Here is a 288358-nt window from a genome sequence, read left to right as displayed (position 1 = left end):
CTCTTAATGTAAATGCTTTAAGAATGGGATGTCCAGAAAACTTATTATTTAGGTATTTAACAGTGACAAGTAAAAGTAAAAGTATTTATCTTTAATAATAAAGTTATGCACCTTTCACCATGTCTTTTTTGAAGATCTGCATATCTAATGTCTGTTCAAAGTGTTTTCAGTGGTCCATCAGATCTTTTAGAACAGAAATTAAGCTTTTAATGGCTTTATTTACACTTTATGGCAAAACCAAAACCTTAATACTGGATGTTAAAATGTACAGCATTAAACTTTATTTGCTAATCCAGTCATTCACCTGATATAGAATATACACTGAATTAACTAACCTGTTATTTATATTGCTTATAATGTGGAGTTCTTATGAAAGTCTAATTAACATATGCGGGAATAGAGAATTAAGCACTGCATTCTTTATTTCTTCTTTGAATTTTTATATCAAACATAAAAAATATAAGTAAATGTGTTTCAGTACTTGCTCTTAGATCTTTCTTCCATATAAAAATATAATTTTACACAACAGCCATTTTATGTTCTTCATTTAAATCATCAATAAAGGTATTCAGCAGAGTGTGCATGTCCACACATAGAAGAACTGCTGTGAGGGAAAATGTTTCCTATTCATTTGTGTTAACATCCTGAATGTAAAACTGAAGGAGAGTTCATGCAAAGAGAAGGTTGTTTTTATATGATCTAGAATGTTAATCCCAAAAAACTTTAAAGTAATATTTTGAAACCCCAGTAAGGCATGTTTTACTTGAGAATCAACTTTACATGGCACATATTTTGGCTTTTATATGTTTTACTAGTTAAAAAGGGTTTTTTTTACAGCACAAAATGAGTAAACAGTGCAGATATATTTATCATGTATATAAAAAGGATGGACTTTATCTTACAATACAGAGCAGAGATTGACAGTAGATAAATATAATATGTGTCAAGTCTGAAATGATAGATAATTATAATGTGTTATAAATTATTACTATTTTTACAGTTTACTGTACTTTTTCTCTTTCTGTTTGGACTTTTTCTCTTTTTGTTTGGACCTTGGTATAAAACAAACCTGAGAAAAAAAGACCTGAAGAAAAGTTTATTAACAGATTAAGTTGGCTTGAATGTGATCTCAAAAGAGAAAACTAAAGTTTATTCATTTAAATTTTAATGAACGTGTTTCATTTATACACGGTCTCTGCTGGATGTCTTTCTGTGGTCCTTTCTATACCTTTCACTGAAGGTATTTAATAGAAAGTGAGTTTGTCCCACTTGTGGGAGTTGCTGTTAGGAAAAATTATTTTTATTCAGAATATTCTAAATGTAAGAACTGAAACTCTTGATGCATTCTCAATAATCCAGGTACACAAATCCACAAAGCTGAATCAGTTCATCTGGACACAAGTTTGAAGAAGTCAACTTGTGTCCAGATGAACTGATTCAACTTTGTGGGTAAGAACTGAAAGTAACCTCCTACTATGAACCCAGATAAGAAAAAAACTAAAGTTCTCATATTTTGGACACATTATGAGAAGAACTAGTTGATTGAAATAGACAATTATGCTTGAAAGAGTTCAATGTATAAGAGGAAAATGGATGGATACAATTAGGCAAACAATGACCGAGCCATTAAGAAGCCTGAAGATTCAAACAGAAGATAGGATGTTCTGGAGAAACACTATCCAGGAGGTCACTAGGAGTCGGAATCAACTTCACAACATAATAGTAATGAGAAGAAGAACTGAGTTGGTGGTACTTGGATTTTGATTTAAACATTGATTTTTGATTTTGATTTAAACATTAATGACAAAAGGGCAAACGGTGTGCTACTTTAAAATGTACATAAGGCATGCCTTTTTGTATGTACACATTATAACACTCTATATGCTAATTTAATTTATTTCATCAGATAATAAACATAGGTATATTTAATTTGAAATATACCGCCCAATGTTTACAGTAGAAAAATGTTTTTAGGTCCCAATTATCAGTCACTTATTGCATGCTTGTACAGTAAGTTAGGGCAATGAACTTTATATCTTATTATTTTTGAGCTCCAATTAAGCATGCCTTGTTTACATGCAATAGCTTTGGGTGTTTTCCCATGGTTAATCAGACTGTAAAGAATACTTAACAACCATTTGTGGTTACCTCTGCAACAGTTTATCATGAGAATTGAAGAACATTGTCAAAACAATTGATGATGCCTGAGCTTAAATAATCTCTCTTGTGTGTTTGTACAGAAATTCTAACAATGAATCACTGTGTCTAATAGTGACCAATAGTGGATTTGGGGTGTTTATCACCTTGAAATGCTGCACTGTTCTTATAGAGACAAAATGTAAGGAGATTTGAGCATGTACATTACAACTTTTGCAGTATACAGTGTATTCAGAAATATTCAGACTCCTTGACTTTTTGCATAATGCAGTGTAAATATGGGTCATTATAGATCTAGGGTAAACTCCAATTCAGTTCTGGACAAATCTCAAAGATAATTGAAAAAAAAACAGGATGCACCTGACCACAGCATGGAGTACTTTTCAAAAGATTGTCATTTACTTTTGATTAACATGCCATACAATTAAAGTGGAAATTAAGGGTCTTTTCTACAAAGACGAGATTTCCTTCCAAACCTTGCCAAAAGAGCGCTGTTCCATGTTTGGGGTACAGTCAATGTAGCCCTATGTATACTGTCAAAGAGAAATTACCAAGTATGCTGAAGTATGTCTAAATCACTAAAAAAAAGTATTTAGTTATGTAATGTACAGTTAACTTGGCAGTTTTGTTTAACCCCAAATAAACTTAATCACTTAACCTGACCAATAAAAAAGAAAGGAAAAAAAGAACATTGTCAGAGTAATTTATTTATAGATAAAGAACAGCTGCAGAAATCACAGAAAGTTCAATAATGTCATGATATAGGCCTATAGTACATACATGTTGTTAAGTGTTTGTACTTTTGGCTTTAATTGTAAGCCCATAACACGAGAAAACAATCTTACTTTCTAAATTAAGTACCATTAAGTAATTAATTAGCTGTCCACATCAAAAGAAATGGTCTGATAGTGAATGTTCCATGCAATATATAGTAAGAGAGCAAGCACCACTTAAACAGATCCTTATAAATATTAAATTAAACCCTTTTACTCCAGTTTAATCCTTATTAAAAGCTTTTTCACAAGGCACTCAAGTACGTGGCATTAGGCGAAATGTAAAGGTCCCAAAGAGAAAGTTAGTGTTCTCTTCGGACCGGGGACGGATGGAGGGATGGATGGAAGGATGGATGGAAAGAGGGAGGGATGATGGCTCTGGGTTTGAGATTGTTCAGGGACAGAACAGAGTAGAGAGGTGGCTGGAATTTTTTTGGGACGGGGTGTGTTTTGGGGCGGTCGATCTGGCTCGTGTTTCAACAGTCCGTGGGGGGTCGGGGCTGTCCTGACTTTTTGGAGTATACAATGATTCATAACTGCACCGGTCGACATAAAACCGCGTATCTCAGGCAGACGCAGTGGGTGCAGTCTGCGCACAGGGGCCTGGCGTAGGATCCCCCAAACATATCTAACACTCTTCAAAAAAGCCTCAAGACTCGCGGCGGAACATCGCAGCTTCAGCCTCGCCGATCCCGGCGAAATATCTTCCAGCCTGCGGAGCTGCATGTCTAATCTATAGCCATGTTCAGATTTGTGGATTCACGGACTGTCCTGCTACTTGTAGCGACACAATGTATTTTACTAACCGTTGTCAGATGTCAGCAAGAAGATGACCGTAAGTTTGACTTTATTGTGTTTTGATTGAGATTGTTAAAAGTGTGTATATATATATATACACATCACTGATAGATAATAAGACTGTCTTGCTGTTACCCTGGTGCAATCTGGCACATTTACTCTTATAGAAACTCTTGTCGGGTTGTACTTTTTTAAAAATCTTATTAGACCAGCGTTTACAGTTAGGATGCTCTGGCTGCTGTTTCAGTAGGAAACACAATATAGTAATCACACAGAACTTTCCCAGCTTGAGAAGCGGAGTGAGTTCTATACCCGCCGTGCGCTTTGTAATTGAAACCTCTGAGTGGGATTCGGGCTCGCAGATATCGCGAGATATAAACAAAACACGCTCTTTAATAGGCTAAATCTCAAACAGCGTCCATTTGGACGTTTAGTGCACTACAAAGGTAGCACAAGATATTACTGTACAGCCTATTTAGCGGATTTATGTAGAAACTTGAAAGGCATTTGGGATACAAGCTTAGTTATAAGAGATGTAAAGTTGAGGGAAGCTGAAGGAATCCTGCCGCACTGAGAGCTTTAAATGATTCAGGAATTCAGGGAAAGTAAAAAAAAAGAAAGAAAGTTAAATTAGATTATAAACTGGAGTTTATGAAAGTTTTTTAATGGCTTACGAGTTTCAGTAAAATGCATCAAATCCAATTTATTTAAATAATTTTAATTTCTACTTGAATAATATATAATAGATCAATAAAACAATTTTAGCCCAACGTCAGTAAATGTAAAAAAAAAGAGCTGTTTTATTTAGTGTACAAAATATAACTGTGTCATAATAATCCTATGCAGTATTTTCCAACCTTGGTCTTCAAGTGTCTCTACCATGCAATTTTTTTTATTGTCTTACTTAAATGGGTTAAAGTGGCTGTACTGGAGTCAAAAATACACAAAATCAGCAAGGCAGGGGTAACTTGAACCAGAATTTAAAATCCTTATGTTTACTACTACAAATAAGGATTTCAGAAAAGGAATTTAAAGCAATGCTGTACACGAATCTTGTTTGGTTCTCCAAATAAACTTATGAATGGTTCTTTTATAATTTGGCTGGTGCCTCAAAGTACTGATTAATTTTCCACCTATTGTTTACATAGGTTATTAAAAATTAGAGGTTACTTTGTGGCACAAACCACTTAAAGAATCATCATATGAAAGGTTGGCCAACCAGTCATTTTTCTTATATGTTATTGCTGTACAAAGTCTTTTCTGGCATATTTATTTTAGGAGGTGCTTTATAGATCTAACAATGACCCATGTGAGTCTTTCAGTAAGGTCAGTCCATTTGAGCATTTTGATTTGGTCAAAATACTCAAACAACAACATTTATTTTATAATAATGTTTGTGGGTTTTGTTTAGTTTAACACCAACTAACTTTAAAGGCTTAGGGCTTATTCTGGTTTGTTGTGTTTGAATCTAAGAAAGGTGGTTTCATGACCAGTGTAATTAGTATCAGCTTTGTCATATCTGATATTAGATCTTTTAAAGTAAATAATAAATCATAGCAGCTAACTCACAAAGTCACTGTACTTTTAAGCAGTTTTTAATTATTTAAGCAGATATAGTCATGCTCTGCTAAGACTAATTCACACCTATAAGATCATTTAACAGGGACGGATAATACTTAAATAGCAATGATATAACACTAGCTACAGCAATGACAATAGTTTGAATCAAAAATTACCAATGAGGTTCAGCACCACTTGTCACAATGTGGCAGATAATTGCTCAGTTGGTGCTTACGTGGCATGCAGGGATGCACACCTGTGTGTAACAATTTGAAAGACAGCTATGGCCAGCAGTGGATCCCAGGGAGGAACAAATGGTGCTCCATCAGCAAATGTTAAAGGGTATGCTTTATTTGGTCAGTGTTAGGGCATAGTTCACAGGGTCTGAGGTTGACAGGTTTGGTAAAAGGAGGCATGTGGAATGTTGACTAAAGGAAGCAGGGCCACCAGAGAAGGCACCCCAATGACAGGCTTAAAGGACTGTGGGTAGCAGCTGGGGTGACAGTGACAGGTTGGAGGTATGTGATAATTTATACATCACATGGAGTACTGTTCAACCCCCCTCTGTCCCCTTGGGTTTTGTCAACTTAGGTGATGGGTTGAACTGATTAGGGTGTTCCTCAACCGATGCTTTTGTGTTCAGTCAGACAAAAAATATGTTTTAATTAAAAGAGAAACACATTTAAGTCTTGGTACAAAATTCAAAAGAACATTAGGACTATTATACAAGGCCTGTTTATTTTATGGTTCAGGCAACTACAATTGGGCCTTTCACTTACATCTTCAGTTCAGTTTTAATACTACAAGTAGGTACAAGACAAACACCCAGTGTATATGTATATATGTGTGCGTGTTTGTCTGAAGACTGCCCTGTCTGACCCACTGAAGTGTGTTTGCACTGTGGTGGGTGAGACCATTAGATCCAGATGGAAGCTGTGAGTATGATGTGTTTGCTTAAAGCACCAGTTTGTCAATGCTGCCCTGTGTGTGTGTGAGAAAAGCCTATTCATGGCTGGTTTCGTGGATTTGGTTTCACCTGGGGATAGTTCACAGAGCCCATTTTTACAGTATGGTGCCAGACATAGTTTGCAGACATAGATATTATTCAGACCTATTTTATAATCATAGTTATAGGTCTTAGGATTTAATAAGTGCTTGTATGCAGTTTAGAATCTAAAAATCATATGACCTGTTTCTGATTCTTTTACAAATTGGTCGATGACAGATTTTATTTTAATTAGATAATATTTTGTGGGCTAAATAAACACATTCTATTTACATATTAGTTGCAATAAAACATTTTGTTTTTTATTGGACCAAACTTATTTATTTATTGTTTTATTTAAATCAAATTAATTAATTAAATTAAATACTAAATCAAAACCAATCTCCCATGTAGTCATGCTTCCCATGGTTCATCATGCATATTAAAATATTTTTAAACAGCTAATATTTTTGTGCAAAGCAGCAGCATAATTACACTTACCTGCTCACATAATTGAACTCATAACACCATAAACTGGCTGATTATAAAATGAATCAATCTGCCTGTGGCCAAGAGTATGTTCTGAGCACATTTGGTCTACTCAGATTATGCAACAGTTCTAGAGATATATTATGCAGTATTTATAATAGTATGGAACTGTTTTATGCTTTTTTAAAAATAAGGGGCCCATGTGTTATGTGCTGACCTGTCTTACCCCCATGCATGTCCTCTGTCTGCCCCCCTTGTGGTGGCTGCAGAGGAGGACTTAGGCGGCTGCATCCAGGATGGCCAGCATTACGAAGACCGTGCAGTGTGGAAGCCAGAGGCGTGTCGTGTCTGTGTGTGTGATTCGGGGTCTGTGCTGTGTGATGAGGTCATCTGCGAGGATCTGAAGGATTGCGCCAATCCCATCATTCCAGACGGAGAGTGCTGCCCCATCTGCCCTGCTGATACCGACCAGCTTAGCGGTCCGCTTTCTCACACACCTCTTTCCTCTTACTAAATCTACAGCCTCTCTAACACACCTACCACTGTTTGTTTTGAGCCCCATCATTTCATAATGTCATGTGGAACCAGTCTCCACCCCAAATGTGGGTGGGATGAGGGTTGGAGCTCAAAGCTAACAGTCAGAGGATAAAGACCAGCTCTGACTTTTATGTTTTACATAAAGTAAAGAGTCAAAACCAATGTTTCTTAGCTTTGGTCCTATGACTAACTGTCATTCTAAATATTTATTTTAACGTGCTGTGAATCCTAAAAGGTACATTTATTCTGCCTTTGGATTAACTGCAAATGGTTTTGTTTGGCCTTTTGATCCAGTGCATGAATAAATGCAGGATTACAATTTTAGACACTATAAGCAGTCAGACCACATGGATTAGATGTATAATTATAATCTTACCAGTCTGTTTAGTACAAGAAAAAAATCTTTAGGCACACATTTCTGAAGTGAAGGATTTTTAAATCTGCACCTAGAAGTGCCTTTCAGTTTTATCATCGAAGGTGCTGAGGAAAAACTAAAAAAAAACTTTCATTGAAAAAACAACAAATGTACAATGATTACTTAGTCCAAATCTCGATATTTACTTTACTTGTTTACTCCTGAGTCTCTTTGAGAACATGTTTTGGATAACCCTTAACCAAACAGTTAAACAAAGAGACCATTGTCTAAATTTATCAGATCGATCAAACTAAGAGCTGATCCGTCAATCACTTCAGCTAACTCAGAGTCAGTCAAGCACATGCAGACCTGCTGTACTAACTTATGCTACAATAATATAAATATAAAATACATAAATATATATTGCTATTAATATATTTTATTAGCTAAGAAAACATGGTACACATGGTAAACATCTCACAGTAACACATTTTTATACCAGTCAGTGCTTTTTGCTTAATAACACCAGCAAAGTCTCATTCTGTATCAAGCTTATACTGCTGCCAAAGAATGAGTGGTTCAACACATGTTTGAATTACTATACATGTATGACTATTGAACCATTGCTGCTGCTTTTCCCTCCCTCCCTCCTAAATACTAACTCCAGCAGAATGGGTTCAGACAATGATGGGACCTTGGTGCACTAATTAGTGCAGTGGGGTTTAGTTTTCCTGTTTTCAGTCTTTAATTAATCCCGTTCACCCTTGGTGAATAGTTTTGCCAGCTGAAAACATTGTTAGGGTCAAGGTCTTATAATTACAAAAGGTTTTTAATGCCTTTTTTAAATGTTTGCTGTGACCCACCATCAATTGTGTTATTGTTTTAAAATCATTGTTGAATGTTTTTGAATGTTTAAATATTTGTTGATAGCAATGTGTTTAATATTTCCATTTCTTCTTCTTTTCTTCTTCTGTTACTGGACTACAGAGAGTATTGCAAAGGTGAGTGCATACTTTTTAGAACTTAAAAAATACAATTTAAATTTTTTTAAAAGGTATATATAAATTTTGTTATACTATAAATTTTGTTATGACTTAAATCACCTAAATAAAAATAATTTTTTTTTCTTTGCAATTCATTACAGGGACAAAAAGGAGAACCTGGCGAAATTTTAGATGTAAGTTCATTTATTAAATCTTACACAAAATCTACTGCAGGGCTAAAAAACAGACTTATGAAAGAATGCTGATTGGAATGAATGTTTCTGAGACTGTTGCCACATAAATTGTGGCACAAGTAATATGATTTGTTTTATATAATTCATGTATATACCTATTTGCAAGAAATTTGCTAAACATCTAAACTCCATAATACGGAGGATTGTTCCTACACTTTTGACCAAATAATTCCACCTTTGTTAAACATGTGAGTATGTAGATAGTCTACTTCATACTAGTATACCGTGTGACTAGTAGTGAGGGTTTGTGTGATGCACTGTGATGGACTGGCATCTTGTTCATGGTGTATTTTCGCCCTGCATCCAGTGTTCCCAGAGTCCTGACACATTATTAATTGCAACAGGATAACTAGATATTAAGTAAAATACATCAATTAATGTGATACTGTTTATGAAAATATGTTATTTGTGTATTGCATACATATTTATTAACATTAATTTATTAATATTTATTAACAGAATACACTGCAGTCAACACATTTTGTTGCAATCTAAGTGGGAAAAGCAATAATAACAAGCATAATTTACAGTTGTTATAGTTGTTTCATGAGTTTTAATGAGTTTATTGATTATGCATTTGTAGGCTGTAGGACCAAGAGGACCACCTGGACCCATGGTGAGGCATTTTTTATAATTATTTTGTTATTGTTAATGTGATGAATGATTTTATAGTTAAAGTGCAGTTTGAAATATCTCCACCAGGGTGCACTAGATGATAAATAAACTGTTTTATATTATGGCTGTTAGAACAGACGCACTCTAGTTTATTTTAACTCCTAGCATTGAATAGATGCTGGTTTTGGGATTGTTCTGGTTGTCTAAAATGAACTGTATTTGTCTTGTTCTAGGGACCATCTGGAGAGCAGGGATCACGTGGAGAAAGAGGACCTAAGGGTGAGAAGGTAAGACAGTTTGCATTACTAACATCTTTCCTTTACATTTACATTTACATTTTCAGCATTTAGCAGATGCCTTTATCCAAAGCGACTTACATTACAATTACATTATACAGTCTGAGCAATTGAGGGTTAAGGGCTTTGCTCAAGGGCCCAACAGCAGCAACCTGGCAGTGGTGGGGCTTGAACCAGTGACCCTCTGATCACTGGTCCAGTACCTTAACCACTAGGCTACAGCTGGCCCAATTTCCTTTAAGACTTGAGATGATGAGAGTTGTTGAACAAGACATAATTTGGTGTTAGGAGAAGTCAGGAGGGCATAATACTAAGACTGACCCTGTCATGACAAGAGATTTTTGTAATATCTGACATCTAAGATGCTAAAATTCTATTTATTTTGACTTTCTATTTTCCAGGGAATTGCAGGTCCAAGAGGAAGAGATGGTGAGCCCGGCACTCCAGGTAACCCTGGACCCCCTGGACCTTCCGGACCACCAGGCCCAAGTGTCCCTGGACTTGGAGGAGTGAGTTGTCTCTTAACTTATTTGTTTTTCTCTGTTCTGTCCTACATAAGATATGTTGTATTGTTTGCTAATTGTTGTGGCATATAATATATAAATCTGGAATTTTCTGTGTATGCAGAACTTTGCTGCCCAGATGGCTGGTGGTTTTGATGAGAAATCTGGAGGAGCTCAGATGGGTGTGATGCAGGGACCAATGGTAAGGCGTTATTAGCATTTTTAAGGAAATCCATGCAAATGTATTATATAAGTGTATGTTTGGTTAGATCTCTTCAACTATTACACTATTAAACACACTACAGCTACAGTACATATCAGTATGTGGTCAACATTTGACCTTGTGTACCTTTGCCCAAAATTTTGGCAAATGTTGATCAACTGTTGCAGATCATGATGAGTAATTGAGACTGGCTAAGTCCAGGTTCCCTAGAAATTTGACATGTTGATCAATGGGTCTTGAACTTGCACTTTTCTGTCTTAGGTCTGTGCACTGTTTGGTCGATTATATTTTTGGGTCCAAGAGTAAAGGAACTTTGATTAAACTTTGCTTAAGTTATGGGCAAAGGTACAGAGGTCATTTTGCACACTTTGTGTTGTGGATTTCAACATTTGTAACCACAAATTAAGAACAAAAAATCCATAAAAATATATCAGCTGAAACATCTAGCTGTGGCACTGTAAATTGTGGTCAGGTGCACCCTGTTTGCTTAAATTATACTTAAGATGTGTCTTAATTGGACACTTAATTGGAGATCATCTGCTGCAAGCTGAATAGATTAAAATGCACACACCAGGGTCTTCAAGGGATTCTTATTTGCACAGGACAAAAACCAAGCCATCAGTCTAAGGCTTTAGGTGTTACCAGGACCTCCATGGCCTCAATAATTTTAAAATAGAACAAGCTTGGCCCAAGAGTTTGATGTTCAGCCTAATTGGGCATCTGGACAAGAAAGGCCTTGGTCATGGAGGTGAGAAAGGAGCCAACAGTCACTCTGGGATGGTTCTCAGCGGTAGGGCCCGCCAAATCAGCCAAATACAGTAACATTCTTGAAGAAAATCTCAGATTGAAATGACAGTTAACCTTTTAACATTATAATGACTCAAAGCATACAACTAAAACAACACTGAAGTTGCTTAATGGCAAGTTTCTGAATGGACCAGTCAAAGCCCAGGCTTATATGTCATCAAATAACTGTGGACAGACCTGGAGATGGCAGTTCACAGACACTTGCCATTCAGTTCAGCTCCTGAAATGATCTACTATGAAGAATGGGATAAACTGCCTGTGTATAGTTGTGCATAGCTTGTATTCAATAAGACTCACCAGTGCAATTACTGCCAACAGGGCAAGTCTTGCTGGGACTCTTTTAGAACATATTCTGCATATTCTGTGTTGTAAATAGTTTAAAATGCTAACCAAATAAACTATATTTTGTGTTTTCCTTTAGGGCCCCATGGGTCCCCGTGGTCCTCCTGGCCCAAGTGGAGCACCTGTAAGTAGTAAAATAAACCAACCTATTATGAAATAAATTTGCTGATTGTATGAATGGACTAAAATTCTGCTTTATTGTCATACAATAGTTACATTGTACACATGTATACATTAAAAATTTAAATAAAGATATATGTGTATAATAGAGCGTTTTAGTAATTTAACTAATAGTTAAAATATAGATACAATGTTGTAAATGCTGGAGTTAATACACTACACATGATAGTTTAATAGAAATCAGCTGTGGGGGGAGGAACTAGACAGTTGATAGTTTGGGGGAAATGGCTTTTATATGTCATCTGAGTACATACATGGATGAGATGCATATGAATCATAAAATATCCTACATACACCAACACATAATACCACACTCTCATCTGTTCTGCAGGGCCCACAAGGATTCCAAGGCAGCTCTGGTGAGGCTGGCGAACCTGGACCTGCTGTGAGTATTACACATCGACTCCTTCCATCTGATACCAGATTGCACAAATTAAAATCTAAAACAAATCACACACATACACACTGATAAGGCCTGAAGCTTTGGATGCTCTTTATCACTTATTCATATTACTGCTTGTTCCTCCAGGGCGCTATGGGACCTCGCGGCCCACCTGGATCACCTGGAAAATCTGGAAGTGATGTGAGTCATCTATTAACAATCCTCTGGACTTTACTTAAGCAGCTGGTGCTTATATACAGTCTTTAATCATACATACACCTGTTCCTTTCTAGGGTGAGAATGGTAAGCCTGGTAAGTCTGGTGACCGTGGAGCCCCTGGGCCTCAGGTAAGCACTGGTTTTAAATAGTGCCAATGTAAATGTTGTAAAGGCCATGTGTTTATGGCCTATTTAGGATAATCTATAATGGGGTAGTTTTGTACTAAAAATTGTGTGTTTGTTTGACAGGGAGCTCGTGGATTCCCTGGAACTCCTGGACTTCCTGGCATCAAGGGACACAGAGTATGTAAAACTTTATTTAATTAGGAACTGATCTAATTTATTCAAAAATTATCTCATAAGGTGTTCTAGCATGACACTTACAATGCACCTTTTTGTTTTTGTAGGGACACCCAGGTCTTGATGGCGCCAAGGGAGAGACTGGAGCTGCTGGAGCTAAGGTACTAAACTACAAAGTCCCTCAGATCTGAAAGTACAAAGCGCACCTGACTAGCAAAACAACAGCATGTGAAGCACCATTCACATTGTGTGGGGGGTGTGGACTAGAGTTTTGGGGAAATGACTTTAAGGTTTCTCTGATGTCCAGCCAAATAAATAGCAACCACATACATGCAAATCTGTTTGATGGTTGAATATTTTTACTCTGCCTTACTATAGCAGAAGACAGTAAGTAACTGCTTGAAGTGAACACAATAAGAAATTTAAACCAATGCCCAGCCAAACCACTAACAGCTACATAGGAAAAAATAAGAATAATATTTTAGTGGTTAGTAATAATTTGCAAAACAAAAAAGGTTATATAAAATTTAACAAATCAGGTTAACTCAGCAATAAGAAATGTACAAAATAAATTAGTTTGTGTTCAACCTTGATGTTTGTGTGAAGGTGGAGCTTAGTGTAAGGCATGAATGTAGAAGGGTGGGCTTAGAGTCATGCACCTACTTCCAGGGTCCATTCAAGAGGTCTGGTGGGGTAACAGCTTCTCTATTGCATCATTATGCTTCTGTAGAGGAAGCACTGAACATAATTTGGCCATTACATTCATCTCCTAAAATGGTCATTTCCAATTTCCAATTAGGCATTTACTTCGGCCTGCACAACCCCCTCAAGGAGAGCCAGATCACTACACGCCCCCTCCAACACATGTCCAATATGTGGCTGCTTCTTATCACCTACCACGCTAAGCTCCATGTGACTCCCACAACACCCACATATCACAGCGGGAAGAGGCCCATCCAACCTTCCATTCTTTAAACATAGCCAAATGTGTTTGTGTTGACTCCCGGCTGGGTTGTTGGCTCTGTTGCAGTGGTGTGGTAGTGTGTTAGACCTCTGTTCTATCCTAATTTGGCCATTACAATGTTGTAATCATAGTCATTTGAAATAACTGAATTTTAAACATCCATACACATAATTATCTTAAAGCCACAAGAATTGCATATATGCTTTCAACTTTGCAGCAGCAGTTTAGGGAAGGCCCTTTCCTGTTGCTGTCCCTGGTCCCAGTGGCCTACACAGAACCCTGACATCAACCCACACTGAACAGCTTTGGAATAAACTGGAACATCAATTAAAGCTTTCTTGACCAACATCAGTGCCCATCCATACAAATGCTCTTTTGACTGAAGAGGCACAAATTCCCATAGATATACTTTAAAGTCTTGTGAGAAGCCTTCTTGAAAGTGATTGTTGTTATAGCTGAAAAGATCACATAGAGGTCACTCTATTGTAATACCTTTTGTTTTTGAAATGGGATGTCCAGCAAGCTCATGGTCAGGTGTCTTATAGCTTGTATTAACTGTATTAATGAAAAGCATCACTACTGCAGCTTTTGCCATGTGACTATTGCATGTGCAGGACAAGCATCATTCATACTGATGCATGTATTCAGCTTTAGCATGGAAGGAAAAACAAAATTAATACTTGGTTTTAATAAAATTATTTTGCCATATATAGCTGTTTTGTTGCATATATGAACCTATCCTGTCCAGTGTTCAACAACCTCTTTATTTTCTCACAGGGAGAGTCTGGTGCCTCTGGTGAGAATGGCGCTCCTGGACCAATGGTGAGTCACAGAGATGGTATTGTGTTATATACATTTTGTGATCAGTATTAAATGCTCAATACAGTATTGTCTGTATGCTTATTGTATTTATTTCTTACTTTTCTGTCTTAGGGCCCTCGTGGTCTTCCTGGTGAGAGAGGACGCCCTGGACCTTCTGGAGCTGCTGTAAGTCCTGTATTCTGGTTCTGTGACTTACTTTGCAAAGCAAGCATGTTAATATCTGCTAGTCATTAAAACATATAGACATAAAGAACTTTGGTGTTTAAATGATCTAATCTTGGGATTGATATTAAATCATTAAATAGGATTAAAGTCTAAAAGTCTAAATATCTAGATATTTGTACTTGGCTAACTTCTATGTTGTGTTCCTGTAGGGTGCCAGAGGTAATGATGGTCTTACTGGGCCTGCTGGTCCTCCTGTAAGTACTGCCTCTCGAAAACCTTCAAGCAATATTTAAGAATTAGAAAAGCTTTGTTCATGTTAATTAATTATTATATTAATTTTTGCTCTTCAGGGTCCTGTTGGTCCTGCTGGTGCTCCAGGTTTCCCAGGATCTCCTGGTTCCAAGGTATGTCATGCACAACTTAGCATTTTTAGCCTACCAGGCTACACTTTGTACTTATGGTGGGTTTAAAAACAGCCTAACATTATTATCTATCTGTTATTTTAATCTGTATAGGGTGAGGCTGGACCTACTGGTGCTCGTGGTCCTGAGGGAGCCCAAGGATCCCGTGGAGAAGGTGGTACTCCAGGATCTCCTGGACCTGCTGGAGCTGCTGTAAGTGAATTTAAATAAAGATGATTTAATTGCATCCAAAGCTGCAGAATATTTGTACAACAAAATACTATGCTAACACTAAGATTTAAAGCAATTTAAGTAAGATATTATGCTAGTTTAAGGTATGCAACGTACTTATTTCACCACTTGTGGCACTGTGGTCCATCATAGAGTGAAGTTGGTCCTTTCAAGAGAACAATGTACAAAGTAGTGATGTAGAACACCAAGTACAAATCAGTATATTGGTTTTACTTACCTTAGAGGCATAAAGGAATGAATTTGTGCAGGAAACTAAACTACCCTGTTTTACTGCAAACTGCAAAGGTTTATCTCTACACTGATAAGCCTGTATTGCTACACTGAAAATGGATAGCTCAGTGATTGCTTAGTGGTTAAGTTACTGGATTAGTAATCAGAAGGCTGGTTCAGGTCCCACTATCACCTAGTCGCCTTTGTTGGGCCCCTGAGTAAAGCCTTTAACCCTCAATTGCTTAAACTGTATTCAGTCATGATTGTCAGTCACTTTGGATAAAAGTATCTGCTAAATACCATAAAGGTAGAAGAAAAACCTGATACTTTACGTGATTAAAATTTACAAAAACCTCATGCTTCTTACTGTGCTTTTCCATCTTTATAGGGTAACCCTGGTACTGATGGTATTCCTGGAGCCAAAGGATCTGCTGTAAGTGTATCATCGTGTATCTTTATTATTTTAAAATGACACTAGACTGAAAATGCTGTTTCACTATTACAAATTAAGTTCCAACTTTAGACCTATGTGCACTTTGATGATGTGCACTTTAGTGCAGTATACACCATGCAGTATAAGATTTAGTATAATTGAAATAAATTTAGATTTTACCCTTTACTTAACATTTATTAATAATTTTGCTTAGATTCTCTTTGTTTTATTAGATCTGACACAGCAAATGTTAATAAAATGTTAATTTTCTCTTCAGGGTGCCGCTGGTATTGCTGGTGCCCCAGGTTTTCCAGGACCCCGTGGCCCACCTGGACCTCAGGGAGCTACCGGACCTCTAGGCCCCAAGGGTCAGAGTGTAAGTATTAATCACATTTTCAGAATATGTTTAATTCTATTACTTTTGTTGTGCACATTGATTGTTGTAAATAAAAAAAACAACTATTTTTTTTTATTTTAACAGGGAGACCCTGGTATTGCAGGATTTAAGGGTGATTCTGGACCTAAAGGAGAGCGTGTAAGTTTAATAATTAGTATATTTTGTTGTGCCATTATTATTATTATTATTACTCAATTCCATAATGTGTTTGCTAAAAGAGTTTTCTTTGGTTCCATCTAAATAGGGTGTTGCAGGACCTCAGGGTGTTCCAGGCCCAACTGGAGAGGAGGGTAAGAGAGGACCTAGAGGAGAACCTGGTGCTGCTGGCCCTCTTGGACCCCCTGGAGAGAGAGTGAGTCTTAAAATAATTCCTGGGTTAACATTGCTGTACTGCAAATAGATCTAAGAAGAAACTACCATCTGTGTTACACCCCATAGCTTATTATACATGATTTCCTTTTGTAGGGTGCTCCTGGTAACCGTGGATTCCCAGGTCAGGATGGTCTTATTGGTGCTAAGGTGGGTAAACTAATTGAAATTTTGGATAAAACTTTTTGCATGTCAGTATTATACGCTGATCTTATCTATGTGGTTTTTAATAGGGTGCACCTGGTGATCGTGGTGTTCCAGGACTGTCTGGACCAAAAGGTGCTGGTGGAGATCCTGGTCGTCCTGGCGAGCCTGGTCTTCCTGGAGCAAGAGTAATTAAGAACTTTATTTAGAGGATTTTTTTGGGCAGATCAGAACAGCTCTAATCTGCTGTATTGTATTAAATTAAGATGTTCATATATTTAGTATTAACACAATTCTTAATCAGTCATATGGGTTTTCATACACATTAAATATTGCATTTGTCTCTTCTTTAATGTCATAGGGTCTCACTGGTCGCCCTGGAGATTCTGGACCCCAAGGAAAAGTTGGCCCTACTGTAAGTACCCCAGAATTGTCTTAGACATAAACTATATTCTTTTTGTATTGATATTGTTAGGTTGCAAACTCCATAATCATGTATATAGCTAATAATAAAAAAAACTAATCAGTGGTATGATATTTCTTGTTACCCCATAGGGTGCCCCTGGTGAGGATGGTCGCCATGGTCCCCCTGGGCCTCAGGGAGCTCGTGGACAGCCTGGTGTGATGGGATTCCCTGGACCTAAAGGAGCTAATGTAATTATCAACATGACCTTCTAAAACTCTTATTTTGGTAATTAATTTCTTGGAGTAATTTAGTGTTGGATCTCACTGCATACCTGTGTATCTTTCACATTTAGGGTGAGGGTGGCAAACCTGGAGAGAAAGGACTTGTTGGCAGCCCTGGTCTGAGAGTAAGTCATCCTTATTTATTAGTGTATAATTTTGTTCAACTGAGCTAAATAGATGATTATAAATGGATTCTGTTTCTGTCTGTTTTCAGGGTTTGGCCGGTAAAGATGGTGAGACTGGAACAGCTGGTCCTTCTGGCCCTGCTGTAAGTTCTGCCTAATTAAACATAATGCATGATTTATAAATTGACCTTATATTTGAGGGGTTTACCAATGTATCATTAAATAAATTTCTCAGTTACATGGTAAATAGACCATGAAATGCTTTTCATTAGCTCATATTAATTTAAATGCGGTTTGGACACTGGTGCATTTCCCTGTTGGAGGTGCATGTGTTGGTTTTTTGGCTCATTGGATTGAAATAAAATGATGATTTTCAGATGGCATCATGAAATTGCTTTTGGATGCTTTACGTTCCACCTTAAAACAAATATCTATTCAGAAAATGCTGCTAGTTTTAAATGCAAGTCTATAGACAACATGCTTTTTTTCTTAACATAATGGGGCAAGCTGGGTACACCTGCCAAGCCAAATGCTAGCTCTTAAAAAAGACTACACACAGTACAGACAGCAAAGAGCACATCATAGTTCACTTTAAATGTACATATATATATATATATATATATAACAAAATGGTTAACAGTTAATAGTTTATAAATGTATTAGGTTGAAGAAAATAGAGCAATGGTGCTGTTTAGCATATCTGTATAATAACCACGTTAATGTTTTCAGGGACCTGCTGGCGAGAGGGGTGAACAAGGACAACCTGGCCCATCTGGCTTCCAGGTAAAACTTTATTTAACACATACACACATAAAAATCACATACATTTATACAATCTTGCCAGATAAACACCTTTTGGTAGATACACTGTGTTAATTATATGTGAAAATCATGCGTGATTCCAGTTACTGTTATGTTGTTCCAATTATTGTAATAATACTTAATACTAAAATTAAACTTTTTAATGTAATTCCTATGCAGGGTCTGCCTGGACCTGCTGGATCCCCAGGAGAGAGTGGCAAACCAGGTGACCAGGTGAGAACTACCCCATACTGTACTTGCAGTCTTGCTTTGTTAAATCCACTTTTATCTGGGTAATAACATTTTTGTATTAACCTATTATTTTTTACTATCTATCCTCAGGGTGTTCCCGGAGAGGGCGGTGCTCCTGGTGCAGCTGGACCCAGAGTGAGTTCCTATCTTTTAGCATCATGACTGTAATACACATGTTGCCATGCAATGCCATTGTTGTTCCATATTTACCATGTTCCATATCTAATTCTGTACACATCTATTACAGGGTGAGCGTGGTTTCCCTGGTGAAAGAGGAAGTGCAGGTGCCCAGGGTCTTCAGGGCCCAAGAGGACTTCCTGGAACTCCTGGAACTGATGGACCTAAGGTATGATCACTGATATCTATTCATGACAAATTTTTTGCTATTCAGCATTACTCACATTCCTTCATATGACAAATTTTACATCTTACCAGTGCAGACTTAACAATTATAGTACACAAGTGAAATTTTAAAATGTTTTAATGTATTGAAAAAAGAAAACAATCCCACTTATATATAGTTATAATTGTATCTAATCTATTGATACAGTTGTATGACTATTAGTGCATATTTTCTAATCTCTAGTTGTCTCTATGTTGCTTTTATCCTATAATATAGGGTGCGATTGGCCCAGCTGGTGCTCTTGGTGCTCAGGGTCCTCCTGGACTGCAAGGTATGCCTGGTGAGAGAGGATCTGCTGGTATCTCTGGACCCAAGGGAGACAGAGTAAGTAGATAATCGTCTAAATTTAAAATGTATCTTTGGTGTATGAGATGTACACTTTTTGGTTAAAATGTTGCTGTTGTTGATTGATCAACTAACCTGAATTATTTGTTCTTTAATAGGGTGACACTGGAGAGAAAGGACCTGAGGGTGCTCCTGGCAAAGATGGCTCAAGAGTGAGTGCTACACATAAATGTCCCAGATTAAGCTATTTTATTTAAATCATTTAGTAATTCTTGTGTGAATGTTGTATATTATTGTTCTAAACATGGAATACTCATAACTGTAGGGTTTGACTGGTCCTATTGGTCCACCTGGTCCTTCTGGTCCCAATGGAGCTAAGGTGAGAATCTAATAAAGATTTGAAAGATTGCTTATTGATACCTAGCTATTCTTATCTAATAAATATATTTACTGCATTTCTCTCTAAGGGTGAAAATGGTGCTATTGGCCCAACTGGACCTGGTGGAGCTCGTGGTGCTCCTGTAAGTATGATGAGTTTGACTGCGGTACTATTAGACACTGTTTTTATGGTTTATCTCTGCTTTTATTTACTATATTTTTTTTCTCCCTCAAGGGTGACCGTGGTGAGGTTGGACCTCCTGGCCCTGCTGGTTTTGCTGGACCCCCTGTGAGTAGACTTTACTGATATAATTATAAATGTTAGATAACTAACTGATTGCATATAAGTGATTGCATATAAGATTGCATAGAGTGATTGCATATAAGAAATGATTAATCATGTATTCTCCTTAATCAACAATAATATTATGAATTATATTCATAATCATAAAACCTAAACTTTAGAATAGTATGACCTCCTAGGAGAGTGGTAGCTTAACATTAAGGTAATTGACTAGTATTCAGAAGGTTGCTGGTTTAAACCCCACCACTGCTAAATTTCCACTGTTGGGTCACAATTGCCCACACTGTAAGTCACTTTAGATAAAAGCATCTGCTAAATGCCATAAATGAAAAACACAAATCAAGACTGGAATATCTGCACATAAATCATGAACTAGAATACAGATTAAATATAGATATAACATCCATTATTTATTATTACTAATAAGCTGATGAGTAGTACAAGCTTTATAATTTTTCTAATTTACAGTTATAGTTGAATTTGAGTTAACAGAGACATTATACAAAGAAAAAAACTTGGTTTAGATCAAGTTGTTTAGTGCCTAGGTTACACACAATGACAGTAAAGAGAAGCAATAAGCTGAATATAACCTTTGTTCTGTTCTTAATCAGGGTGCTGATGGCCAGCCTGGAACTAAAGGAGAGCAGGGAGAGTCAGGTCAGAAAGGAGATGCTGGATCCCCTGGACCTCAAGGACCATCTGGAGCACCTGGCCCAGTTGTGAGTAATGTTTGACTAAATATATAGTTAGATATTAATAGAGCTTGTTTCATTGTTTATAAATACTGTCTTCAATTTTGATTTATGTTTCCTTTGCTAACATATATTTGCTTGATTTCAGGGCCCAACTGGTGTAACTGGACCTAAAGGAGCCCGTGGAGCACAGGGAGCCCCAGTAAGTCATTGTGTTTGATAAAGTGTAAAAACTTTTGTGTGCATGTGTTGGAATTAGACTTAATGTTATGCTCTCTGTTCCAGGGTGCTACTGGTTTCCCAGGCGCTGCTGGAAGAGTTGGACCACCCGGCCCCAATGTAAGCACTTACTAGATAGATTTTACTACACATAAAAGGGTATAAGGGGACCTGCCAGAGTGAAAGGGAATGTTTACAAGACAGCTGTGAGACCTGCTATGTTGTTGGCAGTAACACTGAAAAAAGAAGGGAGAGGGAACTGGAGGTGGCAGAGATGAAGATGCTGGGATTATCGTTGTGAGTGACGAGGATAGACAAAATTAGGAACAAGTTTATTAGAGGAAAGGCCCAGGCAGGATGTTTGGAGGCAAAGTTAGGGAGGAGAGATTGAGAGGGTTTGGGCATGTGCCAAGGAAGGATGAGAGTTCTATTCGGAGAAGAGTTGCTGAGGATGGAACCACCAGGCATGAGGATTAAGGCCAAAGAGGAAGTTTATGGACGCAGTGAGGGAGGACATGTAGGTGGATGGTGTGATAGAGGAAGAAGTTCAGGGCAGGACAAGATGGAGATAAGTGATTCACTGTAGCAACCACTAAAGGGAGCAGCTGAAGAAAAAAGAAGAAGAAGATACAGAAGATGAAGAAGATATCTCTAGTACAGTGGTTCTCAAACTTTTTTGACCGAGTACCACCCATTGTCAAACCAAAACTTCCAAGTACCACCTATGTCTCTCATCACAGAACCACATATAGCACACATTAATTAGGTGTGTGTGTGTATATACAGTATATACTGTATGTATATATATATATATATATATATATATATATATATATATATATATATATATATATATATATATAGGCAGTGATGGGAATTATGGCTTCTTGACAGGAGCCGGATATTTTGGCTTGGTTCCTTTTAAAGAGCCATTCAAAAAGTGAATCTTCGCGCTGCTAGGTAAACTATAAGACATCCCCGATATTAACATAAAATTTGCATTAAATGTAGGCCTAATTCAAACATCACTTAAATAAGAAAGATTAATTTCAAAAGGCAAAAAACTACAGGGAGGAGACAGACTTTGGTTGCATTTCATTAAGTTTTAGAAAAATCCTTTCTTGTACAAAGATGTGACTGAGTTTGATTCTGCTTTAAAACATAAGCACAATAAAATAATCAGATTTAACCTAATTAAACAAGTTTATAGTTTATTTCTGAATTATTTGTCATTATACTACTAGCTCTCTCTCTCTCTCTCTGTGTGTGTGTGTGTGTGTGTGTATGCGTGCATGTGTGTGTGTGTGTCGCTCGCTCATTCTCCGCGATACTGAAAGTGTTTTCGGATTTGAGTGAGTGCGCGTGTTTAGCGGAGCAGCCTGGTGATGTCAGGAACGAGATCAGTGAGATTCAAACACAGATCTGCTCTGACAAAAGCGAGAGAGCTACTGATAACTTTACTGATAACTTTACTGATAACTTTACTAATAACGTTTCGGAAATTTCGAGATGGAAACTGCGAACGTGAAGTATAGACTTAATGAAGTACGGTGTCTGCGTAGCCCCGAATATTTTTAAAAACACATTAGTTTAAATACAACTTGTTTTAATTAAACTGATTTTATTAAAACAGAATTATAAGAACTTTGAAACAGATTTTATTAGTAATTTACACATTTTGTTTCATATTATTTTTTATTTATAATTATTAAATGATTTATTTTTTCGGTCCATGTAATTACTTTTCCGAGATTATCTGGCGTACCACCTCATGCTGCTTCACGTACCACCAGTGGTACGCGTACCACAGTTTGAGAACCACTGCTCTAGTATATTCATATGACATGAAATGCCATAGCTATTCATGGCCAGGATTACAGAAGCTCAGAATTCCTCTAACTAATCTTAGGCATCTGTGACCACAAGTATTCAGAAGGGGGCAGATAGCACCCACCTTCAGGTACATTGATCGGCCCAATGAAATTGCATATGCACAGTTAAAACATTAAGAAGTGTCATTCTTATGTTTATTCCTTACACAGTTTTCTTAATGTATTTATTTAGTTTTCTTCTCTGACTTTTTCTTAACTAGGGTAACCCTGGTTCTGCTGGTCCAGCTGGTCCTGCTGGCAAAGATGGTCCTAAGGGTATTCGTGGTGATGCTGGTCCCCCAGGAAGACCTGGAGATGCTGGCCTCCGTGGACCTGCTGGATCCCCTGGAGAGAAGGGAGAGCCTGGAGAGGATGGTCCCTCTGTAAGGATCAAACTCATTAATCAAAGCATATTTACTACTGTTTTGTCATTTAATATTGTAGACATCAGATGCCTTATTACTTATCTCCTCTTGGCTGCTCCTGCTTGATATTTAGGGTCCTGATGGTCCTTCTGGTCCTGCTGGTCTTGCTGGTCAGCGTGGTATTGTTGGTTTGCCTGGTCAGCGTGGTGAGAGAGGTTTCCCTGGTCTTCCCGGACCTGGTGTAAGTATACAAGTCATAATACTCACTAGAAAATGCATAAAGTCTGACAACTAGCTAGTGCTTTTTACTGTAATATAAAATTGTTCAATTACAATTTTTACAAAGTATGTATAATGTAATAATAGTGTATGTTCCCAATTAAATAAGATATAGATATTGGTTGAAATCCTGGTAAATTGATATATTAAGTGATTAATGATTCTTAAATTGTATCTGTTATAGGGTGAGCCTGGTAAACAGGGTGCTTCAGGTGGTGCTGGTGACCGTGGACCCCCTGGACCTGTTGGACCCCCTGGATTGACTGGACCAGCTGGGGAAACTGGACGTGAGGTAAAGACTACACCTGATCAAAATACAATTCTGGATGGCTAATAGGTTGAAAAGAGAGCCAGTGGCTGGCTTTATGTGTCCTGGAGAAAGCATGTGCGAGCTTTTACTCTCCTAGAAAAGTAGCTGCTGTGCAATAGGGTGGAACTAGCTAAATGGTGGGAACTAACAATGGTTAGATGGGAAGGGAAAAACTAGATAATGATAGAAAATAATTTTGAAAAATACATTACATTGCGAGTCCATAATGAGAGATCGATCAATATCATAATACTGTTTGACTGGGTCTATTAAAAAATTTGACTAAATACCACAATACATTTTTTACCATTAAACCTAACCAATATTTAATATTCACATGATTACGCTTTAATAACATGTTTTGAATGAAAAATCAATCCAAGTGCAAGATGCTTGATCAAGGTTGAACAATACTGTGGCCAAAAAGCCACTAACAAATAAATAAGATGGCCAAAATAACGAAAATAAAGTAACAAATGAAAAACTAAAAACATCCACAGCCTGCAAAGGAGAAAGTGGTTAAAAAAGGGACAGCGCAGACCTGGAAACTAGTTGTCACAATATGAGAGGCTGCTTTGGCTGTCTGCAATGTCAGTTCTCTGATAAAAGGAAAGTCGGGAACCCTAAACACAAGCCAGTGCCCCAACCACACCAAAAAAGCAGATTGGCCAGTCAGAGGAACTGGCAAATCTGTAAAAAAGAAACCGTGATATGTATATTGCCGGCAAAAAATGGCAATGCAGAAGGACAAGACCCCAACATAGCTCAGCTGATCTCATTTACCAGCTGAGCCATGTTACAAAGCTTTTGCAGAATTAAAACAAAAAACCACGCCACTGCACAAGTCTGCATGAGAGCCTGATTTTAGCAATATGTTTTAAGTAAGCTTGCTTAGCCAGCCCTGAATTTTTGTCTTAACCAAGATTTAATATAGAACAAAACATAATATTGCTTGTTCCACACATGCTTATGACACATTACATTTCTGACAGCCACTTTTAACCTTCTTTGTTTTAGGGTAATCCTGGATCTGATGGTCCTCCTGGCAGAGATGGTGCTGCTGGTGTGAAGGTGAAGACACCTCCCTTTTTATTATTTTATAATATTGCTCTAAACAGCTATTATTTATAGCAAGCTAATTCAAGTTTAAGACTTGGTGCTTACTAATAACAAATGTGTCATTTACAGGGTGAGCGTGGTAACACTGGTCCTATTGGTGCTCCTGGTGCTCCAGGTACCCCTGGCTCTACTGGTCCCGCTGGTCCAGTTGGCAAACAGGGAGACAGAGGAGAGAATGTAAGTACTTTATAACTGATTCTAATAATAATAATCTATATTAAATAGTTCACTTTGTCAAGTATGAAAAGTACCGTCCAGACTGTTATCAGTGGAAGGGGCACACCCACCATCTGTCATGGAATGGGGGTGTATCAGTGGTCATGGTATGGGTGACTTGCATACAACCATAGACACAGAATGCATGTGCTTGACTGGCCTGCCTGAAATCCAAATCTGTCTGTTAAAAATGTATGATGCAGCATGAAGAGAAGCATCAGACAAATGGCGACCACAGACTGTTGAGCAGCTGAAGTCTCATATCAAGCAAAAAAAACAAATATTCTTTAAAACTGCAGCAACAGTTAGTGTCCTCAGTTCCCAAACCATTAAAAAGTCTCATTAATAAGTAAGATAATGAAACACAGGGGTAAACACGCTTCTGTCCCAACTTTTTTGGAGTGTGTTTCAGGCATCAAATTCTAAATGTGTTTTATATACAAAATACAGTGATCAGTAAAAACATGGAAATCTTTTCTACAACCCCTGGCAAAAATTATGGAATCACCACTCTTGGAAGATGTTCTGTCAATTGTTTAATTTTGTAGAAAAAAAAGAAATCACAGACATGCCACAAAACTATCATTTTTCAAAATGTCAACCTTCTGGCATTAAGAAACAATAAAAAAAAGAAACAAATATAATAGTTGTGGTCAGTCACAATTGCTTTTTTTAGATCAAGTAGAGGAAAAAAATATGGAATCACTCAAATCTGAGGAAAAAATTATGGAATCACTCTGTAATTTGCAGTTTAAAAACAAAACATCTGCAGCAGATTAGATTTGCTAATTATTCTTCAGTTTAAAAAGAGTGCTCACACCTCGGAGAGCTGTTGCACAAAGCAGATTGTCATGAATCATGGTTCCAACACAAGATATGTCAGTTGAAACAAATGAGAGGATTATAAAACTCCTTCAAGAAGATAAATCATTGTGGAATGTCGCAAAAGATGTTGGTTGTTCCCAGTAAGCTGTGTTTAAAATCTGGACCAAGTACAAACAAAATGGGAAGGTTGTAAAAGGGAAGCATACTGGTAGACCAAGTAAGACATCAAAGCATCAAGATAGAAAACAAAGCAATATGTCTTGAAAACAGAAAATGCACAACAAAACAAATGAGAAACAAGTGGCCGGAAAGTGGAGTCAATGTCTGTGACTGAACTGTAAGAAATCACCTAAAAGAAATGGGATTTACATACAGACAAGCCAAACAAAAGCCACCATTAACACCTAAAAAGAAAAGAACAAGGTTAAAGTAGGCTAAAGAAAAGCAATCGTGGACTGTGGGTGACTGGATAAAAGTGATCTTCAGTGATGAATCGCGAATCTGCATTGGGCAAGGTGATGATGCTGGAACTTTTGTTTGGTGTCTGTCCAATGAAATTTATGAAGATAACTGCCTAAAGAAAACATGTTAATTTCCACAGTTGTTGATGATATGGGCCTGCATGTCGGGTAAAGGCACAGGGGAGATGGTCTTCAATAAATGCCAAAGTCCACATTGAAATTTTGGACGCTTTTCTTATTCCATCAGTTGAAAGGATGTTTGGTGATGATGACTTCATTTTTCAAGATGATAATGCATCTTGCCATAGGGCAAAGGACGTGAAAACTTTCCTTCAAGAAAACATATAATGTCAATGGCATGGCCTGCAAATAGTCCGGATCTCAATCCATTTGAAAATCTCTGGTGGAAATTGAAGAAAATGGTCAATGACAAGGTTCCAACCTGCAAAGCTGATCTGGCAACAGCAAGAGACAGTTGAAGGCAGATTGATGAAGAATACTGTTTGTCATTAGTTAACTCCATGCCTCATAGAGTTTAAACCATTATAAAAGCCAGAGGTGGTGCAACAAAGTAATAATGGTGCAGTGTTTTCTAATGATTCCATAATTTTTTCCTCAGATTTGAGTGATTCCATATTTTTTTCCTCTACTTGATCTAAAAAAAAGCAATTGTGACTGACCACAACTATTATATTTGTTTCTTTTTTTATTGTTTCTTAATGCCAGAGGGTTGACAGTTTGAGAAATGATAGTTTTGTGGCATGTCTGTGATTTCTTTTTTTTCTACAAAATTAAACAATTGAAAGAACATCTTCCAAGAGTGGTGATTCCATAATTTTTGCCAGGGGTTGTATTAACTTTCATCAAGCAAATAAGATAACAACAGAATTACCAATTCCAGATTCTTCTTGTTATTGCACTTTACAAAACGTCCCAACTTTTCTGAAAATGGGGTTTTTTAAATGAATAACCATTTCAAATAAGTGAAGCAGTGGACTTAAATTTTGGAATTCATAAACTGGTTCAGAATGTTTGCATGCTTTGTCATTGCTTGTACTCCTTATTAAAGATGATGTAGCTAATCCATTACACTTTCTTTTTATTTTGTAGGGACCCCAAGGACCTGCTGGAGCTCCTGGACCTGCTGGAGCTAGAGGCATGGCTGTAAGTACAATTCAAATAGCACAATATTTTATCTATTATCAAAACCCTTATTTAATTCCTTACAGTTGATAACACAAAGGTAGTGCTGCAGATCTATATTCTTGTGATATCTATATTAAACATTTGGGTTTCTTTAGGGACCCCAAGGACCTCGTGGAGACAAGGGAGAGGCTGGTGAGGCTGGAGAGAGAGGACAGAAGGGACACAGAGGATTTACTGGTCTGCAGGGTCTTCCTGGACCTCCTGTAAGTTTACACTTTCATATATTTTTGACATGTTTCTTCAAAATAAAGCTTTACCATGATGTCTTAACCCAAACTTTTTGTTCTTGTTCTGCAGGGTTCTACTGGTGACCAGGGTGCTGCTGGACCTTCCGGACCTAGTGGACCCAAGGTGAGAATTGATTTGTTAGAATTGTTATGAAGTTGATAAGATGCTTGGGTAGACTATCATTAAAACACATAAAAAGTCATATTAAGTTAATTATTGTTTCACGTATAGGGACCTCCTGGACCCAGTGGGCCATTTGGAAAGGATGGATCAAATGGTATGCCTGGACCCATCGGACCCCCTGGACCTCGTGGACGCTCTGGAGAATCTGGTTCAGCTGTGAGTATGTTTTTTGGGTTTTAAGTAGTTGCCTTAATAACAAAAGTATTGTCTGGAAAGAAGTGCCACTAATCTGATACTAATACTTTCAGCTTTATAAGATGTCAAATTGGTCCACTGCCACTGGAATTGTTACTAATTTGAGACTATGTAGTATGCACTATGAAATTTGGGATGCTAGACAATTTGGCTACTGGGCTAGTCTGGCTATAGGTGGTTGTGTCTTTATATTAATCATCACATTTTAGTGATAGTCAAATGTCACTATATATCATAATAACTATGATTTTACAGTGGTAATGTTAGCAGATAGCCAAAAGGTCAGCAAATTAGCCGTGTTCAGGCTGGGCATGGACTGAAATGTTATGGTCATTGGCCATAGAGTAATACACTAATAATAGAAAACAACAAGAATTGTTTTACATTTTATATTTCTTCTTTTGTGGCTTCTCTCTTTAGGGACCTCCTGGAAACTCTGGACCCCCTGGTCCCCCTGGTCCTCCAGGCCCTGGCATTGACATGTCTGCCTTTGCTGGACTTGGTCAGACTGAGAAGGGCCCAGATCCCCTGCGTTACATGCGTGCCGATGAGGCTTCCAGCAATCTGAGACAGCATGATGTTGAAGTTGATGCCACTCTGAAATCCATCAACAGCCAGATTGAGGATATCCGCAGCCCTGATGGCTCTCGCAAGAACCCTGCTCGCTCCTGCCGTGACCTGAAACTCTGCCACCCTGACTGGAAGAGCGGTAATGATAAAATAAGAATAGTGGAAATTACATGCATATGTATCTGTTTGATGCCTGTGCAATCTTATGACAATTTATGACTGTTTTTGACAGGTGAGTACTGGGTGGACCCCAACCTTGGCTGCGCCGTTGATGCCATCAAGGTCTACTGCAACATGGAGACTGGAGAGACATGCGTTAATCCCAGCACACGCAGCATCCCACGCAAGAACTGGTGGAGCAGCAAGAGCAAGGGTCAGAAGCATGTCTGGTTTGGAGAGAGCATGAACGGTGGTTTCCATGTAAGTACTACACTTGAATGTATTTGTTCATATTCATATCAATAAATGAACTTAAAGGAGAAACAATAACTCACAACAGAAAAAGCTCTTATGTGACCACGACAGGGTCCTGATCACTTTGTAGAAGTATGGAAAATGGCACTGCTGAATTTCAAACTCATCTGAGTCAAATGTAAATAATTGCTAACATTTTAAAATGTACCACATTCTGAGCAAAACCTGTGCAGGCTTTAGCCTTGTTAGACCCTTCTGCATAGCTTTTATCAAAGATGGTCCTAGATGGACTAGCAAATAAAATACTGAAAAATGGCTGAGAGCAAACTAGTCAGCAAAAGCTAACCCAACAGGTGTATATACTGTACATGTAAGGCTAAAAAAACACTCACTGTGTTTGTGCCATTGTTTGGGTTTGCTTGTGTGGCTTAGCAGAGACAGTCATGGTCTTGAATAGATGTCTTGTAAAAGTCTGGAAAAAGGGATGTCAGTCACACATGCTCACCTATAAGAATAAACTTTGACAGAAAAGGAAAGATTTTTGTTACTGTGCTCTCCAAGCCTTTGTTCCTATTTTACTCTCCATGGTTCTGAACTTCTTTTGTTTCATAATGTGTCTCCCAAATTAGCAAGCATTGACACACACAAATGACATGGAAAATGATTAGTCCTACAGTTTTCTGTCTTTGTATAAGTTTTCTTTCTATAAACAGAAATAACAACCCTCTGTGTTTCTTTGTCTTTAATACAGTTCAGTTATGGTGACAAGAGCCAGACTCCTCATATGGCTTCCATTCAGATGAATTTCCTGAGACTGCTGTCTAGCGATGCCTCTCAGAAAATCACCTACCACTGCAAGAACAGCGTGGCTTACATGGACGAATCCACTGGTAACCTGAAGAAGGCACTTTTGCTACAGGGCTCCAACGATGTTGAAATCAGAGCCGAGGGCAACAGCCGATTCACATACAGTGTGCTGGAGGATGGTTGTCAGGTGAGAATTAAATACCTAAACTCAAGCAGAATAACACATTCATACAAGTAGTAATGTCTTACATGGAAAATTTATATTAAAATATGAATGGATAAGTGCAATGATCAGTATATTTCTTTAAACTTGGCTTTTTTTAGGGTCAGAACACTGGCAAATATACATAGAATACAGTATTTCTAAAATCAGCAGTCCTCTAATTTACATAAGTTAGAGGACCAGATACCACAGGACTCCCTCAGATAGGGGTCAGTTGTTCTGGCATCAAATTAGGCCAGTGTTCCCAATGTATTATAGTGCTATTTTAAATGTATTTTAGATATAATTGATGGGGCCCAACTGTATTTCAGAATACATGTTTAAACAAACAGGCACAAAACTAACTAAAACTATGACAATATATATCTAGGGGTTGCCAAAATACATGGACCTGATCAATTATAACCTCTACGTGGGGATCAGTTTAATATACACTTTATCTCCAGCTTAAATATTTGTAATGTATAAATAAAAACTCAGCAACAACCAAAATTTACTACACTTTTATAGAACTAGTTAGCTCTGTATCTTGCAAACCTATCCAGAATATTTAATTATCGACTTATGATATTGTTTACATATGATACACAGAACACTACCTAGTTGTGAAATACACTTTAATTTAGGTCATGTATGTGGCAAATAGGAAGTAATTTGGGATTGTACTTACCATGACCAGTTGTGGTAGAAATACTGTAGCTAGTACTGTTGAAACGACCTGAAAATTTGAGAAAAGGAGGACCAAACATTTATATCTTAATATTAGATATAATCTGGTTTTTTTAATTTGTCAGTTTGTCTTTAAATTTTAAGTTTATTGATCTCTCCTACTTTAAACAGAAAAGACCCTGGTCTTATATGGGGTACTTGTATGGAGGCTTTGCAGAGATAAAGTGAATCTGTAAGGATTTTAATTCTATCCACTAATGTGACTTCTCTTTTTTGTTTTACAGAAACACACAGGCCAGTGGGGTAAGACTGTGATTGAGTACAAAACTCAGAAGACATCCAGGCTGCCCATCGTGGACGTTGCTCCCATGGACATCGGTTCACCTAACCAAGAATTTGGAGTAGACATTGGACCAGTCTGCTTCTTGTAAAAAAACAAAAACAAAACGATGTAAGACATGAAAACGATAAGCAATAGCTCCATCAAGAAGCAATAACATTCTCCAAATAATGAAATACGGAAGTAAAGGAAACCAAATTGAAAATTGATGAAGTTGTGTTGTTCGTGTTAGTGCCTAGGAGACCGGCACTAAGCAGCACTGGCCCGTAAGTCTCTCCCTCTGAAATCCAGCCATGTTTCCCTAAAAGCAAAGCGTTTCCTCCTAATAGGAGCTGAGATGAGGAAGAAACCAGTGTGCAAGACTAAACGAGTGCATTAAAAAGAGCAGAAACATGGCTAGATGTCATCACATTCAGCAGGTGCGAGTGGTGCTTTAGAGCTGGGTACATTTTTGCTGGATACCAAAGAAGCCCCTCCTACCAAGATCATCTTGAACCACACCCAGTCCCACTCAGCCCCCCTTTGCTTCCTGACTGTGACTCAGTAAAAACATCACATTCTGCTAAATATTGTGAAATGTTCAAACTGGGGAGGGTGGGAGTTACTATTTACTGTGTATAATAAAGTAAAATCTTGGTTTAGTTGTAAAGGTCTGTTCTGCAACAGCCAGATTTATATATTTTTCACAATTATATGTGTTTGTCTAAGAGAGAGTGTGTAGCTATGCACACCAACATCTTCTGGAAAGTGCAGTTTTATTTTAGTTTTTTTCAGTGTACTACGGTATTCTCCCCTTGACTGCCCATTTAGGAAGTGTTGTCCCTTTCCAAACTAGTAAAATAAATTTGGACCACATTTCTGGTTTTGTTCATTTCTATTATCTTTGTTTTAAGAGAAAAGCTACCTCACAATGAAAAACCTAAGATAAGTCATCATCAGTAGCTGGGGGATCTAAGAGAGAAGGACAGGCCCTGGCTTGGTCCAGAACAGCTTCAGAAGGTGCTATTAGTTTAAATTTCAGTCATTATTCCCGGAGTCCCCAAATCCTGTCTCAGCTAGCCTCACCCAAATCATACAGCCTGCTCTGACCCTGCAGAGTAACCAACATGTTCAACGTAAAGGAGGGGCTTTTTTAAAGGAGCTGGAAACTCAGCTTTGATAACACCGTGTGTCCGGAACAGGATGTGTGCATTAGTGTGAGGGTGTGTATATTTTTTTATAATTAATATTATTATGAAGATTTTGTTTGTTTTCTTTTTTTCATTCTGGTTTTGTTACAATTTTAATTAATGTAAATTGGAAATAAAGGATAAACAAGGAACCATGAAATCGTATTTCAATTGAGTTTTTATTTAATTAGGTATTTACAATTAAGCAAACCTTGTCCACCTAAACTGTGTGTGTTTAGGGTATGGTTGTCTTGTATTGGTTGTCTTACTGGAATTAAATGCCCAATGAGATTGGGAATACATGCTAGTCTGACCTTGTTAAACATTTGCTCGGTCCAAGCAGGAAAAATATTTATATTTAAAAAAATAAAAAGAGCCAGATGATTTGCTTTTCAAACTAACTAACTTGTTTTAGAGATACAATTTTGGTTAGTCATATTATTACTCAGCTATAATATAAAAGGAAGATATAAAAGATAGCAAGAAAGCAAAAAGATAGAAGTACAAGTGATTACAACAGTAATAATTTATTTTGTTTACCTTTGATCACTACTTAATCCTGCTTATGAAGGCTCCAATGCTCCAGTAAACACATAGCAGGGAATCACACACTTCCCCACTGACTTTTTTAAATGTATAGTAACTTATAGTAATCAATATATAGTAGCAATTTACAGTAACCCATCCATGTTTTATATTTTTGGGAGGTGGAAAGACACCTGTTTACTAGTAGGACACCTACATGAACACAAGACAAATTATGCCTCTCTTGGATATTAATGATAAGGTTTAAACTCATGTCACATGACACAGGGGCTCTGTGGCACCCACAGTACTGCTCCACGGTTACTGTCAAGAAAAATACCAATCTATATTACTACAGTGGCAATCCAAATCATTTAATTAATTTTTATTAGCAACATTTACAAATGTTCAGCTGTTTGCAATTAACCAATCAAACATGATCAATTCAAACAGCTCAACACAACTATCTTCAAATTCAACACAACTGAATTTCTATTTTTAATGACTACTCAGAAGACAAGTCTCAGAATTATTCAATTCCTTTATGACAAGTATCTACTGTTATGACCTGCTGCAAACGTCATGCATTTCCAGACACAGCAAGAAGGTCCTGGATTTGATTTAATGCAGTCTGGTTAATTGAAGCTACTAAAATGCTCTGTGTGTGTGTGTGTGTGTGTTTGTGTTTGTGTTTGTGTTTGTGTTTGTGTCTGTACCTGCCCTGTAATGGATTGGCGACCTGTCTGGGGTGTTTCCTACCTTTCATCCAGTGAATCAGACACACTGTGACCCTGAATAGGATAAGGTAAAACAGACAATAAATGAATTAATGACCTGTGTTCCCTTTTAAAAAAGGCGATGACCACATGGTTTACAGAGAAAAAACAAAAAAACCCTAAAAAAATAAAGAGAAACATATAGGTATCTTGATGAGTAGGGCACCTGGGTGGCACAGTGTTAGCCCACTATGGTTGAGATCCGGGGTTCAGGGTTATAAAACTACACTATAACCAAACTTTTGTTATATGAAGTCAAGTCTGTTGGTACATTGGTATCAGTATAGAATAAGTTAAACATGTAGAGTCTTGTGCAGAAGTTTAGTTGGCTTTTGAAGTAAAATTATGGAACAAACCAATGAACATTTTAATACACAATTACTGTTTATTAGAACTGCACAGTGAGTAGCACTGTCTCCTGACAGCAACAAGGTCATGGGTTTGATTCCCAGGTGGAGCGACCTGGGTTGAGTGGAGTTTGAATTTTCCCCCTGTGGTCTGATTTCCTCCCACAATCCAAAAACATGCAGTTAGGTTAACTAGAGATACAATATTGCTATCACTGTGTGTGCGCGTGTGTGTTTGCCCTGTAATGAAGTGGCAGCCTATCCAGGGTAGTTCCCACCTTTTGCCCAGTGAATTGCACCCACCGCGACCCTGACCAGGATAAAGCTCTGGTAAAACAGACAATGAATGAATGAAGTACTGTTTACTTCGTGTATTAAATATATTGGGGAAATAAGGCATGTACAAAAATTACAGCACATTAAATACTAAAGCAATAAGCCACTCGAGACCGTGCGTTACTGCGATTTCATCACGGGGAAGGTTGTTTTGGCACGACTCGAAAAGCAGAGTGCCTAAAACGTCTTTCCCCATGATAAAATCATAGCAGGTCTCGAGTGGCTTATTGCTTTTACATAAAATATAATAAAATACAACAATGTTCAATTCATAAATGTTTTTATTTACAAAAACACTTACAAAAAGCATTCTTCCACGACCCCAGGTAGTTCGTTAACAGTGTTGCTAGGCAACATGAGGGCGAACATAACATTCACTTTTTCTTTTCAGTGACGTATTAATATGGAATGATGTGAGGTGGTCATAGGTGTGCGTATATCGGGGATTTTACAACGGCTTCGAACGCGGCTCAGCCAATCAGATTTTAGAACAGGTGTTACGGAGAATTCAGTTCCCCCTGTTTCCCCTTTAACGCGCATGTGCAAAAATCATGACGTTTTTTTCAGTCGCTTCGTTGAGCGTCGGTTTATTTGGAATATGTATTTATAGCGGTATGTTCTTTTCACATTTCATGTTGTATGTTAGGTAGTTTGTGATTAAATACATACTTTAAAGTATTGAATGAACTACTGTCAGAGGTTTTATTGCTCCACCGCAAGTCAGAGGTTTTCACACTGCTGTCTTCAGCCTTGCTGTCAATCAACTAGAATTAACGTGTCAGATTTATTTGTAAATAAATCCTAATACAGGACATGCTCTTATTCACACACTAGTTTAAGGTTATTCATCTCAGCTGCACTACCATTTACTTTCAAGAATAGATTTACCTGGAGACCTGGGGAATATGGTTCCCCACATGTATATCACTGTGTGTGTAATTATAAAACACTACAGTGATGCTGGTGATGTATTTAACTGTTGTTATTATGTAGAACAAGTTTAACCTATAGACCAGTCCATTATACTAACAACACAGGGGGGAACACATTTACCTGGAGACCTGGAAAAAATGGTTCCCCACATGTATATCACTGTGTGTGTAATTATAAAACACTACAGTAATGCTGGTGATGTATTTACCTGTTGTTATTATGTAGAACAAGTTTAACCTATAGATCAGTCCATTACACTCACAACACAGGGGGGAACAGATTTACCTGGAGACCTGGGGAATATGGTTCCCCACATGTATATCACTGTGTGTGTAATTATAAAACACTACAGTGATGCTGGTGATGTATTTACCTGTTGTTATTATGTAGAACAAGTTTAACCTATAGAGCAGTCCATTACACTAAAAACACAGGGGGGGAACCCATTTACCTGAAGACCTGGGGAATATGGTTCCCCACATGTATATCACTGTGTGTGTAATTATAAAACACTACAGTGATGCTGGTGATGTATTTACCTGTTGTTATTATGTAGAACAAGTTTAACCTATAGACCAGTCCATTATACTAAAAACACAGGGGGGGAACCCATTTACCTGAAGACCTGGGGAATATGGTTCCCCACATGTATATCACTGTGATGATTCTTTTTTTTTTTTTTATGCAAACTACAGGCACACACACATTTTAAGAACAAAATATCTGTATTAGAAATTAGTGTTAAACTAAATTATGCATATATTACAATTATGCAAATATATAATAAAGAAATCCACCTCAATGCAAATTAAAACTTAAATACATATTTATAGCTTAATAGAAATATATATATTTTTAAACGAAATAAAATAAAATCTGGGATGGTGCCCTGGGATTAACTAGCATCACATCCATAGTGCACTCCTGCCGTACGTCCAGTTTCCAGAGGAACAGTTCTGGATCCTCCACGGCCATGACCAGGATAAAGCAGTTACTAAACAGAAATGAATGATTAATTTACTATCTACTTTTTAAATAAACTAAAAGAGCAACATAAAATAAAATACAGCAACAAGCAAACTTTTTAGAAATAACATCCCAGTTAACCTTGGTCTAATCTTCAGTACATGCCGGACAATGAAGGTCTTCCTCTACTGGTGGGTTGCCAACACATGACTGGTGGTACCAAAGAAATAGTAATAATGCCTTAATTTTATTGGCTTTTTCATTGCACCATGCTATTATATATGTATGTCCTTGACTTTCCCTCTGGGATTAATAAAGTGATCTATCTATTATAGCCTGTGATGGATGTGACAGATGGTACCACCAGTCATGTGTTGGCAACCCACCAGTAGAGGAAGACCTTCATTGTCCGGCATGTACTGAAGATTAGACCAAGGTTAACTGGGATGTTATTTCTAAAAAGTTTGCTTGTTGCTGTATTTTATTTTATGTTGCTCTTTTAGTTTATTTAAAAAGTAGATAGTAAATTAATCATTCATTTCTGTTTAGTAACTGCTTTATCCTGGTCATGGCCGTGGAGGATCCAGAACTGTTCCTCTGGAAACTGGACGTACGGCAGGAGTGCACTATGGATGTGATGCTAGTCAATCCCAGGGCACCATCCCAGATTTTATTTTATTTCGTTTAAAAATATATATATTTCTATTAAGCTATAAATATGTATTTAAGTTTTAATTTGCATTGAGGTGGATTTCTTTATTATATATTTGCATAATTGTAATATATGCATAATTTAGTTTAACACTAATTTCTAATACAGATATTTTGTTCTTAAAATGTGTGTGTGCCTGTAGTTTGCATAAAAAAAAAAAAAAGAATCATCACAGTGATATACATGTGGGGAACCATATTCCCCAGGTTCTACATAATAACAACAGGTAAATACATCACCAGCATCACTGTAGTGTTTTATAATTACACACACAGTGATATACATGTGGGGAACCATATTCCCCAGGTCTCCAGGTAAATCTGTTCCCCCCTGTGTTGTGAGTGTAATGGACTGATCTATAGGTTAAACTTGTTCTACATAATAACAACAGGTAAATACATCACCAGCATCACTGTAGTGTTTTATAATTACACACACAGTGATATACATGTGGGGAACCATTTTTTCCAGGTCTCCAGGTAAATGTGTTCCCCCCTGTGTTGTTAGTATAATGGACTGGTCTATAGGTTAAACTTGTTCTACATAATAACAACAGTTAAATACATCACCAGCATCACTGTAGTGTTTTATAATTACACACACAGTGATATACATGTGGGGAACCATATTCCCCAGGTCTCCAGGTAAATCTATTCTTGAAAGTAAATGGTAGTGCAGCTGAGATGAATAACCTTAAACTAGTGTGTGAATAAGAGCATGTCCTGTATTAGGATTTATTTACAAATAAATCTGACACGTTAATTCTAGTTGATTGACAGCAAGGCTGAAGACAGCAGTGTGAAAACCTCTGACTTGCGGTGGAGCAATAAAACCTCTGACAGTAGTTCATTCAATACTTTAAAGTATGTATTTAATCACAAACTACCTAACATACAACATGAAATGTGAAAAGAACATACCGCTATAAATACATATTCCAAATAAACCGACGCTCAACGAAGCGACTGAAAAAAAGGTCATGATTTTTGCACATGCGCGTTAAAGGGGAAACAGGGGGAACTGAATTCTCCGTAACACCGGAACTATCCGTTTTATAATGTATATTTTCAAATACGTTCGGTTAAGCGAATAAATAAAAATACACTAACATATTTAAGTAAGTATATTTAATATTGCTTTTTTGTAGACGATCTGTAACGTAACGTTAAATTTGATTGCGGGGAGCACTTTATATAAGAGACTTTATATAAGCAGTGTAAGCGTGTAGTGTGTACAGCAGGTGCGCTTTTCCTCACAGACTCGCCGCTCAGTTCTGTTTTATCTATCCGCTTTGCTCCATGCTTTCTTAACGTGAGTCTGACCTCACCACGTGACTGAGTTTGCGCCAATCAGAGGATGTGTAGCGCTCACAGGGAAATGTACACAGGGTGAGTCGCGCTGAGCTGCCGAGCACAGACATAAGACGCAGCTAAACACTGTAGAGATAAAACAGACGCTATAGTTCTGCGGTTATCTCTAACATAACACGGGAGGAGATGGTCCTGTCTTCAGGATTGACATAACATTTACAGGTAACGCAATTTATATTTCAATTGCTGTGGTAATGTCAGAGGTGAATAAACGTGCGTTATTGGGGTTACGGTGACCCACTTTCTCTACTGGATCTGTCTCACTGATAAACATTAATGCTTTTAAATCCGTCCGAACTCATCCTGACTGAACTGTGTGCTGTTTGATAATGTTTTGTATTAAAAACGGGATTCCAGGCGTCTATAGTACTATTGTTTAGTGATTGAGTCTGGCCAGTTTGACTAGTTTGCCTTGACCTAATTTCTGCTTCAGGAGATGTACCATCATGTGAGAGAGCTGAGACTGATAAAATGCTGACTAACTTCTTGCTGTACATTATTTTATTTTCTTACATTGGTGTCAGGAGAAAAATGTTACATATGAGCCGAGCATAAGTTTCTATTTCTCATTTTTTCCTAAAATGTTGTTCTAAAATGTTCTAAAAACTACATCGTTAGCATCTGAACTTACTCATACAACTTTATTTTATATATTAGTCTATTTTCTTTTTTATTTTTAGTTTAACACGTTTATCTTTATTTATTTTATCTTTATTTATTATCTTCATACATTTATTTTGTCTATACTTTTTATTTTGTCTATTAATCTGGATTAAAACAGGTAATAGATGAGATGAATATGGGTCAGTTCTTAAAGTGCCTTTTTATTTAATACATAAAAATATTTTATAACACATCTTTTATTTTAACACGTTTAATGACTTGAAATTTATTGTAGGAATTCTGCTTTACAAACTTCTGCTGGCTAAAGTGGCATTGAAATCAGTAAAATCATTTAAATCCAGCCACACTCACAAAGGTCCATTCATATGAGATTGTCTATTCATATGAGATTGTCTATTCATATGAGATTGTCTGTTATATTGTTCATTTAATTCTGCATTTTATAACTCATTTTGTATTGTACTTCTTTTATTAATTAAATCGTTTTTTATTAATTTTTATTAACTGCTTCATGAAACTGAAACACTGGTCTCCAAAGCAGGAATACATCCATGTTTAAAAATGGTTACTTATAAACAAAATGCTCATGGTTGGACTGGTTTAGTACATTAGGTCAAGTGGTATGACTTTGTGTATGAAATTTAAAAAGTCTTTAAAAGGTGCAATGTAGACAAAAATATTAGTTAAACAACAAAGATTAGTTAAAAAATATTTAGTTGTTAAACTAGTTAAATTAAACTTAAACTAGTTCAACAAATAGCCTAGAAATGTTAAAAAACACAGTGGTACATCATTTAGTAAGGATGCAGCATAGGTACTCTGGTTTCCTCCCAACAGGACATTAGGCAGATTAACTACTTTAAATTGCCCCTAGGTGTGAGTAAGCTTGAGCAAGTAAGTTAGTGTGTTTCAAACCTTGCAACGAATTTGGTTGGTGTCCTCCTGACGTGTGCCCAGCATTTACAGGTAGGCTATGACTCTGATCAGGTTTAACCGGTTATTCAATATGCGCTTATAATTAACTGGTTGAATTAATCAGTTAAATAAATGTAAAGGGGTGTTGCAATCTGAATGGCATCTGTATTGGTTGGATTAGACATACTTGATCTGATTCACTGATATTTATATGTTGTGAATACAGGTACTGACATTTTATTGATATAAAGTTCAACCAAAAATTACAGCTACTATACAAATAAAGGAATTGTATTAACAATTCATAAAATGTCAATAGGGCAGGGGTGGGCAATTAAATTTTCCAAGGGGCCACATAAGAAACTGGGACTGTTGTGGAGGGCCGGACCAATAAGGTGAACTTAATTCTGCTCAATATTAATTTTATCTTTTTATTTACATTTGCATTACATTTTCAGCATTTAGCAGACGCATTTATCCAAAGCAATTTACAATACAGTTACAGTATACAGTCTGAGCAATTAAGGGTTAAGGGACTTGCTCAAGGGCCCAACAGCAGCAACCTGGCAGTGGTGGGGCTTGAACCAGCAACCTTCTGATTACTAGTCCAGTACCTTAACCACTAAGCTACAACTGTCCACTCTTTATGAAAAGCAGTGAATTGTACAGTTCTAATAAGCTGTTAATGTTTTGATGTTACATTTAGAAAATTAGAAGTATGCAGAGTAAAAACATCAACATTGTTTTACTATTTAAACAAACAAATGCAAAAACAAATGTGAACAAAATAAGCAGGTTTTTAAACTTTACACTATTTTGTTTTGAGTCTAATTACCTCATTTGTTTTTCAGTCCTTTGTTATTGTTTAATATTATTTTTATAATCACAGAGCTGGTCCTGACTGCTTTAGTTCTGGACGTGTTAAACCTTATAAAACAGTCTTTATTGCTTTTGCAGTTTAGTTAGAGAAGCTTCAGGTGTGACGCTCCACATCGTTCATATGCTTGTATTTCTGTTTAGTACCGCAACAGAGATTTAGAGCCTAAATTCTGATCCTTAACCAGCGTTACATCTGACTTTAGTAAATAAACAATTCAGAAGTTCGTGTCTTGTTAAAAACTCCACCGTCAATCACACTCAGTTCTGTTCGCATTACAGTGAAGCTGATACACTCGCGCACACACGCGCATACGCAAATCGAAACGTACGGATATTTAAAGACACAGCGCTCCTGTCAAAATCAGTCCTGTTATAGTGCATGTTTGATGTACATTTATTTACATCTAATTTTTAATTGCCACGAACCTCATGCGGGCCGGATGTGGCCCGCGGGCCGTACAATGCCCAGGTCTGCAATAGGGCATCCTTATTTATTTTTATTATTGTATTATATTATTTAAACAATTTTAAATTCTGGTCAGTGACATAGAAAGATTTTCCATAACTTATTGACTTAAATAACCACTCGTACCAGTGTTGTCAAGCCGGTCTACACTCTTTTAATTATTACTAGATGTTTCTCAGTCCTTAAGTGATGTAATGTCACGTAGACTATAAATAGCCAAGTTGTGTTTGCACAGTTTAAGTTATAATAAACTGTATTCATTATATTATATTCATTCATTATATTAAATTATATTCATTTAGAAAAATAGTTTTATGCTGTGCCAAAAACATTGCTAGTACAGTCTTGGGATTTCCATGTAAAGTGCCTGCCAGCATAGACATCACTGCTGTCAGCACTTTGAATCAGGCGTAAAGCAGCCAGGATTTAAATGTCACAGATTGTGAGTTGTGGAAGATAGCACAGAAGGACGGGAAGCAAGCCAGAAGTTTCCAATAGCTTAAAGGTCTTTGATACTGATTTGATTAACTGATTGTGTAATTAAATGTCAATCACAAATGATTCAGTTTGTCTTTAAAATGTGCATTTGAAAATTCAAATCTAGTGAATATCTGAGTGTTTCTTGTCATTTTCTTTTCCTGCTGCACATTTAGGCATAATTGTATTTGTTGGTGTGTAGATACTTCATCTGACAAACTCTATTTCTGGTTTTGTGTTTTAAAGATGACACTCTGAACATGGCCGCAAATTCCATCCACTGGTTCCGGAAGGGCCTGCGTCTTCATGACAACCCTGCGCTTCAGGAGGCGGTGCGGGGTGCAGGTACCATCCGCTGTGTTTACTTCTTGGACCCCTGGTTTGCTGGGTCCTCCAACCTTGGGGTCAACAGGTGGAGGTCAGTATGCATGAATGGCTATTATAAAAAAGTAGAAAGGTTAAGATGTTAAGAATGCTTTATGTAATGTATGCAGTATATTAATATATTGGTGACAGGGTGCATTTTGTGTGTCTATTGTCAGTATTCGAATATAATATCTTAGTAATCTTATAAAAATAAAAGTATAAGAAGAGTACTGGTCTTAAGAAATTTGGTCTGAGAGGCTGCCAAGAGGTCTACAGCAGTATTAAAGGGACTGCAGGAATTTCTGCCAAGATCTGGTTGGTTGTGTATGACATGTGGCCAATTTAAATCTGGCTACATTTCATAAAAAACCCACTTCAGGTGTGCCAAAAGCAATGGGGGAAAATGTGTTATGGTCTGACTAGACTAAGGCTGAACTTTTTGGCCATAATTCCAAATGGTATGTTCGACGAGAGTAATGTTCGATGTAAGTAATAGATTACACGTACATGTAATGTAAATAATAGGTTACATGTACATGTAATGTAAATAATAGGTTACACGTACATGTAATGTAAGTAATAGGTTACATGTACATGTAATGTAAATAATAGGTTACACGTACATGTAATGTAAATAATAGGTTACACGTACATGTAATGTAAGTAATAGGTTACACGTACATGTAATGTAAGTAATAGGTTACACGTACATGTAATGTAAATAATAGGTTACACGTACATGTAATGTAAGTAATAGGTTACACGTACATGTAATGTAAATAATAGATTACACGTACATGTAATGTAAATAATAGGTTACACGTACATGTAATGTAAGTAATAGGTTACACGTACATGTAATGTAAATAATAGGTTACACGTACATGTAATGTAAATAATAGGTTACACGTACATGTAATGTAAATAATAGGTTACACGTACATGTAATGTAAGTAATAGGTTACACGTACATGTAATGTAAGTAATAGGTTACACGTACATGTAATGTAAGTAATAGGTTACACGTACATGTAATGTAAATAATAGATTACACGTACATGTAATGTAAATAATAGGTTACACGTACATGTAATGTAAGTAATAGGTTACACGTACATGTAATGTAAGTAATAGGTTACACGTACATGTAATGTAAATAATAGGTTACACGTACATGTAATGTAAATAATAGGTTACACGTACATGTAATGTAAGTAATAGGTTACACGTACATGTAATGTAAATAATAGGTTACACGTACATGTAATGTAAATAATAGGTTACACGTACATGTAATGTAAATAATAGGTTACACGTACATGTAATGTAAGTAATAGGTTATACGTACATGTAATGTAAATAATAGGTTACACGTACATGTAATGTAAATAATAGGTTACACGTACATGTAATGTAAATAATAGGTTACACGTACATGTAATGTAAGTAATAGGTTATACGTACATGTAATGTAAATAATAGGTTACACGTACATGTAATGTAAATAATAGGTTACACGTACATGTAATGTAAGTAATAGGTTACACGTACATGTAATGTAAATAATAGGTTACACGTACATGTAATGTAAGTAATAGGTTATACGTACATGTAATGTAAATAATAGGTTACACGTACATGTAATGTAAGTAATAGGTTACACGTACATGTAATGTAAGTAATAGGTTACACGTACATGTAATGTAAATAATAGGTTACACGTACATGTAATGTAAGTAATAGGTTACACGTACATGTAATGTAAATAATAGGTTACACGTACATGTAATGTAAGTAATAGGTTACACGTACATGTAATGTAAGTAATAGGTTACACGTACATGTAATGTAAATAATAGGTTACACGTACATGTAATGTAAGTAATAGGTTACACGTACATGTAATGTAAGTAATAGGTTACACGTACATGTAATGTAAGTAATAGGTTACACGTACATGTAATGTAAATAATAGGTTACACGTACATGTAATGTAAGTAATAGGTTACACGTACATGTAATGTAAGTAATAGGTTACACGTACATGTAATGTAAATAATAGGTTACACGTACATGTAATGTAAGTAATAGGTTACACGTACATGTAATGTAAATAATAGGTTACACGTACATGTAATGTAAGTAATAGGTTACACGTACATGTAATGTAAGTAATAGGTTACACGTACATGTAATGTAAATAATAGGTTACACGTACATGTAATGTAAATAATAGGTTACACGTACATGTAATGTAAGTAATAGGTTACACGTACATGTAATGTAAATAATAGGTTACACGTACATGTAATGTAAATAATAGGTTACACGTACATGTAATGTAAATAATAGGTTACACGTACATGTAATGTAAGTAATAGGTTACACGTACATGTAATGTAAGTAATAGGTTACACGTACATGTAATGTAAGTAATAGGTTACACGTACATGTAATGTAAGTAATAGGTTACACGTACATGTAATGTAAATAATAGGTTACACGTACATGTAATGTAAGTAATAGGTTACACGTACATGTAATGTAAGTAATAGGTTACACGTACATGTAATGTAAATAATAGGTTACACGTACATGTAATGTAAATAATAGATTACACGTACATGTAATGTAAGTAATATGTTACACGTACATGTAATGTAAATAATAGGTTACACGTACATGTAATGTAAATAATAGGTTACACGTACATGTAATGTAAATAATAGGTTACACGTACATGTAATGTAAGTAATAGGTTACACGTACATGTAATGTAAGTAATAGGTTACACGTACATGTAATGTAAATAATAGGTTACACATACATGTAATGTAAGTAATAGGTTACACGTACATGTAATGTAAGTAATAGGTTACACGTACATGTAATGTAAGTAATATGTTACACGTTGAATGACCGGTGCGGTATGTTAAACGCCACATGCAGTAACCTTAATTGGCCATAAGGTGGTGCTACTGTAATTTCTGTAACTTAATCAAAAGTGCATTTATGAATATTTCTCGAAATTCTAGATTACACTTTCTGTTAAATGGCATTTCAACTTGTTTGTTTAGAAATTAAAAATTAGAATAGAAAGCTCTGGTGTATTTGAAATGGTATTATATAGATGTACTTTGATTCATTAATGCATCATTGTAGTTTACATTCTGTTAAAGAAGCTAGTGTTTAATGGAGATTTATTCTATTATTTTTGACTGATGACGATACTAAATATTGAACTGTTCTGGACTACCAGACCGATCCTGATTACTGTATTTAAAAAAAAATCTTACATGAGCTAGCCCTACCTAGTTACATCACAAACACTGCACATCACCAAAACAAGGCCACACCCACAGTGAAGCATGTTGGTGGCAGTAAAGATTTGAATTGTATGGTGTCTAGATCACATTAAAGGCAGAAAAGTTCTGAAATGATTCATCTTAATTTTTTTACATTACAAAAAACCTGGCATAGGGCTAACAAAAGTGTGTAGAATTTATCCACTTTACATTTTAAGCTAATTTCTTGGATAAAGGGACCACATTGCTACAGTTTTTTAAAGGTTTACATGTCACCATAAAACATAAATGACTGAAAGTCTGTCGGCAGATATTATTTGGCTAACCCTAACTAAAATATAATTAGTAACCTGTTATCAAATATTAGGGAGATTTAAGTGTAAATATGAGAATATCTTATTATAAATTAATAGTTGTAGGTTGCTTTGTATTTGGTTTTAGTATTAGTTTTATACTTTACCATGAAATGTGTGATGAAACTTGCTCTCACTTTAGTGACTTCCATTTGTTGCTTTAAAAATATCTTAAAAATATTATGCTCTCCTACATGGAACTCAGACTGTGGAACATTTCAATTAGCAACTTATGCTTGCTAATTCTTGTTAAAATGTAGGCCAGCTAAGGGTCTAACAGATGCTGGAAGTGGAAAATCTGTGAATCAGTCTGTGCAGACTCAAGCCAATCTGTCACAGACCATGCCATTCATCTTTGCTCATTCTCTGAATGGGACTTACAGTCTGGCTTGAATGTCTGTTTAGCAGATCAGATTAAAAGCGATACACCTGTAAGAAGGCATTTTTCCATCAGATGCTGGTGCATATGGTCACCTTAGTCTAGACCTGTGTGAAGATGTGTTCAGTGTTACCTTAAACACCTGAGATGACACATAAGCACCTAGTCTGTTGTCTGTATAAGCGACCTTCAACAAATTCATCAGTTGCTTCTTGATGTTCTATGTTCTGCAAGATTTGCTACTGCAATAGTTTCCTTAATTTTATTTAAATACAAATACCCATACACAAATGTTTATAAAACATGGACAAACCCCAATTTCAGTTGGGACATTTTAAACATGTAATAACAAAAACAAATCACCAATATGTTAATTCTCATGAAGCTTTATTTAACTGCCAAAAGTACAAAAAAATGAATCGTTTGGGCTGACCAACTTGATTGTATTTTGTTGCTACAAGGGCAAAATAAAAGTAAAATGTTTCTAAAATAGTCAAGCTACACTATTTTAAAACATTCCAATAAGAGAGAGTATCATGACTCCACTGTGTGCCAAACTTCATGCTTTTCACCATCCACCATACAAAAAATTCTACAAAAATTCAGGAAATGCGGTGAAATATCAGTTCATGTAGGGCCAGACTAGAATCCACTGCTGAATGTGTGAGGTTATACAGTCGAATCCGGTTAATCGGACCACATCGGGACGCGATCGTTTTGGTCCTAATAACCGGCTGGTCCGATTACACGAACATGCCCTATGTTACAAGACGGGACGTGCTATAATTTATGTAACATATTAAATGTTTATTAAACCTTTATTGTGCGATATACACGTATAGCGAACGTACAAACAAGAACTACTGTTGCTTACGAACTTTGTTCATTGAAAAATAAATTTGCAAACAAGTTTTTCGAAACGATCTACAACACAATGAATAGGTACTCAGCATGCGAAGCATAATAATAAAAAAAGTTCTTACTAAATTCCATCTTGTTTACGCTTGACTTCATTTCGCCGAAAAGCGGAGATGCAGATGGATCCAATAACCACGCTGCTGGCTACTGGGTGCTTCGTTGTGGGAAAGAAAGTGGTGGGCGTGTTCACCTCCCGCTGGTTTTGCTCTTGTCAACACAACTTTTCGGATTTCCTGACCTTTGATAAAAGCATAAATTCTCCCGGGGAGCCCAGGAATCCTCCCATATCTCGCTGACCCGCTTTGCATCCGCTCTAAGTGGCGACTTGTGGCTTCTTTTTCTTATTCGCTCTCACGTTCTTTGGTCCGATTAAACGGAATTTTGGTCCAAATAAGCGAATAACATTACACGTACATAATAGGATTTGTTTCGGTACTTTAGGATTCGGTCCGAATAAGCGGCTGGTCCGATTAACCGGTGGTCCAATTAACCGGATTCGACTGTATTGGGATTTTTAAAACACACATGCTGCTGTATACAAGGCAATGTAACTTCTCATTAAGTCCATGATTATTTCAGCAAAACAATGCCAGACATCATTCTGCATGCAGTAGAACAAGGTGTCTTCATAAACAAAATGTGCAGATGCTTGACTGGTCTGCCTGCAGTCCAGATCTCTCTTTTATGACAAATGTATGGTACACATGGGGTACATAGCAGGAATACATTTTAGACGGGGAATCAGGCTATCACATGGCATCATAAATTTTTTGGTGGTTCAGTACATTGCTGTAAGGACAGGCAGGCAAATGTCCTTAAATGGCCATGATGGAGACATGACCTTAATCTGAAACTAGACAGCAGTCTAGTCTAGCACTCATCACAAAAGTTGACCTTGACTAAAAAGTTTTGTTGGGGAGTATGGGCAAATGTCTGATACAGTCTGATGTAAAAAACTTTTATATGTATAGGTTTTGACTTTTAAAGTGGTTTAAAGATTTTTATTTTTAGGGACGATTTCATAGTTTTTGTCTATGTATTCTAAAACTCACTCATTCTTGTGAGCCTTGTATAAGCTTTGTCATAAATTGTGGTTGACCCAGTTCCATATATATGATGGAATGGATTGTAAAGTCTAAACGAAGCAGGAAAAGTCATTTCTGACCAATTTCCTTTTTTACAATTAGTTCTTCAAGCTGCATGTCACACAGTTATGCTGAAGATGAAGTATTTTATTGTTCTCAAACGTTGCTGGTAGTGCTGTTGTGGTTAAAAGCAGGTCACTAGGCTAATTTTATGCTCTCCAGTGGCTGCACGCATGTGCACTGATATGTAGGCCAGGCCAGTTATGTAAGCAATGCTGTATGACTAAGCAAAGAAAATGTTTATTATCAACCCATTTTATCACAAACTACAGGTCACATATGTAGAACAATCGTCATATTTTATCATTCTGTGAAATTAATTTAATTTATTTGAGCAAAACATGGATTCTTGGCTAACAAATCTGCTTCATAAAAAATATATATACTAATATTTGAATCAAGCTCAGGAAATGTAAGGAAGTGTGTTAGAAATCAAGGTGGTTGTATAATGGAAACATGCCAGCTGAGAGGTTAGTTTTGTAACTGGTCCACATTCAGCTTTGCTGTCTGGCTTTTAATTAGGACTTTGCTGGCAGACAGTCTTTCGGCTTAGCATTAGTCTGAACATTTGGGACAGGGCGAGACAGGTTGGAGGTTAACCGGGCCATTGAACATGTCCTGATATTAAATAAATAATCAATGTGTCCTGTTTATGGTCTGTGGACATGTAATTAATGTTCAGAAAAAGGACAAACGTGCAATATGTGCAGTGAGCTTTTATAAATTAACAGGTATTTGAGTTGAAGCAAAGAGGGGGTGTTGCACAGCTTCTAAATGTTCTTCCCATGCCTCTGTAGGTTTTTGTATATACTTATTTCACCTCCTCAAAACATGGCAGTTGGTGGAATGGCAAGAATTTAATTAGTGTGTAATTTTGGCTGTGTTTTTTGGGGTGGACTTAGACCTGCTTTGATCTTGATCAGCCATAGTTTTATTACCGCTTCAATGTTTTTGGACAGTGTTTTACTTAAACAAACATAAACTACCTAATATAAGAAATAATCACTGTAATTTCTCGTTTTTTTGGTCTTGGATTTAAAATAAATAAACATAAAGTGTTTTTTATTCAGTTTCATTACAATGTCAGGTTAACAAGGTGGACACATTTTTAGGGAAACAAGTGAACAGTATTCTACCATTTGTAATCAGATATAGAATTGTATTATTTTGACACTTTTTAGGATAAAACTTGTTGCAGGTCCTTTTCTTATTTAGCTATGCTGAATAACAGTAACACAATTGCTTTATAATTATTAAGAGATATCTTTCCCATTGTCTTTTTTTTCTTTGGCTATTGGCATTTAGACAGCTTATTATCTATCAACATGCAGATGTTAAAATTAGGAATCTTAATGATTAACCAGTTAGATAACTAGCAAAGAAGTCATTGTTTGATTAATGTCGTAGGTTAGAAATGTCATTTAATTTATTTCCAACAGCTGATGTTTGGTTTAAACTGAAAGCTACTGATCCCTGAAAAAACCCTTGTTGAGTAAAAAAACCGACAAAGGCTCACTTGGAAGCTCTGCAAGTGTGATAAGACAGAAAGAAAATGATCACCCTTAATACTTCCAGCAGTGACCCTGTAGGACAGTGGAAGATTCCACCGTTAACAAAGATTTCTTAGTTAGAACATAGGAACTGGTCTAACTCAGCTAGAACTGGGTTTTGGACATTATACAATGTAATTGACACAGTTTTTGTCACAAACAACGCTTTTCAGTAACATTCCATTGTAGCAGTATTCTAGGAATACTTGAATATGACTACTGTCAATCATGCCCTAAATATACTGTATCTACACATTCTAAGTCTCAATAATCTTTCTAGGGTAAATGACACATTCAAACACATTCAAAAACTTGACCAGCTGCTGTTTAGTACCAGCAGCCATTTCAGGTCACTCCAATCACATTTTATTCCAATTCTAATGTTTGATGTGAAGGTTAGCTAAAGCTCTTGACTCTTGTCTGTTAGATTGTATGCATTGTGTTTCTGACATGTCTGGCTGATTGGATGAGTACATGAAAAAGCAGGTGTTCCTAATAAAGTGTTGGTAGGTGTTGGAGTCCACTTAAACATTTACCCATTAAAGGGTGCAACATTGACCCACATAAGTGATCCATTAATACTTCATATAACCGACTTCTTACAATTTACTTTTTTTTTGTTGTCTGATCGTATCTGATTATGTACAAGGTAATTGGAGGAGGTGGTGGTATTTTTTCACTTGAGAATTATCTTGTTTATTAATAACCATGGTTGGCACAGTTGCACAGCAGGTTGTGTGGGTGGTGCACTATTCGACAGTCCTGGGGGATTTTAGTTTAATTCTTGCCTCCACATAAAGTCTGTGAGATTTGGCATGTGGTTCATATATCTGTTTGGTTTCTTGCTTTTTATGTCTTGATCCGACCTACCAGAAACATGAATAGGCATGAGGGAGTAAGTGTGATGCTCTGTAACTGATTTGTGCCCTGTCCTGTGTGTGTACCCACCTTGCACTCAATACACCTGAAATAGGCTTTGGACCATGACCCTGATCAAGAATTTTTATACATGATTTTTATTCAGATATTTAGAATACTTTTAGGCTTGGGAATATACATCCAGCTCACCTATTTGTTTAAAAATACACACATTTTAACTGGATTTGTTGTGTACTTGGACTTTAGATTACTAATGTATGCACCATCATAGGCACATACCAGGGTTAGAGTTTTCTAACTCTAGAGAGGCTGCTCCCTGTATTTTAGTGGTCACCATAGTAGATCATTCTGGTTTACTGATTTTGGCACAATTTTTACACCAGATGCCCTTTTTGATGCAGCCCTCATATTTTTATCCAGGCTTTGGCACAGGCAGGTGCACTTCCCAATGGCTTGGCTGTTCGGCCATATCCCCTTTCAGACGCATTCAAGCATAAATGTGTAGCTGCCCAGAGCAACCATATACAGTGTATCACAAAAGTGAGTACACCCCTCACATTTCTGCAGATATTTAAGTATATCTTTTCATGGGACAACACTGACAAAATGACACTTTGACACAATGAAAAGTAGTCTGTGTGCAGCTTATATAACAGTGTAAATTTATTCTTCCCTCAAAATAACTCAATATACAGCCATTAATGTCTAAACCACCGGCAACAAAAGTGAGTACACCCCTTAGTGAAAGTTCCTGAAGTGTCAATATTTTGTGTGGCCACCATTATTTTCCAGAACTGCCTTAACTCTCCTGGGCATGGAGTTTACCAGAGCTTCACAGGTTGCCACTGGAATGCTTTTCCACTCCTCCATGACGACATCACGGAGCTGGCGGATATTCGAGACTTTGCGCTCCTCCACCTTCCGCTTGAGGATGCCCCAAAGATGTTCTATTGGGTTTAGGTCTGGAGACATGCTTGGCCAGTCCATCACCTTTACCCTCAGCCTCTTCAATAAAGCAGTGGTCGTCTTAGAGGTGTGTTTGGGGTCATTATCATGCTGGAACACTGCCCTGCGACCCAGTATCCGGAGGAAGGGGATCATGCTCTGCTTCAGTATTTCACAGTACATATTGGAGTTCATGTGTCCCTCAATAAAATGTAACTCCCCAACACTTGCTGCACCCATGCAGCCCCAGACCATGGCATTCCCACCACCATGCTTGACTGTAGGCATGACACACTTATCTTTGTACTCCTCACCTGATTGCCGCCACACATGCTTGAGACCATCTGAACCAAACAAATTAATCTTGGTCTCATCAGACCATAGGACATGGTTCCAGTAATCCATGTCCTTTGTTGACATGTCTTCAGAAAACTGTTTGCGGGCTTTCTTGTGTAGAGACTTCAGAAGAGGCTTCCTTCTGGGGTGACAGCCATGCAGACCAATTTGATGTAGTGTGCGGCGTATGGTCTGAGCACTGACAGGCTGACCCCCCACCTTTTCAATCTCTGCAGCAATGCTGACAGCACTCCTGCGCCTATCTTTCAAAGACAGCAGTTGGATGTGACGCTGAGCACGTGCACTCAGCTTCTTTGGACGACCAACGCGAGGTCTGTTCTGAGTGGACCCTGCTCTTTTAAAACGCTGGATGATCTTGGCCACTGTGCTGCAGCTCAGTTTCAGGGTGTTGGCAATCTTCTTGTAGCCTTGGCCATCTTCATGTAGCGCAACAATTCATCTTTTAAGATCCTCAGAGAGTTCTTTGCCATGAGGTGCCATGTTGGAACTTTCAGTGACCAGTATGAGAGAGTGTGAGAGCTGTACTACTAAATTGAACACACCTGCTCCCTATGCAAACCTGAGACCTAGTAACACTAACAAATCACATGACATTTTGGAGGGAAAATGACAAGCAGTGCTCAATTTGGACATTTAGGGGTGTAGTCTCTTAGGGGTGTACTCACTTTTGTTGCCGGTGGTTTAGACATTAATGGCTGTATATTGAGTTATTTTGAGGGAAGAATAAATTTACACTGTTATATAAGCTGCACACAGACTACTTTTCATTGTGTCAAAGTGTCATTTTGTCAGTGTTGTCCCATGAAAAGATATACTTAAATATCTGCAGAAATGTGAGGGGTGTACTTACTTTTGTGATACACTGTATATAGCTTTAGATTCTTACTGTTACTAAAGTACATTTGTATGTAGTCCTTGTTTAGTTAAACCTTTTATGTGTACACAACCCTACTGCACATGGCCCTGAAATACAGAGCCAGAATGTATTCTGACTGTTAAGTCCCCAAGCCCAAACCTAAATGGCTTTACTTAAGTATTAACCTCCCAAGTTAGTCATGTTTTTTTCAGATACCTAAATCAACGATTACCTGACAGGTGAGAGATTAGGGCACTTAATATTCATGAACGTTTAGTACCTTTGTAGTGGTCAGCTCATGAGTTAGTCTGTACACAAGCAGGTGTCTGGACAAAAAATATCCGAAAACCCATTCATTCCCAGATGGGCAGTTAATGAAGAAAGCTAGGAATGGAAGCTTGGCAGCTGTATGTTAAAGTCACAGCATGGTATAAATGTGATACTGTTTAAAGCATTAGGGTTTTAATCCTGGAACAGTTCAAGATTTTATACTGCACTGTATAATCTCTTTCAATCTTTTTTTGTTTAAACCAACAAAAAAAACGTATTCAAATTATTTTTACATAACAAAAAACTGCCATTATGACAAGGGAGTATAAAAGGGCTTTGTAAGTAGCCTAATTTCAATTTAAAAATGTAAGGAAAACTAAAGAAAAACTAAACTAAAAAAATTTTTAACATTTTTTTTTTTTCAACAAAATCCACTGTCAGTACAGCAGAAAAAGATTTGTTTTATGATCTTGGGTTTGTGTTTGCAGATTTCTCCTTCAGTGCCTAGACGATCTTGACTCCAATCTCTGGAAACTCAATTCCCGCCTTTTTGTCATTAGAGGTCAACCAGCCAATGTTTTTCCACGTCTCTTTAAGGTAAACGTTTTTTTTAAGAAATTCTGTTTGGACGTGGTTTTTTAAAAACCACCAGTACTTTTTTAAATTTTAATACTTTCTGCCCTTCAGGAGTGGCAAATATCCAGGCTGACATTCGAGTATGACTCTGAACCGTTCGGAAAGTAACGTGATGCTGCTATTAAAAAGCTTGCAATGGAGGCTGGGGTGGAAGTCATCGTCAAGATCTCACACACGCTGTACAACTTGGACAAGTAGGTGTTCTTCAAAGTCTTACTCTTTTATATGCATCATGTTTTATTATCCATTCATCCATCCATCTATGCACAAAACCCCATTTCTGGAAAAGTTGAGATGTTTTGTAAGATGCAATGAAAATGGGAATCTGTGGTTTGTATATTTACTTGAGCCTTTATTTAACTAACAAAAGTGAAATTATGTTTCATTTTTTGTGCTGATTTCATTAACTGTATTGTATTTTATGTAAACAATTTTACAAATGTAAAAAAAAAACATTTGTAGAAACATTTCACAACACTATTAAGCAAGGAGAAAAGCATAAATTATATGTAGAAATGCTGCTGAGTTCTCTGGCTTCTTTCTTATCTCAGATGAACTGATGGTTGGTTAGATAAGTCTACATTTCAGCTTGTTTCAGGGGAAAAACCAACATTGAGTTTTCTGTGCTCAAAAAAGACCATCCAGACTGTTCTCAGTCTGCTTCTGTTCCAACTTTTTGGAGAGTGTTGCAGACATCAGATTCTAAATTTGTTTATATTTATAACACACAATTAAATTGGTCAGCGAAAATATTAAAAAACTTTGTAAAGGTTCAGGAGCAATAAGGTTTAGCATGGGAAAGGCATCTTATTGTAGATTTTGAGGAGTTCTTATTTCAAAATAGTAAAATTTTCTGGAAATCTCTGTCTGTAATTCTTATAGATTTGTTGCATATTGTGGAAGATGGTTAAGGAGTCGAAGGATGGTAGTAGCATTTTGAAGTCACAATGTCATTAAAAGTACAATTAGATACGAGTTTAATGACCAGATCAGATGAGACAACAATAATAATGGTCATAAAATCAACTATTGACTTTTTTTTCACTGTGCTGTCTTTCAGAATCATCGAGTTGAATGGAGGTCAGCCACCCCTTACCTACAAGTGTTTCCAGACTCTGATCAGCCGCATGGACCCACCAGAGATGCCAGTAGAGACCTTGTCCAGTGCTTTTATGGGCTGTTGTGTCACACCTGTCTCTGAAGACCATGGAGACAAATATGGTGTGCCTTCTCTGGAAGAGCTTGGTGAGATAGCAAATTATGACCCAATATTCTACTTTAAATTATTTAAGCTTTCAAAAAAAAGGAGTGTAAGTGTACATAATCTAGGGCAAGTGTACATAATCTGACAGCAGCAAGTTTCCTGTTTTTTGGCCCATCTGAGATGAGCTTAGGCCCAGAGAATTTGGCAGTGTTTATGCTTGAAATAGATTATTACTTCTGTCCCATATCTACAAAATACAATCAAGTTGGCCAGTCAAAACATTAAACATCATTTCTTTGTCATTTAAGGAAGTAAATTAAGTTCAATGTAAGTTCAATTTAAATTTATTTATTGCATTTTACAACTTTTCCTGTGTTTTAATAATAAATTTGACTGTATGCGTGTATAAACAAGTACAACTTTTTAATGTTCATGTGTAGGGTTTGACACAGAAGGACTGCCTTCTGCTGTTTGGCCAGGTGGAGAGACAGAAGCACTAACCAGGATAGAGAGACACATGGAAAGAAAGGTACAATATGTTCTGTAGAATAATATAACACAAATGAATCATTATTGTATGGTCTGTCAACAAACATTTGACCATCAGTTCAGAATTAAAAACTTAATGTATGCTGCCATGTTTGACATTGTTTGGTTACTGCTAATAAAAATTTTGTTGCTCTCTTTACTTCTTTTTGCCAGGCTTGGGTGGCAAACTTTGAGAGACCAAGAATGAATGCTAACTCCCTCTTGGCCAGCCCTACAGGCCTGAGCCCCTACCTCCGCTTTGGCTGCCTATCCTGTCGCCTGTTTTACTTCAAGCTCACAGACCTCTACAGAAAGGTGCTCCCATACTCGCAGATGATCATATTTTTTGGATTAACAGAGTTGTTTTGGATAAAGAATATTTTATCAAAGACATTGTCTTAAATATTTCATACTGTGCCATTCACCATCACAGGCATCCAGTTAGAAATGACTAAATAAACTGTTGTTTGGTGTTTCTTTTATGTAGGCAGTTTGGCGTTCAATTCACTGAACTCTTTTCAGCTAGGATAAAACCACAGGATGTCAGAAACCATATTGCTGTTGTTAGCTGTGCTGCCCCACTTACCTTGTTTCTGAGAAATCACCTTTTTCGACAACAACTGATGGAACTAGGTTTTTAAACTAGTTTAGTTGTCGTTAAGAGGTTATAACTTTACTAAGAGGTTAGAAAAAGTATGTGATGTTTTATTTGTAATCAGTAATTATGCAGAAAACAGCAGAATAGAGGCATCTTTACTGAAAATCTGAAAGACACAAAAACTAAGAAGTAAAGGTTTTTGCCATGTGATGTCTGCCTAATATAATAATACAATTACAAACAATAATTAGTAATTAAAACAATAATAATAATAACATTTTTTTTTAATTATTTTTTTTATTATTGTCAACCAACTACTAGGGCAGTTGTAGACTAGTGGCTAAGGTACTGGACTAGTAATCGAAAGGTCACTGGTTCAAGCCCTACCACTGCCAGGTTGCCACTGTTGGGCCCTTGATCAAGGCCCTTAAATCTCGATTGCTTAGACCAGGGGTTTTCAACCTTGTTAGGCATGCGCCCCCCCTTCGTGTGCCGAGCACGAGTCCCCCCCCCAAGACCCCTGGCTTAGACAATATACTGTCACAGTACTGTAAGTCGCTTTGGATAAAAGCGTCTGCTAAATGCCAAAAATGTAAATGACTACAATAAAAACAAAAACAGCTTTTTATGTTAGTCTTGGGATTTAGTAATACTTATCAGTTATATTCCTTCTAGGTAAAAAAGACCAGCACCCCTCCCCTCTCTCTCTATGGCCAGCTGCTGTGGCGAGAATTTTTTTATACTGCTGCAACCACCAACCCACGCTTTGATAAGATGGAGGGCAACCCCATTTGTGTACGCATACCCTGGGATAAAAACCCAGAGGCTCTAGCTAAGTGGGCTGAAGCCAAGACCGGTTTCCCTTGGATTGATGCCATTATGACCCAGCTGCGGCAAGAGGGCTGGATTCACCATCTGGCACGCCATGCAGTGGCCTGCTTCCTTACCAGAGGAGACCTGTGGATCAGTTGGGAGGAGGGCATGAAGGTACATTTCATATGTCAACATATAGTGGATTAAGAAAGTATTCAGATCCCTTGATAATTGCAATTTTACTCATCAGCTTACAATTAGGACACATTTTTATTCTACTTATGCAATTCCCCCTTTTCTCCCAATCTGCTTGTATCCAGTTACCTGGTATCTTTCCCACTGACCAGGGAAGGCTGTACCTAACACTTGTGTGCAATTGCCAACCACTTCTTTTCACCTGCAAGAGGCGGGTTAATTCAGGGATCAGCCCCTTTGTTAGCAGTTAATTTTTTTGGGATTTGTCTCAACAAGCTTTGCACACCTGTATTTGGGCAGTTTATACCATTGTTCATAGTAGATACTTTAAAGCTCCATCAGATTGGATGGCAAACGTATGTGAACTGCCATTTTCAGGTCTCTCCACAAAGGTTTGACTAAGTTTAAGGCTGGGCTTTGGCTAGGCTAGTTAAAGTACGCAGTGGTAGCTCAGCGTTTAAGTACTGGACTATTGATCAAAAGTTTAGTGGTTCATGCCCCAGCACTGCCAATTTGCCACTGCTTGGTCCCTAAGCAATGTTATTAAACATTGCATTGTATTCAGTCACAATTGTAAGTTTAATTCTTTAAGATTTCAGAAATATGATCATGCTCTGTATGCTTTAAATAAAATAAATAGTTCTTGGTGGTGAGCTCAGAATTTTAAAACCTGCTTGTTTGGGTTTATAATGCATAAACCTGAAGTAATTGTCTAGTTTATAACAGTAGCTATGATTAACAGGTTTTCGAGGAGCTTCTGTTGGATGCAGACTGGAGTGTAAACGCAGGCAGCTGGATGTGGCTGTCCTGTAGTTCATTCTTTCAGCAGTTCTTCCACTGCTACTGTCCGGTCGGCTTTGGTCGCCGCACTGACCCTAATGGTGACTACATCAGGTTGGTAATGTTTCCAAACACATACCTAGGTCGGTAGTTACACACTGACAGCTGAGCGGCAAGCCAGGAATTTATAACTTGAATCGTTTAAGGGTAAACACCGTGTAGTCACTGCAGTTGGATAACTAACAGTTGGAAAGATTCATGACAGCATGGGTTAGTTGGGTAGAATTTATTTAAATTTATGGAACTACAAATGTCTTGGGTTATTTTCACAAGGACATTTTCTGTATTCCTCATATACCATATGATTCATGTTGAGGGGTAACATGCAGTATTTTGGATATTAATAAAACACTACATTAGTCATTACAGTGTTCAACAACAGCCTTATTAAAAATACTTTAATTTATTTGTGGCTTTTGGTCCTGGCCAAAGCTACCAATGGAAATCTGCCCTGTATACCACTGTATACACCAAGGCTAAAAGAATATATACAGTTGAGTAAGATGGCATTTGTTTGTTATTTTAATGCCTGTTGTGTTTTCAGTTTTAATATTGATTTTTCTGGAAAGCCAGTTGCTTATGAGCAACACAAATGGCTCAATAACATCCAGCTGGTGCATCTAGCCAGCACACTTCTGTACTTACAATGGGAAAATTAGTATTCCAGCATTGTTGGTTCTTACTTATTGGACTACAAATGTTTCCTGCCCACAAACATCCCTAATAAGTGCAAATCAGTGTGTTTTAATGTATCACGGAAATGTCCTTCTGAGTGTATCTATACACAAACTATAGGATACATTTATTTTATGTTACAAAAATATTCACCCTAACTTGTTACTTGTGCAAACATTATTGTTTGAAGTTCTTTATTGTGTTCTTTGGGATTGGGTGAAAAGTTCAGCTTTTCCTTTCCCCTTTGTAAATTGTGGTTGATTGCTTTTAAGACGAAAGCCATTCTTAGCCAAAGTATTTGGAAGCCTGTTAGCTGTGGTTGTGGTTGAAGCTTGATGCTTGGCAATACAATAGCCTGTTCTTTAGCTTGGTAGCATCTCGTTTCATCAAAATGGATTTTAACCGCTTGGAAATGTGAAACCTGGCCTGTATTTAATGCATAAGGGGCCTCAATGATGCTTTCCCAAAGGTCATTATGGGAGGCGGGGTCCAAAGCCAGAAATAACATTTTTATCTAGCTTTGAGCACCTCCTCTTTAACAGACTATTTATGAAATGTGTAGTGGTGCTCTTGGTGTTAAATGCAGTTCTGCCTGTGCAAGAGAGCAAACAACTGTTAGGGTTTTGTTTTGGCTTTCATCACCACAGACCAAATTGACTTCTCAGCCTGATGAACAGCAATCGTACAACGTCTTCATGCGTTCCACTGCATGTAGTGGCCTTCCTAAACACACCCAGTGCCCATGTTCATCCTCCTGGTTCGGTTAGCTTTCATTCCTTGTTCAGCCAGGATCCGAATGGTCCTAGCAAAAGGGTTGTGGTCCCTTTTGGTAAACGAGGGGGCTACCTAGCATCAGAGGACAGTATAATGTGTTGCTTGTCTGGCAGCTAGCAGGTTTCTCTGCTTTGGCTTGGGATCACTGTCGTCTCAAAAGCGATCAGGCAGGGGCAGGGAGTGAACCTGAACCTCTTACTCAGCCCTGGTTTTCAGTTGGTCAAAATGGGTGGGATGAGACTAATAATGTGTTTGATCTGCCGTAGACTGGGCGGGTGGGAAGGGCTGGTCACTGCCTCTGCTTTCTAACGCATGTTATAGTAGGAATCTCCGTAGTGTCTCAGCACAGGCAGGAACTGTTGGTTTAAACTGCGCCCGTTTTTACTCGAGCGTCACGGTGCCATCGACCACCCTCTGTCCAGACTCTGGTAAGGTGGAACATGTACAGGGGTTGGACAAAATAACTGAAACACCTGGTTTTAGACCACAATAATTTATTAGTATGGTGTAGGGCCTCCTTTTGCGGCCAATACAGCGTCAATTCGTCTTGGAAATGACATATACAAGTCCTGCACAGTGGTCAGAGGGATTTGAAGCCATTCTTCTTGCAGGATAGTGGCCAGGTCACTACGTGATGCTGGTGGAGGAAAACGTTTCCTGACTCGCTTCTCCAAAACACCCCAAAGTGGCTCAATAATATTTAGATCTGGTGACTGTGCAGGCCATGGGAGATGTTCAACTTCACTTTCATGTTCATCAAACCAATCTTTCACCAGTCTTGCTGTGTGTATTGGTGCATTGTCATCCTGATACACGGCACCGCCTTCAGGATACAATGTTTGAACCATTGGATGCACATGGTCCTCCAGAATGGTTCGGTAGTCCTTGGCAGTGACGCGCCCATCTAGCACAAGTATTGGGCCAAGGGAATGCCATGATATGGCAGCCCAAACCATCACTGATCCACCCCCATGCTTCACTCTGGGCATGCAACAGTCTGGGTGGTACGCTTCTTTGGGGCTTCTCCACACCGTAACTCTCCCGGATGTGGGGAAAACAGTAAAGGTGGACTCATCAGAGAACAATACATGTTTCACATTGTCCACAGCCCAAGATTGCACCATTGAAACCGACGTTTGGCATTGGCACGAGTGACCAAAGGTTTGGCTATAGCAGCCCGGCCGTGTATATCGACCCTGTGGAGCTCCTGACGGACAGTTCTGGTGGAAACAGGAGAGTTGAGGTGCACATTTAATTCTGCCGTGATTTGGGCAGTCGTGGTTTTATGTTTTTTGGATACAATCCGGGTTAGCACCCGAACATCCCTTTCAGACAGCTTCCTCTTGCGTCCACAGTTTAATCCTGTTGGATGTGGTTTGTCCTTCTTGGTGGTATGCTGACATTACCCTGGATACCGTGGCTCTTGATACATCACAAAGACTTGCTGTCTTGGTCACAGATGCGCCAGCAAGACGTGCACCAACAATTTGTCCTCTTTTGAACTCTGGTATGTCACCCATAATGTTGTGTGCATTGCAATATTTTGAGCAAAACTGTGCTCTTACCCTGCTAATTGAACCTTCACACTCTGCTCTTACTGGTGCAATGTGCAATTAATGAAGATTGGCCACCAGACTGGTCCAATTTAGCCATGAAACCTCCCACACTAAAATGACAGGTGTTTCAGTTTCATTGTCCAACCCCTGTAGGTAGGTGGCTTTTCTCTGTCCCTGGGACTAGGAAGAAAAACTTAGAGCTACAAGACTGGAATTTATGTAGGATTTTACTGGAGTTCTCTGTATCTTATGGTGTTTTGTAGTGGTGTTGTGAAACATGTATTAGTATTGAAATAAATCAACAATGAGTGTAGTCAAAATTGTTAAAAACATTATAAAGATTGTCTGGTACATATTAAAAGAAACAGTCATTTTTAAAAGGAAACAATTAAATTTCCTGCAGTAGCTAACATATTTTTGATATGCAACATATTATTTGGTATTCAAAGCATATAAACAATTGATTACTTGTAAATCTAGATGTGAATAGTACTTTTCTAAAATGGAATCCTGACAACGATCACGTGTAGCAGCTTCAGTATCTATGCTGAGACTCTGCGATTTAATCTGTCCCTGTCCTTCCAGACGATATTTACCTGTTCTCAGAGGTTTCCCGGCTAAATACATCTATGATCCATGGAACGCCCCGGATTCAGTGCAGGCTGCAGCAAAGTGCATCATTGGTATCCATTACCCAAAGCCTATGGTAAACCACGCGGAGGCCAGCCGCCTTAATATCGAGAGAATGAAGCAGATCTATCAGCAGCTCTCCCGCTACCGAGGACTTGGTAAGATTACAAAAGATCTACTCGCAAAAAAATTACTTGTAAACAACAAGAGTCCCTAGCATCAGCATGTGTTAACATTAGTTACGTATATATATATATATATATATATATATATATATATATATATATATACAGTGCCTAGCAAAAGTATTCGGCCCCCTTGAACTTTTCAACCTTTTGCCACATTTCAGGCTTCAAACATAAAGATATGAAATTGTAATTGTTTGTGAAGAATCAACAACAAGTGCGACACAATCGTGAAGTGGAACGAAATTTATTGGATATTTTAAACTTTTTTCAGAAATAAAAAACTGAAAAGTGGGGCGTGCAATATTATTCGGCCCCTTTACTTTCAGTGCAGCAAACTCACTCCAGAAGTTCAGTGAGGATCTCTGAATGATCCAATGTTGACCTAAATGACTGATGGTGATAAATAGAATCCACCTGTGTGTAATCAAGTCTCCGTATAAATGCACCTGCTCTGTGATAGTCTCAGAGTTCTGTTTAAAGCGCAGAGAGCATCATGAAGACCAAGGAACACACCAGGCAGGTCCGAGATACTGTTGTGGAGAAGTTTAAAGCCGGATTTGGATACAAAAAGTTTTCCCAAGCTTTAAACATCTCAAGGAGCACTGTGCAAGCGATCATATTGAAATGGAAGGAGTATCAGACCACTGCAAATCTACCAAGACCCGGCCGTCCCTCTAAACTTTCAGCTCAAACAAGGAGAAGACTGATCAGAGATGCAGCCAAGAGGCCCATGATCACTCTGAATGAACTGCAGAGATCTACAGCTGAGGTGGGAGAATCTGTCCATAGGACAACAATCAGTCGTACACTGCACAAATCTGGCCTTTATGGAAGAGTGGCAAGAAGAAAGCCATTTCTCAAAGATATCCATAAAAAGTCTCGTTTAAAGTTTGCCTCAAGCCGCCTGGGAGACACACCAAACATGTGGAAGAAGGTGCTCTGGTCAGATGAAACCAAAATCAAACTTTTTGGCCACAATGCAAAACGTTATGTTTGGCGTAAAAGCAACACAGCTCATCACCCTGAACACACCATCCCCACTGTCAAACATGGTGGTGGCAGCATCATGGTTTGGGCCTGCTTTTCTTCAGCAGGGACAGGGAAGATGGTTAAAATTGATGGGAAGATGGATGGAGCCAAATACAGGACCATTCTGGAAGAAAACCTGTTGCAGTCTGCAAAAGACCTGAGACTGGGACGGAGATTTATCTTCCAACAAGACAATGATCCAAAACATAAAGCAAAATCTACAATGGAATGGTTCACAAATAAACGTATCCAGGTGTTAGAATGGCCAAGTCAAAGTCCAGACCTGAATCCCATCGAGAATCTGTGGAAAGAGCTGAAAACTGCTGTTCACAAACGCTCTCCATCCAACCTCACTGAGCTCGAGCTGTTTTGCAAGGAAGAATGGGCAAAGATTTCAGTCTCTCGATGTGCAAAACTGATAGAGACATACCACAAGCGACTTGCAGCTGTAATCGCAGCAAAAGGTGGCGCTACAAAGTATTAACGCAAGGGGGCCGAATAATATTGCACGCCCCACTTTTCAGTTTTTTATTTCTAAAAAAAGTTTAAAATATCCAATAAATTTCGTTCCACTTCACGATTGTGTCCCACTTGTTGTTGATTCTTCACAAAAAATTACAATTTCATATCGTTATGTTTGAAGCCTGAAATGTGGCAAAAGGTTGAAAAGTTCAAGGGGGCCGAATACTTTTGCTAGGCACTGTATATATATATATATATATATATATATATACAGTGTATCACAAAAGTGAGTACACCCCTCACATTTCTGCAGATATTTAAGTATATCTTTTCATGGGACAACACTGACAAAATGACACTTTGACACAATGAAAAGTAGTCTGTGTGCAGCTTATATAACAGTGTAAATTTATTCTTCCCTCAAAATAACTCAATATACAGCCATTAATGTCTAAACCACCGGCAACAAAAGTGAGTACACCCCTTAGTGAAAGTTCCTGAAGTGTCAATATTTTGTGTGGCCATCATTATTTCCCAGAACTGCCTTAACTCTCCTGGGCATGGAGTTTACCAGAGCTTCACAGGTTGCCACTGGAATGCTTTTCCACTCCTCCATGACGACATCACGGAGCTGGCGGATATTCGAGACTTTGCGCTCCTCCACCTTCCGCTTGAGGATGCCCCAAAGATGTTCTATTGGGTTTAGGTCTGGAGACATGCTTGGCCAGTCCATCACCTTTACCCTCAGCCTCTTCAATAAAGCAGTGGTCATCTTAGAGGTGTGTTTGGGGTCATTATCATGCTGGAACACTGCCCTGCGACCCAGTTTCCGGAGGGAGGGGATCATGCTCTGCTTCAGTATTTCACAGTACATATTGGAGTTCATGTGTCCCTCAATGAAATGTAACTCCCCAACACCTGCTGCACTCATGCAGCCCCAGACCATGGCATTCCCACCACCATGCTTGACTGTAGGCATGACACACTTATCTTTGTACTCCTCACCTGATTGCCACCACACATGCTTGAGACCATCTGAACCAAACAAATTAATCTTGGTCTCATCAGACCATAGGACATGTTTCCAGTAATCCATGTCCTTTGTTGACATGTCTTCAGCAAACTGTTTGCGGGCTTTCTTGTGTAGAGACTTCAGAAGAGGCTTCCTTCTGGGGTGACAGCCATGCAGACCAATTTGATGTAGTGTGCGGCGTATGGTCTGAGCACTGACAGGCTGACCCCCCACCTTTTCAATCTCTGCAGCAATGCTGACAGCACTCCTGCGCCTATCTTTCAAAGACAGCAGTTGGATGTGACGCTGATCACGTGCACTCAGCTTCTTTGGACGACCAACGCGAGGTCTGTTCTGAGTGGACCCTGCTCTTTTAAAACACTGGATGATCTTGGCCACTGTGCTGCAGCCTAGTTTCAGGGTGTTGGCAATCTTCTTGTAGCCTTGGCCATCTTCATGTAGCGCAACAATTCGTCTTTTAGGATCCTCAGAGAGTTCTTTGCCATGAGGTGCCATGTTGGAACTTTCAGTGACCAGTATGAGAGAGTGTGAGAGCTGTACTACTAAATTGAACACACCTGCTCCCTATGCACACCTGAGACCTAGTAACACTAACAAATCACATAACATTTTGGAGGGAAAATGACAAGCAGTGCTCAATTTGGACATTTAGGGGTATAGTCTCTTAGGGGTGTACTCACTTTTGTTGCCGGTGGTTTAGACATGAATGGCTGTATATTGAGTTATTTTGAGGGAAGAATAAATTTACACTGTTATATAAGCTGCACACAGACTACTTTTCATTGTGTCAAAGTGTCATTTTGTCAGTGTTGTCCCATGAAAAGATATACTTAAATATCTGCAGAAATGTGAGGGGTGTACTCACTTTTGTGATACACTGTATATATATATATATATATATATATATATATATATATATATATATATATATATATACAGTGGGGCCAAAAAGTATTTAGTCAGCCACTGATTGTGCAGGTTCTCCTACTTAGAAAGATGAGAGAGGTCTGTAATTTTCATCATAGGTACACTTCAACTATGAGAGACAAAATGAGAAAAAAAAATCCAGGAAATCACATTGTGGGATTTTTAAAGAATTTATTTGTAAATTATGGTGGAAAATAAGTATTTGGTCACCCAAGTATTTGGTAACTTCTTCTTTAAGAAGCTGTTCTGTCCTCCACTCGTTACCTGTATTAATGGCACCTGTTTGACCTCGTTATCTGTATAAAAGACACCTGTCCACAGCTTCAAACAGTCAGACTCCAAACTCAACCATGGCCAAGACCAAAGAGCTGTCGAAGGACACCAGGAAGAAAATTGTAGACCTGCACCAGGCTGGGAAGAGTGAATCTACAATAGGCAAGCAGGTTGGTGTGAATAAATTGTAAGAAAATGGAAGACATACAAGACCATTGATAATCTCCCTTGGGGTCAAGATCTCATCCCGTGGGGTCAAAATGATCATGAGAACGGTGAGCAAAAATCCCAGAACTACACGGAGGGACCTGATGAATGACCTGCAGAGAGCTGGGACCAAAGTAACAAAGGCTACCATCAGTAACACACTACGCCAAGAGGGACTCAAATCCTGCGGTGCCAGGCGTGTCCCCCTGCTTAAGCCAGTACATGTCCAGGCCCATCTAAAGTTTGCCAGAGAGCATGGATGATCCAGAAGAGGATTGGGAGAATATCATGTGGTTAGATGAAACCAAAATGGAACTTTTTGGTAAAAACTCAACTCGTCGTGTTTGGAGGAAGAAGAATGCTGAGTTGCATCCCAAGAACACCATACCTACTGTGAAGCATGGGGGTGGAAACATCATGCTTTGGGGCTGTTTTTCTGCAAAGGGGACAGGACGACTGATCCGTGTTAAGGGAAGAATGAACGGGGCCATGTATAGTGAGATTTTAAGCCAAAACCTCCTTCCATCAGTGAGAGCATTGAAGATGGAACGTGGCTGGGTCTTCCAGCATGACAATGATCCCAAACACACCGCTCGGGCAACAAAGGAGTGGCTACGTAAAAAGCATTTCAAGGTCCTGGAGTGGCCTAGCCAGTCTCCAGACCTCAACCCCATAGAAAATTTGTGGAGGGAGTTGAAAGTCCGTGTTGCCCAGCGACAGCCCCAAAACATCACTGCTCTAGAGGAGATCTGCATGGAGGAATGGGCCAAAATACCAGCTACAGTGTGTGCAAACCTGGTGAAGACTTACAGGAAACGTTTGACTTCTGTCATTGCCAACAAAGGTTATGTTACAAAGTATTGAGTTGAACTTTTGTTATTGACCAAATACTTATTTTCCACCATAATTTACAAATAAATTCTTTAAAAATCCTACAATGTGATTTCCTGGATTTTTTTTTCTCATTTTGTCTCTCATAGTTGAAGTGTACCTATGATGAAAATTACAGACCTCTCTCACCTTTCTAAGTAGGAGAACTTGCACAATCAGTGGCTTACTAAATACTTTTTGGCCCCACTGTATATATATATATACATTTTTGTTACCTTTGGATTGGAATCTCACTTAAAATGGTGGAATACCCTACGTAGTGCACTTCACAGGAACAACTGGGGTGAATGGAACGCTCCTACAGAGCTGTTATTTGCATTTATTCAGTTTGCGTCACAAAGATGATGTATCAATGAAACGCTTGATTGGCTTTCTAACGAGTTACTTCACAACCTGAAAAAATAACGGATTATATTCCTAATGGGACAACACTTGGTTATAAATTTAATAGCATCTGGAAGAACATAAGCTAAGGTTGTCTCGGACTCTAGCCTAAAGACTCGTGACTTGACTCGGACTTGTACTTTGTGAACATTTCTGACTGATAGTTGCATGTTGTGTGTTTGGCTATTTTCACAGTGAATACATTGCAATGCACTGGCTCAGTAAATAATAATAACCCCTCTTTTACAGCACCAGGTATAGCCACTTTACTAATTGCTGTTTGTTTTTAATGTTCTAAAAGCCTATTTTGAGAAGCTTAGACCATGTGATTTAGCTGCTTGCATTTAAGACAATGACATTAATCACATCAATAAATTTTAATTATGTGCTACTCTATTTATTTCTCCTATATTTCCTACTCTATGCACCTTTGTCAGGTTGTCTGATAGACTTTGCTCTCAACTGTAAATAATAAGGGAACTTTACAAAATATGTTATTAATTTAAACAGGACTTCTGGCCTCAGTACCATCTACACACAATGGGAATGGGAACGGGATTGCGTACTCTCCAGGTGAACAACACTCTGGGACCAACACATCAGGTGAGATATTTATGTGTCTCATTTTGTGTCTGTTCTTTTAGAATCTGTCAACAAGAAATTTTAGCCACCACCATGCCCACTTGTAGGGTATATTGCTGTTGCCTCTGTATGCCGTACTATTCATTCTCCAAACGTACTTCTGGGCATTTTCGGCCAATAATTAAATCTGACTATAAAACTTTTCTCATAATGGCTTTGTAATTAGCAACAAACTTAGATTAAATTTAAGGTTTTCAGTTTTAGAGCAGACGATTCTTTGTACAACCTCCAAATGTAGAGGTCTATTGTGGTATTTTTTAAAATATGTCAATAAGATACATGCAGCAACCTGCAGAACCCAGTGAAATGAACATTGAACAGAGGTCTTTTGCCAGGGTCAGAAATAAAACTTGTCTGGACAAAGCGGTATATGTTCCAATCATCAAAGAAATAAAACAGATGCAGAAACTATTAAAATCACAAGATAAATACAATAGGTCACATTTAATCTAAAAAGGATGTGTATATGGAAGCAAAAACAAAGTGAGCAGTCAGCACTTACTGAGAATGTACTGTATATAAAAACGAAAGGTTAAAATTCTTACCTAATTTAGCAAGAGTTGAACTTGATCAAGTATACATTGTCAAAATGGTTAAAAATGTTTTGCTCACACTTTGACAGCACCCACCATGTTGGGAAGCTCCGTTGCCAGTGGAAACAGGACTGGAAGCATTCTGCTGAACTTTGACAGTGAGGAGCATCAGGGACTGAGGTCAATCCAGCAGCAGCAAAGACAGGGTAGGAATTGAGCATTAGTCTGATGACATTAAAATCTTTTATCATACCTTTGTATTTATTGTCGCATTTTACAGTTTGGTTTTAGAGCAACAATCTTACTGAACTCCTGAATTTTAGCGCGTCCGATTGCCTGATTGCATCATGCTTCCCCTCCACTAATGCCGGCCCCGGCTCTGATTGAGGAGAACAAAGCTAACCCACACTCCCTCCGACACGTGGGCAGCAGCCGTATGCATTTTGTCACCTACACTAGACAAGATCAGCTGCGGATCAGCTCTGTGTACGGAGAGACACACCCTGATCAGCGCACTCTTTCCCCGCCCCTGTGCAGGCGCCATCAACCAGCCAGCAGAGGTCGTAGTTGCATCAGTCATGAGAGAGTCCCTATCCGGCAGGCAGAGCTGAGACTCGATACGATGTATTCGAGATCCCAGCTCTGGTGTGTTAGCGTGTGGTGTGCGCCACCTAAGAGGCATTATCTGTTTTGAATGTTTTTGTGTAACATTTACAGGGGTTGGACAAAATAACTGAAACACCTGTCATTTTAGTGTGGGAGGTTTCATGGCTAAATTGGACCAGTCTGGTGGCCAATCTTCATTAATTGCACATTGCACCAGTAAGAGCAGAGTGTGAAGGTTCAATTAGCAGGGTAAGAGCACAGTTTTGCTCAAAATATTGCAATGCACACAACATTATGGGTGACATACCAGAGTTCAAAAGAGGACAAATTGTTGGTGCACGTCTTGCTGGCGCATCTGTGACCAAGACAGCAAGTCTTTGTGATGTATCAAGAGCCACGGTATCCAGGGTAATGTCAGCATACCACCAAGAAGGACAAACCACATCCAACAGGATTAACTGTGGACGCAAGAGGAAGCTGTCTGAAAGGGATGTTCGGGTGCTAACCCGGATTGTATCCAAAAAACATAAAACCACGGCTGCCCAAATCACGGCAGAATTAAATGTGCACCTCAACTCTCCTGTTTCCACCAGAACTGTCCGTCGGGAGCTCCACAGGGTCAATATACACGGCCGGGCTGCTATAGCCAAACCTTTAATCACTCGTGCCAATGCCAAACGTCGGTTTCAATGGTGCAAGGAGCGCAAATCTTGGGCTGTGGACAATGTGAAACATGTATTGTTCTCTGATGAGTCCACCTTTACTGTTTTCCCCACATCCGGGAGAGTTACGGTGTGGAGAAGCCCCAAAGAAGCGTACCACCCAGACTGTTGCATGCCCAGAGTGAAGCATGGGGGTGGATCAGTGATGGTTTGGGCTGCCATATCATGGCATTCCCTTGGCCCAATACTTGTGCTAGATGGGCGCGTCACTGCCAAGGACTACCGAACCATTCTGGAGGACCATGTGCATCCAATGGCGGTGCCGTGTATCAGGATGACAATGCACCAATACACACAGCAAGACTGGTGAAAGATTGGTTTGATGAACATGAAAGTGAAGTTGAACATCTCCCATGGCCTGCACAGTCACCAGATCTAAATATTATTGAGCCACTTTGGGGTGTTTTGGAGAAGCGAGTCAGGAAACGTTTTCCTCCACCAGCATCACGTAGTGACCTGGCCACTATCCTGCAAGAAGAATGGCTTAAAATCCCTCTGACCACTGTGCAGGACTTATATGTCATTTCCAAGACGAATTGACGCTGTGTTGGCCGCAAAAGGAGGCCCTACACCATACTAATAAATTATTGTGGTCTAAAACCAGGTGTTTCAGTTATTTTGTCCAACCCCTGTATTTGTGTATCATTCAATTACAAAATATTTGTATTTTTTCTTCTAATTACAAATGTTTACAAGAACAGTACTAACATATTTTGCCACCATAAAAATATTATGTGGACTCAAAATATAAATAAAAGAAACGTAATACCTAGCATGATATAAATTGCATGAATACATGTTAAACATGCCGTTAAATCAGGAAAAAAAATAAAATAAACAAATACAAATATTTAGTTCGTTTATGTATCAGTATGTATGTATCATGTTAAATCTTTGTTTTCAGATCAGTTTAGTGTTAATAATGGGATTCATTTATTACAGGATATTATCAAATGCCTGACCAAGGCCACGTCACAGCCAACAGCAGTAACATCTACCAGTCAAACTTCTCTAAAGAATTAGCAGGTCCTCAACAATCAGGTAACAAGCAAAGACAGCTGCCAAAAAAAGAAACATTCATTGTGCACTGTGCTGTTTGGGAATGTCTGTTTTAAACAGCAGGACTCGTTACAGGTAAAAGAGAACGAGAATCAGAACGAGATGCTGAAGGTAAAGAGGATGCACTCTCCAACTCTCATAAATTACAGCGATATGTTGCGGAGCTCACTTCTGTTCATGGCACCACTGTGAACCAGCCTAGTATGGTAAACAGAAAAGTCTCACATTAGCTAATTTCACATTCTCAACCAGCCAAATAACGGTCTTGTTATGAACTTTATATTTATTTTAATTTGTTTAATTTATTTTTTTTAAAAGAGCTAGAGTGACAAATCAGAGTGAACACGACATCACCAAACCACCGCATACTTTTTTTTTGTTAGACCATCTGTTTTTAATAAAAAATAAAACAACTTAAATGGTCAGTTGCACACCTGTGAATTATAAAAATCTAGTCTTTCCCCTTGGTATTTAACTGTTTTGGTAAAAGCTTTGTTTTAAAATTAGGTAAAAGAGGTAAAATGCAGATCATATTGTATCAATATCCTGTAAAATAAAAAAAACCAATTTTAACGTTTACAAAACATTAACATTTATTTTATTAGATAAATAAAAAAAACTTGAACCCCCAAATAAATTATTTTGTAAATATTCCCCTTTTACAGCTAAATAGTATTTTTGAAGATAAAGTTAAATGACTTATGACAAAATGCTATGAAGGTTTATGACTGTGTCATTCCCCCCAACATATTATTGGCATAGGTTGTCAATTAATTTATATGTTTTTTTTACATTAAGATGTTTCATTACTGTAGAACAGTTTTTTTACATTTGTAAAGTCAATAATAAAGATGCATTTACCATTTTTTTTTACCATGTTCAGCATTACTAAACATAAGTCTCCTTTCTGATTGAAGCTGTTTGAACCTGCAGGTGCCTAAAATTAAGCAGGTTAAGACATTGCTATAGCTGGTGAAAAACAAAGGAATAATAAAAGATATAGATCTTTACTTAATTATAGAGCTTACTTAACAGCTTACACTTGTGCTACAGTCCAGCTGCGTATTTATTTTTACATAAGAATGTTCACCACAGTAAATCAGTGTATGTATTTAAATGCTTTCTGCTGTTTGTGGTCAACTATTCAATGTGTTGTGTTAAGAGCATTCATGTCTGTAAATTACTGTAAACTGTATTTTTGTGGGGGTTTCCCATAGAACATAGTATTTTATTTATTTTTCCCAATTTGCCCATACAGTAGTTTAAATTTCTATAGCGTCAAATCTGGCATAATAGATGAGTGTAATTGCTTTCCACATTTTCTATAATTATGTAGTCCAGTTGTATCTAAAGTTTATTTTTCCTCTGCATATACCAAAATGATTAAGTGGATAAACAAAGATGCCTTGGAAAAAAACATTTTAAAAGTCACAATTGTAACACATTCATATTTGTAAGTAAAAGTAGTAAAATTGCACAAATCCTGTTATTTCTGCTGAGCTGTTTTTACAAATTTTTTGAATCTGTTACTAGTCAGGTATTGTCAGTCCACTAAAAGGTTTACAGAAAAATCAGTCCAGATGACATAAAACAGCTGTCTCTGTACATAGGCTCTGAACTTTCTGCTTAGCTGACTTTCAGATGTAATTAATGCAAATTGTGCTGAATCTGTGCTTGTGCTGTTCTTCAACATGCTGCTGGCATAGTTGCTGTACAGTGATGTGTGTATAAAATGGACTGTTAACTACAAGCTGTAGAGATTGGCTTCATCTTTATATGTTGACTATACTTTTAAATGCTTTGTGCTGGTGTAATCTTCTGTATTTGACACAGTAAAATTACATTCTTTCTCATATCTGATGTTTCTTAAGTCTTTGTTTTCTCAAGTCATTGTGCAAATTAGGTTGATAATAGTAGTAAACTATTTGAAGTTTTCTTTGCCTTTTTTCTTGTCTGGACTTTCTGATTTTGAGAAGGTACTGCAAGTCAAAGCAACTCAGATCACTTTTTTGCCATACTTAAGTTTGATGTGAACATTTACTAAGCTGATGCCACATGATTGGCAGAGTCATTCCTAATAAAATGACTGGTGAGTGAGAATACATATGCAATAAGTTTCTGATGAGTATATCAAATCCATGTTTTCATTTGTCATTTGTAAAGGTGCTTTAATGTGAAAAATATGAAGGAATTGCCATGAACATCTCACAAATGTGCTTTTGAATAAGGCCAATTACACTGTCAAGTTTATATAATTATAAAATATATATATAATTATATAAAGATTTAACTTTTTCCACTTCAAATGTTATAATTATAATTTGTAATGGGAAACTTTGTGTTTGGAAAAAGTAGATGTGTTGTCTCAGAATTTTGTCCCCCACTATATATAGCCTTCACATCCGTATAAAATTTCATTTTTCCTTATTTTGTGTTCACTCATTCACTTTCTAAACTGTTTATCATCAGGGTCAGGGTTGTGGGAGTGCTGGAGCCTTATCCCAGCTCTCAATTGGCGCAAGGCACGCAGAAACACCCTGGGCGATTCGCCAGTCTACTGCACGGCCGACATACACACGAACGCATATCTAGGGGCAATTTTATATTTCCAGTCAACCTGACTGCATTTCTTTGGACTGTGGGAGGAAACCGGAGCACATAGAAGGAATCCAGACCACTCCACCTGGGATTCAAACCAAGGACTTTCTTGCTGTGAGGCTTATCTCCCAGAAAGTCTCAGAAAGTCTGCTCTGGACAGCTGTTTTTACTAACAAACTACAAACACTATTCTGCTATATTAACAGTTACTTATTTAATGCGCTAAATAATAGTTAAACCTGATATGTAAATATTAGTAGATGTTTATGTGCCATTGTACTAATTGGTCATAAAAACAGTACGCTTATTATTATTATTAAATTGTTATTATTTTTATTATTATTATGATTGTTATTAATAACAATTTTACATGCATTCTTAATTATTTAAAGGACCTTTAGGGCATTAATCTAGAGCAGGGGTCATCAAACTACGGCCCGCTTTAATTTGACCGGCCCCTTTAACCACAGCAGCAATACATGTTGTCTGGCAATCTTCGAACTCACAGTATTATAACGGGGAAAAAATAACAGAGGAAACAAAAATTGGCCACAGCGATCCAACAGGTGGCGCTCCAAGCATGAGGGCAGTGATTGGCGCATCAATAGAGAGATGAGTGACCGCAGCCACTGAACTGTGTTGTGGGATTTCGTTATGAAAATCCTCGTGTCCTGTGTTAATTTCATTAAAGCTAATTCTTTTAACTACAGGCAGTTTCAGGAATTCTTGTCTGAGCTGAAGATGTGCTTTACTGAGATCCGCTGGCTGAGTCGGGGCGAGTTTTGAAATGTTTTAACGTCCTGCTCCCGGAGATCAACGCATTTATGCATCCAAAATCAAAACTCAAGCACATTGTTTAATTTTTATGCTTCTTTTTCCATTGCTCCCCGATCTCAATAAAACATGCACTCAAAGTAACTACCGTTTTCGGGAGCATCTGTGTGCAGACTTTTTCGAAGTTGAAACACCTTAAATCTCCAACCAGATCCAGACTCACTGATCAACATTTATTAGCTATTATGACTGGCAGTAACAAATATGGAACCTGACGCTTACACTCGTCAGGCAAAAGCAGGCTTACAGTTCACACTGATTTTTTAAGGAAACACTGTATGAGGTAGGATAATGGATATTATTAAAATAAATAAAATTTCTGCATTATCATTATGAAGTATAATTATACAGAGCACAGACAATACATCCAGTATACATAGTAAATAGCTTTTTTGGGTGTGTTTACTATTTCACCTGCGGTCCGGCCCCCCGAAACACTGAAGAGCAGTAATCTGGCCCTTTGGTTAAAAAGTTTGAGGACCCCTGATCTAGAGGTAGGCTATTAGGGGTAGTTGAAATGTTGCTTTAAATATTAGATGCCGCGTGAGGGCGCTGTTGATGTAAAATCACCGGTAGAAAAAAGTATGAGCCTGATAGAGATTAAGTTTGCATGTTCATTCAATACCAATAATTTATTAAAAGCCATTAGTTGAAAAATATTATAAATACTTGTATTATTAATATTATAAATACACATATTATAAAAAATATTATAAATATAAATACAAATATTATAAATACACATTACACAAAGCTAGTGAGCAGAATATGTTTATTTTTAGATCTCAATATTATTGGGGGTGTTGGGAGGTGGCGTGTCATATGTATCAATATGCCAATGTATTTTGTGTATATTGTATATGTGTGTGTTGCCACATGGTTGAATGTCATCCTTTTCCAGACTGTGATCCTGCCTAACAGTGTTCTCAGGTGATGCTGGACCAGGATGATGTGGTTAGTAAAAATGAGTAGTTGGATTATTGCAAAACAACAGGTGTAGAATGTACAATGTAAAAAAGTTTGGATAAAAGTAATTTAAAGCATAAGAACATGAAAGAAAAGAAAAAGAAAACTAAGGAAAAAATAACATGATTTTGTATTTATAAATGTTACAAATGTACAAATTTCTAGATAAAATAATGGCTTTAATATTTTTGTTTATTGGAGTTATCTAACAAAACCTGCTAGTGTAGTCCCTGTATAGAGCATTGTTACTCTAATCTCTACCTAAATGTATTTGAAAGTAAATATAGAGGAAGTAAGAAAGTCCACATCCACAGATCTATTCTGTTCTCCTTCACTTGCTTGGCATGGATATTGAGAGGGGAAAGAAGGCTAAGATGTTTTTAGGTCCTCTAGAAAGAGAGAAATGGGCCTCCCGTACTTTTCCCTGACCTCTCGTCACCTATCTTTGTTTCACTTACCATGAGAGTTTAATACAAGGTTCAACTACAAATGCAGTGGAAAAAAACACTTTTGTTGCCTCAGCTGGCACCACAACTTTGTGAATCAGAACGAAACTCACTTGAGTTTCCTGTTCACTCAATACACAGTAGTCCAGAACTCTGTGAGTTTTTATGCCCAAGACCCTAATTTGTATGTTCACGTACTTGTGAATGGCCAAAACGGGTTGCCATAGCATCACTCACACCCCCACTTGCCATTATTCCCCTCTCCAACCTCCACTCTCCAAAACCAATGAAACAAAACAAACATTGTTCCCTTAACAAGGCGGGGTAGACAGTGTGTTGTGTGAAATTAAAGGACATTCAGGTCATATTAGCCTTTGCTCAATGAGTTGAGCCTCAAGATAAGATTGGGCCCATACACTTAAACACAATAGTTACTCCTACGTGAATTTTTAAGCTTAAGGTTAACATTTTTAGAGGTACTTTAACGCTTTTTTTTCTTGTCAGCCTTACTTTACCTATTCATAAATAAAGAGGGCCATTAGGGTTACCACAGTCAAAATATTATTTGGATGGTGAAGCATTCTTAACACAGCAGTGACATTAAAACAGTAGTGACATACCAACAATCTACATTGTTGGTACATCATATTTTCAAAACAGTGTTAAAATTGTTTCACTGTCTATATATTATACTTGTGTTCACTTATGAATTTATATATTTACAGTTGTTTCTCAAAGTATTCAGACCTTTTGCACAATTTGTGTTGTGGATTTGATTGTGGATAGATATAAGTGCCTTATTTACATATTAATTTACACTCAATTAACCATATTGATCAATAGAACACTTAAAAAACAAGGAACTGTCTGTGGATTTCTGTGATTAAACTGTGACAATGCATAATTATGGACATGGATATTAAACAATATCTAAGGGCTTAAGCTCTAAACAAATCTGTGCAGAGAAATTGAGAGAAATTGCTAAACAGACAACAATCTCTGAAGCACTCCGTACATCAGGCTTTTATGGTAGAGTGGCAAAACACAAGCCACTTTTGAGTAAAAAACATGACAGCCCACTCGGAATTTGTTAACTGGCATGTAAGGGACTTAGACACATAAAACTCTTTGGGTAGAACAGCAAGTACTATGTCTGTTGCAAAACAAGCAGTGCACATCACATGGTTAATTCAATTCCCATGATGAAACATGGCAGGGGCAGCATTAAGCTGTGGAGAGTGCTTCTCAGTTGAAGTGGAAGAGAGACTGGTCAAAAAAATATATTAATGAATGCTATAGCATTGACATTGAACTTTCAAATGATCACAGATGGCAGTAGACCATGTACAGCTGGCACCATGCATTCAACCAGGTAACATTTTAGCCTCAATCAAATAATTTTATCCTTTGTTTTCATGTTTTATTCATTTGTAGATGAACACGTATACTGAGATAATGAACATTCCTATTACTAGTATTTTTCTTTTTTTCTGTTGTCTGCAGAAAGTCCTAGGTTACATCACAACCATCTAATCAGCTTGCCCCAAAATATTGATACTTTTTTTGTCAATAAGCTGCTAGAGGTGCTAAAATTTGAAGAAGGAGATGTGATTATCAGAAATGGACTGCAGGTATTTAATCAAAAAAGAGGCAGTGTGAAAATCCAGACCCCAACCTTGAGCAAGACTTGCAGATGGAGCCTTTGTTGGAGGTACAAATTTCAAAACAATTACTTTCACACTCTACCAGTGGAACATCATGTCATCTTTCTGTCCTGTTTTAATCTGAATCAAATCTATCTATCTATCCGTCTGTCCATCTGTTAGTTCGTCTCTCCGTCTATGAAAAAGTGAAAAATATGTAAATATGGGTGGGTCCGATTCACTAGACGAAAGGCAGGAAACACTTTGGACAGGTCAGCAGCCATTACAGGGCAAACACACTCAAACCTAAGGGGGCTTTTTAGTATCTCCAAATAACCAGACTGAATCTCTTTGGACTGTGTGAGAAAACCGGAGCACCCGGAGGAACCCCAAGCAGACACAGGGAGAACATGTAAACTCCATCTGGGAATCAAACTCCGGACCTTCTTGCTGTGAGGTGACAGTGCTACCCACCGAGCCACTGTGTCGCCCCTGTAGGTCTACATGTAAACAATTTTGTGTTTCCATCATTAAATATTGGTATTATAAATATTGTTTTGGTTGATTTGTTTGCTAGCTTCATTAATGAATGAAGTATTAGAAGATCAGATGAATTAGAGAAATTGTATCACTGTTTATAATTTGTCGAATTTCTGCTTTGTTTGGTCTCCTTCGTTAACCGTTTTTCTTAAAACTGTTAAAAAAGTTAAAGTTTTAAAAAACTGGTACTGTAATTATTCGCATATCCTAATAAAACAGTGATGGTAATAAAATGATTAATGTTTATGTTTCAGTCAGCACTTAACTTGTTCATGAAAGTTAAAATTGGTGGGGGTTCCCGATTTGTGTCCTACCTTCTTTACAGAGAACAGAGGCTAGTCTGTTCCCTCACAGTCATTACTGCCAATAGAGCTTCATTTGCAAAGCTCTAGCCCGAGCTCTCTAATGAGGCTATTCTCACTCTCCCCAGCTTCCCAGTCCCTGACAGCTACTGAACACAGGCCAGGACTAGGAGGTCAGTCCATCCAAACCACTCTTTCAATGGGGACATCAATGTCTTTTCTATGTAATAAATAGTTCTTTTTTAAATGTACTTAAACATTTAAATAAGCAAATCATTTAGTAAAAGTATGGAAACTTAAGAATTTTGGTTCATATATTTTATATGCTCTACAACCACACTTTATCAGACACTAAATAAACTTTCACACTCAATTTAGCAGTCGACAATAAACGCATACATACCTCATGCTTTTAACACAAACTTTGTGGTTTCTGTGACAACCAAGTAAGATTGAAAAGCTTAAGAGTTTTGTGTTCAGTCTGAACCAGTGTGAATCCATGGGAATTTTAGGTGGTCTCTTAGCAACTCAACTGCAGTCTGGACATTGATATTCACAGTGAAAGCCTCAATCTTCTTTTTACAACAATGAGAACCTCATGGGAGAGAAGAAACCAGCCAAACTTCTGCAGACAAAGCTATTCCCACCAAGCAAAATAAAAAAAACATATTCTGTCTATTACACATGTCTTTAGGTCAGCTGAAAATTAGAATCATTGTTCTGATTTATAGTCATTGGTGTTAGCAGGGCACTTCTTAATTATTCTGTTACATATTAAGTAAAATATATATAAAAATAGCAACATGCCAACACTTTAATTCCAGTTAACACCTTTATTTACATTCTAGTAGAACAAATCAGTGCATATGCAACATTTAATCATTTAAAATTTAGTAATCCAAGTGGTTACATTTAAACAAAACTTTTGCATTTATTAGTAACAAGCAATATTTGTTACACAGATAACCCCAGGTGTAATAAACATATTACTAGTTGACTAGTTGACTAGTTGACTAAAAACATTTACATGGTTTATTTTTTACTGTCTGGTAAGCTGTGCTTACTAAATGTAGCACTATTAATGAAATTCACAAATGCTGTACAGAATGTGACAGACCACTATGTGACTGTAAAACATAAAACTTGACTTGAGATTTTGTTGCTGAAAGCCTTTTTTCTGGTACAGTACAAATCTCAAATACAGCTTGAGATTATATTGCTTTTTTTGACAAAATGGTGCAGTCAAATTAAGTATTTACGACACTGATTTGAGAGCTTACAAGCAAGACTCATGTAAGCTGATCTACTGATAGTGTTCATTTTAATCAAGAAAGTTAAAGTGTGTTTGCACCAATAAATACCTGAATAAGGTACAATATGTGCACTGAAGGTCACAAAATACAGTGTAGTACCAATATCAGATATTTTGTAATTGAGCCGCAATTACATGTGTAAAATTAATAAAACAGGCAGGTATTAATCTGATGTGCAATTGACCCCATACATGCACTACAGAGAAGAAGATAATGTTCAAATCATACACATTTTGTGAATATTTTTTAAATGTCAAAGGAATAAAAAGCAGGAATAAAAATTTATTCTTGAATAAAAAGCAGCTGCCAGCCTGTTAGCAGTGTGATTCCTATGTTTAAATATTTGGCCACTGGTAAACAATAAACAACTGAAAATATCATGATGTTCATTAAGATTTGGCATTAAAATTCTAATGACCAATGAAAGTAAAGGAGAAGCAGTCATCATCCGTAACTCTCAAGAATAAGTGTAGTGGCATATATTGGAAAGTCAGTCTGGGGAATAAAGTTGTTACCCTGGTCCAGATTTCCTTGGCTTATTTCTAATTGATAGTTTTGCTATAAAATAGCTATAACGTTGACATTCTTTTCTGTCTTTCATGTCTTTTCTGAAATTAAAATATCCTTTCTCGTTGTTTTTATTAAATCATCTTTAATGTCCACGAACTACACAAAATAATAAAGTGTGTATAATTTTATACCAATTTTACTCAGTTCTATAAGAGAAGCTTTAAAGCACAATCTAGGGGCTTGGTGCATCTTGATATGAGATCAGATATCTAAAAACATAAACAATGATATTAGATGTCATGAAAGTAATAATACTGTATACTACATAAAGTGACCTTGTGGTTCAAAGCAAGGTCTGCAGACTTAGCTGCCAATAGATAAGATAGTTGTGCTGTCCTTGGCTTTGTCAAAGAAAATGGAAGTGGACATATCGCTGGTGCCCTTGTGCTTATTTTCTGTAAGATATTGGGTGGAAGATGAGTTGCTGGGTTGGCATTCCTCACAGCAGCAGCAGCAGCAATCCATAAAAGCCTTGCCCAGATTCTTACACAGGCACAGCAAAAGCACTGGTGTCACTGATGATTTTAAGAACAGGAAGAACTGATTGATCAGAGCAAGGAGAGCTACAACATCTTTGGACACCTGCACAGGGGCATAGGTAAATGTGAGGTTGCACACATTCTCTGGCAAAGCACACACTCCATAAACCATGGCTAATGCCATAACAGTGCAGTTTAGTTGCCTCTCAATCTGCTGGGCATGTTGAAGCTTTTGCTTCGTGGATGGAGAGCGTTCCTCTTGCCGTTTGGAAGAACTTTCACTGTCACTTGCGACATGGCAAGTGGCCAGCTGGCAGAGGAAGGTAAAGACCACTGGGAGGCAGAAGTAACAGCCAAAGTACCACCAGAGACGAGCATCATGGTAGTTGATTATAAGGGAGTAAATGGACTCTGGGAGATTTGGGTATGGACTCATGATGCAGGTGTCTACCTGGACCCCCAGTGAAGTAGACTTTTCCTGGTGCAGCTGCCAGATAAGCAGCTCTGGTGCAGCCAGTACCATTGAGCCAATCCACACTACTGCCAACTTAGTAAGGACGGATTTACAGTGCTCAACTCGCTGGGTTTTTGGGGGGGAGCTGGTGGCAGCGTGAAAACGGTCAATACCAAGTGCACACAAGCTCAAGGAGGTCATGCCTAATGATGTCACCTGTAAAGTAAAATGTAAAGTTAAATGTTCTGTTTTAAAAAAGAGGTATGATTTAAAATTTGTAACTTATTAACAGTAACTACCCAAAGTAAACCCCTGGAACATAGATGCGAAGGATACATCCCATTCTGGACAAAATGCCAGTTCATTTAAAGGGCATCACACTCACTCACTCACTCATACTAATCTAAGGGCGATTTAGAGTAGTCAATACAAACAGGTCTCTTAAGCTGGGCATCACCAACAATACCTGTTTTAAAGCAATTACTGTACCTTTCTATCAGCCTGAGCGACAATAATAATAGTCGATGTCCAAGCATTTATTTCAATTATTTTAACATTTATGTCAATGTCTACATCAAGCTTCTTTAATTTATCTGCTCAGAACATCATTAAATAGTTAATAATATGTTTCAATTTAATTCATTTTTTAGAAAGAGTGTGTTGGTTGCCTTTTTGGACCATACATTTCATCTTGAATCCCATTAAGAGGCAAGCTGTGGATGCCTTCAATAATAATTATGTACATTTCATATACAAATCTAATAAAGCATTAAGAAATATATTTTGGGAAATTGTAATTTGACTTAAACCCACCTCAATATAAGGCACAACGCTGCAAGAGAAATCTCCCAGCAGCCGTTTGTGGGTGAGCTCATTAAAGATCACCACAGGTAGGCAGAAACACAGGACCAGGAAATCCCAAAAAGCCAAGCTGGCCAGTATGTAGTTCCATGCGCTTCTCATGAAGTAGTTCTGCCAGACGATACACATAACTGCTAGATTACCCACGAGCCCTACTGCAAAAATTACAAGGGCCAGAAAGAGAATCCCATAGGCAATGTAAGAACTGTTTGTCACTGGAAACAGAGGGTTGTGAATCCTTGTGATGTCTTTGTTTGTGATATTATCCTTGCTATTGCTGCCATCATCAACACTTGTTGTCACACTTGAACTGGGCAGATCTGTGTAAGGTGGAGATGGTGTGTAAACGTCTTCTGAGACGGTCCCATGTTGCATGTCCACATGGAATTCATCATCGTCTCCAATATCCTCAAGGATGGCTTGATCTTCTTGCTGGTTCCTAAAGGACATTCCACTCTTTCCGCTGGATTGTGAATCAGAAGCACAGACACCCAGAAGTGTTACTAGAGTTAATAAATAAATCATTCTAAAATTACTCATTTCCATCTTCAAGGTTTAAGTAATGCCCAGTCTATATGTAGACACAAAACTTGTAAACAGGTCACAAGAAGTCTGAGTTTAAAGTGAAGGGCAAAATGCAGACCCAGTATAACCAACACCTGAAATCCCTCATGCCAGAGACTCTGGGTTCTGCAGGCTTGTCCACCAGAACTTAGCTCTCTCTCATGGATGGCTGGTTCTTTTCAATGCATAGGAACGCCTCCTCTTCTTTCTCTTTAAAAGAATTAAAAGGATAAGGCCCTCTGCTGGTAAAATGAAACTGTCTGAACCTCAGTTTTTACTAAGTAAAGCAAAATGGTAGTATACCATGGTTATTCACATAAACTATAAACTATAAACTCCTTCTAAGCATGAACATATTTTACAATTATAAAAAGTCATCTCCTGTCTGGTGGCTAATTATGATTATAATGATTTGTTTTGGATAAAATTGTCATTGCAGTACTACATTTAAATTTAATTTTAAACAGAATTAATTCTGTTTTTAAAGTTGCTAAAAATACCATAAAGAAGATGATGCTTACAGTTGTGGTCAACATTATTGGCACAATTGTTGTGTAGAATAAAAAGTCAGTGTTTTTAGAAATAAGTGGAAATGTACCAACTTTATCATTAGAATATTTGACTAGCATTAAACAGTTGGCTGTAAACATAGTATATGACATGAACAGGATTAAAGGCACCTTAATAATTACTTTGGCAACACTGTTTGTCAAAACGTTTTTGTAGTTTCTGAGTTATTGCACCTTTCTGCTAGTAGCTGAGAACTAACATGTACTTCTACTAATCTTCTATATCAAAACAAATCCTTTGTTCTAACAGGGTTCCAGCAGATTTGTTTCCTTGGACTGTTGTTTACTTAAACTGGAGTAGATTAATGTTTACTGTTCAAGCACTTATGTAAGTCGCTCTGGATAAGGGCGTCTGCTAAATGCCGAAAATGTTAATGTTATGATTTATTGATAGCATTGTAAGCTAAAAAGGACTTGCCATAGTGACATAAGTGGACCCAGTGCATTGTAGTATCTATCATTTATCGAAAGAGGGCGTTATATGCACACTGATTAAGATGCAAGATAAGTTACCACAAAACTCGTTCTGTTTGTCAGGCTAAGTAAGTTTTAGGCGGTGTTCCAAACCACATAATATTTAAATAATAAGCAAGCAATTGTAAAACATTTACAATGCTATCATTATTATGTTAAAATACTAAATTAGTTGACTGGTCAGTCAGTTTGAGAAAGAAGATTCACTTTGAAGTGCATATGTTGCATTATCTTGGTTATTTAATGTTATATTAACATTTATTATAATTGTACTTACCTGTAATGTGTATGCATGTTTTGTGTAAACAAATAGAAACCTTTGACTCTATAATAAAAGTGTTTATTGAACAATTACAAAGCTTATTAAACATTAGACATCTGATCAAGGTTTACATAAATGTGTCACCTGAAGTGTCTGCACAGTGACAGTCTTAAAGCCAATGCATCCACATTCATTTTATGACATGTGAGAAAAATCAATTCAAGACACACTGGAGGCAAAAGTCAAATTTGCCAAGGGTGGAAATCGATGCTGAATGTGCGTGACCATCGAGGCCTCACGCAGTATTGTTTGAAAGACCGTCATGCTACTGCAGTGGACATGGGATAGGGAGTAATTTGGTAAACTATGGTCACTATGACTTAACACAGTTCTGCATTTTTGTGCATGTAACATTAATGTGCATGATCAGCTGTCTTACATTTTAGACAAGTTTTAGTCAGGTTTAGTCAGAGTCTGCGCTTTTTATTGTGAATAAGAATTACCTGCATTTAGCTGACTTTGTTAACTGTACTTTTTAACTTATGCTTTGTCTCACTTTTCCCACATTATTCTTTAAGATAATCTCAATCCTGGGGTGAGCATTCAGGGGAAAGCATTACGTTGTTTTTTTTTTAATCTAATTATTTGATCTGATGGAAGAATTCTCCTTGTCTTCAACTTATACTTCATAAAGGTTCATGGAGGCTTCATGTTAGGCCCACTTTTATTTCCTTGACACGTGATAGAGTATTGCCAGTCCCTGTACCTGTGTTAAACAATTTCCTAAATGTGTGTTTTGGCCTAAGGTTTTGGACAGGTAAGAGTGTGCATACACTCATTTGCATATAGGTTTGTAGAAGCTTATAAACACAGTACCTGCCCTGTACTTTTGCTCAGTGTTTGAGTAAGCCTGGTGTACTTAAATTTTTGTTGACTCTTTTTTATATTTAGTTTGTTTCTGTATTGTATATGTTTAAGCTTAAGTAAAAGCACATTCAATATGTTGTTTTTGACTGTGTGGTTTTTTTTTTTACGTATAATACCCAGTCCTCCCACCTTTACTCTTTATACAAACATTGTTACTTCTCTCTTCTCCCAGACCCCAAATGAGAAGTGTAAAATTCTAAAGAATCCTCAAACTGTACACTCTTAAAGGTTTTAAAAATACCTTAAAGATCATGTCTGGTTTCCTAAAGAACAAAGTCAGTCCTGTAATTTAATATTTCTTAAAAAAAATACCATGCTTTTTAAGCTTATCACATAAAGGCAGTAAAATGAAAGACAGACACCACACTATTGAGCACAAGAGAATCTGACTAGACTAAAGTTTACTAAGAGGGCCGAGTCACAACTGACATGTCACTGAATCAATAAGGATATGTGCATACCTGATTATATGTTCAGAAACTACAAGCTGTAGGATATCAACATCCTTACATTTTGTGGACACACATGAAACACAAACACACCATATCACGCTCTCTTTCTCATGCACACAAACTAACACACACACACACACACACACACAACCAATATCCTGCAATAGAGTAGCAGAGTGCTTTTTCACCCTGAACAATGGATCTGAGGTCTGAGTTAGTTTCTAAGCTCTCCACCACACTGATTAGTATAGTGGTAACATGCATTTATGTTATCTTTGTTATAGTGTCTTATAGTTTCTTTCTTTCTTTCTTTCTTTGTTTGTTTGTTTGTTTGTTTGTTTGTTTGTTTGTTTCTTTCTTTCTTTCTTTCTTTCTTTCTTTCTTTCTTTCTTTCTTTCTTTCTTCATTTGTTTATTTATTTGTTTATTTCTTTTTTCTGTCTGTCTGTCTGTCTGTCTGTCTGTCTGTCTGTCTGTCTGTCTGTCTGTCTGTCTGTCTGTCTGTCTGTCTGTCAGTATTGTATAAAGGTGGAAAGTTCCTGTTCCTACATTTGTGTTATTTTTGTTATTCTTTCTTCCTTCCTGTCTTTTGTTCTGTCTTTTTTTTCTCTTTCAGGGTCGGTCATACGCCGTCTGGAAACACTGTGTAAGACAGCAAAACACCCTGGGCAGGGCACCAATACACTGCAGGGCAATGCATTCAGACATTACCTCATTTACATATATGAACAATTAAGATACACCATATTCATGTTTTTGGGTATTGTGCAAAGCAGAAACACACCCTGAGCAGGGTGTTAGTACATGACTCACTAATTGTCACTAATCAAAGCAGAAGTGGGCAAACCTTTTGGCTCAAGGGCCACACTGGGTTTTAAAATTTGACAGAAAAGCCAGGCCAGTAGCAGATGGGGGGATGAACTAATATAAATTACATGTGAAACTCATTACCTACTAAATATTATGTACCTATTCTCCAATTTGTTGTTGATCAGCTTTTTTGACAGCATAATTGACTTGGCTTTATAGAAAAAAAATTAATAGAATGCCTTTATTTGTCATATGTACTTATACATGTGTACAGTACAACAAAATTCTTTCTTTGCATATCCCAGCTTGTTTGGAAGCTGGGGTCAGAGCACAGGGTCAGCCTTTTTTACGGCGCCCCTAAGGGTAAAAGGCCTCGCTCAAGCGCCCAACAGTGGCTGCACAGCAGAGCTGGGATTAAAATTCTCAACCTTTTAATTAATACTAATACTTAGTAGTAGTAAAAGTCGGTAGTGTTTGGAGGGTGCCATCTAATAGAATCAGCTGAAACGCAGGGTACTGCGGAAAAAAGCGAAATGAAAGCGACCTTTAGGACACTTTTGTAAATACTCGACAAGACGATTTAAACAGCCTAACGGGCCAAATGTGTTTGCCCACCACTTCATCAAAGAGTAGCCAATCCCCTAGTTGGAATGTCTTTAGAAAATGGTATAGTGTTTACCTTGTAATGCCTAACTCCACAGAGACAGTAACAGGGACTCAAGAGCAAAACCATAGGGCCATTAGGCTGGAAGTAAAAAAAAAAAAACCCCTTACAAAACAGATTAAAACTGTTCTGAAGCAAAAAAAAAATTGTCCTCTAACTGCACAATGCATTCATGTCTAAAACACAAGATGCAACTGAGATAAATCAATATTTCACATCCATCTGGGATATCTTGCATCTGATTCAAACCACAGAATACAATTTAGCTCAATCTAATCCATTAAGCTAATGATATAACAAACTAACTCCATATCGGTAAACATTGCAAAGTTCCTTTTCAGCATCCTGTTGGGAACATCACTGCTTGTTGAACCCATTAAGAGCTTTTTACAAGCAGAGAGCATGGCTGGAAGACAAAAAGGCTAATCCAACAGAATTTACAACAGTACAAACAAAGAACACACCTACAGTATTGAAGCCTTTGGGCTAGTCATTTTTTTTAAAGGTTTTGGAATTAGAGGTTTTTCATCCAAGCTTAGTGCCTTAACGCACAAAAACATAGGCATGCAACTTGCGTTTAAATCAGTGCACTCTAGGCTGCTTTTAATATTGATTTGCCTGCCAACTGATTTGAATACAGTAAAACTTTAGGGGTGGCGCTTACACAAATGTCATTTTGCATTTTGACCATAGATTTTTATCTGAGTAAAGCATAACATTGATATGGGATTTATTTAAAAACTAATTATTATTTACATTATAGCAGTTTACAGATCCTCTTATGCAACTGGATACAGCTAGATTACACACACAAACAGGATATTATAAGTGAAAAGATTACCTGGCAACAAGGAAACAGTATTACAGTATGCAGAGGATTCAGAAAGTATTTAAACTCTTTGACTTTCTGTGCACTTTATTGTGTTGTGGATTATGGTTATATGCAATATGGAATATAGTTGTCATTTTACCTATCAATCTACCCTTAATCACCCATAATTACATTTAGAAACATGCCAGATGCTATTTGACCTTTTGCAGTGTGAGCATTATCAACTAAATACTTGGGCTTTTTGTTGTATTGTATTTGTAGGCTGATTTAATCATGTGTTCCTGAGTTAAACAGGAAGTCCAGAGCATAAGCAACATTAAGGACTGAGGTGGCAGGGCCATTCCTTCATTGGAACTGTGACATTATAATATTTCCTGTCAAGTCTGTATTCCTGGCTCTTTGACACACGCACACATTTTTGTATCCTTGAAAATAAATTAGGTGCTTTTTTCATAAATTAAAAAGTACTTAGTAAGTAGCCATTTTATCTGTTACACTTACTCTATAAGAACATTTAATAGGTGTACACATAGATCATTTACAACTATGTACAATTTGTAAGATACATTTTACCTGTAGACGAAAGTATAGGTCCACTATAGGAGCACCACTGAGCACATTCGGGTGGAGGACCATTCTTAGGGAAAAGGTGGCATTTACATAGAATTTGCAGAGTAAGAACCCTTGATCTGGCTTTTTTATTATTATTATTGACTAGTTACTGACTAGTTATTATTGACTAGTAAGGTTTTCGTCTTACCTGCATGTTAAACTTTTTTTTTTTTTTTAACCAGTCAAACAGTCAGTAAAGTAAATATTCTTGCTGATAAGGTGATTAGAGGCCTGTAGGCTGCACTTTATGTCTTAACCAGTCACACATCCTGTCCATTTTATTACCAGACAAATTTTAAAATAAATATTTTTGCACAACTAACCTGTAACTACTGCAGTAATTCAGCCATTGCATCAGCCATTCAGCAAGTATCAAACTAAACACTTAAATGTGACATTAATCCATTAAAATAAATTATAAATACAAGATTATCAAAATTTACCAGTCATATACAGACACATTATAATTTCTATGGGCCAGTTAGGGGTTCCTGATCACTGTACAGGAGGCCTACACTAGACTACACTAGTTTGAGGCTGTTCACTCACTCATTCTCACTTTCTTAACTGCTTATCCAATTAGGGTCGCTGAGTGCTGGAGCCTATAAAAGCTTTTCAATGGGCGCAAGGCACAGTAACACCCTGGATGGGGCGCCAGTCCATCGCACATACACACACACACACACACACATACACACACCCATTCACCTATAGGACAATTCAGTGTCTCCAATTAACCTGACTGCATGTTTTTGGACTGTGGGAGGAAACCAAAGCTCCCGGAGGAAACCCACGCAGACACATGGAGAACATGCAAACTCCGCACAGAAAGGACCTGGACCGCCCTGCCTGGGGATCGAACCCAGGACCTTCTTGCTGTGAGGCGAACGTGCTACCCACCAAGCCACTGTGCCGTGGGGCTGTTCACCCATGGCTATATGGGACACTGTTAATACTAAAAGGGAACCACACAGTGTTTCTTTTTTTATGGCTTCTTTGGTGTTTAACTGACATTACACAGACAAATGCATTTGAACCACAGATTAAAAAGCACAGACTGAAAAGATACATTCTGTAGCAGGACATTAACTTATATTTCTTACTTAGGCCTAAGTGTACTATTATTTACATTTTCAGCATTTAGCGGATGCCTTTATCCACAGCGACTTACAGTATACAGTCTAAGGGCCCAACAGTGACAACCTGGCAGTGGTGGGGTTTGAACCAGCGATCTTCTGATAACTAGTCCAGTGCCTTAATCGCTAGGCTACAGCTGCCCTAATTGTAACTATTATTTTATTATTTTGTTTGCAGAAACTAAACCGAACTAAACTGAGTTTATTAGACATGTTAATAGATAGTTTATCAAAACTTTAGCAAAGTGCATATAAATCTATTAACCCTGCCATCAGCTTAGAAGGACTTTGCATTTCGGTGTGCAGGTTGCTCCCCAGTGTTTAATACCATGGTTAATGTGACATTTTGGTAATGGTGAACTGTTGTTCTCACAAAGCAGTGTTTGATACAGTACTATTAGGATTGTTAACTGGTATATTATGATGGTCACTGAATGAACAACTTTAGGGACTGCAAAAACTATGACCTTATGTTTGGGTTGGTGTCAGATTGAATTAAAAATATATATCAGATTGCAATAGATGGGGCAAAGACGAGTTGATTGCAACCTCGATCTCGTAATCTATTTCATTTTAAACGTGATCTAGTTTGACTATCCTACATTTTGCAGCCCTTTACTTGTGGCAGTATTGTATTCAAAATACGCCTCCTCTCGTTTACTAAAGCGTGTACTGACTTGACTTGCTTCCTGGTTGTGTTTCTGGAGACTGAACACTTGCAGTCCGGACTTTCACCGAGTCATTTCTACCCCGTTTACGTTTTCATGTCGTGTAATCCACCTGCAATAAGTAGTTTGTTAAATTAACGCTGGGAATCTGTTTTGTTAGTGAGTGGAGGGAGAATGGAGCGGCTGCATTTACTGAATCAGGAAGAGATGTAAGACAAGTACAAGTACGTCAGGCGTTATAGAAGAAACCAGCGTGTGCAGCAGGACCGGCACTTTTCTGCATTACTGCATCACTTTTTATTACTTCATACTTTTCTTCATCATTCATGACTGCATAACACTACAACAATGTCTGACTCTATGTCAAGTTTCTTACACATAGGGGACATCGTGTCTCTCTATGCAGAAGGTACTGTTAATGGATTTATAAGCACTTTGGGGTAAGTTTTCTACTTTCAATTTTGCAGCATACAGTGTGAAAGTATTCGCCCCCCACCCCCCAGTGTTTGTGTAATATCATATTCATGGTGAAGTGTTGGTGTGGGCGGATTGTTGTTCTTTACTCTTTACAAATCTGTACTTGGTATTGTTTAATTAAGGTGTTTACGTTACTGGTACACTATAATGGTTCTCGAATTTACAGTACTAAGTTTTGCAGTTTGAATAACATTGTTCAGGTTGCTGCTTCTATTTGATGTGAACTTGTAGCTGAAGCATATGTTTAAATAAAACCTCACATACACTATAGGGAGAAGTAATGGTACACCCATGCCAATGTGTGTTTCAGCCAAAACAATTGCTAAGATGTGTGATGAATCTATTATATAAAGTGAATTATTATGTGCTTCCAAATTTGCAGCAACAGTTTAGGGAAGGTCATTTCCACTTTCACCATTTTCCACCTCTTCCAGAAAGGTCTGTCAATACATAAAGAAAAACTTGGTTTAAAGAAACTACAGTGACTTGCACAGAGTCCTGACCTTAGCCTCACAAAACAGCTTCGGAATGATCTGAAACATAAGTTGAAGCTTTCTAGACCATCAGTGCCTTGCTATGCAAATGCTCTTTTGATTGAATGGCCACAAATTCCCAAAGACATACTTCAAAGTCTTGTGAGAAGCCTTCTCAGAAGAGGGGCTGTTGTTACAAGTGAAAGATCACATAAATGTTACTCCTACGTTGTCCAACAAGCTCGTGGCCAGGTGTCTACATACTTTTGGTCATATAGTATACAAATGCAACTAAATGTAATAGGCTTATGTTTGATAGTATATAGTAGTAGATGTTTCACAGTTAATATCCTTTGGTCCAAAACTAAAGAAACTAAAGAAGACTGATTGAATAGATAAAATTGATACAATTTGGTGCAACATTAACAAATATTATCCATCACCTTAACAAGTGAAATAATTTTTCAATATGTAAAGTATTAAGTTTAAAATTGCTTTATAAGGTTTGGCTTATTTTTGCCTTTAAAAGTTTAATAAAGACTTAATTTTTCAGTCATATATCTTTAGAGCCTCCTAATTTCTTGTTAGTTATAATGATTAAGGTTAGCTGGCGACTTATTTGCCCATATAAATAAGGCTAGTTTAATGGCACCCATAAAAAGAACATGGAAAAGTGAACATGAAATGCTGAATGGAAGTTTGCCTGAATAGTTAGAAAAGTCTTGTTAGAACACAGGTGACACTCTCTATAGTCAAGCGATCTTCTGCTGTGATTAGCAACACACCTTATTGGGCTGTACGGTTTGGGTTTTTAACTCAAGGCTTCTTGCTAAGCTACCTTCAGACAAATTGCATACCTATTTTTGGAAGCCCAAAAGATTTAGTAAATAGCTTTATGATAACATCACGTGTTTGGCCTGTGGGAGGTATACCAGAGATCCAGGAGGAAACCCACAGAGACATAAAGAGAACATGCAAACTCCACACAGTAAGGACTTTTTGCTGTGAGGTGACAGTGCTACCCACTGAGACACCTATGAAAATATAAAACGCAAAACACAATTAAATAAAAAAATGGTACAAAGTAGCAAAAGCAGTAGTAATATAGAACAGTAATCAGTGAGCAGAACTTAAAATGAAGTATTTAAACAGTTAGTAGTGAGCAATTTATTACATGAGCTAACTAAACATGCTAATAAAAAAAAGATGCATCTGGTATTATAAAGCTCTTCATGACAACAAGTATTTAATATACCATAACAAGCATCTCACTTCAAGCTTTTCTGTTTAAGGTAAATATACAATGCTCTCTGTCTGTTTGTCTTTAAATTAGTCTGTAAATAAAACTAGCACATGGGCACTGACTGTGGTTGGCAGTAGGGTACAAATCAGCAGTCAGAACTCCCACTCTACCGCTTGTGTGAGATCTGTTGCTCCACTTTCAGTTCAAATCAACCATCAGCTGTTGCAGATGAATTAAATTGAACTTTTTACTGACAGCATGTAATATACAATGACCTAGTTTGTCGGTTATTTGTTAACCAGTTGACCATTAACATCCCTAGTACAAATTAAGAGCCACAGACATACTCTGTCCACAGAGGTATGCCAATGACTTCCGGTGATATTAAAGTAAATTATAAGAAAATCTGAGAGAATTTTAAATGATCTTTTGGTTGACAAAGCAATTACAATTGTTATAATTATTAGCCTTAAAGCTTTAGTTCAAAACTAAAGAGGCAAACGTCAGACACCACACAATTTGGTTTAATGCAAAATTAAAACTATATTTTTAAAATGCAGTATGCAGCCAGAAAACAAAATATAATTGTCAGACCTGCCTTTCTTAGCAGTATTATTATTAAATGAGTAAACTGCATTTGTGTTCAGAGAAAGCTTGATCATTTCTTTAGCTGGTGAAATATCTCTTAATGAAACTCAGTGGTGCAAATACTCTTCTGATATTTCCATATACTAAAATAATAGTGTCCTATACGTACAGGTAATTCTTCAAAAGTTGTGATAAGGTTGGAAAGACGAAGAAGAACGTTCAATAAAAAAAGGAGAAGAAGGTTTAAGAAAACAAGATGAAACCAAGTGCTTCTTGAATGCTTGTATATGGAGGTGTAGAAATAAACCTCACTCTCCTCATCCTTTTAATAAAAACAACAAAACAAACACATGCAAGCTCTCAAAACAAACTATTCAGGACTTGTATTAGATAATTGCAAGAATAAATAAAGCTGTTCTTCAGGTACAACCTGTCCGTAGGTTATGAAATATCCATGTCAAATTCATTGCTCTGTGTCTAAAATATAGAACAATAATTATTTAAACTAAGCATTTTATGTGCAAATATAACCCATATACGATGGATTAACTGCATCGTACAGTGATAGTATCTAAAGGTTATTCCTAACAGTGCTACAGTAACATGCCTATTCATGTGCTTTTGAAAGCCAACTAATGAAATGTGAATAGTCGGCTACAGTCCAGGACCTTTCCCATTGTATGGTCTGACTTCACTATTATTCAGAACTTATGGGGAAATGCCTATGTTGATTTTGGACACAGCCTTGTTACCTGAGCAACTACCAACTAGCTGAGAGAGAAAACGGCTGATAATCAGCCTTCCTGCCATAAAGAGTGAACCCCTCCCTTGCAAAGACTGGCTTACAGCACCACTCGATTTGCGAGGCCGGGCATGATACACATTGACCAGAGCAGCTACAGGTTTTGTACAAACACATTTGCATTCAGTTTTGAATGTTTTTATCAAACTAAACCATATCACAAGTCTTGATGTGTTAGCATCTTTTCAACCTGTGATATATTTTCATGTGTCCACTTATCCAGCAAACGTGCTTTTTATTTTCATTACAACATGTATTACAAACAACTACTAAAAAGAATTAACAATAAGAAATTGATATTTTTTGTTTACATTGAAAAGGTAAAATTACTGAAACATGGGCACTCAAGTGGCACAGTGGTCTCTCACGCTAGCCCACCACCACTGAGATCTGGATTCTAATCTCAGCTGTGCTATCGGCTGGTTGGGCGTCTACACAGACATGATTGGCTATGTCTGAGGGAGTGACCAAAGCCCTGCGATGGACTGGCAGCCTTATTACGCATGCCACCTCTGACTTAAGTAGTAGTAGTAGCTGACCGCTTCTTTTCACCTCCATGAGTTGGTTTCTTATGGAGATTTGTATTTAGGTTTAAGCCTAGCTTATATACTAGCTAGCCCTTTTTTCAAAATGACATATAAGGACTAAAAGGTCATAATTATGTTACGATGACTGTCGTTAGTAACCTCCTAATAACCTACTAGGTTTCCCCCTGTTTTGCATAGATTTTTGTTTTTCCAGCAAACACCTGTTTTAAACAACATGCCTTTCTTGGGTCAATACTAATTTGTTAAAACATGACATGACTGGGTTTTGGAACCAAAGCTGAGCCTTTATATTTTGTGTGGAGTTATCATATATATACTGATCAGCCATAACATTAAAACCACCTTTTTGTTTCTACACTCACTGTCCATTTTATCAGCTTCACTTACCATATAGGAGCACTAAGTAGCCTGTTTTTCAATGGTCAGGACCACCACAGAGTAGGTATTATTTAGGTGGTGGATCATTCTCAGCAGTGCAGTGACACGTGGTGGTATTTTAGTGTGTGTTGTGCCGGTATGAGTGGATCAGACAGAGTTTTTAAATACCGTGTCCACTCACTGTCCACTCTATTAGACACTCCTACCTAGTTGGTCCATCTTGTAGATGTAAAGTCAGAGATGATCGCTCATCTATTGCTGCTGTTTAAGTTGATCAACTTCTAGTCCTTCATCAGTGATCACAGGACACTGCCCAAGGGGCGCTGTTGGCTGAATATTTTTGGTTGGTGGACTATTCTGAGTCCAGCAGTGACAGTGAGGTGTTTAAAAACTCCATCAGCATTGCTGTGTCTTATCCACTCATACCAGCACAACACACACACACACACATATATATATATATATATGTATATATATATATATATATATATATATATATATATATACACTGCCTGGCCAAAAAAAGGTCACACACTCTAATATTTTGTTGGACTGCCTTTAGCTTTGATTACGGCACGCATCCCAAAGATTCTCAATAGGGTTCAGGTCTGGACTCTGTGGTGGCCAATCCATGTGTGAAAATGATGTCTCATGCTCCCTGAATAACTCTTTCACAATTTGAGCCCGATGAATCCTGGCATTGTCATCTTGGAATATACCCGTGCCATAAGGGAAGAAAAAATCCATTGATGGAATAACCTGGTCGTTCAGTATATTCAGGTAGTCAGCTGACCTCATTCTTTGGGCACATAACGTTGCTGAACCTAGACCTGACCAACTGCAGCAACCCCAGATCATAGCACTGCCCCCACAGGCTTGTACGGTAGGCACTAGGTATGATAGGTGCCTCCCTTTAGCCGCCTCTCTTCTTACCCTGATGCGTCCATCACTCTGAAACAGGGTAAATCTGGACTTCTCAGACCACATGACCTTCTTCCATTGCTCCAGAGTCCAATCTTTATGCTCCCTAGCAAATTGAAGCCATTTTTGCCGGTTAGCCTCACTGACGTGGTTTTCTTAAGGCTACACAGCTGTTTAGTCCCAATCCCTTGAGTTCCCTTTGCATTGTGCGTGTGGAAATGCTCTTACTTTCACTATTAAACATATCCCTGAGTTCTACTGTAGTTTTTCTACGATTTGATTTCACCAAACGTTTAAGTGATCGCCGATCACGATCCTTCAAGATTTTTTTCCGACCACATTTTTTCTTCCTTCCTCGAAGATGATGTTTCCCCACTGTCCTTCCACTTTTTAATAATGCTTTGGACAGTTCTTAACCCGATTTTAGTAGTTTCAGCAATCTCCTTAGATGTTTTCTCTGCTTGATGCATGCCAATAATTTGACCCTTCTGAAACAGATGAATTTTTTTTCCACGACCACAGGATGTCTTTTTCGACATGGTTGTTTAACAAATGAGAAGCTACTCACTGCATCAGTTAGGGTTAAATAACTTGTTGCCAGCTGAAACATAATCACCCATGCAGTCATTATCCAATGGGAGGCTCTTACTTATTTGCTTAGTTAAATCCAGGTGGTGACCTTTTTTTTGGCCAGGCAGTGTATATATATGTATATACATGGTTTTAGGCATGATAATATAAAAAATATTTAGATTATATGGCAACCTGAAACATGTAATTAGGTAAATAATGCCTTTATATTTACTGTTTTTTTTCCCCTCCCTGTGAATTGCCTGACGATTCAAACATGTTTTGTTTAGCAACAATCAGGTGACCTTTGTGTTTTGCATCCACAGGTTGGTTGATGACCGTATGGTTGTGGAACCAGCAGGTGGAGACTTGGACAATCCACCCAAAAAATTTCGAGGTATTTTAGATCTTTTTGTTTGCAGTATCATTGGATTTTAATTCCATAATGTTTCTGTCAGTCTTAAAATAGTTGCCACCTGTGTAAATCAGAATGAGGTTCTTTCAATGTAGTCTACTGTAAGCCAGATGTCATTTCCTTACTGATGTTTTTGTTGGGTTGCTTAGTGAGTGAGTGCTAAAGTGGTATAAACCCAGAGCATGAGCTCCTAACCACAGTGTTTCATGTGTTACTGTACTTTATGCACAAGAGACGTTGCATAGAGTCTTTTTTTCTCTTTTATAAGACTTAGTACCTCGTTAAATTAAGCTCAGCTGTAAACTTTGAGAGTAAAAAGGAAATGAAATAGATAACATTAAATAGCTCCGCGGCTAAAATAGTTAAAATCAACAGCTCTTCTCATAGTACACATGTTGTTGACTTTAGAACTGCTTGCAATTCTGGTGAAAATGGATTTAAAAGGAGATGAAGAAAAATGTTTTATTGCCATCATGATAGAATGGGTCTTCTTGTACATGGCTTGAAGAGACCTGAAGCAGAGCAAGGAATTCAAGAGCACTTCTCAAAGATCTTTGAAGATCCTACAGGGTCATAGGTCCTCTATTGTAGTCTCTCATAGGGTTTAGGTCAGGGGACTGGGTTGCCATGGCAAATGGTTAAATCTTTAGTAATCAAAACATTTCTAAGTGATTTCATATATAGATTTAGATCTGTACTGATGGAAGACCCAACCATTAGCATATACAGGGGTTGGACAATGAAACTGAAACACCTGTCATTTTAGTGTGGGAGGTTTCATGGCTAAATTGGACCAGTCTGGTGGCCAATCTTCATTAATTGCACATTGCACCAGTAAGAGCACAGTGTGAAGGTTCAATTAGCAGGGTAAGAGCACAGTTTTGCTCAAAATATTGCAATGCACACAACATTATGGGTGACATACCAGAGTTCAAAAGAGGACAAATTGTTGGTGCACGTCTTGCTGGCGCATCTGTGACCGAGACAGCAAGTCTTTGTGATGTATCAAGAGCCACGGTATCCAGGGTAATGTCAGCATACCACCAAGAAGGACAAACCACATCTAACAGGATTAACTGTGGACGCAAGAGGAAGCTGTCTGAAAGGTATGTTCGGGTGCTAACCCGGATTGTATCCAAAAAACATAAAACCACGGCTGCCCAAATCACGGCAGAATTAAATGTGCACCTCAACTCTCCTGTTTCTACCAGAACTGTCCGTCGGGAGCTCCACAGGGTCAATATACACGGCCGGGCTGCTATAGCCAAACCTTTGGTCACTCGTGCCAATGCCAAACGTCGGTTTCAATGGTGCAAGGAGCGCAAATCTTGGGCTGTGGACAATGTGAAACATGTATTGTTCTCTGATGAGTCCACCTTTACTGTTTTCCCCACATCCGGGAGAGTTACGGTGTGGAGAAACCCCAAAGAAGCGTACCACCCAGACTGTTGCATGCCCAGAGTGAAGCATGGGGGTGGATCAGTGATGGTTTGGGCTGCCATATCATGACATTCCCTTGGCCCAATACTTGTGCTAGATGGGCGCGTCACTGCCAAGGACTACCGAACCATTCTGGAGGACCATGTGCATCCAATGGTTCAAACATTGTATCCTGAAGGCGGTGCCGTGTATCAGGATGACAATGCACCAATACACACAGCAAGACTGGTGAAAGATTGGTTTGATGAACATGAAAGTGAAGTTGAACATCTCCCATGGCCTGCACAGTCACCAGATCTAAATATTATTGAGCCACTTTGGGGTGTTTTGGAGAAGCGAGTCAGGAAACGTTTTCCTCCACCAGCATCACGTAGTGACCTGGCCACTATCCTGCAAGAAGAATGGCTTAAAATCCCTCTGACCACTGTGCAGGACTTGTATATGTCATTTCCAAGACGAATTGACGCTGTATTTGCCACAAAAGGAGGCCCTACACCATACTAATAAATTATTGTGGTCTAAAACCAGGTGTTTCAGTTTCATTGTCCAACCCCTGTATATGCCAAATTCACTTTGTGTTGACATGAAAAAAAGAAAACGTTCTCATTCCACTTATTTCAACTAGTTTGCTGGCATAAGGGTGGTTCTTGTAAATCTTGAGACTTGGTGACCCCAAAATGCTACTTTCTTCTGCAAATCTCCAACCTCAGTTGTTGGAATTTCACTGTTTAGGGGGAAAATGCACCTGTTAATACACCTGTGATCATGTCAAGGCAAAGTCATTGTAGCTACTGTTGTTTTATGTATCTTAATAAGTCAAATATACTTCTAGTTTGGTTGGTCCCATTGGTCAAAAAGTGTCTTGCTACTCTCGCTGTATTCTGTTGTTACATGTGCTGGCACTCAAGCAGACAGTAGGAGTCACTGTTGCAGCAGCAAGTTTTCCATCTGGCGTGTTATTTTCCTAACAGTAGTTTGCTTTTATTAAAAGTTAGTTTTCTTATATTTATGTGTAAGAGAAAGTTCAGTAGCCAAATCATTTACTTAGGTTATTCAGTCATTGTAAGTACACATTAAAGAGACTACATTGCTTCTTAGACGTGGAACATGAACAAACACTCGAACAAAACACATGAACAAATATAAGGTCATAATAAATGCCCAGACAGCACATTTAGATAAATGAAGATTTACTTTAAATTTACTTAAACACTTTTTTTCTAGATTGCCTGTTTAAGGTCTATCCTATGAACCGATATTCAGCTCAGAAGCAGTACTGGAAAGCAAAACAGGCCAAGCATGAAAAAGACAAGATTGCAGACCTGGTGCTACTTCAAAAACTTCAGGTAAAAACCAAAAGCAGAAGATAAAGTCTGCAAAATATATTCTTATAATTCACAATTAATAACATTATCATTTTTGTTTTGTCACTGTGTATATAAAATGTGTTTTTGTAACATTTCAGCATGCATCCAACCTGGAACAGAAGCAAAATGATGCAGAGAACAAAAAAGTCCATGGTGATGTGGTTAAATATGGTAGTGTCATTCAGGTAAGTGTCACTGTATCAGTATTCATCAAAAATTATAATATACTGTACCTAGTTACTTTGAATGGCTCTTAGTTTGAAGTAATTGTGAGTGACTTTTGGAGTGTGTGATGCCCTGCAACAGCCTTGTTCATGTAGTGCTGTACCCACTGGACCCTGACCAGTATAAAGTAGTTGTTAAATATAAATGAATGAAATATTTCTGGATGTGACCTGGATTGAGTTGTTTATGCAAAAATTCTCCACAAGACATAAGATTTCTCTTTACCCTTGTTTTTTTTCTATGAATTGAGTTGTTGGAGTACCAGGCATCCAGTTCTCTGCAAATTGATTGTTTCTGAACTCTAATATCTGAGAAACCACACCCTGTAAAACCAAGCTCTTAAAAGGAATTTAGTGGGAAACACATTGTGTACTTTACTAGTAAACTACTCTGTGAAGAAGAGAATAAAGAGCAAATGAGATAAGGTTTTCTGCTAAGCTGTTAAACGACACACAAAGAACTCTTACGTTCAAGGGAGCAATAAAATGGTGAGACATTTCCTCAGAGTTAGTCAAAGCAGCTACTGATAAAGTCTAAGCAGCTACATTCACAGTTTAGGAAACAGGACTCTCCACTGATACTGCTCAGTGTCTTAAAAGGAACACGCAAATGTTCTACTGCTTCTTGTGGGCCATTCAAAATAAAACCAACACACAAATAGATGTAGAGAAAGAGATGCATCAGACACACTAATTCATCAGTCATATATATATATATATATATATATATATATATATATGTATATATATATATATATATATATATATATATATATACTGTATGTACACACACAACACTCTAAAACTGTGGTAAATATTTTCATCACTTGTATATGCTTTCATCACTTTCATTAGCATTTTGTGCCTCTTCATCGCGGTTATTTCCAATTTGAAACAAAATTCAATGTTCTGTCTTTGCTCCGTTACTGTTTGACGCCACCTTGTCAACAGACAAGGACCTAATAAGCCACATGGAACCGATAAGCCATGCCCACCACATGCTAAGTGTCACTTCTAGACATGTCCTTTGAGCATTCTTGAACCTGTCACGTGTGTTTATATAGTATTTTTATAGTAGTTTTTATTAAATATAGAACGTATTAGTTAAAGGATGCAGCAAATAACAAAAGAAAATAAAATATGAATTATTTTGGAGAGGCAGGATATTTTTTTTATGTCACTAATTCTGCTGATCTTAATACCTACTGCTAGGCTATATGACCTAAAGTTGGGTTACAACATGAAACCATTGGGAACTGCCATATAAACACTACTCAAAGATTAAAGTTTTTAAGGTGTGTTGCAACCATGGTGGACACTCGCAAAAGCTGACAGAAAAGATCATTTCACTGCATAAATAGTGCAATGACAATAAGTAGATTTGTGAACATTCCAAGAGAGAGATAATTGGAAGTATTTTCCTGAAGTTTCAAACTCTGCAGAAAACCTGCCTGGACGTGGAAGAAGCCCAAAACTTTATCCCGAGGCTTAAGCAATCTCATCAGGACAAGCGAAACCCTGTGTTACTGCAAGTCTTACAAAGATGATCTGATGAAGGCTGGGACAAATGTGTCCGTGGCAACCATGAAAAGATCACTTAACAACCAACAACTTCATGGCTGGACTCCAAGATGCATGGCATTTTACCTAGAAGCACAGGAAGGGTCAACTGGAATATGCCGGACGGAATTCAGAGAGTCCTGCAGAGTTCTGGCACATGGTTTTAAAAAGTAACGAATCAAAACTGGAATTGTTTGGTCATATGATCCATTTGATTAGTCACTTCGGAGCCCAGAATTTAGGTCTCTGAAGCGGTTTACCGGCACAAGACAGGCAAAGCTTATGACCAGAAGAATTTTATCCCTATGGTCAAGCATGGTGGTGAGTCAGTGATGAAATAGGGATGTTTTCTGCTGCAGGAACTGCCAACCTTTACTGTGTTATAGGAAAATCTGGATTTTTCCTCCAAATTTTGATTTCAAATTTTTTTTTTACGTTTAAGCATTAGTACTGTGTTCTTTAAAAATGATTTATTTGAATTATACAGTGTCTAAAAGCATATTTTTATTTTGACTAGTCATTGTCTGCAAAAATGCATACAACGAAAATAAATGCCAATATTTTTATATGTAGGTATTTTTGTATTTTTACATATCTATCTATCCATCCATCCATTGATCCATATATAATTGTTTTTTTAATTATAATTGTTGCCATTTGGTACATATTATTTTTATGTATGTTACTATAATCTAATTTAAATTAAAATAATTCCTCCATCATATTTTTGTAAATTTAAAGATCTCCTTTAATTAAATGATTGGCATATAGGCTACTAAATATATACATAGTTACTTCCCACACATCACATTCTCTTTTAAAGACTAAGCCCAGTGTTACCTCAACCTTGTTTGTATTTTTATGTGTAATATTAATATGACTGCTTTATTTTTCCTTTGGTTTGTTCTCAGCTCCTGCACATGAAGAGCAACAAGTTTTTGACAGTTAATAAACGTCTGCCAGCTCTACTGGAGAAAAATGCCATGCGGGTCACTCTGGATGGTACAGGCAACGAGGGATCCTGGCTGTTTATTCAGCCTTTCTGGAAGCTTAGGGCCAATGGAGACAATGTACTGCAACACACACACACACACACACACCTTTACCACAAGCTGCTGTATTAAAATGCATGCAAATCAGGTCTATTTTTATCTCCTGACCTTGATTACGTAAACTTATTTTAATCCTTCTACACGATGCTTAGATTTAAATCACATCTGTCACAACAATAAAGGCCAGAAAACAGAACCCGTGCTGCTGTGTTAGTGACCATGATGTAGTCACCTCAAAGTCAGGCTCACTTTCAAAAGAACTTTCAGCTGTCAAACTCTCTTTTTATCTGACAGCTGTGTTTATTAGATAAACTAGCATGAAGAAATTACCTTTTTAAGTCCAAACTAAATTTTGGCTGTTGTGTCTTTTACTAGTTGAATAATACACATTAACATATGAATAAAATATGACTTTGGGCCACCTGGGTGGCACAGTGGTAAATTCCGCAAGTCCACTACCATTGGGATTCGGGGTTTGAAATCCCATTGGTGCTTTCAGTCAGTTGTGTGTCTACATTCAGATATGATTGGCTATGTCTGGGGGTTGGGGGCAGTGGCTGAGGTCCCACGATGGATTGGTGCCATGTTCGGAGTGTGTTACTGCATTGTGTCGGGTGATTCAGAAGGAACCAAACTGACCACAGCATTGACCAGGATAAAGCAGTGGTGAAAATGAAATGAATATGACTTTGGATTATTTGTTGCATATTGATTTTTAGGCAGCATGGTGGCTTGGTGGGTAGCACTGTCGCCTCACAGCAAGAAGAGTTTGGGTTTGATTCCCCGGGTGGAGCACATCGGGTCCATTCTTTGTAGAGTTTGCATGTTCTCCCTGTGTCTGTGTGGGTTTCCTCTGGGTGTCCAAAGACATGCAGTCAGGTTAATTGGAGATACTAAAATTGCCCTTTGTTCCCTGGTGACCTGTCTGGGGTGTTTAATGCCATTTGTCTAGTGAATTTGATCCACCTTGGCACTTAATAGGATAAAGCAGTGGTACAACATAAATGAATGAATATTGATTTCTCTCAAACAAATTCTCTCACTCCATTGTTGTATTATTTCTGGTGTTGAACTGCTAACATTAAGTAGGATTCCACAATAATGTTTTAATAATTAATTAAAGTAAAACGTATGTGTAGTGGAATGTAAAGCATTGATTTAGACGGAAAAAGCCAAATATCCACGTCTCCAATTTCTTAATTATGAATGTGTCTGACATTGTACTGACATGAATTCAAAATCCTCAGGTGGTGGTTGGTGACAAAGTCGTCCTGAACCCAGTTAATGCCGGACAGCCTTTACATGCCAGTGACTATGAACTCCAAGACCATCTTGGCTGCAAAGAGGTATTTATGCTTCTGATATGAGGTGCTATAAAAGATAAGATAAGATTTAATTTTACTTTACAAACATTTTACATCTGTATGTAAAACTAACTGTATAATAATAACTTCTGACAAATGGGAAATCTGTTACTTGATCCAAGTGACGAGATAATTGTGACTCTGCTCTCTACAGATCAACTCGGTGAATGGCAACACTAGCTGGAAGATCAACCTGTTCATGATGTTCAGCGACCACAGAGATGAAGTTCTTAAAGGAGTGAGTATTTCTTAGGATCTTTATCCACATAGTCTTGCTTTTTTGCTGGTTTGATATCTTTTATCTGTAAAGTACATATTACTAATACTAATATTATTTTACAGCAAATTCAACGTAAGCCAGCTGATAAATTAGTGGTTTTCCTTTTTTTCTGGTCTAGGGCGATGTGGTACGACTTTTTCATGCAGAGCAGGAGAAGTTTTTGACTTGTGACGGTTACAAGGGCAAGCTGCACGTTTTCCTGCGTACAACACTGCGTCAGTCTGCTACTTCAGCCACCAGTTCTAATGCTTTATGGGAAGTGGAGGTACTGTATGAGTTTTTATAAATGAGATGTGTGCAGCTTGGTTGAAGGTTTGTGCAAAAGCGCTCTGTATCAGTTTAAATGTTGAAATAAATCTATGTTCAGTGAATAACTATAATAAAATCGAACAGTATCAGTAAGCAATGGATAATTAAGTGACCGACTGTAATTATGGTTTTAAAATAATCACACAATTTAAACCTGATATGGAATGTTTATATTTTCTTTCACATTTTAATCAGTAGGTAAAAAAGAAGTATAATTGATACTGATGTTAATTGCTTTTTGGCTTTTTCTGCAGGTAGTGCATCATGACCCATGTCGAGGAGGAGCAGGTCATTGGAACAGTCTGTACCATTTTAAACATTTGGCGACAGGCTTGTACCTTGCAGCAGAGGTAAAGTATTTTATTTAAAAATAAAAACAGCAGTTATCATTTATTCATTGTGTTTTAATAGCTTTATGTTTTTTTTTAAACAGGAGAATCCCGGCTACAAAGGAGACAATGCTGAAATACAGGTGTTGCGTTAAAGAACATTCACGATGATGACGTTTATTGTTCCAGTTTGTGTTTCTTTGGTCTTTTTTTATCTGTGTTATTCTGAATCGCTGTGTGATCCTCAGGCGGAAAACGGTCTCGCCAGTAAGAGGAGCCTGGGGGAACGGATAAAGTATAAGCTGGTGCCAGTGCCTCATGGGAATGACATTGCCTCACTGTTTGAACTGGATCCAACCACACTGCAGAAGACTGACTCGTTTGTGCCAAGGTGCTGATATGCACAATATTTCACTAAGTGCCTTTACATCTAATTTGATTCTTAAAAGATTTTTAAGGTAAACAGTTACCTGATTATTTACATAAGTGTCTAGTACATGCTACAAGTTTGGGATACAGCTTTAGTTATTACAAACAATTAAAAAAAGCTTATGGAGGGACAAATTATGTGCTGATGCCACCATGAGTAATATTAACCAGTACAACTTCTAGAAGGCGGGGTCACTCTGGTGGGGCAGCAGTAAAACACCCCAGTTTACCACTGCTGAGATCTTTTGCTATCTGAAATGAAATTATTGCCTATTTTCGAGTTTAAGGGAACGCTTAAGGGATTCCTCATTACAGCCCCGGGTACAGCCCTCCTGGTATAGCCCTCCTTGGTCAGGTTTGTGGTCTGCAGCAGTAGAAGAGAGATGCAATTGGATGCAATTAGATTATAAGAAAAGGGGAAATGCAGAAATACAGTAGAATTACAAAAAAGAAATGTTTAGAAGGTGACTTGTAGCACCTTATAATGTGAAGCACTTATCCATTCTTCTAATAAAATAATTAAACTACCTACATAAAAGTTAAATAAAAGTATTAATGCTGCTTCTCTGCTTCTGCAAAATACAGTTACTTTAATATCTTACTACAAAGAAAAACAGGGCGGCACAGTGGCTCGGTGGGTAGCACTGTTGCCTCACAGCAAGAAGGTCCTGGGTTCGATCCCCAGGTGGGGTGGTCCGGGTCCTTTCTGTGTGGAGTTTGCATGTTCTCCCCGTGTCTGCGTGTGTTTCCCCTGGGAGCTCCGGTTTTCTCCCACAGTCCAAAGACGTGCCAGTGAGGTGAATTGGAGATACAAAATTGTCCATGACTGTGTTCGATATAACCTTGTGAACTGAAGAACCTTGTGTAATGAGTAACTACCGTGTCTGTCATGAATGTAACCAAAGTGTAAAACATGACGTTAAAATCCTAATAAACAAACAAACAAAGAAAACACAGTTATTGACCTGTTCATGTAAATCTAAAATAATCCTTCAAATAGTTTGTACTGCAACCTGTTTTGTTTTTGTTCTCTTTCTTACAGAAACTCTTATGTGCGTTTCCGACATCTGTGCACAAACACGTGGATGCAAAGCACTAATGTTCCCATAGACATTGATGAAGAAAGACCCATTCGTTTGATGGTAGGAACAAATGCAGTTTCGCGGTGATTCATTACACATTCAAGCCTTGAATTTTGATACATTCTAATCTTATATGTCAATTCTTCATGAAACAGTTGTTTATTTACCTCTCAATGTCTTTTAATATTATAGTCTCGGTTGTACTGTTTTCCTCTTTTTATAGTTGGGCACTTGCGCCACTAAAGAAGACAAAGAGGCATTTGCTATCGTCTCTGTGCCCAGCATGGAGATTCGAGATCTGGACTTTGCTAACGATGCCAGCGCCATGTTGAGCACTGTTGTGGACAAGTTCAAATCTGGATTGCTTTCTCCAACAGATCGGAAGTAAAGTCAATACATTAAATACACTAACAAAATAAGAAATAAACTATATATACAACTTAATGCTGAGAAAAGTCATTTTGGGGTACAACATTTTACCATGGGCAGTGTTAGCTCAGCGGTTAAGGTACAAGTAATTGGAAAGTGGATGCCGTGTTGCAACTATTGGGCCCTTGAGCAAGGCTGTTAACTGTAAATTGCTTTGGATAAAAGTGTCTGCTAAATGCCATAAATGTAGGAAAAATGTAGGACAACACTGGATGCTGCATCTATTTCTCTACATACCTTTTAGCCTGCTTTTACCCTGTTCTTCACTGGCCCCACAGAGTAGGTGTTTTTTAGGTGGTGGATGATTCTCATCACTGCAGTGACGCTGACATGGTGGTGGTGTGTTAGTGTGTGTTGTGCTGGTATGAGTGCATAAGATACAACAGTGCTGCTGGAGTTTTTAAATACCGTGTCCACTCACTGTCCACTCTATTAGACACTCCTAACTAGTTGGTCCACCTTGTAGATGTGAAGTCAGAGACGATCGCTCATCTATTGCTGCTGTTTGAGTTGGTCATCTTCTAGACCTTCATCAGTGGCCACAGGACGCTGCCCATGGGGCGCTGTTGGCTGGATATTTTTTTGGTTTGTGGACTATTCTCAGTTCAGCAGTGACAGTGAGGGGTTTAAAAACTCCAGCAGCGCTGCTGTGTCTCAACACCGCTGTGTTGAGAATGATACACCACCCAAATAATACCTGCTCTGTAGTGGTCCTCTGGGGGTCCTGACCATTGAAGAACAGTGTGAATGCAGGCTAACAAAGCATATAGAGAAATAGATAGACTACAGTCAGTAACTGTAGAACTACAAAGTGCTTCTATATGGTAAGTGGAGATGATAAAACAAAGGAGGTGGTTTTAATGTTATGGCTGATCGGTGTATATGAAGCAATATGTAGTTCACAAATATATATATTCTATAATTTTTGAAATGTCTCTTTTTTGTAGGTTTGCCATTAAGCTGCTGGAGGATCTGGTGTTTTTTGTGGTGGATCAGTCGAACACTGGACAGATTGTGTTGGACGTAGTGATGATCAAACCAAACCGTGAAAGACAAAAACTCATGCGAGAGCAGAATATTCTCAAACAGGTGTTGCATTTAAAACTATTTTTCAAATAGGACATATTTTTAAGTCTGATCATATAGCATTTATTTTAGACAGAACTTTGATACTTAAGTGTGATTTTGATTATACAGATATTTCAAATAGAAAATTGCTGATGAACAACAATGAACAAATTTCAGGTTTTTACTTTAATTAATTTAAAATAAAAAAAACCCTCTAAAACATGATTTGACTTCATTATTTGGGTGATTAAGTGTACATTTAAATTGATATGATTTTAATTACAATACATGCTCAGTAGTGTGTTTTTGGCTACTTTTAGATATTTGGCATCATTAAGTCTCCATTTAAAGAAAGAGATGGAGAACCACCTCTGTTGAAGCTGGAGGACCTGGCAGATCAGAAGAACACTCCGTATCAGTACATGCTCCGGCTGTGCTACAGAATCCTCCGCCACTCCCAAGAGGATTACCGCAAAAACCAGGTCTAAACATAAACATTACAGTGCTATGAGACAATTTCTTATTCTTGTATGAATTAAAAAATAAGACTCCGTTTATATGCAACACTGTTAGAGGTTTGAAAGTGCAATGGGTTTTTTTAGCGGACAGTGGTAGCCTAGTGGGTAGAGCTTTAAATCCAGGTTCTGCTATGCAGCCACTGTTGGGTCCTTAAGCAAGGCTTTTAACCCTGTCTGCTTTTTATAATTGTCCTGATTTAGAGTTGGAAGCAAACTGTAAATCAAAGTTAAGGAAATGATCCTGACAAATGAAAAATACTGCAAGTCATGTCATTACCCTGGTATCGCTTTGTGATGAGTGGGTGCACAGATGTGCCAGCTTTCTCAAGTCTTTGCTGGTAGCAGACTAGCTCCTGATATTGCAAAATACTGCATGATAAAAACTAATATCACTATTAGTTTTTACTGTTAGGCAGGCAGTTGTAGCCCAGCGGTTAAGGTACCGGACTAGTAATCGAAAGGTCGCTGGTTCAAACCCCACCACTGCCAGGTTGCCACTGTTGGACTGTTGAGCAAGGCCCTTAATCCTCAATTGCTTAGACAATATACTGTCACACTAATTTAAGTCACTTAGGATAAAAGTGTCCGCTAAATGCTGAAAATGTAAATTTAAATACTTTTATTACTAGTAGTAGTATTGGTAGTAGTGGAAGTAATTGTGGTAGTAGTGGAAGTAATTGTGCTAGTAGTATCAGTGTTGGTTTGGTGACCTCTGCTGGTGAAGCGTTGGAATTGCATGTTGTAAAATTTGGCTGAAATGTTTAATTCCGTTACATACAACCCCTGGCAAAAATTATGGAATCACCACTCTTGGAAGATGTTCTGTCAATTGTTTAATTTTGTAGAAAAAAAATAAATCACAGACATGCCACAAAGCTATCATTTTTCAAAATGTCAACCTTCTGGCATTAAGAAACAATAAAAAAAAGAAACAAATATAATAGTTGTGGTCAGTCACAATTGCTTTTTTTTTATCAAGTAGAGGAAAAAAATATGGAATCACTCAAATCTGAGGAAAAAATTATGGAATCACTCTGTAATTTGCAGTTTAAAAACAAAACATCTGCAGCAGATTAGATTTGCTAATTATTCTTCAGTTTAAAAAGAGTGCTCACACCTCGGAGAGCTGTTGCACAAAGCAGATTGTCATGAATCATGGTTCCAACACAAGATATGTCAGTTGAAACAAATGAAAGGATTATAAAACTCCTTCAAGAAGATAAATCATTGTGGAATGTCGCAAAAGATGTTGGTTGTTCCCAGTAAGCTGTGTTTAAAATCTGGACCAAGTACAAACAAAATGGGAAGGTTGTAAAAGGGAAGCATACTGGTAGACCAAGTAAGACATCAAAGCATCAAGATAGAAAACTTAAAGCAATATGTCTTGAAAACAGAAAATGCACAACAAAACAAATGAGAAACAAGTGGCCGGAAAGTGGAGTCAATGTCTGTGACTGAACTGTAAGAAATCACCTAAAAGAAATGGGATTTACATACAGAAAAGCCAAACAAAAGCCATCATTAACACCTAAAAAGAAAAGAACAAGGTTAAAGGAGGCTAAAGAAAAGCAATCGTGGACTGTGGGTGACTGGATAAAAGTGATCTTCAGTGATGAATCGCGAATCTACATTGGGCAAGGTGATGATGCTGGAACTTTTGTTTGGTGTCTGTCCAATGAAATTTATGAAGATAACTGCCTAAAGAAAACATGTTAATTTCCACAGTTGTTGATGATATGGGCCTGCATGTCGGGTAAAGGCACAGGGGAGATGGTCTTCAATAAATGCCAAAGTCCACATTGAAATTTTGGACGCTTTTCTTATTCCATCAGTTGAAAGGATGTTTGGTGGTGATGACTTCATTTTTCAAGATGATAATGCATCTTGCCATAGGGCAAAGGACGTGAAAACTTTCCTTCAAGAAAACATATAATGTCAATGGCATGGCCTGCAAATAGTCCGGATCTCAATCCATTTGAAAATCTCTGGTGGAAATTGAAGAAAATGGTCAATGACAAGGTTCCAACCTGCAAAGCTGATCTGGCAACAGCAAGAGACAGTTGAAGGCAGATTGATGAAGAATACTGTTTGTCATTAGTTAACTCCATGCCTCAGAGAGTTTAAACCATTATAAAAGCCAGAGGTGGTGCAACAAAGTGATAATGGTGCACTGTTTTCTAATGATTCCATAATTTTTTTCCTCAGATTTGAGTGATTCCATATTTTTTTCCTCTACTTGATCTAAAAAAAAGCAATTGTGACTGACCACAACTATTATATTTGTTTCTTTTTTTATTGTTTCTTAATGCCAGAGGGTTGACAGTTTGAGAAATGATAGTTTTGTGGCATGTCTGTGATTTCTTTTTTTTCTACAAAATTAAACAATTGAAAGAACATCTTCCAAGAGTGGTGATTCCATAATTTTTGCCAGGGGTTGTACAACAGATTTTGAAGTACAGTCTTGATTAATGATTGTGGAATTACAAAACAAACGCTGTCTATTGTGGGTGACAAACAAATGCAGACTTTCATTGATGATTTATATAAGCAATGCCAGTAGGTACAACTTAGAACTGCTCTTATTTGACCACCAGGAGGACATTGCTAAACAGTTTGGGATGATGCAGTCTCAGATTGGCTATGACATTCTGGCTGAGGACACAATCACAGCTTTGCTGCATCACAACCGTAAGCTGCTGGAAAAACACATTACTAAAACCGAGGTGGAGACCTTCGTCAACCTTGTGCGCAGGAATAGAGAACCCAGGTTAGTGGTGTCATAGTTGAAACTTTTTTTCCCCAAAGTGTTTTACTAAGCAGGAAATAATGAGCTATGAGAATTGTAACGATTTCTGCTTCTTTATGGACTTGATTACATTTAGGTTTCTGGACTACTTGTCAGACTTGTGTGTATCCAATCACGTAGCCATCCCAGTTACACAGGAGCTGATTTGCAAGTGTGTGCTGGATGCCAAAAACCAGGACATCCTCATCAAAACAGAGTAAGTTGTATCTCCCGCATGTATAACTAGTACTATAAGCAATTCCACCAAAATATTTAGCAATTTGTGAAATCTTGGCAGATATAAATAATACATATATCACATATTGGACACCCCTGGTCATATTCCATGTTTTGTTAGTAAACACATGGCATATGAAAAAAGTGATGTCACAATTAATATTGTATTTTTTTCTCAGTTTGATTATTTAAAGCAAATTAATAAAAATTGTGCACTAAAATTTGCTGCAATGTGACATTTTTTCCTCTGCAAGATGTAACCTATTGTTTTTAAAAAATCTACTAAACTGGGGCACCTGGGTGGTGCAGCAATCTAATGCGCTAACCCAGCAAAGCTGAGAACTACAGTGGTGGCCCAGTGGTTAAGGTACAGATTGCTGGTTCAAACCCTACCCAAATTGCTACTCTTGGCTATTTGAGCAAGGCTTAACCCCTTTAATTACTTGCACTGAAAGTTGCTTTGGATAAAGGAGTTTGCAAAATGTCATACATGTTTTTTTTTGGCTGCTCTTGTATGTAGGTGTCACCACAGTGGATCATTGTGGTTGCCGTAGGGTAAGCATACGCACTTTGCGTCCACGAAGCCATATTGTTGTAGCGTGTGCAGTATGAGTCCTGGTATTGTCTTGCTAAAAAATTGACTTCTCAGGAAAAGCTATCACCTTGAAGGCTGTATATTAGCGTATTTAGCGGTCACCACAGCTGATCATTATAGTCTGTGTTCCTGATTTATCACAGTTTTATAATACACAGTTTTTTAATACAACCCCTCCTTATAGTATCCTGGATTGGGACCGGCAGTGAGAGAGCACGGACAATGCACATATCAATTTCAACCTCCCAGACGTAGCCAATGATGTCTGTGTTGACACCTGAATTGCTGGTAGCACCTCTGAGATTAGAACCCTGGACCTCAAAGATAGTGGGCTAGCATATTTTATTTTTTTATTAAATGCATTTAATGTAAATGTAAAAATTGCTTCTGCAAATTCGGCTGCTGCTGGCTGGTTAAGGCACCTGCATGATGAGTGAATGATTCATTGAAAAGCACTGTGTGCCTCTTTGTACACAATACTGCTTTCTGTTAGACTCATACAGGCAGCAAAAAAGACCAAAACAAAAAGAAGCAGCCGGCAAATGCACACATGTAGTCTGTGACTCTCTTCAGTCCGAGTGGGGGTGGTTGGTCCAAGTGGCAGATGACTTGCAGTTGTGCAATAGAAATGACTAGATTAGGAGAAAAAGAGAAAACATGCATAACTTAACATAATGCATAACAATATATTATATACTGTGTTTCTGTGCAGACGACGCCTCAGTAAAGATAACCCACACCACATCCCTGGGCTAATAGAGGACCTTACAGAGGAGGAGGAGATTTGGTTGGTCTGGATTGATAAAGCCAACCAGACTCATGAGAAGAGCATTCGTGCACTTGCACACGAGGCTAGACAAGGAAATGTGCATGATGAGAATGTGCTGACATACTACAGGTATTTCTCTCTGAATGAGAGGAGCAAGTTTATAATTCATGTTCTTGTAAATAAAACATTTGGTGGGCCAAAATATTTACGTATGAATATAGTATTAAGATCTTTCACTATTGTATTTGAAATAGACATACAACATTTTGACAACAGCCTTTATCTCCTCTAGGTACCAGCTAAAGCTGTATGCTCAGATGTGCTCAGACCGTCAGTATCTGGCCATAGATGAGATCTCCAAATATTTGGACGTGGAGCTGATTTCCCTCTGTATGATGGACGAGACCCTTCCATATAACCTGCGGGCCTCGTTCTGCAGACTCATGCTGCATGCTCATGTAGATAGAGACCCTCAGGAACTGGTAACTCCTGTCAAGTACGCCCGGCTCTGGTCTGAGATCCCCACCTCCATCAGCATCAAAGAGTACGATTACATTTTCAAGTATTCGACTTTGTTGTTTTTTTTTTTTAAGTGAAAAAAGTAATACAGCCTCTGCACAAGACTGCAGAAGGAAACGTTCATGCAGTTTCTTAATATTTGATTTGACTTATTAAAAAATAGTCATAGTGGCATGTGCAAACATTTGGACACAATGCTGCAATGTTAGTTTGTATTAGAACCAAGTCTTTTTTAGCTTCGGTTTCATCACTGACTGGGTCACATCACTGGCTGACACACCACCCCAAAGCATGCAGAAAATGTGGCAAAGTCTTCTTTTTATTAATTTGTGCTCCTTTTTTACATCAAACATTGTGACATAAGAAGTCAATTTTAATATCGGTCTTCAAAACATCGCAACATGCTGCATATACAGTGTTTACGTGATGTGTCCACTGTCAGTTTTTGGTAATATATTAATGATTTTGTTTTAGTTATGATTCTCACATGGATTCCTTACGAGACAACAAGAAGAACAAGTTTGCCAACACCATGGCTTTTATGGAGGAATATCTCAACAATGTTCTTAATGATGACTTTCCATTTGCTGATGAGGAGAAAAATAAACTAACATATGAGGTAAAATTATAGTGAAGTTTCCCTTAATCATTTACTTGCAACACAGTTGTAAAATAGTTCACATAATCAAATTATTTAATAATAATAATAATAACAATAATAATTAGTTGTATTTATGTGACACCTTTCAAAACCATATAATTTAATAATAATTGAAAAAATAGTAATAATAATAATGCTTTAATATATCTTTCTAAACCACATAATTTAATAATAATTTAAAAAATACTAATAATAACAATAAGTTGCTTTTATATACTACTAAACCATATAATTTAATAATAATAGTTGTTTAATAATAATAATAACAATATGTTTTATGCTTATGACATTATGTGCTTTCATATGCAAAGAACATTTTATGTTTATGTCATTATGTTTACATTTTGTCTGATGTTAGGTGGTGAGCCTTGCAAGGCATTTGATCTACTTTGGCTTCTATAGCTTCTTTGAGCTGTTACGACTGACACGCACACTTTTGGGTATCATCGACTGCATCCCCAACCCTGCTTTGACCAGTCCTACATTCACTGATGATGGCAGTAAGTCCTCAATAAACACTTATGAAGTTTAAAATGCTGTAGCAAGGGTTCCCAGTAAACCGACAACAACAATTTTTATAACCCCTACAACCACAATTCCAAAGTTGGGAGCAAAATGCAAATAAAAACAAAGAAGTGATTTATTCAGATTTGATGCCTGCAATGCATTCCAAAAAAGATGGACAAGGGCAGTATAAAAACGGGAGGAAGAGTGGGCAGGTGCTTGGCTGGCCTTCTTGCAGTTCAGACCCATCTCCCACTGGAAACATGGGGTTCTTTATGAAGTGCAATATATGACAATGGGAACCCCAGACTATTATGCAGCTGAAATATTCAAGCAAAATGGGAAATACATTTGGGGTCGATTAAAGAACATTGTTAAATGGAAAGGTGATGGATGTAACTGTGGTAAATGTTGCAGTCATTAAATTAATGAGTGTATATATATATTTAATCAATTTAATTGATGGCAGGTACTAACTATTATTTAACATGTGTTTGAATTTGATTGGTTAATTTTAAACATAGCCACATCCCCAATTTTAAGAGGGTGTGCACACTTATTATTTTATTATATATATTTATTTCTCCTCTAAACAATTTCAGTTTCTTTTTCAATTAAATTGCACAGATTATAGGTCCCATTAAAGGTGGAAATTAAAGTTAAAATATTTATCTTACATAAAGAAAATAGTATATATATTACTTAAAGCATGAATGACAGAAAAATCACTCAGTGTTTCTATTTTGTATTGACTTCAGCTAAGAACATACGGCGCTCCATCCACGGCATGGGTCAGATGATGTCGACCATGGTTCTGAGCAGAAAGGGTGGTGGCCGTCATGGCCTCGGTATGGATGGGCAAATGCGCAGTAAGGACAGCATTGACAACCAGGACATCACAGTCATGGACACCAAACTGAAGATCTTGGAGATCTTACAGGTGGGAAGTTAAATCCACATTTGTGTAAGTGTAGTGTAATCAGGGATGTAATATTCTCTTACTGTCTCTTTCTGTGCAGTTTATTCTGAATGTGAGGCTGGACTACCGGATCTCATTTCTGCTCTCCGTCTTTAAGAAGGAGTTTGTGGACTTGTATCCTACAGCAGATGCCATGGACGCAACTTCCACTTCGGCTGAAAATGCTGGTAATGTCTCATAAATGACATGAGAGCTGTTTTCAAAGATGACAACTTAAGAGCACTTCTTTTTTTAATATGCATCCATTCCTGCATTTCAGGCCTGCAACACAATCTTAAACAAGTTAGGATTAAGGAATTTAGGGCTAGTGATGAAGTAAAAAAAAACAAAATAATGATGTGATTTCAAACAGGTAATTGTAATCATGATTTGGTACAAAGCCAATATCCATGAAAGACTGTCTTTAAGGAGAAAAGATGGCCAGAGGATCTCCAGTTTGTCAATGTTTGAAAACCATGTTTCTTAAAGAAAGATAGAGAGATTTGCATATCTCATCCTCTACCATGCATACTATCATTACACAATTCAAGGGATCTGGAGGAATCCCTTCAGACTGTACACATCAAGAACCATCATTCATCAATAGCCGATATAACCAAATGGGCACATGATTATACTGGCAAATCTTTGTCAAGCACTACAATACAGAGTTACATTCACGAATACCACTTAAATTTTTACTGTGCAAAAAAAGAAGCCTTATTTTCCTGTCCCAACTTCTTTTGGAATGTGTTGCAGGCCTGAAATTCAGTTATGGATGTACATTAATACATGAAATGAACCTGACCAGACAAAACTTTAAAAAAATCTTGAGTTTTGAATCCAAAAAAATAAAGGAAAAATACATTTAAGAAACACTATGGTAAAAACACACGCTGTTCACCAGAGCTGAGATCTCGAATACATCGTATCGAATCTCAGCTCTGCCTGCCGGCTGAGGCTGAGCGGCCACATAAACAATGACTTGCCTGTTGTTCAGATAGGGGCAGGATTAAGCCGGATGGGGACATTCTCTCAGACTAGTGCGATTCCGACCTCTGCTGGCTGGTTGGTGGCACCTGCACGGAGATGTGAAAGGAGTACGGTGGAGGGTGTTGCTCTCCGTACACAGTGCTGTACTGCACGGCACTTGTCAAGTGTAGGTGATAAGATGTTCGATTGCTGTGCACGTGTCGGAGGGGGCGTGGAGCAGCCTCGTCCTCCCTAATCAGGAGCAGGGACCAGCATTAGTGAGAGGATGATTGACGGGCAGAAATTAGACGTGCTAAAAAGTGGGAGAAAAAGGGGGAAAAAAGAAAAAAAAGAAACACACTGTTTTTGGTGTTTTGGTATGTTTTGGTATTCTGGTTATTTGATGTTTTACTACACTGACAATATACTAAATCATGGTTAAATACTGTAAAGAGTAATGCTGCACTTAATACAGCCTGCACAGGATCAGTTGAGACCCTTCTGTATCATAAATGGCTGGAGTGTGTTTGAGAGTTACGTGTGCAGTATCTGTGCATAATTTTGGTATTCTGTATTTGGTATGCCCATTCAACTCCTCTCTACTGTTTCTGGTCAATAACGTTTGTAGTCAAGTCAAATTTATTTGTATAGCGCTTTTTACAATAGACATTGTCCCAAAGCAACTTTACTGAATCCACGTCCCAAAAAACAAACAAAAAACTTTTAAATTTTGGATTTATTTATAAGTTTATTTAAGTTTATTTATAAGTTTATATAAGTTTTCCTTTAATTTGACATGGGTGTTTTTCTAACAGTAGTCCTCAACTTGCTGTTGATAGGAGAGCAGGCAGAAGCCATGTTTGGAGTTGGGTATGTGATAAACGGTCCTAATTTCTTTCACTTTTTATCTGTATTATTCACCACACTGGAAACATTATTTTTTTTAAATGAACATTCTTGACATTAGGAAGGCGAACAGCATTTTGGAGGTCGATGATGAGGGTGGACGGATGTTTCTGCGTGTGCTTGTTCATCTCATCATGCATGACTATCCTCCACTGGTCTCAGGTGCATTACAGCTCCTCTTCAAACACTTCAGCCAGAGACAGGAGGTTCTACATACCTTCCAACAGGTAAACCACACCCACAGTACAACACCTTCAAACAGCTAAATCACACCCACAGTACACACCTTCAAACAGCTAAACCACACCCACAGTACACACCTTCAAACAGCCAAACCACACCCACAGTACACACCTTCAAACAGCTAAACCACACCCACAGTACACACCTTCAAACAGCTAAATCACACCCACAGTACACACCTTCAAACAGCTAAACCACACCCACAGTACACACCTTCAAACAGCTAAATCACACCCACAGTACACACCTTCAAACAGCTAAACCACACCCACAGTACACACCTTCAAACAGGTAAACCACACCCACAGTACACACCTTCAAACAGCTAAATCACACCCACAGTACACACCTTCAAACAGCTAAACCACACCCACAGTACACACCTTCAAATAGCTAAACCACACCCACAGTACACACCTTCAAACAGGTAAGCCACACCCACAGTACACCTTCAAACAGCTAAATCACACCCACAGTACACACCTTCAAACAGCTAAACCACACCCACAGTACACACCTTTAAACAGAGAAACCAAACCCACAATTCACACCTTCAAACAGCTAAACCACACAAACAGGTAAACCACACCCACAGTACACACCTTCAAACAGGTAACCACACCCACAGTACACACCTTCAAACAGGTAACCACACCCACAATATGCACTTTCAAACAGGTAACCACACCCACAATATTCATCTTTAAACAGGTAAATTACACCCACAGTACACACCTTCAAACAGGTAAACCACACCCACAATACACACCTTCAAACAGCTAAACCACAATCACAGTACACACCTTTAATCTCGTAAACCACACCCACAGTACACACCTTTAAACAGCTAAACCACACACACAGTACACACCTTCAAACAGCTAAACCACACCCACAGTACACACCTTCAAACAGGTAAACCACACCCACAGTACACACCTTCAAACAGGTAAACCACACCCAGAGTACACACATTCAAACAGGTAAACCACACCCAGAGTACACACCTTCAAACAGCTAAATCACACCCACAGTACACACCTTCAAACAGCTAAACCACACCCACAGTACACACCTTCAAACAGCTAAACCACACCCACAGTACACACCTTCAAACAGGTAAACCACACCCACAGTACACACCTTCAAACAGCTAAATCACACCCACAGTACACACCTTCAAACAGCTAAATCACACCCACAGTACACACCTTCAAACAGCTAAATCACACCCACAGTACACACCTTCAAACAGCTAAATCACACCCACAGTACACACCTTCAAACAGCTAAACCACACCCACAGTACACACCTTCAAACAGCTAAATCACACCCACAGTACACACCTTCAAACAGCTAAATCACACCCACAGTACACACCTTCAAACAGCTAAATCACACCCACAGTACACACCTTCAAACAGCTAAATCACACCCACAGTACACACCTTCAAACAGCTAAACCACACCCACAGTACACACCTTCAAATAGCTAAACCACACCCACAGTACACACCTTCAAACAGCTAAACCACACCCACAGTACACACCTTCAAACAGAGAAACCAAACCCACAATTCACACCTTCAAACAGCTAAACCACACAAACAGGTAAACCACACCCACAGTACACACCTTCAAACAGCTAAACCACACCCAACTCAGCCCTCACACCTTTAATTGGATCAATTACATGACTGCAGATTCCACTTTTGATGTGATTGTCTTTTGTTATCTACAGGTCCAGCTCTTGATTTCTGAGCAGGATGTTGAAAACTACAAGTTGATTAAGTTCGACCTGGAGCGTCTGCGCACCACAGTGGAGAAGTCTGAGCTCTGGGTGGTCAAGAAAAGCGGCTCAGACAAAAAGAAAGACAAGAAAGATAAAAAGGATAAGGGAGACAAAGAAGAAAAAGGAGAAAAAGAAAAGGTATTTTACTTTTCAGGTGTATACATTTATATACAATATTTTTTGAAAGACTTTGACAATGTAATTAAAAGACCAAAAATACAGTAATTTGTGATTTTATTACATAGGATAAGGGAGATAAGGGAGAAAAAGCTGAAAAAGAAAAGGTGAGCTTGTCAGTGTTTAATTTTTTTTTTCGTCTATATTGATTAAATTAGAAAGTTAAAGTTCATGTCATCAAAGTACAATTTAAAAAAGTATGTTTTGACAAGACCTTTTTTAAAGGATAAGGGCGATAAGGGAGCTAAAGGAGAAAAAGAAAAGGTGAGTATTATTATATAGTATTATTAACATACTCAACTGCTCATTCTGCTTATTAACGAGATTTGACGTTTATGTGCTAGTCCACCACAATGGACATCTGGGTTTGTTTCTTAGAGTTGGCTGCTGGATAAATTGGGCCTTTTTTCATCTTTAATCTTTGACAGTGCTCGTTCCATCCATATTATGCGAGTACTGTGTATATACAACAAGTGGTTTGACACACCAGTGCCAGCCAATGGCTAAATACTGTAAATATGTACTGACAGTGGCTCTGAGTGTCTGCTGTCCACTTGTGACTAGATCACCTGAAAAAAGTTGATACAGAGTCTAAATGGGGTCCTTGAAGGTCATTTAGTGTTCACCAGGCTTGGATGAGACATTTTTCATTCATCAATTATCTTCTTAGAAAAATACGGTGTTGTGACAAGTGTTTTTTGTGTAAAGGACAAGGCTGAGGGGGCTAAAGGAGACAAGGAAAAGGTGAGTTTGTTCTGGCGTTATTTTACTCATGTAACATGTAAAGAGACATACTTGTTTAATGCAATAACACTTTTAAATGTATTTTATGATTGTTTTTCCCCTAAAGGATAAGGGAGATAAAGGAGATAAAAAAGAAAAAGAAATGGTAAACTTGCCAAGGCATTATTCTCTATTCAGGTTTCAATATGAGTTGTTTTAACTGGATGTTGCTATGGTTTTATGAATATATTTTAAAATAAAATACGTATATCTTTTTTTAATTTTTAATTTTATTTGATAGCCTCCTTCAGATGCTGAACCTCCTCCCTCAAAGGAAAAACTTGCAAAGAGCAATGAAAGCTACCAAAATGTCAAAGAGGTATGTGCTTTTTCTCACATGAATAAATGGTGGTTTGGATTGCTGTTGTGAGTGGAGACCGGGATAAAAAGTCTACCTAAATTCTAATAAAACAACGTAATTTGTTTAGATCCTGGAGCGTTTGAATAAGATGTGCAGTTCTGGAGTGTTTAAGAAGCAGCAAAGGCTTCTGAAGAACATGGGTGCACATAAAGTCATGCTGGACTTGCTGCAGGTCCCCTATGATCGGGTATGTACACCCTATGTGAATAAAGCCGTGTGTACATTGGTTGGCAAAAGCAAAAATGCCATTGTTAATAATGTACACATGACAATTTCTTAACTATATTAACAGAATATTTTTGTTTTTCAATTTCAATTGTGGGAGTTTTCTAATTCTGTTTATACAGAATAATAGTACAGATTAATAATACATTTATATATGTTTAAATATTTTATTTATAGGTTATTGTTCTGTACCTGCATTTTGTAGTTGTTAGAACATTAAATCTGTTTTTTGCTGGTTTGCCATCAGTGAACTGCAGACAGTTTCTCCACAAAAAAGTGAAGAAATGTGAAAATGTAAAGTTCAGGAGATAAAGACAATTATTGTCTGTAAACAGTATTGTCTGTTTTTCTTTGTTTCTTTCTTTGTTACTTATATTGAGCATTTGGTGTTTACATGTTTACGAGTTTTAGCACAGAATTGGGCATCTATGTAAAAAAACATACTCATTAAGGACATGCGTTAATAATAATTTACTGGTGGCAGATGTTCATATAGTACAGAGGTCCCTCTATATACACAAAACTGTGAATAACTCTTAGTCCCCCTAACCCATTATTGATACTGTACTTCCGTTTATATTAAACACACAAAACTGTACTGTATCTGCAATATATCTTATAACTATACTAAAGTGCAGTAACAATACCAGCTAACACAGAGAGAGGCAACCCCTATACATATGGTATGTGATGGAATATACGTACATACAGTTGTACACACTGTAAGACATTTTTCATCACTAAATTCTGCCTAGATTAATCGGGTGCAATTTTTAATAATAATAAACAAAAAACACTTACCTTATGCCTATGTGAAGACAACTAAATGGCATCTTTAAAGCCAGTTCTCTTGGGCACTAAAACTTGATACAATACAATGCAAGCAATTGAGGGTTAAAGGCCTTGCTGAGGGGTCCAACATTGGTAGCTTAGCAGTGGTGGGGCTTGAACCAGCATCATTCAGACTACTAGGCCAGTACTGCTGAGCTACCACTGCCCAACAAAAGCAACTTACACTTTTGACCGAACATAATTAAAGTAATTGAGAAGAGGGCCTTGCTCAAGAGAGACAACGTACATGGGCATTGAACCAGGGACCTTCTAACTACTATTCTAATACATTAACTGCTTGGCCACCACTGCCCATGTTTTATTGCATAATTCAAATATTCAGTGTGAAGCAGCAGTCTTTGTTTACCAAGTTATGCATGGAAAATGTAAATGTAATTACCTGCTTATTGCTACTAATGTAATATACGACTAAATATATCATACATTATTAAAAGTATTGCTATTGCCGTTCAGGTGGCGCAGTGGTAAAAACACATGCTGGAAACAGAGCTGGTATCTCGAATACATTGTATCGAATCTAAGCTCTGCCTGCTGGCTAAGGCTGAGCGGCCAAATGAACAACGATTGACCTGTTAATCAGATATGGGCGGGACTAAGCTGGATGCGGTCTCTCTCCCATGACTGGTGCAATTACGACCTCTGCTGGCTAATTGATGGCACCTGCACAGAGATGAGAAAAGAGTTCTCTCAGGGTGTGTCTCTTCGTACGCAACGCTGAGCTGCATTGCACTCGTCAAAGTGTAGGTGATAAGATGCATACGGCATGCTGCATCCCACGGGCAATTGGACGCGCTAAAAGGGAGTAAAAGGGGAGAAAATGCATAAACAAAAAAAAATATATATATAAAAAAAGTATTGCTATTGTCTTACATACTAATTTGGTTGCCTTTTTTTAACAGACTGACAAAAAAATGCAGGAGATTATTAAGTTTACCCACCTTTTCCTGCAAAAGTTCTGCACTGGAAACCAAGAAAATCAGAATCTCCTTCACAAACATTTAAACCTCTTCCTAATTCCTGGAGTAAGTGCTATTATCTTTTCTATGTTTCATTATTTCCTACATGCTTGCAGTGGGATATAGTAATAAGAAATACATAGATTTTTTTTTATTGCAGAACTCAATTTAGAACAGTTGGAACAGTTTCTAAAATGCTAATAAAATAAACAGAACAGAGTTTACATTTTACATAGTGTCCCAACTTTTTTAGAAATGAATTAGTTCTTTGAACCCATGTTAAAAACACTGATGTTGGTAGTAATTTGACACACTATGTAGTATGCAGTATTGAATGCTGTCAGGTTTGTTGTCAAACCGTGAGCTGAAGTGAGACAGTTGTTTAACTGACTGCATGGTTTTAGCCTAAGTTAAATCCACATTTGCTTTAGCTTAGCCTTACATAGTTTATTATCTGTATGTACAAAATATTATTTGGAAAACAATTAGTCTACAGTTTATTTGGTAATCATAAGCTATTTTCTATTAAAGTGGTGTGCTAAAAGCTTTACATACTGACAAGTTACCTTAGCATACAAGCTAAATTGCTAACAGCTTCCCAAAGTATAGCTAGCTACACTTACTGTTAGTCACACATCAGCATTATGAGCTCAGATTAAAAACTGAAAACTAAAAGATTACATTTCTTTTTCATGACTTTTGATTAAAAAAATTATTATTAATTTCTTTTAATGTAGCCAAATTGATTGATTCAGAGAGGTCTTCTATCAGTTTACTTCTATCTGTACTAGGTGCTGCATGTTTGTTATTCATACTGGTTTAATACATGCCGAGGTATGTGAAGCACACAAATTCCTGACTTAAGTACCATAATCATACAAATCCAACAATCTGGTACATTATTTCTATTTTTACTGAGGTAAAGTATAAAAATACATTCCAAAATTTTATGTGATAACTAACATGAACATGTTTGTACATGAAATCCTACTGTTTAAACTGTGTAAAATTGATTTCCTTTTGTCTCACCTACACTTGCTAACAGAACTGAACTGGGTGCTTTCTGATGCACCTCTGCAGAAGCTGTCTAACAGAACTAAAACTATATGCTTTAAGTATGAGTCAAAAATGTAATATAGTGCATTATTATCCTAGGTCCTGGAAGCAGAGACAGTGACACACATCTTTAGTAATAACTACCAGCTGTGTACAGAGATCGGTGACAATGTCCTGCAACACTTCATGAAGTGCCTGTCCACTAATGGGCGCCATGTACAGTACCTCAGCTTTCTGCACACCATCATCAAGGCTGAGGGGAAGTATGTGAAGAAATGTCAGGACATGATCATGACAGAGGTACAGCATTATATGTCATGTTTTTTCCCCAAAATACACTATATCCTAATCCAGCATTTATCAGGGTTACCTGAAATGCAGATGGGTTTGCAGGATTTTTTTTTAAATAGGTAATGTGTAATTCTAGACTGATACATTTTAATTATTTAGTAGTAATTAATACGTTTAGTATGCGTTAATATTTTACTTTTGGCTATTTTTGTTTGGAGCTTCTCTTATGGCTCACTTTTAACCACACATTTTTTACATTCATAAATTTTTTACTTTTCCATTTATGACACTTTTATCAAATGTAACTTACAAGTACGAGCCTTGCTTAAGGTCTCAACAGTGGCAGCTTGGCAGTCAACTTGATCCAGGGACCTTCTAAAAACTAATCTGTAAAATGATTCATTAGACACATTTTAAGTTAAAGGTACACAAATGAAAATACTCCCCCTAAACATTCCATTGCAATGAGATTTAAGTAAACACTAAAATATTCAGACATTGTTACTTGTCATGATCACCATGCCATCTGCCACAGATGCACTGTATACACATTATATTCAATATGCAGCAGTATTTCTTTAACTGATGCTAATTTTTACTTTATCTGTTCAATATCTCAGTTAACAAATGCAAGCAGTGATGTAGTCGTGTTCTACAATACTAAAGAGTCATTTGCCAAAATGTTGGAACTAATGATCGAGGCCAGGGAGGGGGTGTCGGAAAGCAGTCCTCTTCGCTACCACATTTCTCTGGTGGAACTGCTGGCTGCATGTGCAGAGGGCAAAAACGTCTACACTGAGATCAAATGCACTTCTATGCTGCCCCTAGAGGAGGTGGTTAGAGTCGTCACACATGAAGACTGCATTACAGAGGTTAGCAGAATGATTTCTGTGTGATGTTTTTTTTTTGTTCAAAACACAACTTCACCATTATAAATACTTTATGTGAAATATTTTTCTGATATTTCACGTTACATGTTTAATCCATTGAAGATAATTAGATTAGATTGAAGCACTTTATTAGTTTACACTGGCTCCCTGTTAAATTGTCTATTGAATAAGAATGGTATATGGGTGGCACAGTGACACAGCTAATAGTGCACATCATGGGTCCTACTTGGGGATAAACATTGTGCATATAAAAAATAAAAATAAAGGAAAAGCATATTGTTGCTGCCACATGTGTTTAGTTAAAGATTTTTAACTGGTTTCAGGTCTGGGCTCTGACTGGGCCCATTCCAAAACTTTGACATTCTACTGGTGAAGTCATTCTTTATGCTTTGGGTCATTGTCATGCTGAAAGGTGAAATTCTTCTTCATTTTAAGCTCTTTAGCAGAGGCCTGAAAGTTTTGTTCCAAAATTGACCTTGTTCATAATTCTGTCCATCTTGACTTAAGCCCCAGTTCCGAATGGAAAAAAAAACAGCTCCAAAGCATAATGCTGCCACCACCATGCTTCACAGCTACAAGTACTGTTGGTTAAATTTTCTTTAAAAAAGAAGGGAAATATAAAGCAGCTTCTAAAAGGGTTACTATTATTAGTTATTATTATTACTGTAAACAAGGACACTTACAAAAACTTTTATTTGAAAATCAATACAGCTGCATCTAAACAGTTTTGTTATTTGATCATGTAAATAATGATCATGTCTGTAGTGGCAACTCATTAATACTGTGTTGTATCTTAGGTGAAAATTGCCTATGTGAATTTTGTAAACCACTGCTATGTGGACACAGAGGTGGAGATGAAGGAGATCTACACCAGCAACCACATATGGAACCTGTTTGACAACTTCCTTATAGACATGGCCACGGTAAGACACTTCTGTTGGATGGATCCACACTATACAAACCAGTATTAAAGGATCTGTTTACCCTCTGGTTATAAGTGATCAATATGTGGAAAGATTATGTAAAATATTCACCAGAATTTAATCTCATTATAGTAAAAGACTGGTCCTACATGACTACCCTGTAAATAAACAGGGGAAAGTGAGTTGAGTTGTTGCAGTTATTTATTTAATGACAGTTTGTTTGCTTGAGTTAATTTTGTGCTTGTAAGCAAGCATCAGTCCAAATATGGCCATTATGTGGCAAAAAATGTAGACACCTCTCTTATTTAGACATCTCTCGAAAAAAAAGCATTTCACTGCCAGTTGTACTGTGTATGACTATATACAGTATGTGACAAATAAACCTTGATTTTATTTAGCCCATAGCCAATTCCCATACAGTTAATGCACATATGCACCTTACCTACTTGTAAATAATCTTTGTTGCACAAATTTTTATCGCTGCTATATTGTTTATTTTATTCTGTTTATATATAATATACCTTTTCTATTTTTTACTTAGTCTGTCAGAATACCATACTGTACATCCTCATTGCACACTTTGCCTGATGTTGTACTGTTCATGCTGCTGCTTTATTGTTTATTATACATTTAGATATAGTGTTCCTTTTTTATTATTTAACTTGATGTATGTATGTTGACACCTGCACCAAAAGAAATTCCTTGTACATGTGGTACTTCGCGAATAATAAAGATTCTGAGATTCTGCTAATAGATGTATAAATTACAATTGTGAATATGCTTTCTATTTTGTTATTGTTTGAGCAATGCTCTTTCCTGTCCCAGTATAACTGTGCCCCTGTGGACAAAATAAGAAAAAAAATATCTGTAAAAACATTGTTTGTCGAGTTTGAAAAGGAAAGGGAAAAACATCCATAAAGACATAGTTTGTCTAGTTTTTTTGTTTAGTTTTTTGAGGAACTCCAGTGGTCTGCACAAGAGGCCTGACCTCATTCCCAAACATGAGCATAAATTGAAACTGTGAGTCTTTTTTTTTTTTTTTTAAATCAGTGCCTGACCTCACAAATGCTCTTTAACCGAAAAGCACAAATTCCCACATACACCCTCCAAAATCTTGTAGAAAGCTTTCCCAGAAGAGTGAAAGCTGCAAAAGCTTCCTTTGTTCAAAAATGATGCCTTGATTTTTATACAGTGTGCACACGCTTGTCTTGCTGGTCTGTGTTATGTAGTTAGAATCAGTGCATCTTTCAGTGCAGGAAAAGAAAACGGTAAAATATTTGAAAATGGAAATTAATCCCAAGCCTGAAACAACTTTCAACTGCTGCCAATTTTCTTTAAACATGATGTCAGACAACATGCTTGTATTCTGCTTGTTGATTAAAAATACATATGGTCAAGAAAAATGTGCACATATGGGATTGAAAAAAACTGCTGCTATGTGTTATTGAGTCTTTAATTGACCAGCTGTCAATGTGTGCAGATGTGCATTAACCGGGAGAAGAATATACAAGACCCAATACTGGAGAGATATGTGATTATGGTTGTTCTGGATACCATAAATGCTTTCTTCAGCTCACCTTTTTCTGAAAACAGCGTTTCCCTACAGGTAAGTTACAACCAGTCACAAGAATATAACCAGTGCTTTGTGATTTATAATGTTCTCGTGAAATTAGAGACTTACCAAGTAAAAATTATAGTGTAGTGTCACATTTTAGCTCAGGAGTAACTTTGTTTCACCTATTAAATTTGACACATTGTTCACTCTAAAAGACATGCTACTCTCCACTGACCACCAAACACATGCTTGATCCAGGCGTCCATTAATGATCCACACCATAGAGTGACTAATTGTCACGCATCCCAGTCCCTCTACAGACTTATCCAGTGTAATGAACTCAAACTTCCAATATGCACCAGTCAGTCCTTGTGTATACTGAATATTTGTTTCTATTTTGTAGACTCACCATGACATGATAACCAAGTTACTGCAGTCAACCATGCGTCTCCTGGATGCCCCCTGGATTCAGCAGCATCAAAGGATTCTGGTCGAGGGCTGCATCCGAACTTTGTCTCTGACAGGTAAAGCAAAGTTTCAGTTTCATTACCCAGTTTCCCTTTGCACTCTGGCAGCCTGTTGATGAACAAGGAGGACTGTAGGCTAACACGTGTAAAAATGCAGGCTGTTTCTTTGCAATGAGCAGTGCTGGATTCTTAACAACAGCCCTTTGTCTCTCTCCACCACGGTGGTACTTATGCTTTTGATCAGCTGGTACTTAGTATTAAGAATTGGAGAACCACTAAACTGCGTAGTGAACTGTTAGTGTTTCTATTTATAAATATTGTCTTAACTAAAAGTTTTCCATTTCTTTTTTCCATAGCTAAGAACCGTACAATCTTTCTGCCAGTGGAGTTGGAAGCCCTGGCTAATATGATGCTAAGCAGCAGTTCAATGAATACTCTTGCCCGCATCAATGCCAGCTTCAAAAACGCTGTTCGATCCATACGAACCACTACCCCCAACAACCCCTGGGACTATAAGAACATCATTGATAAGCTACAGGTGTGTGTGTGTGTGCATGTGTGTGTATTTAAATGATTATTTTATTATTTTTTAAAGAGAAAATGTTATCCAGCTACATTATTACCCATGTGAAAAAGTAATTGCCCAGTAAACTTTGGTTGGCTGGCCCTTTTACTACTGTTACAAGAGTTATATGGTGTTCTAAAGCCCCTTTTTTCTAAAATAATTAAAATCAGGCTTTAAAACATATTTTCTGTTTACTTAAGTTCACTATTTTAAGTCTTTTTTTGCAATTTCATTTCTATTTACCAAGTTGTATCTTTCCTCCACCTTTGTGGACTCCTACCCTGACCGAGGAGGGCCATACCTCACACACACCCTCTGGCGTGTGCCTTTAATCTGCCAGCAGAAGCCACAATTGCAGCAGTAATGAGAAATCTTTTTGACCCTTCCTCCCAACTGACACTGCCAATCGTGTCTGTGTAGGCACTCGGCAGGTTGATAGCTAACTTAGATCTCAGCAGTACCACCTAAGCACCCAAGTTGTCTATGCTTTATATAATTAATTTTGTTTAAAGGAAAAAAATTATAAAAAACAATATCAGGAAAGGGGTCAAATATATATATTTTTTCATGGATGGGTGTATGTGTATGAAGAGATGTACTTAAAATTTACAATATTTAAAATTTACAGGACTATAATCCTATAGAGGTGATTTTTTTTTATGAGCTTGGTGCTGGTTGACTGTGTTCTAACAGGATGTAATTAACACTCTGGAGGATCGGTTGACGCCGCTGGTTAATGCAGAGTTGTCTGTACTGGTGGATGTTCTTCACCAGCCAGAACTTCTCTTTCTGGATGGCTCTGATGCTCGTAACCGCTGTGAATCTGGAGGTTTCATCTCCAAGTAAGTCAATTCTGCTGCTTGCCAAGTCACTGTGTTCCTTCATTGTCTGTTTTACCACGTTGTTTTTCTTTAAAGGTTGCAGTGGGTACAATTTACTGGGCAAAATGTAGAAAACAGGTCATCGCCAGTTCATCACAGGGCAAACACACATACACACACATTCATACCTTGGGCAATTTTAGTATCTCCAGTTAACCTGACTAAAAACCCTGAGCTCCTGGAGGAAACCCATGCAGGCACGGGAAGAACATGCAAACCTGGATCATTTCACCTGGGAATTAAACCAGGACCATCTTGCTGTGAGGTGACAGTGCTACCCACCAAGCCACCGTGCCACCCTGTGAATAATTATCATAAATTATGTGAAATATATGTGAAAAACAGAACATTCTATTTAATTAAATCAATTGGAAAGTACTGACATACATATTTAGCACTTTAATCAGCCTTGTTTTGCCATTGAAAGAGCACTGAGTTTATAACACTTCTTTTCTGGACTCTTCAGTTCCCACAACATTTTTCAGTAAGGTGAAGACTAGACTGGGATGGCCATGGCCAGAGCTTGATTTTATGCTCATCATGCCATCATTATAAATACAGCTCCCCTGCTGTATTTCTGCACTATGGCACTCCGGTGGTGTAGTGGTCTAAATCCAGGTTCGAAGCTCAGAGCTGCTATTGGCCGGCCAGAGGTCTACATAGACATGATTGGCCATGTCTGAGGCTGGGTTGCCCAAAAAACTGGACCCACTGCCACCTCGACCAGAATAAAGCAGTTGATAAAAATGAAAAATAGGGGGGGGAAGCATTTCTGTGTGTTCACATCTTGTTTTTTATCTTTTAGACTAATTCAACATACCAAGAAGCTAATGAACTCTGACGAGAAGCTGTGTATCAAGGTTCTTAAAATTCTACAGGAGATGCTTATCCGCAACATGGACTTTGATGACAAGGTTAGACATTTAGGACTGAATTGTGTACATGAATATTGTTTTGTCCATGGTCTGCCTCCTCCTAAATGTGATTGTTTGTTTGTTTTGTAGGGAGTTGCCTTAAGAAAGGTGTTGTTGCAGAATTACCTCTTTACCAACAAAAAGACTGGGAAAACAGAAATGGTTGAGGTTGGAGCGGCAGGTTTGTTGGAATTTAAGTATTTTAAAGACAAAACCATGATATGCTATGAGCAGTCCCTCCAGGAATTAGTATGGAATTTACTTGCTTTTAGCAGACGCTTTTATCCAAAATTATGACTTAACACGATTTAAGCAATTGAGAGTTAAGAGTCTTGCTTAGGGGCCCAACAGCAGCAACTTGGCAGTGGTGGGGCTTGCACCGGCAACCTTCTAATTACTAGTCCAGTACCACTAAAAATGTAAATAAAATGCGCGTAAACTGTGGGCGACATAGTGGCTCAGTGGGTAGCACTGTCGCCTCACAGCAAGAAGATCCTGGGTTCGATCCCCAGGTGGGGCGGTCCGGGTCCTTTCTGTGTGGAGTTTGCATGTTCTCTCTGTGTCTGCATGGGTTTCCTCCGGGTTCTCCGGTTTCCTTCCACAGTGCATGTGTTATGCAGTCAGGTCAATTGGTGATACTTAAGGTCTCCTAGGTAAGAGGGTGTGTGTGTGTGTGTGTGTGTGTGTGTGTGTGTGTGTGTGTGTGTGTGTGTGTGTGTGTGTGTTTGCCCTGATGGACTGGAGACCTCTCGAGGGTGTTTCCTGCCTTTTGCACTATGAACCAGACCCACCACAACCCCAAATAATATGTTATTATTTATTAGGATTTTAACATCGTGTTTTACACTTTAGTTACATTCGTGACAGAAACAGTTGTTATTCATTTCACAAGATTCATCAGTTCACAAGTTTAATGTCAAACACAGTCGTGGACAGTTTTGTATCTCCAATTCAACTCACTTGCATGTCTTTGGACTGTGGGAGGAAACCGGAGCACCCAGAGGAAATCCACGCAGACACGGGAAGTCCACACAGAAAAGAGCCGGAGCCACTTTGCCACCCCCGACCCCAAATAAAATAAAGTGGTGGTAAAGCAGACAATGAATTAATAAATGAACATTTATATTGTGTGTGTATGTTTGTGTGCGCTCTAGGTGTAGAAGGAGAAAGAGACTGGGCTGCTGTGGCTACAGTACAGTGTCGCCTGGACAAAGAAGGTGGCACAAAATTATTTACAGACATCATTACAAGCACTAAAAATGAAAGAATATTTCAGGAGAGCATCCAGCTGGCTATCTGTCTGCTCGAGGGAGGCAACACTGAAATACAAGTATGAGTACCAGAATTACATTACCAAATAACTAAACTCAATCCTCTTTTTTTTTTACTTGGCACGCTCAACAGGGCACTTGTTAGCATTTCTTGTACAACAGCTTATTCATGTAAAGATGCAATCAGCCAGTCATGTTGCTGCAGAACAGTGTACAATATGATACAGAGTCAGGTCAAATGCTTTAGTTTATGTTTTCATAAAAACAAAACATCTTAATTGGAAATAAATATGATCTGTGTGAATTTGAATGGTACACGATTGGTGTGAGACAGGCTAGTTTGACTGTATCAGAAACCTAACACACACACAATAGTGCAAAAGAATAACATCCAGTGAGTGGCAGTTTTGTGCATGGAAATGGCTTGCTAATTATACAGGACAAAGAAGAATGTCCAGGCGCTTAAGTGGGGCAGCGCTAAACACGCTAGCACATCATTGCTGACATTTCAAACTCGTCGGTTCGAAACTCAGCTCTGCCATCAGGCAGGCTGGGTGCCTACACGAACAACAATTGGCTGTTGTTTCTACAGGTGGGAGCCGGAGGGGGTTCCTAAAAACTGATAGAATTACGACCTCTGCTGGCTAATTGAGAATGCGATGATGAGGGTATGGCTGTCTGTACACAAAGGTGAAAAGATGTAGTCGGTCAGGAGTGGAGATCAGCATCAGTATAGAGGAAGCATAATGCAGTCGAGTAATGCAGTCGAGTAATGCAGTTGAGTAATGCAGTTGACTAAATTGAGAGGAAAATTGGGGGAAATGCAAAAAAAAAAGAAGAATGTCCAGACTGGTTTAGACTTAAACATGCAATTTTTATAACCAAAGTGAGCAGAAATGCTTCTGAGAATTCACAAAATGTTAAACCTGTTCCCTTCCAGTTAGCCAAAAACAGGAATCATGGCTCCATTGGGCACAGGTGTGCATGGTTGGCAAAATTTTAATGCTGTATAGAAGTGAATTCAGTAAAGTGCACTGCAAATTTTTTCCCTCTAAATATACATTTTTTCTCCATTATAAAAAAATACAAAAATGCATTCAACAAGCCAGAATTCATTCAGACCACACATTTCACACATAATTGACTAAATGCACTACAATTTCAGAAACAAAAACATTTATTCAATTTATTCATTACAGAACTCCTTCTACAAGTTGATGATGGGAGACAACAAGTCTGAGAAGTTCTTCAAAGTCCTTAATGATCGTATGAAAGATGCACAGTTGGACATCAAATCCACCATCACTGTTAACGTGGGTGAAATGACTCACAAGGCCAAAGATGAAAAAGATCTGGATCCAGGTAAAAATATAAAAAAAATATCATTTAGGATTCACAATGAACTTTTGTGATGTTAATCAGTTTGATAAATGCAATAGGATGCTATTTGGTATAGTTTTGGCTTTCTGTCTGTAGGGGCAGTGTATCCTCCAGGTGCAGGGGCACAGATTGGTCAAGCCCCAGCTAACCAAGCTGAGCAGCAAGAGGTGGAGACTGAGATGGGTCCCTCAGTCCTGATTATGAAGCCCATTCTGCGTTTTCTCCAGCTGCTCTGTGAGAACCACAATCAGGACCTGCAGGTCAGTTACTGCTTCATTGCTCCCATTTCATTACTACTTTATTGTTCTGTCTATTCTAGAAGCATCAGTATGTCAGAGGTTTACATCTTTGTTTAAATACTAAACCTATTTTAGAGCTCAAAATATTTGTGCTTACCACACTCCCACTTACCGTGGGCTTTCCCCATAGTGCAGGACTATAAAGAGGTGCATTTGCCACATATTAGTAATACATTTAATGGTCATATTAATAGGGCAAAGATCAGACCCAGGTTTTAGTTCTACTTTTAGTTCTACATAACCAAACTGCCAAAATTGTGACGATGCCCGCCAGCAGAGACATTAAGCCCTATACAGCTAGAAAATGAGGGTAGATACTGTTACTAAGACCAAATTAAGTACATTGAAATATATGTATAATCTAAGCTAATAAAATAATTGTATGCCTCAAAACCCTTTCTATCTGCCTTAATTGCCACAAATTAGTGGGGCATTAGTGCCACAAATTAAGGGACATTGGTAACCTAATGGGTAGAGCTTTGGGCTATCAACTGAAAGATTGAGAGTTCGAATCCCAGCTCTGCCATGCAGCCACTGTTGGGCCCTTAAGCCTCTGCTCCAGGGGTGCTGTACAATGGCTGACCCTGCACTCTGACCCCAGCTTCCTAACAAGCTGGGATATTCGAAGAAAGAATTTTGTTGTACTATACACCTGTATATGTATAAATGACAAATAATGGCATTCTATTCTAAATTGGTTTGTAAAACTCCCCGTAACCCCACATGAATCTCAGGTGATCCCATGTGGGGTCACATCAAAAGTTGCTATAAGGACATCTGCCTGATTTGTTTATTAAGGAACATTTTAGGATATTCCCCACTGTTTATACTCACTTTAAAGTTCTTACATTCAGAATGATTATTTAACATATTCAGACAGATTTTGCTTTGTTGGGTGTGTATATACGTTCATGTGCTTACTTCAGAATCTCCCTGGCTTTGTCTCTCCTATCACACTATCTGGACCATGTTGTGAGGATGACCTTGCTTATTTTGTTTGCCACCATTATAATTTTCTATTCACTTTAATCACACAATTTAATAAATTCGATTTCTTTCATTTGTCATCTTAGAACTTTCTTCGCTCTCAGAACAACAAGACAAACTATAACCTGGTCTGCGAGACACTGCAGTTCTTGGACATCATGTGTGGTAGCACTACTGGAGGCCTGGGTCTGCTGGGCCTCTACATTAATGAAAACAACGTGGAACTGATCACCCAGACCCTGGAGACCTTAACAGAGTACTGCCAGGGTCCATGCCAGGAGAACCAGGTCAGACAATCACAGAAGACAAACGGAAAATTCACATAGTGCAGTGTGGGTGATGTCTGAAGTCACTTGCAGATTTACTGATCATAGCCACTTTTACATCTACAAACCCTGTTTTTGTCAAATTGAACTGATAAAAGTACAAAGAAATGACTTTTATTGTCTGACTAACTTGATTTTATTTTGTTAATATGAACATATTTAGAATGTAAGCTTGCAACACACTCAGGATGGGGCAAAATAGGAGTGAAAAGTTCATAGAATATTAAAGTTATAGGATTTTTTAAACATACATTAAGCAGGTGAATAAGCAACAGGTGAGAGAATCATGATTGGGTATAAAAGTAGGATCCACCAAAGGTTCAATCTTTGCAAGCAAAAAAGAATCATGGTCACAATTCTGCTCCAAACTTTGTAAAGAGTATTGCAAATAATATAGGTCTTCTACCATCTACTCTACATAGTATTTAAAAAAGATTAATGGAATCTGGCAAGGCCGTAATCACAATATATAATGATAATATAATAATTATAATTATTAATATAATTATATAATTAAACATATTACACTCACTAGCTCTGTGTAATGCTATTATCATTCAGTGTTTCCATCAGTTGTTGACAGGCAGGAACCCAAACTCCCCCAATTCAACCCCCCTAGGAAAGATTTGGTCTCCCTCAATGTTCAATTCATGGCTACAGTTTTGAAATCTAAGAAAACTCAATTTATGTAAAATGTGTATGATGTTTAAGCCCCCAGACAGCATTACATAAGAAAATGTCATGCTACTGTAATGAGTACAGCCATATATGCTCAAAAAAGCCCAACAAGAAGAGTAAATACTCCATGAGGTTTTCATGTGGGTAATTTATAGCTACACAAGATATACAACAATGCTAAACATTTTTTGTGTTTTGTGGTTTAAACCAGTGATTGATCAACATGTAACATCTATTATTTCAAAGATAATATATAATAAGTGATACTGCACTTGACCTTATTTGGCTGTTAGACTAGGCTAACAGCATGGCTCAGATTAGACTAGGTGATTTTTTTTTTTTTACTTTAATATCAAAACATTCAGTCTGTGCTGAGTCTTTTTCCTTATGTTTTGTCTTAAGACCTGCATCGTCACTCATGAGTGCAACGGGATTGACATAATCACTGCCCTGATTTTAAATGACATCAGTCCTCTGTGTCGTTACCGGATGGAGTTGGTGCTCCAGCTTAAGGTAAAATGCAACTTTTTCCTCACTGATATTAAAGAACAACAAGAGACAATTGAATATTTATTTACATTCCTCCATGATAACATTTTGGTTGTAACCGACTGGTGAACGATTGTTTTTGATATACACTATATTGACAGAAGTATTGGGACACCACTTCTAATTATAGAATTCATGTGTTTTGGCCACAACAGTTGCTAACAGGTGTAATATATCAATTATATCAAAGGTAATTATATGCTTCCAACTTTGCAACCTTTCCTGTTCCAGCATGAATGTGGACCTGTGCTCAAAACAATCTCTATAAAGACGTGAAGAAACGTTTCAACTGGAACATTAGTTGAGGCTTTAAAGACCAACATCACTGCCCAGCCATACAAATACTCCTTTGACTGAATGGACACAAATTTCCACAGACATACTTTGAAGTCTTGTGATAAGCCCTGTCAGAGGAGTGGCTGTTTATGTAGATAGACAGAACACATAGAGGTCATTCTATACCATTTGTTTTTGACATGGAATTTCCAGAAAGCTCATGGTCAGGTGTCCAAATACTTTTGCCATGTAGTGGATGGGAAAAAAATGAACTGTCATCTATTACAGCCAGAATATCTATATGAGTGTGAGATCTTATTTTTACACATAGAAAAAAGATTATGTGACATTGTTTTGCTTAATTACAGGACAATGCCTCCAAGCTTTTGCTTGCCCTGATGGAGAGCAGACATGACAGTGAGAACGCAGAGAGGATTTTGATTAACCTTAGACCTCGAGAACTGGTCAGTCCACCACCTAATCTTGCACAGTGAACAAAAACAATACATTTTTATTTATATTAACAAAAGTTTACTGTATACCCACTGGCTTACAGGTCGAGGTAATAAAGAAGGCGTATCTGCAGGAGTCCGATCTTGAGGACGTAGAGGATGCAGAGGTGTCACCCAGAGAAGTTGGCCACAACATCTACATCCTGGCACTACAGGTATGCCATTCAGCAGTCATTGCAATCAGGAATGAAGTTCTAACATCTTGTAATCTAATCTGCAACATGAGGGCATTTGTATGTAGTATGCAAGTTTGTCTTTATAAATCACAGCTGTTTTATTTACAGAGAAAAACAAACCACTGCTTGTGTGAAAATCAAATCTCACTATTCTTATTTCTCTATAGCTGGCAAGGCACAATAAGACTCTCCTTAACCTATTAAAACCTCCGATAAAGAAAAAAGAAGAGGGAGAGGAAAGAATTTCTTCTATGGTAACTGTTTTAAACTAAAATGCTTTTAGCCTCTTATTGTTTTAATAATAAGCTATTTTTATTTAGCTATTTTAGTCTCACGGGTGGTATTAACATTGTTGTTGTTGTTTGTGATGTAGCTCAGCCTGAACACGGGGCAGTTCTCTCAGATGCTAAAAGCCAAAGCTCCAGCTGAGGTGAAACAGGAAGAGCCACTGGAGTACTACGCCAAACACACCGCTCAGATTGAAGTGAGCTCCTCAAAAATCACTATGCCTATTAGTATTTAGATCTCTTATCTCTTTTATTATTTTCTACACAAGTTACCGTATTCTTTACATTCACATAATAAAATAGGAGCTAATTGACTGTTGATGTTACGTCATCAGATCGTTCGCGACGATCGCAGTATGGAGCAGATCGTCTATCCTCTCCATCCAATCTGTGAGTACCTGACAGAGGAGTCTAAGTTCCGTGTCTTCAACACTACGGAGCAGGATGAGCAGGGCAGCAAGGTCACCAACTTCTTTGAGCAGACGTCCTTTCTGCATAACGAGATGGAGTGGCAGAAAAGACTGCGCAGTACGTACTGAATCATGCCAGGTCTTATTATTGAACATACATTGCTGCTTTATCATTATTATTATTAATAATATTAGTGGGTTCTGCAAAGCATGAGAGTCTTTGGTACTTGGGAGCGTTGCCACTACTTACTTACACAGAATGTACAGAAGCTGGATTGGCTTGTGTCAGTTGCCTTTAGGTGAATGAGTAAAGAGGCAGGTGTGTGAAGCTGTGCAATAGATTGCCATGTTTAATTCTGTATCATACCTGGTGTTTTGGTTTTTGGCAGACCCACCATATAATATACTCTTTGATACAAAGAAAAACGAAGAACCTTTATTGTCATTATACAACAAAATTTGTTTTGACACTTTCCAAAAAAAAAAAAAATCAATAAAGAAAAAGTATTCACATAACATTTGGATACTTACAAAGGATCAAGTAGTAAAACTGAAGTATGGATTGCAAAAATAAATAAAATAAATTATGAGTGTGTGTGTATAAACTGTATAAAGCCGATTAGGATATTTACATGGGTGGAAACAGTACACTGAGAAAAGTCTGTAAAGCTACAGTTAGAATTGCAAGAAAGATTACGAGTAAGTGTGTGTGTACAAAGTGAATGTGTTTAGCAGAACAAACACAAAGTAGTAGAATTACTAAATCATCAAATTTCTCATCTCAGAATGATTAGACTTTCAGATTGGCATTTTTCTCTCTTTGTCTCAGGTATGCCTGTGCTATACTGGTTCTCTGGGAAAATGTCAGTATGGGGCACCATCTCATTCAACCTGGCTGTCTTCATCAACCTCGTCATTGCTTTGTTTTACCCTTTTAATGACGGGAAAGGTAAATAAAAAAAAAGTGCAACGACAGATATTTAAGGGTTTAAGATGGTAAACGTTGTGAAATTTGTGAAAGAGGAGATACAATCATGCTTCCTTTTAAAAGGTATTTGGAAAAGACCTAGTTCTTATGACCAAGGAGAGGTTATGGCTTGCAATTTTGTAGCACTTGCCAGGTGGTAGGAGTTTAAAGATGTTGTGACTGGAGTGGGATAATCTTTGCAATGTTGGGGAAAAAAGCTGGATGCTGATCTTGTCTGACCACACACCATTTCAGTTAGATCAGTTATGCTGGGCATAGTTCAGGCACCCAATTTTTTATGCTATCCCTTTTGCTTAGATCTTTGGGTTCCTCTAAATCTTTCTCAGCATCATCCTTAATACATTTCTATTATCCATCCTATTATCTACTGTATATATTATTGTCTGTTGTTATTCCTAGATGGTAATAAATAATAATATGCAGCAGGTTTTATGAATGTCTGGCAGTGTTGAAAGCTGTGAGCTGGTGATCCTCTGTTCTGTTTTGATGATGCATCTTTTGTTCAGGGGTTACAGGCTGTATACCATGCTGTAATGCAGTATTTGATGATGGATTCTATGGCACACCTGTAGAAGCTGACCAGCAGCTGTTGTTGAATAATAAGAATAAAAAATAATAAGAATTTTTTTACTCAACCAAGGCAACACAAACAATGTATCTTACTCTGTCTGTGGTTTTACAAGATGTAAAATAAAGCCTCCACAATGGGGTATTCGCGTACAAGTTTATTTAGTTATTATTATTTTTCTCTGCGACCCATTTTTCTTTCGGCTCGTGACCCAGTTTGAAAAACCCTGGGATATATAATAGAAATGTTATAATAAAAATAATTATGGATAGATTGATAGATCGATCGATCGATCGATAGATAGATAGGAATGTATTAAGAATGATTGTGAGAAAGAAATGAAGCAACCAAAAGATCCAAGCTAAAGGAATAGCATAAAAGACCTCAACAATAGCGTAAAGGAAGTGTTTCCTAAAAAGAAATCACAGTATTGGGTGCCTATACTATGCCCAGCATAACTGGTGTATGGTCAGACAAGAACCAGCATCCAACTCTTTAGCCATGCCACTTAAAATTGGGGTATATGAGAAGGTATATACAGGGTCAGTCAAAAGTCTCAGGACACTCTTTTATTTCAGAAACGAAAGGGAAAATGACATATCTAAATACCCCAGCAAGTAATGGGTGAGGGGGCCTATCTTTTAGGCTATGTCCGGAACTCTCTTGTGGTTAAAAATTTATCAACACAGAAAGTTGCAACAACAACCGGGAATGTTCCCTGTGATGCAAAGCTATTTGACGTGTTCAGTGTGTTGTCCCTGGTGCTGAACACAGAGCTGAAGGCGCTGGATCCAATCGTTATGAACCCGCATGAGAATCTCTGAAGAAATACTGTCACAGTGGTCTTCGTACGACGAGGCTCGTTGTCCATAGTCCCGGTTTCTCGGAATTTGGCTATGAGGGATGCAACAGTGCTGTGTGAAATTGGTGGTCTTTCTGGGTGTTGGTTGTTGAAGTCTGCGGGCATGATACGGCAGCTGCGTTCCCCGGACATCAGAATCCCCTCAATCCCCTCTTCTTTCGTCAATTCCATCTTAAGTTACCTGTAATGAACAACAAAAGTTTTGAACTTTCTGTGTTGATAACTTTTGAAAAACTTGCCCTTGATCCAATATGGCGGCTTTCAAGATGGCGGCCATGTTCCGGACAGAGCCTAAAAGATAGGCCCCCTTACCCATTACTTGCTGGGGTATTCAGATATGTCATTTTCCCTTTCGTTTCTGAAATAAAAGAGTGTCCTGCAACTTTTGACTCACCCTGTAAAAGTGTTTTGCATAGGGAAATAGACCAAACCCCTGCAAGAGTTCTGAAAAGTACAGAAAGCCTCAGTGCTGTTATTTACTCCATATGAACCAGTGATAAGAAATCTAGATTTAAGATACATATTTTACATATTTAAGTGCCACTGCTGTAGAACACTCTTGTATGTTTAATATCAAAATGCTACTCATTGTATGTACTGTATTTATATTTAAATTTGCAAATTTTTAAGAAGATAACCAATAATTTTGTTTACTCTACATAGAAATTTTGTGTTGTGGTGTATTTTAATCAGTGTTTGCTTGCTAATAGACTTCTTACTCTGGCTCATTTCAGGTAGCATTGATTCTTCAATGTTGTATATGCTGTCTTGGGGCTTTTGTGGATTATCTCTCTTGGGATTTTTGACACAACGCTATGGCCTGCAGCTACTCACCATTGCTGTCATCTTCCGCTGTATCTATAACTTCAGCATCGGTCCCACTCTCTTCATGCTTGGAACTATCAATGTAAGTCTAAGACACCATCAAAGTGCACAGCAGCTACAATAGATGGTTAAACTTTGTTTTTTTGCCAATTTTTACCCACTGAATGAGTCTTTAGTTTCACATGACAGACACCAATCTAAGAGGCTAAGGCAAGCACATGTTTTCTTTATGAAGGTGTTACTACTATTTTACAGCACCTGAAATGTGTGAAAGTACCATGGGTAAAATTGTCATCCCTGGGGCGGATGGGATCTTCCAGCAATACAATGCGACATGTCCGACATTGGTTGGAAGAGCATTAACAAGACCTCCAGGTACTACCCAGGCCCATTAATACCCCAGACTTGAACCCAATTCAACATCTGTGGGACCACCTCGATCATCGTGTTCGCCCTGTGGATTCTCCCCCACGCCCTCTCCAGCAGCTGTGGGATAAACTGCAGTCAGCATGGGTTTAGATACCTGTGACAACCTGCCAGGACCTTATTGAGTTACTTCCAGCCCATCTAGCTGCTGTCCGTGCTGTGGCGGTTACTCTGGATATTTGCTGGTGGTCATAATAATGTGACTCAACTGTTTATTAACCCTTGTATAGTCTAAACATTTTGTATTTTTGCTTTCACTAAACCCCTAAAATAAAGCAGCTTAATTGAATGTAAAGGGCCAAATCTATTTTGCACTAAGAATTGGCCTGTCATTTATCACAATGTTTGTGAATATCTGAGGTTAATTTAGGAAAAGTAAAATTTTATTTTGAAATAAGGGGTCTCTAATGACGATCATCTTGGTGGGTCATTTTTAAACCCTGAACACAACACAATTTCAACATTACAATAATGTTTATAAAGACAAATTTGCTAAATTGTAACAAAATGATATACAACAATTCAAAAACATGAATTAGGCACACAGGTGGCACAGCAGTAAAACATGCTAGCGCACCAGAGCTGACATTTCGAATTCGTCGGTTCGAAACTCAGATTTGCCATCCAGCTGGGCTGGGCGCCTACATAAACGACTGGCTGTTGTTCATACAGGGTGGGAGCCAGACAGGGACTGCTCATAACTGAGGCAATTACGACCTCTGCTGGCTGATTGATGGCGCCAGCACAGAGTCTGTAGATGATGCATTGATCAGGGTGTGGCTCTCAGTGCACAAAGCTGATCCACATATGAACTCGCCTAGTGCAGGTGAAAGTCGCAGTTGGCTACTGCACACGTGCCAGAGGCGTCAGTAAAGAGGAAGCATAATGCAATTGTGTAATTGGATGCGCTAAAGTTGGGACAAAAGGGGAGAAAATGCATAAATAAAAAAAACATTAATTAGAATAATTGTCTCTTAAGCTACTGAAGTGTATTGAAAAGCAGACATACAATTAACCCAAAGTTAAAAAGTATTCATTAAAAAAGATTTTTCCTTGCAACATTTACTTTTTAGCTATAAGACTACTTTTAGTTTGTTTTAGAAGCTATAACCAAAAAGCAAATTAACACTTTTAATTGACATTGTCAGCAAGATCTGGATATATTCCATAAAACATAAATGTGTTTTTAATTCATTACATTTATTATGAAGTTTTTATGTTGGAAGCATCTTTTGGTATTCTATTAGAACCCTTAACATAAACAGAACACAAAGTTATAATTGCAGCTAAGAAGAATAAGCATTAGCACGAGCTGATGAATTAAATGCGTTTATTGTGATGTCCTGACTCATGCTGATGATTTTCACAAACCATACTGACTTAATCTCTGTGCACCTATATTCTTGTTTACACAGCTCATCAATAAGATTGTGTACGTGGTGAGCTTTGTGGGAAATAATGGTACGTTCATCAATGGTTACAAAGCCATGGTGATGGATGTGGAGTTCGTGTACCACCTGGGCTATGTGTTTACCTGCACACTGGGCCTTTTTGTTCATGAGCTTTTCTACAGCCTAATGGTAAATGTCTTATTTAGTCATTTCTCACACAATTATTGTGCAGTTTGTTGTAACCACAGTATATTTAGTGTAAAAGTGCTTGTTTAGGTCTTAATAAAGGATACAATTAGTTTTACTATATCTCGCTTTATTCCACTTAGTTAGTGGCAGTTAGTTTGATGAGTTACTTTTTAATATTCTATGTAATTGGTCACTCACTTATTGTTAAACCCTTTTAGCTATTTGACCTGATCTATCGTGAGGAAACCCTTTTCAATGTCATCAAGAGTGTGACGCGTAACGGCCGCTCCATCCTCCTCACTGCAGTGCTAGCCATCATTCTGGTGTACTTGTTCTCCATTGTGGGATTCCTCTTCCTCAGGGATGATTTCATCATGGAAGTGGACCATCTATCTGGTCTAGGTAACACTTGACAGAAGTTATTTTGAGGTTTTTATTTGTTTGTTTGTATTTTTTTGCTTTTTTTGGCATTTTTCCCAATTTTCCTCCCAATCTAGTTGTATCCAATTACCCCATTGCATTACGCTTCCTCTCTACTGATGCTGATCTCCACTCCTGATTGAGGAGAGCCCTGACTAACACACCCCCTCTTACATGTGCGCAGTAGACGAGTTCATCTTTTCACCCGCACGAGGCAAGTTCATATGCAGATTAGCTTTGTGCACAGAGAGTCACACCCTGATCGACACATTATTCCTCGACTCTGTGCAGGCGCCATCAATCAGCCAGCAGAGGTTGTAATTGCATCAGTAATGAGGTCCTGTCCGGCTCCCACCCTGTATGAACTACAGCTGATCGTTGTTCATGTAGCCGCCAAGCCTGCCGGATGGCAGAGTGGTTTTTGTTTGTTGTAACTAAATGTATAAAAAAATTTGTCAAAATAGGAGACAGGATGGTTGTTGAAATAGACTCTCACAGAGTCTTACAATCCCTGGTTCTACAACCCCAATTCCAATGAAGTTGGGACGTTGTGTAAAACATAAATAAAAACAGAATACGATGATTTGCACATCCTTTTCAACCCATATTCAATTGAATACACTACAAAGACAAGATATTTAATGTTCAAACGGATAAACTTTATTGTTTTTTTGCAAATATTCACTCATTTTGAATTTGAGTTGGGACAGGGGCATGTTTACCACTGTGTTACATCACCTTTCCTTTTAATAACACTCAATAAGCATTTGGGAACTGAGGACACTAATTGTTGAAGCTTTGTAGGTGGAATTCTTTCCCATTCTTGCTTGATGTACAACTTCAGTTGCTCAACAGTCTGGGGTCTCCGTTGTTGTATTTTGCGCTTCATAATGCGCCACACATTTTCAATGGGAGACAGGTCTGGACTGCAGGCAGGCCAGTCTAGTACCCGTACTCTTTTACTACGAAGCCACGCTGTTGTAACGTGCAGAATGTGGCTTGGCATTGAAATAAGCAGGGACGTCCCTGAAAAAGACGTTGCTTGGATGGCAGCATATGTTGCTCCAAAACCTGTATGTAGTACCTTTCAGCATTAATGGTGCCTTCACAGATGTGCAAGTGCCATGGGCACTAACACACCCCCATACCATCAGAGATGCTGGCTTTTTAACTTAGCGCTGATAACAATCCGGACAGTCTTTTTCCTCTTTGCCCTGGAGGACACGACGTCCATGATTTCCAAAAACAATTTGAAATGTGGACTCGTCAGACCACAGGACACTTTTCCACTTTGCGTCAGTCCGTCTCAGATGAGCTCGGGCCCAGAGAAGCCGGCAGCGTTTCTGGGTGTTGTTGATATATGGCTTTCGCTTTGCATGGTAGAGTTTTAACTTGCACTTGTAGATGGAGCGACGAACTGTGTTCACTGACAATGGTTTTCTGAAGTGTTCCTGAGCCCATGTGGTAATATCTGTTACAGAATGATGTCGGTTTTTAATGCAGTGCCGCCTGAGGGATCAAAGGTCACAGGCATTCAATGTTGGTTTTCGGCCTTGCTTACTTGCACAGATTTCTCCAGATTCTCTGAATCTTTTGATGATATTATGGACTGTAGATGATGAAATCCCTAAATTCCTTGCAATTGCACGTTGAGAAACGTTGTTCTTAAACTGTTGGACTATTTGCTCATGCAGTTGTTCACAAAGTGGTGAACCTCACCCCATCCTTGCTTGTGAACGACTGAACCTTTCGGGGATGCTCCCTTTATACCCAATCATGACACTAACCTGTTTCCAATTAACCTGTTCACCTGTGGAATGTTCCAAACAGGTGTTTTTTGAGCATTCCTCAACTTTCCCAGTTTTTTGTTGCCCCTGTCCCAACTTTTTTGGAATGTGTTGCAGGCATCAAATTCAAAATGAGTGAATATTTGCAAAAAAACAATAAAGTTTATCCGTTTGAACATTAAATATCTTGTCTTTGTAGTGTATTCAATTGAATATGGGTTGAAAAGGATTTGCAAATCATCGTATTCTGTTTTTATTTATGTTTTACACAACGTCCCAACTTCATTGGAATTGGGGTTGTATTATCATAACACAAAATTGTGCTAGTGAGTTGTTTGATCAGGGTGTTATGAATAAATGTGGCAATGAAGCTAATATAATTTGTTTCTTATTTAGAATCTGACAGTTCTGATGGTACCTGCAATGCAGATGGAACTGATTGCAATGAAGACACTGGACTGGCAGTCCCAGAGGGTAAATGTTTTTATAAATGTTTTATCTATTACAATAATCTTAATAACCACAATCATATGTGTGTATCGTATGTACAGTATATATAGTAACACTATATAAAATATGTAGTCATTTTTACATATTATTTTTAGAGATTGCAATTTTTGATTGGTATTAATTTTGTAAGTCTTGTTGCATAATAAAATAAGGCATGCAATGTGTGGGAACATACAAAACATCTGTTTAAGGTTGTTTCAAAATTGTTAATTATGTATAGGATCTGAATCTGGATTTCTTAATGACTTTTGATTAATTTTATTGTAATGTTGTAAGTATGACTAGTAATTTTTTTTGTTACAATGTTTGCTATTTTGCAGAACAAGATAACACAGAGCGAGCATGTGACACGTTGCTAATGTGTATCGTCACTGTGCTGAACCATGGTCTACGAAACGGTGGTGGAGTAGGAGATGTACTACGCAGACCCTCGAAAAATGTGAGACGACAGTGGTTTTATTATTGTGGAAGAGAGCCCGAAGTGTCCTAACCCTAGTTGTGTATAGATCTGGTCACTGTGAAATCATAACATGTCAACTTCAAGTCAAGTCAATTTTATTTGTATAGTGCTTTTTACAGTGAACATTGTCTCAAAGCAACTTTACAGAATCCAGGACCTATAGACCAAAAACCCCTGTTGAGCATGCCAAGGGCAACAGTGGCAAGGAACTCTCACTTAAAATTACAGGAAGAAACCTTGAGAGGAACCAGACCAGGGATTTACACATCATACATACACAAAATTAAATTAAACTAAAAGTTATAACTAGCAAAAAATAGTTGGAGTTCTTCATTATTTGTCTGTAATAAAGTCCGTAGGGAGTTCTTGACATTTTTGTCCTGTGACATCTAGCAGGAGCAGCCTTGTTGGCACAGCAGTCTCGATGTGCAGTCTTTAACCTCGGGGTAAAACAACAGAGGATGTAGTTAAAATGTGAAATCATTAACAGTAAAATGTCAGTTTACATATGATTTATATTATTTTTATATTGATAAAACCCTTCTCTAGTGCCCTTAGATGGCATCTGTGTTATTTTAGAAGAGACTATATCCCTCATATTGGTCTGTTAATATGTCTTGGTCTGTCAATAAGAATTTAGGTAAACCTTTCTGCTAAGGTATATTTGAATATTTATACCTTATAATACCTTAAAAATACTAATGAATATTAATTACCAAATTGTATAATGCAGTAAAACAGTTTTTTTTGTTTATTTTTCCCCCATTACCCATCTTGAGATGAAATTGAGTTTTAGCGTTTGCATTGGAAGACATTTATATACGAGAATTATAATGTTTTTAACCCTTGCTATATAGGAAGCCCTGTTTCCTGGACGAGTGGTGTATGATCTGCTCTTCTACTTCATTGTCATCATTATCGTACTGAACTTGATCTTTGGTGTGATTATTGACACCTTTGCTGACCTGCGTAGTGAAAAGCAAAGAAAGGAGGAGATCCTAAAAACCACCTGCTTCATCTGTGGTAAGAGTTTAATAAAAAAAACAGTACAGTCTGATTATAGCTTACAATATACAGTAGATTTAAATATGAAGGGCAGTTGTAGCCTAGTGGTTAAGGTACCGTCCTAGTAATCAAAAGGTAGCTGGTTCAAGCCTCACCACTGCCAGGTTGTCACTGTTGGGCCCTTGAGCAAGGCCCTTAACACTCAGTTGCTTATAAAGTATGCTGTCAGAGTACTGTAAGTCGCTTTGGATAAAAGCGTCTGGTAAATGCAGAAAATGTATATGTAAATATGATCGAAACCTAATTACAAGCTTTATTTTTAATTTAAAACATCTATGAAAATTATGTTTACATATCAGAAACATTAGCTTGATAAAACACACATATTCTGCCATACAATATTATAACACATACAGTGGGGCCAAAAAGTATTTAGTCAGCCACTGATTGTGCAAGTTCTCCTACTTAGAAAGATGAGAGAGGTCTGTAATTTTCATCATAGGTACACTTCAACTATGAGAGACAAAATGAGAAAAAAAATCCAGGAAATCACATTGTAGGATTTTTAAAGAATTTATTTGTAAATTATGGTGGAAAATAAGTATTTGGTCAATAACAAAAGTTCAACTCAATACTTTGTAACATAACCTTTGTTGGCAATGACAGAGGTCAAACGTTTCCTGTAAGTCTTCACCAGGTTTGCACACACTGTAGCTGGTATTTTGGCCCATTCCTCCATGCAGATCTCCTCTAGAGCAGTGATGTTTTGGGGCTGTCGCTGGGCAACACGGACTTTCAACTCCCTCCACAAATTTTCTATGGGGTTGAGGTCTGGAGACTGGCTAGGCCACTCCAGGACCTTGAAATGCTTTTTACGGAGCCACTCCTTCGTTGCCCGAGCGGTGTGTTTGGGATCATTGTAATGCTGGAAGACCCAGCCACGTTCCATCTTCAATGCTCTCACTGATGGAAGGAGGTTTTGGCTTAAAATCTCACAATACATGGCCCCGTTCATTCTTCCCTTAACACGGATCAGTCGTCCTGTCCCCTTTGCAGAAAAACAGCCCCAAGGCATGATGTTTCCACCCCCATGCTTCACAGTAGGTATGGTGTTCTTGGGATGCAACTCAGCATTCTTCTTCCTCCAAACACGAGTTGAGTTTTTACCAAAAAGTTCCATTTTGGTTTCATCTGACCACATGATATTCTCCCAATCCTCTTCTGGATCATCCATATGCTCTCTGGCAAACTTCAGACGGGCCTGGACATGTACTGGCTTAAGCAGGGGGACACGCCTGGCACTGCAGGATTTGAGTCCCTCTCGGCGTAGTGTGTTACTGATGGTAGCCTTTGTTACTTTGGTCCCAGCTCTCTGCAGGTCATTCATCAGGTCCCTCCGTGTAGTTCTGGGATTTTTGCTCACCGTTCTCATGATCATTTTGACCCCACGGGATGAGATCTTGACCCCAAGGGAGATAATCAATGGTCTTGTATGTCTTCCATTTTCTTACAATTGCTCCCACAGTTGATTTATTCACACCAACCTGCTTGCCTATTGTAGATTCACTCTTCCCAGCCTGGTGCAGGTCTACAATTTTCTTCCTGGTGTCCTTCGACAGCTCTTTGGTCTTGGCCATGGTTGAGTTTGGAGTCTGACTGTTTGAGGCTGTGGACAGGTGTCTTTTATACAGATAACGAGGTCAAACAGGTGCCATTAATACAGGTAACGAGTGGAGGACAGAAGAGCTTCTTAAAGAAGAAGTTACAGGTCTGTGAGAGCCAGAAATCTTGCTTGTTTGTTGGTGACCAAATACTTATTTTCCACCATAATTTACAAATAAATTCTTTAAAAATCCTACAATGTGATTTCCTGGATTTTTTTTTCTCATTTTGTCTCTCATAGTTGAAGTGTACCTATGATGAAAATTACAGACCTCTCTCATCTTTCTAAGTAGGAGAACTTGCACAATCAGTGGCTGACTAAATACTTTTTGGCCCCACTGTATTCTGCTATACAATATTATGACACACATATTCTGCCATACAATATTATAACACACAAATTCTGCTACACAATATTATAACACACATATTCTGCTATACAATATTATAACACACATATTCTGCCATACAATATTATAACACACATATTCTGCTATTCAATATTATAACACACATATTCTGCTATTCAATATTATAACACACATATTCTGCTATACAATATTATAACGCACATATTCTGCTATACAATATTATAACACACATATTCTGCCATACAATATTATAACACACATATTCTGCTATACAATAATATAACACACATATTCTGCCATACAATATTATAACACACATATTCTGCTATACAATAATATAACACATATTCTGCTATACAATAATATAACACATATTCTGCTATACAATAATATAACACATATTCTGCCATACAATATTATAACACACATATTCTGCAATAATATAACACACATATTCTGCCATACAATATTATAACACACATATTCTGCTATACAATAATATAACACATATTCTGCTATACAATATTATAACACATATTCTGCTATACAATATTATAACACACATATTCTGCTATACAATATTATAACACATATTCTGCTATACAATAATATAACACACATATTCTGCTATACAATAATATACCACATATTCTGCTATACAATATTATAACACACATATTCTGCTATACAATATTATAACACACATATTCTGCTATACAATATTATAACACATATTCTGCTATACAATAATATACCACACATTCTGCTATACAGTAATATACCACATATTCTTCCATACAATATTATAACACACATATTCTGCTATACAATAATATACCACATATTCTGCTATACAATATTATAACACATATTCTGCTATACAATAATATACCACATATTCTGCTATACAATATTATAACACACATATTCTGCTATACAATAATATACCACATATTCTTCCATACAATATTATAACACACATATTCTGCTATACAATAATATAACACACATATTCTGCTATACAATATTATAACACATATTCTGCTATACAATAATATACCACATATTCTGCTATACAGTAATATACCACATATTCTGCCATACAATATTATAACACACATTCTGCTATACAATAATATAACACACATATTTTGCTTTACAATAATATAACACACACATTCTGCTATACGATATTATAACACGTATAGTCTGCTATTCAATAATATAACACATATTCTGCTATACAATAATATAACACACATATTCTGCCATACAATATTATAACACACATTCTGCCATACAATATTATAACACACATATTCTGCTATACAATAATATAACACACATTCTGCTATACAATAATATACCACACATATTCTGCTATACAATAATATACCACATATTCTGCTATACAATAATATAACACATATTCTGCCATTCAATATTATAACACACAAATTCTGTTATACAATAATATACCACATCTTCTGCCATACAATATTATAACACACATATTCTGCTGTACAATATTATAACACACATATTCTGCTATACAATAATATACCACACATATTCTGCTATACAATAATATACCACATATTCTGCTATACAATAATATAACACACATATTCTGCTATACAATAATATACCACATATTCTGCTATACAATATTATAACACACATATTCTGCTATACAATAATATACCACACATATTCTGCTATACAATAATATACCACATATTCTGCTATACAGTAATATAACACATATTCTGCCATTCAATATTATAACACACAAATTCTGTTATACAATAATATACCACACATCTTCTGCCATACAATATTATAACACACATATTCTGCTATACAATATTATAACACACATATTCTTCTATACAATATTAAAACACATCTTCTGCTATACAATATTATAACACACATAATCTGCTCTACAATATTATAACACACATATTCTGCTATACAATAATATATCACACATTCTGCTATACAATAATATAACACACATATTCTGCTATACAATAATATACAACACATTCTGCTATACAATAATATAACACACACACATTCTGCTACACAATAATATACCACAAATTCTGCTATACAATAATATACCACACATTCTGCTATACAATAATATACCACACATTCTGCTATACAATAATATACCACACATATTCTGCTATACAATAATATACCACACATTCTGCTATACAATAATATAACACACACATTCTGCTATACAATAATATAACACACACATTCTGCTACACAATAATATACCACAAATTCTGCTATACAATAACACACATTCTGCTATACAATAATATACCACACATTCTGCTATACAATAATATACCACACATATTCTGCTATACAATAATATACCACACATTCTGCTATACAATAATATAACACACACACATTCTGCTATACAATAATATACCACATATTCTGCCATACAATAATATAACACACATATTCTGCTATACAATAATATACCACACATATTCTGCTATACAATAATATACCACACATATTCATTGGGAGTTGATAACAAACTCCTAATGTATGTATACATGCAACTTCATTTTGGATGTTAAATCACATTTATGAAGGATGCTCGGGTGGCGCAGCAGTAAAAACACACGCTGGAACACCAGAGCTGGGATCTCGAATACATTGTATCAAGTCTCGGCTCTGCTTGCCGGCTGGGCTGAGCAACCACATGAACAACGATTAACCGGTTGTTCAAATGGGGTGGGATATTAAGCTTGGCTGATTGGCTGATTTATGGCGCCTGCACAGGGACGGGAAAAGAGTGCTGTCAGGGTGTCTCTCAACATACACAGTGCTGATCTGCATTGCACTCGTTAAAGTGTCGGTGACAAAATGCATACGGCTGCTGTCCATGTGTTGGAGGGGCCATGGGTTAGCTTCGTTCTCCTCAATCAGAGCGGGGATCGGCGCGGGGAACTTTATATATAAAAATTTGTTATTCAAGTGCTCTGTACTTTACAAAGATTTGTACTTTGGAAGTTTGCTGTGTTTTTGCCAAATGTCTAAGCCCCTATTCCTCCCATTTATGAAATAAAAGTTCTATATCAGTGATTTTTTTTTTTTTTTTTGTGGGTTTGTATATTAACCTCCTCGATAATTGTGCCAGAACTGAATTCTGCCAGAACTGAATATTGTTTCATAGAAACACTACTGGTAATACGTGTTGACTGAAAGTCTTTAAAGTTTTTGACGGTTGTCATTTCATTTCTCTTCCAAAAGGTCTTGAGCGAGACAAGTTTGACAATAAAACAGTATCTTTTGAGGAACACATTAAATTGGAGCACAACATCTGGAACTACCTGTACTTTATAGTGTTGGTACGGGAGAAGAACAAGACTGATTACACTGGTCCAGAGAGCTATGTGGCCCATATGATAAAGGTGATTTATTTCCTTTATATCAAACACTCACATTCTAAGCAATTTTCAGTTGACTTGGGATTTTAATTAAAATGCTAAGTTGAATTTTATGCTAAATTATTAACAACTGAATTTAAACATGTAAAAGACTTGTGTAAATGACTGTCATTAGCACATTTCAAGCAAGTCACAAATGTGTTTTACCAGTAATATGGAAGAAAGACTCAAACCTGGTACTCCCAGTGTCCCAAAACAGTTAAAAGGTGAAAACAAATTTAAACAGTTGTGGAAGTACTGACCTTTTAACGTTTTGAACACTATTGTGTATTCAGACTTTTTGTTCTGACACTGTATATTGTGGTTAGGTGCATCCTGTTTGCTATAATTATCCTTGAGCTATTTATCCTAGAATTTAGCTTAAGTCCCTTTGTTGCAATTTGAATTAACATTGTTTGGGATAGTACACTCTATATAGAGTCTATTATGGCCCACAATTTACACTACACTGGACCAAAACCAAAACATGAAGTCCAGTGAACTGTCTGTGGTTCTCTGAGAAAGAGAATCATTGCAACAATATCTAAGGGGAGAGTTCCAAGGACAACAGTTGCCTCAAAAATAGAAGTCAGGCACAACCTTGAACCGTCCTAGTTTTGGCTGGCAATTTAAACTGGGCATTCGGTGAAGAAGGGTCTTGGTCAGGGAGGTAAGAAACAACCCAACGATCACTCTAAAAGTGCTCCAAATGTCATGTACAGTGATTTGAGGGTTGGATAAAAGCAGCCAAATAAAGAAAAATTCAAAACAACATTGCAATGAATTTAGGGCAAGTCCATGAGTGGCCCAGCCAAAGCCCAGAATTAAACTCTATTAAACATTTGTTGCAGATGCTGAGAGTTGACATACGCTCTCAGTCTTATATGGCATAGCTTAAGAGGATCTGCCATGAAAAAAGTGCAATAAGGAGTCTTATTTTCTGAATCCACTGTATTTACACAATAATGGCCAAATATTGTCATATCAGGTGTCACTTTTATAAATTTTGATATTAATTATGTAAATAATTTATTATGTAAATTTTATTTTATTTTTTCTTCTGGATGTAGAACAAGAATCTGGATTGGTTTCCACGCATGCAGGCCATGTCTCTGGTTGTGAATGATGGGGAAGGGGAGCAGAACGAAATGAGGATCCTGCAGGACAGACTCTCTGACACCATGAAAGCGGTCACACACCTTACTGGTCAGTTAGCAGAATTAAAAGAACAGGTAAGAAAACCTGATATTCCTTGAATTGTTTGCCTTTAATTTCATGCACTTGCTAGTGTTGGACCAGCAACGTATACTAAACTAAAAGTTAATACCTAATGTCCAGACTTAACTCCAGGAGTTATTTCATGTCGGGCCGCTCCTCTATACTTGGTCAGTGAATAATAATGGTTCTCTGTGACTCCAGCTGTCACCCTGGCTGAATCAGAAGTCAGTGCCTATGTCTAAAAACATTTAGAGATCATAATCAAGGTGTTAAATCAAAAGGACATTTAATAAAGAGTTGCAAGAAAGAGCCCCTAATAAAATAATTGTATTTAAAAGAATATTATTATTACTAATACGATTCTGACCCCTGGTGAACAGGGGAGTTTCTCCAAAACATCAAGTCCTCTGTTTGGGCTTTTTAATAACTCATTTAGTGTTTTTCTGATTGTATCTGTTCGTCTTGTTGCTAGCCGTCCTCATCCTTCTTTACTCTTCCAAGCCTTTCCAAGTCTTTTCCCGTGAATTGGTTCTTCTCATAATGTGTCCAAAATACAGGAGCTTTAGTTTGATTGAGGATCCATTTGTTTCTCTATGTATATTTTTTATGATGTACTTATTTTTAAAATATATTAAATAAGTGTCATATATTTAAAAATATCCTAGTCACATTTCTTTAGATTCTGTAGGTCAGGTTGTGATGATGTGAATGCATTGTATTTAACACGGTATCAGTATTTACAGCATGTATGTTTATGTTTGTTGTGTAGATGACAGAGCAGAGGAAGAGGAGGCAGAGGATGGGCTTTGCGGATGTCCAGGGTGGCTCTAATCCCAACATGCCTCCCAGTGCAGCTGGGGGAAACCTCCAGATGTTAAAGACATGATGCTTTTCTTTCACAACTTCAGTTCTACCCTCCGAGAAAAGAGATGATGAAAGACTGACATGTAGATATTTGGATATTAAAATCAGATTTGGTGCATTTTACTAAACAGTCAACGTTTGAGTGTATACAGTAGCCACTGTCATTTCCATTTCAATGTGACACTGTTACAGTCCTGTCAACCTTTAAGGAAGGTAAAGGAAGGAGGAATGTACAAAGTTTGTAGAATGTTTTTATCATTTTACTGGGCTGATTTGTAATATATTTTGTTATAATTTTATTGATTAACTTATGTGGATGTGTGGATGGAATTCTGGGTGTAAACAGTCAGGTGAACTTTTGTAATATATCTATTTAACTACAAGGCTGTGAGTTATGTGTGTAGATCTTCATATACTGTATGTAGTTTACTGTACTTGGTTTACATAACTGTACTTATTTAATGCAGTAAATGCAGTATAAAATCAGGGCTAAAGTTTTTAAACAAATATTTGGGTTCAGATTAACAGGGTTTTTAAATCCATAAATTATTTATCTAAAGTTGTTTGTGTTTATAGGCAGCTAATAGAAGCAGCGTATAAGTATGAAGAACTTAATAAACCAAGTTCAACTGGATCTGTCATGTCTGAATCATGTCCTAGTTTCTACTTTTAACCCAGTTTGTGCTACACTGAGCAAAAGGCAGTCCATCACAGGGTAAACACACACACACACACACACACTCAGGTAGAAGTGTGTGTGTGTCAACACTTCAACTTCAATTTGTAGATATTTCATCTTTATTTTTATGTTTTACCATTGCTTTATCCTGGTCAAGGTCTTGGTGGATCCAGTTTCTCGAAATCAAAGGGTACCATGCAGTAATACACCCCAGACAGAACGGCAATCCATCCCAGGATCTTGGTGACTCTCGCCATCAGACATAGCCAATCATGTCGTAATGAAGAGGTCTGACCACCCGATAGCATCATTGGGGTTTCGAACTTTGGATTCCAGCAGTAGTGGGCCACACAAGCACCACACCCAATTTGTAGACATTATAATAAAGTATATACTATAAATGGCAAAAAATATAGAGGATCAAAATGGACAGAGTTTGGATTAAAAGTAATTGTTACTGACTCATGCATTGGAGGTGTTTATGAGGTGCTGTGTATGTATGACTGCTTATTAAACTGGTCAGATGCCTTGTTTATAAACCTGATAAATAACGTATGTGAAAGCTGTTATACAAAACCACACCCCCAACAAGCAATACCATTTTAAAATTCTTATACCAACATAAAATCACCAAAATTTAAACATTTAAGTTTTCTTTCCCTAGCTGACCTAAAACAGAAATGTATACACTGTGAATGAAGAAGTGTGTCAGTTGGGTGATGTGTGTTTGTGTTTATGGGGTGGGTGTGTGTACTGGCTGATTGGTGAGGGGGTGAAATCAGCTGGGTTTATTGCAGTCGGTTGCAGTCAGCTCTACACTGCCTATTGCATTGCTGCATCAAAAGGTCAGACGTTCGTCCTCAGTGCAGGTCAACAGGTAGGAGAGTATATATTTATAATTTCATATATTTTATATGTATTTTTAGTTTGCATGTACTGATGATTGTGTTTCTCTGGAAAATTTAAACCAGTAGTTTGTGCATTGTCTCGTTTTTATTATTATTACTATTACTATTGTTAATAGCAGTAGAAATTTTTATATTGTTGTCATTATTAGTTTTATTATTGTGATAGGCTACAAAGTAATAGACTACTAAACACAACACAATGTTATTATGAAAAAAAATATACAAGACGTATGTATCCATTTATATTTTATAAATTTTTGAAGCTATAAAAATAGATTTTTGTAAAATATTGTAATTAATTTTATATATGATTATTAGTGATACAAATATTCTATTTAATTCAAATATTACACTATTTATGTATTAAAAATAAAGAAATAAGCTTTAAATTAAGAATCTCTTGTGAGTTTAGATGTCTTGATGTCCCTTGTGTTTTCCTACCTAATGTGAAAAAACCCCCACAATAAACCACATAAACACAATGTATCTTTTAACCTCAGTTGCAAAGTATACATCAAAGTGAATGAAGTAAAGCAAAACGAAAGATCTAAATAAACTTACATTTATGAAAAATATTCAAGGTGTAGAAAGGTGTTAGAGATAAGCTGTATTGTTTATGTATTTATAAAGATCATTAGTGCTTGGTTACTACACAGGGTTGATACTTTATAATGATTCTAAGTTATCAGTGTCGTGACGTTATGAGCTCTATCACTACTCTTTCAGCAGTGGGAGGGATGAAGAGTGTGTTTGAATGATAACAGCACTTACTCACCACACCCACAGCTCAGCACTTTTAGAAAGAGCCTCCAGAATTACCTGGAAAGTGTGCTTCCTTTCAGGGACCTCCAAGGGTCCTAAACATTATTCCATATATTTACTTTTATAGGGGCTTGTGAAAATGTTGCTGTTTTTAATTATACTAAGTTTAGATTTGGATCAATTTGGGACAACTCTATTTATAACAAATGTCTATTAAGTGATATATATATATATATATATATATATATATACTGTATATACAGTATATAGTCTATTTAAGTTGTATATACACTGTATTAGATTGAACTGTATGTAATTTGATATAAACTAACAGGTTCTTTATTTACGTTTGCTGTGATCTTGCAAAACAATAAAAATGATCTGTTCTGTACTAAATAATATAAAATATTTCTGTTAGTGATTAATGTGATGAAAGTATATTTTTCCTCTTGGAAAAATATAAATAATGATTTTTAATGTTTCTTTGACATCTGGTGAAGTCATGTCTGCTTTTCTGCATCACTGTCCATTCCTGAAGTCTGCCCCAGGCCTGGCCCTGAGAAACGTGGGCCGTTTCTTGGGCATGGCTGACCGGTGCCCCATCATTGCCCGCCAGATTTCCATTGCCTCTCATCAGGATGAAAAAGGTTTTTTTTTTATCCCATTTACAAAAGGTTAACTAACACTTAGGTATTGCTTTTAAATAAAATATACTGTAAAATGTAGCCCCTCTGAAGTGAATTGTCTAAATGGCAATTTGTTTACTTTGTTTAGCTGTAAAATGAAGTTTTACATTTGAGAAATTTAAATCAATTGATTCAGGTCAGATATTTATTTATTTATTTATTTATTGTAAAGGCCTGCAGCCCCACAAGGACGGCAAACGCTCATTGGCCATGTCTGCTGCTCAGGTGGCAGTCTCCATGACCAAGGCCTGTCCCTTTGTGTCCTCTAAGATTGGACTGGTTCAGGCCAGTCCTCAGGTTCAGGAAGACGTCCACTCTAAAACGGCTGCTAATCCAGAGGAGGAGGTAAACTCAGGTAAAACACCGCTACTTTTCTACTGTATAATACTTTTACTCAGTATATTAAATATGAGATTAATTAAATATAGTAAAACTGCACTGTGGAACAAAATGATGATGCAGGCAGGTCTGTGGAAACCAGAAAAATACATTGAAATGAACGAAAAATAAACTTTAACAAAGTAAACATATACATTAATGACATTAGCATATTTAGGTAGCATGCTCTTGCCTTTTGGCACACAACTGGCTATATTTGGGGAATGACCAAAGCCCTGCAATATATTGATGACATGTCCAGGTATTCCTGCCTTATGCCCAGTGTTTGGCAGTGGAACATTACCATTGTAATATTTTGTAGAAGCCTCTTTGTCAGCAATTACAGCTGCAGGTCTTACTAGATAACACCTCTACAAGCTTTGCAGGCCTGGAATTAAGCAGCTTTTTACCATTTCTCATTTCTGAGTCCTTTACATGCCATTTAGCAAACTTGGTCTAGTAAGGGTCAAGGTTATGCCAAGAGAATACCATTTTAAAATTAACGAGGCTCCATGGTCATGGTCACCCTTAAAGTCTTGTGTTTGATATACCTGTCCTGATCTATGCCTTGCCAACAATTTGATCATGTATAACCACAGACATTTTTTGGACTATTTTTTTATTTTTGGCTTATAGGTCCAATGTGAGTCTTTTCAAACTATGTTTAATTAATGTAAATTGCAACAAGTAGAGAATGAAGTTTTAGACACATCCCAAGGATAATTATATCAAGTAATATTCACCGGACTACAATTTCTAGATTTCAGTTTTTTTTAATTAATTAATGGCTACAAATGGCAATTATATTTATTAAAAATAAGACCCACAACACAACAGTGTACAGAAAGTCAATGAGTCTGAATACTAAAATGTTTGATTTGCAAAATAATTAATTAATTCTATTTAATATTTTTGTGGTAATGTTTTTTCATTTTTTAAGGTATGATCAGTTCTGTGTTTAGTGGCCTGCAGGGACTTCACTCTCCAATTCCTTCCCATCTTTTCAAGGACAATATGGGTTAGTTTGTTACATTTCTAAACACTGATCTGCCATCAACATTTTCATATGAATAATAGTGCAATTTTGTTGTGTAATCAATATTATCTTGTTATTTAATTTATTTTCCTTGTCACTCAGTTGGAGCCCGTTTTGACTATGATGACTTCTTCACCCGAAAGATCATTGAGAAGAAGAATGACCACACATACCGAGTGTTTAAGACAGTGAATCGCTTTGCAGATGTTTTCCCCTTTGCTAAGGATTACTCTCTTCCAGGACGTCCTGCTTCCCAGGTGTCTGTCTGGTGCAGCAATGATTACTTGGGCATGAGTCGCCATCCACAAGTCATTAAGGCTATATGGTCAGTTCCAAAAAAAGTTCACTTTCAGTTTCACAATGTATTGTTTATTGTTAGTGCTTCATGTGTATCATGTGTTAAACCCCTTTGTTAGGTGATTAGTAATTTGGTGGCATACAAAGTTCTGTAAGTAGTTCTGAAATGTATTATTTTGTGGCATGAATTTCGAACTTCTTGTCAGCAGTTATGATTGAATATAGTTGGTGACATTTTTGCCCATATAGATATGGCTATCAGCACTTTTCCAGTGCACCTCTTTTTGCCGTTTAAGACTTAAACTTTCAACTGTATTTATTGCTAATTTATAAATACATAGATGTTGACTATGGGCATGTATGATCTGTTTCTCAGGGATGTTTTGGAAAAACATGGTGCAGGAGCAGGTGGCACTAGAAATATCTCAGGAACAAGTAACTATCACGTAGCTCTAGAGAAGCAACTGGCTCTTCTTCACCAGAAAGATGCAGCACTTGTATTTTCATCATGCTTTGTTGCCAACGACTCTACCCTCTTCACTCTCGCAAAAATGCTTCCAGGTAATTAGTAAATCATAGATGTGGTTCATTATTACTATAGAAATTCACTTAGTTTTTCACTTAGTTTCTAAAGCAGTGTGATTTTAAATAAATGCATCTATATGTACTTGATGTTTCATGAACTTTTAACATTTGTTTTCACAGAAAAAAATGTATTAGATGCAAAAAGCACTCACAAAAGCCCCATTAAAAACTATCTATAAATATCCACAATACAATACCTGCAACCCAACACAAATCTCTCTTTTACTTGTAAAGCAGTGTTGCCCTACCATAATTTACGTATGCAACAACAAGCTCATATATTTTATGATGTAATATTAAATAATTTTACTGAACTTTTGTGTATTCAATACTAAATTATTTTTATGCAAATTGTTAAAACAATTGTACTAAAACATACCAAGTTAAAAACAAATATGTATATCATTTAAAATACCATAGCTAAAATATTATAATTTTTTATTTAACATAAATATAATTAATTTTATTAAATAAAAAAGAAAACCCATTTTTAAATTTAGAATTTACTTTCATAATCCAAAACCAACTGTACAATTAATAAAAGGTAAACAAACATATGAAAGTTATGTAAAATAATTAGAAATAAACAAAACCACACTACTCACCACAGCTAAAACTGTGCTTATTTGCAAAAAATAACAGAATAACAAAAGAAAATAATGTAAACTATAATAACACTGACTCACTCACTACTCGGAGAACAAGACTTTTTTATATATTAAGTTGGACAGTCACAGTTATTAGTTTAATAGAATAGTTTAATACTAAGAATTTTTTTTTTTTTTTATGATTTTTGGTATTTTAACCATTGATTAATATTTTTTGTATTGTCTGTATAGGTTGTGAGATTTATTCAGACATGGGGAACCATGCCTCCATGATCCAGGGCATTAGGAACAGCGGGGCCAAACGTTTTATCTTCCGTCACAATGATGCAAGACACCTAGAAGAGCTGCTCAGTCGCTCTGATCCAAACACACCTAAGATTGTAGCCTTTGAGACCGTGCACTCAATGGATGGTGAGTTAAATGTTTAAATTGATTTGTATGTCACAGTTTGTCGATCAGATAATGTGAACATTTCTAAATAAGTCTTAAAAGTTTTATAAAGCAATAAAAGCATAAAAGCCAGTCCTGCTAAATTCCATTGTAAAGGTTAATACAATAGTACAAAAACTAAATTACTTCACTGTCTAGAATGTAGCAGTTGCTATGGCATATACATTCACATACATATACAGACTTCAAAAAACAACCTCAAATCCAAAAAGTTTTGGGCAATACAGCTGTCATAATTAGCAACGAATGGTCAAGGTTTGCCACTAATTACCCACACAAAGTTTAAAAGTTTGCAAACAATTGTCAAAATTCAGAGGTGTGTTATTGCCAATGGTGTGGGTACCTTACACCGTTGTACTAATAGGACAAAGGTGTACATATGCATTTTTAAGCAACATCTAAACAATCTACTCAATATCTTTTTCAAAGACGCCCCTGCTTGTTTTAACAAGACAGTGTCAAGTCTTATTCTGGATGTTGTATACCAGCCTGCCTGCAGTCCAAACCTGGATCTCATTAAAAAATGTGTGGCCAATTATAAAGTGTAAAATACAAAAACAAGACCCCAGCCTGTTGTGCAGCAAGAAAACACATGTAAACACACCTGTCCCAACTATTTATGAATGTTTTGCATTTAGAATGACTATGTATTCATAAAAAACAATAAAGGTGATTAGTTGAAACATTAGTTTAGTCTTTGTATTATAATTGAAATACAGATCATTCATTCACTGCTGTAGATTTACATACAGTAAAACTGCTTGTATCAAATTAGTTTTTAGGTTGGATAATTTATGCTTTAATTCATTAATTTCCATCTCAGGTGCTATCTGTCCCCTGGAGGAGCTTTGTGACGTTGCTCACAAATACGGTGCTGTCACTTTTGTGGATGAGGTTCATGCAGTTGGTCTGTATGGGACACATGGTGCAGGAGTTGGAGAAAGAGACGGCGTCATGCACAAAATCGACATTGTCTCCGGCACGCTGGGTAAAAAATTACTATATTATATTATATTATCCTTTCAAATACTATATTTACATTTCATTCCATTCCATTCCATCTCTCATTGTGTGCAGGTAAGGCGTTTGGTTGTGTGGGTGGATACATCGCCAGCACTGCTGCACTGGTGGATACGGTGCGCTCTTATGCAGCAGGCTTTATTTTCACCACTTCACTGCCACCCATGGTGCTGGCTGGAGCTCTGGAGTCAGTGCGGGTGCTAATGAGCTCAGAAGGTCAGGCTTTACGTCGGGCTCAACAGAGGAACGTTAAACATATGAGGCAGCTGCTGCTGGACGCAGGTCTACCTGTCATCAACTGTCCTAGCCACATTATCCCCATACGAGTCAGTGCGTCTATATCTAAACTCTGTGAACCATTGAAGTTTTAGATACCAAGTATTTGAATGTAAAGATGTATATTCAGGCTGGTATGGTCCTAGATTCTAGGATCTAGATTCAATCTTCGCGTTTGTCGTGTTGTCCATGTGTTATGTCTATGTAAGTTTTCTCAGGATAGTTTGGTTCATTTCATATGCAGATATACCAGGTGGCTTTGCTTTTTTATATAGACCGTTGGTGTCATTGGGTGAGTGTTTGGTGCCTTAATGTGGATACACACCCTGCCCATTTTGTATTTCCTCTTTGCACCCACTTTTGGCAGGAACCCATGCAGCCATGGGGGAAATTGCCAAACCCCTCATAAACAAAGCCACAATTTGAACTCAGGTTTAGGACTCTTGGACTCTAGGACCTTGAACTGTACCACAGTGCCACTCTAACATAAGGAAATTTGACATTCCAGTTCATCTCAGAGTAGTTCAGTGAAGTTGAGGACAGGGCTTTGTGCAGACCACTGGAGTTCTTAAACCCCTCTTTCAAACCATGTCTTTATGGACCTCACTTTGTTTGCAGGAGCAAAGTCATGCTGGAATGGGGAAGGGCCTTCCCCAATATACTGCCACAAAGTTGAAAGCATATAGTTTGTTTTAGATAACTGATTTTATAGAATAGTGTGGTCTAGGAATTAGTGTGGTCAAACACCTGAACCCAGTTATTAAGTGGTGTCCAAATTGTTTTAGCCATAGGGTATATAAAAATATGCAATTAATAATAAATGACTTACAATGAATTTTGGAACTAAATTATTTTTTCAGGTGGGAAATGCAGAGCAGAATTCTAAAGTGTGTGACATTCTGTTGGAGAGACACAACATCTACGTACAAGCTATAAACTACCCGACTGTACCACGTGGAGAAGAACTGCTGCGTTTAGCTCCCACCCCTTTCCACGACCCCATCATGATGGACTACTTTGCAGGTGAGTCGGATCATTTTGAGGAAACATATTAGGTTACTGGATCAGTCAGTGTTTTCCTTATGTTGACCTGTTCTATTGTTCTGCTGACATTCATGTCAATTACCAATGCAGAAATAGAAAATTAATACATATTAAAATAACTAATTTTATCTCCATGACAAACAAAAAAAAGAAAAAAATAGCTCCTATATATTTAGAAAACCTTTACATTTGTTTATACAATTCCAGGTAAAAAAGTGAGTAGTCTAAATTAGTAAATAAAATAAAAATAAATAATAATAATAAATGAATAACTAATCATAATAATGAAGATTTTAGTGGTGGATTAATGATGCTCAGTCTCTTTATGAATGGTTGTTCGATGTCTTGCTAAACAGAGAAACTGGTGGAAGTATGGCAGGAGGTCGGTCTGCCACTGAACGCACCAGCAACAGCTTCCTGCACCTTCTGTGATCGTCCTCTCTATTTCGACCTCATGAGTGAGTGGGAGAAGAGCTACTTTGGAAACATGGAGCCACAATATATCACAGTTGCTGCACAATAAAAACGATGGATTGAAACAGAGTTGGAAAACAATATTCAGAAAATTCTTTGATTATTATTAAATAAAATAATCATAGATCATCTTCCTTTATGATCTCATGTATTTCTGTCTGCTGCAGTTTTATCCCTGCTACTGGCTTTTCTGCATAAGGATTATTGATATATATTATAGTACAGTAATTCTGTGTCCCCTTTGCATTCTTAAACCTGCACATGGGCACTTTTTATTGTAATATATTTAAAGTTATTATGTATATTCAAATATATAACACTTGTATGAAGCCGTGTAATAAACCTACTGTGTGTTTAGTAAACTGGTATTTACATTATAACTGTTTACATTTATACTAACAGTATAGGTATAACTATTTTTGTTTCATACTACTTCAAATATTGTGAATATATATAAAACTGTGAGCAACCTATCTGCATTTTGCATGTTTTGGGAGGGACCCATAGTAAACTCATGCAGATAAGAACATGCCAAAACTCTCACAAACAGGGACTCACAAACAGGGACTCACTCACTCACTTTCACTCACTCACTGTCTTAACCGCTTATCCAGTTAGGGTCGCGGGGGGCAGGGGGTGGTGCTGGAGCCTATCCCAGCTTTTCAATGGGCGCAAGGCACACAGTAACACCCGGGATGGGGTGCCAGTCCATCACAGGGCATACACACACATACACACACCCATTCAAATAGGGCAATTCAGTGTCTCCAATTAACCTGACTGCATGTTTTTGGACTGTGGGAGGAAACCAGAGCTCCCGGAGGAAACCCACGCAGACATGGGGAGAACATGCAAACTGCATGTTCTGCATGTTCTGCACAGAAAGGACCCGGACCGTCCCGCCTGGGGATCGAACCCATGACCTTCTTGCTGTGAGGTGACAGTGCTACCCACTGAGCCACTGTGCCGCCCATGAGCAGGGACTATGTTTGCAAACTTTGTACACAGGTCCCTTAAACCCCAGTGCCACAAAGCACCCACACTACTCATTCACTACCAGTCAGTGTATGGAGAGAGTATAGTATGCGATATGACCTTTTCTTATTCAAAACTAAAATAAAATATTTTGTGGACACTCCACACCAACTTTAGCAGATCAATTAAATTTTTGTCACATTTTTGAAATTGCATTTTAACATTTGTAAACTGGGATTCTTCATCATACCCCAAATTTATTTAAATAAATAAATAAATAATTTGGTAGTTCATAACTCTAGTTTAGTTTTCGCACTCAGAACTCAGTCTGTACCTTGTATTAGGTCATGTAAACAGGCATGTAAGGCCTGAAACCTGCATCATATTTATCTGAAATACTTTTGAAAGGCAAATATAAATGCACCCACAGAACTACTTTCAAAAAGATGTTTTATTGTTTTTTGTGAATGACAAGGAGACCACACCCATACCCATGCTGTCCTTAATTGCTGGCCATGGCCTGAAAACAGAGCAAACAGTAAATTTAGAGAGAGTTAGAGATTGTTAGATCTTATTTTAGAAAGGTGGTACACTGGTTATTGAACTTACTTTGCTGATCCAGTCCATGTAGGAGCTGACTTGGGTGAAGACAGTGGGCTTCTTGGGGTAGTTGCAGCTCAGGCCAGAGCCGAAGCTCACAATACCATGGACCTCCCAGGCACCAGCAGTATTCTGGCAGTTCAGGGGACCACCAGAATCACCCTAAATAACAAAACAAAGAGGGTGATTAAGCAGACTAGCTCCAGGCATCAAAACCCTGACCTAAACACATACTAGATTTCCTTCTTTCAATAAGTGTCATCTTGGACAGAATGACTATGCATTTATGGAGTAATATACAAAGGACACATATTGATGTGAAACATCAGATACCCATTAAGGAGAAATGTTCAAATGAATTGCATGAGTTGCTTCAAATCGAAAAAGGTAGGTCCTGTTAATTTCATAATTGTTTGCCTAATTTGATTGCTTGTTATCAACCACCTAGTTTTAGTTGTCTCCAAGAGAGAATGATGTCTGTGTATAGCTGCAACAACCAAAGTTAAAGCTTGTTTCACAGACATTCCACAACATACAATGTACAATAAATGTTTAAACATTTCAATATCATGTCATGTAGCAGTTCTATTTTGTACATTATTTTGACCATATCATCCGTAACATATCTCAGTTCAGTTTTTCTGTACCATTTCACAGACGCTATAGATCAACAACTTACGTTGCAACCAGAAACAATGCCATCTCCTCCAGCGCAGACCATGGTGTCCTTAACCTGAGAGCCCCACCAGTCAGGCTTAGTGCAGGTAGCGTAGTCAACCACAGGAAGAAGAGCCTGTTGCAGCATATCAGCAATGGGACCTCCAGCTATAGAAAGATCAGATAAAGGACCAAGTATTAGTCTGATGACATCCAACATTACAACCTAATTTGTATTGTTTTTGCTCCATTTCTATTATTTTTGCTCCAATATGGAACTTTGTGGGATTTGTTCAAATACTGTTTTGTTGAGCTTGGGTAGCCTGACCTAGCCGGGCACCCACACAGGCCTGATTGGGAGAAAATTTATTGAATTTATTACCGCTGTAAAGTTGCCCCATTGCTGTTGGGTCGAGGTGCCTGCACTAGTGCTGGATTAACTGGAAAGCTTAGACTGTCGCTCTTTACGCAATACAGCTCTCTATAAAATTTTACTGCAGGTAGATGCAGTTGGCGACCTTGTGTGTGTGGTGTGATAGAGGATTGGGACTAGATTAGGAACAAATAAAAGGACAAATACATTAAGTTGCTGCAACATCACATTTTGTAACCATGAATGTGGCACAAGCTCTTTTGTGGTTTTGTGGTATGAAATGATATTATTTTCTGTGTGAAAAGCAGCATCATGTTGTAAAATATCTGACTACTGACTAATAATACTACTTTTATGAAATGTTATGTAATGCAGCAATAAGCCTAACTATTGTAACTATTGTTGGAGCTTTATAGTGTTTTATAGTGTATTGTGTGTATAACTGAATGCTTACAAATTATAAATTTTTTTTGTACATATTGTTGCTAATGTAAATGTTTATTCTAATGTCCAGTATTGCTATAAAGAAAACTTACTCTTCATGCGTCCCCAGCCGGTGACGTAGCAAGGAGCATTATGGGCCAAAATGAAGCCAGCCTCGGGAAGACAAGCAGGCATGATGGTGTCACCAATGGGAGCAGGAGTCTCAAGCTTCACCAGGGCGATGTCATTACTTTTGTAGGATGGGTGAAAAATCAAAAGCAGCGTTGTTAGTTTATAGGAATCATTTTAATTATTTATTTACTTTATTCTGCAGACATTTTCAACAGTGCTTTGTCATGTGATTATGCAGAGTAGAGGTAGAGAAAGATGTTAGGGCTACCACTATAAAACAACCTTAATGAATCTTGGCATAGATTGTATAATTCTCTCCAACTTTGCTGGAACAGTGAAGAAACATTGTTTCATAAGATTTTTCTTGCACAAGCTTTTGATAATGGTGGTAGATCCACATCAGGTCATAGCTTTCCATAGCTTTCAATGTGTTCATTGCTTCTATATATTCTAGATACTGTCTGAGGTATTTACAGGTTATCACTGTGCCCACATGGGTTTCTTCTAGGTTATCCAATGTCCTTAGAACATATAATAGCTGTCTTAAATTGAAACTGGATGAGTTTGGCATGTCCTGCAGTGCCCTTTCCTAGGTGCATCTCCACTTCCCCCAGTGTGTTTGGGCTCAGGACTCACCCTGATTCTAGTCTTAATGAAGTTGTTACTTACACATGAATAATAATCTAAATCCAAATTTAAGGGTCAATAAAACCTACTCATCATTTTTATACATTGTTAATTGTACACGATGTATATAACTGTACACCTGTCTGAAAGTATCTGTATATGTATAAAGTACATGTTTCCCCAGTCATCTATTTCTACAGTTTGTCACCTTTTGTGGTGAAATACAGGTTCAGCTCACATATCTTGCATATCTGATTATTTACATTTCTGTTTTACGTATTTTGTTCTTTTACCGGATGAACAAGGAACTCCACTTCTCATGGACAATGATCTTGGCAGCAGGGATGGCCACAGAACCGTCCTCAACCTCTTTCAGGTTGTGTTTACCCAGCTCAACCCTGTAAGTTCTGCTATTGCTGCAGGAGACACAACCAATGGAAAGTGTCAAAAAAGGGAAGTAAAATTCACTTTCTGTGATTAACTTACAAACTACAGATATGTATCTCACAGAACCTTTGAGCATCCCATAATCATAACGTTATTCATAAATCGTACTAACCTAATGCAGTGAGCAGCAGTCAGAACCCACTGGCTAGAGATCAGGGTTCCTCCACAGGTGTGGTACCATTTTCCACTGCTGGTGTACTGGAGAGAGATCTGTGGAAGCAAAGAGGTAAGTGTAGTAACATACATGTAAGATATTACAGTTTTAACAGTATTTACAGTATGTGTAGGCATGAAAAATATGTTTTTTTACCTGCCAGGGCCAGCTGTGGGGACGCACATCCTCACCCCCTACAACCCTCTTTACAATGGGAGGGAAGGTGGGCAATCCACACCCATAAACTGAAGAGAAGGACAATTTTTAGTGGACTTTATTATTTATTTTCTTTGTATTATTGTGTGAAGACATTTGAACTTTGCAAAAAATAATTGTATGAAATAAAGTAAATGATCATATGCAAAAGAAACAGGAGCCCCTACCTCCGACAACCAGAACAGCTAGGACCACAAACTTCATCATGTTTGTATCTTCCACTTCTGCTGTCGCTCAGGAGTTTATATAGTTTGAGACCCACTGAAAATTGAAACATTGAGTGGAAAAACAAATAAAAACAGTGTGGAATTTTACCTTGATCTGCTGTATATCTAATCAGTATTAGGTCACACAGAGCTCTCAGTTAACATCTGGTATTTTGCTAGATTTTCACATATTTTGATAGCTTGAGAATTCTCCTCATTGTGGATCATTCACCTTTACTTGTAACAACAGTGTATAATAAATAACGCTTACATACACGTGCAACCCCAAATCAGAAAAATTGGGACAGCATGGAAAATGCAAATAATAAAAAAAAACAGAGTTTCTTACATTTACTTTGACTTTTTAATTTGATTGCAGACAGGATGAACCTGAGATATTTTGTATTTTATCTGCTCAGCTTCATTTCATTTATTAATAAACATCCATTCCTGCATTTCAGGCCTGCAACAGTAAAGCATTTACCACTTTATAATGTTGCCATTCCTTTTCACCACACTTAAAAGACGTTTTGGCACCGAGGGTACCAAGCAATTTGGTGTTTTAGCTTTTATTTTGTCCCATTCTTCTTGCAAACACGTCTTAAGATGTGTAACAGTATGGGGTCGTCATTGTCGCATTTTTCATTTCAATATTCTCCACACATTCTCTATTGGGGACGGGTCAGGACTGCAGGCAGGCCAGTCCAGTACCCGTACCCTCTTCTTCCGCAGCCATGTCTTTGTAATGTGTGCAGCATGTGGCTTTGCATTGTCTTGTTGAAAAATGCATGGACCTGGAATGCTTATTCATGTGACAACAATACACGTTTCCACTGTGTGATGGTCCTAGATGCCTCAGAGCCCAGAGAAGTCGATGCCGCTTCTGGACATGGTTAACATAAGGCTTTTTTTTGCACAGTAAAGTTATAAGTAACATTTGTGCATGTTATTCTGTATTGTAGAGCTTGACAAAGGTTTGCCAAAGTAATCCCTTGCACATGTGGTTATATCAGCTGTTGTTGAGTGGTGGTTCTTGATGCAGTGCTGTCTGAGGGATCGAAGATCATGGGTGTTCAGCTTAAGCTCGTGCTTATGGCCTTTACGCACTGAAATTCCTCCCGATTCCTTAAATCGTTCAATGATGTTATGAACTGTAGAGGGAGAAATATGCAAATCCCTTCTAATCTTTCCTCGAGGTACATTGTTTTTAAAAATTTCAATAATTTTCTCACGCATTTGTTGACAAACTGGAGATGCTCTGGCCATGCTCATCAAAGACTCAGACTTTCCTGGATGCTACTTTTATACCAAACCATGATTACAATCACCTGTTGACATCACCTGTTTGGAATCACATCATTATTTATTTTTTTCACCTCATCACTAACCCTAAATTGTCCCCATCCCAACTTTTTTGAGAGCACTGAATGAGAGCACTGATCTCTAGTTAATAAAAGGTGCTAAAGGTGAAACAATCAGTTATTAAGGGAATGGTTACTTTTTTCCACGTAGGGGACATTGGTGTTGCATAAACATTTTATTTAAGTAATTAAAATATTTTTTAAATTATGTTTTCTGATTTATTATATGTTATTCCAATATATTATGTATGATTTAGTCTAACAATTATGCAAATATAGACAAAACATTTTGTAGGTAAATGATGTGTCATAGTTAATTGTCGTGTGGTTTGACCCTATTTAAAAATTATTACTATTATTGTTATTATTGTTATTATTATTATAGTATATATCTCAGGTTCATAATGTCTGCAATCAAATAAAAGTCAAAGTACATGTAAGAAACTTGTTTTTTTATTATTTGCATTTTCCATGCTGTCCCAACTTTTTCTGATTTGGGGTTGTATTATTATTATTAGTTTCTGGATGTTGTGATCTTTATAAAATGACAAACCAACTTTATTTCATTTTTAAAATGCTACGTACAACAACTTTGCACTTATGTTCAAAAGCCTTCTATAGCATATTGATGTCACCTGTGCATTTTACATGGGAAATGTGCCAGTACAAAGATAAAGCAAGTATTTTGGCACATTTGATCTACAGTATTGCTGGCCATGTGCCATAATGCAGGTGGACTTGAGACGTCAGTGGATTGTGCGACAAGGTTGAAGATCTGAGGTATATAAGGAGTAACCTGGCGGCAGCCACCACAAACTCACCATGAAACTCCTGATCTTGGCTTTGTTCATTGCCGGTGGTAAGAGTCTTTACCTTATTTTTTATTTATCCTCTAGATTCTTTTTAAAGCATTTGTAAGTCATTCATGTTAGTGCTTGAATGAAGATATTAGTTATATTAGCATTAATACATCTTGTATGTGTAATTTCTTCAAAAAAGTCTTCTTCAATAGCATTACTTGATGCATTTAAAAGCATTTCTTTCTTGTTCTTTAAGTTTGTATAATAATGTGTGAATATTTTGGACAGCCTACGGATGTGGGCTGCCAACTTTTCCACCTGTGGTAAACAGGGTTGTTGGAGGCGATGATGTTAGAGCTAACAGCTGGCCCTGGCAGGTAATGTATAAAACCTGAGTTTTAAATCATCACTGCTGTATTACACATTTTGCATTGCATTTTAACATGTTTTCCATAGTAGAACAGAAGTGTGTATTCAGTGGACACATTTTTGTAAGCGTTTTTTAAATAATAGTACCCTGAAGATTACGAATCAGAATAGGCAGTGTGTCTGTGACAAATGTTCTGTTTCATGTTACTGCTGCTGAGCCAGTTAGCAGGTTTGGACATTGCATACAATTATACTGCATATTAAATCAATGAACTATTTTTTAACTTTAGTATAATAATAATAATAATATCACGTCTGGTCATTAACTAGCACAATACAGATCAATGCGGATCAATCACTGAACAAAGTAGATCATTAAAAAGTGGGACAGCATTAAGAATATTAGTGTCGTGTTTCAGTCAACATGGTATAAGGACAAAGTTAATTAAAGTATATTTCTCAATTTCTTCTCCACATTGCAGATCTCTCTGCAGTACAAGAGTGGAAGCTACTTCTACCATACCTGTGGCGGAACTCTTATCTCAGACCAGTGGGTTCTTACTGCTGCTCACTGCATTGGGTAAGAAAGCTGTTTGTCTCTTGTGTTTGTTTAGTTCTTTATTCTGAATAACTTTGTTATTAGATCTATAAATGTGCATGATTTCTTGTTTTACCTGCTATTTTTAACAGTAAGCCTGCTGTAATATGGATCGTACTATTAGTAATACAGTAATATTAGTCTATCTTTTACACTGTAAAATGTGTTACCTGAAACGGACTTAATTTAAATGTGTATTTTTAATAAAATAAAATACACTTGACAATTAATAGTATGTGGGCATGCCTCCTAATGACTTCATACCCTACCAGCAAAACATAGTTACATAAAGATGAGAGATTGAGATAGTTTGGGTATGTGCAGAGGAGGGGTGAGAGTTTGGGAGAAGTAACTTCAGTGGCCTACAAAAAGCCCTGACCTCAATCCCATTAAACCATTGATTGATAATAAATTTAATCCTAGATATAATTATTTGATCCTAGATAGATGATTTACACATTTAAGGTAACACTTGTTATTAGTGTAAGCAGTCTAATACAAATACATAATACAATAAAACAGATCTGATGTGGTGTCTATAATGCATGAGCCAAAATAAATAAATTGTATATGAATTTAGATTTACTAAACCTTGTTTGATGTTTGTGGCCAAGCAGTAGCCGAACATACAGAGTATACCTGGGCAAGCACAGTCTGGATTCTGACAATGAGAAAGGCTCAATTGCAATGAGTGTTGAAAAGATCGTTGTCCACCCACAGTGGGATTCCTATAATATCAGGTTGGTATGTTTATTGTACCTTCTAAATCATCTCATCTTTAGGTTTATTTCAGTAAAACCTAAAATAGAACCACTGAGTATTAGTTATATTAAGTAAACCAATTGTAATACAATATTCATGCTTGGATTTTATTTAACATTTAAATAAGATATTCTAAAACATAATCATGCCGTTCAACTAATGTGCTGTCTGTGTGCACATATTTCAGAAATGACATCGCCTTGATCAAGCTTCAGACCCCTGTGCAACTTTCTGACACCATTATGCCTTCCTGTTTGCCTGATGAAGGAAATGTCCTGCCCGATGGTGCCCCCTGCTATGTCACTGGCTGGGGTCGTCTTTGGAGTGAGTAGCCCTTTATCAGTCATTGTGATTAGATATGTTAATATTTGTCTTTTTTTTTTACCAAAAATCAATCCTATATTTATTTTTCATTGTATAAACTTTTAAAAAGTAGTAAAAATGTACTGCAATGTCAAAAACTAAATAGTAAGATTTAAAAGTAATTATACCTCTTGTAATAATAAGACTCGATTTTATCTAATAAAACACCTTACCTTGCCAACTCATGTAATTTACTAATAGTCAGCAGTTCCAGAAATTACTTAAGTGACTACAGCTGGGGGCAGTAAATCAGCAGTATCCAAGTTATTACATACCATGGTAGAAAATTATTTGATAAAGTGTAAGCTTTGTTTGTAGAATTTGGAAGTTCAAGTTTGCTTTTCTCAGTCATGACAAAAACATCAAATATGAGGTCAAAAGTTCTTCAGGGCCAATTGTACCAACAGTGGGAAGATTAGCATATGCACAGTTGTGCAGGTCACACCCATGCCAAATTTAAAAGTAGTGTAACATCTATTTTTTTCATCAGCTGGAGGTCCAATTGCTGATATTCTGCAGCAGGCTCTGTTGCCTGTGGTTAGCCATGCTACCTGCTCTAGGTTTGACTGGTGGGGAAACCTGGTTACTGAGAAAATGGTGTGTGCTGGAGGAGATGGTCAGCTGGCCAGCTGCAACGTAAGTTACCTACCTAATATGTTTCCTAACTGGTCTACTGCATTATGAGAGTGGTATGAGAGATCACAATTGACCCGAGCAAGACTGGCATTCCTTGATTTCCAGGCAATCAAAGTGATACTAGCTATTAGCAAACATCTGCAAGCTTATCTATACCCAACAGCCCACAAGATTAGTTACTGCAAAGTACTGTAACAGGTAAAAAGAAGTTAATGAATGAGAACTGTCATTTTTTCACAGAGCAACACACAGCGAAAAATACACTGGGGTAACACATATATGGGGCAATTTACACCTGGGAAAATTTAAATTATCCAGTCCACCTTTTGCATGTTTTTGGGAGGTGGGAGGAAAAGTACCTGGAAAAAAAAACCCATGTAACTGTCAGAGTGAACAAACAATTGACAAAACCTTGACATGCGTGTTTGTAATGATCTTGTACAGGGTGACTCTGGTGGCCCATTGAACTGCCAGAGACCTGATGGTTCCTGGGAGGTTCAAGGTGTGGTGAGTTTTGGCTCCAGTCTTGGCTGCAACTACTACAAGAAGCCTTCTGTATTTACTCGTGTCTCTTCCTACATTTCCTGGATCAACAATGTAAGGCCACTTACACTTAATCTTACACATTTTTATTTTCGTACGTGTAGTTTCTGATTTCTTTTATAGTGTGCAAGGTTAAACACTAATTGGTTTTCCTTCTTTTCTAGGTGATGACCACAAACTAAGGTGTACCTCATATAAATGTTTAATCATTTAAAGAAGATTATGGACGGAGCACACCCACCACCCTAGGCTCTCAAATTGTTGATTTTATCAATAAAAATAATTAGTATTTTCTTTAATAAACTTAGAAAGCTATTATAAAATGAAATTTTGAATAACAATGAATCCTAAAATGTACCTCATTAAATGCATCCAAATAAAGACCTCATTTTCGGACTTTTTTGTTTACTGTTGATGCATGCTCAATAATCCAGGTACACAAATCCACAAAGTTGAATCAGTTCATCTGGACACAAGTTTGTTGTAGAGATACATTTCGTCACTCAATCTGAATGACTGAATAAACTTTGTGGTTTTTTGTTTACTGTGTTCTGTTTTCTGTGTTCAATTAAATTTTTTTGTGTTAGTGCATGAAGCTGAAACCAGTGAGAGGGACATGAGTATTTAATTACTTTTTGAACTTAATTCAAAAATTTTTTATTTAATAAACTTTCAGTGTATAAATCCACCTTAGACTTACACACAATCTCTTTTAGATTTACATTTTCGGCATTTAGTGGACACTTTTATCCAAAGCGACCTACAGTTGTGACAGTATACAATCCAAGCAATTGAGGGTTAAGGGCCTTACTCAAGGGCCCAACAATGGCAACCTGGCAGTGGTGGGGCTTGAACCTGTAACCTTACATTTACAATTTTGGCATTTAGCTGACGCTTTTTTCCTAAGCAACTTACAGTACCATGAGTCAATTCTCTAAGCAATTGAGAGTTAAGGGCCTTGCTCAAGGGCCTAACAATGGCAACCTGGCAGTGGTGGGGCTTGAACCGGCAACCTTCTGATTACTGAACCAGTACCTTAACCACTAGGCTACAGCTTCCCTTCTTTTGATTTTTTCTTTAAAAAAGTTGTAGATAATTCTGTTGCAAAAATTTGTAGTAGGCTACCCTCTGTGTACTACATTGTAGAATGGTCTGAGACATGTGTGTTCTAAAACATTTAGTTATAATAATAATAATAATAATACATTTTATTTATATAGCGCTTTTCAAGATACTCAAAGACGCTTTACATAAGACAAATAATCAAAACAAATACGTACATACACCATACAAATCATAGTACAAAATCAAAATAGTACATCAACATCAAGAATAATTAAGATAAAAACAAAGAGAGCAGCATAAGACAGTTCATTAAAAATTAGCTAAATTATGAGAGAGAACAACAAATATAGAACAATTTCTTAAAATTAGACAGAAACAGGACAGATTTACATGCAATCAGGAAACTGAAAACTTTACAAGTTTTAGGATCTAGGACTTCACATTTCTGTCGTGATCTAAGTATAAAAACTATTAAAAAGAATAGCAAAAATAAAAGCATTTATTTTGTGTTGTTACAAGTTAAATGCCACTCTGAATAGATGAGTTTTGAGAAGTGACTTGAATTTGGACAGGTCAGGACAATCTCGTAGGTGTTTGGGGAGAGCATTCCATAAAGATGGAGCAGCTATGGAAAAGGCCCTGTCACCCCAGGTCCGGTGCTTGGTCCTAGAGGGTATGGACAGTAGGTTAGCCTCAGAAGAGCGAAGGCTACGGGAGGGAATGTGCTGATGGAGCAGGTCGGTGAGGTAGGATGGGGCCTGATTATGGAGAGCTTTGTGAGTGAATAGAAGAATTTTGAATTGAATGCGTTGAGCAACGGGAAGCCAATGAAGTTTTTGTAGAACAGGTGTAATATGATCACGGGAGCGAGTATGAGTAAGGAGGCGAGCAGCTGAATTCTGGATATACTGAAGTTTTTTTAGTATTTTGTTAGATGTACCATAAAGGATGCTATTGCAATAATCAATTCTGGATGTAATAAAAGCATGAATCAAGGTTTCGGCGGCAGAAAAGGAGAGTGATGGACGTAGACGTGCTATGTTTTTTAGATGAAAGAAAGCAGTTTTGGTGATGTGATTTACATGGCGGTCAAAAGAGAGGTTGCTATCAAAAATTACACCAAGATTTCGGATGTTAGAAGACGGAGACAAAGTGTCATTATCAATGGTAATTTGAAAATTTTTTGTGGTTTTTGCCAGGGTTGTAGGACCTACGATGATCATATCTGATTTTTCACAGTTTAATTTGAGGAAATTAGCTTTCATCCACAATTTCATTTCAGTGATGCAATTTGTCAGAGTGGAGTGAAGTTCAGTATTAATGGATTTGGAGGAGATGTAAAGCTGAATATCATCAGCATAGCAGTGGAAATGTAAACCATGCCGACGTATGATGTCACCAAGGGGGAGCATATAAAGAATAAACAAAAGGGGACCTAACACTGAGCCTTGGGGAACGCCTTGGGACAGTGGAGCAATGGCAGAACTACAATTGTTGATATTAACAAACTGTTGTCTGTTTATGAGATATGACCTTAACCACAAAAGGGCAGTACCAGTGATGTTGACAGAGGATTCAAGGCGGGACAGAAGAATGGAGTGATTAATGGTGTCAAAAGCTGCAGTAAGATCAAGGAGGACGAGAATATTAATTTGTCCAGAGTCTGAGGAAAGAAGAAGGTCATTTGTGACTTTGAGGAGGGCTGACTCAGTGCTGTGCTGGGGGCGGAAACCAGACTGAAATGATTCAAATAGATTATTGGAATTTAGGTGATCTTTGAGCTGTGAGGCAACAACACGTTCCAGTATTTTCGACAGAAATGGAAGATTGGAAATGGGCCGAAAGTTACTCATAATGTTAGAGTCAAGTCCAGGTTTTTTAAGTATGGGAGTAACAGCAGCCAATTTGAGTGATTGAGGGACTGAGCCAGAACTAAGAGAGTAATTGATTATCTCTGTGATAAGTGATGAGATAACTGGAAAACAACCCTTAACAAGTTTGGATGGAGCAGGATCCAAAACACAAGTGGAGCTTCGCATCCCTGTTAAGATCTCAGATAGGTCCAAAAGAGACACAGGTGAGAACTGAGACAGAGGCTGAGTAATAAATTGAGATGAGATAGGCGGAGAAACAGAGATGACAGGGGAAACTGTCAGAAAATTGTGGATATTCTCAACTTTTGTTTGAAAAAATGAGAGGTAAGAGTTACACTTGTCAACTGTAAAGGAATTGGTAGTATTGTCAACTGGTTTGAGAAGTTTATTTATTGTGGAAAAGAGAGTCTTAGGATTTGTTGATCCAGCATGTATGAGTTCGGAATAGTAAGTGGATCGGGCTGCCGTAAGAGCGTCTTTGTAATGTTGAAGATAATCAGAATAAATCTGATAATGTACTGTTAGACCGGTTTTCTTATAAAGTCTTTCAAGCTGGCGTTTACGGGATTTCATTTGGTGAAGCTCAATTGTGTACCATGGTGCGGAATGACTAAATGAAACAAATTTGGTTCTCAAAGGAGCCAGCTCATCAAGACATGAGGCGAGTATGTCATTATAGTAATCGACAAGGTCAGATGAATTACTAGACAGTACAGGACAGACAGACATCTTTTTAACAAGAGAATCTGAGAAAGCAGAGGGAGAGATATATTGAAGATTCCTGAAGGATATTTTACGTTTAGCTCTAGTGATGGGCCTAGTGACCTCAATGTCCATGATGATTGTCAAATGATCAGAGACAGTAAGGTCATGGCTGGACGGCTGATGAACTAGGACACCAGTAGAGCAGACAAGGTCAAGAGTATGACCTTTTTTATGAGTTGGAAAATGTATATGTTGTGTGAAATTAAAACACTGTAACAATTCCAAAAATTCCCTGGCAAATTTACAGTTGTTGTCATCAATATGGATGTTAAAATCACCCATAAGCAGTACAGAGGATGAGAGGGCACTAAGCTGGGTTAAAAAATCTGAAAAATCAGAGAGAAAGGAAGCGTTTGGCTTTGGCGGACGATAAACTACAGCAGTGACCAGAGGAGTAGGCCCTGACAACTTGAAAGCCAGGTGTTCAAAAGAAAGAGCAGCAGGAAAAGACAAAGTGGTTATTTTAATATCATCCCTATAGACTGCAGCAACACCACCACCTCGCCCTTCCATACGAGGTTCATCAATATACGAGTATCCCATTGGCGTGGTCTGATTTAACGTAAAATAATCCAAGGGTTTATGCCAAGTTTCAGTGAGACAGAAAAAGTCTAGTTCACTGTCAGATATAAATTCACTAAGTACAGTACTTTTTGTGTTGAGTGAACGAACATTAAGCAATGCCATTTTCAAGTGGTATTGTTGTGTAGTTGGCTGTGAGGAACGAGGAAGAGAACGGAGATTTGCTAAGTCCACTCCGCGTTTCCCATCCCACTCCGTGGACAGCGTTGTCATGGAGACTACACCGCTACTGGTGTGCAAGGCAGCAGCGCTCTGATGACGTGTTTGCGGAGCGACAGTGCGCACGGCTGACCAGAAGGATGGAATAGCGTTACCGTTTCGAAGATAAACAAGCTTTCTCCGGGAGCCCCTGTGAATATAACGAGGCCGGCGAAGGAGTCCAAGCTGTTTGATGACTGAAATACACGATGGAGTAGTGCAGTTGTTGAACTTCCTCAGCTGGTCAACGGAATAGTTCAACATCGTGCCGATCCCAGGAAAACTCATCCACCGTTCACCACCGGCCGCAGACGCGATGTACAGTAGAAAGAACAAAAAGTATCAAAAGCACAAATAAAAGTATCAAAAGTAACATAAAAGAAATAGATCCACAAGGTGTGTAAAAAGATGAAAACGAAAAACGATAAAAATACAATAAAATACGGTAAAATACGGTAACGGTAGCGGCAGCCAAATGCGCCAGCGTCCACCATCACCATGGCAACGTTTGATATATGTATTGTAGTTATGAAGTAAAGTAACCAGTTGTTTAAATATGTAAAAAAGAAGAACATCTATGGGTCATAACATTGTTAGCTGTTGTTGTGAACGGCTATGCTAAATAACCACACACCATTTGGGAGATAAAAGAGCCGATTCTTTATTGTCCAGCTGAATCATTTGATGTGACTCGTTAAAAACAAGCCAAATGTCCATCGCACCTTGCTAGTGGGCAGTGTGTACACTTAAGAGTGGGCGGAGCTTCTGGAAGCGCGTTGCTATGGTTCTGGTATACAATTCAAACGCTGACGGCAGGTTTTCACCGGAGTCTCTGCTCAGCTCTGGAGGTTTAGAAATACTGGAACTACTTTAACACAAAGAACTGCGAAATAAATACATTTATAAAAAGCAAATATAACTAGATAACATTATTAACAACTTTTACCTGTCACATATGACAGGCAGGACGGCTGTTGTCTGGCTATTTAAAGCGAGGGAGCTTTAGCTACACATGTCCATGATGTGCATTATTTATTTCATATAAAACTTAGTTTAGTTTAAAGCTATTAGTACCATCAGTGATGTGTATTCTCCAGCTGGTTTAAAGGATTCTAGTGAACAGGGTAAAATGAGAGGATATCTTCAAACTTTAAACTGGATCTTTAAACTCCAGCCCAGAAGTACAACAGTGGGAAAACACAAGGATTCAGATCTCTGTCTACAGGTGACTGTTATATGTTTATATTCTGCTCATACAAATGCTTTTAAAAGCTCTTTATTTTTGTATTTAGTACATTGAGTAGGGGGGGGGGGGGGCTGTTGTGCTGGAGCCTATCCCAGCTTTTCAATGGGCGCAAGACACACGGTAACACCCTGGATGAGGCGCCAGTCCATCGCAGTGCAGACACACATACACGCACACACACACACACACACACCCACCCATTGACCTATAGGGCAATTCAGTGTCTCCAATTAACCTGACTGCATGTCTTTGGACTGTGGGAAGAAACCGGAGCCCCCGGAGGGGAAAACATGCAAAAGTGAAAGGACCCGGACCGCCCCATCTGGGGATCGAACAGTTTTATTTTTTGGTTCTTCAGTTATTGTTATTTTGTTTTCTTTTGTTTCCTGGTCTCCTTCAGTATGGTTCACCATCCTATATATCAGATGCTGAACACCCTGTGACACTAAACATTTTACTTAAAAATACTTTAAATTGTAACTTGTAGCAAGTGAAACATATACCAAGCATAAATAAATTATTAAAGTTTTTTTTTTTTTGCATGATAGAATGGTGGTGTGGAAGATCATCATGCTACTATTGAATGGAATGAAACAGAGCACTGCTATGTTCTGAGTGATCTGAACTCCATTCATGGCACCTACGTCAATGACTGTCGCATTCACAATGCAGCCGTACGTCTGTCACCAGGAGACGAGCTTCATTTTGGCTACGGTGGCTCAACCTACAAGCTCTTAGTGGATCCTGCAAACCCGGTTAGTTTATAGCATGTTTGAAACAAAAAGAAATATTTATTTTCTGTTATTTGCACATAATTACAGACATTTTACATTCATGTTTCATGCATATACATGTTTCATAGCTTTTAATGACAGTTACAGGAATGTATTTTGTGATTCCAGTCCGTCAGATATCTGTATGGAACATCTCAAATGAACTGTTAATAAACACTTGTTCACACATTTTCTACAACTCATCCAAGCTAAAGCATGTTTTTGTTGTTAAGGTTTTATCACTGACATTAAGCTTAATGCCTTTTTGTCTTACTCCTTTTGTATATTTACTTAGCTTCCTATTCTGCATGCCCGGTCTGCTGCCTCACCTTCTCGAGTAAAAAGTTGTGCTCACTCCTCTTCTGTTAGCCCTCATCCTCCCAGCAGAACTCGACCAGCGAGTGCAGGAGCTAAACGCACCAGTTTGAGCCCAAAATCTCCAGAGCCCAGACCAACCCAGTCCTTCAAACCAGGTAGTAGTTTGGTTCTCCATCATTTTAATTACTGTGAGAGTGATGTTTAAGGTGGGACAGTTTTTAATGCTCAGGAATACCAAGTAGGTTTAACTCCTACCTCCACCAAGTGGCAACTGTTGGACCCTTGACCAAAGCTCTTAATTCTTAATTTCTTAACTTTAATTTCTAGTAAGTTTGTCTTAAAGCATCAGCTAAATGCTTGAATAAAATGACATTACTTTCTCTTTTTGGAATCCTCTGTGGCATAATAGTTCGGACAAGGTGTTATGTTTTTGCTATTTATCATACTTTTATCATATACAGTGTATCACAAAAGTGAGTACACCCCTCACATTTCTGCAAATATTTCATTATATCTTTTCATGAGACAACACTATAGACATGAAACTTGGATATAACTTAGAGTAGTCAGTGTACAACTTGTATAGCAGTGTAGATTTACTGTCTTCTGAAAATAACTCAACACACAGCCATTAATGTCTAAATAGCTGGCAACATAAGTGAGTACACCCCACAGTGAACATGTCCAAATTGTGCCCAAATGTGTCGTTGTCCCTCCCTGGTGTCATGTGTCAAGGTCCCAGGTGTAAATGGGGAGCAGGGCTGTTAAATTTGGTGTTTTGGGTACAATTCTCTCATACTGGCCACTGGATATTCAACATGGCACCTCATGGCAAAGAACTCTCTGAGGATGTGAGAAATAGAATTGTTGCTCTCCACAAAGATGGCCTGGGCTATAAGAAGATTGCTAACACCCTGAAACTGAGCTACAGCATGGTGGCCAAGGTCATACAGCGGTTTTCCAGGACAGGTTCCACTCGGAACAGGCTTCGCCAGGGTCGACCAAAGAAGTTGAGTCCACGTGTTTGGCGTCATATCCAGAGGTTGGCTTTAAAAAATAGACACATGAGTGCTGCCAGCATTGCTGCAGAGGTTGAAGACGTGGGAGGTCAGCCTGTCAGTGCTCAGACCATACGCCGCACACTGCATCAACTCGGTCTGCATGGTCATCATCCCAGAAGGAAGCTGACGCACAAGAAAGCCCGCAAACAGTTTGCTGAAGACAAGCAGTCCAAGAACATGGATTACTGGAATGCCCTGTGGTCTGACGAGACCAAGATCAACTTGTTTGGCTCAGATGGTGTCCAGCATGTGTGGCGGCGCCCTGGTGAGAAGTACCAAGACAACTGTATCTTGCCTACAGTCAAGCATGGTGGTGGTAGCATCATGGTCTTGGGCTGCATGAGTGTTGCTGGCACTGGGGAGCTGCAGTTCCTTGAGGGAAACATGAATTCCAACATGTACTGTGACATTCTGAAACAGAGCATGATCCCCTCCCTTCGAAAACTGGGCCTCATGGCAGTTTTCCAACAGGATAACGACCCCAAACACAACCTCCAAGATGACAACTGCCTTGCTGAGGAAGCTGAAGGTAAAGGTGATGGACTAAACCCAATTGAGCACCTGTGGCGCATCCTCAAGTGGAAGGTGGAGGAGTTCAAGGTGTCTAACATCCACCAGCTCCGTGATGTCATCATGGAGGAGTGGAAGAGGATTCCAGTAGCAACCTGTGCAGCTCTGGTGAATTCCATGCCCAGGAGGGTTAAGGCAGTGCTGGATAATAATGGTGATCACACAAAATATTGACACTTTGGGCACAATTTGGACATGTTCACTGTGGGGTGTACTCACTTATGTTGCCAGCCATTTAGACATTAATGGCTGTGTGTTGAGTTATTTTTAGAAGACAGTAAATCTACACTGCTATACAAGCTGTACACTGACTACTCTAAGTTATATCCAAGTTTCATTTCTATAGTGTTGTCCCATGAAAAGATATAATGAAATATTTGCAGAAATGTGAGGGGTGTACTCACTTTTGTGATACACTGTATATCCTCTTCAAATTAAAAAATTAAATTCATGGAGAAAAGGTTTTCAGACTGTATTTTAAATGTAGATAAGTAGAGATTACATAAAATAAATCAGGCTCTGAATATTAATGCTGCTGCAGTGAAAATATTGTACTGGGCATTATTATAAAGGATGTTGCCACTGGAAAGATTTAATGCAATAATTAGAAATAATGGTGAAGGTAAAAGACCTTTTTAGACAGGTGCACCTCTAAAATTTCACATTTTGCTGACTAAAGATTAAGCTAAAAGAGCAGCTAGTAGTCACTTAATAAGAGTTGCAGGATGACCTAAAAGCAGCAAGAAAAACACAGAGAACAATACACAGAGAGCAATAGCAGAGCATTAGTGGATGTAGTAGGTGCTAGGCACCCATAACCACCAAACTAGACTAGGCCTATCAAATACAGTAATACTATGCCACAGACCAGTATAATGAACAAATGTGTTACAACTAAATAGCTGTTAAAGAAATTTATGTCACTTAAATGTTACTGTCCTCCATTTGACAGGGGTTTTGGCCAATTTTATTGTACATGTATATAAATAAATAAATAAATGAAGTTGATGGTGATGATATTGATGATTCAGCTGTTTTACTATTGATAGATAACAGCACAAAAGTCAAAATGATAATGGATGGATGGGTTATTTAAACTTTTACCAATATTCTAGAACAGTGCTACAGAAATGCATTGATTTATATGACAATAGGCCCAAAGTACAGAAGAGCACTCCCATGTGTTGTGGATTGATAATTGCCCACGGGTTGCAGGTTGATAACCCTTGTTCTAAAAAAAAAACAATTTTGCTTCTGTGTATGTGGGAAGTCCGTAAGCAGTAAATTGTACCTGTATTAAATGATAGTAAACTACTGTTTCTGATAATTGTAGGATGCTGGGCCAGTAGCACAGGAGGAGGACTCATTTTTAGAAATAACGGCATGTCTAGGAGCTCTAACAGCTTACAAGACTTAATACAGGTGGGTTTAACACAATGTTAATGTAAATGAATGTAAATGAACATAAATGGACCCATAAATAGGCATTGTCATCTTTTTTGTTTGCCATGGTTTGTCTTTTTCCGTATTAAGTTTTCTGTGTATTTTAAATGTGGGTCATTATATTTGGTGTCATTCTTCTATGCAGGAGGAGAGCTGGGTAGGGTGTAATGAGGCTCAGAGAAAGGAGTGTGTGATTGCAGCTCTGAGGGAGGAGATATCAGCACTTCGGATGCAGCTGTCTCAGAACATCCAGAGTGATCCAGACATCAGACACAAGCTCGCCAACCTGGCTAGAGACATAGAGGAGAAAAAAGAGGAGATACAGGAGCTCAAAAAACAGGTGCAGATTAATAAGTAATGTTGATTTTTTTTTTTTGTATAGGGAAGTTTACTAGTATCTAGTGCAATCATAATTCACTCTTACTCACTTTCTTTACTGCTTATCCAATTAGGGTCGCGGGGGGTGCTTTAGCCTATCCCAACTTTTCAATGGGCGCAAGGCACACAGTAACACCCTGGACGGGGCGCCAGTCCATCGCAGGGCAGACACCCATACACAAACACACACCTATTTACCTATAGGGCAATTCAGTGTCTCCAATTAACCTGTTTTTGGACTGTGGGAGGAAACCGGAGCTCCCAGAGGAAACCCCCGCAGACACAAGGAGAACATGCAAACTCCGCACAGAAAGGACCCGGACCACCCCAACTGGGAATCGAACCAAGGACCTTCTTGCTGTGAGCCACCATGCCACCCCAACCATAATTTAGGATGCTTAATGTTTGTCTTTTGGGGGTTTGTGTGTATGTGTTTGTAGATGATGGGTATGCAGATGAGATCTGGTGAGCTCTTTGGGGAAACTGTAGCAGAGAAAAATCTGAGGATCCGCCATCTCAAAGAAGAGGCAGATAAGCTGAAGAGTGAGAAAAGCAAATCAGCAGGTAAAAGTACTGAATTGCATTGTATTAATACTTTTTAAATTAAATATAGTGAGAAAATAAATGAAAGCTCACTCATAATGAAAGTGTAATGGGTGTACATGATCTGCAAGGAGTGGTCATAATAATGTGACTTGACTGTGTATATACAAAAAAACCCCAATAAGATCAACATGGTAAAACCTTAAATGTGTTCTGAACTGTTTTCAATTTGCTCTTTTTACTCCAGCAATGGTGGACAGCTTGCAGAAGGATCTCTCGGCTCGGGAGAAACAGGGACTGAAACTGGCTGCTGAAGTCGACAAACTTAGGCAAGACATCAGATTTAAGGATGCTCAGCTCAGTAACATGACTAACAAGGTTCCTAATTTCTTACCTTGCATTTAGCACCTAATTTAATATTTACATTGTATTGGATTTAAACGCTGAAAGAAATTCTTGTTTTCTTCTATAGCTGTCAAAAATAAAAGAGACTGAAAAACATCAGGAGGAGTTTCTTGCCAGGGAAAAAGAGGTGGAATCTCTTAAAAAGGTGTGCTTGTGTGATCTTATTTGCCCTGTGGTTCATCAGTGCATCTTTTCTTTTTTATTCTAAGTAATCAGTGTTTTTCTGCAGACAGTAGAGCAGTTGAGAGCGACTGTAAAAGAGAAACAGAGAGAAGTGAAGCAGCAGAACACAGAGAGAGACTCACTCAAACACAAACTGGAACAGATGACAAAGGTCAGACGCAACATTCTCAATTTTCATATAGTCAGCCCCCAAATTCGTGGCTCCCTTGGTAAATAATAATCTTTCATTAGCATATGTGCATGCTGAAAAATTTAATGTATTTAAAAAAAAAAAACACCAGCACGAAGTGTCAAGATTATTGGCACACTTGCATTTAGCACTTTTTTGAATCATCCTTTTACCAACATAACACAGAGTCTTCTTCTATAATGATCGATACGATTTGAGAATACATATTATAGACTCTAATAGCTCCCATTATTTTATAAAATTCTTAGATAGTCCAGGGTGCTTGGTTCTCTCTTTTTTAGGTCCCTACACAGGCTTGTAACGGGCAGTTGTAGCCTAGTGGTTAAGGTACTGGTCCAGTAATCAGAAGGTTGCCGGTTCAAGCCTCACCACTGCCAGGTTGCCACTGTTGGGCCCTTGAGCAAGGCCCTTAACCCTCAATTGCTTAGATTGTATACTGTCTTAACTGTAAGTCGCTTTGAATAAAAGTGTCTGCTAAATGCCGAAAATGTAAATGTTACAATAGGATATATAAATAATTAATTCATTGGCTCTTTTACCACTGTTTTATCCTATTTAAGGTCATGGTGGGTACAATTTACTGGGTGAAAGGTGGGTAACACCCTGGACAGAATGCCAGTCCATCACAGTGCAGAGCTAATTGAATACTCAGAAATACAAATAGATACAAGGCCATTATAAACAGTGCACACTGGTTCCAACCGCTGCTTTTTAGTGTCTAGTATGCAGTTTGGAACAAAGCGAATTGCTGCAACCATGTGCTCAGACAAACATAAGGTTAGTACTAGACCTTCAATGATATTTACTTATCCCAGAAACATTGTATCCAAATGGACTTAAGGGATAAAATGTATTATTTTGTTTATTTGAAAAATACAATTCTGAACATCTGAAGATACTCGTTTTATGGATGGTATCATATTTGCACTTGCTTTTACTTCAATAAATCAAAGTAAATAAAAAAAATATCAGAACACATATATCGAGGCTTTTTAAAATTAGGTTGTAAAAGTATGGTTGTATTTGTCTTGGTACCCTCTTTTACATTTGTGTACTGTGGTGTAGGAGCAAACGTCTCTGCAGACAGAGATAAGCAAAGTAAAGCAGATGCAGCAAGACACACTCCATCGAGAAAAAAAAGTTCAAACAGAATTAAGACATACCCAGACAAAGGTGAGTGAGCACTAATATCAAAAGAATGCTTTGTAATTGTTAGATATACATTTACTTACAATAATATGAGTATGCAAATATGTCTCCTTTCAGTTTGAGAATACTTGCAAAACAATTCTAAAGCGTGTACTTCTTACTTCAGAAACAGTATCAGAGGAAAAGGTAATAAAAAATAATCATACTTTAATTTACTGTACACTTAAGCAGTCCTATAATTAGTTCATCCATATATATGTGCAGTATGCTATCAATTTATTATTCCAAACACCCTGTTTAATGATTCAGATTGTGTTTTCTGTGCAGATGCTGGAGCGTTTGCTAGAGCTAGCCGAACAGAAAAAGGTGTTTGCCTGCAGAGTGCACGACTTAGAACAAAATCTTCAGGAACACAATAACATCCAAAGAGTGGTGGACGAAGACACTGAGAAACTCAAGGCCAGACTAGTTGAATTCCAGGTAATGTTACAGCTGCTAGAACAACACACCTATTCGTAGTGCTAACATGGTTACACTATGCTTAATATCCATCTTCATGGAATTTAATAGGATTTAAAAGGCTGGATATATTTGTTAATCTATATGCTCTGTGTTATTAAATGTCTTATCATAAGGGACACTGTGATAGGTGGAAATTGGCTTAACTCTATTTTTCACCTCTTTCCAGATTAGTTACATTTTAATTTAAAATAATGCATTGTAGCTACACAATAAATTACATATAGAGAAATACAGACATATAACTAAATATATGTATTAAGAAAACTTAAACTAAAAACGAATCTATATTTTTGGAAAGGAAATTAGACAAAAAGTATGTATTTTGATCATTTAGTCACAGACAAAGAACAGCTGCAGAAATAATTCATTGTATGTTTTCCACCGTTTTATCCTATTCAGGGTCGCAGTGGGTACGATTCACTCTAGTTTTCCTGTTTGTCCAGTTTTCTGAAAGCTCCAAAAACATGCAGAAGGTGGCTTGGCCACTATACAGTATTTTTTTAACCAGTGTTATTTTAATTGCTTAAAACTTAAAACTTGTGAACATACCAGGAATTTTAAGTATATTGCTTTATACAGTGGGCTGTAATAATACCTTTCTGCCATTGTGCCACAGAGTACTCTACCAAAAATGGGTTTGGATTCCATGCAACGTGAAATATGTGCTCTCCGGGATGAGAGTGTGTCCCCTGCTGTCAGCTGGGTTCAGACTTCTACACTATCATTACTGACCAGTCTACACACACTGCTTCAGGACATCGCTGACAAACTGCTCAATGCAGGGATCGAGGTCTCAGAGACGACTGGAGGTAAGAGAGAAACCAGAGACAAAATTAACTGCAGAACGTCTAGAAAAATTCATTGACAGCTAATATGTTCTGTTGTTGCTGTAGGAGTTACAGGTGCTATAAAGACTTTATGCCAGCAGCACCAGGAAATTCAGTCAGAACTCAGAACACTAAAGGTCTAATTTTATTTTATGCATTTTATGTTCATAGAAATACTTCAGCACACAAATTCACAACTAATGTATCATTTATTATGATAGGCAGATAAGCAGCAAATTGAAGAGAAAAAAACCCAGACTGGTGAGCTGCAGAGGGAACTGGAGATGATGAAACAGGAACTGGAGCTTCAAAAACTGCAGGTGATGTTACTAAAAATCCCTATGTTAAATCAGGCTTGATTCCTTTCAGTTAGTGTTAGGGGTAAACACATTCTTAAATCTAATCTCTATTCATCCCATCCATAGGTTTTGTGTGACTGTTTTATATGATTATATGATTTTTTATTATTTATTGGTAAAATTATATCTCTATCAGTCACCACTATATAATGCAAAACATGCAACTACTTTATATAACTCAAATATATAACACAAGAAGTTGGACATCTCATTTCATGTTCACCTCAGTTTCCTACTGTCCCAAAGTACCCTCTCAAAGAAGACTGACAGACTTCTGTCAGTTAATCAGATATTGATTAACACCCCCAGTTTAAAGTAAATTCAAAATCATTCATTAATTTCTTCAACTCATTGTTTGTTTGTTTACCAGCGCTTTATCTTGGTCAGGGTCGTGGTGGGTCTGATTCATTGGGCAAAAGGCAGGAAACCTTGTGTTCTGGAGCACTTAGAGGAAACTCGCATGAATACAAGGAGAACAGGCAACTCTGCACAGAAAGGATTCTGGCTGTCTGGCCAGATAATCTAACCCAGGCCCTTCTTGTTGTGTGGCGACAGCACTACCCAGTGTGCCATCATGCTGCCCCTCTTAAAATCATTTATTCATAATGATATATTTTTAAAGATCTTTACCATAACAACCTGATAAATGTCAGTTTAAAATGCAAAAAAGTTGTTTTGTGATTGTAGTAGTTAATTTGGCCCAATAATAATCGATATCAATATTTAATCTAAATCTATAAGTTATAATCATATTTTTAAGTGTAAGTGTCTTTAACAAAGCGATTTTCATGCACTTTTATGCAGCTTTTCAGTAACTGGAGTAATGCACTTCAAAGTTTTGCATTTTCCACATGTTGAGTAAATCAAACAATCGACAATCAAAATTCTTGTCTGGTCTTCTTGACAAATATTGGAATATTCCTTCATGAAAATTTTACGTTATATGATACTGTATTTACTGCAGTTCAGTTTATATTTATGATCCTGGTACTGTTTCATGGTATAGGTTATGAAAAAAGAGGCAGAAGTGAAGAATACAATGAAGATAGAGCTGGAAAAGATAAGAACTGATCTTAAAACAGCAAAAAGATCTGAAGTAAGTCTAGTACTAGACATATGATTTGAGCCGTTGAGCTGAGCTGTAGACCTACCTCACCAGAAATGCTTATTTGATGGTACTTAGAAAACATACGTAATACCTAAGCTGGCTGTTTTTACTATATGTTTAATGAGAATCATTTTATCAACATAGTGGATTTAACAGCATGTGATGACAGTGCCTAAATATAAAAAGCACATGCATCCGTTGCAAGTAAGCTACGTTGTTCTTGTTATTTGGACATCCCCATTTAATAAAGCAGAACATCATCTTTTAGGCCGCCTTACGTTTGGAGAATGAGACTTGTGAGGTAAAGTGGCACACTAAACTAGAGAAAGCAGAGAAAACAAAAACTGAGCTGAAAGAAAAAGTAAGAGAACTAGAGATTCAAGAGCAACAGTGGAGGGAGAGAATGAAGGATGAAAAACAGCGAGAGGATGAGTGGAGAAAAAGGGTGGAAGAGGCTCTGCAGAAGGGAGCAGAAGAGGAAAGAGAGAAAAACAGAGTGAATATTGAAGAGTACAGAGAGCAGGTACAGTATTACCTTTTTCTGTAATAATAAAACCAGCCATTAGCTTTACATTCCATTCGATTTGTAACTAATGGGAGCTTATTAAACTGAACTTAAGGTGCTTCAGCATGCTCACACTATTGTTGCCTTGGAGAAGCAAATGAGCTCAGCTCAGCAAAGAGCAGCAGAGCTGCAGGAGGAGAGAGACTCACTAACACTGAAACTTACAGGTGAGATTGTTCTTCCTCTGTTACTATTTTTAGATCATATTTACATTTATAAAGCTTTATTATTATATCAGGGATATTCAACTAAGAATTTACTAACCTGCATAGTTTAAAGTTTTCTTTTCCGTACCAGGGTTAAGGCATATTGTTTATCTTGTATACATCATTATTCACATCAGGGGTCAAAACATAACATGGTAATATGTAGAAGAAAAAAAAAAACACACAGTCATGTTGAAATTCATGGGCAGTGGTAATCTGGTGGGTAGAGCTTTGGACTATCATTTGGGCAAGGCTTTTAACCCTCTTGGCTCCCAGGGTGCTGTACAATGGCTGACCCTGTGCTGTAAATATGCATATATATATATACAGTATATATGTATATGTATATGTATATGTGTGTGATTGGAGTTGAAAATCTCTGATCTTTGCTGCTCTTTATGTCATTTATTATTTCCCTATTTTTCATTATGAACACATAGAGGCACTGAATCAGCTGGAGGATGAAAAACCCAGTGTGTCACCTAAAAAACCAAAAGAGCAACAGCAGCTGGAAGAGACGATATCTTCTCTCAGGTAAAGCAGAAATGAATAAAAGTTAAATTTTTCAACTAGAAATTGAGACCACTGAGGTGCATTTGAATTGTTTGCAGAATTTGTGAAACAGCACAAAATCTCACATCTGTTACACATCTGTTCACATTATTTCCCTTAACACAAAATTATGATAATTTCGTAAATACTGATGGTTAACGTCTGGAACACCAGAGGACACAACAGCTGTATGTAATGAATTATAAAAATGACATGGCCCTTATTTGGACATCTGTTGTGTCATGGTCCTAAGTGTCTTTTTAATTTTTTGCTAGGTCTAAACTTAGCTTTTTCTCACACAAATTTGTAAGAGACTGACCTCCAACACACCCCATCAAGAATCAAGAGCACTGTATGTGCCAGCCATGACCATATATTGAGAAAGCTATGTCTACCCAAAGAAGAAAGCAATGCATTGGCTAGCCAGGAAACTCAATTAGAATTGGGGTGTTTGCATCTGCAAGTGACACCTGGACCGCTTAGTATAAGTTCATACATACACTTCATACATACATACATACATACACAATACATACAAATTGGATTATACCTGATACTGAATTTAACACAAGTAAAATGGGCTTCATGCTAGGTAGCCTAGCTTTAAATCTGGATATGAACTCCAACTGTTAGCATTATTGTTATTATTAAGTAATTCTTTATTATTCAATCACAGACTACTGTTCTGTTGATGCATGCTCAATAATCCAGGTACACAAATCCACAAAGTTGAATACTACTGTTGGTACACAACAGACTACTGTTGTGTACCAACTGATATTTTTACCCTGATTTTAACTTATTTACTTTTACAATTTTAGTAAGTTAGAAATCACTGATCTGGCTCCTGATTAAAGGACTTTCTTTTTCAGGACATCACTTGGAGTGTCCCAACAGGAAGTAGTCAGGCAGGGTGAGGTCATCGCTTCCCTGAGTCGTGACCTGGCTCATGCCCATGCTCGTCTCTCTGACCTCACAGGTGCATTACACTTCAGCAAAAAAGTTTTAATGCTGCTGTATGCCTTTACTGCTGTAACCTTTCACAATGAAACACTTATTAAAATCATACAATACTGCATGTTACACCATGGCCAAAAAATTTATGATCTATGCAGCTGTTTAGATGTGGGATGAAGCAACATATTTGTCTAAGTCCATTAGAACTTTTATCAACGCTGAGATTCTGAACTCCTTGGTTCAAAACTCGGCTGGGCGCCATCTGGCAGGCACAATTGGCAGTGCCTGCAGCAGATACTAATGTGTGGGGTGGGATCTTCATTCTCTGGACCCTGATTGGCGGAAGAGACGCCTGTGCAGAATGCAGGGGCAAGAAGAGAAGGGCTGGGCACATGTTGGAAGAGGCGTGTACAGCGATGTGCTCTCCTCGGATGCAATCGGGTATCCCTCTGCAGCGGAGGACAAACTGAGTGTGCTAAATCGGGAGGAAAATGCATTAAAAAAAGAACTTTTATTTCTGAACCCATCACACAGTTGTTAATGCACAATCATTGCAGCCACTATGTAACAAACAAAAACTGTCCTAATTAAAATACAAGGTTTTTAACATTGGCAAATGGCTATTCATGGTATAAGCAAGGTGGTGCACTTTAAACTGTCACGTTTGTCTCATTTGTTATTTCTTCATAACAGGACAGTTTCTTTGGCATTATCTCTTACATAACATTTACATTTGCGGCATTTATTAGATGCTTTTATTCAAAGCGACTTATAATCATGACTAAATACAGTTTAAGCAATTGAGGGTTAAGGGCCTAAGTGGAACCTTAGTGATGGCTTGAACTGGCAATTTTCGGATTAATTGTCCAGGCCCTTTTTTTAAAATGTTTTTTTTCTATTTTTCCCCACTTTTTTTCCCCTAATTTTTCTCCCCTAATCTAGTAGTGTCCAATTACCCTGATTGCATCCTCTATACTGATTCGACCCTTCACCGCTGACTGAGGACGCCTCTCAACTGACATACACTCCCTCTGGCATGTACAGTCAGTACAGACAGCATTTTTTTACCTGCACGAGTCGAGTTCATACACTGACGAGCACTGTGTATGGAGGGCCACACCCCCATCAGCAATATTCCTCAGCCCTGTGCAGGCGCCATCAGTCAGCCAGCAGGGGCCGCAGTTGCACCAGTTATGAGGACCTATGATCTGACTTTTTTTTACCCTCTAACCCTGAACAACAGCCAATTGTTGTTCATGCTGCCGCCCAGCCCAGTCGGAAAGGCAGAGCTGGTGTGCTAGCGTACTTTACCGCTGCGCCACCTGAGCAGCAATTGTCCAGGTCCTTAATCGCTGTGCTTCCACTGTAAATAACAAATATATAACAAATCTACATTATTATATGTATTATATTATTACTCTTGTCCTACTTAATAACTCTCTACATTCATCACATTATTGGCTGCCTTTAGTGATTATGCATTGCATCCAAGCTGGAAGTGAAAAGCAATCATTCTGTACAGGGGAACTAAGTGAACAGCAGAAGGTGGAACTTGAGACACACAGAGCTTTAGTGGTGGATCAGAAAATGCAACTGAGCATGCTCACACAGAAGCTAACCGTGACCTCCCAGCTGCTGGAACAGAAGGATGAGGAGCTGAAGAAACTGAGAGAGAAGCTGATGTATGAAGGACAAAATCTCCACACACCCACAGAACTGCTTAGACACAGATGTTGATCAAAGCTGATTTATGAAACTTGTTTACTCTTTTGCTGTTAGAAAAACAGAGGCAGATTTAAATAGCATACTGGAAAGAGAGAGAAGAGAGCAGGATGAGATACAAGTTAAGGGCCTCGCTACTCTCCTTCCTCTTCAAACAACCCGACACACTAAGGTGAGACGCACTATAGACCAGGACATGTATGCTACTGACTTAAAGATAGGAATCACAAATAGTTTCTACCAACTGTATTTTTACCTGGTAATACTAATATAATCAGTATGAAAATCTGTAGAAAAAATGGGTAAAAAAGGTAAACATGCCCCTGTCCTATGTTTTAGTGTGTTGTAGGCATTATATTCAAAATTGGATTATATTTACAAAATACAGTTAAGTTAGTGGTGCTTGAGTGGCACAGTGACCTTTAACATTAGCCCACCAATGTTGAGATCTGAGTTAATTATTAGTTATTTTACTGGGTTCGTAAATTAGTGTATCTTTTTTTGCATTAATGACCTGAGCCATTACCTCTAAACATGAGCCATGATATTTTGACAGTATCATTTTAATACTATGTTAAGTGTTAGGTTCTTAATAAAAAATATAAATGTATAATTATATTATCACATAATTTTATCTGTTTTCTCCTTTCTGTTTTATAAAGGATGTGGCCGTCATGGTCACTCCCCGAAGTCTGACTACCAGAACAAAGTACAAAGGTCGTCATCATGAAGAAATGATTCGTCAGTCGAAGGAAGCACTCAAATCAGTGAAAGAGAGAATCAGTGCTGTTGAAGAGAAGTGGCCCAGCAGTGAGTTGCATTAGAACAACTTCTGATTATTACTGTCACCCGTTTATATTCCATATCCAAAATATCTCATTGTTTTGTACATTTGTGGGTAGAGCTTTGGGCTATCGATTGAAGGATTAAGAGTTAAAATCTTGGCTCTGGCAAGCAGCCACTGTTGGGCCTTTGAGCAAGGCCCTTAACCCTCTCAGCTCCAGGGGCTGAACCTGCACTCTGACCCTAGCTTATTGTACTGTATGTACAATATGTATGTACTGTATGTGCCCTAGCTTATTGTACACGTGTGTATGTATATATGACAAACAAAGGCATTCTATTCTATTTAACTGGAAGCTTTTGTCTTGTTGTTGTACTGCAGGCCAGCAGAGGGTACCAGTGAAACACAGTGAAATGAAATTGGTCCAGATGAAGGCGAAAAGGCTTCAGAGTTCTGCTGTGCAGCGAGACTCCATCAGCTCTGTGGTACGACTGCAACTGATTTATCTTTATGTTAGTGACATACTGCAGCATTTTTCTACTCTAACTGTAACATGTGGGAGATTATCAGAAACATTTTTAAGTTTTTAAAAATGAACAGAAAACCTGCTGGCAATTGTATATGTATATATACAAGATCCAGAACATAAGTAGTACTTTAATAACCCTTCGTGCAGTGTAAATTCTACAGTGACAATTGTGGGGGGTCAACTTTATTATATCCCTATATAACAATATTATATCTCTATATTTATTCATTGTTCCTCATCCTATTCAGGGTCTCGGTGGGTATAATTCACTGGGCAAAAAGTTGGAAACACCCTGAACAGGTCAAACACACACATTCACACCTAGGGCAATTTATTATCTCCAATTAACCTGCATGCATGTCTTTTGACTGTGGGAGGAAACCGGAGTTCCCAGAGGCAACCCACACGGACATGAGGAGAACATGCAAACTCCACACAGAAAGGATGCAGACTGTTCCACCTGAATCGAACCCAGGACCTTTTTGCTGTCAGGTGACGGCGCTACTCAACGAGCCACTGTATGTGTATGTATGTGTATATAAATGAGTTGGGGGATGGCCAAAGCCCTTTGATGGTTAAACGGGTAATATGAGTGTGGGGAAAATTTGTAGTAGCATGGTTGTTAGATTTAAAATCAGTCAGTGTGACATGCAATATATTATACTATAAGGAAAAGGCAATATGCTTTTTTATAATACATTATATTCATGTAGCTAGGTATTAAGCTTGGCTGTGTGGTGGACACAAGCACTACAACAAGCAGTTAAAATGTATTTGTAGAAATGTATCATGATTTGTTAATTACATCAATTAACTGTCTCAACATTTACCCTTTGGAATTTGATTACAAGCATGGTTTGAATTTTGGGAAGGGGGGGGTCTGATCCTCCCAATTAATACTTGAACCCCCCAAAATTTTAAAAATAACAGTTTGTGGGGGTCGTTAGTTAGCTAAACTTTCAGGCAAACTTAGAAACTAGTTGATGTTAGCATTCATCAGTATGTATTATATGTATCTAATTCATCTAATTCAGAAAGCAATAGACTGTATTATACAAGCTACATAGCTAATTACATTAACATACTGTGCCTTGTCTGGCTTGCTCAACTACAACCTTAATAGAGATGCAACCAGTAATGGGAGTTAAGTCAGCCAGGCAGATAAGACAAGAAATGGTGTGGTGTATATATTCCCCCAATTGTCACTGTATAATTCACACTTTGATTACAAGCTACAGGCTGCTTTAGTTCTGTTTTGGTACCGGAAAACGTGTCAACATTTATGTTCATGCTTCTAACCTCAGCAATTTTACAAATATGCAGCTAGTATAGTAGACTCTTCAAAGTTTTCTTTAATAATAATAATATCTTGGATTTGGACCACATATGGCTTATGAAATGGTGAATTAAGCAAATGCAGATGTAACGAAACTGTTGGTTATGTGCTGGTTATGTTGAACCTGTAAGAGATCTACTCTATAAGAGGCTCTTTGTTTGTGCAGAGTGGTTTTGCCTTCCCTGAGGTTCTGAGTGAGGCAGCACTGGAACGCACAGCGAGGCTGGACTTGTCTGATGCTCTGGAGCTCAGTGAGAGGACGGTGAGTGCATGTTCTAAGTAGGTGGGTGTACATTGTATGTGTATCTGCATGTGTGCATGCCTGTCAGCAAGAAAGGTCACCTAAACAAATCATTCAGTGACCTTTTATAAAACATTGTGTCTTTTTATGGCAGTGTTTGTTTTTAGAATACAAGAATGAAGTTTTATACATTAAAAGATACATTTTAAACAGACAGTATTTAAAAATATAGTTAAATTATTGTTTAAATACTTTACCTAACAAAATAAACACAAATTTCAGAAAAGAGGTAAAAGGTGTATTAGAAATGCACAGTCTTCTGAAATGTTTTACCCCTTTTGTATTCGTCAGAGATGCCTGAACCTTTGCATACACATTTAGAACACTAATGTATTTAATCAGCCATGAGTACAGATAATATTGTTTAACGTTGAGTTATTAAATTGTAGGCTAGTTGCTGTTGCTAGTTTTTCTGTATGTGCTACAGGAAGTGGCTTGTAAACCAGGCCTTAATTTATCACGTACACTTGTTTCAGTGGCACTGTTTGACTTACTACCTTGTCGTTGTAATAATTTACCTTATAAGGTCAGAGGAGGAATGTGATGGGGCGTCCTTGTATCTGAAACTGTTTTATGGTTCCACTATAAAAATTTGCATTTAGTTCTGGACTGATTCACGATTAAAAAAGCATAATTGTAGTTTTTTGGTGTCAAGCTCTGGTATACGGTCCTTATAACTTTGTTTGCTGTCATGAATAAAACTCTATCTCATACCAAGTCCAGCAGGACCAGACCTTATCTCAGCAGTCTAGAGAAACCTGTGAGGTATTGAAAGTCAGTGAAAAATAGTCTTACTAGGGCAGAAAAAAGTCAATGTATTTCTCCTGAAACTAGAGCTTACAGAAATTGCACCCTGTCATACTATAGCACATAGTTTGCAGTTTGGAACATGCCAGAACAAAACAAAATTGAAAGTACATGACAGGAAGATCTTAAGCTGATTTGAGGCAGCCTTGCAATGCAGAACAGCCAGAGCTGAAACAAAGACCTGCAACACTCTCTTTAGTATTCCAGCTTAAATTGGTTGGACAGAGATAAACATATTCATACATACAAATATGTGCTTATTAGGTTTTTCAATTTTTCTGTCTAGAAGAAATCTCATGTTTATAAATGAGACCATGCATTGGGAAATGAGACCATTGGTTAGGGAAATTTGCCAGTAATATGATTTACTCTGGAGATGCATTATGTGATGTTGAAATATGTATCAAATATTAAGTATTCTTAATAGTCTGTTTGCACTCTCTGTTTTTAAGCTTAATTCATTGGCGTTCTCAACAGAAAAAAGCTTAGAAAAAGTTTTACATGTTGTTTAAAATGCTGGTGCACAAGCCTAAACAACAGAAGGTTCATTTTTTGCTCTTAAATTTTACTTGGATTGGCAGCATGTTATGAGATCTCTTCTTAAGCATTTTCCCCTGTTGCCGGAGACTATCACATCCCCTTCTCAACACGTATGAAGCAACCTCTTGTTTCTATACATACAGTGTATCACAAAAGTGAGTACACCCCTCACATTTCTGCAAATATTTCATTATATCTTTTCATGGGACAACACTATAGACATGAAACTTGGATATAACTTAGAGTAGTCAGTGTACAGCTTGTATAGCAGTGTAGATTTACTGTCTTCTGAAAATAACTCAACACACAGCCATTAATGTCTAAATGGCTGGCAACATAAGTGAGTACACCCCACAGTGAACATGTCCAAATTGTGCCCAAATGTGTCGTTGTCCCTCCCTGGTGTCATGTGTCAAAATCCCAGGTGTAAATGGGGAGCAGGGCTGTTAAATTTGGTGTTTTGGGTACAATTCTCTCATACTGGCCACTGGATATTCAACATGGCACCTCATGGCTAAGAACTCTCTGAGGATGTGAGAAATAGAATTGTTGCTCTCCACAAAGATGGCCTGGGCTATAAGACGATTGCTAACACCCTGAAACTGAGCTACAGCATGGTGGCCAAGGTCATACAGCAGTTTTCCAGGACAGGTTCCACTCGGAACAGGCTTCGCCAGGGTCGACCAAAGAAGTTGAGTCCACGTGTTTGGCGTCATATCCAGAGGTTGGCTTTAAAAAATAGACACATGAGTGCTGCCAGCATTGCTGCAGAGGTTGAAGACGTGGGAGGTCAGCCTGTCAGTGCTCAGACCATACGCCGCACACTGCATCAACTTGGTCTGCATGGTCGTCATCCCAGAAGGAAGCTGACGCACAAGAAAGCCAGCAAACAGTTTGCTGAAGACAAGCAGTCCAAGAACATGGATTACTGGAATGCCCTGTGGTCTGACGAGACCAAGATAAACTTGTTTGGCTCAGATGGTGTCCAGCATGTGTGGCGGCGCCCTGGTGAGAAGTACCAAGACAACTGTATCTTGCCTACAGTCAAGCATGGTGGTGGTAGCATCATGGTCTTGGGCTGCATGAGTGTTGCTGGCCCTGGGGAGCTGCGGTTCATTGAGGGAAACATGAATTCCAACATGTACTATGACATTCTGAAACAGAGCATGATCCCCTCCCTTCGAAAACTGGGCCTCATGGCAGTTTTCCAACAGGATAACGACCCCAAACACAACCTCCAAGATGACAACTGCCTTGCTGAGGAAGCTGAAGGTAAAGGTGATGGACTAAACCCAATTGAGCACCTGTGGCGCATCCTCAAGTGGAAGGTGGAGGAGTTCAAGGTGTTTAACATCCACCAGCTCCGTGATGTCATCATGGAGGAGTGGAAGAGGATTCCAGTAGCAACCTGTGCAGCTCTGGTGAATTCCATGCCCAGGAGGGTTAAGGCAGTGATAATAATGGTGGTCACACAAAATATTGACACTTTGGGCACAATTTGGACATGTTCACTGTGGGGTGTACTCACTTATGTTGCCAGCCATTTAGACATTAATGGCTGTGTGTTGAGTTATTTTCAGAAGACAGTAAATCTACACTGCTATACAAGTTGTACACTGACTACTCTAAATTATATCCAAGTTTCATGTCTATAGTGTCGTCCCATGAAAAGATATAATAAAATATTTGCAGAAATGTGAGGGGTGTACTCACTTTTGTGATTCACTGTATGTCAGAGGCTAATTTTTACAGCCAGACCTAATGGAGGACCACATTATGTACTATGTCCTTCATCACTTGTGCAGGTGTTTAAACCATACAAAAGGAGTCACTGTTGTTGCGGCATGGAGGTGCATCTACATGTGTCCTTCTTTTGCCCAGACACAGATAATTGCGTCTGTTAAACACATAAGCAGGCCTGTGGCACAGCTGAGACTCAAACTCATAGATTGCTGCCTCAGCTGAATGCCATATGTTTTCCTTTTTATTCCATCTTTAGCATGAGTTCTCCATATTGTCTGATTTATAGATGTACAGTGTATCACAAAAGTGAGTACACCCCTCACATTTCTGCAAATATTTCATTATATCTTTTCATGGGACAACACTATAGACATAAAACTTGGATATAACTTAGAGTAGTCAGTGTACAACTTGTATAGCAGTGTAGATTTACTGTCTTCTGAAAATAACTCAACACACAGCCATTAATGTCTAAATGGCTGGCAACATAAGTGAGTACACCCCACAGTGAACATGTCCAAATTGTGCACAAAGTGTCAATATTTTGTGTGACCACCATTATTATCCAGCACTGCCTTAACCCTCCTGGGCATGGAATTCACCAGAGCTGCACAGGTTGCTACTGGAATCCTCTTCCACTCCTCCATGATGACATCACGGAGCTGGTGGATCTTAGACACCTTGAACTCCTCCACCTTCCACTTGAGGATGCGCCACAGGTGCTCAATTGGGTTTAGTCCATCACCTTTACCTTCAGCTTCCTCAGCAAGGCAGTTGTCATCTTGGAGGTTGTGTTTGGGGTCGTTATCCTGTTGGAAAACTGCCATAAGGCCCAGTTTTTGAAGGGAGGGGATCATGCTCTGTTTCAGAATGTCACAGTACATGTTGGAATTCATGTTTCCCTCAATGAACTGCAGCTCCCCAGTGCCAGCAACACTCATGCAGCCCAAGACCATGATGCTACCACCACCATGCTTGACTGTAGGCAAGATACAGTTGTCTTGGTACTTCTCACCAGGGCGCCGCCACACATGCTGGACACCATCTGAGCCAAACAAGTTTATCTTGGTCTCGTCAGACCACAGGGCATTCCAGTAATCCATGTTCTTGGACTGCTTGTCTTCAGCAAACTGTTTGCTGGCTTTCTTGTGCGTCAGCTTCCTTCTGGGATGACGACCATGCAGACCGAGTTGATGCAGTGTGCGGCGTATGGTCTGAGCACTGACAGGCTGACCTCCCACGTCTTCAACCTCTGCAGCAATGCTGGCAGCACTCATGTGTCTATTTTTTAAAGCCAACCTCTGGATATGACGCCGAACACGTGGACTCAACTTCTTTGGTCGACCCTGGCGAAGCCTGTTCCGAGTGGAACCTGTCCTGGAAAACCGCTGTATGACCATGGCCACCATGCTGTAGCTCAGTTTCAGGGTGTTAGCAATCTTCTAATAGCCCAGGCCATCTTTGTGGAGAGCAACAATTCTATTTCTCACATCCTCAGAGAGTTCTTTGCCATGAGGTGCCATGTTGAATATCCAGTGGCCAGTATGAGAGAATTGTACCCAAAACACCAAATTTAACAGCCCATGCTCCCCATTTACACCTGGAACCTTGACACATGACACCAGGGAGGGACAACGACACATTTGGGCACAATTTGGACATGTTCACTGTGGGGTGTACTCACTTATGTTGCCAGCTATTTAGACATTAATGGCTGTGTGTTGAATTATTTTCAGAAGACAGTAAATCTACACTGCTATACAAGTTGTACACTGACTACTCTAAGTTATATCCAAGTTTTATGTCTATAGTGTTGTCCCATGAAAAGATATAATGAAATATTTGCAGAAATGTGAGGGGTGTACTTACTTTTGTGATACACTGTATATTAGTAAATTGGTCAAAACATTTATTCCCTAACTGGCACTTAGAACTTGAAAGAAAAACTGAGAAATAGGTACAAGGTAATTATTTAAAAATAATACATTAGTACATAATACAATAATACATTACAACAAATGTGTTTTTATTAGAGGTATTAAGTGTACAGCAAAGTTCAGTATTTTCAGGATAAAACCATTACCTGCATTACATGTGATATCAGCTGTGGATGCTCTTATATTTGTTCCAACACAGTGTCATTTCATTTAAAATTACTTTATTTATTAACAAGTTTATCTTTGATTTCAGAGTCCAAAGTGTTTTTTCCAGCCTTGTATAGAATTTAATACTAATCCAAGCTGCAACTGAAGCACAGATAGTGGTCACCGATTGTGCATATTTGTACTGTGCAGATCTAGCTTTCTATCATCCTAATAAATACCTGTTTTAAAATAACCATGATGTTTGAGTAACCTCATGTATGTTGTATGACTTTGTTCAGTATGTTGATCTGGCACGGGCATTGTGTGAAGCTCTTGAGCTAAGTGAGGGCTGGCTTTCAGGATGTGTCCCACTAAAGCACCTTCCGCCTGAAGAAAGAGAGCACATGGCCTCCCTCAGACAAGAAGATCTGGAGCTCATCCGGAGCCGTCTTGCACTGCACAACAGCCTGAGCCAAAACAAAGACCTGCAACTACAGGAGAGTCAAAAAGAGATTCAAACACTCAGGTGCTCATTTAGTTTAGACAGATGAACATATTTCTACCTTAAATGCAAATGATATGCTTATTATTCTTTCTTGTTGCTCTCCAGGGAGAGCCAGGCTGTTGGGAAACAGCTACAGGCAGAGTTGGACGATGTGCGTACAGAGATGGCTATACTGAAACAGGAGAGCGGTGCACTTCACCAGGCCCTGCAGGATACCCAGACCCAACTACAGCACTGCACCAAGCACAGAAATCACAAGGTAGCTTTTAGACAGAAATAACTGTTTTATTTATTAACCTTTAATATCTGCTTCATTCTGATTATGGTCCTGGAGAGTCCCAAGCCTACCTGGAAGCTCTGAGCACAAGGCAGGAATACATCTTGGTTAGGCTGCCAGTCCATTACAAGGCATCATACACACATTCATTACACCTGGGCTATTTAGAGCAGTCATATTTTTGTGAGGTGAAAAGAAACTGCAGTAACCTGGAGAAAAGCCACATTAATTCAAGTAGAACGGCAAAAATTCCCCACAGACTGTAAATGAATACAAGAAATAAACCCTGGTGCTGTGTGGCACATACACTACCCTACTATTACAGCTGTTTCTGGCTTTAGTTGGATTTGGACAGAAGTGAGAAAGTGTCTTTAATTTTAAAAACTACCGTAACAACAATTTTCACGTAATTCTTGACTGAGTCTTTACCTACGTTTGATCCGGGCCTCAGGTCACTGTCTGTTTTACATATTCCTACCATTTTCATGTGTGTTTTATTTAGATAATTCAGTTTTTCCCCCAGGGTGGCACAGTGGCTCGGTGGCTAGCACTGTCGCCTCACAGCAAGAAGGTCCTGGGTTCGATCCCCAGGTGGGGAGGCCCGAGTCCTTTCTGTGCTGAGTTTGCATGTTCTCCCCATGTCTGCATGGACATGCAGTCAGGTTATTTGGAGACATTGAATTGCCCTATAGGTGAATGAGTGTGTGTGTGTGTGTGTGTGTGTGTGTGTGTATGTGTGTCTGCCCTACGATGAACTGGCGCCCTGTCCAGGCTATTACTGTGTGCCTTGCGCCCATTAAAAAGCTGGGATAGCACCCCAACCCCCCCCGACCATAATTGGATAAGCGGATAAGAAAGTGAGTGAGAGAATGAGTGAGTGAGAGTTTTTTCCACGCAAAAAAGCATTCTAAAGGTGGATTGGATGCTCTGTATTGCCCTTTTATGTGGGCAGCTGGGCTGCAATAGGTCACAATAGTGGCCTTAAGCCAGATGTACATGCCACACAAATGCACTGTTGTAAATGATAAAAATATGAGGTCTATAGTGTAGACATGTAGGCGAGAATACCACATGGGCCACGGGTTAAAAACTCATGCTGTAATGTTAATAAAGTTATAAATAAAAATCTGCCTTAAACGATCATTAATGCCACCTGCATATCCCTAATATATAATAACAACAGGTTTAATAATTACACATCTTAAATTAACGATATAAATTATATCGTAGTTAAATTAAAGACTGAGTTTTATTGTTGTGTACTTTATCCAAGCTAATGTTGCAAAGCTCAGTACTGAATGATGAATATGTTTCAAATCCCAGTGTATCAAAACTAAAGACTGGTTTAATTTATTCAGACAGACCCAGAGGCACTGGCATGCACTCCAGACACACAGTGCATTAGAAAGAAACACTTTATTAAAACACGGGTTTCACCTACAGTTCAACAATGCAACAATGCTCTGGTGCTTTTTAATAAAGACAGGAAAAGCAGAAGGGTTGTAGCACCTATAAATAACAAAGCAGTGGGGTTCAAAATGTCATGCTGAGTGAGGACTATTGTGTTGGCCTTTTACAGACAGAATTACTTTGGAATAAGCTTCAGTTTGATTGAACCCAGGGCAACACACTTCTGCTGGTAGTAAAGTGGGTGCCTCAAAGCAATGAGGGCTCTGGGGATCTGGATCACTATATGTGAGAAGTATAAATTTATCTCCATATGTGCGGATAGTGGATTAGTTGTTGTAAAATGCCCCTCAGGTATGAGTTAGTGTGTGTTGCACTTAAGTAAGAGGCCACAAGTCTGAGTGCTTCTTTTTTCTGTTTGTCTTTTAACATAAATCATAGAATTAGTGAAAAGTTGCATCTTTAAAAAAATACATACATTTTGGAACTTACTTTGTATTTGGCACTGAAAAGTAAGTAAGCCCATTTGTGAAATTGATTATGTTGATTTCTTTGTACAAAAGGTCAGATTTTCTTTTCTTATCCTGTCTGTTGAAGCATGAGCTTAGGATTTGATCTAATCAGAAACTTGTTGAAGTTAATACATTTGCAGCTATTCCATGCCTGTTATAAACACTGGCCTATGTAGTACTAAGAAATTCAGAAATGTGTGTAGAAGGTTGAACTTTTCACTCAAACAGTAATGCTAATTAAAAAGTTTACATGATGATAAACATAATGCAATATAGAAGCATTTTATTAGTGATCTCAGACTTTTAGCCCCACCGTAGGTTGGGTGCATTGCCGCTTTAAACACATTGTTTTAGGATGGCGACAGAACCCACTCTGATCCAGTGTAAAGTGCTAAGTAAAAATATATGCATGTAAGGGACTCTGAATTAAACTTTTCTAAATCCAGTATTATGTATATTTTGTATATTATGTATAAATGTGATTGATTAATTGTTAGTCACATTTGCTTGTTTAAGTAAGGTAGTGTCTGTGTTTGAGCTTACTCTATTATTTTTCCAGTAAGGATGGAAAAAAAATACCAAAGATACAATTACAAAGGGGCTTTACATTAATGGATTTTCCCTCTGGCAGTGGTTGTAACTAATAGTAAAGCCGTATATTAAAATGATGGTGTCAGGTATGCAGTTTGCACAATGCTTAACTGGAGGCTATAAGCTTTCCTTACTCACTATCTACATTAACCCCATAGCTCCAGTGCAAACATGAAACATACTGCAAATTCCTACCATGTCATATACGAACTGTGTCACTTGGGACAAGGTGAAATTGTCTAAATTGTCCAAATTTCATCTTTTACTGCACAAAGATGTGTAATGATACCAGATAATGGTAATAGTTCCATGGTTTGTACCAGTAGCTTGAACTGTTTTTATTACTTTAGCTACAATTCTATTATAAAAGGTTCAAATTTTCAACATCCCAATTGCCTGTAGGGGTCTGGTGCCAAAACCATTGGTTCACAAACCACAATAACAACATTATAACAAAACTCACCAAGATCAATTTTATTTGTTAAAGCTCTTTGTAGTGTCTAAGGCTTTAATATGAACACTAAAACTAAAACTAGAACCGAAAAACTGGTTTAACTATGGTTGAATACAATTAGATTAAATAAAAACATTCCAGCTCAGTGTACTGTCCAATGAAATTCTGACTTCTATCATGTTATACGTTCATACAGTGTTATTTTTCTTTATGTTATATCGCTGCATGTAATTGGATAAAATCTCAATCATTTTAATTTTGTCAATGTATGAATGTTTTACATAGTTGTCATTACTGATAAAAATAGTTTTTGATGCGCTTTTGTGAAAAAAAAAAGTTATTATACCACTTTTAAAAATGACTTCAGCTGCGCACCTCAGACAGCAGATGTGGATTCAAAATTAGTCACAAGTCACAATGGCTACGTAACAAACTGACTGTACTTGATAAGAGCACAAATGATGGATTCCACAATTCTGCCTTTTAATACACTGGAAAACATGTGGCAAGACACACTAGATTTTCTTATCTAGATTTTCCCTTAACGGAACCCTTTTCCACCCACCCTTTTCCATCCGCCAGTCAGGGTCCTTACACAGCATTTGAAAACCCCACCCACATATTCTGGTCATCCCTCTCTGCAGGCTCTGCCAATTATGCCCACTAGATGGCACCCAGTCGACCGGTGGCAATGCCGAGTTTTGAACCGAGGAGCTCAGAGTCTCGGTGCTGGTGTGCTAACGGAATATCCCGCTGCGCCACCTGGGCGTCTAGATTTTCTGATTAAAATAAAGTGATTACTGAAGATGAATGAATAATAAAAATATAATGAATATCAGCATCATATTGTAACAATGACAATTAGGGTGGCACATTGATTTGGTGGGTAGCACTTTCTCTTCACAGCAAGAAGGTCCTGGGTTTTATTCCCAGGAGGAGCTTTTTTGTGAGGAGTTTGCATGTTCTGTGTTTTTTTTCTTTCTGCATTTGATAATAAATGCTGTGTGTTCAGGCTCTGAATGAGGAGAGAATGGACAGGAGGAGCAATAGAATAGGCCATCACAACTGTATACCAAATGAGAGCAATGACAAGGTGAGTTCAGTATGGTTAGTCTCAAACTTTAAATATACAAAATCCTATTAGATGGGATGTGACCTTAATGATCTCATCCTTTCTTGGAACAGACAACATTTTCTGCATCTGTTCTTCAAGTCATTTTCCTTTCCCTTATCATTAAAATCATTAATCATTTACAATAACAGATGTTAATAAGATACACCCAACATCTGTGCTTAACTTCATGAAAAATTCCCCTAAAATTAAAACCAGTATGCACTCTTATTCCTGAGTGGTTACATTTTTCATAACTGAATACTCAGATTATTGGCTTACGACAAGGCAAAATGATTTTACTAAACTTTTTGAGTACAGCAATGAATAAACAAATAAATAATTCTAGTGGGGTGACACATCACAGGTAGTGGTAGATCAGTGTGTAAAATACTATACTAGCAATCAAAAAGTTGCCGATTCAAGCCCATCAGTGCCAAGTTGCCACTGTTTTGCCAGTAAGCAATGTCCTTAACCCTTGATTTGCTTGCATTGTATTCTGTCACAATTATAAGTTGCTTTGTATAAAGAGTGTATGCAAAATGCCACAAATGTACATTCAGTATTTAATTTATTAGACCATGAGGTACCCAGAATGTTACAACAAATCCCACTTTTTGGTTGCAGTTAGCTTGGTTAAACTCTATAAATTCTGACCAGTAAGGCCTAGTTCACACTACACGATTTTTGCCCTGATTTTCGCTCGGCGACTGGTCGGCGCTAGATTTGCTGGCTCGGGAGCAACTCAGCGTTCGCTCGGCGATCAAAACTCGGCTCATCATATATATCAGTCGTGTAGTGTGAAATATACACCGACTGAAAGACTCCCGAGTGCAAAAGATTCAGTTGTGTAGTGTGAACTGTACAGCGATCCGGCAAATCAGAAAGTCGTGTAGTGTGAATTTGGCATAAAGTGGTCTTAGATCCAACCAATTGCCATATGGTTAGTGCCAGAAATTAGTTAATGGGAAATAAATCCATATAAGCGAGCTGAAGGCCATATAACCAGATGGTTTCATTTTTAACTGGATAATTTGTTTAATTAATATACTAGTCAGGATGGCCGAGTGGTGCTGTGTTCCGGTCGCAGTCTCCTTTTGGAGGCGTGGGTTTGAATCCCACTTCTGACAGCTCCTGCCTTATAGGGACAGTGGTAGCCTAGTGGGTAGGGCTTTTGGCTATCAACTGAAGGGTTGAGAGTTCGAATCCCAGCTCTGCCATGCAGCCACTGTTTGCCCCTGTCTGCTCCAGGGGCGCCGTACAATGACCGACCCTGTGCTCTGACCCCAGCTTCCAAAACAAGCTGGGATGTGCGAAGAAAGAATTTCGTTGTACTGTACATCTGTATATGTATATATGATAAATAAAGGCATTCTATACATTGTGCTTCATATTTCTGTCAACATTTGTCTCTAAAATCCCAATATACATTTACATTTACATTTTCATTTTCAACATTTAGCAGACGCTTTTATCCAAAGCGACTTACACAATGAGCGGAACACGATGAGCAATTGAGGGTTAAGGGCCTTGCTCAGGGACCCAACAGTGGCAACTTGGTGGTGGCGGGGCTTGAACCGGCAACCTTCTGTTTACTAGTCCAGTACCTTAACCACTGAGCTATCACTGGTCCGCATATACGCATCTGGATCAATTGTACCCTCACAAATATGCCAGTTAACAATGCCGTGGGCACTGAAGCAACCCCATACCATGACAGATGTTGGCTTTTGAACAAAAAAGAATATAACAAAATAGTCTGGGTGGTCTTTGGCATGGGGAACTCGACGTCTGTTTCTTGTCCAAAAACAAGCTGAAACGTGGGCTGGAACATTTGCCATGTATTTTGCTTCATCTGTGATAAGTTTGGACCCAGAGAGCACAGCTGTGTTTCAACAGTGGTTTCTGGCCTTGTCCTGGCCTGGACCAAGATTTCTCTGGATTCCCTCAATATTTTTACAATATTATGTATGATAGACGGTAAAATACTTACATTATTTAAAATCTTGCATTGAGAAATGTTCTCTTTAAACTGATTGGCAATACTCTTGTGAAATTTGGCTGAAAGTGTTGAGCCATGTCTTGTCTTTACTTGCAAAGACTTGAAGTGGTTCCTTCTTTTATACACAATCATGATTACCTGTTACCAATTCACCTGTTTATTGTGGAATGTTTCAAAACAGTGTAACTTCAATATTCCATCAACTTATTTTGCCTCTGTCTCAACTCTTTTGACTCAAATTTATAATTTAAATCAAGCTGATGAAACAAAACAGTGACTTGTGTCAGTTAAATAAAGGATAATTAGGACATTACAGTTTCTTGTTTTTATTGGGTTTTACAAAATGCCTCCACTTTTTTGGATTGGGTTTTTGAGATCTTCTGTGTAGACCGTGCACAATTCGGTCAGCCTCAGGCTGCGCTGATTCAAGTTTTATTGTGTGCCTCTGCTTTGTTATTAATTAGTTTTACAAGCAGAACTGCGCCCACTAATTTGTGCTTCTCACAATGTGATTTTTATGGCTGCTCAAGCTTATAAACCCACTGGCCTTGTTCTCTTTTTCTAATGTGTATGTTATCCAGTTAGTATTTGGAAATGCTCCCCAATAGTAAATTTGTGTGTGTGTGTGTGTGTGTGTGTGTGTGTGTGTGTGTGTGTGTGTGTGTGTGGGTGGATGGAATGCATGTGGATGGATGTACAAATGTATTTATGCACATTTAAATGTATGAATGAATGATTCATGGTTGTTACACAGGCAGTGGTGTTAAAGAGGCTAAAGCAGCAGGAGAGGAGGAAGAAGAGGACAGAGAATGAGGCACACACCCTGAAAAACGAGAAAGGGCACCAAGAAGATGTGACTTGCAAAATGGAAACTCAGCTAGCCAACCTGTCACAGCAGCAGGAGAGAGCTGAGCTCACTCAGGCTCACTGACACAGGTTCAGGTATGGTTGGTGTTTTGTTCAGGACTGTACCGACACCTGTAGAAACTCTGACCACACCCACCCAAGTCCAAAGACATGCTTAATTACTCTCGCTTACTCCCAAAGACACAGTTGATTACTCTCACCCACTCCCAGAGATATTCAGAGAAACCCCCACATATAGTTCCCAGATTCTCTAAACACACACACACACACAAGTATTTGGATATCTCTACTAATTATTAACTTCAGATGTTACTTGGCAAGCTATATACTTCCAATGGTGTGGAGAAATTCCAGTAACCTTTATGGAGTCTTGACCTTAAACCCATTAAACTTTTTTGGGATAAATTGAAATATTGATTGAAAGCCAGGCCTTCTTGCCCAGTATTACTGCCTGGCCTTACAAATGTTGGCTCAGTAGGAAAATTCCCACAGACACCATCCAAAATCTGTCGAAAGCATTCCCAGACAAGTGAAGGTCCTAGTTTTTTACAAGACCTTGTAAGGTGACATTAGGCATAGACAAATCATATGGTGTTTTGGCATCTTCAGCTTTACATAGCTTTACACGAAAGACTCTGGCTACACCTGACCACATAATACACACTGAATAGCACGCTGATAAGACAAAACTTTTGTACAGGTGTACTGCACTCCCTGTTTTTAACGAGGAAAAGGAAAAGTGTCTGTGTGGGTTATTCAATGGCAGAACATTTGGTGTATTTTAACAGCTTTATTAACTTCTGTATCAAAAAGGGCAAGGTGGAATAAACTAGAAGGAACATGGTTTATAATCACAAGGCCAGTTTGGGAAATGTAGGATGTAATACGTTTAGTATTTCTAAAATACCATGTACAAAATGTTTTGAGCATCTGAATATTTGTTGGGTTTGGTGGTCAGTTTGAAAAGAAATTAATTCACAATTTGAATTGGCGACCAATACTATTATTGAAAAGCTTTATTGCTCATTGTTCATTCAGCCACCAGAGGCAGCATATTACTTACTTAATTTTTTGTTTGCTGAAAGAACTGGTTGTACCTACTACAGCAGCTAAAAAATATTTGTGATTGAAATAGATTTTTAAGTGTTTCTGCACATATTGAATCTAACATCAACTTAAATCTTTCTGTATGTAAACAAAGCTGCAAAACATAGGTCCAGTATCAAAATCACTAAACATTAGCTGTTATGAGGTTAATCTGATCTTAACCATGCAGATCTGTTTTGTATAAAAATGTAAACCTTGAAGATATCCTGTGTTTCTGATGCATCATTGCAAACAGCCACACCATTATAATGAGTCATTGCTCTGGAATCACAAAGTAGCCTTGCCAAGCATGACAGCAGCACTGTGTGCAGAATTTCACTACTCACAGTTCAGCATTTTCACAGGATGGAATTGTACTGTATTACAAGAAATAAAAAGCCTTTTAGCTTGGACTTCATGCTAGGCTTAATTTATAAACTGTCACTATTAAAGTAAAGCCACTTTTCTAGATAATATTCAGAAAACCTTTACTGGTAGTCTTGCATAAGCAAACAAGAAAGACTTGATAAAACGTCTTACTAGGACATATAAAAATGTTATTAAAAACATGTAATAATTATTTTTGTATCAAATATATACTTCCGTAAGGCGTTCAAATAAATAAAAACAATTACCAAAAATGTAAACTCTTGCTAAACTTATACTGTTTGGCTGCTGGGATATTAAAATACATTTTTATATTCAAGTATAAAGTTAATAACAGTATTTTCTGTCTTTGTTGATCACAATCGAGACCATGCACACAGAGTAAATTAGCCACAACATTTAAACTACTAACAGGTGAACAATCAAAATATGGGATATGTTAGGCAGCTAGTTGCTGTAAGGCAACCGTGCTACCCATTGCACCACCGAGCCACCCATTATGTGATTAATTTGAGTTAAATGTACTAATGCTCAAGAGTTTCCTTTGTTTTTAAATTGTTACTCATTTGACCTGTTTTTTCTTTGACACCCCCTTAATTGACCAATAAATTGGACAGCCTTCAATTTTCACCCCAAGATTTAAACTTTCTTTTACCCCTTTTATTACTAATTTAGGGAATTAGTAATATACTATAAATGATTTACTTTTGTTTCCTAAGATGAAAATAAGGAAAGAAACAAGAGTGCACACTAAAAATTTCTACAATCAAAGCTGTATAAATATAGAACCAGACTCTGCAGGACTTCCTCTTGTCTGAAGTTTTGTCTTATCCCTTATCTTTCTCATGTGTCTATATTTACTCTCCTATCTCCTATCTACTTTCTAGCTCACTTTGGAATACATGGTGAATGATAAATAAACCAGACTTTGGTTGTAATCTTTGGTTATGTTGCATGAACCTACAGGCATTTTAGTAGTTAATAAAAAAATAAACACTGATTTATTGGGATTTTAAATAAAGAGAACAAATGAAATGCACATTTAATTTTCTTAAAACTATTGCTAATCAATTTTTAATAAATGTGTTTTCCTGATCAAGGTCATTATGAGTCTGATTCTGCCTGGAAACACAGGGTGCAAGACAGGAACACACTCTTGTCAGACCATCACAGGGCAACACATACTCACACATTCACTTAATTACTAATGCCTTGGGCTAATTCAAAGCAGCCAATCAATCTTGCTTTTACAGGTAGGAGGAAACTGGGGAGACCCACTTAGACAGGGGCAACAAACAAAACACTTTTGAAACATAGACTGGAACTGAGGTTTACGCCCAGGTTTGCTGGATTTATCCACTTTACCAGCTGTCTCATATATCTTGCTTACTAAATGATATTTAAATACAAACAAGAACATGTTTTGCATGTGCTATGTGGCCTTAGTAACTATAGCAAGTTTAGATCTCAGCAAACATTGAAGGTCGAAATGCTTAGGTAGCCAGAAGGTACATAAAAGGAACATATGTGTATGTATACACACAGTACTGGCCATTTGCCAATGGAAACAACCAATAAATGTAAGATAGATTTAAAAACCTACCATACCATAGCAAAAGGTACCATGTAGTAAAAAAGTTGCATCAGATCTGTCAGTCTGCTCAGAACCCCCACAATTCTTGTCTTATTTAATAATTTTCACCATTTAGCTTTTTTTAATGTATGCATTTTGTGCCTGCTTCTGTTTTTAAATAAAAGGTGTAGAGTGTAAAGTTGGTAATAAACAATAAACCGTTTCATAAGGAACCATTATTCATGGTCACATGACTCTCAGTGTGGGAGGAAGAAGTGTGATAATGGTCAGCGTACACACCCCCGCCTTAGTGTGGAGGAATCTTATGCTTCATTCTGTCTTCTCCTTATATGGAGAGATTGCAGGTAGTGGAGGGGTTGAGTCTTCATGCAGCCCCTCCTCTCTTGTGAAGGGGTGTTTGAGTGAGTGTATTGTGCGCCCTCCTCAACATGCTGTGAGTCACGAATCAGCGTACTGACTCATTCAGTGTTTTATTCCTTCAAACATGCAGGCACACACACACATTCACACAGAGGCTAGTAGTACAGAATAAGACACTCATGCATCTGAATAAAAATGTACTATCATGAACCTTAAATTATTGTAAGTACCTTTATAATGTTGTACAGATTATTGTTTCTTATTTATATTAATTCAGTTTTATTAACTGTTTAATTCTGGTTAGGGTCCGGTTCCACCAGGAAACACTGTGCGTAAGGCAGAAATATGCTCTTGCATCCCTTTTGTTAGTCATGCTATAAGAAATGACATACATTCATCACACACAAGCATAGCAAACTCCTGTTATAAATAGTCTGCGTCGTAGCTTAAGATGCAAATAAGACTTTTTTTAATATTTTGTACTTCACCCTCCATCTGCTAAATTCCTTACAAATACATTTAGAATTATATTTTTTGTACTAAGTACACTGTCAAATATGGAGAATGTATAATGAATGTATCAATGAAAAGCCTGTATAAATATATAGACTCCAGTTACTTGCACAGGGCCTGGACTTCAACCCCCACTGAACACTATTGGGACTACTGGAAAGTTGTTTGCAACCCAGGCCTATTCACATAACACAGTTCAAAATCTTAGGGAATATCTTCTTAGAAGAGTGGAGGCTGTTATATCTGCAAGGGGTGGGTGGATTTTATATTAATGCTCTTGCTGAAGGTCTGGTGTAGTAGCCTGTGGTCATGGTAGTCTACTTCTTCCAATTTGCAAAAAGTATCTCTGATCAAATACAAATCACAGAGCATTTTAAATAATGGCATGCCAACAGTTATTGTATGTATTTAAGTGATATATGGGGTGAGTACTTCATTACAAAAATTAATGTAAAATAAATAAAAAATTCATTTCTTTTTATTATTGCTTTATTCTAGTGAGGGTTGCACAGGATTCAAAACCATCTGGATACATGGAGAGAGGCAGGAATATGCAAAATTTCTCACAAAGATCCCAGGACCTATGTTGCTTTGCGGCACCAACTCTGAAAATGTAATGGTTTGTGTTTATACATAAGTCAGTTTAATAACTATCCAGAAATTGTTACATCTATGAAATGTGGTAGGCCTGGGCCAATCCTTGCTTACCAAATAGTAGACCTTTCCTGGATGTCCTTATATACCTACACGTGATTGCGTCACCTTCCTGAGATGTTTTGTAAACGTTTCATGACATGTTTAGTCATAGATTGCACAGGTCCTAACTGGTCCCGTAAAATGCAGGCATCTATTTCAGAATAAGCAATGAACAATGAAATTATTAAATATTATGTAATTGCATTGTTTTTTAATACAGATCAACATGGATTAACCCACGCAGTCGTGGGGAGAACATGCAACTCTTCTCAGAGGTCATGATCGAACCCATGTTGATGTGTGGCACCCAGCAGCTGCACTGCTGTTCTATTTAATTGCTGGCAAATACCTGTAAACTGTAAGCTAGTTTTGTTACAGTGAGGATAATACATCAGGAATGTCCACTGATACTCTAGATTCATAGGCCAGTTTCAGCCTCAACCAACATTTTTGTTTATCAGTAAGTCAGAATCAGAATCACTTTATTTCGCCAGGTATGTTACACATGCGAGGAATTTGTTTTGGTGATACACATAATAATAATAAACGATAAAGATGTGGTAAGAACGTATGTATTTTCTGCTGGTTTATTGCACACATGGTCTGAACTTTGATAATCTGTACATACCCAAAAATAAAGATATTGACATTATCTTACTAACCAAGTCTACTCTGAACTGAACACTAAGTTAATTATACACAGTAAGTCAAAAATAATCAACATGGATTAAGTCACTGAAGTCACTTTTTTGCAATCCACATATTTTAGCTGCTTATAGGCTACAGATATTGACAGCTACAGTAATACAAATGTCAACACTATGCTTTGCCAGCACTTTAAACACCATTAACAGATTAAATCAAACAGTAAGCCTACTTCTAAAGCATTGATTAGTCAAAGTCAAAGTGAACTTTATTGTCATTCAGACTATACAGCTAGGAGTGCACAGCTGAACGAGATTGCGTTTCTCAAGCTCCAATGTGCAGAATATAAAACAAAAAAAAGAGCAAATAAAAGATAAAATGTACATTAAGTTTTAAAAAAGATATACATTAAGTAAAAAAAAATAAAAAACACTATTGCACATACATTGTAAACAGACATAAAATACACGTTAAGTAAAGTAAAAAATATATACACACTAAGTAAGAGATATTGCACATAATTTGCAGTGGTGAGGTACTGGTGTAATAAATAAATAAAATGCCTAGTGTTAAACACTTAAATTATTGCACAGAATATAATAGAAGAGTAGCAGCATGATGTAGGTATTTAAATCTTAATAAATAAATGTGTTAGAAAGTCCGTAAGTGTGAGCAGGTATGTTGTGTGTGCTGTTATAGGGAGTTGAGTAATCTGGTGGCTTGTGGAAAAAAGATTTATGTTGTCTACTTAAGTGTGAGATTGTGTTCTGCATCAGAACTATGTCTACAGCATATGTATTTTCAGTTTGCTTTGTTTTGGCCAATTGTAATGTTAATATCAGACAGAATTTTCTGAGGTCATGTCTGGCACCTAGAGACTGATAGGGAAACGTTAAGTGTAGTTCTGTGACAGCTTCATTAACATGAACATTGTCCATGTGACTCGTGGGTGTGGCCCCTTTAAGGGGCGTGGCAGAACGAAGCCAGCCGCGTGTAGTTATTAAGTACTGCTGTGTGCGCGAGCTCCACGCACTCGCGCGCTGTTTGTTTGAATAGTGCAGTTCGTCAAACAGTAACGGTTAAACTGCTCCAGCTTTTTATTTTAAATAAATAAAACCACGTCTGTTTATACTTTTTACATTTCGAAATTCTGTCTCATACAAAAAGCGGACATTCTTAGTAAGGGTTTAACTCATGGTGTTTGCTTAGTAGACATTGTTCTTGTTAGGTATAATACAGTTTAACCAAAAAGAGTAAAATGGCCTCGGACGAGCTTTCGGCCAAACTGACCCGACGGTTAAAGATTGAGGAGGGGGTCCAGGAGCCACAGGCTACGGATTTACATCACCAAAACGGAGCTGAGGATAAAGCTGCTACCGCCAACGCCGACTCAGAGCTGGGAGCCAAGCTGCAGCGGCGAGGCGAGCTCAACGAAGGGGTTGGAGAGCACCATCAACCCAGCATGAAGGTGTTCAACCCCTACACCGAGTTCAAGGAGTTCTCCAGGAAGCAGATCAAGGACATGGAGAAAATGTTCAATCTGTAAGTACAGACACTAGCAGTGTTTTACCACTGTGTAATTCCTGTCACACCATTGTAGCATGGGTGCAAAGTGGCATGTTGAAAGATCAGTGCCCAAGTTAAGATCTAGGAGGTTCTAGGAAACGAAAAGCTGTGCTTTAATGGAAAACTAAATTCTACAAGTACATATACATATTATCATCTAGAATGCACTGATCCAAAACAAAGTATATTTGTAATATAAATGTACTGATCTACAAAAATATTAACTAAAATAGTTTTTGCCAATATAGATTTTGGACCCTCAGACAGCAGGGATGTCCAAGTACTATATATATTTTTTTAAATCTTTATTCCTTTATTTCTTACCAACCACATTTTCCAGGTGAAAATCATGGTGGGACTCACCTCAAACACTGTGTGCAAGGCTGGAACATGCTGGAACATACTTGCACTCTGAGGGGCAATTTAAAGCAGCCAATTTATTTACTGCATGTTTGTGTAGGTCAGAAGTAACCCACACAGACGTGGTAAGAACATGCAACACTTCTCAGAGGTCATGATCGAACCCATGTTGATGTGTAACACCCAACAGCTGCACTGGTGTTCTGTTTAATTGCTGGCAAAAAGCTGTAAGCTAGTTTTGTTACAGTGAGGATAATACATCAGGAATGTCCACTGATACTCAGAGGACTAGAACCACAGCCCAGTTTCAGCCTCAAAACCAACATCTGTACATACCCAATACTAAATTGATACTGGCATTATCTCACTAACCAAGTCTACTCTGAACTGAATTCTTTAAGTTAAATATTATGAAGTTAAATATATACACTAAGTCAAAAAGGGGCCTCTGTATAACTTGGCAAATGTTAATCAGTTTTTGAAAATTATTATTTCACACAGTATTGTAGCTACATGCCTAATGTTTGGTGGGTAGTATCATAATCACTTTGTTGTAAATTTAATTCTGAATGCAACAGTAAAACATTTTTGACAATTGATCATTTGCCAAAGTTATGGGCAAAGGTACAGAGGTCCTAAAAGTGTAAATTAGATTAAATCACCAAGTAAGTGAAATTTGATTAAAACAGTTTTACAGCCCAGTAATGAGACCATATCAGTGCTCCATGTAGTTAAGTACATCCCTAATAATAAGTTGCCTTGTGTGGATAAAATACTTTAAATATTTATAATATTCTCTAAAAGTGTATCAAGATATAGATCTGTAATACTGATAACATACTCTTATATCACTTAGTACTACTGCCTTTTGGACATACAAAACTCCCCATTGTGACAGTGATTCCCAGCTTTTAATACTATCCTGAAATAAAGGGTTGGTATCAGATATAATTTAACATTTTCCACTTGGATCCATTACAATATTGTGAAGACTGGCTGATTATAAGCACTTGGCACAAACTCTTTTAAATCATGACTCTGTTTTTCTTCTGACATTTGGTATAACTTCCTTGTAGGACTTTTTTGTTCTATTTTTGCATTTCCTCCTTTTCCTCCTAATCTTATCTTTTTTTAAATTTGCTGATTGTAACTCCTCTGCCACTTGCACCATCCCCACCCTGATTAAGGGAAATCACAGACCTGCCTGTCCTCTTTGACTCGCATGAAGTCGTGACCTGCTTCTTTTCACCTGTTAATGCAGAGTCAACTCTTATGTAAAGAGAGGTGCAAACTTTTGTTTGTTCTTGTGCTGGTGCCTTAACCAGCCAACCCAGTAGGGTTGCATTTTGCAACAGCAATGAGGAACCCCATCGACAATTCTCCCACAACCACTTGTTTCTTTTAGATGCCAGCCAGGAAGATAGCACAGCTGAGATTCAAAACCAAGAGCTTGAGATGTCAGTGGTGGTGGACTAGGGCATAAGACCACAGAAGCACCTGAGCTTCCTTTCCTTGTAGGAAATTTGTGTTTAATCTTTGGCATCGTATCGAAAACAGAATTAATCAGACGCTCATGTGGTGCAGTGGGCTAATGTGCTAGTTCGCCACTGCTGTGATCTCAAGCTTCTGAGTTTCAGCTATGCTATCGCCACCTGGATGCCAACACAGACACAAAATGAAAATGAATAAATTATAAATGCTTTTGATTGATAACAATGCATTATTTAAGTGCATAATTACAGCAGTTTGTTTCTCTGCAAAACAGTTTTGCTTTGGGTGTGTCTCACAAATGTCAGTATTTGGACTAATGCAGTTGCACCGACACAGGTTTATTATAGTCACAAATTTACACACACACCCCATACAGTCAAATAAACTAATTAATGTCTGTAAAGCAGGATTACCCTGGTGCTCTTTAAAGGCATTTAATGTACAGGGTGGGCCATTTATATGGATACACCTAAATAAAATGGGAATGGTTGGTGATATTAACTTCCTGTTTGTGGCACATTAGTATATGGGAGGGGGAAAACTTTTCAAGATGGGTGGTGACCATGGCGGCCATTTTGAAGTCGGCCATTTTGGATCCAACTTTAGTTTTTTCAATGCGAAGAGGGTCATGTGACACATCAAACTTATTGAGAATTTCACAAGAAAAACAATGGTGTGCTTGGTTTTAACGTAACTTTATTCTTTCATGAGTTATTTACAAGTTTCTGACCACTTATAAAATGTGTTCAAAGTGCTGCCCATTGTGTTGGATTGTCAATGCAACCCTCTTCTCCCACTCTTCACACACTGATAGCAACAACGCAGAAGAAATGCTAGCACAGGCTTCCAGTATCCGTAGTTTCAGGTGCTGAACATCTCGTATCTTCACAGCATAGACAATTGCCTTCAGATGACCCCAAAGATAAAAGTCTAAGGGGGTCAGATCGGGAGACCTTGGGGGCCATTCAACTGGCCATCTTGCTGAAAAAACTCAGGGAACGTGCCAGCTTCAGTGCATAAAGAGGGAAACACATCATCATCACACCACACCATCAATCTTTGTGTTCCAACAGTCTTGGAGGGATCTATCCAATGTGGGTTAGTGTCAGACCAATAGCGGTGGTTTTGTTTGTTAACTTCACCATTCACATAAAAGTTTGCCTCATCACTGAACAAAATGTTCTGTGTAAACTGAGGGTCCTGTTCCAATTTTTGTTTTGCCCATTCTGCAAATTCAGTGCGCCAATCTGGGTCATCCTCGTTGAGATGCTGCAGCAGCTGGAGTTTGTAAGGGTGCCATTTGTGAGTAGCTAATATCCGCCGAAGGGATGTTCGACTGATGCCACTCTCCAGTGACATGCGGCGAGTGCTACGCTGTGGGCTCTTGCTGAATGAAGCTAAGACAGCCACTGATGTTTCTTCATTAGTGATAGTTTTCATGCGTCCACATTTTGGCAAATCCAACACTGAACCAGTTTCACGAAACTTGGCAAGCAGTTTGCTAACTGTAGCATGGGAGATGGGTGGTCTCGTAAGGTGTCTTGCATTGAAATCTGCTGCAATGACCCGGGTACTGCGTTCACCAGACATCAACACAATTTCTATCCGCTCCTCACGTGTTAACCTCTGCGACATGTCAATGGCTGTAAACAAAGAGAAGCTTGTAAATAACTCATGAAAGAATAAAGTTACGTTAAAACCAAGCACACCATTGTTTTTCTTGTGAAATTCTCAATAAGTTTGATGTGTTGCATGACCCTCTTCCCATTGAAAAAACTAAAGTTGGATCCAAAATAGCCAACTTAAAAATGGCCACCATGGTCACCACCCATCTTGAAAAGTTTTCCCCCTCCCATATACTAATGTGACACAAACAGGAAGTTAATATCACCAACCATTCCCATTTTATTTAGGTGTATCCATATAAATGGCCCACCCTGTATATTAAACAATAGTCTCTGACATAGTTTTGAATTGCATCAAAAGCTCTGCAGGCCCTTCTGTCTTTTGTTGCCAGTTCATGTTTTCCTGGGCATAAGTTCACAGATTTCATGGGTGCATTTTAGATGCACATCACGATTGTGTTCGGACTTCTGGTGGGAAAGTGAACATGTTGCTGTGGCTCATAACGCCACTTATTGTCTATTTATTGTGGGAAGTGCTGCACTGGAACCACTTCCTCAATACACTTCTGCTTGATGGTACAGAGCTGTCTTTGTACTGCCACAATTGACCAATATAAAATTAACCAAAGCTGCTCTCTCACTAAAAATGTGTGGGTCCTCAGATTCTAAATAAACAAGAATGAACTGACCCTAGCAGCTGTTATTAGTCTGTTAAAATCTGTGGCAGCCTAATGCATATTTTAGTAGAACGTTAGTTTTCGGTTATTTAATAGTCCACCACAGACCTCTGCTAAAGCTACTTCTGCAGCTGCCCCAGGTGTAAAAATAACAGGCTGTCCATAATAATGACTCCCTAAGGGTGTGGTATCGTGCTGGCTGAAAATGATTTTTTTTATCGTGCTGGCTGAAAATGATTTTTTTTACATTGGTCACAATAAGTCAGGCGTTCTGCTTTAATCTTGGGTATTATGCAAGATCAATGCCAGATAATTGACGAAAAATAGATCTGCTGGATTCAAGAAAATGCTGTTTTGTATTGGTTGCATTTGCCCTTACCTGTGCTATTGTGATAATTTTTTAATGTAAATACTACTATAAAATTAAAACCATTAATTCCAATGTAAAGAAATAGGATAATGTTGTGAGGTAACCACAATTCTATTCCAGTTAAAATTATAATATAATTATGCTTTCTTTAATAGTTTATCTTTTTGGATTTATTATTGATCCTGACTCCTAGCTTTCTGTTTACCCACCATTGTTTTTAAGTTCTTGTTTTAATTAGCAGAGTTTAATTTTATGTGGGCTATGTCATTTTGTATAGCTGCCTATATGGTACATGGTAGACTGCTGATATTGGTACAGACAGATAATTGTTCAGCTTTTGACAAATCTTACTGTTGCATAGTTGTGACCCTAAGCTGTGTTGCAATAGGGACGTGGTTTATTGCTACCCTAGTTAAAATGTAACCACAAAGCTGTTATTCTGTCCTGACCTTTTTTGATGGACTGTTTTTGATGGTGATTAGCTTGTTATTGTGATAAGCTTGTAGGTGCAAGGCCCTGACTGACACTTTTGTTGGGATTTGATTGTAGGTAACCTCCTACAGCTGTGATATGTATTCTCTGTGGGATTATTTAACTATGCATTATTTGGACTAAGGTATAATGCTTGGGATGTATAATATATGATTTTCACTTTTGTATAGTATGTTTTATGCAGGGTCCTGGGTTTAAACCTTACCTTCAGTTGCTGTTTGTCAGTTTTGCATGTTTTCTCAGTGTCTGTGTTGGTCCCCTTCCACCTAACCATGCCAGTCGGTAAAATTGCTACATTTCTAAATTGTGGTGGGTCTAAAGCCCACCTAGAAATACTGTGCACAAATTAGAAACGTGTGCACACAGGGCACTAAATACTCATCTGTTTACTCTCACATGCATGAGACCTGGAATTGAACCCCGCCCTGAAGTTGGTGTTTTTCAAAAGTTTTCACTGCGCCAGTTGGTAGATTGGATAGTCTACTTTCCCCCTAGTTGACTAGAGCCATGTACCGGGTGTATGTTTTTATTGTGTCCAGTGTTTCCGAAAGTCTCTGGTCAGACCACTGTCATGATTAGGTGTCTCTAAAGATAAACTAAACATTTACTTTCTTACTCGCCCTGTAGAAGTGTTGAAAAAATGTAAACACTTGCACTGGTGCAGCAAAATGTTTAATGTAGAGATAAAATGCTGATTAAATGCTGGTAAATTGTTGCTTAGACAGCTGAAAGGACAAACCTGCAAGGGTTTGCAAAGCTTATGACTAATGTATTTTTAGACAGTGTTATGCTGGCATGTCTTATTTACAGTCATTGAGCTGATGACTGTGGTAATACACTATATATTTTGTTACCTATTGTATTCAGTTCTTGTTGTTAATGGCTATTGGGTGAGCAAATGTTTAATATGTGAACAGATAGAAACAAATAAGCTTCTGTGGTTCACCGTGAACTCTGAATGCCACTCACTGTTTAAAGTTGAATGATTGTAGGAAGCAGCATTTCATATTCCTCTTGTTAGTTGTTGCTGCTGGTGTCACCTATTTGACGGCCTTTTGTATAACATCACATTCCAATTTAAAATAGATTTAGTAGCTTACTGCTTTACTTACATACATCCAACATCTCCTTGGTTTACCATGACAGTTTGACCCTGGTTATGTTCTGTAAATTTTAGTGATTTGTGTGTGGAGCAAAGTTATGTGTAATAACAGACTCAGTTCAAAGTAAATAAAGTAGAAGAGCGGTGTAAGCTCTGCCCAGGCCTAGAGCCATTTAGTACAGGTTTACCTGAACTCCTATTCAGAAACTGCTGTTGCAAATACAGTATAATATGGAAATATGTAATATATATATATAGTGTGTCAAAAACTGGTACAAATTGGTGGTAGGACTGGAAAAAGTATGAGTGTATATTAATGTAATGTTGCATTTTTAATTTTAGTGGTCTTTAAGATTATTCAAAAATGTCAGCTTTTGTGACACACTAAACATTTACATTTTCAGCATTTAGCAGACGCTTTTGACTTACACGATGAGCAATTGAGGGTTAAGGGCCTTGCTCAGGGACCCAACAGTGACAACTTGGTGGTGGCGGGGCTTGAACCGGCAACCTTCTGTTTACTAGTCCAGTACCTTAACCACCGAGCTATCACTGCCCACCTATACATAAGGCAGTCCTGCTGATACACCTCCATGTCACAATCGTCAATCACAAAATCACCATGACATATAATGGTGTCAATGGTATGTCTAAAAAACATGATTTAAAGAATTTAAAATGAAAGTTTGGAGCCATTCTGTAAGAGAACATATGGTAACAAGGAAAGTTTCCACCTATTAGCATCTGTGCTATTTGCTAAGCCTTCACAAGAAGCTCCAGGCTAACTTTTGTATATTGGTGTAATTTAGTAAGTGAGCAATTATATTGGTATTTTAAATGATGGTTAATTTAAGCCCTCAAACAATATCACAAAGTCACAGTGTTTCATACATTAGTTTTATGTCACCATTTGCTGTCCTCGTATTGGTGGATTCTAGACGAGGCTCGTAGAAACGGTCACAGTTAGAAATTTTAGTCCAAAATTTGACACTGGCTCTTTTTATGTAGGTCTTTGGTTGCAGCAGCACTAAATCATGCATCAGACTTATGTTACACTGTACAGTGTTAAACAGTACAATCCAAAACCATGACCAAAGAAAACCAAAGATCATGACTATATCAGCAAAATTGGGTCCGATTATCACAGTGTGACTTTGGCTTTCATTTGTAAAGTGGAAATGATTGAAATGTAATGTTCTTTAAGGTACTGTGTGAATGCACTTCTCTCTCTATGAGAGGGTGTAGCCATGTAGGCTGTAAAAAAACTTGGCCACTTGCACAGAAAAACCATATGCACATTCTCACATTCTCAGTTTGGTTTTTACCATGCCTGAGATGATGATTTTCTCTGACCTGGCCTCTCTAATGTGCACAGGAAGTTCTCAGGGTTTGTTATGTTCCACCTGCTGTCCTGCACTCTGTCACTGATAAAATAGACTGAAATGAGCTAAATAAAAATAAGATTTTGAGCGGCATTAGAAGTGTATGAACAAAAAATACAAAAAATAGCATTTAGAATCAAGTGTTTTGTTTGAGGAAGGTAGAGTTTCATGTATGATACCAACATCACAGTGAAGTGTGGTGGTGTGAGCACCCTAATATGGGGCTAATAATATTGCTTTTTTCCAAATAGTGCAATGTACAGAAACAGAGGATTTTATCTGGTTGATTTAAGTTACTAAATCCTGACAGTTTTAACAGTTAATTGACAACATTGGCTTTACAAATGACTAGCATTTTAATTTGATGGGTTTTTACTTACATTTTTTAATTTTGTTTTTTATATTGGTCTCTGCTTGTTACAAATGTTATTTGTTCATATCCATCTATAAGTGCCAAATTTAAAGACATGAATATACACCCTGGGACTATATTAAAAACAAGTATTGTATGAATATCTGCTTAACCAGCATGAATCCAAACACACTGCTGAAGTTAGATTTTTGCAGATAACAAATAACTAAAAAGACCTAGATATGCATGTATGTTAAGCTGAAGTCTGTGGAGGTTTTAACAGCTGTACTTCAGTGTGGAGTAATTTTCTAACTTGTTGAGACAAGCCCCGGAATGTATTCAACACTTAAATTCTGATGCCTAGTCATCGTAATGTATTTCCAGTGTACCGTAGTTACAAATTTTTATGGATTTGGTGCTATATAAATATGAATACAAATATTGTATTAAGTGATTACGTAATTACATGCACTATTTAATGCACTATATATTCAGTTATTTAAAAAAATGTTACATTTAATAAAGCAATAAGAACACAAGTTCTACATCTAAAAATGTATCCACACATACCATTTTCAAAAAGGATTTCATAATACCATTCAAGAAGGTTGTTCATAAATCCCAGCATAATTAAGATAGGACTCATTTATGAACTGCTTAAAGAATCAGTATATAATATAAAGTGACTGGTATAATGTAACAAACTTGAATAGCCTACTTTTAAATAAAGTAGCAAACACCATCCACTGTACCTGTGCAATTTTTTTAAAGAATTATTATTTATTTGTAATTACATTCACAATTAATTAATGATTTTTTTTTTTACATTTTTGATGTTACAGCTATATACCTTTAAAACATTTTTACTCATTACTCAAGGCTTAATATGGTTTAACATAGCTTGGAGATGAGTATGTTTTCTGGTTGAATTCAGAAGGCAGTGAAGGAGCAAGTGAGCTCTCTGATTTCCCATGGCCCTCACAGAGTGGGACTAAGGGATGGGGCCTTGCAGCTGTCCGGAAGTTTGAATGTCACATGGCTTCGTTCTAACAGCAACTTTTGACCAACTGTGGGAGAACTGGTTAAATGTTTCTTAGGATCCTATTTGGCTTTCATGAGAAGACGTGTTCCTTAAGTAAAAACATTTTGTACATTATAGTGTTTTTCTGCCACAAATCATATATTTTAAATATTATAACATTTTCTGTTGAAGACTGCCTGCATAAATATCCCTTTTTATTTGCACACCCTAGCTTATGAGCTTACAAGCTAATGTGTCACATTCATATACACTTAATTACTAGGGACAAATTGACCTTGAACTTGTTTTAATCTTAGGAAGATTGAGATCTTATCCCATTGCATACTCTTTAGTTTAGACAAACTACATGTTAAATGTTTCACGTCTACTCTTCGGGTGTGTGTACCTGTGGCACAAGAATGACTAGATTTTTAAGCACATACTTTACAGTCATGCATAATTGGTCAATTAAAAACAGTGGATGGGATGCACCTAACAAACTTATGTATGTATGTTTTGTCTCTATCTATCTATCTATCTATCTATCTATCTATCTATCTATCTATCTATCTATCTATCTATCTATCTATCTATCTATCTATCTATCTATCTATCTATCTACCTACCTACCTACCTACCTACCTACCTACCTACCTAACTAACTAACTAACTAACTAATTCATCGACTTGCATAAGCTATATTTATTCCAATTCTAATCTCCCAGTGTCTGTGTGGGTTTCCTCTGGGAGCTCTGGGTTCCTCCCACAGTCCAAAGACATGTAGGTTAGGTCAAATGATATACAAAATTGACCGTGACTGGTTGTCATTGATCTTGAACTGATGAATCGTGTGTAACCTCTAACTACCTGTCCTGTCATGAATGTAACCAAAGTGTAATGACATTAAAATCCTAATAAATACATATTCTGAGGCATAAGAGATGCATAGCAGCCAGTGGATTTAGTGTAGTCAGACATGGATAGTTGACAATGTTCCAGTAAGAAAAATAAAACTTCGCTTGCCACCTGACTATAACTATGATCCCTTTTTTTATTCCAAGTTAAAAAAATTCCATAGCAGCCAGTGGGTTTAGTGCAACCACTTCACAGAGCATCATCAGACTAACGTGTGTGCGCTCCTGATTGAATGCATCTGTTGCGTACAGGTGCCATCACAGGGAACTTTACTGTGTGTTGGCGTGAGGGCTTTCCCATGCCACTTCTGGTTTACAGTTGCTTGGCAACACAGGTTTAAGTCTAGAGAGATTGGCAGAGGGAGAAAGTAAGAATGACAGTAAGAAAGGGAGTGATTACAGAGGAGTAAAATCCTGGACTGAAGCCTAGGTGGCCGCTTTACTAAAGGACTAAATCTTTTGATCCGATAAACTGCTGCATTATTGCTTCTAATGTGATTTGTGATTAGATGGAGACCTTCAGTTGATTTAAGCACACAGTCTGAACCACAACTAAAGACATTCAGCACACAATGTGACGTAGTTATATTTTAAACATGGCTTTTTTAATATTATAGTAATTTACATACATGTAGAGTTAGACGTCTGATTGCAAATAAAATGTTCTGAACTTGGTTTATTTCTTTCTTTTTACTGATAACTGACCGGCATTAGTCAAGCAACCCATCGGAATAAAAAACACACCACAAAGGTTCAAGTCTTTATATTTTAATTATTTAAAAAAGTGTAACATATTAAAAGCAACAGAACAGAGTTGGTAGCCCATGGTTTATTAAAAGATGTAACTAAACTTACTAATAAAAAATTGAAGCACACTTTATATACTAAAGTTATTTCTAATAACAGCAGTGGAGTTATTATAAGATTAGATATAATCATTCAATACCTTTCCTCTTGTTTGGGGAACTTTCTACTGTTTTAATAACCATGAATGCTGAGATGGACAAAGCAGAACTAAGCTTTGCATTGTCAGCCAATACTAGTAATGATCTTGACATGCTGTTAAAAACAACTGTCAGCCATTTTCATCTAGACTACACATAGCTTAAACATCAGTGCAGAGGCTAAGAGGACCACACCAACGAGACATTTTGTGTCCTGCTGTACAAGAAGTCATTGTATATGCTCTACAATTCCCTCCCACCCGAGGCCAAATGTCTGTCTTACAGTAAGCCACAGTCCACCATAAGCATTTGTAACCATGAACACCACCTATTCAATATTACAGAGCCTCGACACACGAGAGTGAAAGAAGTTTATTGACACTACACACAGTCAGATCTCCTCAATGCTAAAAAGCTCATGTTATTTCCTGTCTAGTACTTGCTACTGCATACCACAGAGGAGAAAATATCTAATGGTTGCAACAAAAACACTCATTTAAATTACTGCTGTTCAATAAATCTGTGAAAAAAATTAGGAGAAGCAAATAAAAAGTAAAGTAAGGCTGTTTTTAATATTTACGACATCCATGACACAGCTGTGTTAAAGGTCTTTGAAGGACAGAGTATAGTGACCATCGTGCTGTTTTTAGACTGCTGCTAGTAGTAAAGCCAGCTTTACACTTGAGGTTTTAATCTTTTAAATGCTGTCAGAAACTGAAACTTGTGAATTAAAAAATAAGTGGTGGTCAAATGGACTTTCTTAGATCACATTGTTTAATATGGACCAAACTATTGTTGCACTATTTTACTCAGGAATAGTCGGTTTTAGATTTTCTCTCGAAACTTTGCTGCTTGTTTCTCTTGCACCAGTCCAAGATGAAGAAAACGCCCAATAGTGTGTTAGGACTTTTTTATGGGGTGTGGGGGATTTGGTAGCTTTTACTCATGTTTAGACTATGGAGCTGAAGCTCCAAGTGGTGGTAGGGCAGGCGCAGAGTCCTAACTAAAATATTTACTACGATTTAGAACCGTCCTGCTACTCTGTATTAACAGAAGTGAGACTGTGCTATACTACACACTTGAGACTGATTTTTGTCATGAGGTCAGTATTTGATCTTGAAAGTTTATTCACCATATTTCTATGATGTAATTTTCACACTGATTTCTAATGTCAGTGTTTGTAAGTTTGGTAACACAGTTTACATAGAAAAGTAACTAGATGAAATTTGTTCACTGGTATCTCAAAATTTGTAGCATAGATTTTTTTAATACTTTGTATACTATGGTGAGCTTCCTTATTGACACACAGGGGTGGCACGGTGGCTTAGCGGGTAGCACTGTCGCCTTACAGCAAGAAGGTCCTCGGTTCAATCCCCAGGTGGGGCGGTCCGGGTCCTTTCCATGTGGAGTTTGCATGTTCTCCTCATGTCTGCGTGGGTTTTCTTCGGGAGCTCCGGTTTCCTCCCACAGTCCAAAGACGTTCAAGTGAGGTGAATTGGAGATACAAAATTGTCCAAGACTGTGTTTGACATTAAGGACATGTGAACTGATTAACCTTGTGTAACGAGTAACTAACTGTCCTGTCATGAATGTAACCAAAGTGTGTAAAACATGATGTTAAAATTCTAATAAATAAATAAACCTTATTGACACACCAGTCCTTTCAGACAGCAGCAGCTGAATGTATTCTGTATCAACACTGCACAGTGAAGCTGTAAATGAGATTAATCAAATGACTGTAATCAGCAACAGGAAACTGAATCAACAGTTTTGATCTACAGAAAAGTTAAGACTGCACGTCCTCACATTTTCTCCATTTCTTCACATGACGCACGAATACAAAAGCTTCCTCCTGCTTCTGCACTGCTACTGGATTCATAGGAGAGAATGTTGTCACACATCAAGCATGAATAGTTTTATTATATAATCATATCAGATTACTTATCTAGTATCATTATACTAGTTAACCAGGCAGGTAAATTAAAGGGGGTAAAAGTACTAAAAATCCTTATGCTTTATAATCTGTACTATCTCAAAAGCACAAGTCAGGTACAATTGCCTTGAAATTCTATTGCTGAAATACATAGAGCTTAAGTTCTGTTTTTTTTAACCCCAGCCTTTAAATGACACTTTAGTGCTTTCCTGTCTGCAGCATGTGTAATACAAATGTTGAGTAAATAGGATGTGTTGTGCAGTTTGGTAATTTCCTAGGCCTGACTCTACGCTGTTTCTACACTCACTGTTCATTTTACCCCTGCACTGCACTGACATGGTGGTGGTGTGTTAGTGTGTGTTGTGCTGGTATGAGTGGATCAGACAGCAGCGCTGCTGGAGTTTTTAAATATCGTGTCCACTAACTGTCCACTCTGTTAGACACTCCTACCTAGTTGGTCCACCTTGTAGATGTAAAGTCAGAGACGATCGCTCATCTATTGCTGCTTTTTGAGTTGGTCATCTTCTAGACCTTCATTACTGGTCTACACAGGATGCTGCCCACTGGGTGCTGTTGGCTGGATGTGTTTGGTTGGTAGACTGTTCTCAGTCCAGCAGTGACAGTGAGGTGTTTAAAAACTCCAGCAGCGATGCTGTGTCTTATCCACTCATACCGGCACAACACACACCAACACACACCAACACACCACCACCATGTTAGTGTCACTGCAGTGCTGAGAATGATCTACCACCCAAATAATACCTACTCTGTGGTGGTCCAGGAAGAGTCCTGACCATTAAAGAACAGGGTGAAAGGGGGATAACAAAGCATGCAGAGAAACCGACGGACTACAGTCAGTTTTATTATTATATCCAAACATGAAAATTAGAGCAAAGACCTTTTCACATGAGGATAAAATGGTAAAAAAAAAGTTTAGAAAAAAGTTGGTGAATACCCATTTACCTGGTTGCACATTTACTGCCAGGGCACGTTTGTGCTAAAGTCTTAATACATTTATTATTTACACTATGTAGCAGTTTAAGGATTTTAATGTTACAATGCTGTGCCATTGCAGCACTTGCAATCCTCTCTTTGGTCTCTGTCGATTATGCCAGATTTGCATTGTATTTTCCAGTTTACTGAATTGTGCCAGTTAGGTGTACCATGAGATAAGGTGGATGTGATGAGACATGCCAAATCCTCTGAGTCTAATAGTTAATTAAGAATAGACAGTAATGCACTCTCTCCTAATTCTGAATAAGTGATAAGCTGGCAGGTTCAACACAGTATGCAGTTAATAGAAGAATAAAGGTGTGTATGAGACAGACAGCAGCAGGAGTCCATGTCTGAAGACAGTAATATTGGTGCCAGCTGTTGGGGCAGATGGACACACACACACTTCATATTCATGAACCGAGTGAGCTAATATGGCAGAAATGCTCATGAATGATTGTTGCTGTACTATCACACTGCAGTGAGAATTCAGGCAATCAGGGATGGACAATATATTGTTTGGTCACAATATTGGCTTCTGTGCTATGAAAAATAATGAAACCAGAAATTTCAAGCTATAAGAGTTGTGATATACCACAGATGTTATATTTCTGTGAGATGTGTTCTTATAGTTTAAACCACCTACGATTAACAAAGCATACATCACTTTAACATGTTCAACACTCAACATATTGTAAAGCTGTTTTTTAATCGGTGGTGCAGCAGTCTGTTAGGCTAGCCTATCAACGCTGTGATTTGGCTTTGAATCACAGCAGTGCTGTCAGCCGACCCAGGTATCTACACAGACATGATTGGCTATAACTGAGGTGGGGGTCAAAGTCGTACGATAGATTGGTCTTCTGTTTAGGATTGGTGCCCTGTTCCCTCCTTGTGTGTTTTCTGGTGGAAGAAAACAGGAAATGAAATCTCTAAAAGGAAATCATGATTTATTAAAATAAACCATAACATCTTTTCATGATTCATCTGAGAAAAAGCAGACAGCTGTTTACAAATTAATTCCATATTTAGGGGACTGATCTTATGCTAGTATCTTCCCCCATTATTGAAGTTCACGCTGACCATTCTTAGCCTCTCTGGTTATTGGCTTATGGTGGTACCATAGTTTAGAATTTTAGCCATAGACATAAGATTGTTAAACACTACAGCTGCTACTGTAGGAGCACAATAGTAAACATATTTATTTATTACATTGAATACCTTATTAAACATTTTTAAACAGTTTTCTACACATGAATACATCTTAATAGAATACCCTAAATATGTTAAGGAAAGGCAACAACTACTCATACCACGGTGGGTAGCACTGTCGCCTCACAGCAAGAAGGCCCTGGGTTCAGTTCCCAGATGGAGCGGTCCAGGTCCTTTCTGTGTGGAGTTTGCATGTTCTCCCCGTGTCTGCGTGGGTTTCCTCGGGAGCTCCGTACAAGTACAAGTGAGGTGAATTGGAGATACAAAATTGTCCATGACTGTGTTTGATATTGAACTTGAGCTGATGAATCTTGTGTAACCAGTAACTACCTGTTCTGTCATGAATGTAACCAAAGAGTGTAAAACATGACGTTAAAATCCGTTAAAAATAAAATAAATATAACCACCTGGAACCATAAAAGATATCATCACACAAGAAAATGCAAGAACAGTACTAAATCTTGCAACCATCAAAATAAAAATATAAAGTGGACTCAAAATCTAAACAAAAGAAACTATAAATAGACTCAAACACAATACCTGACATGCCATAAATGGCACAAATACATGCTGAACATGGCATTGAATCCAAATAAAATAAATAAATTCTACACATGGAGCATATCGTGGCATATATTCTTTTTCTTGGTAGCAAGAGTTGATGGTAAAATTTTATGAATCTGTTTGCATAAGTGTTAAGTGTCATAAATCAGTCACAGGCACTAAATGGCATGAATATATGATGTTGTGAATTATGTTGTATATACTGCTATATACTTTAAATCAGAAAGAAACAGCTCAGTGTTTAATATGAAGATCCACAATTAACGAGTGAAATAAAGTGCTACTGTTTTAATAATGTTGTTTGCAAGTAAACTACACACAACAGCACAAGAACTCAGCACTTAACATGTTTTCTGATTTACTGGTACACACACGGAGTTTGAGTTTACTTTGCTTGTCTTGATGAACTCCGGCAGCCTCAGGCCAGTTGTGTACTTGGTTACACCCTCTGGTCTCTCAGTCTGCTGGCTGTTTCTCATGTTTCATTCTTACTCCTTGTGTTCATGCTTCCGCTTTATGCTTTTTTTATGCTTTTTTTCTGTTTGGCTGCACGGGTCTTAGTTTGTGCTCGGGTGGGTGTTAAGCGTCCATGCTTCTGCTCCCACTTGTAACTCCATTTATCAAAATGTCACTGGTGAAAACGGCATTGTGTCAGACATCCTACATAAAGCATTATTTCTTGTTTGGTGTTACTTTGCTACTTTATTTAGTCTAGAAATTAAATGTTTGAATCTTACAAGTGGTTTTAAGTAATTAAGAAACACCTATGTAATAAATTACAGTTGTGTAGGCACTACATCTGAATGTGTATGATCCAGGCACAGCAATGTTAACAAAGGAGATTGTGTAAGACTACATCCTTATTCTTGTGAAGAGTTGTGCAATGTGGCCAGAATAGTCAATCGCCGTGTATGTGATATTGTATCTTGGTAGCTACTCATATCAAAGTGCTTTTTGTAGTAGAAATAAAAAAGTAGTTGAAAAGGTTGTTCGTATTATACTTTCAGCTAGGTGTCAGAGTTGTAAAAAAAAATTAATGCTGTGTTCAGTGCTGCATGGAGTGCAAAATAAAATTAGATGGAAATGATGTCTATTTGAGAAATGCAACTGTTTTGTGACTGTTTAGAGCACAGCTTTAATGATTTATCTGTACTACAGAATAAACAGAACAGCCAAATAATTACCTAAACACATTTTCTTTCGTCACCCAAACACATAAAAGAATAAAAAGGTGTTGGGCAACCTGAAAAGCTTTTCTGTGTCGGCGCATATTCCACAATGTCCAAGATTGTACTTGCGGGATAATACACCTTTCTTTTAAGAGAAGTTGACTCTGTGTTTTGGCAAGGGATGAAGAGCTTTATCAGTAACACTAACATTTTTTATGTTTGATTAGGTTTGGGTCTGGTGATTGACTGTCACAGAATATGATTTACATACTCTGTAGTTCATTCATTTACTGTGACCACACGTGACCCTTGTATGTGACATTGCCATTCTGGAAGAGACCTTTCTTTTAGGGTACAAATGGACCACAGGAAAATGCCACCTACAGAGAAATGGAGCCAACAGACCCCTCACTGTTCAGCATAAGAATTTCAGCCTGTAGTTTTCTTACAAGTCAATTAAAATTTCAAGATCTTTCACTGTTATAACTAGGTACGTTTGCTCTGTGATTGCAGGTATGACTCTGAGAAAGATAACTTCATTGATATGATGGAGCTAAAGCTGATGATGGAAAAGCTGGGGGCGCCGCAGACTCACCTGGGCCTTAAAAACATGATTAAAGAGGTCGATGAGGACTTGGATGGCAAACTTTGCTTCAGAGAGGTAAAGACAAGCTTAAAACACATGCACTGCGTTACAGCAGAACTATTTGATTCATTTTGTTATTAATTAGATTTTATGTCATTAGACACTTTGTTTGTCCAACATGTCTTTTTAGCAACAAATCTACTGTAAATTATAAACCCTCTTTCTCCCTGTTCTCCAGTTTCTCCTGATCTTCAGAAAAGCTGCAGCAGGGGAGCTGGCTGAGGACAGCGGACTGAGTGCACTGGCACGTCTCTCTGAAATCGATGTGTCCACAGAGGGAGTAAAAGGAGCAAAGACCTTCTTCGAAGCCAAAGTAAGAAATTATTATTATTATTAGAATTGTCTTTTCATCTCTTTATAAATGTTTTGGACTTTTATCTTGACCCTAGATCAGGGTGGTTACAGTTGGTACAAAAACAAACTCTTAAAAGTTAAATTTTAACTTACATTTTAGTATTTGGGCCTCATACACACTAGTGTATTCTTAGGTACTTATAACTAAAAATTACCTATTACTTTTACTAAACATTACACTTGTATGTAAAATATATCCATACAATAAAGCTGTATTCAGTTGGAGTGCTGCATGAAAAACGGCTTCTTATAACAAATTAAAATGATGTCTTTGAGAAATGCAACTGTTTTGTGACTGTTTAGAGCACATGTTTAATAATTCATCTGTACTACAGAATAACCAGCACAGTCAAATATTTACCTAAATACATTTTCTTTGGTCAGCCAGTATTTATTCTTATCATCGTCACCCAAACTCCTTTCAGTGTGATTAAACAGTAACAAATGTGTGTAATATGCTATAGCACAGTAAAACGACACATTAAAGAATAAAAAAATCCCACACAATGTCTTTGTAAGACGTTTGGGCACCGGGCAAGCTTTTCTGTGTCTTGGCATATATTAAACAAATGTCCAAAATTGTAGTTGTGGGATGACTAAATTGATGTTTTGACAAGGAATGAAGAACACTATCATTAACACTTTAAAATCATCCATGTTTAATTAGTTTTAGGTCTGGTGAATGGCTGAATGACTTATGAAGTATGTAACTCGTATGCTGTAGCGTTCACTATGACCACACGTGACCCTTTTATTTGACATTGTAATTCTGGAGGAAACCTTTCTTTTATGGCACAAATGGACCACAGAAAAATGCCACCTACAGCATAATGGAGCCATTAGACCCCTCACTGTTCAGCTCAAGAATGAATAACACTACGATAAATAAAAGATGAGCTTTTTGTAAATGCCACGTTAACGTCATATTCTTGAGACACCAAAAACAACAGCAGCAACAAAAACACTTCTTCAGATGAAATAATGTCCCAAATAATCTCAAACAGTTGAGGTTTTAAGTTTTCCTATAGATTCAGCCTAGACATGGACTGTTCTGTTTATGGTATGTAGGTCATATCATGTTTAATAATGTAAGTAAACTTTAATGGTACCTGACCTATATCCTCTTTCTCTTCTACCAGGTCCACGCTATTAATGAGTCGAATCGTTTCGAGGCGGAGATTCGTCACGAGCAGGAGGAGAAGAAAAAACAGGCAGAAGAAAAGAAACAAAGACAAGCAGCATTTAAAGAGCTCAAGTCTGCCTTCAAATGACCTCCTTTCTGTCCTGTTGGAGCCTTGTTTTAAACCATCCTTATCATCTTTCCTCTCCCCTTTTAGGTGTTTTCTGACTGTATTTATTAGTTAAACAGAGCGGATACTATGCAATGCTTTTAGAGGTGTTCATTTAGAATTCATGCATTTACCTAGTTTATATGGTGTTAATATGACTACTTGAATCTTTACTGGTCATTCCGATTAATTGTATGTCTGCTCTGGACTGGATGTGCCTATTTACTCATTTGATTTACATTCCTATAATAATTTGAGTGTGTGACATTGCTTTCTCGATTTAACTTCAGTGGTGCAGTGTTTTAATCAAGCAAGTATATGCAATTATAAAGTGTTTTGAATTGATTTTATAAATAATTTTATAAAAAATTTAGGTTTTGGCACATTCAGTTCATTGTTAAAGCAGTTTCATGCCTTATGTAAATGAATGATTAGTTCCTTGTTAACCAGGTTAGCACAGGCAGATGTGCTCAAATGTTATATGAGAGCTTAAAAGAGTTCTGTGTTTTAACACTGTGGCAGGAAGGGAGGGGAAATGTGCATGTTTCATGACTGTGTTTCTAGTGAGTGGTTGGCTGTTTTTTGCATGGTCACTGTGATGCCCTGACACTGACATTAAGTTGGTTTTATATTCTACCAACCTAATGCCAGTTGCCCTGACAATCTTTGCCAGTTACTTTAACCGACAAGACAAATTTAAAGTTCAACATAAACACCACAGGCATAACCAGTGTGTCATCATAAATCCAGGTTTGGAAGTCTGTAGCTAACAGTTCATTACAAGTGCTAACTAAGCATTGTAGCCATAATTAGTCTAATAGAAATGCATTTGGTAGACCTGTATTAAAGTTCTTTTTTAATACTTGGACATGATGCAAAATTATACAATTATTTCTGTCCAAAATTACAATTCGCACACATTCACATTTGCTAAATGTAACATGCACCTCTGATTAAAATGCACTTTTTTCTTTTAAAAAAAACCTCACGTATGCACTGAAGGAGTTAAAAACTCACTACAACACAACTGCATGTATAAGGAACTTGTGTGTGGACTGTAAACACATTTGTAACTGTGGTTTGGTTAAATCCGGCACTAGCATAAAAATTCTGTTCATTAGTTCTCTGCAACCCATTTTAACAAACAGTACTTGCACTCTAACATTGTGTTGAGAGAACAATAAATGCTTTGTTGGTTGTGCATGGCATGCAGCATCAAACATGTAACTTTGTTTTTAAATAAAAAGATTCATCCTACAAAAATGTTGAGTTAAAACAGGAAACATCTTACAGCCAATTGCCTTTAAGGCTTTAGTTGGGTTTGTAATTTGCAGCACATTTAGCACAAGTGTGAGGTGTTCAAAGAATACATATTTTTTTTTTCCATAAAATGAAGCAGAGTTTAGTTTTCTATGGTGTTGGGCCTTGTGAAATGAAAACCTACTATTTTCTTAAATTGAATGCCATTATCTGCAAACCTGTCTTGTCATTGTAATCAGCTGTTTGACATGGTGTTATTAAATGTGATCATTTATGTATCTTTATTTTTTATGATAACTGTCTGGACTTTTGCTATGCAGTGTTGTATTCTTAACATTTTAAGAAAATACATTTTAGTCACTGGCAACCTGTGTAATTATTTGTATTGTGAAAACAGTGCATGAATCATTTTCACAGTTCTAAGCATTCGCATTGTCTACTATGTATTTTAGAATAATTTCAGAGTAAGCAGGTGTTCTACTGATTAAATGTGGGTATTAAGTGTATAAGGTATAATGTTTATACTTTTACTGTTATAGAGCTTTAATTAACAGTCTTGAATAAACGAGGAGCAGAAATGTGGTGGTTTACAACCGATGTGTTGTCTTAAACATTTTCCTTACCATTAAGCTCTTACAGGGGTTAGCAATATGAACTTAAATTTGCTGTGCCATCCCAAATGTATTTGTACGAGATTTTTTTATTCAGGCAAAATAACCAAAAAATGAACAACTGTAATTAAAAATGCTTCTTAATGCGAGACAGTGTTCTACATCCCCATGGCTACATTTTTGTTGATTTTAATGGTATTTTATCTGTAAGAGGGTATAGGTTTTTATGTTCAGCAAACCACTTTTTGCCCACTCATGCCACATAAATATATGATTAAATATGTTCATTAAAATAGTACATAGCAGAAGCGCAATGTTAATGCACTTGGTCATTTTAGTTGACCACTGCTGCATTACAGCACTTGCTTTCATTTATTTTATCCTCATTTACTAAAATGTTTCCATGCATCTGTATTTGTAACTGTGTGACTTATAAGGGGCTAAAATTTTGGAATTGTACCTCAAAGTACCAATGTTTTTGTAATTTTACTGTTAGTGTGTAAAAAATATGTTAGCAAAGTTCATTTATTTTTTTATTAGAGTCTTGTTATAAGTTGTTAAAGTTGATCACAAAAAGGTAAGCATAAATGTGAGAAATCTGTCAGAGCGATTGTGGTGCAGTGCTGGTCAGTCCCAGGATGCCATTACCGATGTACAAATTGAGGCTAAAATTGTGAACATGTCCAACCTTTTTGAACATCCTATTCGAAAACCATGGAAATTTCAAAGTTGTTTACTGGGGTTAAGGTTGTTTACTTAACTGGATGGACTGGTGGAGTTTCTATGCACCAATCTCGTTGAGCCTTTATAAACCTAGTTTTGTTCACAAGGTAGTCCTGCTGAAACAGAAAAACCTTCCTACATTTCAAAGCTTTATACATGAAGGGGTTTGAAGCACAGTATGTTGTGACACATTCCCCTTATCAGTAATAAAATTATTGGCAATGTTAGCCACAGTAACTTTTCTGTTGGTCTGTCCTGCATGACAATTAGTACAACCTCTGAAAGCAAAGGTTGGGCCCATAAGAACGATGTTAATCTGGAAATACCAGAGCATCTCATCGTTCTAATGAGGAATCTCTACACTGATCAACAAACCACAGTCATGACAGAAAATGGACAGATTGGTTCCACATTGGCAAAGGAATTAGATAAGGCTACATTGTCACCATTCCTGCTCAACCTGTACACTGAATATACAGTGGTGTTCAAAAAAATAGCAGGGATTTTTAAAAAAGCGAATAAAGCACAAAATTCATTATAATAACTTTTATTTCCATAAATGCAGATGCACTGAAAATACTACACTTTTAATTCTAAATCAAAACATTAACATAATTTAGCCAGTTTGTGTTAATCCTTTATAGAAAGTTAAGAAAAATGAATATTAGGCTGTTCAAAAAAATAGCAGTGCCAGCATTTTTCTTTAAAAACTCAATAAATGTATGTATAAATTGAACATGTTTGAGGTTTTACTTTACTTTAAATTACTGAACTAATATTTAGTGGCATAACAATTGTTTCCGAGATCTGTGTTGCATGGAGTCGACCAACTTCTGGCACCTCTGAACAGGTATTCCAGTCCAGGATGATCAGACTACATTCCACAGTTCTTCTGCAATTTTGGGTTTTGCCTCAAAAAAACATGTTTCAGATTTCAGAACACAAGTTCTCTCTGGGATTGAAGTCAGGGGATTGGGCTGGTCACTCTATTACCTCAATCTTGTTTGTCTGTAACCAAGATGTTTTGGGTCATTGTCATGTGGAAACACCCATTTTAAGGACATTTCTTTTTCGACATAGGGCAACATGATCTCAAGTATTCTGATATATTTAAACTGATCCATGATCCCTCGTATGTGATAAATAGACGTAACACCACGGTATGAAAAACATCCCATATCATCATTTTGTACCACCATGCTTTACTGTCTTCACAGTGAACTTTGGCTTGAATTCAGTGATCGGGGGTCGTCTGACATACTGTCTACAGCCACTAGACCCAAAAAGAACAATTTTGCTTTTACCAGTACACAAAATGTTGAGCCATTTCTCTTTGGACCAGTCAATGTGTTCCTTGGCAAATGTTAACCCATTCAGGACGTGTCTTTTTCTTTTTAACAACGGGACTTTGCAAGGAGTTCTTGCTGGTAAATTGCCTTCACTTAATCATCTGTACTCACTGGTAAATTCAGATGTTCCTTAATCTTTCTGGAGGTGATCACTGGCTGAACCTTTGCCATTCTGGCTATTCTTCGATCCATTTGAACAGTAGTTCCACACTTCCTTCCGCATCTTTCAGGTTTTGGTTGTCACTTCAAGGCATTTGAGATCATTTTAGCTGAGCAGCCAATAATTTGCTGCACTTCTCTGTATGTTTTTTCCCTCTACAAGCAACTTTTTAAACAAAGTACGCTGTTCATCAGAACAATGTCTGGAACAACCCATTTTACCCAGTATTTCAGAAGTAAATGTGCTATGACCAACCTGTGCAACATTTGCCCCCCTCCTACCTTAAATAAGGGCCAAAATTGACACCCATTCTTCTGCAGAATGAATGACTTCACCAATTGAACTCCTCACTGCTATTATTTTGAACAACCCCCTTTAAAGCAATGCTTCGATTACTCAGAATGAGCGGCATGCATGTCCTAATTGTTGGGTTTGTTTTGTTTTCATTACTCTACTACACTTTCAGGTGAATTTTTTGCTATGTAGAAATAGCATTTCTACTAAAAACAGTGATTTATCAGGTTAATGGTGTTGGACTGCTATTTTTTTGAACACCACTGTACAATGAGAGTATCATGAAGCAGAATTGGAGGAAGATAACTGAGGATTAAAGACTGGTGGAACAGACATTAAAAATCTTGACATGCAAATGACAACATGCACAGCAGAAAAATGGGAAGACCTGAAGGTTTCAGAAAGGAAAGTTAAAGAACAGTGAAAAGATGGGAGAGATATAGAATATGGAGGAGAAGGTAAAAGAGGATGGCCAAGAGGAGTGGATGCAATTAGAGGAACCATTTAGAAACCTGAAGACCCCCCCCCCCCCCCCCCCCCCCCCATAATTAATAATAACAATAATAAAACTAATAATAGTTAAGCAAGTGATCTGTGGACATGCAAATGTGCATATACACCCTGAACTTAATTCAGGATCAAATCTCTGGGAATTTATGTAACTAAAAAAAAGAGAAACTCCAAGGAAAGCCTTGAAATTAATTCATTTAATTCTTGAGAAGTTCAGACTGGACAGTGTTGTTTATTTGTTATTTATTTATTTATTATTAGGATTTTAAGGTCATGTTTTACACACTTTGGTTACATTTATGACAGAAACGTAGTTACTTATTACACAAGGTTCATCAGTTCACAAATTCAATTTCAAACACAGTCATGGACAATTTTTGTATCTCCAATTAACCTGGAAGGAAACCGGAGCTCCCAGAGTAAACCCACGCAGACACAGGGAGAACAAGCAAACTCCACACAGAAAGGACCCGGACCGCTCCACTTGGGAATCGAACCCAGGACCTTCTTGCTAGCAACAGTGAGACAGTGTCGTTCAAATTATTTTCCCTCCCATTTAGAATTTAGAAAGTTCCCAGTTTGAATGTTCACATTCCATACACAGCCCAGCACAAGACAAATCCCAGGCTGTTCTTGGTCGTAAATCGTTATTGTTTGAGACTTTTATTTTGAAAATGTACCCTTCGTTGTGGGAGAGGAGGATTTAGTGTCTCACACAGCACGAAGACGAAAACAAACAGCAGTCGGCGTTTCTGGTGGGAATGTTTTGACTTTTCAGATTGCATTGAGATTCCAACATCTAATCATCTAGAAACAGCAGTCTCTAAAGAGGAAATTTACTAAATAGCTTGGCTAGCAGTTAGGAAAGATGAATGTGGATTCGGCACCGAGCGGCGGAGCAGCGCCGAACTCTTCCACATCCACCACCACTGCAAACTGTGTTCCTACCAGTAATACAGCTGCTAATGTCAGCAGCATTCCTTCAGCTACCAGCGCTAACGGTCAGTACAACAAGACTATACCTACACTTTTACTTATCTAGTTACAGTTAAGCTAGCACTGTGCTAATGCTCTCCCGTCACTTATCTACTTACAGTTATCATTGTGCTAATACTCTCCCGTCACATAAGTTCATTTATACAGTTACAGTTAGCACCGTGCTAATACTCTCCCGTCACATAAGTTCATTTATACAGTTAGCACCGTGCTAATACTCTCCCGTCACATTCACTTATTCTGTTACAGTTATCATTGTGCTAATACTCTCCCGTCACATAAGTTCATTTATACAGTTACAGTTAGCACCGTGCTAATACTCTCCCGTCACATAAGTTCATTTATACAGTTACAGTTAGCACCGTGCTAATACTCTCCCGTCACATTCATTTATCCAGTTACAGTTAGCACCGTGCTAATTGTCACTTACTCGTTCAGTTATCCATTTACATTTTCAGCATTTAGCAGACGCTGGTTATTTTTATCCACTGTGCTAATACTCTCCCGTCACTTACAAGTTAATGTATCCAGTTACAGTTAGCACTGTGCTAATACTCTCCAGTCACATACAAGTTAATGTATCCAGTTACAGTTAGCACTGTGCTAATACTCTCCAGTCATATACACTTATTCAGTTACAGTTAGCACCGTGCTAATACTCTCCCGTCACTTATCTAGTTACAGTTAGCACTGTGCTAATACTCTCCCGTCACATACAAGTTAATGTATCCCGTTACAGTTAGCACTGTGCTAATACTCTCCCGTCACATACACTTATTCAGTTACAGTTAGCATCGTGCTAATACTCTCCCGTCACTTATCTAGTTACAGTTAGCACTGTGCTAATACTCTCCCGTCACATACAAGTTAATGTATCCAGTTACAGTTAGCACTGTGCTAATACTCTACCGTCACATACACTTATTCAGTTACAGTTAGCATTGTGCTAATACTCTCCCGTCACTTGTCCAGATACAGTTAGCACTGTGCTAATACTCTCCCGTCACATACTCGTTCACTTATCCAGTTATAGTTAGCATTGTGCTAATACTCTCCCGTCACTTGTCCAGATACAGTTAGCTTACACGTTCACTCATCTAGATACAGTTAGCACCGTGCTAATACTCTCCCGTCACATACACTTATTCAGTTACAGTTAGCACCGTGCTAATACTCTCCCGTCACATACAAGTTAATTTATCCAGTTACAGTTAGCACTGTGCTAATACTCTCCCGTCACATTCACTTATTCAGTTACAGTTAGCATCGTGCTAATACTCTCCCGTCACTTATCTGGTTACAGTTAGCACTGTGCTAATACTCTCCCGTCACATACAAGTTAATGTATCCAGTTACAGTTAGCACTGTGCTAATACTCTACCGTCACATACACTTATTCAGTTACAGTTAGCATTGTGCTAATACTCTCCCGTCACTTGTCCAGATACAGTTAGCTTACACGGTCACTCATCCAGTTACAGTTAGCACTGTGCTAATACTCACCCGTTCCGTCACTTATCCAGATACAGTTAGCTTACACGTTCACTCATCCAGTTACAGTTAGCACTGTGCTAATACTCACCCGTTCCGTCACTTATCCAGATACAGTTAGCTTCGTGCTAATATTATCCTGTCACATACTCGTTCACTTATCCAGTTACAGTTAGCGCTGTGCTAAAACTCTACCGTCAAGTGTTAATTGTTGTCACATTTTTTAGTTTTCCCTTAAAATATTTTACAGGACACAATTTCCAACTAAATTTTGATTAAACATACCTTGCTGTTGCATATCTGACAAATAAGTTTAGCAAACGTTGCATGTTTGTTTATACATACATAGCACTAGTGAATCATTCAGGAAGATTCGGCTCATTTACGGACTACTAGGACCCAACATGATTCATGTTTGTATTTAGCGTTTTTTTATTTAATTAAAGCAGAACATTTGGTTTTTAAATCCTATTAAATCAATAATTTATATATAGTTGAAATTTTGTACAACTATATAACACAAGTTTTTCTATTTATAGTTTATAGTTTATAGTTTGTTAGAATTTATGTTCTTTTGCATTCAGAATTTATACAAGAAATAAAAAGCCCACAGGAAACTTTGCAATCCATGTAAACAAAACAGTTAATACTTAATCCAACCCAGAATGCACCACTTTGTTTTGGTCTATTTACATGAACCTAAACATCTTCTAGTGTTTGTGTGCAGAGTGATTGTTTACTTACATGACCAGACACGTCAGCGTCCAGTGTACCATGGCTTTTCTTATAAATTAGGGAATAATTAAATATTTAAAGCATTACCTCTTTCAAAGAATGAAATTTTCTAAAAATACTTTAGAAGTATGTTTGAACTACTTCTAATGTGGTCAGAAGTTTTCTTGTAAAATGTCTTGGCCTAAAGTAGTTTGACTTTTACATGTAGTTTTTATCTTGCTTTTTCTCTTCTTGAACTTGAAAGTATTTTAATTTACATGTTAATGTTTTGTCTCCAGTTCCAACTTCAGCCGCCATGGCAACACCATCTTCAGATTCTTCAGTGTCCAATGGGCTCTATGCTCCCCCAGGACTAGCTAATGGGGACGTCAAGCCTGTCATATCAAGCACACCGTTAGCTGATTTTTTGATGCAGCTGGAAGATTACACTCCCACAGTAAGTCCACACATAATGAAAAACATCAACAATAATAACACAAAACACAAACAACAATAGTAATGTATTGTGTTCTTGGCTTTGTTTTATTTGTTTTATTCACAACCTCTTTATTATTAGATCCCAGATGCAGTAACAGGCTACTACCTAAATCGAGCTGGTTTTGAAGCATCGGATCCAAGGATGTAAGTTTCACAGTTTTATTAAAAAAAATCAGTTGCATTTTCCTTATTTCCCCCATCTATTTGTATCCAATTACCCATGTTAGATACCATCTCCACCACTCCAGACCCCCCCCCCCTCCATTCAAAATCACAACTGTCAACTTTAAAACATTTTCTTTTCCCCTTTCCTCTTTACATACATGTGCAGTATCCGTTTGATCTCGCTGGCCGCACAGAAGTTTGTCTCAGACATTGCTAACGATGCACTGCAGCACTGTAAAATGAAGGGTACTGCTTCAGGAAGCTCCAGAAGCAAGACAAAGGTTTGTATATTGAGTAATATTTGGCCAAATCTTTTGATGCTGTTTCCATAGGAGAGTCATGCTATAGAGTCTAAAAACCATTACTTTAAATCCTATATAGAGAATGTTTATTAATAGCAAATTGTTGGATAATTATTTGGTCTGTGTGTGAAAATGTCCCATTTTAAATGTTTGATTTGAAAAGGATATAAATGGTTTGTTTTCAATTTGTGAATTTTCACTCGTTGCAGTTATTTGGTAAAATTTAAATATGCACCATGCTTACACTTACTCAGATATTTTAATGAGTACTTATAGTTTTTTAAGTACTGTATTTTTATTTGTCACATTTTTGCTGCTTTACCTGCCTCAGACTGATACTAAAGTGTATTACACCTGTTCCTATTTTTCCACAACTTGCTTCTATTTAGGGTAATAATAACATAATAGGCTTATGTGTCATTGTATTGAAAATGATAGCACTAATGCAGCACTCAATAATTCAAACTTATTGCTTAGTCAGGACATTTTGCATAGGTCACTGTTTCTGTAAAAAGCTTATTCTTCCTGTTTTACTGACCTTTTATCAAACTAATTTTAATCATGCTGTTCCTTACAGGATAAGAAGTACACACTGACAATGGAGGACCTGGCTCCAGCTTTATCTGAGTATGGCGTCAATGTTAAGAAACCCTACTACTTCACATAAAGAGTTTGCGTTTGCTAAAATGAACTGCGGAAAATAACCCAAGATACTGGATCAATTCCTTGTGGTCTCCATCGCAGAGACATGACATCTTTAACCACAAAATATTTCATCCATGGCACACTGAAGACCCATTTATCTGCAGGCTTTTCATTTATTTTTTATTTTATTTTTTATTTTGCTTAGCTATGGTAATTCATGATACAATTCTGATACTGGTTTAACAGAAATAAACAAGAATTATTGTCAAATATATCTTATTCCCATGTTGTTTTTTAAAGAAGATATTAAACATTTAATGCTTCTGTCTGAAATATAACACTTAAATATAACACTAGATTTTGCTAATTAATTTGTGGTGCCCTTGGTAGTTTGTTATATATATATATATATATATATATATATATATATATATATATATATATATATATATATATATATATATATATATATATATATATATATATACAGGGGTTGGACAAAATAACTGAAACACCTGTCATTTTAGTGTGGGAGGTTTCATGGCTAAATTGGACCAGTCTGGTGGCCAATCTTCATTAATTGCACATTGCACCAGTAAGAGCAGAGTGTGAAGGTTCAATTAGCAGGGTAAGAGCACAGTTTTGCTCAAAATATTGCAATGCACACAACATTATGGGTGACATACCAGAGTTCAAAAGAGGACAAATTGTTGGTGCACGTCTTGCTGGCGCATCTGTGACCAAGACAGCAAGTCTTTGTGATGTATCAAGAGCCACGGTATCCAGGGTAATGTCAGCATACCACCAAGAAGGACAAACCACATCCAACAGGATTAACTGTGGACGCAAGAGGAAGCCGACTGAAAGGGATGTTCGGGTGCTAACCCGGATTGTATCCAAAAAACATAAAACCACGGCTGCCCAAATCACGGCAGAATTAAATGTGCACCTCAACTCTCCTGTTTCCACCAGAACTGTCCGTCGGGAGCTCCACAGGGTCGATATACACGGCCGGGCTGCTATAGCCAAACCTTTGGTCACTCGTGCCAATGCCAAACGTCGGTTTCAATGGTGCAAGGAGCGCAAATCTTGGGCTGTGGACAATGTGAAACATGTATTGTTCTCTGATGAGTCCACCTTTACTGTTTTCCCCACATCCGGGAGAGTTACGGTGTGGAGAAGCCCCAAAGAAGCGTACCACCCAGACTGTTGCATGCCCAGAGTGAAGCATGGGGGTGGATCAGTGATGGTTTGGGCTGCCATATCATGGCATTCCCTTGGCCCAATACTTGTGCTAGATGGGCGCGTCACTGCCAAGGACTACCGAACCATTCTGGAGGACCATGTGCATCCAATGGTTCAAACATTGTATCCTGAAGGCGGTGCCGTGTATCAGGATGACAATGCACCAATACACACAGCAAGACTGGTGAAAGATTGGTTTGATGAACATGAAAGTGAAGTTGAACATCTCCCATGGCCTGCACAGTCACCAGATCTAAATATTATTGAGCCACTTTGGGGTGTTTTGGAGAAGTGAGTCAGGAAACGTTTTCCTCCACCAGCATCACGTAGTGACCTGGCCACTATCCTGCAAGAAGAATGGCTTAAAATCCCTCTGACCACTGTGCAGGACTTGTATATGTCATTTCCAAGACGAATTGACGCTGTATTGGCCGCAAAAGGAGGCCCTACACCATACTAATAAATTATTGTGGTCTAAAACCAGGTGTTTCAGTTATTTTGTCCAACCCCTGTATATATATATATATATATATATATATAACAACATCAGGAACTGAAGGTACATTTTGTTTATTGTATTAAACAAACAGATAAGGTTCATGCTAGATTGTACTTTAATGGGGAGCAGGAAAAGTTGTGAACATTTGTTATATTTAACTGAAGATTTCTTGAAGCTCTTGCTTCTGCTTATTGATAAACTTTTGTTAAGTTTATTAATGTTCTGAATTTGGCTTTCCTGCCTAGACGTTATCATTTCTTACAAGGAATTGGGATATTATAGAAATTTTACACCACCAGTTTAATCATCCAAGTTGCTTCATGTATATTTTGAACTATTTTTAAGAAACCCACAGTAAGTATTTTAATGTCATAATCTCATCACTGACATGACAGGTCCTTTTTAAGTGTATGAACAAAAATTTGATTTTAAGTAGGAAAATGTCAGAAAACCAAAAGTATCCATACTTCCTGTTGAAACATTATTAAATATGTGATGTCTCTTACAGTAAAAACATAAGAGGAAAAAACAACTGCAAGACAGCTAATAAAGAGTCTCTGATTTACTACATACATTACATGAATTTACATACAGTGTTGCAATCAGTTTAAAAGTCTTGATCAGCATTAGAAAGAAAAATCTGAATAATACATGATAAGTTGCTTAAAAATACTTTTTCAAATATCTGCCAACCTGTACTAAATTCTGATTTGACCTAAATATGCTTAACTCTTGTGTTTGGTCAACATTGACTTTACTGCCTTAGTGTGTGCAGTACCAGAGACCCCAGTGCTGTGTGAGTAAAATAAAACTACATTATTCACAGTTCAAATTAATTAACCAAATTAATAAAACACAGCGAGAGAGAGAGAGAGAGTCAGCTCTACCCTTGGAACAGAAAACATGAAAATCACAAAAGCATATGAAAATCTCTTGCTTTTAATCATGTATTCTTGCTTGGGTCTCTGAGACCCCAAACAGAAGAGTATACATGACAGGGTGTTTGTAACACTAAAAAATTTTTTGGTTTATTTGCAGTTTCTATAAAATGAGGAAAAGTCATGATCAGAGACCCTAAACAGAACATGGGGGTTAGAAGACTTCATGGGGAGCATTTAAGTTTCACCAATTTCCAATCAGTGGAGAGAGAAAAACATGTTTACCCTCAGAACCAGCGATATTTTGTTTAAAGTGATTAAGATCTAATTTCTACAGACTGGAGGAATAAAGTGGAACTTTAAAGAATAGTATTATTGTAATTTAAACAGACAAATACCTTAAATAACTACCTAAAAATACAGCAAATGTATTCTGAATTGCAAATATTTTTAGTAGGGTGGCCAGCTGATCAAATGATGGTTAGTTTGGCATGTTGAAAACTAACATTACCTGGTAAATTTCCTGTTATAACCTGTAGTGTCAATCTACACATCTTAAAATCCTGCATGGGATGAACAATGAACATACAGTATGTGCAGGGCCCACAGACCAGGATATTCAAAGAAAACAAAAATACTATTTGTAGTCTTAAACAATTTGATAAAATTAACATTTATTAAAAAAAAAACCCCACTGAGGTTTGAAAAATATGGTTAACTGCAATTAGAGGTTGTAATTGCTGTTTGTTTTTTTTATTTCACCATAAATCACAAAACATTTCAATAAAATTGGGTGTCTTGCCTTCTTAACAAGCCTCAATAAACTTTTCAAACATTTCTAAAATGAAGGAGAGATAACTAAATGCTATTCCAGACAGCACTCTAAATTCTAAATTTGCTGTATTAAGAACAAGCTGCCTGTGTTAGTGTTCATATTTCTAATTAGTATATGGTTTTCTACAGCAGCACCCTTATCTAAATTCCCATTATGATTTTGCATATATCCAGACTGATGTTTCATTACATCCTTACTGTTACAGCTGAACAAGTTCACTTAATTTTATTTATTATATTACAACAATAATAAAAATATATCTGAATCATTATAATTGCTCTTTTAATAATTCCTGGTAAATCTAATCAGAAAATTAACATGATTTAACATGAATTAAGATACCAACTTATTGAGTACCCTTAATACAATCTGTTTCTTTACATAACACGTTCAAAAATATTTAGACAACTGTAAGTTGATCAACAGTCAAAACACATGCTTTCAAACAGCTTGTGAAGAACTCTTGTTCACAACAATGACGTTAGTAATTTGGCTGTGTCCTGTCCTACTCACTCTTCTCTAATGATAAGAACCCACAAAAATAACGAGGAGCAAGTTCATTACATGTTCAAACACCAAATTAAAAACTCCAAATTAAATGACCCATCAATACATTTATTACAGTGCCACACCTCACTTAGGTAACACATACAGTCACATGGTTGCTCTGCCACTCAGTAGCATAGATGGCATAAAATCTACTAAACACATTATGTTGTTTAATGAGATAGATTTTGTGGATGAAAGGCAACTAGTCAACATGTGAAACTGCATTTGATCAGGCCTATGATTTGCTCACAAAGCCTTTGAGATATGTGTACAATAAGTGAGTGTCTACACTGCAGTGGTGGCTTCCTTTGTCTCGTCAGGTTTAGCACTTGGTGGAATTGGAATGGGGCGCCTTTTACGTTTTGGCATTTTCCCACTTCTTCCATTCACAATGTCCTGCGCAGCTCGTTCCATGTTGTCTATGCTAACATTCATTACCTCTGCCATTACCTTCTTAGTCACAGATACAAACTTGGGGTCTTTAGATTGAGTCTCAAGGCCATCATCTCTTAGTGACTATAGCAGAAGAACACAGCGAATTGCAAAGGTTTTTATATTTGAATATTTCATTTCTTATGAACTAAGATAACAGACAAAAATGTGTTGTTTACCTGTCGGATCAGTTTGTCTGTTGCTGGTAAATGCTTTTTATCTGCTGGTTTCCTAGCATCTCTCTGACTGTATGTGGGGTCATAAGGGAACTGAGGGAACATAAAAAAGTAAAGAGACTGTGAGCCCAAGGGCAAAAGGTACTTGGTTGTATACCATGGAGGTAGTAGCTGAAGAGAGTGGTTATGATTAGCCTCTATTCATTTTAATCGGGTTTGCTAAGTTGTGCAGTGTAACAGAGGTTCAATGCTATGATCATTTTTGTTTTATAGACACAGAGGGTTGATCCCAAAACACTAATAAATGCCTCTTAGGTTTATAGTTTCTCTTTCCTTTACTCATTGACTCAGAAATCCATCGTAGTCGACCACATCTTGAAGGACATTTACATTTTCTAAATGTGCTTTAGCCTAATCAAGAAACTAGAAGATAAGAGGTTTCTAGAAGGAAGATACATCAGTGTATCCTATGCAGACATATTTTTCATACTAGCATGTTATATGGCCTATGCAACAATAAATAATAAGGTATTAAATTCTCTGCTTTCACTTTTGATGCAGTGTTCATATTTTGTAACACTTTATTTCATGTTAATATAATAAAAACAGGATTATTTTGATCAATGCCAAAGACATTTAACACAACTGGTAACACCTGATCAGTAAGAGACCTCATGTTATACCTGCTTTAATAATGAAGTGAGGACGTCTTATTTTACAAATATATTCAACATTGATTCACGTTTTCTCTTTATCTTTCCCCATTTCCTTCCCTCGCATCCTCAAAGAGAGGGAATCAGAAAATTAAATGGACACTTTAAAGAATTCTAATGCTTTACATCCTGTTGCGTTTCAAACTGGATGATTGCCGCTCAGGTGGCGCAGCGGTAAAGTACGCTAGCGCACCAGAGTTGGGGTTTCGAATACATCGTATCGAATCTCATCTCTGCCTTCCGACTGGGTTGGGCAGTTGTTCGATTGGCTGTTGTTCAGGGTTAGGGGTAAAAAGTCGGATCATAGGTCCTCATAACTGGTGCAACTGTGACCCCTGTTGACTGACTGATGGCGCCTGGACAGGGCTGAGGAATAATGCTGATGGGGGTGTGGCCCTCCGTACACAGTGCCCGTCGGTGTATGAACTCGATTCGTGCAGGTGAAAAATGCAGTCTGTACTGACTGTACGTGCCGGAGGGGGCGCATGTCAGTTGAGAGGCGTCCTCAGTCAGCGGTGAAGGGTCGAATTAGTATAGATGACGCAATCAGGGTAATTGGACATGACTAGATTAGGGGAAAAAATTGGGGGGGGAAAGTGGGAAAAATTATTTAAAAAAACCAAAACTGGATGATAATGGCTTTTACATTACTTGGTATTACTTATATATGTTTTAAGGCATATATTGTTTGTTAGTTTCTATGCAAAGTCCACACATGTCCACATATACTTTCTGACAACTGTTTCCCGTATTCATCATGGTTTCATTATTAACTAACTAATTTAATGGATCCCGGAGTAGAATAGTTCAAAACCAACAACAACTTTTTAAGCTGCTGAATGGAACTGTGCTTTGTGTTTTCTACCTGCGGTGTGGTGCACACATCTTGTATGTATATGGAATTTTAATTAATAATGCAGCAATTATTTTGTCCTTTTCATTATAAACTACAAAGTCAATTATGGTTAAGAAGGCTAACACCGTAAGTTACACTATGTACTGTATTAGGATGTATACTGGGAATCTTACCTGTGTGAGGTCAGTTCTTACAGTGAAATCTGACTGGTGTCTGGCCTCTACATCTCTAACAGATGAGGCTCTACTGGGAAAAATACTGGAGTCTCCTGTAAGTTATAGTTCATTTTAACAAGGACTTAAAGTTAATAAAGCACTGTATTTTTGTATTTGTATGGTGTCTGTATTCATTCAGATCTTTAATTTAAGTTTTCTTATACTCACTTAAATCTTCAAATGATTGCTCTCTGGTTCCTACAGTCAGTGGGGACCTTCTCTCATATATAATACTGGAACAGATGATAAAATACAATGTAAATAGTTATTGCAAGCTTATCAGTCATTAAACCATAGCAAGCTCCCGGTGCAAGGCCAAGATCTCGCCTGTTACAGTCAAAGTAAGAGTTATCCGGAGAGAGTCACTCTGCTGGTAACAGCATCCTGGACTGGACTCACAAGTACAGAAGATGCATGGAGTTACATGAACCTAGCCATTGTGGGGTGGGGCATACATACATTAGTGTACCCTTAGCTGATTCCAAGTATGTATAATAAGAGGGTTGCATCAGAAAGGGCATCCAGTGTAAGGACTGCAATGTGGACAAATGGCCCACTGTGGTGACCCCTAAAGGTAGCACCCTAAAGGAATCATTTAGGAATCAAGGAGTCAGAGTCAAAAGTGTATAAGCACTTAAAAACGACAAACCTCACACTGCCATATTTCTGCAGTTGTGAGCCCTTTTAACAAACCCTAAACCATGTTGTAATATTACACACTCACTCATCTGAAAAGTTGGCATTGTTGTTGGTGGCGTTGGTTCTGGGTGGTATTCTAGGGAAGAACTCAGCATTATGAATAAAGACAGAGTTAGGAGGAGACTCCATTTCCTCTGGGCGAGTCTCAGAGAACTGCAGGGGTCGTTGACTTGTCTGCGCTGTAGTAGGGCTATTGGGCTCAGATGAGAAGGGGTCCACGTTGGTCCCAAAAAGTCCTCCAGTTCTCTGAATAGTCAGACATTAAGAAATAGTATTAATAAAAAAACATGGGAAGTAACAGACATGACTGTATTCCTATCTTTATTTGTTATTTTGTCCAATTTGCACTTACACTGATCAGCCATAATATTAAAAGCACCTCCTTGTTTCTGCACTCACTGTCCATTTTATCAGCTCCACTTACCATACAGGAACACTTTGTAGTTCTACAATTACTGACTGTAGTCCATATGTTTCTCTGCGTGCTTTGTTAGCCCCCTTTTATGCTGTTCTTCAATGGTCAGGACTCTCCCAGGACCACTACAGGACAGGTATTATTTAGGTGGTGGGTGATTCTCAGCACTGCAGTGACACTGACATGGTGGTGGTGTGTTAGTGTGTGTTGTGCTGGTATGAGTGGATAAGACACAGCAGCGCTGCTGGAGTTTTTAAACACCTCACTGTCACTGCTGGACTGAGAAAAGTCCACCAACCAGAAATATCCAGCCAACTGATGAAGGTCTAGAAGATGACCAACTCAAACAGCAGCAATAGATAAGCGATCGTCTTGCGGTCCTGTGGGGGCCCTGACCATTGAAGAACAGGGTGAAAGCAGGCTAAAAAAGTATGTAGAGAAACAGATGGACTACAGTCAGTAATTGTAGAACTACAAAGTGCTTCTATATGGTAAGTGGAGCTGATAAAATGGACAGTGAGTGTAGAAACAAGGAGGTGGTTTTAATGTTATGGCTGATTAGTGTATTTTAACACTTGCACTTAGTCTAACACGTGTCATGATGCATCTCTCAAAAGGATTTCTCAACACAATTTGTTCTTATTACCCTGTAGATGCCCTCCTCTCCTCCTGATATTTCTCTTTCCATCTCATCTTCAGCAATAAGGTCTCCTGAGATGGCACGGTAGAGTTCAGGAGCAGCTTCCTCCTCAATACTGCGCAGACCTGCCTGCACAAAAAATAAGGGACTTATTCCCATAATTAAAAGGAAATATTTGGGCATTAGGTATGCACAAACTTTTGATTATACTGTGTACGACAATATGAAAGGGTGCTGTACCTGAATCTCCGCTGCTCTCTTTTTACCAGGCCGGTAGCCATAGTACTCTTCCTGACGTTTCAAAAAACTACGAAAGTGATCCTGAATCACAAAGGTGGCGTAGAACTTTCCAACGGTGACTTCATCATCTGTATAATTACATAGCTCTCAATCAGAGGCAGAAAACTGTTCAAGCTTTTTAATCTGTGAGCAATCACTAAGTGTACTGCCACACCTAATCAGTAAACTAAATAATAATAATAAAGTATAAAAATGTAAATATATTTCTGTATGTGTGTTTCTCACCTCCAATAGGTGGAATGACCTGGTCCAGCAGTTTCATACTGGTCCGTTTCCAAATACTCTTAATGATGAGTCTCAATTCCTCATTAGCCTGCTCAAAGTTGCCTGATGGGACCAACAAGATAGTCAATAGGGATTACTTTTATGATATATATATTAATGTACAAACATTTTAAGGGGGCTACATATATATATATATATATATATATATATATATATATATATATATATATATATATATATATATATATAGAGAGAGAGAGAGAGAGAGAGAGAGAGAGAGAGAGAGAAAGAGAGAGAGATTATATTATAGTATGAGGATCTTTAAAAAGTTTCCGCACTTTTATATTTTTAGTGGAAACAGTGAGGGTGGGAGGAGGAGTAATTGGTCATGTCTGAGAGACTTTAGCACCATCTGATTTCCACCTTTTTGGACACTCGAAGAAGCTTTAAGGGGAAGAAGATTTTCATGTAATGATGAATGCTGATGGCATTAAACTGGTAAAACGCTGGAAAAAATGCATCGCAAAGGAAGGTGACTATTTATTTTAAAAAACAAATACATAACTTCTCTACATAGTGTTTAAAAAAGTGTGGAAACTTTTTGAAGAAAGCTCCGATTACTTCTTATCTTCAGAATTAGATACCTTCAGTTTTGATCTTCAGAGCTGTTCGGACCAAAGCAAACAATGTAGCATTGAAGGTGACTGTCCCATCACTGTTAAGGGGCATGTTCATTGAAATTAATCTCTGTAATAAAAAAAAATGAATTCAATCCAAGAAAGCCACTCCTGTGCAGAAATGTATTCAACAGTATCCAGAAATACATAATTTCTGTTTTTTTATGATTTAACTATACAGCCAAAAGTATGTGGACACCTCGTACAGTTATTGAATTGAGGTGTTTCAGCCACACTCATTGCTAACAGGTGTATAAAATTAATTATTTAAATGTACAGCATTTAGCAGATGCTTTTATCCAAAGTGACTTACAGTTGTGACTGAATACAGCCTAAGGTGCTCAGGTGGCAACTTGACGTGGTGGGGTTTGAATTGGTAACGTTCTGATTACTAGACCAGTAATGTAACTGCTGAGCTACTACTGCCCTTAATAAAATAAAGTTAAATGGAAGGCTAGGATAAAAACATGGTTTGCAGCCGCTCAGGTGGCGCAGAGGTAAAAAGTACGCTAGTGGACCAGAGTTGGAGTTTCGAATACATTGTATCGAATCTCAGCTCTGCCTTTCCGACTGGGCTGGGCAGCTGCATGAACAACGATTGGCTGTTGTTCATAGGGGTAAAAAGTTGGTTTGCCAAGTTTGGTGTGGAAAAAGTAGATAATCTTGTCCAACATTAGTGCCTGTCCTTAGACATTCACTTTTGAGGCACCCAGGTGGCGCAATGTGATATTCCTACAGCCTTTGCTCTAAAATCTAGTAAAAAGACTTCCCAGAAAGGCGTGAGCTGTTATAGCTGCAAAGGGAGTGGTGGTTAACTCCATATCAATGCATATGGTTATGCAAAACTCATGGTAAAACTCACGCATTGGTCATATAGTAAAGTTACCACTGATAGATATTCACCCATCAAACTGTCTCACCTTGCATGCTGAGCGATGTGGGCAAAATTTACCAAATCCTAACGGTGGCTGAATCCTTCGGAGAAGAGTCACTACATCCAGATGTTTAATTCTTCCCCTTTAAATGCAGAAAACAAGGGTTAGTAGTCATAAAATAACCAAAACATTAAATATCCATAACTGATAAAAAACAAAATTGACTCACGTAGCCTCAGGATCGTATTCTGCCCATATCTTCTTGAATTCATCCAGATGGTGTGGACCGAGAATAGACCAATCACGGGTCAGGTAGTCAAAGTTGTCCATTATGACTGCCACAAACAAATTGATAATCTACAAGCCAAAACAACATTTTATTTCACACTTAATAAATACGTCTGGCATTTCATTTTTAATCACTACAAATATTAGGATCTATTTACACTGATCAGTCATAACATTAAAACCACCTCCTTGTTTCTACACTCACTGTCCATTTTATCAGCTCCACTTACCATATAGAAGCACTTTGTAGTTCTACAATTACTGACTGTAGTCCATCTGTTTATCTACATGCTTTTTTTAACCTGCTTTCACGCTGTTCTTCAATGGTCAGGACCCCCACAGTACCACCACAGAGCAGGTATTATGTAGGTGATGGATCATTCTCAGCACTGCAGTTACAATGACATGGTGGTGTGTTAGTGTGTGTAGTGCTGGTATGAGTGGATCAGACACAGCAGCGCTGCTGGAGTTTTTGAAATACTGTGTCCACTCACTGTCCACTCTATTGGACACTCCTACCTAGTTGTACCACCTTGTGGATGTAAAGTCAGAGACAATCGCTCATCTATTGCTGTGGCTTGAGTTGGTCATCTTCTAGACCTTCATCAGTGGTCACAGGACGCTGCCCACTGGGCAGTGTTGGCTGGATATATTTTTGGTTGGTGGACTATTTTCAGTCCAGCAGTGACAGTGAGGTGTTTAAAAACTCCATCAGTGCTGCTGTGTCTTATCCACTCATACCAGCACAACACACACTAACACACCACCACCATGTCAGTGTCGCTGCTGTGCTGAGAATGATCAACACCCAAATAATACCTACTCTGTGGTGGTCCTGTGGGGATCCTGACCATTGAAGAACAGCAGAAGTTTGTAGAACTACAAAGTGCTCCTATATGGTAAGTGGAGCTGATAAAATGGACAGTGAGTGTAGAAACAAGGAGGTGGTTTTAATGTTATGGCTGATCGGTGTATATTGCTGAACATATTATTTGTTGTTGCTATAATTATGCCGTAAATCTCTATTTTATTAAGAAAATAAGAGAAGTTTAAGATTTAAGCAGTTATGTTCATAAGTTCAGAGTGATGGTAAACAATGACAGAAAACCTACCAAAAAGGAACAGAGCATGTTGAAACTCAAGAAGTAAAACACTGCAAAGTTAGTTCCACAGGTATTCTCTTCTCCGGGAGCATAGTCTGATTTCGGATCACAGAGTTTCCCAGACATACAGGCCAGCATGACCTTCGGCCACGCCTCTCCTGTGACACACCTTTAAAACCAAACAGAATCAACATGTGTCCTAATGTGCTAGATCTGAATTACAGTCATGTCAAGTAAAAGTCTGACTGACCGGTAAAGTATCAGAATGGCTTGTGGGAACGTCTGGAAATGGTTGTTGCGGTTGATCTCTGTGCCGTCCACTAGGGCAATCTTACCAAACACCTACAGAGAAATACAAATAAAATCAACAGATTAAGAAGTTAAAATGTAAACCTTTCGACGTGAATGTGGTGAATTAACCACAGAAAAGCTTACCTGCATCCCTATGACAGCATAGATGAAGAACAGCATTACTATAAGGAGAGCTATGTGAGGAAAAGCCTGAGGACATAAACAAATTCTATTAAAATTCTATTAAAAGTTATGTGATACAAGATCAAAGAAAATGAATGTTACGGACCAATACCCATACAGAGTATTGGATCGGTGCCAGCCCTAATTAATACAAAAAGTCAATTAATCAATCAATTACTTAATTAGTATTTATTAACTGCAGTTGGGTGCCAACTGGCCACTCAGTGCAAGGCAAGAATACCCAGTTTTCCAGGACCTATGTTGCCATCACTCTATTAACTAAAGCCTGCATCACTAATCATTCAGAATCTATGCTCAGTCTATTTTTTTTTTTTTTTTTTAGCAAAGCCAAGTAGTCTTCTGCTGCTGGAGACCCGGATTGCATCCGAGGAGGGTATATCTGCCTGACACACACTCCCAATGCATGCGCATATTTCAGTGGCCAGTCTCGCACACAGAGAGTCACATGCTGATCCCCAGGTGCCTTGGGTTACTAACCAGGGTACTTGCACAGCGTTGAAGACCCCACCCATTTTTTAATCCGGTCTTTTCTTACCTAGAAGACTAGTGGCCAATTTTGTCTGCCAGTTGTGTTTGGCAGTGGGCGCCCAGCCAACCGGTAGCGGAGCTGAGAATCGAACTTAAAGAGTTCAGAATCTCAGCTGAATTGATATTCAAAATGTTAATTAACTGTTGCCTACATCATTGCAATCTGCTAGGGTCCTGTAGAAACACAATAGCTAAAAACCATGAAACACCCTTCACTATGCTTTATAGCTTGGAGGAGATATTGCTGTTGCGGTGTCAAATGTGTCTAATAAAGTTTTTAGGAAGTGTACAAAGTGTTTACAAATTGTATGCCGTACCAGCACAACAACAACTACCACGTCATTTGTCATTTGTAATACTATACCTGTGAGTTTGGAGCACCTAATGAATTAGGAACTGAATGTAGACATTTTATCTGCATCCTGTGTATCAGAATCTAAACCAAAATCATTTACCTGGAAGGACTTAATGAAGGTCCACAGCAGGTTGCGAATACCCTCAGAGCGGTTCAGCAGTTTTATGAGACGCAATACACGGAAGAGTCGAAAGAAGGTGATTGAGACCCGAGCATTTTCTTCATACTGTGAAGGAGTGGAATTGCAGAATGGTAATTAAATATATAATATATATAATATAATAAATAAATCTGGCACTTTAGCATTAATAATAAGATCCAAACTTGCAGCAAAAAAACATAGAAGACTCACAGCAATGGTTTGCATTTTATTTGTTTCCTGAAAAGTAACAGTAAAAATAATTATAAAATAATAAAAGTAATTATTTCCATTCAAAGTATTATAATATGTTTTTTCACAGCAGACAGTTAACATAATCCATTCAATATAAATTAAAATACAGTAATTAACAATTTTATTAATTTTAAGGTGCACTCTTGTACATGCAAAAACAGCTTTTTAATTGGGTTTTAAATGAATTTTAAGCACATTAACGTCACAATCAGTGTTTTCACTACTATCTTTTACCATGTTGAGTAAGAATACGTAAAATGCAGTTAATTAGAAACTCAAAATGCAATGGATGAGAAATAAAAATGCATTTCAATCCTTTATTACTGATAGTGACTAAGTACATTTAGAAGCAGTTAACCTGAACATTTCACAGCATCTTTGCAATAACATGTTAGCTTAACTATAACAAGCCTTTATGCTCTTTTGTTTTTCTTTGCTTTGCTGTAAATGACTTGTGTGTACCAAGTGAACCATGGTCAGTAAATCTGCTCACACAGCAAGGCCCATGCAGTGTGGATTGATATTTACATCACAGCCTTGGAGGCAGTACAGTCCACCACTTGACTCCAAAGCAGCCTGTAGAAAAACAATAATTGATATTTACATAAAAAAGGGGTTTCTGCTGTAAACGTAATTATGGATACCAACATATCACAAAGGGACGTGTGTAAGAGCAAAATATAAAATCCAAGAAACAAATCTGAAATGGGTCACTGTGTAACAGTAAGAGATTAACATGACAGGTAGGGCTAAATAAAGCTTGTATTTTCTAATAATGGCAATTTAGAAGAGCACTAATTTACTAAATGGTGTGAGTGTAAAAACAAAACATTAACAATGATGAATTAGTAAAGAATTTTATCTTAAAAAAGGGCTAGTACTGATCTGATGCTAATTCAACACAACGGCGTTATTGTGTAGCTACATATCCCACATTTATTTATTTTGATAAATCCAAAAACAAAGCATTTTGGGTACTTTTAATTTACTATAATTTAGTATTTGTTTTACAATATTGAGAAGCAAAAGAAGCTGCTCCTCTCACTTTATGTAGAAAATGCAAACATGAAGATGCTGTATCCTAAATTACACACTACCCTAGTAAATATGTGTACTAATTAGTGTAATATCAGTGCTGTTGGTACACACTATATGTAGCATTTATTATACAGCTAAAACTCTTGTTAATGTGGTGCTGGGTGTAGTACAGTAAAATAGCAATTTTATCCACATTCTATTAAAAACATATTACATTAGTTAGAAATAAAGCATTTTATCACTAACAGAGGTAACTTAGGGTTAGGGCAGTGTAGGCTTTGTGGTTAAAATACTGGAATCTTGATCAGTGTGTCAAGCACCATCCTTGCCATGCCAATTTGTGAGTGTTAGGCCCCTGAACAAGGCATTTAACCCTCAACTGAGGCCCCTGAACAAGGCATTTAATTCTCAACTGCTTGTATTGAAATTGGTCACAATTTTAAGTCACTTTGGATAATAGCGTAACTTCACTGCTGTTCTTTAGCTGTAAATGTAGGCTGTACTTTTTAAGTGCTTTCTACAGTTTATAAAAAAAAAATCTTCCACCAACATGCAACAAATAAGACTAAACAAATAATTCTTTTACATTGATCTTAACTGTATAGGTTTCTTTAAAAGAAGCCTATTAACTGCAAGCATTATCCATTAAAATATTCAAGAACATTGAAACTTTTCTCCTCTGAATTCTCCTCTGATTTAAATGTAAAATACAGACATTTCAGAGATTTTGCTACTTGTCTGAATAATCAGTTGTTGTAGGTGTAATAATAAATGACTTTGGTACTCACATCAACCTGACTCAGTACAACATCTACAATGCTCCCGATCACAATAAGGAAATCAAACACATTCCAAGGATCTCCAAAGTAGCCCTACAGTACAAAGGGTAGCGAAATTAAAGCAACTCCTTCAGTAAGTATTATGGCAGTTATTATGTGTGTAAAATAAGTAACTGTAGTTTTACCTTTGCTTTGAAGGCAATAAGCTTGAGGATCATCTCAATTGTGAACAGGACTGTGAAGATGACGTTAAGAATGTCTGACAGTTTAGTTATGTGGTCAGACTGATTACAGTGCTACATTACAAAACACAAATAAAGCAAATAAGTTCATAAGAAGTTCATTTAAGATGGAACAAAAGAAATTAAAACAAACAACATACTGTATACTTTATACAGGTTTTACTAAGCATGATAGAAAAAGCACATACCTGCATTCCTAGACACAATGTGTTGAGTATGATGAGAAGGAACATAAGATACTCAAAATAGCAGGAGGTTACCAAGTACCAAAACTGGTACTGGAAAGGGTTCTTAGGGATGTAGTTGCGGAGGGGCCCAGCCTTCAGAGCATACTGGACACACTGACGCTATAGTGAAAAGTTCAAAAACACCATGTAGATCACTAGATTTATATATAAAATCTCTAAAAATGGCCAGTGCAGCCAAAATTAAACAAGTTTTAAAGTCACCTTCTTGTCTTCTTATTTGAGACTAGTCTTTAAGAGCTAAGCCTGATCTTATTACATTATTACATTTTTGTGAAATGCTGACATGGCATGCATTACTGTATAGACTTCACTCACTCACTCACTTTCTTAACCACTTATCCAATTAGGGTCGTGGTGGGGAGGGGGTGCTGGAGCCAATCCCAGCTTTTCAATGGGCGCAAGGCACACAGTAACACCCTGGACAGGGCGCCAGTCCATTCCAGGGCAGACACACATACACCCCCCCACACACACACCCATTCACCTATAGGGCAATTCCTCACAGAGAAAACCCACGCAGACATGGGGAGAACATGCAAACTCTGCACAGAAAGGACCCGGACCACCCCGCCTGGGGATCGAGCACTGTGAGGTGACAGTGCTACCCACCGAGCCACCGAGCCACCGTGCCACCCATAACTAGACTTTTCATTTAAAAATAATTTAAGGATTTAATCGTGTTCCAGTGTCATACACAAAAGTACGGTACCTGGTTCTTGTCCAGCTCACAGTTTTTGTACTCCTGCTCTCCCTGCTCTCGGAAAGTAACAATCACAAAGCCAACAAAAATGTTCATCATAAAGAAAGCAATGATAATGATGTAAATGACGAAGAACATGGAGATGTTCACACGGTTGTTATATACGGGGCCTCTGTCTTCAGCATCTGAGTCGATGGCTTTATAAAGTAACCTGTGATCAAGAAGCAATTAAAATGATAAGGATTAATAAACATCTGTCAGCTGTTCTTGGCCACATTAAAAGCTCATTAGAACTACAACTGGCTTAGAGGTTGTACACTTGACATATATTTTATGGCCATAAGTTTACGAACACAAAAACGTCACATTTAAAACCATAAGCATTAATTTTTGCTGCTACTGTTCTCTGCCATTTAGTCACAGTATCATTCACGAGGTTGGGCACTGACTGGTATTAAGGCCTGAAAGTTGTTGATAAGGTTAAGGTTAAGGTTTTGTGAAGGCAAAAAACATTTCTTGGTAAGATGTCAGTGGTAGTATAATTATAGTTTATTAAGGTGATCCTTTAAAAAACGACAAGAATAATCACTTGAAACATCAAGGTACGATGCAGTAGAGTTTAGCAGGACAGTGTTTTTATTAGTCCTGTGAATTGACTAACCATGAGTCTTAATTTCCTCCTCCATATATGTGTTGTGTTTTTGTTTGTTTTAACAAAATGTTGGGAGTTGCTGAGCAGTGCTTTAATGCAGTGGAGGTGCCAAGGTGCATCAGGAGAGTCCAGAAATATTGACCAGTCATGAATTGAGAAGCAGAACAGTCCAGATGCTGGACTAAGCAGATGTACATCTTTTTTTGTAAGCTTACTGTCAGTTTAAGATCCAAACAGATTAGCATAGACTTACATTAATACGTGCTTTTTATTTATGGTAAAAGAGTGGTCCATTGAATTTTATACTTTATACATCTATTAATAATGGTTGGGCTGAAAAAGCAAAAATGAGAAGTATATACAGTGTATCACAAAAGTGAGTACACCCCTCACATTTCTGCAGATATTTAAGTATATCTTTTCATGGGACAACACTGACAAAATGACACTTTGACACAATGAAAAGTAGTCTGTGTGCAGCTTATATAACAGTGTAAATTTATTCTTCCCTCAAAGTAACTCAATATACAGCCATTAATGTCTAAACCACCGGCAACAAAAGTGAGTACACCCCTAAGAGACTACACCCCTAAATGTCCAAATTGAGCACTGCTTGACATTTTCCCTCCAAAATATCATGTGATTTGTTAGTGTTACTAGGTCTCAGGTGTGCATAGGGAGCAGGTGTGTTCAATTTAGTAGTACAGCTCTCACACTCTCTCATACTGGTCACTGAAAGTTCCAACATGGCACCTCATGGCAAAGAACTCTCTGAGGATCTTAAAAGACGAATTGTTGCGCTACATGAAGATGGCCAAGGCTACAAGAAGATTGCCAACACCCTGAAACTGAGCTGCAGCACAGTGGCCAAGATCATCCAGCGTTTTAAAAGAGCAGGGTCCACTCAGAACAGACCTCGTGTTGGTCGTCCAAAGAAGCTGAGTGCACGTGCTCAGCGTCACATCCAACTGCTGTCTTTGAAAGATAGGCGCAGGAGTGCTGTCAGCATTGCTGCAGAGATTGAAACGGTGGGGGGTCAGCCTGTCAGTGCTCAGACCATACGCTGCACACTACATCAAATTGGTCTGCATGGCCGTCACCCCAGAAGGAAGCCTCTTCTGAAGTCTCTACACAAGAAAGCCCCCAAACAGTTTGCTGAAGACATGTCAACAAAGGACATGGATTACTGGAACCATGTCCTATGGTCTGATGAGACCAAGATTAATTTGTTTGGTTCAGATGGTCTCAAGCATGTGTGGCGGCAATCAGGTGAGGAGTACAAAGATAAGTGTGTCATGCCTACAGTCAAGCATGGTGGTGGGAATGCCATGGTCTGGGGCTGCATGAGTGCAGCAGGTGTTGGGGAGTTACATTTCATTGAGGGACACATGAACTCCAATATGTACTGTGAAATACTGAAGCAGAGCATGATCCCCTCCCTCCGGAAACTGGGTCGCAGGGCAGTGTTCCAGCATGATAATGACCCCAAACACACCTCTAAGACGACCACTGCTTTATTGAAGAGGCTGAGGGTAAAGGTGATGGACTGGCCAAGCATGTCTCCAGACCTAAACCCAATAGAACATCTTTGGGGCATCCTCAAGCGGAAGGTGGAGGAGCGCAAAGTCTCGAATATCCACCAGCTCCGTGATGTCGTCATGGAGGAGTGGAAAAGCATTCCAGTGGCAACCTGTGAAGCTCTGGTAAACTCCATGCCCAGGAGAGTTAAGGCAGTTCTGGGAAATAATGGTGGCCACACAAAATATTGACACTTCAGGAACTTTCACTTAGGGGTGTACTCACTTTTGTTGCCGGTGGTTTAGACATTAATGGCTGTATATTGAGTTATTTTGAGGGAAGAATAAATTTACACTGTTATATAAGCTGCACACAGACTACTTTTCATTGTGTCAAAGTGTCATTTTGTCAGTGTTGTCCCATGAAAAGATATACTTAAATATCTGCAGAAATGTGAGGGGTGTACTCACTTTTGTGATACACTGTACATACAGAAGGCCAAGTCGTGCAGAATAATTTACCAAAATAAGACATAGGACACCATTCCACCTTATACTTACTCTGGCCAGCCTTCAAATGTAGACACGGTAAAGAGGGCGAGCATGGCTTTCAGCACATTGTCAAAGTTAAAGTCGTAGTTAACCCACTGACGCTGACTAATTTCTGTGTCTTGAAGGCTGTTCTGCACATGTTTGATAAACGATCCCCTGGTTAAAAAAACACATCACACTTTTATTAAAACCATTCTCAATAGCTCAGGCACTTTTAAGAATTGGGGAAAGTAAAGTAAATAAAATATCAGAAAAACAAATGCAACTGTTGTACTCACTGGCATTCCACTTCTGTCATTTTTAATGGATCAGTACAGGAGTAAAACATGCCCTTTAAGAAAAATTATCAAGCAGGATTACTACCAATTCCTTTTAATAATATGAGAATGAACATAGCAAGAGATCAAAATCTTACCTTGAAAAGCTGGACACCAATGCAAGCAAACATAAAGTTTAAGAGCAAGGTGACCAAAATGATGTTACCAATTGTTTGAATAGCTACAAACACACACTGGACCATATGCTGCCAAACAGAAACAATATTTCAATATTTCAAGCAAATATGCAATAATAAAAAATAATAACATATTTCATATATTTTACCATGGTTACCTTACCTTTACTCGCTTGGCTCTGTTGATTGCCCTGAGTGGCCTCAGAACTCTTAGCACCCTGAGAATCTTTACAACAGAGATAGCACTGGACCTACATAAGACAAATGAAACATTAATTTCTCAGCAAAAATGATTAACAAGATTATTTAGGATTTAATTCGTTTTGAAAGAGGTTCCAGAAACATGAAGCCAGCCTATGGATTTTCTGAGAGCCTAGTACACTGTTAGCCCGGACTTTATATCTAATCAAACATTTTTAGTACAACTTACATAAATTATTTAAGTTTTTTTGCTCTACTAAAAAATGCAGAGTACAATGTACTCATTTGAGTACACATTTAAATGTGCTAAAAGATTTAAGTTTACTAAACAAAAAAAAATACTTTTCTATCAGATTAACTTAAAAAAGTTAAGTTAAGGTAATTAAACAGAAAAACGCCACCATTTACGTGTAAGCCCGCCTTTTTTCAGCTTGCTGTTGGTGAATCAGGCAAAAATGATTTTCTTGTGTTCGGGTAGCCATTTGTTTTAACTTTTGTAACCTGTTGTTGCAAATTACTTTTTACTTTTCATTTAAGGCTTTTTGCAAAAGTAAACTTGTCTTTTGTGAAGTGGAACCTTTGTTAAACTAAATGGACAAACATTTTCTCACTCATTATGCTATTTTTGAGTAGCATGTACAGTACACCAGTCTGATGGGACTTTTTTATCTTCCATCCAATTTTGGTAAGTGTTGTACTTTACTTAACAATTTTGTTTAAAATAAATTATCTTAATGTTGACACTAAATAAATAATCAAACAGCGCTGCTTTATTTGACGTATACGTATACGAAGCAAAGAGTGTGCTGGCTTGCTTTATTTTAATCCTTAAATGAATGGTATTAATGTTGATATTAATACTTCTGTTTCTTGTTTCTTTGTTTTGTTTTAGAGAGCTGCAGCCAAACGTTAAGAAATCAGCTTGCTGTGTGAAACTGAGTACAGGTTCATGGTTACTGTAAGAGCTTGTTTCATCAGAACTTTATATACAGTTTGTACAGTTTTTAAGATGTTTTCTTGACATATTGTATTTTAAGTAAATACTTCTGAAGTGAAATAAAGAAAATTAATTTTATTATTCTGTCTGTTTTTCTATAAACAGTTCTAATTGATATTTAAAACGTAATTAACATGAAAACTAAGAAGAAATCAATAATTTTGTCCATTGAGCTCAAGATAATAAGTAGAATTATTGGGAAAATAAGTTGGTATAACCAAAAAAAAAAAGTTTGATCAACTTGCCTTTTAGGTGTAATAACAATGTTTTAAGTTATGCTAACTCAAGTTTTCATTATACATTACTTAACTTTTTTAAGGCAACCGGTTTCCTAAAATTTTTTAAGTAGATTGAACTTATCCGGGCTTACAGTGTGGTTGTAGCTTTTAACTAACATTAGTGCTGATGGAACAATGAGAACAACTATGGATTATCAATGTACAATTAAATTTGATGGCTGAAGCTGATCTACAGGCAGCTTATTGAATAAGAAGACTTGATCTGAATGTTACACATGTTAAACACATGCTCACTCCCGGGTCATTGTTATTATGGTTTATTTAATCTTACTACTTACACAGCATTTTCTCAAAGTTTATTTATTACCATTTGTTAGCCATGAGTGTCACCACATTTTTTCAAACTGTAGCACCAACAGCATGAGGCAGCTGAACTTGCTTGGAGGGGAACACTAATGCCCAACCTTTATACAAAAGCGTACTCATGCTTTGCACTACTCAGATATCAGAAGGAATTAGGCTCATTTCAACATCTGGCCATAGATGACTACTACACTGACACAGCCTATATAAGTTATCTGAAGATAACTTTAAGATTAGTGTTATGTAGTTGTGCTATACCCTCCTATGTGTACTAGCAGATATTACTAGTCCGAAATTTTGTACATGTCAAAACTCCATGGCATTAATGAAAACTGCATTGTAATTTGTAAGTACAGTGGTACCTTGTAACTCAATGTCCCCTAAACTCAAAATCTTTGAAACTCAACACCCTTCATCGAGAAATTTGTACCCTTAAACTCAACGTTTCCTTTAAACTCAACGAGTTCAGTTTGTTTTAAAAAATTTTTAAATTAACAGTGAATAGTCACTTTGTTTAGCGCTCAGACTGAGCGTTGCGATAAAACGTCATCAAGGTGTGCATATGAGACGAAACTGCATTTGTGTGGAATAACCATCAAATTCACTCTGAAAGTTCCACATGTATCTGTGTTTAGCTGAATTTCACTTTTAAACTTGTGTTAAAGCTTGGGGTTCTGAGAAATTGTAAGAATCAGCTTTTCATTTCAGTGTTATTTTCATTGTATAAGTGTCAAAAACAACCCCATTATTTTACATTAGCCTAAAATATATGCAAGTCCACAGGACCATGGAATGCATTAACAGGTTTTCCATACATACGCTGAGTTTTAAGGTACCACTGTAATCATTTTTAAAAAATAAATAAAGATTATTTACTCACTCCATTCCCATGGACATGAGGGAAACAACAACAACGATGAGATCCAAGATATTGAAGGCATTTCGGCAAAAAGAACCCGTGTGCAGGAAGGCACCATACACTGTCATCTGAATCAGGGCATTAAACAGACACACATTTCATTCTTATTACAGAGCAGCAGGTAATTTGACAACAGTTTAATTGTGTTTTTTTAAATAAAGTACCTTACCTTAAGCACAATCTCAATAGTGAACACGGTGGTGAAGACAATATCAGCATAAGCTAAAATCTAGTCAGATATAGATAACGATCAGAGATATTCATTATTAACATGTTATTTAAATAAAAGACAGATAGTTCTATACGTTTCTAATAACTGAAGTGCTGATACTGTTAAAAGAGTAAAGAGATTTGAGTTTTTGCTACCTGGTTTCTGAATGATTTAGGGTCGATGGGATCCTCAGCAGCTAAAGAGATGCTGCTGAGGAGGATGAGAAGGAGGATGAAGTTGGTGAAGGGGGTTGCATTGATTGCCCTGTGGCACAGCTTACGGAGCCTGACAGCATAACACAACAGAATTTGATAATGGAGAATGCAATTTAGTTACACAAATACCAGAACTGGTGGAAATTACATGCAGTTGAGTAACAATATTTATATTACCAGGTCTATACTTTTTTTTTTTTTTTTCTATTTTATTTATGCATTTTCTCTCATTTTCTCCCCAATTTAGTGTAGTCAGTTTGCTCTTTTGCTGCTGGGGGATCCCCGATTGCAGTCGAGGTGGGTATATTGCTGCTCATGCCTCCTCTGACCTGCGCACAGCCCTTAGCAGAACCCTTTTTCACCTATGCACTCTGCACAGGCGTCTCTCTATCTGCTAAATCAGGGTCCCTATACAGCGTTTGAAGACCCCACCCACATAGTCCGGTCATCCCGCCCTAGCAGAGACGTGTCTGCTGCAGGCACTGCCTGCTATGCCCGCTAGATGGCGCCCAGCCGACCGGTGGCAATGCCGAGAATTCATGATGGATTAATAAAATCTGGCAAACAGTGTCAAATCATCATCATCAGCATCTTCTCTCAGTTCAGTCTGTGGTAGAGATGTCTAGCCATAATGACTTTAAGTGGGCACTTACTTGTTCTGTGGACCAAAAATGAAGAAGGAACTCGCTTCAGGCATGGGCACTACTGTCTCTTTTAGCTGCAGATCAGCCATGGGCCTGGGCCTTGGAGTGGGTGGGATTTCTGGCTCTTCTTCCTCATCATCACCTGAGTCATAGAGATAAATTAATGAAACCAATAGAACCAATAGACTTTTATCATTAAAGGATTTATTCAATCAGTACAACATGTCTCCTTGTAATGAAAAACTAAAAACCCAATCAAAATAGAAGCCATAAAAAATACATTTAAAAGAAGTAGTTCTGGGAACCCTTAGTCTGTAAAATGCATCCTTTCAGAGGGAGGAATTGAAGGATGTGTGTTGCCAACATAGGTGTTTAAATTTTGATACACACTAATACCAGATAACCAGAAAAACCAAAAAGCAAAATAACTTTTTTTTTTTTTTTTGCTTTATTGTTCTAAGAAGTGGTAGGATTGTGCACCAGATAAAGTATAGAACCAAAGTCATGGGTATTTTGGTCTCTTTCTACTTTTTAGAAACATGTATAAGATATATTGGCTGCTCTAAATTGCATCTAAATTTGTTATGTCCTATGATGAGTTTGTGCCCTGTTAGGACTGTATTCTTGCCTTGTACTCAGAGTTTCCACCATGATCCCTATCAGAGTAAGTGGTTACCAAAGATAATTTATTAAATAAATGAAAGAATGTGAAGTTTCAGTGTTCAAAAGCTGGTTAAATTACATAAGTTTGTTAGGACAATATTTTATTTGTTTCATCAACTCTTTATAAGGTTTTTTAATATGTAACAGAGAGGTAACAGGAGCTACAAGATAAACTAAAAATAATATTTTGGGCATTATTGGCAGTGCCTGCAGCAGATACTAACTGGCCACCACATCTGCAGGGTGGGGGCCGGAGTATGTGTGGGTGGGTGGGTCTTCATACACTGTGTAAGGACCCTGATTGGCGGAAGAGACGCCTGTGCAGAATGCATGGGCGAGAAGGATGGCTATGCACGTGTCGGAAGAGGCGTTTACAGAGACGTGCTCTCCTCGGATGCAATCTGGTATCTCTCAGCAGCGGAACACAAAATTGAATATGCAAATCAGGAGGAAAATTGGGAGAAAATGCATTTAAAAAAAAAAATTTTTTTTATAAGCGATCAGTTTTTTATTTGATCATAACATTTAAACAAATGCAAATCTAAGCAAATAAATCCTTCATACCTGCCTATTTAATCTGTGCTTGAATGTGAAGGGTTAGATTAAAGAAGTGCGCCCAGTGCTGGCAGTAAACAATGTCAAGCTATATATACATTCTGAGAGGGCTTGATAACAGTGTTTCTGAGAGAACAATTTCAAATGACAGAAAAATTAACCAATCAGATCATCCCTTTAAATGGGCGGGCTTTGTTATGGCAAACTTTATGGGTGTAATATCAAATTACAAGCAATGGTTTACACACGGATATGTTTAGCACATGGACAAGTTTAAGTATAGTGAGGTCGTGGTGGCCCGTCTGGGGTGAATTCCTGCTAGGCATCCAGTGTTTCAGTGGAAACTGCCATGATCCACTGCCACCATGACCAGGATAAAGCAGAGATAAAAATGCTAAAGAAATAAAATAACATTCTCCATGGCTTATACTATGTGAAAAATGGCAGCACAAATGATGTAACACAATCCCATAAAAGTACCAAACAAGTACAGAGCTAATATTAAGTGTTACTTTTAATAGTTTAGCTAGGCTTGCACCTTAGCATCACCTAACATAGAGCAATACTGTATCACGTCCTGAGAAACCAATAAATAGACAGCTCCGAAATACTATTTTTGTTGCTTTACCTGGAAAGTCAGCGGGGGGAAAGGGATCTTTCACCTCTTTCACGTTTGATTCAAACTCATCCACTTTAAGCTGCAACAAGATAAAAGCAAGGTGATAATATGGTAAGATTGTGAATATATCTTACATTCTATTTGGTTTAGTACAGCAGTGCTTCATGAGGTGCTGGTTGTACCTTGGCGGTTGTGGGCATGGGTTCAGTCTTGTGTTTGCTTTTTACCACCATAGCTTTTTCCTCATCACTCTTATGTGGATGGGATTGTCTGAAGGAAGATATTTCATTGCATAATATTGTAAGACACTTTGAGGAACAATATTCACAGTTTTACCATATTATTCATATCTGTAACAATTATAACAAACAATTAATTCAACATTGCAAGCCCCCTCTATACAGGTATATTGTGGACCTGCTGAAAACATTGTACAGTTGCTGGAGCAATTAATAAACATAAACCATGTATTTTTAAAGACTTTTAGTCAAATGTATTTGCTAATTAATATGTAAATAATTATTATTTAATAGTAATACTTTTTAGAAGAACAAATTGTGGTGAAATGTTTTATATGTGTTAGATCATCTATCTTATACTTTGGAAAAATACGTAGGTAAAACCTGATCTCTGAAAGAACAGAACTCTAGAAACAACAGCTATAGCTAAACAGCAATGCATTAAGAGAATTTATCCTTGCCATGAATGTAGAGCTGACAGTTATAAGAGCCTTAGACATACAGCAGTTACTGTTTAGTAAATAATTGTTCACTATTTTGTATTGTTATTGATTTCAGTTAGTAAGAGGTAGATTTAGTGAAGTTTCAGTACTAGTTTCTGCATTACCATGAAATATTTAATGACACTAGGCATGAGGCAGGGGAATAAAACTATATAAGTTAACATGAAGTGTTTTAGAAATGTCAAATTATTTATGTTGAAATACTTGAGTGTAAAGTTTTTATTTGATTATAAACAGTACTTGTAAATACTATGTTTCTGTACTCTGTTAGGTTAGGAGTGCAAAACTCCACACTTTAGTTTTAGGGCATGAAAATCCTTTATTGATATGGTTTGTGGGCTTTATACCACAGAAAGAATTAAAGACTTTGTAGAGTTTGTAGAACTTGTTGAGAGTTTTTATATGCTTAATAATGTCAGTTTACTTGTCATGATAGCTAAGACCTCTTTTTCTGTCTCAACTCTCTGTCTGTTTTGGCATAAGGTCTTAGTAAGTGCTATATAATAAATACATGGTGTTTTACTGTCTGAAGACGTGTTTGTGGTGCAGGTCATGGTCACTGTGATTATATATTTATTTTTGTGTATTTTAAGTGTGTTTTTTATTCATATTACAAATAAAATGTCTGCTTGTAATTAACTACTTTTCCTAAACTATTTTATTTATACTACTTAAACTAATTTAAACTAATTTTCCATTTTTTATTAGTGCTGAAAAACATACAGTAATCACAGTATTCTAAAGATGTGGTTGATCAAGATTGAAAACCAGTGATGTGCTTTTGCTTCATTCTTACCTCATGAGCTTCTTCCTAGCTTTCTCCTCTTCCTTCTCTTTTTGTGCTGAGGAAAGACTCTCAGCTTCAGTAAGGTTATCCACAGCAATGGCCAGGAACACATTCAATAGGATGACTGACCATGCCAGCTAAGGAAAACTTTAGAACACATAATTTTTTAATTGAAATAAAAATAAATCTTAACCATTTTTACCAAATTTTTGCACTTTGAAATTCTGGACAACTGGAGTATTAATTTATTCATCGTAAACTTTAATGTAATACATGTCAGACTGACATACAAATCAGAAGGATACAGTTTCCACAGACATACAGGATGATGAAGTAGATGCAGACAAGAATTCCTGGTAAAGATGGTCCACCATGAGCCATGATACCATTGTACATAATGGTATCCCAGTCTTCTCCAGTCAGGACCTGAAAATGCAAAAGTAAAAAATGATGCTAGCAAACAATCAACCTGGTCAGTTTAGATGAGATCCTTAAACTGTGGTACCTGTGACTACCACTGTTGGTGCATAAAGCAACCCCAGTTGTTACTCTAAATGTTATAAATAAATGATAGACAGTAGATTTATGATATAAACACTCACCATTAATTAACACTGTGTATTAAAAGTATAATTATTTTAACAGTAAGTCCAGCAAGCAATACTAAATATATAGATTAAGTAAAATATAATACACTTATTAATAAATATATAAATATGGTTTTTCTTCTGACTGCTGCCTTATCTTTTAGGGGTCGCCACAGTAAATCATTCTGATTAGTATACAAGAAGTGGCACAGTTTATGCTGGATGCCCTTCCTATTGCAACCCTCCCTATTTTTATCTGGGCTTGGGACCAGCATTGAAAACACTGACAATGGCTAGGCTATTCACCCACTTCCTCCTTCCACTACCCCCTGCCTACAGACATACCCAACCATGTATATGTAGATGCATTATCAGCCAACCCATGATCTCTGCAGATGCTGTTTTTCTTTTTTTCCACTTAAAAATGGCCTCGTATGTATGGTGCTTAAACTTTCCACATTTTTAACTGGTACCAAAATGTTAAAAACCAATCCACCACTGAAAGATTTCTTACTACTCCTGATTATTATCACTGATCTGATGAGTGTTATGAGAGCTGCGAGCACCTGGAACACAGTGATGAGAGCGTGTGGGAAATTATCAAAGTTGCTGCGCTGAATGGGTCTGTCAGGGAAATTAAATTTGCCTCCAAAGACTTGCATGCCCAGGAGAGCGAAGATGACAATGAAGAGGAAGAGCAGGAGGAGAAGGCAGGCGATGGAGCGTATTGAATTTATCAGGGAGGCGATAAAGTGACTGAGAGATGTCCAGTGCCTGAGATTCAAAACAGAAATAGTTCAGAAAAATACATAATAGTACAAAGGGGGAATGAATCAGCCTTGAATCACCTCCTGATGTCTGCAGTGAATAGACTTACTTTGTGACCTTCATCAGACGTAACAGTCGAATGCACCTCATCACAGAGATGCCCAGTGATGTCATCACGTCTGCCTCAACCAGGATGATCTCCAGTAATCCCACAGTGACAACGAAAAAGTCAAACCGGTTAAAGATGGACATAAAATAGGCACGTAGGCCAAAGGCGTACATCTTCATCACCATCTCAATCGCAAAGCATGTGAGCAGAATCTTATTGGCAATATCTGCAATAGCACAAACATGTGAGAAAAACATGATGAGGATGAAAAATCTGGGTTTCTTCTATTATTTCATAGAACAGATATCAGAAAACAATAGCTGTGATGGGAAACAAGGATTATTATAGTAACACTAAATACAGTCGTACCTTGTAACTCAACGTCCCCTAAACTCAAAATCTTTGAAACTCAATGCCCTTTGTCAAGAAATCTGTACCTTAAACTCAACATTTCCCTTAAACTCAACATATTCAGTTTGTTTTTTTAAAAATTTATTTATTTAACTTCAAATTAACAATGAACAGTCGCTTTGTTCAGCGCTTGACTTGAGCGGTGCGGTAAAACGTTATCAAAGTGTGAATATGAGACGAATCTGCATTTGTATGGAATAACTGTCAGGTTCACTCTGAAAGCTGTTTCACTTTTAAACTTGTGTTACAGCTCGGGGCTCTGAGAAATATATACAGTGTCTACGTGTCAAAAACAACCCCATTATTTTACATTAGCCTAAAATATATGCAGTTCCACGGGACCATGGAACGCATTAACAGGTTTCCCACACGTCCTTATGGAAAAAAAATACCTTGAAACTCAACGCCACTCCCAGAACCAATTGACGTTGGGTTTCAAGGTACCACCCTTCCTGACACAACCCTCCCTATTTTATCCGGGCTTGGGACCGGCACTACAATGCACTGGTTTGTACATCTAGCGGCTAGGTATCTATAGGACAATTCAGTGTTTCCAATTAGCCTGGTGGCATGTCTTTGGACTGTGGGAGGAAACCGGAGCACCCGGAGGAAACCCACGCGGACACGGGGAGAACATGCAAACTCCGCACAGAAAGGACCCGGACCGCCCCACCTGGGGATCGAACCCAGGACCCTCTTGTTGTGAGGCGACAGTGCTACCCACTAACCGTGCCGCCCCAACCATGTAAAAAACATTTTGTATTATTTTATATGTACTTCTGAAGTTTAGTTAAGAGTCAGAAACATTGACTGGCACATGAAGAATAAGTATGCATTGCTCATCAAAATTGCACATCCTTTAGACCTTAGTTTATTAAACATTAAACCCCAACTGAAACACCCACTAAAACACCCAGCATCTTAAATTCTTTTTAATCTGTATTTGCCTTTTAAGGAGAGATGATGCCTAGCATAACAGAGAAGGAATCACTATGTGTACAATTAGACTTTATATATAAATTTAGCATCAGATTTGTAAATGTTTAATCTATTAGCCTAATCAAATCAAATTAAATCATACCAAACTAAGAATTGTTTGTTTATTAAGATTTTAACGTCATGTTTTACACTTTGGTTACATTCATGACAGAAACAGTAGTTACTCATTACACAAGGTTCTTCAGTTCACAAGGTTATATCGAACACAGTCTTGGACAATTTTGTATCTCCAATTCACCTTACTTGCGTGTCTTTGGACTGTGGGAGGAAACCAGAGCACCCGGAGGAAACCCACGCGGACACGGGGAGAACATGCAAACTTCACACAGAAAGGACCCGGACCCACCTTTGGATCAAACCCAGGACCTTCTTGCTGTGAGGCGACAGTGCTACCCACTTAGCCGCCCCACCAAACTAAGAAAAAAGAAAATGTAAATAAAAAATCTATAATAACTTTAAAACTATAATATTTCTCAGACAGACCTTGAAAATGAGTCATTCCTTCAGACTGGGGATAATGTTCTGATGCAATGGCCAGAGTGTTGAAAAAGACAACCAGGATCACAAACCAGTAGAATACGTTAGATTTCACCCAGATGGTACACTTTCTCCGCATCGCACGGTTCCAACGACGTGCAAGGCGACTACAAATAAAAGGGTGACAAAAAGTAAAGCTTGTAAGCAATGCAACAACCTGGTCTTAAACTCTAAATAGATCTGATCAGTAATCAGCATTCAGAGAAGGACTGAAAAAGGCAAATGTGTAGAATAAACAAATGTATAGAAATGGAAATTGCCCCCTTTTTAATTGCTTGTTCAAACAAGAACACTACAATCTAAGAGCTGAGAAAAAAATAATAAAAATAAATCAGTCTGCAAAAGCCAAATGGAGCAAACAGTGGTGAATCTAGTGGTGACTCAGCTTACTGAAATATCTCTAATGGTCTTTTTTTCTATTTTATTTATGCGTTTTTTCCCATTTTCTACCATTTTAGTGTAGTCAATTTGTCTTCTGCTGCTGGGGAGGTTTTGTCTTCCCTGACTGCAGACAAGGTGGGTATATTGCTGCTTACGCCTCCTCCGACCCACGTGCAGCCCTTAGCTGAACCCTTTTTCACCTATGCAATCTACACAGGCGCCTTTCTATCTGCAAATCAGGGTCCTTACACAGCATTTGAAGACCCCACCCACATAGTCCGGTCATCCCGCCCTAGCAGAAGTGTCTCTGCTGCAGGCACTGCCAATTATGCCCGCTAGATGACGCCCAGCCGACCGGTGGCAACAACAAGTTTCGAACCCAGAAGTTCAGAATCTCGGCGCTGATGTGCTAGCGAAATATCCCACTATGCCACCTCTCTAATGGTCTTTAATGATTTGGCAATGACAAAATCTCCCAGAGAATTAAAAAAATGTAGATGTAAGAAATCATAGAAAGAAAAATCTATTAGTATATTTTAACTTTCAGCAAGACCAAGACAAAAAAATAGCTTAAGACAGAAGTCAGAAAAGATCAAGGTCTGGTTACAGTGGTCCTGGTCCTGATCCCTTGCTAATATTATTTCCCCTGTTCATTTTCAATATTCACTCTCTATGTAGTTCTGTCCCATTACACACCAATTACAAAAATGGAATAAGTGAATCTCTAGTGATAAATTAATAAATAAATACACTCACTAGTAATAAACTCCACGGTTTAAACCTGCCACTTCATAAAGGCTGTCTGTCTCTGATCCACTGTCCTTTAGAGGCAGAAGACCTGTAGACAAAAAGTCAAGACATTCAAAAACTTGGATAATATGTTGTTTAAGTTAGTTGTTGATAGTTTGAAATAGACTGTTGTTTCATTATTCCATTTCTACATTGTTTCCCAATTGGTCTAGTCCCATTAGTCATATCCATTTTGTCCCATTGTCTCTTTCCTTACTGTTTCAGACCCCTACCCTGACCAAGAAGGGCTGTAACTAAGACTTGTCTCCTCCAACACGAGGTCATCTGCCCATGTCAGGTTTGGAGACCCACACACTCCCCTCCATTATTCACCATCTCTGTGCAGGTGACTTCCACCAGCCAGCACAGGCTGCAATTGCAGCGGTAATGAGAAATCCCTTCAACCCTCCCTCCTGACAGACATAGTCAATCATGTCTGTGTAGGTTCCTGGCTGGTTAATAGCACAATTGAGATTTGAACCATGATCTCATCACTGGTGGGCGCGCACATTAGACAAAGCAACTTACGATAATATAAAAGTAACCATGTACAGTATATCTAAGTCAATTAATCAGCACCCGTATTGTATGGGAGACTTGTGTAATATTCCAGTATATTCAGTGTACCTTGTCCTTCTCGATCGGCATCCAGTATTTCAGCATGGGTGATCCATTCCATGTAACCTTTCAGATCTTCATCCATCTGCTGTCGCTCTCTCAGTTTCTGGTACTCTCCTCTAGACTTACATTTTTCTCTCTCCTTAGAAAACTCCCTGCAAATAGATAAAGACCATGTCAAATTGGTCACTTATTGCTAATGAATAAGCTGTTTTACAGGAATGCATTGTGTAAACTTGCATCATTTAGACCACTGGGAAACACACCCTGGGAAACACACCCTGAAGAGGGCAGCAATCCATGGCACTATACATTCACCCATTTACTCACTCACATCTAGAGGCAATTTCAAATAGACAGTACACCTTATGCATGTAAGTGGCAGGTCAGAAACCATAGTATTTAAACTGAATTTTGAAGAACATGAAGAACTCTTCAGACATTGACCACAGGTAAGGATTAAACCCAGGGCTTCAGGACCCATGTTGCTATGTGCCACCTAATCTACCAGCTGTGCCATTTAAATAAGATTTAAAATGTGACAATAATTACAGGGTGTGGTGGGCCTTGAGCTTTACACACAGAGCATTACACACTTCAGGCATGCTTTTGGTGAAGATAAAACTGGATGATCCAGATGTATTTCAACTGATATTTTAACAGTATTGGACTGTAATTAAGACACAGGGGTAAAACTCAGGTCTCCAAGACCACAGAGCTGTGTAGTACTATCATTACCGCCTGCTGCTCTTCTAATTTGAACTTGCCTAAGGGTTAGATTTTTACTCTAATAAGATTAAAGTCTCTGTCCATTTAATTTGGTTTTTGAATGGGTGGGGAAAAAATCAGCGTAATAAAAAATTACCATGTGAGTTAAGTGTGAATTGTGTGTTGCAGCTAGGAACAATACAGTAAAATGTATATTATCCTTTGTAAGACATAAACTGCCGACTGCAGCTTAGCATTAGAAATATCTTTTGTACAGAATGCAAAGGTAAATTGTGGTGCAATGGAATAAAACATGTACCTCTGATAAGGGTGCAAAAAAGTAAAGTAGAAAATGGGAAAAAAAAGGCAAGTCTATGAAACAAAACTGTGAAAATGGGTGTGGCCACGCTTTATTTTAGCTCTATTCAAAGCCAAAAGCAGATTGTTGGTGTCACACAGTTCCAGAAACCCAGGTTAAATTCCTGCAGCTGGTTACTATCTGTATGGAGTTACATATTATCCAAACATCCTCTGTACTAGTCAGTAGGTGGATTGGCTACTTTATGTTTGAGTAAGGGAATAATGCTGCCTTGCCTAGGCTGTATACCCATCTAATGTCTAAAGTTTCCAAAAGTAAAATAAGTAAAATAAGTGAATAGTCCATTACCCACTAAGCACTCCAAGAACCAAGTTGAGGACAAAGAAGGAACCCAGCAGAATCATAGACACAAAGTAGAACCACGGCCACTCATTTCCAATAGCATCATTAACCTGAAAAGCAACACAAATTGTTGTATTAATAATTACATTACAACTGATTTAAACACTAAAAACAAAAAAAATGGCTATATTTACCCAGTAGAGTACATTAGTCCAACCTTCGCTAGTAATACACTGAAAGACGGTGAGCATAGCAAATCCAAAGTTATCAAAATGTGTGATTCCAAAATTGGGGCCTGGCCAGCCTGTCCTGCATTCTGTGCCATTGATGGTGCAGCGGCGACCATAACCAGCCTCAGCACAGGGAGACGGGACTTCATTCTCTTTAGTGGCAATGATGTCTATGACAGATGAGAAAAATGACACTTGTTATGACATGGCAAAACAAAAATATTTGCTTTTGTTTGGTTTATATTTAGAGTTTGTTGTAGTCAAGGTCATTATTTAAACCAAACAAGACAAAGACAAGACCAAGACTAAAGAATACCTGACCAAAATCAAGACACACAGTTCATAACTGTGTATCTATGATGAATTTAAATGCCTATGATGAAAGAACATCTATACTATGCTATTTATTGAACATGCATCAGGTGCCTACCGGCAGTTGAGCAGGTATTTGGTGAGGGGGAAAGGTGTCTCAGGACAGCTTTTTTTTCTAAATCTAAAGCACCTGATCCCAAATCCACTGAAGAGCTTTGGTATGAATCTGAATTGTGATTGCAAGTCAGAGCATTTGTCTGACAACAGCTCTTGAAATGGTTTTGAAATGAGATGTCAAACAAGCTCATGGTCAGGTGTCCACATATTTTGGCCATATAATGCAGTATTAAAATTTTGACCACAAAGTTGTCAGATCTTATACCGTGAGTACCATAGCTAAACTATTATAGGAAAACAATTTTGTAGTAAAATGTTAGCTTAATAAACTGTATACATATTCCTTTCTGTTAATGTTAGCTAAAATGTTTAGCTAAGTTGCTTGTCTTTGTTAAAATATAAAACTGTACTGGACATTTTACATTTTAAAGCAATCAAAAGATTTCTTCTATTACCTGTGCCTTCGTAATAGCATGTCTTATGCATCTTGCATTTAAACAGCTCCAAACCCATGATGGCATAAAGAGTGACAAGGAAGAAGACAAGCAGAATAACATGAAACAGAGGCACCATAGCTTTTAGAACTGAGTTCATAACCACCTGCAAACCTGAAGAGAAACAAATACAGCTAAAATTAATTTAAATGGCTTTACATTAAATTACCAATAGAATGGGAAAAGCTCTTACTGGGAACTCCTGAGACAAGACGAAGTGGTCGGAGGACTCTGAAGGCTCGGAGAGCTTTCATGTCAAACCCTCCTCCTTTCTCTGTGGGAACTCCTGCTATTTTATTAAATGTGTCCACTACCAGTGTAAAAAGCCTGAAGAAAATAATAAAGTAGTAAACAATTATAAAAACATAGTAAATCAATAACAGAACGCCTTTATTTATTTGTCATATATACATATACATGTGTACAGTACAATGCAGCGTTTTTCTGCATATCCCAGCTTGCTCTGGAGCTCAGGTTCAGCCAGAGTCTTGCTCAAGGGCCCAAAAGTGATTGCATGACAGAGGTGGGATTCAACCCCCCAATCTTTTGAATGACAGCCTAAAGCTCTACCCACTAATCTACTACTGTCCCTACATATATAAAATGTATTTACTTAATTTAAATATATAAATATTTAAATTAAGTAAATACATTCATATTAATAGAGTAAAGTACACAAAGTGATGAGCCCAGGGACCACTTAAAAAAAATTAAGTGTGTCTGGGCCAGTGTTGGTGCATTGTTATTGGGGAGAGTAAAATATCAGTTGATCAAAATCAGTTCTTACCCCATGAACACAATAACAAAGTCTAGAATGTTCCAACAGTTCCGTAAGTAGGCGCCTTCATGGAATAACAACCCATACGATACTATCTTTAGAAAGCACTCCAGAGTAAAAATGACCAAGAATATGTACTCCAGGCTTTCCTGCAAAAACAGAAATGAAATTGATTAGTTTATTTTATTTAATGTAATGTTTAATATGCATGAAAACTGAAATGACAGTCAATAATGCAAGAAAAATGGGTTCTCAGTATTTTTAAGTGATCAAGTCTGTAGTAAATGATTTAAGCAAAATTTGATTTTTTTATCTTTTTTCTGAATTTGCTTCTTTGATCACTGATGTTGTGATAAATATGTAATAAAAACATTTACACAACAGAGCCATTTATGGTGGCCATTCAGGTCTGGTAATGCTCTCACATTAGTAACACTGATTACACAGTAAATGTCAAACACTCCCACATTTACTAATGTTCCACTTCATTTCTTTGATCTGCAAGCAGTCGTACAAAGGACCAACTGCAGTTACTTACTTATTTCATGTGTGCATACTTAACACAATGCTTATACAGGCTTAAACAATATGGAACCACTGGTAATCCCACATAACAAGAACTGAACAATGCCGTCAAAAAGAAGTCTACATACATTCAAGTCTAGTTACATTAGGTTTTTGTATGCAACATGTTGGATTTCAGAGATGCAGTCCTGGTTTGTGTACATGACATTTTTTACTTTACAATAACAGTAAGGATACTTAACTGAAGCTGTTCTCACACTGCACAACTTGGTGTAAAAGTTGTTCTGCCATCATATGACAGGTGTCTTTGTTGTGGCTTTATGCTTGATTTTTTTTGTAAATCGTTTGGTTAAAATAACCAAACCCAACAGTTGGGTTTAATTATTTAATGTAGGACTCAACACGTTTAGTTTTTTGATTAGTCTTCTTCATACAAGTTGCCCAAAGCATTTTGTCTTCATATTGATTGACCTCCACTGCTGAAACTCCACTGACCTACTTCTGATTAAAGAACTGCCTTACACAGGGGCTCCTAAACCTGGCTGTCAGCTTAAGTTTCACGATGTACTTCTCAGGAATGACATGGCTACCAACTAATGCTACAGCTGGAAACAAATGAGCAGTAGTGGAAGAAATCAAAATGCAAGGGTCAACTAAAATAAGACAAAACAGTGACATATATTGAAACCTTTTAGTGTTAACATGCCCTATACAGGTAATAAATCTAAAGGTTTTACATAAAATAATGAGAACATTATGTTTAATATAATACAGTATATAGCAGGCTTTTGTATCAATTATGCCTTCCAATGTCCGTGGCACAAGATTTGATAGATACAGAATAGTGGTTTTAATATTACAACTCAAGTTCAGTTTCTCAGAGTTCCAGGACTGAACTAAATTGGCAACATGAAAAATAAACTCCATTCCAGTTTGCACAACATAAAAACCCTAGAGGTTTGCATGTGTATTTGCACCTGTCACTCATCTGTGTGGACTGCAGAATCTCAGCTTCATGATCACTACTCATCCTTACACAGAGTCTAAATATAAAGACTTGGACTAACAGTACTAACACCGGCTTCTGAGCTTCAGTTTCAGTGTCAAAACATTTCACAGAATATAAATAAGAGATAAAAGATACATTTAAAACAATATAAAACTTACATATTTCTAGTGGTAATTAATTGTCTGTGGTGGTTTTCTTTATGGCCTAAAGTAATGAACTTTTAGAGGGTTATATGTCATGAATTAGGGAGATGTCTTAATTCCTATTAAAAAGTCCAAACCAAACCACAATGCTGCAAAAAGCTACTTATTTCTCACTAGTGTCAGTGTTTTTTATGTTTTGAAAGCATACCTTTTTGTTTATATTTTAAAGCATAATGTAAAAAGAAATGTGTACATTTACCATGGATATTTGCATCATAGGTAAATTAAACAAGAAATGATTAAATACTTGCTTACCCTTATCAAATATCATTATTAGTCCTAAATTTAATTTTAATGTGTAATTATTATGTAACCTAAGTATTTGTTTGGTTGTACATTAAAACCAAAATGCACAAACAGAGCAATCAGCACCACTTGGCCTGAATATTTGAATACATTAAAGACCATTACGTAATAATTTAAACAAGGAAACACATTTTTAAGGGAAGAGATCACATCATCCATCTAGTAAGTTAGAACTTACCAAGGTAAGATTGGTGTTGTTGGTGTCCTCCTCTGGCATTGGCATAAACACACCCAGAGCCACACAGTTAGCAAAGATTGAAAGTAGAATGATGATCTCAAATGGCCTGAGAAAGACTGTTAAGGAAAATACTGACCAAACTTCATAAAACAACAATGACATCACAATATGATAAATATCATGGAGCTAATTTGCAGACAAAGTGTGTAATACTAAGAAAGTTTAAAATGTTCTAGGGTTGTTTTAAAGCGCTAATTATTAATAAAAAAATAGTTTTACCAACAGGCAGTCTTGGCCAAAAATATTGGCACCCATGCACTTCTTTCAGAAATTGCATTACTTAAAGAAAAAAGTTGAAATACAAATGTTTTGGTATCCACATATTTTTTTTTTTTGCATTAGAACATAAAAAGCCATAAAAAGTCCAATCTGATATCATACAAAACTCCAGAAATGAACTACACAAAATTATTGGCACACCCTCTTAGATTTGTAAGAAAAAATATATTTAAAAAATTCTTTAATTCTTTAATTTGTACTTAAAGTAGCCAGTGGCAAGAAACAGGTGCTGGTGGTATAGAAATCACAATAGCAACCAGTTTAAATAGAGAAAAGTTGTCAAAGTAAGTCAAAAGTTGACTTAGTCTTTGGGTCTAAATGTACAAAAACATGGACAATTTCAAGGCTACAAGTCCATCTTGTACAAAATCTAATGTTCCAGTGTACACTATGTGCAGCATAATCAAGTAGTTTGATGCAAACACAAGGTACAACAGTGTCAACATCAGGAATAGCACTCAACATCAGCCATCAGTCAACATCTGAGTAAAATGGGATGCTACAGTAGGAACACCAGGAGGATCTCACTTCTCACAGACATAGAGAGATTAAAACTGTCCTATGAACAGAATATATACAGAATATATACACAAATTTATACAGAATATCAATAAGGCCTTTAAAGAAAGGAAAATAATATGCCTTCTATGATCAAATGTAGTGCAGATTTACAAATGTTTTGGGGTTGCTTTACTTTTTCTGGCACTGGATACCTTGACTGTGTAAATGACATCATGTCGTGTTTTTTACTTCGAAAAGCACCCAGAAATGGAATAAGACAAGGACCTGGAGAGTCCAAATCTAAATACCATTAAACATCTATGGAGAGATCTCTAAACAGCAGTTGGGTGAAGGCACCCTACAAATCTGAGAGACCTGGAGAGCAGTTGGTAAAAAAAAGTGATCCAAAACTCCATTAGACCAGTGTTGAAAACTTATTCATGCTTACAATAATTTAGTTATTGTTTCTAAAAGGTCTGCTACCAAATAATAAGAGTGCCAATAATTTTGTTCTGTTGTGAATGACATCAGACTTGACTCTCTTGAGTCTGTTCCAAACCAAACAAGAAATGAACATAACAAAGCATTTGTAATTGTAATAATTTACTGGGAGAAGGGGTGCATGCTCTAAAAGAAAAGCAGGAGTACCAATATTTTAGCCATGACTATACTGTTTACAGAAACTATTGGAATCATATCCACAGACAGCTGTGCAGCACTGTAAGAAGCATGAGTCGGCTGTTCGACATGAGTATGTGTGCATTTCTACCAGCAGGCTGCAGCCTCTCAGAATTCCCCTGCCAGCTCAGCATCATGTCCAGTGCAAGTGATCTCACACAACAGCTGCATGCACCCAGAATATTATCAAACCATTTACATGAACTTTTTAAAATAACATCAGATAAAAGTGAAACTAATATCCGCCACTACTTTGGACTATGGATTTTAGCAGGGACTTTTACTAAAAATCTTGTGTCGCCAATCTTATTGAACAAGTAAAATATATCAAACATACATTCATTGTACTGAGAAGCCACAAATAACACAACATGTATACACTATTCCTCAGTGTTATTAGCAGGACAGCTCAATCCTCAACTGGCCACTTTTGTTAGACCTTGGGGTGGCAAGGTGGCTCATGGGGGGGGGGGGGGGGGGGGGGGTCGGGGTCTTTTCTGTGTGGAGTTTGCATGCTCTCCCCGTGTCTGCACAGGTTTCCTCTGGGGCTCCGGTTTCCTCCCAGAGTCCAAAAACATGCAAGTGAGGTGAATTGTCCATGACTGTGTTTGACATTAAACTTGTGAAACCTTGTGTTACTACTATTTCTGTCATGAATGTAACCAAAGTGTGTAAAACATGACATGAAAAATCCTTATAAATAAATACATTTTGTTAGACCTGTGCCCACTTCTGCTTAGATCCCTGTTCCTGGTTGACAGGAGCAGAACCTGATGTGGTCTTTTGTAGCACATCTGCTTCAAGGTTGAATTACAATCTAAGATGCTTCTCTACTTTCCACGGACATAAAGAATGTAAAATAAGAAGAATAAATTACCATAGCCTGACAGCCAGCTTGAACCAGTCTGGCCAATCTCCTCTGACCTCTTTCATCAACAAGGCAATTCTGCCTGCAGAAGTATCATTATAAGTATACTCTAGACATGTTTGGCACCATCAGTCATGCCAACCAACCAACTCACATTTTCCTTAATCTAATGTTCTATGTGAACTTTAACTTGACGTGTGTATGATTTTATGCTTTGTTTTGCTGTCACATGACAGGACAGTTGGCTAATTACACACAACAGGTTTACAGATGTTCCTAAATAAATGGTCAGTGAGTGTAAGCTCTAAGAACATTAAGAGAAAAAGTAGACAACAAAAATCTCAATTAAATAATAGTTGCTGTATCCTAAATACTACTTCTACATTTGTTACATTATACTTGACGTTGCCATGTTTAAAAATTGTTGCTTGTCACACAAAAAAACTCTAGTGGCTAACAAAACCTTAACACATCTAACCTTTGCTAACACATTAACACTTTGACTGTGACTGTCTTATCAGCTTAACTACACTGACATACATAGTTATAAGAGAGTTAATTAACAGAAAAGCATGGATGTTGCTAGCTAGCTACTGTATTTTGTGGCATGAAGGTGTGTTAGCTAACTGTGGTGAACCCAAGAGAGACAGTAAGCTTAGCCTTTCCAGCATGGTTAAAGTAGACCTTGCAAAAATGTTTGTAAGTGCTAAATAAGGAAGTTGATATACAGTATTTAACTTGGCGGACGTAAAACACTCCAAACTTATACATTTAATGTCACAGAAAACTACGTTTTGTTTGATGTGAAGAAATTAAAGTCATTACAGACATTTAGTACCAACGCTAAGTCTATAATCTGAATCTAATCATCTGCAGCATATTCAGCTTTTCCATCATGAACAGTGGTTTAAATTGCCACTCACAGACCTCACCATTATAGTACGTGACAGCAGCTTACATGTACATGTGTACTGAAGGATACTTCCACTCCACGATGTTGATGCAAGTCTTACGGAAGGGATTTTTAAGTGTGAAGAAGAAAAGCGAACGAGCAGGCCTGGGGTTGCCACCAGTGGCCTGTAGTTTCTTCAGTTTTTCCCGCTGCTTCCTCTTCAGCTCCTCTTCATTCATGATGAACGCAGCCAGAGCTGGACCTCCACCCTTATCCATTTTGGAATCTTCTTTGCTTAAAAAGTCTCAATCCCAGAAAAAACACCACTGTTCCAGAAGGAAAGCCCCAGTTTTACAATCCTTAAGGTCTCTTATGGGTCCATGGCAGACTTTGAGTATGTTTCTTCACCTTCTTTATCCTCCGTCCCCCTCAAGCTCTCCCTTACACTGTGAGAAGGTCCCTCCTCGCTCCTTGGCTCTGGCCCTTGCTTGGAAAAGTACACTAAGCAAGGAGAAATAAGAGAAGCCTGGGGCTTTTAGGTGCAGTTGGCTTGTGTCAGGTTTATATATAGAAAAGCATTGAGTGTCCATGCTTGGGGCTAAGGAAGAGGGTGGAGGCATGCCTTTCGGGTGTGGATATGGATATAAGAAGATGAAGCAGTCAGTGAGCTTCAGCTGCCCAAGCAGCGCTAGAGGAGATGAAAGACAGGATAATAAAAAAAAACAGACACACAATACACACCAAATACGCTGTGGGAAAAATGAATACATTTGCAAGTATTTGGTATCTTTAGTTTAAAAAATTTTTTCTAATAGGTTCCCTTAAAACATTCCAAATTACACTTCAGACTTGTGTGTATTGTGTTTTCTCATTATTATTACTGGTCTTTCTTTCTTTGTTCATCTTTCCACTTTTCTTTTAATTCTTTACGTCTGCACAGAGTTGAGGAATAATGTTGATCAGGGTTTGTCTCGGTGCACAAGACTGGTCAGCATATTAACTCGCCTCGTGCAGGTGAAAAGATGCAGTTGGCTACTGCTCACGTGTCGGAGGGGGCATGTTCGCTCTTCACAATCGGGGAGGAGGTCAGCACCAGTAGAGAGGAAGCATAACGCAACTGGGTAAAAATTGGACGCGCTAAAAATCGGGAGAAAATGCATTAAAAAAATACACAGGCAATTTAGTATTACCAATTCAACTCTGGACTTCAGGAGAAAACTGGAGCTCCCTGAAGAAACCCACACAGACATGGGGGGAACATGCAAACTCAGCACAGCATTCTATTATTTAATCATACTGTTCTGTTTACTGTGCATTTCAGTTGCAAAGTGTATAGGAATAGGCTAACACACTTTTATTATTTATAAAAATATCAAATATAAATATTTAAATATTTCATATAAGATTAATGCAGTGTGTTCCAGCATTTACATCTAATTCCAAAAACTTAAAAATCTTTTAGCAATGCTAATTCAAGTTTGACACTGATGTTTTCAATACTGACTCCAAAATGTATGCTGTGCACAACAGATTTATTGTAAAACCATATGCAGAATTAATAGAGAACAAATTTATTTACTATAATGTATATACAATGCTGTCAAAACAGCTGTGATCCATTAAGACATGGCCTTCATAAGACATCAGAAAGACTCTTGTGATATCTAGTACCATAATTTTACCAGCAGGTCCTTCAAGTTCTTTAGGTTTCGAGGTGGATCATCCTACAGTGCATCCTGGTGTCTTTTTTTCTGCAGGTAAACAATGCAAAAATGCCCAGCCATCCACATGAACTTGGAGGAAACAGGATTTGTCAGACCAGTCATCCTTCTTCCACTATCAAGTTCTAATGCCTGTGTGCCTATTTTAAGTGTTTTTAATGGTGGACAGGAGTTAGCACAGGCACTTTGATGGGCTTGTACAGTTCTATTCACAAAAAGGGTTTGATGCACTGTGTGTTGTAATGCACTCACCTCATCATCATCACTATTAAAATTATCTGCAATTTGAACCACAGTAGCTCTTCTGATGGTCTTTACTAGATGCCACACTCTTCACATCCTCTGGCATCAATGAGTCTTGGCTGCCCGACAACCTGTCTGTAGTTAATAGCTTGTCAGTACTCATTCGTACTCACCACGGCTGCCTGTTAGGGCCCCTTGCTGTTTTAGAGATACTTCAATCCAGTCATCTGGCCATAACAATTTGGATCTCATCAAATTAACTCAGGTCTTAATGCTGCCCATATCTGCTACATTTAACTCGTACTACAAGTGAAGACCATCACCTTAACATTTAATATATTCACATCCACAGTTGTTATGAAACAGATATTGACATGCACATTTTCAGGGGGTGGGGTGGTCATAATGCTTTGTCTTATCAGCTTACACATAAAAACAACACTGATCAGCCATAACATTAAAACCACCTTCTTGTTTCTACACTCACTGTCCATTTTATCAGCTCCACTTACCATATAGAAGCACTTTGTAGTTACTGACTGTAGTCCATCTGTTCCTCTACATACTTTTTAAGCCTGCTTACACCATGTCCTTCAATGGTCAGGTGGTGGATCATTCTCAGCACTGCAGTGACACTGACATGGTGCTGGTATGAGTGGATCAGACACAGCAGCACTGATGGAGTTTTTTACACTTTGTAGATGTAAAGTCAGAGACGATCGCTCATCTATTGCTGCTGTTTGAGTTGGTCATCTTCTAGACCTTCATCAGTGGTCACAGGACGCTGCCCACAGGACGCTGTTGGCTGGATATATTTGGTTGGTGGACTATTCTCTAAGAACAGTGCTAAGAATGACCCACCACCTAAATAATACCTGCTCTGTAGTGGTCCTGGGAGAGTCCTGACCACTAAAGAACAGCATGAAAGGGGGCTAATAAAGCATGCAGAGAAACAGATGGACTACAGTCAGTAATTGTAGAACTACAAAGTGCTTCTATATGGTAAGTGGAGCTGATAAAATGGACAGTGAGTGTAGAAATGTTATGGCTGATCGATATATACAACCCCTGGCAAAAATTATGGAATCACCACTCTTGGAAGATGTTCTTTCAATTGTTTAATTTTGTAGAAAAAAAATAAATCACAGACATGCCACAAAACTATCATTTCTCAAACTGTCAACCCTCTGGCACTAAGAAACAATAAAAAAAGAAACAAATATAATAGTTGTGGTCAGTCACAATTGCTTTTTTTTAGATCAAGTAGAGGAAAAAAATATGGAATCACTCAAATCTGAGGAAAAAATTATGGAATCATTAGAAAACAGTGCACCATTATTACTTTGTTGCACCACCTCTGGCTTTTATAATGGTTTAAACTCTATGAGGCATGGAGTTAACTAATGACAAACAGTATTCTTCATCAATCTGCCTTCAACTGTCTCTTGCTGTTGCCAGATCAGCTTTGCAGGTTGGAACCTTGTCATTGACCATTTTCTTCAATTTCCACCAGAGATTTTCAAATGGATTGAGATCCGGACTATTTGCAGGCCATGCCATTGACATTATATGTTTTCTTGAAGGAAAGTTTTCACGTCCTTTGCCCTATGGCAAGATGCATTATCATCTTGAAAAATGAAGTCATCATCACCAAACATCCTTTCAACTGATGGAATAAGAAAAGCGTCCAAAATTTCAATGTGGACTTTGGCATTTATTGAAGACCATCTCCCCTGTGCCTTTACCCGACATGCAGGCCCATATCATCAACAACTGTGGAAATTAACATGTTTTCTTTAGGCAGTTATCTTCATAAATTTCATTGGACAGACACCAAACAAAAGTTCCAGCATCATCACCTTGCCCAATGCAGATTCGCGATTCATCACTGAAGATCACTTTTATCCAGTCACCCACAGTCCACGATTGCTTTTCTTTAGCCTACTTTA

The 288358-nt window shown here is 37.7% G+C and overlaps 11 protein-coding genes and 2 long non-coding RNA genes across 17 annotated transcripts; 9 read left to right on the top strand and 4 right to left on the bottom strand.

Annotated features, from left to right (window-relative positions):
* The first annotated feature begins 3500 nt into the window (after positions 1-3500).
* Positions 3501-32670, top strand: col2a1a (collagen, type II, alpha 1a). Its single transcript, XM_062998990.1, has 53 exons — positions 3501-3765; positions 7032-7256; positions 8797-8831; positions 9475-9507; positions 9740-9793; positions 10204-10311; positions 10430-10507; positions 11757-11801; positions 12189-12242; positions 12387-12440; positions 12533-12586; positions 12707-12760; positions 12865-12918; positions 14499-14543; positions 14655-14708; positions 14918-14962; positions 15059-15112; positions 15224-15322; positions 15960-16004; positions 16282-16380; positions 16486-16539; positions 16646-16753; positions 16867-16920; positions 17004-17102; positions 17276-17329; positions 17470-17568; positions 17673-17726; positions 17816-17869; positions 18456-18509; positions 18708-18761; positions 18870-18914; positions 19027-19125; positions 19399-19506; positions 19626-19679; positions 19793-19846; positions 19935-19988; positions 20081-20134; positions 20761-20868; positions 20990-21043; positions 21127-21180; positions 23153-23314; positions 23430-23537; positions 23760-23867; positions 24903-24956; positions 25074-25181; positions 27617-27670; positions 27808-27915; positions 28010-28063; positions 28172-28279; positions 28739-29027; positions 29121-29308; positions 30054-30296; positions 31286-32670. Exons 1-53 carry the CDS (start codon positions 3672-3674, stop codon positions 31430-31432), a joined length of 4482 nt encoding a protein of 1493 aa, XP_062855060.1. The 5' UTR covers positions 3501-3671; the 3' UTR covers positions 31433-32670.
* LOC134318187 (uncharacterized) lies at positions 22747-30304 on the bottom strand. Of its 2 annotated transcripts, none has more exons than XR_010013344.1 (7): positions 29851-30304; positions 29695-29774; positions 29144-29238; positions 28703-29016; positions 27970-28049; positions 23395-23532; positions 22747-23312 (listed from the first exon to the last, which is right to left on the bottom strand). It is a non-coding gene; the product is annotated as an uncharacterized LOC134318187 (long non-coding RNA). The 2 variants fall into 2 exon arrangements; XR_010013343.1 differs by having other exon boundaries at positions 29695-29820; positions 30026-30304.
* Positions 32671-34999: 2329 nt separating the features above from the next.
* Positions 35000-37159, top strand: LOC134317683 (uncharacterized). Its single transcript, XR_010013258.1, has 3 exons — positions 35000-35106; positions 36729-36829; positions 36943-37159. It is a non-coding gene; the product is annotated as an uncharacterized LOC134317683 (long non-coding RNA).
* A 4937-nt stretch (positions 37160-42096) lies between these two features.
* Positions 42097-71025, top strand: cry3a (cryptochrome circadian regulator 3a). The gene is given in 13 exon segments (XM_062998403.1): positions 42097-42254; positions 53648-53756; positions 53847-53989; positions 54856-55040; positions 55440-55528; positions 55702-55842; positions 56801-57112; positions 57876-58027; positions 61564-61766; positions 67513-67605; positions 68267-68383; positions 70448-70546; positions 70640-71025. Coding segments are annotated over 13 exon segments (1956 nt in total). The 3' UTR covers positions 70795-71025.
* A 7692-nt stretch (positions 71026-78717) lies between these two features.
* gpr37l1b (G protein-coupled receptor 37 like 1b) lies at positions 78718-82128 on the bottom strand. The gene is made up of 2 exons (XM_062998402.1): positions 81523-82128; positions 78718-80925 (listed from the first exon to the last, which is right to left on the bottom strand). The coding sequence occupies exons 1-2, from the start codon at positions 82114-82116 to the stop codon at positions 80080-80082; spliced, it is 1440 nt and encodes a 479-aa protein (XP_062854472.1). The 5' UTR covers positions 82117-82128; the 3' UTR covers positions 78718-80079.
* A 7759-nt stretch (positions 82129-89887) lies between these two features.
* On the top strand, positions 89888-154033 carry itpr3 (inositol 1,4,5-trisphosphate receptor, type 3). The gene is made up of 58 exons (XM_062998401.1): positions 89888-89979; positions 95866-95936; positions 98619-98740; positions 98860-98946; positions 101457-101615; positions 102845-102943; positions 103116-103199; positions 103360-103506; positions 103805-103900; positions 103984-104022; positions 104128-104270; positions 105351-105450; positions 105614-105774; positions 106767-106908; positions 107208-107369; positions 110000-110172; positions 110288-110407; positions 111735-111920; positions 112084-112335; positions 112785-112929; positions 113330-113471; positions 114234-114415; positions 114495-114621; positions 116224-116275; positions 116373-116538; positions 118297-118485; positions 119582-119626; positions 119736-119855; positions 121645-121767; positions 122857-123057; positions 123669-123920; positions 124736-124861; positions 126342-126467; positions 126820-126940; positions 127240-127421; positions 128142-128290; positions 129135-129243; positions 129334-129424; positions 130404-130573; positions 131714-131876; positions 132009-132154; positions 133267-133467; positions 134587-134697; positions 135378-135473; positions 135566-135676; positions 135865-135951; positions 136071-136181; positions 136320-136512; positions 137224-137343; positions 139547-139719; positions 141479-141643; positions 141862-142039; positions 144247-144324; positions 144681-144799; positions 145678-145843; positions 151153-151313; positions 152399-152560; positions 153316-154033. The coding sequence occupies exons 1-58, from the start codon at positions 89888-89890 to the stop codon at positions 153430-153432; spliced, it is 7911 nt and encodes a 2636-aa protein (XP_062854471.1). The 3' UTR covers positions 153433-154033.
* An 868-nt stretch (positions 154034-154901) lies between these two features.
* Positions 154902-162747, top strand: alas2 (aminolevulinate, delta-, synthase 2). 3 transcript variants are annotated; one of them, XM_062998988.1, is made up of 11 exons: positions 154902-154966; positions 156298-156406; positions 156618-156800; positions 157764-157841; positions 157962-158184; positions 158533-158717; positions 159581-159760; positions 160623-160787; positions 160877-161145; positions 161956-162118; positions 162496-162747. In XM_062998988.1, exons 2-11 carry the CDS (start codon positions 156343-156345, stop codon positions 162660-162662), a joined length of 1677 nt encoding a protein of 558 aa, XP_062855058.1. In that variant the 5' UTR covers positions 154902-154966; positions 156298-156342; the 3' UTR covers positions 162663-162747. The 3 variants fall into 3 exon arrangements, with proteins under 3 accessions (XP_062855058.1, XP_062855057.1, XP_062855059.1); XM_062998987.1 differs by having other exon boundaries at positions 156260-156406; XM_062998989.1 differs by lacking the exon at positions 162496-162747 and having other exon boundaries at positions 156260-156406; positions 160877-161149.
* Positions 162748-164024: 1277 nt separating this feature from the next.
* On the bottom strand, positions 164025-167424 carry LOC134317679 (chymotrypsin-like elastase family member 2A). The gene is made up of 8 exons (XM_062998400.1): positions 167385-167424; positions 167158-167246; positions 166960-167057; positions 166694-166816; positions 165755-165891; positions 164868-165013; positions 164198-164350; positions 164025-164108 (listed from the first exon to the last, which is right to left on the bottom strand). The coding sequence occupies exons 1-8, from the start codon at positions 167422-167424 to the stop codon at positions 164091-164093; spliced, it is 804 nt and encodes a 267-aa protein (XP_062854470.1). The 3' UTR covers positions 164025-164090.
* Positions 167425-169603: 2179 nt separating this feature from the next.
* Positions 169604-173337, top strand: LOC134317678 (chymotrypsin-like elastase family member 2A). The gene is made up of 8 exons (XM_062998399.1): positions 169604-169643; positions 169873-169961; positions 170436-170533; positions 171169-171291; positions 171501-171637; positions 172167-172312; positions 172757-172909; positions 173020-173337. The coding sequence occupies exons 1-8, from the start codon at positions 169607-169609 to the stop codon at positions 173035-173037; spliced, it is 801 nt and encodes a 266-aa protein (XP_062854469.1). The 5' UTR covers positions 169604-169606; the 3' UTR covers positions 173038-173337.
* Positions 173338-178168: 4831 nt separating this feature from the next.
* fhad1 (forkhead-associated (FHA) phosphopeptide binding domain 1) lies at positions 178169-213473 on the top strand. Of its 2 annotated transcripts, none has more exons than XM_062998986.1 (30): positions 178169-178564; positions 179134-179340; positions 179654-179831; positions 182641-182729; positions 182896-183090; positions 183569-183692; positions 183919-184049; positions 184144-184221; positions 184306-184410; positions 185515-185622; positions 185716-185784; positions 185926-186078; positions 186737-186929; positions 187014-187084; positions 187169-187267; positions 188313-188402; positions 188683-188937; positions 189035-189146; positions 189626-189719; positions 190610-190716; positions 192217-192376; positions 192474-192588; positions 193079-193226; positions 193582-193685; positions 195232-195327; positions 200840-201066; positions 201151-201304; positions 205299-205379; positions 208154-208341; positions 212705-213473. In XM_062998986.1, exons 1-29 carry the CDS (start codon positions 178469-178471, stop codon positions 208328-208330), a joined length of 3816 nt encoding a protein of 1271 aa, XP_062855056.1. In that variant the 5' UTR covers positions 178169-178468; the 3' UTR covers positions 208331-208341; positions 212705-213473. The 2 variants fall into 2 exon arrangements, with proteins under 2 accessions (XP_062855056.1, XP_062855054.1); XM_062998984.1 differs by having other exon boundaries at positions 179654-179834.
* Positions 213474-214623: 1150 nt separating this feature from the next.
* Positions 214624-235857, top strand: efhd2 (EF-hand domain family, member D2). The gene is made up of 4 exons (XM_062998398.1): positions 214624-215089; positions 232225-232372; positions 232536-232670; positions 233851-235857. Exons 1-4 carry the CDS (start codon positions 214806-214808, stop codon positions 233980-233982), a joined length of 699 nt encoding a protein of 232 aa, XP_062854468.1. The 5' UTR covers positions 214624-214805; the 3' UTR covers positions 233983-235857.
* A 3725-nt stretch (positions 235858-239582) lies between these two features.
* On the top strand, positions 239583-243990 carry taf10 (TAF10 RNA polymerase II, TATA box binding protein (TBP)-associated factor). Its single transcript, XM_062998397.1, has 5 exons — positions 239583-239908; positions 242408-242565; positions 242686-242750; positions 242938-243052; positions 243651-243990. The coding sequence occupies exons 1-5, from the start codon at positions 239776-239778 to the stop codon at positions 243738-243740; spliced, it is 561 nt and encodes a 186-aa protein (XP_062854467.1). The 5' UTR covers positions 239583-239775; the 3' UTR covers positions 243741-243990.
* Positions 243991-246006: 2016 nt separating this feature from the next.
* cacna1sb (calcium channel, voltage-dependent, L type, alpha 1S subunit, b) lies at positions 246007-284924 on the bottom strand. The gene is made up of 45 exons (XM_062998983.1): positions 284536-284924; positions 281168-281273; positions 278956-279095; positions 278362-278495; positions 278130-278282; positions 277210-277415; positions 277022-277125; positions 275656-275801; positions 274996-275077; positions 273805-273965; positions 271912-272137; positions 271601-271808; positions 270753-270873; positions 270457-270571; positions 269101-269188; positions 268928-268997; positions 267091-267223; positions 266378-266507; positions 266181-266240; positions 265973-266079; positions 263456-263543; positions 263254-263361; positions 263117-263169; positions 262848-262994; positions 260127-260328; positions 259358-259516; positions 259113-259223; positions 258937-259020; positions 257639-257686; positions 257069-257095; positions 256817-256942; positions 255774-255839; positions 255589-255680; positions 255348-255507; positions 254177-254304; positions 253993-254089; positions 253040-253142; positions 252396-252497; positions 252111-252238; positions 251877-251999; positions 250841-251061; positions 250285-250349; positions 250075-250169; positions 248336-248425; positions 246007-248240 (listed from the first exon to the last, which is right to left on the bottom strand). The coding sequence occupies exons 1-45, from the start codon at positions 284721-284723 to the stop codon at positions 248010-248012; spliced, it is 5532 nt and encodes a 1843-aa protein (XP_062855053.1). The 5' UTR covers positions 284724-284924; the 3' UTR covers positions 246007-248009.
* Positions 284925-288358: the final 3434 nt, after the last annotated feature.

This window comes from Trichomycterus rosablanca, chromosome 7 (genome assembly GCF_030014385.1).
Source record: "Trichomycterus rosablanca isolate fTriRos1 chromosome 7, fTriRos1.hap1, whole genome shotgun sequence".
In the NCBI taxonomy this organism is placed as follows: Eukaryota; Metazoa; Chordata; class Actinopteri; order Siluriformes; family Trichomycteridae; genus Trichomycterus; species Trichomycterus rosablanca.
The sequence above is the reverse complement of the archived record's forward strand: the minus strand, read 5'-3'. Positions and strand labels throughout refer to the sequence as shown.

Coding starts and splice junctions, on each gene's coding strand:
- LOC134317678 (XM_062998399.1), top strand. CDS start 169,607: ATGAAACTCCTGATCTTGGCTTTGTTCATTGCCGGTG. Junction 171,638..172,166: donor TGGCTGGGGTCGTCTTTGGA/GTGAGTAGCCCT, acceptor TTTTTTCATCAG/CTGGAGGTCCAATTGCTGAT. Junction 172,313..172,756: donor GTCAGCTGGCCAGCTGCAAC/GTAAGTTACCTA, acceptor GATCTTGTACAG/GGTGACTCTGGTGGCCCATT.
- fhad1 (XM_062998984.1), top strand. CDS start 178,469: ATGAGAGGATATCTTCAAACTTTAAACTGGATCTTTAAACTCCAGCCC. Junction 182,730..182,895: donor GCTTACAAGACTTAATACAG/GTGGGTTTAACA, acceptor TCTTCTATGCAG/GAGGAGAGCTGGGTAGGGTG. Junction 183,693..183,918: donor TGAGAAAAGCAAATCAGCAG/GTAAAAGTACTG, acceptor TTTTTACTCCAG/CAATGGTGGACAGCTTGCAG.
- gpr37l1b (XM_062998402.1), bottom strand. CDS start 82,116: ATGGAAATGAGTAATTTTAGAATGATTTATTTATTAACTCTAGTAACA. Junction 80,926..81,522: donor GCGTTGTGCCTTATATTGAG/GTGGGTTTAAGT, acceptor TTTACTTTACAG/GTGACATCATTAGGCATGAC.
- alas2 (XM_062998987.1), top strand. CDS start 156,262: ATGTCTGCTTTTCTGCATCACTGTCCATTCCTGAAGTCTGCCCCAGGC. Junction 157,842..157,961: donor TCTTTTCAAGGACAATATGG/GTTAGTTTGTTA, acceptor CTTGTCACTCAG/TTGGAGCCCGTTTTGACTAT. Junction 158,185..158,532: donor CAAGTCATTAAGGCTATATG/GTCAGTTCCAAA, acceptor TCTGTTTCTCAG/GGATGTTTTGGAAAAACATG.
- LOC134317679 (XM_062998400.1), bottom strand. CDS start 167,424: ATGATGAAGTTTGTGGTCCTAGCTGTTCTGGTTGTCGGAG. Junction 166,817..166,959: donor ACTGCTGCTCACTGCATTAG/GTTAGTACGATT, acceptor TGTCTCCTGCAG/CAATAGCAGAACTTACAGGG. Junction 165,892..166,693: donor TGGAGTTCCTTGTTCATCCG/GTAAAAGAACAA, acceptor ATCCTACAAAAG/TAATGACATCGCCCTGGTGA.
- cacna1sb (XM_062998983.1), bottom strand. CDS start 284,723: ATGGATAAGGGTGGAGGTCCAGCTCTGGCTGCGTTCATCATGAATGAA. Junction 270,572..270,752: donor CCTGTATGTCTGTGGAAACT/GTATCCTTCTGA, acceptor TGGCATGGTCAG/TCATCCTATTGAATGTGTTC. Junction 250,350..250,840: donor AATGCCAACTTTTCAGATGA/GTGAGTGTGTAA, acceptor CATCTGTTCCAG/TATTATATATGAGAGAAGGT.
- itpr3 (XM_062998401.1), top strand. CDS start 89,888: ATGTCTGACTCTATGTCAAGTTTCTTACACATAGGGGACATCGTGTCT. Junction 123,921..124,735: donor ATGAAGACTGCATTACAGAG/GTTAGCAGAATG, acceptor GTTGTATCTTAG/GTGAAAATTGCCTATGTGAA. Junction 124,862..126,341: donor TCCTTATAGACATGGCCACG/GTAAGACACTTC, acceptor CAATGTGTGCAG/ATGTGCATTAACCGGGAGAA.
- efhd2 (XM_062998398.1), top strand. CDS start 214,806: ATGGCCTCGGACGAGCTTTCGGCCAAACTGACCCGACGGTTAAAGATT. Junction 215,090..232,224: donor ATGGAGAAAATGTTCAATCT/GTAAGTACAGAC, acceptor CTGTGATTGCAG/GTATGACTCTGAGAAAGATA. Junction 232,373..232,535: donor GCAAACTTTGCTTCAGAGAG/GTAAAGACAAGC, acceptor CCTGTTCTCCAG/TTTCTCCTGATCTTCAGAAA.
- taf10 (XM_062998397.1), top strand. CDS start 239,776: ATGAATGTGGATTCGGCACCGAGCGGCGGAGCAGCGCCGAACTCTTCC. Junction 239,909..242,407: donor TTCAGCTACCAGCGCTAACG/GTCAGTACAACA, acceptor TTTTGTCTCCAG/TTCCAACTTCAGCCGCCATG. Junction 242,751..242,937: donor GAAGCATCGGATCCAAGGAT/GTAAGTTTCACA, acceptor ATACATGTGCAG/TATCCGTTTGATCTCGCTGG.
- col2a1a (XM_062998990.1), top strand. CDS start 3,672: ATGTTCAGATTTGTGGATTCACGGACTGTCCTGCTACTTGTAGCGACA. Junction 10,508..11,756: donor GTGTGATGCAGGGACCAATG/GTAAGGCGTTAT, acceptor GTTTTCCTTTAG/GGCCCCATGGGTCCCCGTGG. Junction 14,963..15,058: donor CTGGGCCTGCTGGTCCTCCT/GTAAGTACTGCC, acceptor TTTGCTCTTCAG/GGTCCTGTTGGTCCTGCTGG.